This window comes from Podarcis cretensis, assembly GCF_951804945.1.
Source record: "Podarcis cretensis genome assembly, chromosome: 1".
Classification (NCBI taxonomy): Eukaryota; Metazoa; Chordata; class Lepidosauria; order Squamata; family Lacertidae; genus Podarcis; species Podarcis cretensis.
Window position 1 is genome coordinate 81,781,907 of NC_137170.1, and position 259,655 is coordinate 82,041,561.

Sequence of the window (259,655 nt, forward strand, 5' to 3'; positions counted from 1 at the left end):
AGGGATTGAAAGTGACATTCAGTGATTGGATAGTTACAGAAAGTGGTTACTGTTGCGTTGTACTGGAGCTCTATATAAACAGGCTGGCTAAACCCTGCAGTTCAGTTCTGTTCTGGCCTGTGAATAAACAAGAGCTGTTTGAAGAATCGCTGTGTTGTCCGATATGTTCACCCACAACTTAACAGAACTTAGCCACCTTAGATATAAAATACTGTTACACGCCATCCCAATCTCCACAGATTCCAGGGTTCCAGGCACTTACCCAGGGTTGTGTTTGCATTGGGCAGATGAAGGCACAGAGAAGGCTAGTGTCTTTAAGAAACATGCTTTAATAACACATATTTACAACCTGAGCCTAGGATGGAGGAGTACACAGCATTACATCTCAAGGGTGTCTCTCCTTACTTCTCTCATAGCTTCAGCCATCTTGAGTCCAGAGCAGCCAGCCATCTTCCTCAGCCTCTGGGATACAGCCTCTCCAGCCAGCAGCCAATATAGTTCTGCCTTTCAGCTCCTACATGAAGTTCTGACCCCTCCTTTCTCACCCCCCCAAGTCCCTGGAAACACAGCCCCTCCCCTTCTGCCTCAGGCATTCCAAGCCCAGTTTTTAAAACCTGCCAATTCTCCTGTCTCTGTCCACTTCTCAGAGCCACATGGTTCCCCAGGTGATTCCTGGCCAGGAAGCTGGTTTAGCCTGCATTTTTACACTGCATTTATACTATTATTAAAAACCTTAAAATAAATCAGAAAGGTAAAAAGCCCAGTAAAAAAATAACTAACTTCAGCATAGAACACAACAACTAAAACAATTAAACCCAGCATAAAACTTGGCGAATCCAATCGATCAGGAGTAGCCAGCATGGTGCCCTCCAGATGTGCCCTCCGAGACAATTTGCTGCCTGAGGTGAAGCAGAAAATAGCAGCTCCCTGGGAACTGTATTTTGTTAAGGGTGCATAGATAGGGAATATTGGGCTCTGGGGACCAGATACAGCCATCCAAGCCTCTCTGTCGGGGCTCAGATCACCCACCTCCAGTTTTGCTTTGCAGCCTCCTTGAGGTTTTTGTTTTTTTTACTGACTGAATGTGTCTTTGGATGGTGAGAAGGCAGGGTGATGGTGGGAGAGTGTGCATCTTCCCTCCTTCCTCCCCCCCAAAAACATGCTTCATTTTTCCATTCCACAGAGTGGGCTGGACTAAGTTGTTTGCTATGTTCCCGCTTGCTGTGCCAACCATGAGCTGCACTGTAGAGGGTGCTGTTGCTTATGTAAGCAAACCAGAATGAATGCTTGATAAGCAGGTCATTTGCAGGATGCATAAGTCTGAATATGGTTATAAACTGTATTAGAGTTGTGCACCACATTCAGACAGAATCCTTTGATACAGCAATGCTAGCCCTTTGCCATTTATTGTTTTTATTGTATTTTATCCTGTGAGGTCTCAGGAAAAGCCACAGAGGCCTGTTCTTGTCTGTTTTTTGGTTAGACTAACTGATGCCATTTTGCTTCTGTAAAGAAACTGCCTGCTTTATAATTTCGGAGGGTGAGCCACAAATATGTGAAAACCAGATAACATTGCTAGGCAATTTTCCAGAAAACTTCCCTCTGCCAGGAAGCTTTTCCCTTCAAGGTCTCCAGGCAGGGTGTCCTGTTTTGATCAGCGCTAGGAACCTCAAAAGGGGGAAAGGCAGGGGGGATGCCTATAAAAAGTCTGAACAAAGGCTATTTGGGCATGGCTTCTCCATCACACTGGTGAGTGTGGATCACCCACTCTGTTTTACTCAGCTGAATAAACGAGTAATTATGGGACTCTGTCTATGGCATTTATTGGCCTTTCAGTGACCAAGGCAGCTTGCGCCCGATTAGCGGACCCCAACAATTCTTTAGTGTCCTTTTATCATCTGACCCATCTACTGCAATTATTAAGTTTGCAGATGACACCACCATAATGGGTTTAATAACAGGTGGAGACGAATCAGCGTATAGAGGGGAGGTCCAAAAAATATCTACATGGTGCCTAGGAACCACTTGCACTTCAATATCAGCAAGAATATCGGGCAGAAGATATAGAAGCATGATTAGTTGCACCAACAGGGTAAAGAACAGCTTCTATCCGTGGGCTGTTAAGCTGCTGAATGAAACGATAACAACAGGGCAACTGACTTTTGGGTTTGGTGGGTGTGCGTCAGTAAACGAGGGGAATTAAGACTAAGAGAGCTGCGGGGGGTGCTCGTGTAATCTCATTGTATACAAGTTGTACAAGTGACAATAAACTATTGCATTTCATTTTATCTTTTGTTCTACCCTGCTTTGAGTTGGCGGTATATGCCATGAATATTTTTATAAATAAATATCAACAAAAATTAAATTCCCTTTCTAGAATTGTTCTCTAGATCCTTCAAGTAGTCTCTGGATTAACTGTGACATTTATCATACACACTGAAAAATGAATCTTCAGCACGGAAATGCAAAGCACAGGTTTTAATAATGATTCAAGTAGGAATGATTGAAGAACATGGCAGGAGATTTCTCTAGCTTTTCTGCAGCATATGATTATTGCTTCAAAGGGAGGCAGGAGCTCCGACGTCAATGACAGGATCAAAGAAATAGAAGAATAGATCAATATTTTCCAGCAACCAATATCAGTAGTCAGCATGTGGAATTTGATTGACTTCTTCCATAGATCAAAATTACTCGTCGCTGCTGCATTTGTCAACCATCTTTTTCTGAAATGAAATGAAACAAATGTAAGTACAGGCTGCTAAAGGAAATGAGGAAGGCTGGGGCTAGCTGGTTCTTGGCGAGCATTACTCAACAGCCTGCTTCCTGAACAGTAGAAGATCATGCCATGGTGAAAATGACTGAAAGTCAATAAAAGGCAACGTTGCCTTCTATCTGTGCCTCAATTCACTTGGCTCAACCATCAGAATAATTGGGCAGCTTTAGGGTTGGAAAAGATGGGTCTTCCTTACGATGACACAGGCCTGCTGCATGCATATTAAACTAGAGTTATTACTGTATGACCTGAATTAGTCTCTGACATATGGAGAAGGCTCTGGTAATATAGATGGCAGGACAAAGAATTTAGATCCTTTTTAGATCATCAGATATTAACTTGTGGCCTTTGATATGCATGCTAAAATAATGTTTTTAAATAGCAGACTGCAAATAAAGTTTGACGGGATGAAAGACAAGGTATAATAAATACCCAAACACAGGCAAGAAAAAAATGGCAAAATAGATAATTACCACAAGATCATACAACCCCTCTTTTTCCTTTTCTGTAAATTCATCCTGGGTACAACTTTGCACCTTCTGTGCATTGGTTATCCCATACTTTGAACGAGGTACGTGGTTTTTAAGCTCCTCTTTTAAGTCATCCGCTGTTCCAGAAAGGAATGCAGTCACTGAATTCTCGACGGAAGGACATAGCTCAGAATAAACTGGGGCGGGGGGGGGGGAGGAAACAAAACAAAAACAAAAACTGAATTTATAATACTTTATACATGTTTTATTTAAACTCTTTATTGTCATCTTAGAAAAAAGAAACAATCACCTGATAACTGGATGGAAATAATATGATTCAGCTGAGAAGGCCCAGCTCAGCTCCAGTTTGGATGCCCATTTCTCTGCAAGAAATATTCACGGGAAAAGCACTTTCTTGTGCTGACACCACATGAGGATGGTTTAAATGTTCTTTCCTTACCATGTTTGTAGGTCAGGGACACACAGCCCTGACCAGAGGGTGCTATGTTTCCTGGGGTCTGTAGATGGGGGGGGGGATACTATACTTCCTCTGTGGAAAAAGGTAAAGGTAAAGGTACCCCTGCCCGTATGGGCCAGTCGTGATTGACTCTGGGGTTGCGCGCCCATCTCGCTTAAGAGGCCGGGGGCCAGTGCTGTCCAAAGACACTTTCCGGGTCACGTGGCCAGCGTGACGAAGCTGCTCTGGGGAGCCAGCACCAGCGCAGCACACGGAAACGCCGTTTACCTTCCCGCTATAAAGCAGTACCTATTTATCTACTTGCACTTAAGGGTGCTTTCGAACTGCTAGGTGGGCAGAAGCAGGGACCGAGCAACGGGAGCTCACCCTGCCGCGGGGATTCGAACCGCCGACCATACGATCGGCAAGTCCTAGGCGCTGAGGTTTTACCCACAGCGCCACCCACGTCCCAGATTTCCTCTGTGTAGCACTAACCAAAACTGGCCTTTTCACAGCCGAGTAATTTCTAAATTGGAGGCCATAAATATGACATCTTAACTTACCATAAAATTCACATGTCACTAGATCAAACTGAGTCCTGCTGTAGCCCACTTAAACTCACTGACTATCATCTTCAGTGATTTTTAGGGTGCCCAGATTCAAAAAAAGGGACAGGGCTGCTGCACCTTTTAACAGCTGTGTAAAAAGAGGAGATTTCTGCAGATGCACCTCCCATGCTAAACTATACCTGCTGAAATTTTTAAAGGTACAGAAGCCTTGTCCTTTTTTTTTTTTTTGCATCTGGTTGCCATAATGGTTTTTTAGAGCTCAGTACTGTCACTAGGGATGTAAGAAAGCACCGTTTCTGTCATAAACTATGTTACTTGTCTCACAGTCCGATGTGACAAATTTTACATAATTATGTAAATTATGTAATTACATTGCCATTGCATTATTCAGCCTCATTCATTTCTATGTAATGGAAACACGGGGCAAATGTGTGTGTGTGTGTGGGGGGGGGAAACGATGACTCATCAATCATGTATCGTTTCCAGACTGAAAGTGACAACAGCTAATACCAATTGCATTCAATCGACTGATTTTCATTCCAGACGTGGAACGAATAAGTGAACAGTGGCGATTTCTGCTTCTATTTCCGACAGAATTCTCCATTATCCCTAACTGTAGCCTGTGCAATCTTAAAGAAAGCATACTGGGGAGAAAGCCCCATTGGGCACAACAGGACTTAGTTTTGAGTAAGCCTGCTTTGCATTGTGCTGCACTTGAGTGGAAGCCCTGCAGAGCTGGTCCAGGATGTCTCCTTGCCTAAAATGTCCAGCTCTTGGAGTTCATTTCACTGAGATTCTACTGTATTTCATTTACAAATGGCATCTCTGGAAATGTTATGCCATACTACTAAATGTTTGCTTCTTGAATCTATTGAAACCGGGAGCCAGAAGTCTCAGTAGTGATGCTTACCTGTAGAGCAGTAGCATGCTAGGGCGATGAGCAGGATGAGTGTCAGCTTCATGATGGAGAAAAATTCTCAGACGGGTTGCAGCCCACAGCAAAACTATCTGGGATCCTGAGCTGCGCAGCTCAGGCATCTATATATATAGCTCTATGTGCCCATGAGCTGCTCCGCCTACAACACAACACATTGTTCTCCTCCTCATTTCTGATCAAATCCAAAGGAGATGGAGAGCTGCTGCGTGCATTTAAAATTCAGCATGCACTGGGTTGGTTACTGCGGTGTGCCCTATTAGAGTGTTCCTTGAGGGGACAATATCAATTTTTTGACTATTTGTCTGCACTGCAGATGGGGGAGAGAGCCAGTCTGTCAGCAAACTGATACGAAATATCATCTACCTGATTTTTTGTGGCAGCTTTTAAAAGCTTTTAAAAGAAAAGAAAAATGCTGTGGAAATGGGGTGAACTAAATTTAAGGTTAGCAAGATGAAGAGACCAAGATCAATTCCTACAGCACAAGGAGGGTCAGGTGTGGCTTCCTATTGACCTATATGCAGAGTGTACGTAGGATTTAAGAAGACAAGAGAGCCAAGAGAGAGTTATGGCTGTACTCTTGAGTTTTGATGCATCAAATCCCTTCTCACATATGAAGGTCACTGGGTAGCCCTGGGAAAATCACTCTTTCTTGGTATAGCGTACTTCAAAGGGGTATTATGAGGCTCGAATGCCACACTGAGTTTCTGGGGAAGAGAACGTAACAAAACAAAATCTCTGTCTGTCTGTCTGTCTGTCTGTCTCTCATGTGTTATACTTAATAGACCCTGTGTGCAGTTGCTAAATCAATTACAAATACACTCAGGTTTTCATTCTGTGTCTTTGATTTGATTCCCGCCCCCCAACCACTTTATAAATATATAGTAACCTTCCAAATGTGCATTCAATTATATGCAAATGAAATTTCAGGACAAAAGATCAGTGGCTGTAAGATTTTCAAGGTTATAGAGAGCAAATGGTTGATGGAGGCAAAAAGGAAAGGGCAAGTTGTTCCATGGTTAAAGGTAAAGGTAAAGGTACCCCTGCCCGTACGGGCCAGTCTTGACAGACTCTGGGGTTGTGCGCCCATCTCACTTAAGAGGCCAGGGGCCAGCGCTGTCCGGAGACACTTCCGGGTCACGTGGCCAGCGTGACATCGCTGCTCTGGCCAGAGCCAGAGCCAGAGCCGCACACGGAAACGCCGTTTACCTTCCCGCTGGTAAGTGGTCCCTATTTATCTACTTGCACCCGGAGGTGCTTTCGAACTGCTAGGTTGGCAGGCGCTGGGACCGAGCAGCGGGAGCGCACCCCGCCGCAGGGATTCGAACCGCCGACCTTTCGATCGGCAAGCCCTAGGCGCTGAGGCTTTAACCCACAGCGCCACCTGCGTCCCCTGTTCCATGGTTAGGTAAATGCAAATGATCCGTATAGCCTGAGGTTTTATAAACAGTCCAAACTATCTTGACTTTGCCAAGTATTGCTAATATGAATGTTGCTTTTAAATTCTTTAGGTCATTATGGGATTACCTAAATTGAAGGATGTGTATATATTGACATTTCTCCTTTGCGTATTGATTTGTGCCCAGGCCTGTGTGTTTTCTCTTATCCATGTCCTAATGGAACGGATTTAGGAGAGTGGCAATGCTGGGGACACCACAACTATGATTTAGAATGGAGCACAAATGCGGAGGGTGCTGAATTTTGAAGTTGCGCAGGGCTCCACTGAAATTTGAGACCCCAAGCTCTGCCACTGATGGAACTACTTCATTGGATACCACCTATTATCTTTGGGCTAGGCTAACTATGAATTCTGCTTTGAATTCTATTCACTCCCCCCAATTATCCAGATCTTCATTCATTCATTTCATAAGCAGACAGTATAGACAATATTATCTTTACTAACCAGCTAGGTTTCTTCTGATTTCCTTCTTCTTTTCTTTCCTTGTTATCTTTTCCTTGTGTGGAGGAATGTACTATAACTTTCTGTGGGAGAAAGGTCTGACACGGGCAGAAAGATTCCTTAGCTAAAAACAAAGTGAAAAGGGCCAAAGATTAAAAATAAATAAATCATGAGACTTACGATGAGAAGAAATCTGACCCATTTTAAAACTGCTGTATACTATTACAAGAGATCAAGAGCAGCTCACCTAGTTGGGTGGAGCTGCAACAACATTTGACAGAGGTAGCATCACTTCCATGTACTGGCAGGGGAAGGTGGTGGTGAAGTCAGGGCTGTGCAGAGCCAATCTAGTGCTTACGCTAATACGTCTATGTGGCCTAGATGGAAAATGATCTGAGCCTGTGCAAGGCAGCTTTGTGTGTTTGGTATTAAGTGTCTGAGGCAAATTTTGCACCTTCGTGGGCTGTAGAAGAGGAGTGCTCACAAGCATGCTATCAGGTGGATTAATGGGTTGATCAACCCTTAAAACCTTTTCAGGAGATCTTGTCAAGGAACAAGAACTTATGGCCCTCCAGATGTTTCTGGAATACAACATTCCTATCCCCTGTCTGTTGGTCATGCTAACTGAGTAGATCAGTAATATACGAGGTGGCTATAGCCACTTTACCCCAATGCTGCTGCTTGGAGGGTACATATTCCGCTTCTCTGGAGATAGGCACTGCCTTTTTCATGTACTCTTAAGAGAGATAGGCAGGCTGTTTGTACATCATCAAGAAGCAGAGCCAGCATGGCTTCTGCATGGACAAGCCCTTTCCGACGAAGCTATTAGATTTATTTTGGAGTGTCAACAAGCATATAGATAGAACTGATCCAGTGATGTAGTGTACCTGGGCTTTCAAAAACCTTTAACAGGGTATCTCATGAAAGTTTAGTAAGGTTAGCAGTCATGGAATAAGAGGAGAAGTCTTTTTATGGGTCAGATATTGGTTAAGAAAACAGATAACAGGAATCAATGGACAGTCCTCCAAATGGAGACATGTGGAAAGTGGAATCCCACAAGGATTGGTATTAGGACTTGTGATCTTTGGCTTGTTCGAAAGTGATCTAGAGTTAGGGGTAAGCAGTGAGGTAGCCAAGTTTGTGGAAGAAAATAGATTGTTCAGAGTCATTAGCATGAAAAGATTTTGCAAAACTTTTTCCAAAAAGTCCTCTCCAAATTGAGGGAATGGGCAGTAAATGGGAAATGCAATTCAGGGTAAACAAGTGTAAAGTGATGCATATTGTGGTGAAAAATAATCTTAATTTCACATATATACTCATAGGGTCTGAACTGGCAGTGACTGATCAGGAATGAGACCTTGGGGTAGTAGCTGAAGGGATATTTGACCCAGGGTGTAGCAGCTGTGGAAAGGGCAAATCGCATGTTGAAGATGTAAGAAAAACACTAGGGCCTAATTTGAATAGTAGAGTGCTAGGTATCTGGTGGGAGGGGCTTGTGTGTTCTGCTTGGAATCAGCCCCTCCCTTCAGTGTGTTCCATTAAGTTTCAGTTAGGAGGGACCAACTGTCTCTTCTTGTTTCTTGCCTCAAACTTGCCTCATGTCGTCGTATTTAGTTTCTTTCATTATGTTATTTTGTTACAGTTTTATTTATTATTAAAGCTGAGTTTACATATACGTAAGCTTTATTTTTCTCAGTGAACAAGAAACTCTGCTGAGGAAAGGTGTGGAATGTCCTAAACTGTGTGAGTGAGGGGATATTCCCAGATATTACCAGGAGGATTGATTTTGTTAATCACCCCCCACCTCCACAACAGAAGATACCTAGAAAAGGAATTAAAAATAAAACTGCTGATATCATAAAAGCACAATTATACACATCTATCAAGAAGGTGGAGTAATTTCTCTGTGAGGAAATGCTGCAGAATTTTTGACTTTTTAGTTCAGAGAAAAAAGGTGATGTGGCAAAAATTATGCATGACATGGAGAAAGTGTTTTTCTGCTTCTTTCATAACATTAGAACTCATGGGCATCCAATGAAGCAGAATGCTGGAAGATTCAGGGCAGATAGTTAAACTATGGAACCTGATCCCTCAAGGGGCTGTGATGGCCACCAACTTGAATGGCTTTCCAAAAGGATTAGACAAATTCATGGGGGATAAGACCATCAGTGGCTACTAGCAATGATACCTTTGTCCTACCTTGGGAGCCAACATACATCTGAATCCCAGTTGCTGGGAGCTTCAGGTGAGCAGAGTGCTGTTGTCCAGCTCAAGTCCAACTTGCAGGCTTCCCATAGGCACCTGGTTGACCCCTGTGAGAACAGCAAGCTGGACTAGATGGGCCATTGGTCTGATACAGCAGGAACATCTTCTATTCTTACGTTATGTTAAGAGTCCTACCAGGTTCAGAGAAGTGCAAGACTTTTTAAACAAGAGTGCAAGCCTTGTGGGACTAAACTGAATCCATTTTTCTGCAATATCCAGTTACAGTGGTTTGGCAAAAAAGAAGGTCTAGAGATGGGGGGCTGCTTAGAGGAAGGAGTGCCCAGCACCTTAATAAAGTATATTTCCCAGAATTCTTTGGGAGAAGCCACAACGGTTAAAGTGTTTTGATAGTGCTATAATTGTATTGTGCAGATGAGGCCACTGACTAGAGTCACATGATGCATTTGGCAGTCTTTGTTCCTTATTGAAATGTTTTGTTCATCATCCCTGGGCTAATCATATTGCCTGCAGAAAGGTCTTGTCTATTTTGAAAAAGTGAACAAATGAATGGTTTCCTCTAGCTTATCTTTGCTGCCTTCCTTTAACCTTGTAATATAAGCTCCTGACTGTCTAGCACATGTCAGTATCATGAGCGTGCAAGCGCATTTACTCACATTTGTGTGGGGGGTGTGTGTGTGTAGACATTTATTCACAGGTGAGCATATCAATTCTATCAGCTGCATTCCTGTTCCTGGGATCAAAGTTGGGGCCCATAAACTCTACCACATGCTTCCATGACTTTCTGGAATCAATGTATCTGACTGATTATTATGGCACTTTGTCCCTAGTACAAGCCACTCTCCCCACCCCCCACAAAAATGGTTTGGAAGTTAGGGAAGCACAACTGCCTGTCTCTCAAACTAGCAAAACAAGGGCCCTCTCTAAGTTGTAGAGAAGGGCTGGGCCAGCAACTCGCTGTTCAGAATATTCCTTGTTCTGCTCTAACATAGTCTCTGGCTGGCTCTAGCAAATCTCAAGAGATCAGTGCAAATGGCACACATTTAACAGCCTACAGGAATGAAACTTGAGCAAAGGAATGCAAGGCAGTAAGTTTAATAGCAAGTTGAATATGACTGATTGCAGAACAGCACATGAGATTTCTCTAGGTTTTCTGTCACATAATGATTATTGCCCCACAGGGAGCTTCTTTGAACAAGGACAGTACAAGCGAAATCGAAGAATGGATCAATCATATGATATTTCAGGAATTGGTAGTCAGCTTGTGGAATCAGCGTAGCATCATCCAAAGATCAGTTCTTCCAGTCTTTTTTGCATTTGTGCATTAAGTTTTTCTGAAATTAAATGAAATCCGGGTGAGTACAGAGTGCTGAATGACAAAGAAGAAGAAAATCACAGCTATGCAATGCAGCTCCAGTGACTTTATGTACATATTTTCATATACTCTTGTTAACCACTTAGATATTTTTTATTATACAGGAGGGAAAGAAAGAAAGAAAGAAAGAAAGAAAGAAAGAAAGAAAGAAAAGAGGGCTGAAACTGTAGTAGGGTTAATCTGAAGGACCACCAAGGGCTGTACCACTGCCTTTCTCCTTGTCAGCAGGGCCTGCTGATGAAGAATGGCTGGGAGATTAGAAAGGTAATGTAAAGCTGGGAGAGGCACAGCTATTGGCCATGAGGCTTGAGGGATCCTTAAGAATGAGGAGGAAGGGAAGAGGTGAGGTAGACAGGGCTTGAGGGAGTTCTAGTTGAGCCAACTCAAGGGTGTTGGAAGAAAAAGTATTTGTGTCTTGGATTTAATCATCAGCCTGCTTCTCAAACAGTAGGAGATTGCCTCATGGGGTGGTATATTTGCCTCCTCTCTGTACCTCGGTTCGCATGTATGGCATAGGCAACCAGCGTAATGACGGCTTTCCCATCAACCGGAAGGCGCCCTTTGCATGGCCGCACGCAGTACCCTGATCCCTGAGACAATGGCAGAAGTTCCTGGTCCACCTCCCCACGTCACAGCTCTTTGAGGTTCCCACCAAACCTCAGTTCTAATAAACCTATCTGTGGTGGGGGGAGGCAGAGCTCTTTGCGTAGTTAAAAGGGGTGGAGCCTACCTAACAGCACACAGTCAGCTCCAGAGCTTCACCTTCCCTACCCTCCCTTTGTTTAATGCTCTTTTATTACAGGTTAACTTCTTTTACAGGTATTCAGGTGCTGCTATGGTCTTAGGATGGTTGCTGTTAAGGGGCCGGGAAGGAATTTCCCTGCATTGGCAAGTTTCGCCTTCCCCGTAGCAAATGTCACAACTTTGGCGGTTTTAGGCCTTGGGCGGAATCCTTTAATCTATCTTCCCTATATGGGGGGGGGGGTTGTAGCGGTGATGCTCCCCCCCTGTGGCGGTGATCCCAGGGTTCCTCGTTAAAGGGCCATAAGCTGAAAAGTTGTCAGTGCACTCCCCAGTGTTGCGGTGAAATGGCGGTGGACACTGCGTAAACAAATGTCTTCCAGAGCCAGCCCACTTCCCAGACAGATCTGATTTCCCAGATGTGCCCCAGATCCCCAGCTGGGGACTGGGAGGGATACATGCCCAGTGCCTAAGCTAAGGTTTCCTACATCTGAAAGTTTAAATAAAGTTGTGGCCAATTTAATCCCATAACACGTTGTCATGAGTCATTCATGGCTCTTGGGGTCGGGGGTCTCTGCCTAGGCATGCAAACATTTATCTGGGAAGAAAAGAGAATACAGATACGTGTGCTGTGTATGTAAATAAGTATGTGGAGAGTGCTGGGGTCAGGCAACGTATTTAAAACCGTTTTAGAGCATCAGATTTTGTCATATGACTTTCAATCTGCAGGGTAAGACACTCTCTTAAAACCAAGAGACTGTAATTGGTGGGATAGGTGAGAACATATACATCTCCGGGACGGAAGCCATTTGTAGACTACCTAAAAAACCATTGTAAAAATGTTAGAACTTTAGTCGGTTTGGAGTAAGCTCAGCAGTTATAGTTTATACTGGGAAGTATTTGAATGTTTAAATAGTTAGAAAAAATAGAATATGCAGCAGGAAAGGGAAACTTTAGGGAACCATGGAAGGATGGATGGGAAGTCGATGAAATAGAATTATGGGTTGATGTAATGTATCTCCCCCCCCCTTTCTCCCCTTCCTTTTCTTTCACTTTTTTCTTTTATTTTTCAGTTCTGTATTTTGTACTCTTATAAATTCATAAATAAAAATGAAATTAAAAAATTAGATGGGGGGGAACATATACATCCTGGGTTGGATTCAATTAACCCAGTGTGCTAGCAGATGTCAGTGCACAGGCTCCCACTAGTGCAATAGGACTCCCCTTCTACCCCCCAATCCCTTCTGGGGCGTCAGGAGAACCCCCAGAACAGCCTGCGGCAGGAGGAGAGAGGAGAGCATTCTGTTTGACACTCACAATATCATATTCCTCCCCCTGTCTCTTGTTATGAGTTAGAAGCACAAAAAGCCAGCAAGAAAAAGGACAATGCTTAAAATTACCAGAAGTTTCAAGTATTCCGAACGTTTCTCATCTGAAAATGTTTCAATCAGCTCTTTTACTTCCATTGCAGCTTGGATGCCATCTTCATTGTCAGAATAACGTTCAAGTTCTTCCATATACTCAGAATCTGTTCCGGAAAACTTTGCACCTAGAAATTTCTCCATAGGTTTGCATGTTTTGTGGGAATCTAGGGGGAAGGAAAATAAAAACCCAAACAGGCTGTTAAAAACACTTTAAATCTACACACACACATACTCTTCTTTAGTATCATCTTTAAAAAGTAAATAAAAACTAGGTGATAACTGGCTGCAAACATGATAGCCCACTTCAGACTGCCCTGCCCAGGATCCTGCTGGGATGCCAGAGAAGAAGACTGCGAGACAGAGGCACTTACACCAGCAGATGCTATGAGCTTGTCCACACTGGAGCAAAGCATGGATTTGCACTTTCCTGTCTCTTCATTATTGCAAGGTTTTTCAAGCCTGGCCTCTTCCGGCTTTCCAAGGATTGAAAAAAACCCCCACATTAAAAGGAGGAAAGGTGTGGGACTACCCTGAAATGGAGAGAGTGTAATGTGGACCCTCCTACATTAATGGACAGGCAGGTAGGTGCAAATCTATGAAAAGAGAGACAGGAGGAAGTGTTCCAACATCTCCCTCCCGCCCACCTGGGGACAGTGGAGAGGCATGCTGGTTTTCTCAGCCTCTGCACCTACCAGATGAATAGAGAAGGCAGGATGGAAGCGAGCATGTGCCTTCAGGCAGTGGGACCCAATCAGTGGCGTAGCGTGGGGGGTGCAGGGGGGGCCGGCCGCACCGGGCGTAACATCTGGGGGTTAGGGTTAGGGGGCACAAATCCACGGGTTAGGGGTGCAAATCCACGGGTTAGGGGGCGCAAATCCACGGGTTAGGGGGTGCAAATTACTTGCATTGCCCCGGGTGCTAACAACCCACGCTACGCCACTGGACCCAATGCTCATGTCCACCCAGGTCTTTCTTGGGGAGAATACTGAGTGGCCTCCATATGAAATTCAGCTGTGGGCTGGTTCCAACTTATGGACACGGCTTCCTTATCCTTCCCTCGCCCCCTCTGACAAAGGAGCACCCAAGATTTACCAAGGGGCAAGATAAGCTTGACCCCTATCTTACGCTCTCAGAAGAAAATAAGATAGCTAGGCAAATCTCTTTTGAGAAATTTGTTTCACCAAACTAGAAGCAAGGTAAAAGTCATATAACTTGGCTACTTGTTTAAGAATAAGATGTCTTATTTATTCTTGCAAAAAATGATGTTTTGCTTGAATTATAAGAATAGGTTATCATTTCTGCTCTTAATTTTAATGGTTGTAAGAATATACAGCTATTCTGAGGATTCGTAATTTCCTAGATTGGAAGGAACTGCTTCTGAGCTCTATTAAAGTAGGCTAGATAGATACATGGATACCCATGAATGTCACTAGGCTAGTGAGTCAATATTCATGGTTATTTATTTATTTTATTTTATTAATTTAATGACCAGCATTAAATACTACATTTTAAAGTTTACAATGCACATAGGTAAAGGTAAAGGGACCCCTGACCATTAGGTCCTGTCGTGAACGACTCTGGAGTTGCGGCGCTCATCTCGCTTTACTGGCCGAGGGAGAAGACGTTTGTCCACAGACAGCTTCCGGGTCATGTGGCCAGCATGACAAAGCCGTTTCTGGCGAACCAGAACAGCGTACGGAAATGCCGTTTATCTTCCCGCCGGAGTGGTACCTATTTATCTACTTGTACTTTGACGTGCTTTCGAACTGCTAGGTTGGCAGGAGCATGGACCGAGCAACAGGAGCTCACCCTGTTGCAGGGATTTGAAGACCATCTTTTATCGTGGGCCCCTGGTTGCCACTGCACATACCTCAGGAGAGTATGCCTGAAGTGTCAGGTACAGGCATTCATGATTTAGCTGAAGTTCTCCTGCATCTCATTTGTAGATGCCATATCTGAAGACATTAGACTGGATTATTTTTGCTTCTTGAGGCAAAGAGCCATTAAGTGTCATAGTGATAGTTACCAGAAGAGTGATGCTTACCATGGTGATGTGCATCCAAGGAGCAGCATGCCAGGGCGAGGAGCAGAAGGACAAGTGTCAGCTTCATGGTGGAGAAGAAATCCCAGTATGGGTTCCAATATGCAGCAAAACTGTTTGGGGTGTGTGTTTATTTATATACACAGAGGAGGTAGCAAGAACCACTCCGCCCACAACATGACACAGGAGCACACATGACCCTATTTACATTTCTCCTGGTATTTACTTACTTAATATATTTACTGATGGGGCAACCTAACCATGTCCTCTCATTAGTAAATCCTACTGAATTCATTGGTGCTTATTCCCAAGTCCCAGGTAAGTGGAGTTAGCATTGCAGACATCCTTGCACATTTCTATAAATAGCTGTCAACGTTCCCCTTTTTTAAAGGGAAATTCCCTTATTCCGAATAGGATTCCTCACAAGAAAAGGGAAAAGTTGACAGCTATGTTTCTATACTGCCCAATAACCAAAGTTCTCCGAGCATTTTACATTAAAAATTATCTTCCGTGGGAGAGAAAATATAGACGAGAGAGGAATTCTCTTACTGATTAGTGTCTCTTGGAACATTTCAGTCCTAGAATCAGATCTGAAGGAGATGGAGAGTGGCTTCACATATTGCAAAATTAGTGGCCAGAGTATGGGCTGCTGTGATGTGCCCTATAAAGGACTTCCTTGCAAGACAGAAGCAGGTTTTTGACCACTTTTGTGAACTGCAGGGGCCTAGCCCAGGTCAGCTCCTTGTAGGCATATATGCACACTGTATACAGACCCTCCAAGTGTCCCTACTTTCCAGGGATGTCCCTGATTTAGAGAAGCCGACCCAGTTTCTGATTTGATCCCAGAATGTCCCACTTTTCCTTAGGATGTCCTGATTTTCATTGGAGAAATGTTGGGGGGTACGGAGTTATTTGACTCCCGAGTCATCTGAAGGCAATCCTGTACAGTGGTACCTCAGGATAAGTACTTAATTCGTTCTGGAGGTACATACTTAACCTGAAACTGTTCTTAACTTGAAGCACCACTTTAGCTAATGTGGCCTCCTGCTGCCACTGCGCAGCCGGAGCACAATTTCTGTTCTCATCCTGAAGCAAAGTTCTTAACCTGAAGCACTATTTCTGGGTTAGCGGAGTCTGTAACCTGAAGCATATGTAACCCGAGGTACCACTGTATAGGGATTTTTAAAAAATGTTTAATGTTTTATTATGTTTTTATATATGTTGGAAGCTGCCCAGAGTGGCTGGGGCAACCCAGTAAGATGTGTGGGGTATAAAAAGTAAAATTATCATGGAATGGGACATCCCTATTTTCATCGGATAAAAGTTGGAGGGTATGCTGTACATAAGAATTTTGAAAAGGCAGCTGGAATATTGAGATTGGATATGCAAAATTGCTATTGACATATGAAGCTCGCAGGACAGTCCTGGGGAAATCACGCTTTTGGCATAGCTAACCTATTGTGAAGCTAGAAAGTGGCTCTGAGTTACTTGGGTGAAGAACAGGAGGCAAATGTGAAAAAACCCCTCACAACAGATCCCTTTTGGAAGTACAGTAATTCTTACATACAAGGTGTGTAGCTGCTACCTCTTTTTCAGATGCCCTGAGACTTGCACTCAGTGCCTTTTAAAATATGTATTTATTTAAGGGACAAAATATAACACATTTCATTTTACCAGGAACCATAAATTGTATACTTTAGTTATCAGGAATCATATTTATCCATTCCAAAGAGTTCCTTGTTGAAATATTACGTAAAAGAGAAGGATCTACCACATTTATAGTTCTCTGTAGTTATTCTTGCCTCACATTTCTGCTTACATTCTCAACATGCATTACCAGTATTATTGGACTGAGTTCACTGTTCCGGTATGAAATAAATTTATACCAGATTTTCAGTTGAGCATATTTACTGTACCTTCCCACAATTATTCACAGGATATTTTGTTCCCTAGTATCCTGTGCCAGATTTTATATGTGTGTGTGTTCCCACCTCCCATCCCAGTGCTTTGCTATTTATAATTGGTAAACTTTCCACTATTTTATAGCATGTTGGTATTATTATTATTTATTAAATTTCTATACCACCCTTCATCCTAAGATCACAGGGCAGTTTACAATATAAAATCATAAAAATACATACCAGAACAACAACAACAGAATAATTACCCTCGCACACATAGATTGTTTAATTAGCCAAAGGCCTGGTGCCTAAAGATATGTAACAAAGCTGCCAGTTGAGTCTCCCTGAGGAGAGCATTCCACAAACGGGGAGCCAACACAGAAAAGGCCTGTTCTTGTGTTGCTGCTTTCTGGGCCACTCATGGAGGAGGTATGTGAAGGGCCTCAGATAACGACTGCAGGGTCTGGTCAGTTCATTTGTGGAGAGGAGGTCCTTGAGGTGGTACTACTTCTATGAAATTTCCTTTAAAAATAGCTATGGGATTCAGATTGAAATTGTGGTTTGAAATTTCATCAAGGTTTCTTTTAATATCATTCCAGAACACCCGTATTTTATTTTATTTTCACTCTTCTACCCTCTCTTGGATTAGATTTTCTCCAAAACTGTCTCTAAAGATAGCAATGTTCCAAATATATAATGGGTGATTGGGTGATATTGCAAATGAAATTGAAGGCAATGGACATGCTTGAAAATAAACAAGTGGTGCGAAAAATCCTGCCTGATCAGGGAGCATTTTTTGTTAAGAATTGCAGGACACAGTCATGGAATCTGCCAATATTAGTGACCAAAATATTTTCAAGGCATCCAAACAGCAAATGGTTGTTGTGTGGCAAGGAGGGGTGTAGGAAGGAAAAAGCAGGCTATTCCATAGCAGGCTAAATTCCAAATGACCAGTATCCTTGGGCTTTATTAACGGTCAAAAATGTCTTTGGCAGGAATCACTAATATAAATGCTACTTCTAAATAATTTAGGTCATTAAGGGATTACCTACCATATAGGATCTATTTGTATCTATTGACTTTTCTGATTTTGGGATTGATTTGGATTCAGGCATGTTTTCCCTTCTTCATGCTTGGATGGCATGCTTTGAAAACTAGTTGGCGATATCTCTGTGTTATTAAGGTTGTCAGTTGAATGAAGGACCTGTATTAGGAGTGGGCGGGGGGGGGGAGGTAAAGGGTTATATCCAGCGCTGCATGCATGGAGTTCTACTAGGGCTGCCAAATGTCCGGATTTCCCCAGATATTACTGGGATTTCAAAGGCGGAATTGACACCCGAAAGGTGGCACTTTGTCCTGGATCTTAGGCAAGTCAATTGAAAATTCGCATTTTTTCAGTGTTTATGTAAAAAGAAGAAGAAGAAGAAGAAGAGTTTGGATTTGATATCCCGTCTTTCACTCCCCTTCAGGAGTCTCAAAGCGGCTAACATTCTCCTTTCCCTTCCTCCCCCACAACAAACACTCTGTGAGGTGAGTGGGGCTGAGAGACTTCAGAGAAGTGTGACTGGCCCAAGGTCACCCAGCAGCTGCATGTGGAGGAGCGGAGACGCAAACCCGGTTCCTCAGATTACGAGACTACCGCTCTTAACCACTACACCACACTGGCTGAGAGACTTCAAAGAAGAAGAAGTTGTTCCTGGTTTTTCCTTTTCAAATATGGCAACCCAGGTTCTACTCACAGAGCAGGACTTCCCTTTCATTAACCTGTGCACCTTCAATATCTGCTCTAGAGGATCTTCCAACCCTCTGGAGCAGCTTATGATGGCGGTGGGCTGCAGGGGAGAGGAGAGGAAAGCTCTGCTGTGCTAGTGGAACAGCAGCATTGGATAGGGACCAAAGCTCCTTCCTCAGCCATCTAACAATATGGCACCTTCCAGTGACCATCCAGCGCCCTTTCTGCTTCTGAGGAGGCCTGTTGCCCAGAGATGTCATTTTCTACCAAGTGACACACCATTGTCCCCAGGTCCGGCAGCACATTGTGGCTTGCTCTTCTTTCTTTCTTTCTTTCTTTCTTTCTTTCTTTCTTTCTTTCTTTCTTTCTTAAATTTCTATACTACCCTTCAGATGCCACTTTACTCATTTCACTTAAGAATTGCTACCCATGAAACATAGCTAGTGATTTAACAATCAAAACATATAAGCTGTGGAAATCCCTGACCACAGAAGTGAGTCTGGCATCTTTGCTATACACGCAAAGGTTCTGCTATCCAAACACTTGTTATACAAAACATTATTCAAACATGAGTTATTAGTATCCAAATCTCGCTATAACACCACAGATTCAGATATCCCAACAGCCAGACCCTTGCGTAGTATTGTAAACAAAAAGAAGTCTTAAGTTTTTTTGTATGTCGCAACTGTTTTGCCATAAACCATGGGGCGAGGGGCAGAGATTGGACAAATAAGAGAGTATGTATTCTTTCCTTGTTTGTTCAGAGGGTTTTCTTGTTTTTCCTCATCATTTTGGGGTCAAAATTCCATAGTCACAAATTTCCCTGTAGGAATAATTGGAAATCATTGACTTTTTAAGTGAAAGCTCACATAACAAATGACTTCCTAAGAACACTTTGTGTTTGGATAGTGGGACCTGCATGTACAATTTTTGGTGAATACTAACAACACATCTTTTTACCCTTTTGACATTTGATATGTATGTTTTCTGGGCTCACCCTATTCCTGCGACTGTGGTTTGATTTTAACTGTTTTTAATTATGAATTCTTAATTGTTGTGATTTTCTTCCTGCAGATATGTGCCTAACACCTTTGTTGTGTAGTTTCAGTCATATGCTGAAGACACATCAGTTTTCCTGACCTTTGATACCACACACACAGCTGGTTTTTTGTTTTGTTTTTTGGTACTCACTGATATGGAGTACTGTCACCAACTTTTTGCTGTTCATGGCAGCCATTTTGTACTGCCACCCACAGCATCTCATTTGTTACAACACACACACAGAGATTTATTTATTTCACATGATTTAAATACGACTTGATTGTCATAAAACTGGAAAGTGTTTTTGACCCCCCCCCCCATTGAAGCGAGATGAGCATCTCACCCCATAGTCGCCTTTGACCGGACTTAATCATCCAGGGATCTTTTACTTTTACTTTTATTCTTGTGACTATTTTTTTAAAACTGTGTTTAACATTATGTTTTTAAATTGTATCCTGGGACATTGTGATAAAGGGCTGGTAAGAAATCAAATAAATATGAATAACTACTACTACTTCTACTACTACTACTACTACTACTACTACTACTACAAGAATTTCAAATCCAATACAGATACAGATTGGGATAAAAAAATCTACTTCAGAGATTTAGGCTGGATCTACACTGATTTGTAAAATCGCTTAAAAAACCCCTCATAATATAGCTCTCAATGCAATTTTACATTGACAATGGATCAGTGCTCAGTGTGCCCTCTGATGTCTCATTTTTATAATGCATTTTTAATGTTTTAACTGATCAGTGTATATTGGTCCTTATTAGAAAAGGAGGATCTTCAATCGTCGCCAAAAAGACAGTAACTTAAATCTAGATTGTGGTGGTTTTGTATTTGTTTTTTGTAATATTGAATTTATTCTGTTTGTTAAATGGTTGGCTTCTGACATTTTGAATTTATGGATACGCTTGTACTTTAATGTCTGTGTGGCTTGCTGAAATGGCCTCATGGCTCAAATGGGGAGACCTGGTGGGTATGCAGAAGCATATTGCCTCTGGTACAGGAGGTTGTGTTCAGCCAACATTAGTCACAATTGATCGCCTGCTGTCTAAATTAGTAACCGTCTCTGCTTCATTTTCATCAATGAATTCCATTCTGTGAAGCAGTAGTTCTTGTCTTTTCAAAATCTTCTACCATTCTGCTTCATTGGATGACCCTAGTTCCAAAGGTGGGGGCTCCTCTTGCAAAAGACAAAGCCAGAGTTTGGAGTAGAGTTTTCAGGGCTGTGTTGTGAGCAGTGCAGCAAGCAGAGAGAGAGTGCCATGCCAGATCTCTGCTTCGATCCAAGGCTGATGCTATGGGAGAAACAAGTCCCTTTTGGGGTATTGATGCTGCAAATGCCTCCATCATAGGATCAGGCTGTATGTATGTGTAAATAAACCTTATAGCCTAAAGACACCGCAGTCTCCACTGTGCCTCATTCCAAAAGGAAACATGAACCCTGGGTAAGTGCTTGGAACCCCTGGAATCTCGTACCGCTCAGAGATTGGGGTGGTGTGCAACAATATTCTCCTTTAACTCCAGTTCCCTGAACTGGACACAGTATTCCAGGCTGAGGTCTGACCGAAGCAAAATGCAGTGGTACCATGATTTATTGCAATTGGACACTACACTTCTGTTGATGCAGCCTAGAAATTTCATTGGCTTTTTTTAGCTGCCATATCACACAGCTGACTCTTGTGGTCTGTTAAAATCCCAAAGTCCTTTTCATATGTGCCTGAATGTTGCAGCAGACCGACTATTCAGAGTCTGCTCTGAATATTCAGAGAGATATAATACAACTCCCCCACCTCTAACCAACATGGTATTTTTTAATATAGCAATGCTGAATCTTTAGTGACCCTTTATTGACAAAAGTTATGTCACCCTTCTAGAATTCTAGATCCCCAATGAAGTCTCTGGATTAACTGTGACAAAAGTTAATACACACTCAAAAATTAATCTTGAGCACAGAAATGCAAGGCAGAGAGTTTATTGATTATGAATGATTCAAGAACAACAGGTGAGATTTCTCTAGGTTCTCAATAGGATTTGTTGAATACTATCCAGATTGAGAGAGAAATCTCAGGACGGAATAGTAACAGTACAGAAGAAGTAGAAGAATGGATCAATGAGTGTTGCTTTGCAGCAACTGATGCTAGTAGTCAGCCTGTGGAATCAGCTTGGATTCATCCATGGATCAATCAATCCTCCTTCCAGCTTTCTTTGCATTTGGCCATTACTTTTTTCTGAAATGAAATGAAATCCCGGTCAATACAGAGTGTTGCGGGACGAAGAAGCAGGGGGTTATGGGTACACAGTGCAGCTCTGGTTACTTTTGGGTGATTCAGGTGTACTGGGAGCAGATGGCCCAATGGCATGTAAGCAATTGAACGGGAGAAAACTGGCTCATAGTTTAATTTAGGTCAGCTGACCTGACCTGACTGGCTTGCTTGCTTCAATTTTTATTTATATTGTAACCATATTCAGGTACAACACCATAACAATTGAGATACAGTTCTCTATGGGGAAGAAGGCAGGACAAGGTTTATGAGTGCTTTTTGGACCAGGATATTATATCTTATGACCTTTGATCTGTGTGTTAATATAACTTTTTTAAACAGAGAGGAAAACAAAGATTGATTGCAAATCCTGAATCTGCTTGTTGGCTTGTGCTGCAAAAAGCAAGAAAAGAAAATGGCAAAACTGATAATTACCGCCACTTCAAAGTAAGCAGAATTTTGGTCGCTTGACAGTTTATCTGCACACTTTTTTAACTTCATTGAGGCTTCTACCCCATGGTCGTCCTTGGCATACTTTTCAGCTATCTCCTTAAATTCTTCATCTGATTTATTCAGCATTGCTTGCAGATACTCGTCAACAGGATCACACATATCAGCAGAAACTAGAAAAAAGCAAATAAAAATAAAAATGGATTTTTCAGTAAATTAAATGAATGTTTAAAAACTCTTTACATAAAAAACCTTGTGTGATAGCTGGCTAGAAGGAAAAGGATTCACCTGAGAATGCACTAGCTCTGATCTAAACTGGATGCCATTTACTCAGACTATATAATCCTAAATATTTACAAGGCACCAGGCCCCACTTCCCAGTTGTGTGGAACTACCACCACAGACTTGGTCTGTTGTTGTTCATAATTCAAAAATATTAATAGTAACAATTTTGAAAGTTCTTCCCTTGAGATATTGTTGGGTTGTTGTTTTTTAACCTGAGTTGGAGTGGTAAATGATACCTTCACAGACTCAAGGGTGGATATTGTTCAAGGTTTGTTACATTATTTTGACCCATGAAGCAGGAAATCCCACAAGCCCCTCTCCAGTGCTTCCTTGGAGCCTAACTGTTCTTCCAAGCAGCTAGCAAATACTGAGCAACCTTTGCAAGCTGTTGGGCATCAGCACTTTGACTTACTGAGACTTAGTCAACAAAGTGGTGAGTTTGCATCTCTGGGGATCAGTTTTCACCAGACATTTCCTTCAATACAGAAGCAATCCCTCACATTGAGGCTGGCAATGACGGAGCCAGGAATTTCCACAATCACAGTGGCTGGAAAATGTTCCACTGAAGTCACATTAACACCTGCCAGATGTATCCACAATTGCCCCCTTTCCACATATTACATTCAGCAACACGAGTACACACCTAAGTCAGATGCCTAAAGCCCAGATTTTTTAGTTCTTTTCCCCTACTGTACTTCATTTGCAAATGCCATCTCTGAAAACACTGTGCTGAATGAGGTCATTTGTGCTTCTTCAGTGTGTTGAGGAAAAAAGAGCATTATTTTTTTTGTTTGTTTGTTTAAAAGCATTTCATACCGCTTTTCATTTAAAAACAAATCCCAAAGCAGTTTACGACAATAAGTCCAACAATAGCAACGCTAATCATGAGTGGTGCTTACCAGAGGAGCAGCAACATGCCAGGGTGATGAAGAGGACAACAAGTGCCAGCTTCATGATTACGGAGAACGCTCTGTATGGATTGCCTTACCAGGGAAATTGTCTGTGATGGTGAGCTGCACAGCGCAGGTGCATATATATATACGGGAGGTAGCAAGAGCAGCACCACCCACAACAGGACCTAGGAGGACACTTGGCCTTCATCATATTTGTTCTCTTAATTATACCCTGAGGGAGGAATTAGATGGATGAGAGAGGAATTGTCCCGTTGGTTTGTTTCTCTTCAAAAATTGAATCTGAGGGAGACAAAGAGATAATTCAGACATTCTCAAATTAGTTGGCCCAAGTGGGTCACTTTGGTTAGCTCTGTTAGTGATAAGCTTGAGTGAAAAATGCACCTTTTAAACCAATTTTGTTCAGTGGTGACTGGCTGATGCCTACCCATTAGAGCTGGTGAGGCAGAATAATGGAGACTTTGGTGGATGGGTGAGATTTTCCCCACCCCTCCAGCCATTTCTGAGGGTGCAGACATTCTCCCCTCTTCCCCATGCAAGTTAATGCAGTCTGTCACTTTGCCCCACAAAGACAGAGAAGGTGGACAGAGCCCTGTTCTCTTCCCTTCCACTACCACCTTTCCCTGCAACGTGACTTGGGCCCATGGCTGCTGCCATTGGTCACCCACCTCCACAGCATCCTCACCAGAGGTGATGTTCTTCCTCATGGTGCCTAACAGGCAGCAGGATTGGCACCCGCTACATAGCTACTCTAAGGGACATGGGTGGCGCTGTGGGTTAAACCACAGAGCCTAGTGCTTGCCGATCAGAAGGTTGGTGGTTTGAATCCCCATGACGGGGTGAGCTCCCGTTGCTCGGTCCCAGCTCCTGCCCACCTAGCAGTTTGAAAGCACATCAAAGTGCAAGTAGATAAATAGATCCGCTGCGGCGGGAAGGTAAACGACGTTTCCGTGCGCTGTTCTGGTTCGCCAGAAGCGGCTTAGTCATGCTGGCCACCGGACGCTGTACGCCAGCTCCCTTGGCCAATAAAGCGAGATGAGTGCTGCAACCCCAGAGTCGGTCACGACTGGACCTAATGGTCAGGGGTCCCTTTACCTTTACATAGCTACTCTACAGAATGTGAAAGTTTACAATTGCTCCTGTAGAGGGAACCTATATTCTCAAATGCATGTAGCTGCGATCAATATAAATTAGCTGGCACGTTTGAGAGGATGTTTTTAATTTCTGCGTTCTCTGTGGTTTCTGTTCCTCTCACTTGGTTTTGGTTTTTTGGTTTTGCATGGCAAGAAATCTTTATTTCTCCGTCTAAATCTATAACTGAGGGCCTATCTCCTCAGCCTCAAAGCATCTTGTGCATTCACCCACAGAGTCCCATGCCGGCTCCCACAGTCTCCTCTAACTCTTCTCCTATAACCCCTTCTCTCACCAGATCAGGCTAACATCCTCCCCCCCCCAGCTGCCGCTCCCATGTGTGCATATCTCACCCTGTGCATGAAGAACATGCGGCTAGCAAAGTCACTGATTGTGTGCAGCCTTACCCTTTGGGGCACAGGCAGAGGAGGTGCCAGCAGGAAGGTGCTACATCAGGATTACTTGGAGGGTGTCTAGGGATGGAAGGTTAGAATGTGCATTAAAATGCATACAGTGGTGCCTCGCAAGACGAAAAGAATCCGTTCCGTAATTCTCTTCGTCTAGCGGTTTTTTCGTCTTGCGAAGCAAGCCCATTGACGGCTTAGCGGATTAGCGCTATTAGCGGCTTAGCGGCTTTTAGCGGCTTTTAGCGGCTTATCGGCTTATCGGATCAGCTGATAAGCGACTTAGCGGCTTAGAAAAAAGGGGGGGAAGGAAAAAAACCCCGCAGGAACTCGCAAGACATTTTCGTCATGCGAAGCAAGCCCATAGGGAAATTCGTTTTGCGAAGCACCTCCAAAACGGAAAACCCTTTCGTCTAGCGGGTTTTCCGTCTTGCGAGGCATTCGTCTTGCGGGGCACCACTGTATTGCAAAAATAACATTAAAAATGCTCCAAAAACCATTTTACTGGAGTGGATCTACACACAGGAAATGCATATTGCAAAAATAACATTAAAAATGCTCCAAAAACCATTTTACTGGAGTGGATCTACACACAGGAAAAAACCATGCTATAAATAAGTCAGAAATTAAATCATTATAACAAAAGGGGAAGAAGCTATGTAAAAATCACATAGAATTTTTTCTTGCTTTCTGGCGCCACCTGATGTTGCATATTTATAATGCATTCAAAACGTCATTTTTTGACTAATGTAGCTGAGTCCCCTGGACACGTATTTTAACCAATTCCAATGAAAAACAGGGAGAACCTGAGTGTTCACAAGAATACGCTCACTGGAGGCAATTTCTATATGATTCACATGCTGCGTGTGTGGCTCCGAAAGAAGATGAGCTGCAAGAAATTGCAGCAGCCATGTTCTGTGCTGGCCAGAACCCACCCAGGAAAAGCAGATGAAGTAAATGACTATGTATACAGATCGGGGGGTTGTTGAGAAAGCAGGGCATAGCTGTGACAGTGTTTGGTTGTGGAAAACCCTGAGCTAGAAGGAGTGTGGCAGCCCCCTTGCCCAAAGTAATAAGGCTCTACCATTTGTGCACACTGCAAGGGTTTAGGACAAACCTGGTTCCCTGTGGGCTTCTATGGACAATGCTTAAAGGTAAGAGAACAGATGGAATGCCATGGCTTGAGGACTGAGTTTGGACATGTAGAATGAATCCCTGGTTCCACCCATATTAAGCTCCCTAGGTATCTCTGGAGAAACTGCACTCAGCACAGACCATCTCACACGATTATTGTGAGGCTAGAATGTCACTTTCAGTTTCTTGGGGAAGTAAAAGACAGGATACAAAACATACAAAAAATAATAATGAAATATATCCATGTCATATGTTGTACACAGCGCTTTTTCTGGGGGGGATGCAGAGGTACACATACTCCTAAACATTTTTTGAATCTTTGTCTGTTTACTGTATTTATTTTTCCCAATTTGTACTATAAAATGGTGATTTTCTTGAGTCAAAATGAGAGTGCCTCTAAACATTTTTTTAAAGGAAAAAAGCACTGGTTGTACTTAATGCACATGGTTTGTAGGTGATAAATCTACTACAGAATTGTATTTGCAATGACCACTGGCCATAAGTTTTTCAAGGCTACAAAGAAGAAAGGGCAGGTAATTCTAGGACAGGCTAAATTGCCTTTTATCCAAATGATCAGTATGGCTGCAGGTTTTCTAAACAGAAAAAAATATCTGGCAATAATAACTAATATGAATTCTGTTTCTAAGCCATTGTGGTTATTAAGGAATTGCCTAAATTAGGGGACTTGTTTTGTATATATTGACTTTTCTACTTTGGGTACTGATTCAGGCTCTGGCATGATCATTATTTGATGGTGTGCTTTGAAAACTAGTTAGCAATGTTTTATGCACACACTGCATGTTATTAAGGGATCAAACTCCAGTGCTTTAAAACAAATATTTGCTTATGAGCACTTTGATGAAGGGCTTGCATCTGAAGTGGGGGAGTGAAAATAGAGCCACCTTCCTCAGGCATTCTCTAGGGGATTATCCTGCCAAGGCAAACTCTCTGTGCTCTTCTGAGGACCATTGCCCTGAGCTGCTATTTCCTATGAAGTGATGCCGTGATCAGTGAGTCCAGCAGCACTTTGCCATTGGCGTGGAGGTGTGCATGCTGTCCAATATAACATCTTCGCATCTCAATGTATTGGTTTCTTCCAATCAATCTCCCATCAATACACTGAAAATTCCAAATCAAGTGCTTACTCGTTACTCTTTTGTTTCCCGAAGCCTAGCCTAGAACTACCTCTGCTGTAGCTAAGGTGAATATGCAATGGTTGGCTCACCCATTAAGGCATCAGTGCCTGCATTCATCGGGGAAGGACCACAGCTCATCTACATTGCATGAAGAAGGTGCCAGGTTCAATCCCTAGTGTCTCTGGGTACAGCTGGCAAAAGCTCCTGCCTGAAACCATGGAGAGCAGCTTCATATATTCATTGCCCCATCCCTCATGGTGCCACCTGAGGCAGGTCATCTGGCTACGAGGCAAGGCCAGTTCTGGCCAACCTGCTTAGCTTCAGCCAGGCACTGTCTCTGATTTAAACCATAGCTAAAATGAGAAGTTTTCTGCCATTCCTATGGTTATACTTCTGCTTGCTTTTGCAGCTTGTCTCATAAAATATCACATATTTCATATATTTTAACTATATTTTTGAAGGAAAGTAGAAAGAAAGGTGCTACTATTTCACTTGTGCCATCAAGGGTAATCCTTTGGCTCTGTCACAGAAACGAGCAAGTAAGCTGTTGGTCCAGGCAGTGTGGTGTTTTTGTACTATCTGCCCAAGTTTTACTCCATTTTTTCTGTTATCGTTTTGGCAGTTTCACTCTCGTGTCCCTTTTCCTCTCTGATAGCATTTTGGTGTTTTGTAACAATAAACCAATTCAGCAATGCATTGGTGACTGCCCCAGAAACTGTAGCACAATGCAACATCCCTGTGGCATATCACAACCCTGGGCCCATAATCTTGAAAATAACATGCATCCATGGTAATGTGTATTCATAAAGATTTAATGTGCCTGTAAAGTTCAAGTGTGACTAATGCATGATCTGGGCCACGTGTCGCCTTGGTAGCAATGGCTTGCAAGGATTGGCTGCACTTGGAAAGCATGAGAGGGAAGGATGGGTAGACATGGCAGGTTGCTGAATGAAAGGAAGGTGGATGGGGAGTGGGGTTGGCTAAAGACAAGTTGGGAAAAAATTCACAAAATGATTTTCAGGCAAGAAAGGCTTTGTCTATTGGAGGGGGGCAACACAAAGCACAACGTATGAACCTAAACCATAAATTAGAAAATCAAAGTTATTAAACTTAATGAATTGTTAGCGTGCACTATGGATACAGACTGGGGTGGAAACCCTGTAAGAGATGAGCTGTTATCAGTTGTTTCTTTTTTTAAAAAAAAACACTCCAAACTACGCCACTGGTATGCTTTTTGTTTATTAAGGAAAGAAGTGACCAGAAAGAAGCCTGTGAAGATGCCTGATCTTGAAGAGCGGGATCATTTGAGAAAAGAACGGCTTTGAAGCAAATATACGTTTCAGCAGGATGAAGATCGGCGAAAGGGAAACACAATCAACAGCTAGCATGATCATCATGGGTTCCTGTCCTGGCTGGGGCTGGTGGACCGGGAGAATTCCTCAAAGCTTCAGTTTTGCAGCAGTTGCGGCTTTTCACATTCATGCAGGATATTTAACTGGAACAAAGATTGCCAATAGAAAGGTATGCTGTAATTCACATGGAGAATAGGATAAAACCTAATCATATAATCATATCTGTCTCTGATATGGTAGGTCGTGTCTAGGCTGTCCTAATCCAGGGTTAGCCAACGTGGTGCTTGAGGGCACCAGTACCTCCTGTGGTGCCTGCAAAAGGGCTCAGTAAATAGCCCCTCAAAAATCTACAATGCATGAGAGACTGATTGCTTTTCCTGCACAGTTCCTGTTTGCATTTACTCAACATCTCCAAGATGGACGATGAGTGCCCCTTTAAACATGCTACATTTTAGTGAATGCCAGGATTAGACACACACCCTCCCATCTGTACTGAACAGGGGAGAGGTGCAAACAGCTTCTCTCTGTGAGCGAGTGCAGTAGGGGCGAATATAGGTGATTTTTCCTCCTCCACTGATGGAGATGGCTGATGGGGAGGAGGTCTGCACCATTTTGTGTCCCGTCTCTTTTTCTGCTCTTCTACATGTGGCAGCCATTTTATAACTAGAACCCTGTGCTTTCTCAACATTCTGAATGAGTCCTCTAGCCCAGAAAGGTTGACAACTCCTGTCCTAATCTCGGAGATTGAATGTGCTTCTTTAATGTGGGAGCTTTTGCCCTTCACCACCAATCCCCAGGGGCTGGAAACCCTCTTTGGCATAGCTGTCAACTTTTCCCTTTACTTGTGAGGAATCCTATTCTGAATAAGGGAATTTCCCTTTTAAAAGGGGAAATGTTCACAGCTATGCTCATTGGTTGTAAAATATTCTTTGCTAGCAGAGATACACTTTTGGTACCAATTTTCTAATTTTTAGGCAACAGATGAAGACAGTTTGAATCTTCTGAACTTTTAATGGGTTGCTTTAATTCTTGGTGTTTCTCTGCTTTTATTACAACCTTTTTGCTATCTAATTAAACTTTCTCTGTGTGGTTCTTTTTTATGATCTGACTTTAGTATTTATTATTGAACAATACAGTTAACTCACATAGACACCCAGCCAGTTTATGCTGGAGTCATGATGTGATAAACAGCTATATCTGAACAAGGCCTCAGAGCCTACTTCCACTGAAACATATTGTGTCTGTGGTGACTTGAGGCAATCTGTCATAGCAGTTTTAGACCTTCAAGTCCTCAAATAATGAATGTGCATTTGTGAATTTGCCCCAAACTGTGATTTAAGTGTTGGGTATATGTGTGTGAAAATAATTACCAGCACTTGGCTTTTTGCTATTAGAACGGATTCTGGAAGCCCGACTGCACACTGTTTAAGCACAGAAGCAGCTTTCTTCATTTCTTCGGTGGTGGCAAAGCGATCAATTGCTTTCATGTAGTCATCATGCGAGGCGAAAAGGAAGTTTGTAAGGGTATCAACAAGAATGGGGCAAGTTTTCATAGCAGTAGCTGGAAAGGAATGGAAAATGCTTGAAAATTAGATTTTGAGTGAGGAAATCTGAATTGTGATAAAAGTGAGCAGGCTCTGAACCAGTTAAACATCACATGGCAAAACGCAGGCAGTGTAGCTTTGACTAGGGTATTCAAGTTAAGCAGAAACTATGAGTGCATGAGTGCATGATAAAAACCAAATATATAACAGATAAAAATATTTTTAATTAATCTGTTACTTTTGTGAATCTGTCAGCTTTCCACTTTCTCACCTGCTAACTGGCTCCCCAGGGTAGTAAATGAAACAGCATGCCAGATTCCATGACCCTGAATGACAAGGATTTTATTATTTCAGTCATGTCCATAAATTGGAACTTGGGGTGGGAGGCCGGGTGTCCAGGACACATTTGATCTTCTATTCCAGAAATAGATCCAGAAATAGATCCAGGCACCAGTCTTCTTAACCTCCTCACCATACCACCAAAATCCTCTTGAGACTCTCACACAGAATTCGCCTATTCTTTTTTGGGTGTGCACACATGGCACGATTATGTACATTCAGTACTGGATACAGGTGCCATGTCATCCCTGTCCCAAATTATTCGTTGATCTAAAACACATTCTGCTGGAACAGTTATAATCCGTTCTGTACCGATAATGCACTTCTCAAGCGCTTGCTGCCTACATGCGTACACAGAGAGCACTTTCTCAGGTCTCCTCCTCCTATTGGGGAAGCCCTATGGACATTGCAGGGCTGTGCCACTGGCCCTAATCATATTTAATTTGTCTTTGAATGAAATAGGCAAAATAAGAAACAGTGCAGTCATGTAGCCTCCTCTATATACTAGAATATATCCACAGCATATCCATCCCCTCTTTTGAAAGGCTATTATGTGTATACCGTATATACTTGAGTATAAGCCGACTTTTTCAGCACATTTTTTAATGCTGAAAAAGCCTCCCACGGCTTATACTCGAGTGAAGGTCCTTTCGAACTGCTCCTTCCTCCTCCGCCACCTTTGCCGCTGTTGGCGGCAGAGGAGGAGGAACAAGCAGCCCGAAAACAGCCCTTTCAGGCTGCTTGTTCTTCCTCTGTCACTGCTAACACCAGCCTCTGGTGTGGTGAAATGGCTTATACTCGAGTCAATAAGTTTTCCCGGTTTTTTTGTGGTAAAATTAGGTGCCTCGGCTTATATTCGGGTTGGCTTATACTCAAGTATATACGGTATATGATCTGTTCCAACACTGAGTGAAATAGAGAATGTCATTGCACACAAGTTTGAAAACAAGCCCACCTGTGTGTACAGACAACAGGGGTAGTAGCTGCAGCTTGTATGATGTTATTGCATTAAGGTATGTACAATTGCAAACTGCTATGTACAAAAAAAACCAACCCGTGTGGTTTCAAAGACTACATGTGTGCACATACTTATTCTTTCCCAACCCTATCTTTTGGGGTCACCCTTGGGGTAGGAGACTTCTAGCTTTCTCTCACTCAGGTAGATTCACTGTAATGATAACAAAAGACTGGAGCTATTTACAGCTCTGCAAGACACTCTCTCTGTTTTGACCAAGTTGTCTTCTAAATAACTCCAGTACTGAGCAGCTGGTGCAGGCTAGCCTTTGCATATAAACATAACAGTCTTACCCAGAATACCTGCGGGGTGAAATACTTTCCCCCCACATATGTCCAAAGAAAACCATACGAGCAAAAATGATCACATAAGCCCAGATCCATTTACTCACAACACCGGATGCTAATAAGCAATTGTGAATTGTGAGTGGGCAGAGCCATCCTCCTAACACTGGTGTCACTGCATCCTAGCTGGGCGAGGCTAGGATGAGGTAGAGTAGGGAGCGGCAAGGTCAGAGCCGCATGGGTATGCCAATGGAAGCTCTGGATTGGCTCTGCTGGTGCACCCATCCTGCCACAGAGCTATCAGGGTAAGCTGAAGCAAAGCTGACTTTGGAGGGTGGCTCCATCCAACCATACGGACATGAGAGAGAGAGAGAGAGAGAGAGAGAGAGAGAGAGAGAGAGACTGGCCTATGAAATGCATTTGGGGGTAGTGTCAGGGACTGGACTGAGGAGGAATGGTGGGGACCTTCCCGAGAAGAGGAGGACAGTATAGATTTAGAATAGTGGTTTGCAGAAGGTCATAGTTCAGAGGCTGGAGAGGAGAGAAGCTGGGAAATATTGTGAGAGCAGCAGGAAGAAGAAGCACCAGGGGAGAGACAGCTGACAGACTCAGTGTCTTTAGACAGCATTCCTGACCCCTCCTCTCCCAGGACCCGGCGTGCATTGAGAGTAGGAGAACAGAAAGCACAGAGGCAGAAAGCACAGATCAGCCGGCAGAGGGATGATGTATAATAGGAGAGACGGAAGGGGTGAGACTTTACTTGGAGCAACGTCATTATCTGAGAAGCGGCATCCTGCATCTCTCTCTGTGAATATTGAATAAAATACCATGGTAAGAACTTCTTGTTTTACCATTTCTGATTGCCAGCCAGGAGGGTGGGAGATCGGATTCCCTGAAGCCTGACAGCTAGGCAACTTTATACTGCTACTGAAAACTAATTTGAGCAGCAGTATAACAAGGAAAACTGTTTAGTATGAAATTGTCCAGTATGAAACTCTTTCCTATGGAAGCATCCATACTTACCCCAAAAGGCCCATTGAGACTAAAATGTCTTGTTATAAGGGGCTAAGCAACTCACCTGAATAACAGCAAACCAACAGAGTGCCCAGGAGAAACACAGTTGTCCGCTTCATGGTGGAAATGGTTGTCTATTGTGTACCAGATGGCAACAGGCAATGGACTTCCTTTGGAAAGTTAAGGACCAGGCTTAAATATATATAGGAGACTGCTGGTTTTCCACCCAGCTGAATTTGTGCCAAATTACAGAAATAAATTCTTCAGAAATGTAATTCAAGCCATCTTTGTTCATGAAGTAGGTTCCCAGAGCAGGGGCGAGGGGAAAGTACAACTATAGCTCTTTGATCTTGTTCCTGTGAGAATGAAGTGGCCCATAGAAGCCACTTGTTCCTGTTATGCACAAATGCAAAATGATAAAGGATATTTTGCAAACTGGAGAAGTGAAGCATGTTGTTTCAAGAAGAATGAATTATGTAGGATCACATTAAGATGTAAAAGGAACTGAAAAGCTTATTAGTGCCAAAGAAGTTCATGTCCAGTTCAGGTATGACCAATAACACAGAAACAAGCCTTAATCTCTGTTTTAGATAAAATTTGTCAGTAGTGACAGCTGAAGAAGCTATAAAACAACAAAACTGGTTTGGGCAATTTTGGAGAAGCTGGTGTAAAAAGGAAAAGGGACCCCTGACCATTAGGTCCAGTCATGGCCGACTCTGGGGTTGCGGCGCTCATCTCGCTTTATTGGCCGAAGGAGCTGGCATACAGCTTCCAGGTCATGTGGCCAGCATGACTAAGCCGCTTCTGGCGAACCAGAGCAGCGCACAGAAACACCGTTTACCTTCCCGCCAGAGCGATACCTGTTTATCTACTTGCACTTTGACGTGCTTTCAGACTGCTAGGTTGGCAGGAGCAGGGACCGAGCAACGGGAGCTCACCCCGTCATGGGGATTCGAACCGCCGACCTTCCGATCAGCAAGTCCTAGGCTCTGTGGTTTAACCCACAGCACCACCCGCGTCCTAACTAGAAGTAGGTGACTTTCTATTAAATATATAAAAACCTTAAATTGTGCTTTTATCCATTAAAAGAATGACCTGGGGACAGACTCCAGCAGTCACTTTTGAATCAGCCAAAATGGTTAGCATTCCGGGGTACAATAATCACAGCTGTTATTAAAAAATTAGGCTAAGTTGTTAAAAGTACTGACAGTTACTAGCCAGTAAGGTTAGGTTAAGTGAATCTGGCAATAAACCTTTGGGGTTATAAATTGACATTTCTAGCTCTGTCAAACTCAAATTTCTTCATTTGAAAGGTTACATTGTTCTTAATAGGAATTTGACCAGTTCATTTCTAACCAATAATTCATGTTTTCAGTAATTATGAAATTATTAATACTGTTCTAGTGGACCACTGCCCACCATTAAAGGGAAATTAAGATGACTTTAAACAAATAATTTATTGGCACTTGTTCAGTGCTAATTCCTAACGGTATAAGAGCTTAGCACTTAGTGACGGTGTTGGCAGCAAAATGACCTGCCCTTTTAACATTTGGTTTTGACTTCCCGCCAAATCGTAAACTGTCTTGGTTCAATAACTTTCTGCAACATTTATCTTCTTATTTTAACAAATATTGACAGGGAAATCTACTGAAATGAACAATGGAGTAAACCTTTCCCCCTATAATGCAACAGTATCCACCTGAGAGTTAGGAAGTATGCAGAAAAGATTTTATGGTCTGGTTCATGTACTTACCCAACCCACTTTCCCTCAAGCAAAGAGGACTGATGAGCTGAGTAAATATACAAACTGGCCTCAAATGAACTGACAGGAGTCACCCAATGCTGTGAATGCTGTGATCATGGATGCCTGGGCACCCACAAAGGCCTTCACTGGTGCCCCCAAGCAGGGGCCTCAGACTCAGAGCTTTCAGTAAAAGTGTGTGGGGCAGCTTTACTTTTGCTGATAAGGTGCCAGAAGAGAACCAGCTGTTCTGGGCTGAAAATAACTGGCATGCCTTCTTACAAGGCTTGCAATATTCCTCTGATTTCAGGCAAAACTGCAGTCATGACTGAATGGAAGAAGGAAATCCTGTTGAGGGGCTGTACTATTCCGCTGAATGAAATGTATGAAACCTGAGAGGTCCCCTCTGCCCATTTTCTAGAAATCTCTTTCTTTGGAGAGATTTAGGAGAGGAAAAGGGGTCATCAGTGACTAACCTAGGACGCTGCCTTGCCTTGGGTTTGCCATCAACCTCCCATGTGTGTGGAGGAGCTGAAATCCAGACCTCCACATATGGAGAGCCAGGCGGCTGTTTGGAGAAGAACATAAGCAGTAAAGGCAAGAGGCAGGCAGCAATTTGGGGAGAGGGCTTTGGAAACACACTGTTTTCCTGCCAGATTGCCCAACAAGGGACTTCCGGAGGCGGCGCGAACGGCAATGGCTGCCCTCTTCTAACTGCGAAGAGGGAGCTCCGCGGAAACGGGTCGTCCGCTACGGCGAAGCGGAGACCCACATCGGAAAACCACAGGCAGCAAGAGCCTGTGGCCGTGGGACTCGGCGGGCGCCAGAAGCGCCCCCCGAAACGGAGAGGGGACCTCGTAAGGGGTCTCTGAACGTGGAGGGGGTATCGCGGCGCTGTGAGTCGATCGCTATTCCCGTGGAGTGAAGCCGCATAGCTGCTGTCGGTGAGCGCTGACCTTTCTTCCTGGAAACATCCAATTTTGAAAAGCAACAACCCGTGAGTAAGAAAAGACAATTGGAAATAAATAAATTCTTATAAATTCGGCCGAAAGCGGAAAACGTAAACAGGAAGTCCGTCTTCCGCTTCTGTTTAAGATCTAAAGCAAAAGACTTTGATGTTTGGTGCCTTTGAAGAGGCATTAAAAACAACCAATCTGTGCATCCATTGAAGCTGCTTTTAAGCTAAATCAGGACTTAATTTTTCTAAGTGACTTATTTCTTTTATGGACTGTGTTTCACTTCTTCTTCTGGAGTTTACAACCTTATTGAGAAGCCAGGTAGTGGAGCTGCCTGATTAATAGAACTGTCAGAGTGCAGATTTGGATACTTTGCAACTTGGGCTTGTTACAATCTGAGTTTTTGTGAATTTGCTACACTGAAACATCCCTTCTGGCACTTATTAGAGACATTGTAGTGCTTTTTAAACCAACTCTGCCAACTGCAAGAAAAATTGAAGGTTCTTTGGAATTTAGTGGGGCTGTGGAAATTAACTGGATTTTAACAATTTGGCTTTTTCCCTCAAGACATATTTGAACTCCCCCTAGAGGTCTTTGGATTTACAGCTGTATGTGACTTTGCTCTTTCTTTCCTCTCCTCCTATTTGACTGTTTATTCTCTGGGCTGCTGGATTCTCATGGGAACAACTTAGTTTGACCTTGACTTGTAGACAAAACTGGAATGAGTGGCACTGGAAGAACAAGAGCGGCTAAAGCGAAAGCTAGACAAACAACTTTAAATTTAACTTCACAGCCGCGCAGATCATCTGTTCCTACTGTTTTGTTGCCAGAGGAAGAAGATACTGAGCAACTACAGCAAGAAGATATGGCTGCAGGAGGAACTGGCTCAGTACTAGAGAAAATTTTTGAAAAACTGGAGGCTTTGGACAAGAAAGTGGATGAACAGTCGGCTAAGCTTGATCAAAACACAGCCAGTGTAAATAAATTAACTGAACAAGTTGCTTTGAACACTCAATCAATTGGAAGGTTATTTGAGACTACTGCAGAAAACCGCAAATTGGCCGAGGAAACCAGCCAAAAAGTAGAAGAATTAGAACAAGAGGTAAGACCACTGCACAAATTGGTCGGTGAACAGCAGGCGTATTTGTCTATGATTGAATTGCGGAATCGGGAAAATAATCTGAGATTGAGGTCGATACCAGAACTTGAACAAGGGAATCTAATTGAGTTCCTGACAAAAGAATTCTCCAAGTTTTGGCCTTTGGAGGAAGAAAAGGACTTTAAGATTGTGACTGCCTTTAGACTTGGAAGAGTAGCAAGGAAAGATAAGCCCAGAGACTGTTTGATTACCTTGAGATCTAAGGAGGAAAGAGACAAAATATTAGGCCTACACTACGCAAAGTCACTGGATATTTCGGACAAAAGAGTTGAAATTTACAAAGATATCCCGAAACAACTTTTGGACCTTAGATCCACCTACACTGAACTAGCAAAACTGCTGAGGAGTAACTCAATGTTTTCAGGTGGGAATTTCCCCAAGGATTATCCTTTACTTTTAGAGGGAAGAAGGTTAAAATTAAAACAGCCGAGGACAAAGATAAATTTTTGAAGGCCTACGGAGAGAACCTTCAGAAAGGGATTGAAGGACCTTCAGGGTCTGAACCACCACCTGTACCTGCACCTTCGGGATCTGAAGAACCGGAAAAGATACCACCACCAGAGCAATAACAGATTTGTTCAGGATGTCTCTGCAACTTCTGAGTTGGAACATTAATGGCTGTAATTCCCCGGAAAAGAGGAGGAGAATTTTTCACATATTGAGAAAAGAACAATTGGACATAATCTGCTTGCAAGAAACGCACGTGACTAGACTCCATAGAAAAGTGCTAATAAATAAAAGATTAGGCCAAGAATTTATCTCTTCGGATCGAGTTAAGAAAAGAGGAGTGGTGATATATGCAAAGGAGAGCCTGTCACCAAAATTTCTATTTAAAGATGAACAAGGAAGAATTTTGACAATTGAAATACAAAATCAGGGAGAAAAGTTTTTGATATTAGGAATTTATGCACCAAACGAGGGGAAATCGGAATTTTACAAGAAGCTGCATGAGATAATGCTGGACTATTTGGACTATGACAACATCATCATGATGGGAGATATGAATGGGGTGGCATCAACCAACATGGACAAGTCTCAAAGCCAAAATGTGACAAAAGACGGCAGACTACCTAAAACTTTTTTTGAACTGACTGACAATATGGACTTGATTGACATCTGGAGGACAAAGAACCCCCTGGGAAGAGAGGGAACATTCTTCTCTGAAGCCCAACCGACATGGACAAGAATTGACCAAATATGGATAACTAGAGGTCTGGCACCCAAGACAAGAAAGGTGGAAATCTGCCCAAAGACCTGCTCCGACCATAACGCTGTAAAGATGGACATGAGACTAATCCCAACCGGATCCTTCAGATGGAAGATGAATGACAACCTGTTTAGAGATCAGGAGATTACCAAAAAGGCCCAAAAAGCTTTGAAGGACTATTTTGAGATAAACTTGAACACTACGGTGGAAAAAAGAATCATCTGGGATGCAAGTAAGGCGGTCATGAGGGGGTTTCTGATACAACAGAATGCTGTAAAGAAAAGAGCTCAAAATGAAAAAAAAAGATAAGATCTTGGAGAAAATCAAAGATTGTGAGAAGAAGTTAAGAGTGAAACCGAAGTCAAAGGAGATTTTGAAAGAAATTAAATTTCACCAAGCACAATACTCCAAACTGATAAATCAGGAAGTGGAGTGGAAAGTTAAGTTGATGAAACAAAGATCATTTGACTCGGCAAATAAATGTGGGAAACTGCTAGCATGGCAGTTGAAAAAGAGACAAAAATTAAATACGATCACTAATCTAGAGATTGAAGGAAGAAATATTCAGAACGCCGTGGATATTAGGAAGTCTTTCCAGAGATATTTTAAACAATTATATACCCAAGGGCCGCAAAATGAGGCGGAGATAAAACAATTTTTGACAAAGAACGGATTACCAAGGTTGTCTCAAGAAAACAGATCAATCCTGAATTGTAAAATAATACCACAAGAGATTGAAGTTGCTATTCAGAACATGCAACTGGGCAAATCCCCAGGGCCTGATGGGCTTACCTCCAAATACTATAAGACATTGAAAGATCACTTGATACACCCACTAATGGAGGTTTGCAATGAGATTATGGAGGGGAAGAAAGCACCGGAAACGTGGAAAGAAGCTTTCATCACATTGATACCCAAATCAGAATTGGAAAAGACACAACTTAAGAATTTCCCTTCCCCATTTCCCTTCTCAATGTGGATTACAAAATTTTTGCAGACATTTTAGCAAATAGATTTAAAAAGGTTTTAAGTGAGGTGATCCATAAAGATCAGGCAGGCTTTCTCCCAGGAAGACATTTGTTTGCCAACACAAGGAATATTATTGACATTTTGGAACTTCTGCAAACAAATATTAACACAAGAGCAGTGTTAATATTTATAGATGCGGAGAAGGCCTTCGATAACATTTCTTGGAAGTTTATGAAGAAAAATTTGGAAGGGATGGGAGTGGGACGGGGATTTGAAAATGGGATAGATGCAATCTATTCAGAACAAAGGGCCGAATTGATAGTTAACAATGTGGTGACAGAAGAGTTTAAAATTGAAAAAGGAACACGACAAGGTTGCCCTATTTCCCCTCTGTTATTTATCTCGGTCCTGGAGGTGCTCCTTAATATGATCAGAGGGGACCGGTTGGTGGAAGGAATCCAGGTCGGAGCGAAACAGTACAAACTTAAAGCATTTGCAGATGACCTAGTTTTGACTTTACAGGAGCCAGAATCTAGTACAAAAAGGGTATTACAATTGATTCAAGACTTTGGTCGGGTAGCGGGATTTAAACTAAATAAACAAATAACTAAGGTACTGGAAAAAAATTTGACAACTTCAGAGTCAGAGAGGTTTCAGAAAGAGACAGAGCTAAATGTGGTTAAAAAAGTAAAATACCTAGGGGTGAACATAACAGCAAAGAATCTGAGTTTATTTAAAGACAATTATGAAAAGTGCTGGTCAGAAATCAAGAGGGACTTAGAAAGTTGGTCAAGACTGAAACTTTCCTTGTTGGGCCGAATTGCTGCTATAAAAATGAATGTATTGCCAAGGATGCTGTTTCTTTTTCAGACTTTACAGATTGTGGACAAAATGGAGTGTTTCCGGAAGTGGCAAAGAGATATTTCTAAATTTGTCTGGCAGGGCAAAAAGCCCAGAATTAAGTTTAAAATACTAACTGATGCTAAAGAAAGAGGGGGGTTTGCCCTGCCAGACTTAAGGTTGTACTATGAATCAGCAGCTTTTTGCTGGCTGAAAGATTGGCTGCTTCTTGAAAACACAGATGTTTTAGATTTGGAAGGATTTAACAATGCTTTTGGATGGCATGCATATTTGTGGTATGACAAGGTTAAGATTCACAAGAATTTCAAGAACCATATTGTAAGGAAAGCAGTGTTTAATGTCTGGACAAAATATAAAGACTTATTAGAAAATAAGACCCCGAGGTGGTTGTCACCTATGGAAGCTAAAGCAGTGAAAAGACCTAATATGGAGGTCAAATGGCCAAAGTATTGGGAAATATTAGAAAGAGATGGAGACAACTGGAGATTGCAGAGTATGGAGAAACTAAAAGATAAAGTGCGAGATTGGCTACATTATGCTCAGATTAAAGAGGCTTTTAAACTGGATAAAAAGTTAGGATTCCAAGTGGAAAAATCGAAATTGGAAACAGAACTGTTAGAACCTAAGACTAAATTACTTTCAAGAATGTATAACTTGCTGCTGAGGTGGAATACACAAGATGAAACGGTTAAATCAGCTATGATAAAGTGGGCACAGGACATTGGGTATAATATCATGTTTGCTGACTGGGAAAAGTTATGGACCACCGGTATGAAGTTTACGGCATGTAATGCCTTGAAAGAAAATATTATGAAAATGATATATAGGTGGTACATGACCCCAGTCAAGCTAGCAAAAATATACCACCTGTCAGATAATAAGTGTTGGAAATGTAAGGAAACTGAAGGAACGTTCTTTCACCTCTGGTGGACTTGCCCTAAGGTTAAGGCCTTCTGGGAAATGATATATAATGAGCTGAAAAAGGTATTTAAGTATACCTTCCCCAAGAAACCAGAGGCCTTCCTTTTGGGCATTGTCGGCCAGAGGGTGCTAAAGAATGATCGAACATTTTTTATGTATGCAACAACAGCAGCAAGGATACTTGTAGCGAAATATTGGAAAACCCAAGATTTGCCCACGCTGGAAGAATGGCAGATGCAACTGATGGACTACATGGAGCTGGCAGAAATGACTGGCAGAATCCGAGACCTGGGAGAAGAAACAGTGGAGGAGGATTGGAAGAAATTTAAGGACTATTTACAAAGACACTGTAAATTATATGAATGTTAATAAGGATGAGAGATTTGAAAACAACAGGGCACTATAAAGTTAGTCGAAAAGAGTATGAGAATGAGTGGATTCTATGAGAATAATAAATTTTGAACAAATAATATGTTAAAATTAGGTATTTAAGATTTAGATTATATTCAAAGTTTGGGACAAATTATTGAAAAGGTGTATAATAAGAATGGAAATAAGGTGACAAATTGCTGATTAAAGTTTTATTAAACATGGAATGCAGGAGCGGGAGATGTGAGGAAGTCCAAAGATGAAGAAAAGTTGGTTATTAAAGGTAAAAGGTAAAGGTACCCCTGCCCGTACGGGCCAGTCTTGACAGACTCTGGGGTTGTGCGCCCATCTCACTTAAGAGGCCAGGGGCCAGCGCTGTCCGGAGACACTTCCAGGTCACGTGGTCAGCGTGACATCGCTGCTCTGGCCAGAGCCAGAGCCAGAGCCGCACACGGAAACGCCGTTTACCTTCCCGCTGGTAAGCGGTCCCTATTTATCTACTTGCACCCGGAGGTGCTTTCGAACTGCTAGGTTGGCAGGCGTTGGGACCGAGCACCGGGAGCGCACCCCGCCGCAGGGATTCGAACCGCCGACCTTTCAATCGGCAAGCCCTAGGCGCTGAGGCTTTAACCCACAGCACCACCTGCGTCCCAGTTATTAAAGGTAAAAGGTAAAGGTACCCCTGCCCGTACGAGCCAGTCTTGACAGACTCTGGGGTTGTGCGCCCATCTCACTTAAGAGGCCAGGGGCCAGTGCTGTCCGGAGACACTTCCGGGTGCTAATTATTATGTTTGTTCTTGTTATTTGCATATGTTGTTTCTTTTTTTTGTATTTTAAAGGAAAAACCCTTAATAAAAAATTTATTAAAAAAAAAACACAGATTGCCCAACAAGGACCAATTTGAGTTCGAGTTTTAATACAGCTGTTTTGCGCAACATCAGTTTGAGCTGGTAGAAACAAGATGGCTTGGTTGTGCTTAAAGGTAAAGGGACCCCTGACCATTAAGTCCAGTCGCGGACAACTCTGGGGTTGCGGCGCTCATCTCGCTTTATTGGCCGAGGGAGCCGGCATACAGCTTCCGGGTCATGTGGCCAGCATGACTAAGCCGCTCCTGGCGAACCAGAGCAGTGCACGGAAATGCCATTTACCTTCCCGCCGGAGTGGTACCCATTTATCTACTTGCACTTTGACATGCTTTCGAACTGCTAGGTTGGCAGGAGCAGGGACCAAGCAATGGGAGCTCACCCCATTGCGGGGATTCAAACCGCCGACCTTCTGGCAAGCCCTAAGCTCTGTGGTTTAACCCACAGCGCCACCCGCATCCCTGGTTGTGCTTAGGTGACTAGCAAATAGAAGCACAGGTGCCACCCAGCAAAATGTCACTACACACATTAAAACAACCACCGCCCACCTGCAGAATACAGTTCTCTGTGTCCACACTTGAGTGGCATGTGGTTTTATGCTGTTCTTTTCCTCTTAGGGTGTACACATATGGCAGTCTAAAGTGGATTTGATGCGTTTTGTGTGTGCATGTTTGACATGTTCTAAACACAACATCCAGGTGGAAGCCTGAAATTTCTGCCTAATTAATTTGGATTTCCCGAATCCATGGATTATTTGGTGGTGGTGGGGAATCCCTGCGCTGCACACATGGAGAGTGGAAAAAGAATCTCCCTGTTTCTTTAGCCAGCCAGCCCCGCCCCCCTCCTTTTTTGCCTAGGAAAGCTCTCCGGACAAGAGCAGCAGGACTTGCCTGATGATGTAAACGGTGAAGCAGTTAACAGCAACATGGCCAGAAAAGAACAGAGCTGGAAGAATTTAGTGGTTCTTGAAACTTCTTTTTTATGCAAAAGTGGTAAATAAATAAATATTAATTATTTTTTAATGAACATTTGGCTCTTTGTGGGACATTTCTGAAAGCTTTGCTTCGGTAAGATGTATTGCTGTGCAATTTCACAGACAAAACACATGCATCTGTGTGCATGCCCACAAAGGACCTCAGGTTCCTGGAACTTTCAGAAGCCAAGAGAGTAATAATTGAGGAGACAACAGGCACCGTGGGAACACACTCCATTAAGCAATTGCTAAGTCGAAGAAGTAAAATTCACAAAATAGAGAAGTATTTTCTTTTTACTGAAACTGAGCACACACTGGAACAACGCTAAGCAAGACACACATTCCCTTTTATATCAGTCAGACAGCATTTAGAGCAGTTCAGAAAACAGGAAAGATTTGGGTTTGACTGTTTTGCAACAATCAAGTATGATGTAAATGTTTCCTAGTTCCTCTTCAGGGGGTCCAAGGTAGGAATCTCCTCTGAACACTCAGAAAGTGGATCCAAGTGAATCCAAGGCATAGCCAGATTTCTTACTCTCAGCATTATCCTTGCTAACTAATGGTAAGTACATAATTTTCTTTATTATCTTCCAGTATTTGCCGGTTTTATTCATAGTGTTGATGAAAGGTCAACTGTGATCTATGAAGTTTGCTATTGGGAAACTTCTTCACAAGCGCCTTAAGAATGAGCTGTACCTATAGCTTAATTCCCATCTATTTCAATGGGGCTTTTGCATATGAAGTCCTAACTGGTGAAAAGTTTTGCTGTTGTTTTGTTTTTAAATGGAACAGCTACGGTATGTTGGCGAAATATCCTAGATCGGATTGAATACTGATAAATGCCTATAGATTTAGATTTACAGATGTTCAAGGTTAAGTATTAGAGTTAAGTGTCAATAAATATTCTATTGCCTCACATTGTCATTAGTTTTTGTCTAGGTGAGACAGTTTCTGGAAAAGTAAAGAACACAGATATAGTAGGCATAATGAAAACTTGGTGGAAGAAGAGAACCAGTAGGACATGGTTATCTCTCTAAAGACAAACTGCACAGGAGGGACCGGAAAAGGCATACTGGGAGTGGTTTCACACTGTAGGTCAAAGCAACATAGAATCCACCATGTTAGAAATCCCAAAAGGGACAGATTCCCCCATGGAATCATTGTGGGTGTTGATATCAGGCCACAAGAGTAATGTAGGACTGGGGGTGTACTATTGTCTGCCTGTCCAAAATCCCCAGGGGGATTGTGAGATGGAGAATGAAATTAGGGAGGCATCTAAAGGAGGAAGTGCTGTAGGCAGTGCTTTTTTCTGGGGGTACGCATACCCCTAAACATTTTGTGAAGTTTGGCCTCATTGAGGGGCAGTATTTCAACATGAGTAGGAAAATGAGAGTACCCCTAAACATTTTTAGGGGGGGAGCATTGGCTGGAGGAATGGATGACTTCAGTTACTCTCACACAGACTGGGTAGGTGTGGGTTCCAGTAATGACAAAGATATAACATTTCTAGATATCCTAAATGACTGTGCCTTAGAGCAGTGGTTCCCAATTAGCTAAGTACTGTGCCCTCTCCCACCCCCCACTCCCCATTTTTCAAAAGCCAAGCCATGGACCCCTTTTGAAAAGTTTAATATCTCTGTGGTAGTCTTTGCTATGTGGATGGTGCCACAGACCCCTTGGGTGGGTTACGCAATTGGGAACCGCTGCCCTAGACAATTGGTCATGAAACTGGCCAGAGGGGCAATGACTCTGGGCCCCAGTGGGGTAGCACCCAGGGCCTGATGCAAGATGTAAGTGTAACTGAACCAAATACTGGACAATTGCTGAGGACGTTGAAAGGCAAAGTGGGTCAAATCTCTCCAGAATACTTGGGAGCATTGTTTTTCTTCTAGAAGAAAAGTTGCAGGTACTCATCATGTACAGTGGTACCTCGGGTTAAGAACTTAATTTGTTCAGGAGGTCCGTTCTTAACCTGAAACTGTTCTTAACCTGAGGTACCACTTTAGCTAATGGGGCCTCCTGCTGCCGCCGCACAATTTCTATTCTCATCCTGAAGCAAAATTCTTAACCCGACTGGGTTAGCAGAGTCTGTAAACTGAAGCGCCTGTAACCTGAAGCGCCTGTAACCCGAGGTACAGTTATAGTTGTTATAGTAAGTGCCACACTTTTAAACAGGCCCTGGACCTCTGTGCTGCCCTGACAGTACCACTGTCAGATGCCCCATCTTGAGTGAGTGAAGGTGCAGTGCAGATATGGCAAAAGTAGGCACTGAGCACCTCAGTCATCTTAATGTCATTTATAGTACCTAGCTCACATTCTCATTGAGTTATGAGCCGCCCTACAGTGTTCTACAATGTTCTCATTATGTTTCATATACTTTACAGACATGGCTCTTTATTTTTATGTTTCCATTGTTTAATTATACTTTGGTTTCAGCAGGGGGTTGTTGCTTGTCTTGTTTTGTCTCTGCGTTGCGGACTCGTGCGCAGCAGGTTGGAGGCCACTGGGGAGTGAGGAAGGGGGGGTGGGAAGTATAAATGCAGTAAAGAAAGACACTGAATTAGGATTGAAATGGGTGGGCCACAAGCACCTCTTGATTAATGCCAATTGTCCAGATTATAGAGGAACCAACCACAAGCCATGCCGAAGACGGAGGTCCGTCCATGGCAGGGACACACTCCCAGGTCACACCCGCTCTGCCTTTCGGGTTGGCAGAAACGGGCTTGCACGGCACAGTGGGATGCAGTGAACTCCCCAGACTCTGGGGAACATTGCCAGCAGGGCTTAAATCTCATAAATCCTGGTTTTCTCCTGCCTGAACCTCCTCACAGCCCATGGAGGGCTACCAGGAGTGACCACCATTGACTCGTGATGTGAACTGAAACCTCTAAGGCCATTACTGACGTCAGCCAGCTGTGCAGCTGATCCTCAGCACCCTGGCACTCTGGTGGCCACAACTACCGCTACTGCTTGAAGACTGTAAGCAGTTTTTCTTGCATCACTGTCCTGCTGATGTTCTTAGTTTAAACATCTTCCTTTAAATTTCCTGTTTGTATTCTATTTTTAAACATTTTAAAAAGCTACATTGTGTCAGAGCTGGGTAGAGCCTTCATAGTAGTCCCTTTCACTTCCTTGTAGTATTTAACGCATTTTCAAACACCACAGTCCTCATTAGTTGTAGTAGTAGCAGCGTTCAAGGCAGAGGTATGCAACTTTGGAGCAGTTTGTGAGCACTGCATTTTATAAACTGATTCATATTAAAATAAACATTCCAAAAAATAACTCTGATGCCTCAAAACTAACAGAGACAGTGCACACATACACAAGTATACATGCACACATTAGTATAGAGTGAGTTTCCCCAGTCTGAGGGTGTACTATGGCACTTGCCATAGTCAAGCGACCTGGATATGCAGCCATTTATTTTCCTTTCTGTAGGCAACTAATTGCATCCACCATGTTTATTTTAAATTTCCCTTTTAAAGTCGTACTTTGCTTCTTCTTTATATTTCAGTTTAGTTCTTTGATGCTTAACGATGGGAAACAAAAGCAGCCGAATCAGTGACCTTCTCTTACTTGTGCTTGATGACCTTTCTCAGGAAGACTTCAAAAGGTTTAAAGACAAGCTCTCCTATTCAGACCTCGAAGGAAAGCGTTTCATAATTCCCCGAAGTCGGCTAGAGAACGCGGACAGGGTAGATACCAAGAATCTCCTGCTCAAGTGTTATGGTGGAGATGACGCAATAGATGTAACCATACAAGTGCTCTCGGATATTAATCAGAAACAGTCTGCTGCTAAACTCAGAAAAGAGAAAGAGAAAGGTAAGGGACTCTGAGAAAACCTGCGACTCATTTCCCTCCATGCATCTCCAGCTGGAACAAAAAGCAGCCATGAACAAGCTGTGCTTAACACAGGTGATCCAACTAGCTCTACTTACCACTTCTGTCCAGAGTGCAAGTGTCTTCTAGAAAAGAGTTATGAAATGATTATGTACAAAGAGTTTACACTTATCGAGTCTGGCAAACTTGCTCAGAATTAACTACTACAGCACACCACCGCAATGGTTGCAACATTGAATTTGTATGTGAGAAACTCAGTTGGACTCAACTGTTACATTTACCAGATAGCTTTGGGGAACACATTGTCTTTTAGCCTAAGCTGGGGGGGCAGAGAAAGGAAGAAACTCCAGATGCTTGAAGAAAGATTTATTTCAAGCCCAATGCATTTTGGGATAATCCTTCTTTGGGCCACCAGGTGTCCCTCTGTGAATAATACACATGTGTCAGATTACACTAAACTAAACAGGTATTCTAAGTACAATTTCAATTCTCCTTTCAGGTTTGGTGTCCGGTCAGAAAGCACTGGAGATATCACCAAAAGGTACATAAAAGCCACAACAGGTCATTCCTCTTATCAAAGCCTTAGAAGTTTGGGTTTAACACCTTAGCAAATCTGATTCACTTGAAAGTATTTTGAGAGAGCTGCTGAGTGCACATGATTTTGGGTGTTGGATCTGGGTGGTTGCTATTGCATTAAAGTGGTGAACATGGTCTTGCACAATACATATACAGGGCAGCAGCAGTCCTTTCTGTGGAAATGATCTAGAGTCCTGTTTGCATACGGAGGGTAGAGTGCTGAGGCCTTCCTCCCTGTGTACAAGAGGACCATAGAAATATTAGGGCAGGGCAGGCCTTCTCTGAACCAAAGCAAAAGCCCACTTAGTCCAGCAGTCCATTTCAATAATGGGTCACACCCTGGCCACACCTACATGCAGCCTCTCAGGACTTGCCTGCCTGCCACTGCAATCCAGGTAAACAAGGCATCTAACCCCACCTTCTAGCCTTGTACAGAGACTCCAGCCACAGTAAGGTATTAGGGCTAGAGTGGAGAATGTGTGGCCCTCCAGATGATGGATCACAGTTCCCATCATCCCTGACAATTAGCTGTGCTGGCAACACCATCAGGAAGGTAATATGTTGGCAATTCCTTTGTTAGGGCTTGAGCGCCCAAGCGTCTTGGATCTGAGTCCAGTATCTAGCCCAGCATCCATGGGCCTCAGTAGGGTCCCAATTTGTTTTCTACCTGCCCCACACCTGACATCATATGTGATGTCAGGTGTGGGACAGGCACAGATGAATAATCAAGAACTTAATATTCCTGAGTTGCTGACATTCCTGAGTAGCTGATCAGTGATTACAGGGAAGCTCTTCGAAATCTGTTTTAATTCAAACCACTTCATCCAAATGGAGCATTTTACCTCTGTGGATGTCTGTGTCTGCAGGGGGGGCGGGGAGTCCATTTGCGGGAAGCCCAAACCAAGATCAAAAGTCTGCTCCTGGGAACTATATCATTAAACGTTTCGTTTGCATTGTTTCATGTACTCTTCCCCCAGTGCTTTCTTTCTTGTTATTAGATTACAGGATTAAATACAGAGAATATGTATGGGAAGAATATCAAGTAATTCAAGACAAAAATGCCCTCCTTGGTCAATGGGTGAACCTAAACAGAAGATACACCCAACTCTTGATCATTCAGAAACATTGCCTGCTGGAAGAGAAGCAGCATGAAATTATGTCTACAGGAAGGAAACATGCCAACATGATGGGCAAGCAAGCCAGTCCAGGTAGTATTGCAACTTCATTTGATCCTGACGATAACAGAGTGAACCCTAGAACTGTCGTGCTCCAAGGGCCTGCTGGGATTGGAAAAACAATGACAGCGAGGAAGATTATGTTGGACTGGGCAGTTGGCAAACTCTACCAAGGCAAGTTTGATTATGCATTCTACATAAACTGCAGAGAAATTAACTTGATGACTGAGCAGCAGAGTCTTATTGATTTAATCTTTTGGAACTGTCCTGAGAGAAATGCTCCCCTGGAAGATATTTTTGCAAACCCAGAGAGGCTTCTGTTCATAATTGACGGTCTTGATGAACTGAAATTTTCCTTAGAATCCAATGAGGAACATCTGTGTTTTGATCCTAGTCAAAAGAAGCCGGTGAAAGTTGTACTGAGAAGTTTAGTCAGGAAAAGCATTCTTCCCAAATCATATTTAATCATCACTACAAGGCCAATTGCTCTGGAGCAACTGCAGAAGTGTCTGAAGTATCCCCGCTATATAGAGATCCTGGGGTTTTCTGAGAAGGACAGGGAAGAGTATTTCTACAAGTATTTTGGGAATGAGAGGCAAGCGGTACAAGCTTTTGGAGTTGTGAAAGCAAATGAGATGCTCTTCACCATGTGCTTTGTCCCCATTGTGTGTTGGATCATCTGCACTGTGATGAAGCAACAGATGGATAGAGGGGAAGATCTTGTGCAGACTTCAAAAACAACTACCTGTGTATACATGTTTTATTTAACTAGCTTACTCAGAGATCACAGTCCAGTGTTGGAAAGAGGTAAACAGAAACATTTCCAAAACCTTTGTCTCTTAGCCAGAGAAGGAGTCTTGACAAGGAAAATACTCTTTGAGGATGATGACCTCCAAAAACATGGCTTAAAGGAGGCTGACATCCGGTCACTCTTCCTTCACAAGAAACTTTTCCAGCAAGATATTGATTGCCAATCTGCCTACAGCTTCATCCACTTAAGTTTCCAAGAGTTTTTTGCAGCCTTGTCCTACTTGCTAGAGGAAATACCAGAAATGGCCGACAAATCAGATTGTTGTTATGAAGACGTGAGAAAGTTGCTAAAAGATTTTGGAGAGGGTGGAAATGAGTACTTAGTGTTGACAGTCCGCTTTCTGTTTGGTCTTTTAAATGAGAAAAGTAGGAAAACCATAGAGAAAAGTTTAGGTTGCAAAATTTGTTCAGAAACAAAACAAGTGCTTTTGGACTGGATCGAAGCTGAGGTGGCATCAAAGAGCTGTCAAAAGCAATCTGAGATATTCTGTTGCTTATATGAAATTCAAGAAGAAGAGTTTGTGGGAAGAGCAATGGATTGTATCCCTGAGATTAAGCTGTATGATAACTGCCTAGGGAACACATTCAACTCTCTGGTTATTTCATTTTGCCTGAGACACTGTCGTAAAGAACAGTCCTTCCATCTTGGATATCTACTTTTTTTGTCAAGGTATGTGAACCCATCAGAAGACACTGTTCAGATCAGTTCAGGGTTTTTGTTTTTTTGTTTTTAGCTAAAGTACAAACCAAAACTTTGACCCATTTAATTATGCCCTTTCCTGGGATATTCTGACCACTATGGCCCATGCAATGGCAACCTCATAGTTAGATTATGATCAAATATATAGGTGGTTTTTTTAAAAAAAAACAATTAATATAAGGTGTAATTCTCTGAAAGCCAAATAATGTTCCAGGTTTAAGATTCTATGTTGTATGTATTCTATGTTGTATGTTCAAGGGTACTAGCGCATGGGTAGCAGTGAATCTAGGGCACAGATTTTTCCAAACAGCCCTTTTTCTTAAGCCAGGGCACATAAAATTTTAGTTGCTAAAGCTCAAACTGAATGCAACAAACACGTATTTGCAAACATTTATATTGTACATGTTCATTCATGGCCATCACTCCCTTTTGAGCATATACTTGGTGGCAAACCCAGCTTTGCTGGTGCATACTTCATGAAAGAGTCCTAGTTTTGGTTATCAAGGGAAAGTTTCACTCAATGTGAATTTGACTTTTCATATTCTAAAATGTGCCTTTCTGTTGCTTATGGCTATGCCAACCTCTTTCAGAAGTGATTTCACCCAGAATGAGCACATATGTCAGCATTTATCCTCTAGGGCTAAAAATTACTCTTGATCAACAATCTTGTCTTTGTGCCCTGGAGGAGTTGTGTAAAACACACCCTACAACTTCACAGGTCTTGATGCAACGTTGTCTGCTGCAGCTGTATGATCCAATTGCATAGCATATCCAACACAGTTTTCTATTTTGTTTAGCTTATATTTTAATGGAAGAGTGGATGAAAACCTGCCTCTCCTATTTGAAGGACTGAAGGATCCAAGGTGCAACGTAAGAGAGATCTGGTAGGTAGCTGGCAATGATACTTTTGTTCTTTCATGTCCTGTGCAACTCTGCCTTAGTTCATCTCACGCAGCTTTCCGTTGGCATGCCCAGGGCCCAGATGCCCTCAGGCCTGTCGGGGGCTTAGCCAAATGCCCGAGGGCACAAACTGGGTAGGGACTGGCAGGGCTGTGCACACTACTCCCACCCCAGCATCTCTCCACATGACTGTATGGGGATTCTAAGCCTGTTCAGCTGGAAGGCTCCTCAGGATCTGGAAGCTTGTATTACTAGGGTTCCCACCTTTCAGTATGTTCTGCTGAATGCAATTGGAATGTCCCTTCAGCCCTTCATCTTCAACTGACAGAGTCTGAGAGTGGAGGGAGGCATTGAAGGTGGTGTACATGGCTCTCTATTTTACACCATTAAGGCAGGAAATAAATGCAATTTTAAAAATAATATATATGAGACCATATAGAAGTCTAGGGTTGCTGTAGACAACTGTTACCTTGGATAGGAATAGTTTTTCTTAGGTTTGCAGCTTTAGGTTATTTAAAGTAGCATCCATTGTAAAGGCCTTTTTATTGTTTGGAGATAGCAGCAGCCAACTTTTTGGACAAATGTGCAGCAAGTCAAATCTCGAGGACTGGAAGGTGTGACATTCTGGTATATGAAGGCAGTGGGAAGTTGGAGTAGAAGGGTCTTTTGAGGAGGGAGGGGGAAAGCCAGCTCCCTGCAGCTGCCCCCTCTCTGGCTAATGGATAGGGCTATGCAGCCTGGCCTTTTCCCTTGATGTGCAAGGAGATTCTGTTGATGATCACATGAATAGTTAAAGTCACTCCTGAAGTGAGTAGACTGCATTTCCAAAGCTGGTTTTAAAAAGGAGAAGTCTGTTATCAGGGACTGCCAATCCATGTCAGTCTAGTTAAAAGTCAAAAGTATAGGCGTGGGCCTTAGTATGATTCACTTCCTGTTGGCACCCATCTGTCTCGGGTGACAGTGGAGGAGTGTACTTTTGGGGGTGAGGTCAAGCTGTTGGATGGTTGCAGTGCCTGCTGTGGCGGTAGAGACCAATGCAGAAGAGACGTGCTTTGTTGCAGCAGATGAAGGCATCCGGTTGCGCTGCTGCAGATGCACCATGGTGTTTCTTCTCTCTGGCTCCTACAGTCTAAAAGCTTATCCCAAAGAAGTTGCAAAGAGTTGGGAAAGGGAAGACTGACTCCCTATTTCTTCCTCAGTTTTAAGCGATGTAATCTCAGAGCTGCTTCCTTTGAGATTCTTACCTCTGTCCTCACCATGAATCAACACATCAGAGAATTCAACTTACAGCAAAGCGACCTAGGAGAAGTGGGAGTGATCAAACTCTGTCAAGCACTCAAGCATCCCAACTGCAAACTGCAGACACTGAGGTGAGTGCTCATAGGTGCCTTTTATCAAAAGGGCAGAATCTGGGTTACACTTGCCAGGGTTGCTATCCAAAATGGCCACCTTGTGCCAAAGGATACCCAGCCTGGTTGGAAGACATAATTGTAGTCTGTGATGTTCTGCCCCGAGTCCTGACACTGCAAATCTCCATGCCACTGATCTATATTTCTGAGTCACTGGAGGGTAAGTGGATAGTCAATGTGATGTTAAACTCAGTGATTGGAATAAGAAATAAATTAAAACACATTAGTAAATATGTATACTGTTATATACCGTAAGTATTTGGCATAGCAACCACATCTAGAATATTGTTCACTGTGCTAGTCAGCCCATCTCTAATGCACTTTCTGAGGAGCAAGGAAACAAAGCACTACGGATAAGGAAAATGCCAAAGATAATGGGACTTCTACTTTGTTTTTTAAAAAAATGTGACCTACTTTTGAAACACAGTCAACTTACTGAATACATTGTCATCATTAATTCCTCTTGAACACTTAAACCTTTCAGATTACGTTGCTGTAACCTCAGCCCCAAGTCATGAGAAACTAGCCTCTATTGTTCCTAAAAACCAGAACCTGAGAATGCTTTATTTGGACTTTAACAATATAGGGGATGCTGGACTAATAGAGCTCTGCCAAATGTTGGTGCATCCAGACTGCCAGCTGCAGGTACTCAGGTAAGTGACCAATGGCTTATTGCAATCATAGGCAAATTGTGGCTCTCCATGTACTGTTGGGCTTCAACTCCCATCAGCACTGGCTAGCATGGCCAATGCCCAGGGATGTGGGAGTTGTAGTCCAACAGATTCTGGAGGCCACAGCCTCCCACTGGCTTTTTAAAAAAAACTTAGCATCATCTGAATTGCCTGGCTCGGTATAGATTTTATCCTAAGCACAGTACACATTGCCCCAACTCAATTTTGACAAAAATAGCAAATATTACTAAATAAATTGTTTGTTGCCTGAAATTAATGCTACTGAAGATTTTTGATGATTAACTGTATTGTCAAAAGAATTGGTCTTCTATACGATGGCAGCATGAAATAGTAATTGCAACTCAATAGAAAACAGCCCAACTCTTACACTGGACACTTGGTACTGCTCACTCTGGAATATAGCTGTAATGGAGAAAATCACACATCATTTGAGTTTTTGTCAAAGACTAGGACCTCCAGACACTTGATTTGGCATTCCTAGGACATAATACAGCAGAACCATATAGAGACTACCTTGGCTGTCTCTTAGTGCAGACCCAAGTCAGCAAGCCTGAGCTTCTACAGCCACCACCCGCCCTGGCAGGATTGGCAGCAACAGGTATGTTCAATGCTTGAGATTTCATTCTCTTGTTAATTATGGTTTTAAGTGTGCATTTTGTATTTGACTTCCTTTAGTTATGTTTTCTTTTGAAATGTTTAAGTTTTTTTTTGGTTGTTTGTTATGTTAAATATGCATCCTGTTGTTGACCTTTGTAATGCTTTATTTTGACATCTTTAGGTAATATTTTAGTATCCTGTTAATTATGTTGTTTTGAATGTATTCTTTATATTTGACTTTCTCCAGTAATGCTTTATCTGATGTTTTAATGTGTTGCAAACCAGATTGTTTTCTTTAAAATATAAAGTGGTATAGAAATGAAATGAATAATTAACTATCAGAGACAATACACCCCATCAGCAGGCTCAAATTTCTAAGCAGACTCGCTTTGCAGATGGCATAAATGTCATATTCCCTTATAACAAAGAGACAGCACATTGGGGGCAAGATTCTGCTACATCTCTTCTTCCTAACAGGCTAGTTGAGAAGGTGCAGTAGTAGTTCTGCAGTAGTTCTGTCAACATGGGACCATTTAATCAGATAGCCTAGCGTAATCATGACTGTGGCAAAACCAGGGAGAGGTGCACATCTTGCAAGCAGAGACATTTCCATCATAAGCCACCACTGATAGGGAATGTCAGCCAAACTAGTCAGATTGGGAAATGGATGCAAAGTCTCAAATCTTGGGTGGGGGCTGTCCTCAATGAGTACATAAAGAGACCTTTCTTCTACAGGACTCATTTTATTTTCGTTGCAATAAGTTATAGACCCCGCAAAGGCAGATATTGTAAAAATATTCTGCCGCTGGACTTAAAGCCTGTTAAAGCTACTTCCATGTAAATAACTTTGTAATGGATTTTTCATCTCTTTGAACAGCTTGCTTGGTTGCAATCTCACTGCTGCTTGCTGTGTGAATCTTGCTTCTGTTCTCTGTAAAAACCAGTCCCTGCTAGAGCTGTCTCTAGGCCATAATGAAGAAATGGGAGAGGCTGGCGTGCAGCTCTTATGCGAAGGCCTTCAACATCCAAACTGCAAAATAGTTTCGCTAAGGTACTTGTTTCAAAGTATTTGAAATATCATAGGGATGTTAAAAGCAAATTGAACAGTGATGGGAACCTTTGACAAAGTGGCTCATAACTACATTGGGAATAAGATACTAATTATCAGCTGTACACAGAGTTTGGAAAAGAATTGCTTCCAACAGATTTTAGGAGATTTGGGGCATAGTGCCATCAGTATGGTAAAGCACCCAGCTCTATTTGTCCATAGTATCAGGAGAACAATGCAGATCCTGGCCATACCTGGACACTGTGGTGGTCTGAATGGGAGAAAAGAAACCAAGCTTGAATGGAGGGGCTGTGGGTGAATGGTTTGTGTCTGAAAACGTAGACCAATTGCCTTAGACAAAGCTGCACTCTCCATAAACGAGCAGATATAATCTGGTGTACTTCTGGATCAACATTTTTCATCAAACTGCAGTTAGCAATCATGCTATTATGCTTTTATACGTGTTGGCAGCCTCCCAGGATGGCTGGGGCAACCCACCCAGATGTGCAGGGTATAAATAATAAAATTACTACTACTACTGCATTCTGCACTAACAAGATTGACACCCTGTCATCATATTACATTTCTGTTTGGAGAGCTGCACTGGCTGCTACTTTATTACTGGGGCAGATTGTAAGTATATGAAGCCCTCAAGAACTTGGAACCATTTTCTTGAAGGATTTTAACATGTATTTTTATTGTTATTCCTTAACTGATTCTGTTATTGCATTTTATGTTCATTTGTTTTTAACACTTGATTTTTAAGTGATTAGTTTCAAGGAAACCATTACAGTGGGAAGAGTGATCATCTTGGATATCTTTGCAGACATTTTGGGGGGAGGGGGAGGGTCTCACATTTAGATAGCAAAGGTGGACTAAAAACAATAGGCCAATAGCTTATGAGAAGCTTCCTTACAATAGAAGCAAATCAGTCAAAACTTCAGTTAGAAGAATGCAAAGTTATCTAGGACAACTGTCCTTCTGAGAGTTATTTGCAATAGATTTTGACCTTGGAGGTTTTCATTTACAGCAACCATTTCCTTATGAACTTTTATCTAGGTTGGATTCATGTGGACTGACAGAGGCATGTTGGGAAGCCTTTTTGGCAGCTCTCAAAACAAACCAGTCTCTGCGAGAGCTTGATCTACAAAATAACGATGATTTGAAGAGGTACCTGGAAGCTGATAAACGAAGCAGGATTAGAAAATTGAAGCAGCGTAACTTTAGAATACAAATTATCTTATAGGCCTACAACACGGGGAAGGTGGGTTTGCTTTTTTCTAATAAAGTTAATTAGTGGTTGTCTAATCTGTTAAAATGGTAGTTTGATTATCTGTATTTGATTTAAATTTTGTTTAGAGATTTATGATTAGTATATGGGCACAAGTTCACATTTCTTCAACTTTGTTTCCTAAAAGAAAAAAGCAGCTTTTTCATTGCTGCTGGTGACAAACAGAATTCTCCTTTCCAGTCAGTTGTCTTCTCCATCTTTAGCCTCATGTAGCAAGAAAATCTCAATTACAGTGGTGCCTCGCAAGACGAAAAGAATCCGTTCCGCGAGTCTCTTCGTCTTGCGAAGCAACCCTTTTAGCGGCTTAGAAAAAGGGAGAAAAAAGCGGGGGGAAATCGCAAGACGTTTTCGTCTTGCGAAGCAAGCCCATAGGGAAATTCATCTTGCGAAGCGCCTCGAAAAACCGAAAACCCTTTCGTCTAGCGGGTTTTTCGTCTTGCGAGGCATTCCTCTTGCGGGGCACCACTGTATCATTAAATACATAAGTGTGATCATATTTACAAAAAGGTGTAATTAAATTGTGACACAGGAAAGCTAAAAAGGAGTACGTCTAGAATTTACGTCAATTCCACATCAGTTTCTTCTGATAAGATAACCTGTTCTTCATTCCACCTTTTCAATTTTTTACTTTTTCAGGTTCTTTTAAAATAGTGACAAGGCCTTGCACAGAATGCAATAATGACTGTCAAAATTTGTCAAGTGGAACTTATGTAGATAATAATCTCCTTTGGGAAATGCCTCAGAGCATCATCTATCATGGTATCAGCAGCTTGATTCTATCTAGCTTGGGCCATTAGACTTAGGAGTTTCCTTTAAATTATAAACTGGCATTCAGAGATCTGAACCTATAATTCCTCACTCTCAGCATGACATATTAACTACTATACCACGTAGACTCTTCCTAGCAGTTCAGTAAGTTAAATATAGGCCAAATGATTTTCATTTCAGCTGGCAATCTGTACTCTCTTCTCCCCATCACAGAGACAAAAACTGCCTTAGAAGTGCAACATTTATTAATATAAACAAGAAAAAAGGGACTCAACATTTAAAACAGAAATACATTTCTTGAACAAAAATACCACACATCCATGAGATCTAGAAAACATCATATCTTTAAAGCATATGGTACATTTCTGCCACCTGGGAATGGTGGAGAGTTCCACACTGCAGAACTGGTGCGTTTGAAGTAACGTGGCTTGCTCTTCTTGAATATTTCTTCTAGTTTAGGGCTCTTCACAACTCCAAAGAGGGCAGTGGTGTCAACTGGTTTGTAATACTGATGTATAATTGCCTGGCTTAGTAGATTTCCTAAGGGAAAGAAGAACAGCGTACAGTCAGTTGAAGCCAATTAACCAAGTTTTATGTGCCATTAATAATGCTCATGAAGAACTCAACTCAAAGATAGTAGGTTGCATCCAATGAACCTAAGAGCCTCCTGGATCAGGCTAATGGCCCATCTAGTCCAACATTTTGTTCTCACAGTGAACAGATGCCTATGGGAAACCAGCAAATAGGATTCAAGCACTATGGTTTCTCGTAACTGGGGACGTTCCACTGCTCTTGTGAAAGACTTTCCATTAGCACAGTCCATTTTTTTAAAAAAAGGCCAGCATGGACTGAATAGTCTTTTTTAAAAAAAGAAAGGTGCCCTTTCATTATATCCCAGACTCAGCTTTACAGAACAGAAATACTGGGCATCGATCCAGGGATGTAATTTTTATAATGTGTTCTACTTTTCTATACAGTAAGCCCACAACTTATGCAAGGGTTACATCCCTAAAGCCAAAATTGCATCTAGTCAAAACACATTGGGTTAAATGCCAGGTGGGATTGCCAATTTCATTTCCCTAGAACCCTGCCCCCTTTCTAATTTTTTTAAATTGTGATGTGTATAAAGCTGAATGCACTTAAGTTAAATGTGCATAAATAGTGAGCTTATTGTATTAATAAAAAGGTAGGTAGGTAGGTAGGTAGGTAGGTAGGTAGGTAGGTAGGTAAATAAATAAATAAATAAATAAATAAATAAATAAATAAGACGATGATGTACTATATATTCTCAAACGACTTGGAAGTACCAACACCTGATTCCTAGCACTTTCCTAAGTTGCAGGCTGGAAGTTTGAAAAAAGTTATCCCCCCCCCCCGAGAACAAAGAAGATATTAATAAACACTCAAGTACTTGAGCATAAACATTAAGTAGACAGCATTGCAAGCTTGGTTCGTCTATCCCAGCATCCAGTGGCCAGCTAAATGCCTCTTCCTCCTTTAAACCTAGTATTCAGGGGCATGCTGCTTCTGAACACACAAGTTCCATTCAGCTATCATGACTAATAGCAGCAGATAGACAAATTCATGGAGGAAAAGCTAGTGGTCTTCGCACCTTCACCATCACACCTTGAAGCAACCCATTCCATACAGTAATATAAGGAAAGATCAGCTATAAAGGATTCAAACAAACCAGTAGCCCAAGCAGGTATGGGCTTGCGGGGTTGACTCTCATCATCTGTTGAATCATCACTGTTCAAATCCATTCCATAATTATTCACATCAATCTTGGGCTGTTTAGGGCCTTGTGGTGTCATCGGGTAGGAATTACAGCTAGTAGAGTTCTGGAAAGAAGATGAGGAAAGAGCTAAGTCACTGGGTATAGAACCAGATTTTGCTGGCAAAGTTACAATCACGGAATTGTAGAGTTGGAAGGACCCACAAGGGTCATCTAGTCCAAACCCCTGCAATGCAGGAATCTTTTGCCCAACATGAAGCTTGAACCCACAACCTTGAGATTAAGAGTCTCATGCTTTACCAACTTAGTGTTGTTGCACTGCGCTAGAATCTCAATACAGCCTTTTAGGAAAGAACTTATTCTATCAGAAGAGCATGATGAATCACCACCACCTGACAAACTACAAGTCAATATGGCTAGCTTCACCCAGCAGCATGCCCCCCTCAATCAAAACACACTGCAACCAATCATGCCCTAGGCCCTCTGATCTCTCGCTCCACCAGCAACAAATCTCTTTTCAAAGTTAAAGAAGCACAACTTTTCTGACAATGGCCACATCATTATTCTTTAAAGGCCCCTTCTTTTATACAGTACAGCTTTCTCCGTTGAGATAACCAGCTGTCAACCAGCAAGAAGCTGACGGTCCAAAGCAAAAATTCCAAATTCCAGTTAGCGTTAACAGTTTATTTTCACACCAACTATAGCAAACCCCACTTGCCAACAGATCTGTACATATTCTCCAATGTGTAACATGTGTCTAAATATTCTTCCTCATTCACAACTTCCTCCTTTTATTGGAGTGTGTGTTTTAAATTCTGCCACTGCACTTTCATGTTATGTCTTTGCCTATGAAATCCAAGGGGGTGAGGGAGAAGAGATGGTAAGATTCTCAAAATTCTCACATGTATGCAGTAAGTTTACCAAGAAGGGGAAATAGGGTCAGCAACAAAAGAACCCCCCCCCCCACACACATACAAAGTGGGGAGCAGCACCTCAATATTTTGCAATAAAATTTTACAGAAAAGTATATGATTTTGGCCTGCTGCCCTTTTCAGGGTTTAAGATATATTGCTCCATTTAATGTAGCTGTTCACATAAGAGCAGCCTTCCCCAATCTTGTGCCCTCCAGGTGTTTGGACTACAACTCCTATCATGGGAGCTGCAGTCAATCTAGTGCTCCAGGTTGCAGAAGGCAGACTTGGAAATAACTGGGTCAGAAAAACATATGTGGGACTTTACGTTCAAAGCCTTTATTAAGTGGCCTCAAGGCACACTGAAGGTAATGTGCTTCTGTGGGTAGGCCTGTGCATTGCAGCACATGCTCTCTTATAGAGCAAGTCAACAGGGCCATCATTACTCCTTTCAACGCCTGATCTGTGGTTTGTAGCTCACCTCAATAACCACTGTTGTATTCAGTTGTTTGCTGGAAGCCTTGGCCTCAGCCTCAGAAGCAGCTTTCTCTCGCTTCTCTTCTTGTTGCCGCTGTTCCTGCTAAAACACAAAAAGGCCACACACACTGCTGTTGATAGGTCACTGCTCCCACCCTACACTTGATGACACAGTGCACTCCAGGAAGAAGCATACAGGGTCTGCCAATTTAAATTTCCCCTAAAGCAACCGGACCCAGATTTGGGGAGGTGAAAACATACCTTTTAGTGTAAGGAATATATTCATGTGATAGAAACATGAGAGCCACTTACCAATTTCCTCTCCTTTTCCTCTAACTCTTTTCTGAGTCGCTCCTTCTCTTTGGCTGCTGCTAAAACCTCTTTATGCAGCCGAGCAGCCTTCTCCTTCTCTTTCTGTTCATGCTCCCTTGCAGACAAAAGACACTTCATTACCATCCAAAGAAAGAAGGGGGTCATGACCTTAAGCATGACCTGTACACCCAGCATTAGCTTGAGCAGCACTCCCAACAGCCTGTGGCATACACCTTGGGGCTCACATCATTCCCCCCTCACAGCTTCATCCACAGCCATATTTTTTAGATTGGTGAAAAGAACACCTACCCTTTCCTGGGGTGGGCGACTGTTGAGGCCTGGCCCAGCTCCCTGGGGGTGGGAGAGCAGCCCCATCCTCCTTTTGGTGCTAGCTGCTGGCTTCAGCTATGACTGGCCGCGGGGGATGATGGGATCGTCTGCCATTTTTTAAAATTTAAACTGGCCAGTATTAGCCTTTGAAGGGGGCAGGGCATCAGCAGCAGACCAGGAGGAGCAAGTCTTCCCCCTGCCCTATATGGACTGGCTGTGCTGAGTGACTGGAAGCCTTCAAGTGGGTTGCTCAGTCATTCTGTTCTTACCGCTGTGCTTGGAGCCTCTCCTGTTCTCGCCTCTTCTCTAGTTCTCTCTCAGCACACAGCTTTTTCTCCCTTTCTAGTTCCAACTGATGCTGCTCTGCAATCTTTCTAGCCTTTTCTTGTTCCTCTTCTTCCCTTTTTTTCTGCATTTGCTCCTTGTGCCTTCGCTCTTCCTCCTGAAAAGATAAACGCAGCAGGCAAGTGCTATTGCCCTGCTTTGGGACTAATAATAATAATTTTTTAAAAATAAATTTATTATTTATACCCTGCCCACCTGGCTGGCCACTGGGACAAAAGGATACTGGATTAGACAGGCCTTTGATTTGACCCAGCAGGGCCCTCCTTATAAAACAAAAAACTTTTGCCAACTCCTCTTAGTATAATGACCTAAAGAGCTGTAGTGAAGTCATATAGATTATGCATAAACATCTGCATGGCATGAATCAAATCCTCAACTCCACCTGGGACAACCACCCTGAAGTATTCAGTTGCTATTCACCTATGTTTCATAGGTGAATAGCAACAGTGAATACTTCAGGCAAGACAAACTTATAAATTAGACTTAGATTCTTAGTAAAGTTTCCCCTTCAAGTTGTCAACCTCTGAAGCTTGATGAAGAGGCAGACATTTATTTATTTTTTTAAGATCCTTAACTGGAGCTATATACTATGCTAAAGTAGCAGTTACCTTAAAAATCACTACAGATTCGGTGACCATGAAAGACATAGAAATACTTGAAAGAGTAGCCTCTTTAAGTCCTGCAGCTACATGGCTTTGGATTTAGCCTCAACAGGGGTGTGCCTACTGTCCTACATGGCCAGCCATCCCCACACCCCTGCCCTTACCAGCTGCAGAGCTCTTTTTTTACGGGCATCTTCTTCTTGTTTCCGCCGGGCTTCAAGTTCTTCCAACTTCTTGGCAGCTACCTTCTTCTTAACTTTGTCCTCTGCCAGTTTTTCCTCACGCACCTACAATAGGTTGTGTATATCTTGCCATTATACGGGTCATGTTTCTTTTAAAAACAAGATAAGCCTAACACAGTAATGTAAGAGATATGTCCTTTATAACAACCAAACATTCTAAGCCCTTCACTGTTTTAACAAGACAAACACACGGAGGGAGGGACTTGTTGGGTTGATAAGACCATCAGCACAATCCTAACCAGGTCTACTCAGAAACTAAGTCCTACTGAATACAATGGGGCATATTCCCCTGATGAGAGTGGTTAGGATTTCAAAATAGATAATTAAACTCTGAAGAACACGTTTCCAAAATGCTCTCTGGCCATATTCATGTTCACCTTCTCGTTTTTCTCCTCATGCTGAGCAAGCTTTTGCTCAAGCCGCCTTCTCTTCTCTTCTTCCATCTGCTCCACCCGTTCCCGAGCCTGCAACACCTTGCGGAGGCGATCTTCGCGCTTCCTGGTGGCACACAGGAGTTCAGTTAGAAAAAGCTCCAAGGCAGAACTAGGAAAGGAGTAACTGGAAGGATGTCTATGGATGCATACCGCTTTATCTCCTCCAGCCGCTGCTTTTTCCCCTCCTCCAGTTTCTGCCTCCTTAGTTGTTCTGCTTCCTCCCTCTTTCTTTGAGACTCTAACCGTTCTCTTTCCTTTTGCTAGGTAGGGACGGAAGTTCATTAGCACACATGAATAGAATGATGTGTCTGTTAACAGTTACTGTAATATGGAAACCCACCCCTGGTAGAAGACAGGCAACAGAACTGGAAGGAACTATTCTCTCCACTGTGGCAAATGTTCCTAACAGTGAAAACATCCTTTGTAGTGAAGGTGTAGTAGCTACAAAAAGAGCACAAATTTAGCCACCATTTTTTCCCAAGAGCAAGATAGGCAAGAACTGCTCAATCCCTCACAATGCCTGTTCTACACTTCTTCCCTCCCCCCCCCAGCTAAATCACAGCAAACAGTTAGTGATTAGACAACACTCTCCATAGTACTTGAATGCATTGTTAGACCTAGAGCATGCATCTTTTACTTATTTCAGAAAGGCTTTGATGCACCTTATGGTGGATTGGGTAGGAAGAATCACATAGCAACACCACACTGGTATTTCTGTCTACCTTCTTGAAGTATTGCACCCTACACTTCCTAATACACATGCAGTCTAGAAATGCCCAGACCTCAGGCAAGCCATCAAGTGATTTGACAGGTAGATCCAGCACAAGACAGGGCTCCTTTGCCTTCAGTTACATAGAAGCAGATGCTATTTCCACTATCACCATCACACAATATTGACAGAAGCAACACACCTGCAAAAATTCTTTCATTTTGGGTACTTCTGTCAATATCCATGCATTAATAGAACTTGTAAGGAGTATAAAAATGCAGCAGCCAATATGATTGGGCTAGCTCATGGTTAAAAAAAAAAAAGTTTGATCTACTGCCTTAGATGAAAAAACGAAGCTGATAGCTAACCTTAGCCTTTTAATCTGCCCAAATTAAGCTATGTAGTTATGATCATACCATGTAAGTGTGCATAATGGAAGTGAAAAAGCTCTGGACCACCAGAGCCAAGGCCAAGTCCACCAATGCAAACTGAACTAAGATCTTAAGAATGCATCTAAGTTTCTTTTTTGCACTTTATTCTAAACTTAAAATAATTAAACAGAAAAAATGTTAAGACATTCAAGAGAAGAAATGGCAGTTATTGATTATCATGTTTTGAAATGGTTGTGGCTTTCTTACTACAGGGAACAAAATAGCACAATGCTACTACCCATTATCTACTTTTTAGTAAGATTACCCTAATAAGCACTAAATAAAATGCTAGAATTCCACCTTAAAAAGAGGAAGCAATGTTAAGTCACTATGCAGGTTAAGAATGCCATTAGATAACACACCATGTTAATGATATACAAATACAGCTACTGTGAGACCAAATGTTGTTACTTACAACAAACCCCCGCTGTACGAAGAGAAGATTGAGAAATATTTAATGCCTTTGGAAGTTAGCACCCAAATTATCAGTATTTCATTGCCAACAATACAAAAGGACTAGACCACTAGTTGATATAGGATTTGCCCTATTCAACTCTCTTCACCAAATGACAGCAATCTGCCATGCTTCACCAGTCAAGCCCTGTTTAACCCAAGAAGAAGTAATGGATTTAACCAAATGGCATGCAATAAACTTATGCTAAAAGATAATTGAAAAGCTAAGCTACGGAGTGGGGATGGAGTAATTCACAACCTGCAGTCAAAGACATAAGCTGGTTAGCTCAACGCAAAGGAGAAATGTTGCTCTCATTCAATCCAATGCCAGTCCTTTCAGTCTCTTAAGCCCTCTTACTCTTACAGCTCCTCCTTCCCTTAAGCCCATGTGAAGTTTTTGTACAATTTATTTCTTACATTTACATCCATCCTTTCATCCTAGGAACTCAAGGTGATATACATGGATTTAAAAACAAAACAAAACAAAACAGGACTTCACTCTACCTGGGGAGTGGCCTGGATAGGAGTGTTTTGTTTGATGAATGATTTCATGGTTGCACTTCGACTCAAAGAGCCAGGGGTCATCATGAGCACTCGGTTCTTATGCACTGTATGCAAGAATGTCTTGAAAGGACGGACAACCTGAAAAATACAGGAGATACAGTCCTTGGAAGGCAAATGATGGGACCTGGTTCGCTCCCGAAGATGGAATTCTCGACTTACTTTGCTGGCAGGGCACTGAGGAGATACAGCCCTTTTCCTTGCAGGGGAGAAGTCCTCCTCTGAGTGCTGTCCTTCATCTTGCTCATAAACTGCTCTTTTATAGCTTGGCTTCCTCCTGTAAATATTAAATATCAATACAGGGCTCGTTTCATAGGATGCACCAGCAGAGAAATCAACCACCTCCTTGTCTCAGAATTACCATGGGAAGTACAGGACTCTGGCTCCATTCTCTGTTGCTTAGGGTCCTTTGAGGCCAGAAGAAATATAGCTGCTCAGTTGAGTATTTTAATTACCGTATTTTTCGCTCTATAACACGCACCTGACCATAACACGCACGTAGTTTTTAGAGGAGGAAAACAAGAAAAAAATATTCTAAACGAAACAGTGGATGTATGATTTTTGTGGTTCATGCTGTGGTCACAGACATGTGATCTGACGGTGAGTTTGGGGTAGCCCAATGCAAAAATCCTGAGGATCCATGTGGATCCATGCTTTGTAACCACGTTTTTTGCGCCATTGCGGCCCCATGAAACAGTGGGTGCGTGTGTTTTTTGGTGCAGGCTGTAGCCATGGATATGCTATGTGATCTGATGGTGAATTTGGGGTGACCTAGTGCAAAAATCCTGAGGATCCATGTGGATCCGTGCTTTGTAACCACGTTTTAAGTGGGGAGGGAAGGAAAAGAACTCAAGGGACAAGGAGCACGCGTGGGGGGTGTGGAGAAGGATGCTGCTAATAATGCAGGAGAGGCTCCTCTCCGGCTTTGCTCCTTTAGAACAAGCAGGCTCTGCATCTCTCCCTCCTCTCCGGCAAGGAAACCATGATAGTAACCACTCTGAGACAAATCAAGAAAAATTGCGACCAACACTCTCCCCCAACAAGTGCAGTGAGGTCAAAACACACACACACACGCAGAGAGAGAACTGGCCCTAAAGTCGCAGGGCGCTGGAAGTCGCAGGGGCGCTGGGGGAGTGAACGGGAAGCAAGAGAAGGAGAAGGAGCCCTCTCACACACAGAGACACACAGAGTGTCAATTCTAAAGTCGCAGGGGCGCAGGGAGAGTGAACGGAAGCAAGAGAAGGAGAAGGAGCCCTCTCTCACACACACAGACACACAGAGTGTCAATTCTAAAGTCGCAGGGGCGCAGGGAGAGTGAACGGAAGCAAGAGAAGGAGAAGGAGCCCTCTCACACACACACAGAGTGTCAATTCTAAAGTCGGAGGGAGAGCGCAGGGGCGCAGGGAGAGTGAACGGGAAGCAGGAGGAGGAGAACGATAGCTCAAGCACACACACACACACACACACAGCCCCTACAGTGGCTAATCCAAAATCGGACAGCAAAAAACTGCAGGCAGGGACAGAGAGCACAGGGTTGTTTTAAAGCAGCCAACCCCGCTCTGCTTCTCTCCCTCCTCCTGGCTAGGCTGGCTGAAAAGCTTTGCTGCTACTTAGCAGCTCAGTGGGGAGGAGAGAGGAACATAGAGGACGGGGTTGTTTTAAAGCAGCCAACCCCGCTCTGCTTCTCTCCCTCCTCCCCAGCTCGGCTCGCTGACAGGAGCCGCTTACACCCGCTTTGCTGTTTCAAAGCGAGCCACGGACTGCTCACAACTGCAGCAGATTCCCCCGCCATCTGTAGGCATTCGCTCCATAACACGCACAGACATTTCCCCTTACTTTCTAGGAGGAAAAATCTGCGTGTTATGGAGCGAAATTTACGGTAACTATCCTCTCACATAGGAGCTACCCATCAACCAGCCAATGGACCTGCTCTCCTATTCTCATGATGCTTACAGTCTTCTCTGAAAATCCTCTCTCTCCTCACAGGAGAAAAAAAACTATAAGAATACCCATCTTGTATCTTCCCTTCACTTCCTCTCCTTCCATTCTTCCACTGTTTAGATCCTAGCACCTTCAACCTGCATACAGGTGTCAACCAAACAGAACAATTAAGCACTTAATCCTCAGATATCATCATCTTGTTTTGCTCCATGGAGGTTTTGTCCGAAGAAAACATACCTAGCACTCTGGGGCTGCTCTTGCACCTCATCAGTCCTTTCAGAACTTCCCCCTGCATACAGAGAAAGAGAGCTACAATTAGTGATGGTGAAAGTGTTTTATGTAGCAAAGGCCTGAAGCCAAAGTTGTTTAGTCAACAAATGGATGAATACTTATAATTGTCAGGGCAGAGTTATTATTATTATGATTATTAGACCTATACCATAGATCTCAGGGCAGTTCACACCATAAAGTTACAATATAAAAAAGGCAAAATACATAATAAAAATAAGAACAGAAACAAACCAATAACCCCCCTTTCCACAAAACATTTAAAAGGGAATCGGTGGTAATCAGCCAAAGGCCAGGTTAAGGAGAAACATTTTCGCCTGGCACCTAAAGGTGTATAATAAAGGTGCCAACTGTACCTCCTTGGGGAGAACATTTCACAAATGGGGAGTACAGTACTGCAGAAAAGGACCATTCTCATGTTGTAATCCTCTTGTGCCTCTTGTGGAGGCACATAAAGAAGGGCCTCAGAGGATGATCTCAGGGTCTAGGTAGGTTCATATGGAGACAGGCAGTCCTTGAGGTATTGCTGTTCTGAGCTGCTGAAGGCTTTATAGGTCAAAACCAGCACTTTGAATGGGGCCCAGAAACTAAATGGCAGCCAATGCCACTGAATTCTGCATTAGCTGAAGTTTCCAAACCATCTTCAGAGACAGTCCAGCACTGCAATAATCTAACCTAGAGGTTTACCAGAGCACAGACAACAGTAGTTAGGCAGTCCCTGTCCAGATAGGGGCACAGCTGGGCCACCAGCAGAAGCTTATGGAAGGCACTCCGCATCACTAAGGCCAACTGAGTCTCAAGAGATAGGAATGGATCCAGAAGCACCCTCAAGCTCCATACCCACTCCTTCAAAGGAAGTGTAACCCCATCAAGAGCAGGCAACATCCTAGTCATTTGGTCTAGGGAACTGCCCACTAGCAGTGTCTCAGTCTTATTTGGACTAAGCTTCAGTTTGTTGCCTCTCATCTAGTCTATTACTAAGGCAAGACAACAGTCCAGCACATCCACTACCTCTCCTCCAGATGTAAAGGAGAAGTAGAGCTGTGTGTCACCAGGATATTGCTGACAATGTACTCCAACCCTCTGGATAACTCCACTCAGTGGTTTCATGTAGTTGTTGAACAGCACAGGGGATAAAATCAAACCTTGAGAAGGCTCCCACACATTGAAGGCTCCATGGAACTGATGAACACTCCCAAAGCAACGCCTTCTGGGAACAACCATCCAAGTAGGACCAAAACCTCTGCAAAGTGGTGCCACCCACCCATAGCTTGGGCAGCTGCACCAAAATGATACCATGGCTGATAGCATTGAAAGCCACTGAAAAGTCAAAGAAAATTAACAGGGACAACATTTCTCCTGACAGTGGTCCTCACACAGGGCAACCAAAGCAGTTTCTGTGCCAAAATTGGGCCTAAACCCCCAATAGATATAGAAAATCAGTTTCCTGCATTAGCGCCTGGATCTGATCCAGGAAAGAGACACAAACTGGTTGGTAGTTACTTAGATTTTCCAAATCCAGGGAGGATTTGTTAAGGAGTGGTTTCATCACTGTCTCCTTCAAGTAGGCAGGGACTAGCCCCCTCTCGCAAGGAGGCATTAATCGCCTCCCTGGCCCAGCCAGCTTTCCCCTCCCTGCTAGTTTTTAACCAGTCAAGAGGGGCAAGGGTAAGAGCCCTAATGTCACTCTGACCAATCCAAGCACCTTGTCCACATCCTCAAGCTTTACCAACTGAAACTCATACAACACAATAGGACTAGCCAGTGCTCTGGACACCCCATGAGATTCTTCTGCTGTAACAGCAGTCAAGATTTTATCCCCAAAATGCTTTGCAAACAGGTCACTGTCAGCCACTGTTGGTTCCACCACCTCCTTTGGGCCAGAATGTAAAAGGTCCTGCACTACCCAGAAGAGGATGCAATGGAGGCAGCAAATTATGTTGTCTTTGCTGCCTTCACTGTCACTAGGTAGGCTTGACGATGAACCCTCAGCACTGTTTGGTTGCATTCAGCTGGATCTTTCCTCCACTTACGTTTGAGTTGTCCCCCAGCTTGTTTCCTTGCCCTAAGCTCTGGAGTATACTATTTACTTCCCTTATAGACATAATTCTGATTTCTAGAATTTCAATATGTAGCAAATCAAGCTTGTGTAGACTCAGTACATTGGGCTGTGTATTAATGAAATGTTTCTTTAAAAACAGAATACTACTAATTGGATTTTGCAGAAGTGGCTTGGTGGAGCACCTCTTGGGTATGCCTGTCTTATGCATATTAATGGAAGCCCAGATGGGTTTCTTCACTTGCTTTCCAAGTTTATACTGAACAGCAAGAGGTGAAACCTACTTTAGACTAAGCATATTGCCAATACATGATGAGATTTCATCCTTATTCAGCAAATATGCAGGAATACATTCTGTGAGTCTCTTGGGACCTGGCACCTGCCTAGCAGGCAGGCATCTTCCAACATACGCAAGACCCTTTTTCAGTTGGGCAGGAAGAGGTTGATCTGAAAGTTGGGCATATTGACATTAGTCCCTTGTCATGGTCAGATCACTTCCAGTTGAGATTTATGAGGATGATTTGGCCTTGGAAGCTGATGGATCCAGTAGGTTTCCAGGTTGCTCCAAGGGATTTTCTGGCTGATATGACGTGTGCTCCTGTCAAAGCTCTGGCTGACCTCTGGAAATCTGAATGGCTCAGGCTCTTAACATGATCACCCCTGAACGCCACTTCATGGAGCTCGTTTAGCTCCTTAGTATACTCCAGAGCTTAGGGCAAGGAAACAAGCTGGGGGACAACTCAAACGTAAGTGGAGGAAAGATCCAGCTGAATGCCTGTGTATGTGACATAGCCAAGTATTTTTATAGGACCCTTCCTTTCCAAGACCTCATGGCAGCATACAGTGCTTCCTCACAACAATTTTTCAATGTAGATTAGTTCAAGAGAAAACTGGCTGAAGCTCACCTCATTAACTTCATGGCCAAACTAGGATTTGAACCTGGACTTCTCAAACACTAATACACCATCTACTATACCACACTGGCCAGTCAAGTCATTATTTTTGCTTGAACAACTGAGCATCTTGCAAATAATAGGCTTGTAAACTTGCCTTTCCTCAAAATACATTCTATCCAACTCACTGTTGACCTTCTCTGCTACTTAGCCAAGGAGTATACTGACCTTTGTCATCTCCATCTTGTTCCACAGGTTTGATAACTGCTTGCATACTGGCCTTGTGAGAACGAAGGGACATGCGAGGGTTCTCATCAACCTGCAGTAAAGGCAAATTCCTTCTCAGTACAAGCCCCTCCCATAGATGTGTAATCACTAGATAACTAAGTGGGCCCTTTAACGATTTAGCAGAAATAATGTTAGGCAGACTAAGCTGCTTCGAGTATCTCTAAAAATGATGTTGGCACTTCAGTGAGAGCCATAGGAAAGAAGGCATTCTAGGACAGCACTCAGGTTCACTAATGTGGAATCCAACATTCGCAGGCTCAAATGATGCAATCATGAACTTCAAAGGATTGACTGCAGATTAAGTCTGTGTGTGTTTAACTCTGAACGTGCAGTTTCTGTCAAAACATCTCATCCAGCATGTCAGTGTTGAGCAGGTCTGGAGGCAGGACAGATGTACCCTGAAGATGTACCATGGAATGCCATCCAACTCTTCCATGCACATTACACTCCCCCTTGCTTGAGTCTGGATGGTTGCTAACCACACAGTTCTATCCAAAAATGAGTCACATAGAATTGAGTGGGGCTTACTGCTGGGTAAATGGGTATTGGATTGTGGCCTTAAACTTCTTTTAGTCTTCTTTAGAACTTACCTTCTGAGATGGTGGCTCTATCATCAATCTAAGAGAGAAAAGGTATGCATATTTTTAAAAGTAAAAACTTTGCAAATTCCTTTCATGCTTCTATCTTGCAGCATGAATTTTAATTGGTCTTATCATTTCATTCTATCTTTAAATGCATTGAAGTAATGAAATGAAGTTATCAACCTATCAGCTGAACTCTAGCCTCAGCTCATACTAGACTACAGAAAGCCCATACAACACCTCACTGCTGCCATGCTTTCAAAAATAGATTCACCATTTCCTTTCTCTTCTGTCTGGGTACAAGTCTAGTTATTTAATACAATTTCCGCAAAAAATACATTGTGTATGTGGTGTCACTGACAACTTGAAACCTGTGCAGAGGAGGGTGGCCAAGATGATAAATGGTCTGGAAACCAAGCCTTATGAGGAACAGTTAAGGGAGATGGGTATGTTGTATTGAAGGCCTTAAAGGCATCCAGGAAAAGTAACAATACTGGCATTTCTTTAGACTGCAATTCATAAATTATATCAAGAAACCTTCTTACCGATCCTGCAATGCTTCAAAATGGCATGAAGCATGTCCGGTCAGGGGAGATGTAGGAGGTTATAAAAACATTCAAGTACTTCAACATAATGGCAGTGAAAAGCTTAGCGTCCACATTTATAAGTGCTATTGGTCTGTACAAGTCCACTTTTGTGGAATCTTTACCCAGCTGCAGAGTTTCTTAAAGCATAATGTCTGTTCCTTCCTTTTGCAAGATAGTCTACCTCTGCTCTTTTAACAGCAGCACCTGAACCTTTTACATTAAGCGATCGCACTTTCACCAATCTATAAGGTTCTACCATAATGTGGAGGGAAGTTCAGTAGGGCAGAAAAGAAAAGGAAGGAAAAGACAGAACTACCATGAGGGGCTGTTAATAGGGTCAAGAATAGTAAGACTTGTACTGTCAGAATAAGTACCTAGACTTTGACCAGATCTATAAATAAAATAGTGAACTCTGTAAACATAATTTGCCAAGAATACAGGCTTGGAGTCTCTTGGAGTTTCACCTGCTCAGGAGTCTATGAGCCCACTCTAAATCCATTGGAGACAGTGAGATTCATGGTCCTGTTGATTATAAATGCATCCATACCTCCCCCTCCCTCTTTTTCAGGTAAATAATGAAGGTTAAGGTTTTTCCACCTATTCTTCTAGCCTAAGTGATAGATAATCACTTGTCATTTGGAGCAATTGAATTTCAGACTGGTTTTCAAGGGCTGTATTCACAGCTTCATTAGTTGTTTTTGAAATTTCTTTAAGGTTCCTGATAGCGTGTCAAACCATCTTTCAAAGGGGGCTAGAGTAGTTCCCCAGTCTGAAGCTAGCACTTGCTGGATTTAGGTTATATAAGCATATGACACTCTATCATCCCACATTTAGAAAGCTGAGCTCCTGCCATTTGAGAGTCTGAGGCCTTGTCCAAGCCCTCAGAACAGATGCTTCCTCTCTTAAATCAAGTTTTAGCATTTTGCTTTTTGGACTTTGTAGTCCCCGGAGCATTACCTTATTGGAGCTGTAAACTGCTGTATGTTAAATCGCTTTTTAAAAGCCCACTTGATGTGTTTATCTTCTTGTGGTAGTTATGCTACCATTTAGCTCCTCAGTTAGCCACGTCTCCTAAATTCATCACTTTAAAAAATAATAATCTAAGATTCTAATTCCAACTCACCCAGATTCAGTAATTTCTTCAGCCACAGCAACATGACCTGAATGAGAAGAGACATGAGGTTACATCTCCAACAAAGTCAAATATCTGCAGAAGCATCCTGGCTCTTACACTGCACCTCACAATATATAACAGCATCCTGGACCTCCTTAAGCACCACTGGGATCTACCATGGGCTAAGGGACAAGTGCTCAAATTTTAAAATCTTCAGTACTGGAAAAATCGTTTGCTGTGACTGGAAAAGTTTTCGCTAATTCCGCCTGGTAAGGAGTCTGAAGCACATTCTCAGACACACACCTGACAATGGTTAATTTATACTCCAGGACTACTTTCTGTAGCATAAACAGAATGCATTAGCTTCCCTACATCACAAAATTGTCAGCAAGCAATAAGCAGAATGCAGGTGCTCCTTTTGTAGCTGGAGGATGAGAGTAGGATGTTGTGATGTGCTTTGTGAGGCAGTGTATACAGATCTCCTGGTGGCCACTATTTTTCTTTTATTTAAAATGTTTATTGCCCATTATTCACTGCACATGCTAATTCCAAAGCAGGTTACAAATTAACACAAATCTACACACATCACTGGCAGGCATCCCAAACATTTTATGACCATGCCTCTTCTCATTGGAGAGCCAGTGTGGTGTAGTGGTTAGGAGCGGTAGTCTCGTAATCTGGGGAACCGGGTTCACGTCTCCGCTCCCCCACATGCAGCTACTGGGTGACCTTGGGCTAGTCACACTTCTCTGAAGTCTCTCAGCCCCACTCACCTCACAGAGTGTTTGTTGTGGGGGAGGAAGGGAAAGGAGAATGTTAGCCGCTTTGAGACTCCTTAAAGGGAGTGAAAGGCGGGATATCAAATCCAAACTCCTCTTCTTCTTCATTGGAGCCTCTGGCTATGCACACATTTATGTAAGCACTTGGCAGTGATTGTTCCACAGCAGCTTCATGTCTCTGGATCACTTTCCTCTGAGATACAAAGTTGATGCATCGCCCCAAACTGGCAGAAGACCTACCTTCTCAGCTGGCAACTGATGGGCAGCAAGTATGGGACATTTTGGCAGCATCCACCTATCCCAAGAACCAACTATTGCTAAGTGCCCCCAAACCTAAATGATAGCAGGTTTCCCCTAGATGTACTTAAGGCCTGCACCACATGACTTAGGATAGGTTTAAAAAATAGGAAGCAGGTGTTTCAAGACAAAGTCTCACTGAGTATAGAGTAAAATTATTCCAATACATCACCTTCAATTTTAAACCTTACTTTTGCCTTGAGTTATTGGAAACTACAAAGGAAGTTATCAAGAGAGTGGAAAGAAGCCTAACCAAAATAATAAATAAATCTTAAATATTGGAAGCATTTTGCAGTTCATATCAAGCTAGCCTGCTACAAGGTAAAAACAGCAACACTTTTTTTTGTACTCTTATCTCACATTATTGAAACTTACAACTTTCATGCCTAGCAGATAATGACTGCTGGGATGTTTTCCGCTTTGGCAAAGACTTCCGACTAGATCTCCGGATCATTCTTTCCCTTTTAGTACTGAGTGAGTATCTCTCAGCCATAGAGGCTCTGGAGGACTTGGAGGTCCTGCTTATGCGGACTGAGCGACGGTTTGCTTTTGAAGTAGTGGGTGCTTGTGAGCTCTGGTTTAACTTCTGAGCAGCCTCTGATTCAGAAGCCCAGCTGTCCTCTTGGTTCTGGGCACTTGGTTCTTGGTTCTGAGTGCTGGATTCTTTGTTTTCAGTGGCACCGGCTACGTCTGCTATTTTCATCTTGCATATTCCCCGTCCCTCTTTTATTTTGGCTTCAGGAGTTTCTTTCGCCACAAGGCAAGTTTTGGTCAAAGGTGATCTCTTTATAGGAGACCCCTCCTCAGATAATTTAAGAGTCAAATCAGCTGTATCTGTCTGAGGTAGCACTTTTTTTGCCTGCAGTTCTGCACTACGCCTCTCATTAGCACTGATTACTACTAGTGGTAACCGATCTTTGGCTAAATTGAAAGATAGTTTCTTAAGAGAAGCATCTGAGACTCTGGCAGATGAGGCAGCCCGGGATCTAGTAACACGATGACAAGGGGAGGCATTCTCTACATTGATTTCCAAGTTTTTCCGACTTCGGGTAATACGTTTGGAAAATAACCGAGTACTCTCTCTTCTTGACAACCTGATAAAAGAAACACATTGTAAGGAAAGCAATGGGGACTAAGCTCACTGCATGCCAAAGCTGGCAGAAATGGAGTCATAAAACCAATTTGGTGTTGCAAGGGACAATAGTGTAGCTGAACTGAAAAATCCTAGACAAACTGAATGAGAAATGTTACATCAACAATTTACCACTTATATATCATTCAAACCTTGGGCTGATTAAATTACTGTGAATCAATATTTATTTTAAAGATTTATACCTTGTCTTTTGATTCAGGGTAACTATGTTGCTTACATCAGACAACAGACTAAGAGACTGGCTGATGGACAGGGACAGACAGAGGGATTCCTTTCAGATTTGCAGTCCTAGGACACCTGGTAGATGGAGTTAGGAAAGTCCTATCCTTGTTGTGATGTGCTTTGTGAGGTAGTGTGAGGAGATCTCCTGGCGGTAATTATTTTTAATTTTAAAAAACATTTACAATCCATCCCTCATTACAAAAGCACAAAAGCACACATTTTTAAATCTTCAAAACATATTTAGCTAGTCAAATAAACACTGCAACCCAATCTAGTCATTTTCCTGAAGTAACAACTAGGAATTTTAAACATTATCTTCCAGATTATTCCCTGCTACTTAGCCCACAAATACATTCCCTACCTCTTTGTAGCAAAGTGATCATTCTTAACAGAAGAAAAACGCTTCTTTTTCCTATGACTCTTCTGTGATGGTGTTTTTGGCATCAGCTCAGGTTCATCACTGGAGCCACTATTTTGAGATAAGAGCAGCAGTTTAAATTCTGGTCTGCCAAGTGCCTTTACCTAGGAATATTGCCAACTACTCACTGAATGGCAATTTCTTATTTGAGACCAATTCACACAATTCATGCTGTAGGATTGGAACAATCAAGGTATCGATTTCTACAGAGGTCAAGCTATTGGAGACCGAGAATGTCAACATTTTCCTCAGAAGCAATGGCTTGATGACAGGCTAAAATTGAAGGTATCCCACTTTCATTCAAAGTTCATCTTTCAAGTTCTCATTTTGGTAAAGACTAGGAAAAAACATTGTTTGAAGTTCAGGATATTGTTTGCAGCTTGGGATTCTTTTACCAAAGCCAGTCTGGTTTCTGACCCTGGCACAGCATCAAACTTCCTGAAACCCAGACACTGAATAAGATGGTAGCCTGATACAATAAAATTCTGTACTGTACTACATCTGACGGAGTAATCACTTTGTTGTATACTCCCACATGAGAAAACACATTAATACTGTAACATATTCTCTAATAATATAGCATATGAGAATTATATGCCCTACAATTGTAGCTTTAGCTTCCAAGTATGTAATTTCGCTTTGGGGTAAAACCAAAAAGCTCAACAACTTCAATCCTAAAAAAACTTTGGTCAGCCCTCACGGCCCTTCACTTCATCAAATCTTTTTGAAAAAAGTTTGGACACCACTGACTTATGGCAACCAGCTAACATCCAACCAGAAGCATTCATTCTGTCTTGCCAGAGTGGTACATGCTCTGCTTATCTCCCGCTTGGACTACTGCAATGTGCTCTATGTTGGGCTACCTTTGAAGGTGACTTGGAAACTACAATCAATCCAGAATGCGGCAGCTAGAATGGTGACTAGGAGTGGCTGCCGGGACCATATAACACTGGTCCTAAAGGATCTTCACTGGTTCCCAGTACGTTTCCAAGCACAATTCAAAGTGTTGGTGCTGACCTTTAAAGCCCTAAATGGCCTTGTATTAATAATAATAATAATTTGAATTTATATACCGCCCTATACCCAAGGGTCTCAGGGTGGTTCAGTATACCTGGAGCATTTCTACCCCCATTGCTCAACCCTCCTCTGAGGGTCTGCTGCTGGTTCCTTCACTACGAGAAGCGAAGTTACAGGGAAACAGGCAGAGGGCCTGCTCGGTAGTGGCACCGTCCCTGTGAAATGCCCTCGCTTCAGATGTCAAGGAGATAAAAAACTACACAACTTTTAGAAGACATCTGAAGGCAGCCCTGTATTGGGAAGTTTTTAATATGTGATGTTTTATTATGTTTTTAGATATGCTGTAAGACACCCAGACGGGTGGGCTGTAAAATAAATAAAGTAAATATCTTTTCCTTGCAGATTTACCGTTGCCTTGATTTAAAATTAATCTAGCATGGGTAACAAACCTAGTCTTAACCTATGGTATATACACAGCTTATGGGCTGTTGTGATTTCAATGGATTCATAGAACAAAAAACTCATGCTTTGGAGCACCATTTCTAGATCTCTTGCTCATACCTCGTAAACATCTTTTTAGCCTCTTCAATAATCTCATCCATCCACACACAGTCATTGTTGTCAATATTTTGTAGAAATTCAGCAAGTTTCTTCCTTGCACGTTCTTCCGGCATCACTGGGTTCCCCATCTTCCACATGGCTTGGCCTGCAAAAATGAAAGAGACTTCTTGCTCAAGGCACAAAAAAACAAAAATCCATTGATCTCCCCACAAATGGTAGGAAGTATATTGCAACAATGTAAAACAGCATCATGCTGCAAAACTCAAATGGTTTTCTCAACCTTCTGCCTGCCTCCTGTACCTCAAGGCCACTCTACATCTTAAAAACAGAAGTGAGCAAAAGGCAGCAGGATCTGTGGCTTTCACTACACATCTCTTGCAAAAAATATAATCAGACAGCCAGTGTCAACTGCTGCAACCTCTCACATGTTCCCATTAAATATTGTTATAGTGGTGGTGGGGAAACTATACCCTAGAAATTATTAAATGGTTGGATTTTGATTACTGGAATGTGAAGGGAGAAATATAAGCTGCAGAGAAATTCCTGAGCTAGCCTATGCAAAATGACCTGGCCAAGCTAGGGCTAACTAAAAAAAACACACCTGTCCAGACAGGTATTTGGAAGGTTGCCATGGTAACTGTGTTTGAGGCAACAGGAAAAGGGAATCTGGTAGCAATGGGTACTGGGGAAAAGAAGCAGGAAGAGGGCTGGGATCTATCTTTGGGTGGGCTATCTGCAGAGTTGGGTTGGAGAGATGCCTTGGACTCCAGGGCTGCACTGCTGTGGGGTACAAGTTCCTTTTGAAATGACCATGCTGTAAGGTCTGGAATCCCTCCATGCAGACTAAAAGTGTAAATAGGTGAATAAACCATATTTCTTAAAGCTACAGCAGCCTCTGCCGTGTCTCAATTTTCGAAAGGAACACAGACACTGTGTGAGTGCCTGGAGCCCCATGGACTCTTGCCACCATTCGGCAGAGAGAAGGGTAGGCACCCAACTATATGCCATTTTAATTTTTTTTTAAATACATGTTGTCACATACGCATTGGGACAGGAGGAATGCCTACTTCTGTAATGTGTGACACAGCCCTGAGGCTGCAATCCCATGTCCCTAAATGCCACAAAGTAAAATGGGTCTTGCTCCAAGTTAGACACAAATTTACAGTGTTCAAAATTAGCCAGGCGCCAAGAGCATTTTGCACCTATCTGCCACTTGCGACCAAGTGAAGATGCCTGGATGCCAGGATGGCACCCGACACCGCCACCATCTGGAGGTGCATGTCTGGGGATCATTGGATCTTGACTGTTTTCACACACTAATACCACATCCTGTAGAATTCTATCAGTTATCTTTTACCTGCACAATCAGAATGAATTTCAGGAACCAAATGCTTTTGCTGTGCAGCCTGAGCAGGAGTGGTGAACTATGCTATAGTTAACTGCTGTAGCTTGTCTCCACTTACCCCACCGCACTGCCCTGCTCACAGTTGTGAAAAATATTATGTTATGAATGGTCTGTGTCACCATTAAGAAAAATAGGATAATATATATGTGGACTATCCCTGGATAAAGTGACTTTTCTTCTTTAAGTTCTCAAAGTTCTGAACCTAGCTCAAGTTTGTCATCTGAACTAGCCAGATGTTTCACTGATAATCACAGCCAGCCAATCCTTTGAAAGACTTTAGAGCTGTCTTACCCAAAATGGTAGTTGGACATTCCATTTTGGTGCCTGTAACCTTGGTTTAAGGAACCATTTGGTGCCTAGTATATATTTTTGAGTTTCTAACACTGTCTAAATGCACTTGCTTGAGTATTAATAATAATAATTTTTATTTATACCCCGTCCTCCCCAGCCAAGGCCGGGCTCAGGGCAGCTTACAAGCAATAATAAAAACAAGTTGAATGATTACAACTTTAAAACAAAATTAAAATACAACATTAAAATAACGAAACATTAAAATATTAAAATGTAGCCTCATCGCATGAGAAGGAAAAGAAAAAAGAAAGAGAGGGAGGGAATCAAATTGGCTCCAAGCCAAAGGCCAGGCGGAACAACTCTGTCTTACAGGCCCTGCGGAAATAAATCAGATCCCGCAGGACCCTGGTCTCATGAGGCAGAGCATTCCAGCAGGCCAGAGCCAGAGTTGAAAAGGCCCTGGCTCTGGTTGAAGCTAATCTAACTTCCTTAGGGCCCGGGACCACTTGGGTGTTGCTATTTATAGACCTTGAGGCTCTCCGTGAGGCGGTCCGGTAGGTACGAGGGTCCTAGGCCATGAAGGGCTTTAAAGGTCAAAAGCAGCACCTTAAATCTGACTCTGTACTCCACCGGGAGCCAGTGCAGCTATTAAGGCCCTCACTGAACACAGAACTACTTCTGAATAAGGACACACATGATTGTAGTGCAAGGTTGTAAACTTACATACAAGATACATGCAGTAACAATCTCAGTTTTTACCTAGCATTGGTTTGTGCAAATATCTTTTTCATAAATAATGCTCCTCCTGATGTTAATATCCAGTGGATATTAAGCAAGCACTCAACCTATTTTTTGCACTACGCTTTTACACCTCCTTCAACGCTAGCTTTGCTTCCCCTCCCTATGGCCATTTTGCATGCTTCTCCTCCACCCACCTCCTTCCTGCCATTTCCGCTTTCCCAGAGATTCAAAAACATCACACACATGCCCACAAATTTATATTTTAAATAGATAAAATCTATTCCAGTTGAAATGGGAGCAGTTAATAGTAATCAAAGGAGAAATTCAGGTGCTACCATATTGAACTGGGGAACAGGTACCTCCCAATAAAAAAGCAGTCAGTCAGAAAAGACAGGAGTTCCCATTCTTCCTAGTCTGAATCTTATTTAGTATGCAAACTTTTTTAAAGAACAGTTCTTGAAAAGCACAATCACTCTGTATGCAAATCAAAGGAATGCAAGCCTTGGCATGAAGCTGAGTGCTGGAAATGACTTGAGAGATGTTTTCTTAACAGAAAGTATGTTAATCTTCACCAAGCCATAGGAAAATGCTACAGAATTGTTGCAAAACTACCTTACCTCAGACAGGCAACCAACTGAGTATTCAGAATGAAGTACACTACAGGGCTTTTAAAATTCAATTCCCTCTCTCTCAGCAGCAGCCACAGACTCTTCCAAACTGCAGTATGGAATGACAAACTACTTTACCTCGAATTTGCACTGACAAACAATTGGTTTTTAAAAAAATGCAAAAACAAGCTATTTCACATTTCACAGCAGAGTCACAAGCAGCATTGACACCTGTCTTTGCTGCCACCTTTTGCTTGGAGCACACAACTTAAAATTTTAGCTTTCTCTATTTCTATGGATGATTCCAATCTCCCCAGGAAAGGGAGACTTAATAATGGTTTATACGGAAGTGACTTTTTCTAACTTCAAATTCACCCTGCCTTTTTGATATCTCCATTTTTCTCCTCCCATTCCTCCTGTTCGGGCTTGCCCTGCTAAATTCAAACGGTACCTGGCAGCTGAATACAGAAACGAAGAGACTCTCTTGTTACTGAGAACGAGCTGATGGAGAGTAAATACTCCTGAACTTGTGTATGCTTACAATACAGTACCTCCCTGCAGCCTAGCCTGACCCTCAGCCCACCAGTTCCCGAAAGAGTCGCCAAGAAGCCTGGCATCCCCTCCGAATAGTTCCCAGGCTGCAACCCTATAAAAGACCCGCTTGCCTATGAGCAAGTTCTGCTGCACTGGGTGGAGCTTACTTCTGAGTAGACATACTAAAGGCTCGCGGGATATTATTTTTTATTATTTCTATACCGCTATATATATATATATATATGTATATATGTATATATATATATGTATGTATATGTGTGTGTGTGTATATATATATATATATATATATATATATATATATACATACATATATATGTATATGTGTGTGTGTGTGTGTGTATATGTGTATATATATATATATATCTCAAAGCGGATAACCACTTGATGCTTCTGCCTTGCAGCCCCCTCTGGGGAAACACCACGTCCTATAAAGAGGTTGGGGTGGGGGTGAGGAAACCTTCTGAAGCCCAAGGAGAGCATCCTGCAGCGAGCAGAGGAAAAAGGAGGCGGAGCACCAGCAGCAGCTACGACCTCTTCGCGCACCAATTTGCATTCGAGCCATGCAAAAAGAATAGGTTTTTGTAAGCTCCTGTCCATTCCCAAACACAAGCCCTGGTCAGTAGCACACTGGTGTTAGGCATAAAGGCCATGGACGAGAGCCAGTGAGAGGGGCGGAATGGATGACGCCTCGAGGGCCGGGTAGAGATGCCTGGAGGGCCGCATTTGAACACCCCCCCCACCCGCGCAAAGCTCTGTATGGCTCCTCAGGCGCCCCTCCGCTCCAGACACCCACCACGCCCGCCGAGACGCCACGTACACCCTCTCCCCGGCTCTCTGCCGCAGCCGGCCGAGCAACGGCCGGTGTCCCCAGGAGACCGACCTCCGAAAGCCTCCCCTCGCGCCCGCTTTCCCGCCTCCTCGGCTTGTAAACTCACTTGGGTGGGTTGGGCCCCCGTCGCTCCGCCGCAGGTCCCGTTTGTCCGGCCGCCGCACGAGTCGGAGAGCACCTCACGCCAACCGAGTAAAACCGCCCAGGGTTCGGTACGTCAGGCACGCCGCCCGCTCCTATTTTCAAAGAGCGTCACCGCCGCCGCGCTCCAATGGGAAGCGCGGTTTTTCAGAGCGGCGCCTGCTATTGGCTCAGACGCGACTGGGCGAGACAGGAGGGGAAGGGCTCGGAAGTCTTTCCGCCGGCTCGCTGCCTGGCTTTGAGTTTCCGCTTGGTGCTGGAGGGACGGCGGGTGGGCGGGCGGGCGGAGGTGACTGGCGCTTTCAAACTTGGGGGATTTAAACATCAGCGCGGGTAAACCGGAGGTAGCCGTTCGTTCTTGCTGCAACCTGAGGCTGTTGGCCTTCGGGGGGTTTTCAGCAGAAAATAACAAAAAATGGGGCAGGTCTGGGAAGAAAACCTTCACCGCTGCACTTTAAAAGGGCTTTACGTTTACATTTACATATGTAAATATTACATATTTGCGTTTGCATTGGTAGGACAACGTTCTCGTTTCCTTTCCATCGCGCACGGACACAAATGTGAGCTTACAAGAGCACGACCGCCTTTCTTTGTTGGTCCAGCTGCCCAGTCCCAGCTCCCATAAAGTCCCATACTTCTCCTTTGTCTCCAATAAGTAGCTGTGCCCTCATTCCTCCCCCGCCCCCCGCATCGAAATTCAAAAATAAGCAAATGGTCCCGTCATCGAACAAAGGAATGGTCTGGTCTGTACTATTTTTAAAAATCTCGAATTCGGGGCTTGGCAAACTAGGAAAGAATCCGTCTCCTTGTTCATCTCGGTCCGGCTGCTGTTCAAAGGGGTGGGGATGCAACGTCCTCTTTAAGATTTAACTTACAAAGGCTGCAGCCAATAGGCGTCGTCTATTCGTATAATCCGCCCTCTCTGCGCGTGAGCCGCGATGTAGCTGCGCTGCGGAAGGGGTGAGGAGGCGCGCGAGGGGGCGGGCGCTCGCTTCGAATGCTGAGGCGGGCGGAGGGCGTTTTGCTGGGTTGTTTTTAAGAATTCAGGCACTTACCGTGCAAGTTTTAGGTGTGCTCCCTGCAGGGTGCAGGGTTTGCAGTTTGCCTCTTTCTGGGCAACCGACGGAGAACTTAAGTTTGTTTCCTTGGATTTGCTATTAACTAGCAGGTTTTGAGCATTTTCCTCCAGCTTTGCTCGACTCCTTTATCTTGGTAGGGACGGAGCGGCTTGCGCTCATCCTCATTTCCCTTTCTTATATTACCCAGGAAGCTCTCTCCCCATTCAGCCCCTGGCAAGCAGCAAAGGAGTTAAACAATTTGCAAACGTAATGGCGCTTAATCTAACTCTTCTAAAAGCAAAATCTAATCAGGCTAGTTGAAAAGTAACCGTTCCTAACCGTATTGAAAACCCGGGCAGCGTTGGCTTCCTAGTTTCTCCCTATTACTGATTTTGCATGATGTAAGTTGTTTAACATTACATATGTATAAGTTGATGGTTACTCTTCATTTGTCTTTCTGGCGTGTTAGCTTTCTCGCTCAACTTCAGTTTCCATGGTAGACTCAGACAAGCACGTTTGTAAGAAAATTGGTTGGTTGTCAATATTATCCGCTGCTAGGAGGAAATCACTATGCAATCAAATGCAGAATGCAATGATTAATGTATTTTTCTCCTGTTTTAACCAGTGCCATGGCAGAGGCAGGAGGCCCCACTCATCTTCTAGATGTTTGTAGCCGGAAGTTCACAGAATTCTTGTTCAATGCTGAACATAAATGCTTGGTGTGGTTGCGGGAAATCGAGGACGAAGCCCTGAAGATGTTTGAAAGGTAGGCTTAGGCTTTGACCCTTGAATCCCAGGCATCTTATAAAAGGGGAATATGACTTTTTCCACCAGTGCCATAATTTCTGCACTATTCTTAAGAGATTTAAAAAATGCAGAGTTCCAGTCTGATGGAAATCAAGGCTGTCTCTCTGGCATGTGGGTTTTGTTTTTGGTTTTGCTTTATTCTGCTCCTGGCATAAGCTGGGTATTTGCATCAAAAGTTTAGGACTGACTGACTGAGGGGCTTTTCTGCATGTGGATTCAGTGGCTGTCACTGTGATAAATACATATGAATATATTATTCTTTTACTATCAACTGGCTGGTATTGCAACATGTTCTGGCCTGCTAGAATGGCAGTATAATATTTAAGATTTTCTTCTGAAATAGGGACCCGCGTATTGTATTGAATCCAGCTAAACTTTGCTGAGGCTAGACTAGACCTATTGGGAGCAATGGATTGGTAATGTCCATTAATTTCAGTGGGTTTCCTCTGAATATGCCAAACATTGAATGCAACTTGCAATCTTTATTTTTTATTTTGGTTCAGTTCATTTATTCAGTAGATTGTTTTTAATAGCAACTTCAGTGCTGAGCCTGAGCTGATGCCCAGAACGCCGTCTCAAAAGAAGTATCGAAAGAAGAAACGATCTTCATGTTTTAAGGATGAATATAAGGAAATAACTAGAAAAAGGTATTGCAGTCAGAGGTCACAGAGATATAATATTTTTAGATGTTCATCTATGTGTATTTAAAAGAGCTATATCAATTCTGTACTTGCCTAGGACTGAATTATAACTTGCTAAAGTGGCTGTCCCCAGGTTTTGCTAATATCATGTTCCTCTCTGTTTCAAGATTATACTTGTCAGCCAGCACCATGCAGTGCTTAAATCAAGCCTTAGTTTTACCCTGTGCTGGGCACGTAATAAGGACAATGACTATTCAGTGGAGTAACTTATTGTTACAAAAGCCCAGTGCCTGCCCCTCTCTCTGCCAAGCAGTGGCAAGAGCACATGGGGCCACAGGCACACATGCAAGGTCTGTGTCCCTTTGGAGAATGGAAGACACAGCAGACACTGTCGTGCTTTAAGAAATAGGGGTTATTTGCCTATTTACACCTTCAACCTGCATAGAGGGAGTCTAGATCGTACAGCATGGCCCACGGCATTGCAGGCGACTTTTCGTCCCCTTCTCTAAGGTGGATCTCAGCCTTACTTCCTCCTCCTTCTGCCCAGAAGCCCCTGTTTCAAAACTCCCCTTTCCTGGCCCCTCACAGTTACCCTGGCAACCATTGTGACATCTGACTCCCCAGGCCAAAGGATCCTTCTGTGGCCCCTCAACACCTTTTTGTAATGCTAGCAGGTCTCCTCTTCTCACAGCCAGGCTGGTTTGCATAAGCCAGCCCAGGAATTCCTTTGCAGCTTGCATTCTCCCTTCATACCACAAATAACCAAAATCCTAGCATTCATTAATTTCTAGGTTTATCCTGTCTATAACACTACAAAGAAAATGGAGGGATTTGGTGTGGTCACACTCAATTCTAGTGGAGAAAAGCTCTGTGGAATATCTGAAATTTGTATCCCAGTATCTGGTGCCACCCTGTGGCTTAATATAGAATAAACTTTTTTTTTAGATTTTAAATTTTTTTAACAATAAGTTTATTTGCTTGTTTCTCTTTTAAGACTGTCTAGAAGACGAAGCAGTGTAAAGATAGTACCTTCTCAGTGTCTGTCCCCATGTGAAGAGAAACTGAAAAAAATTGATGTGGGGATGGCAAGATCCATGTCTGGTTTTGCGGCCTGCTCTGTTGCTAAACCAACTTCAGAAGTACAGTGTGACAAGTTGACTGTATATCCAGCAGGCGGTGGAGCACTTGGTACTGACTGTAGCCAAAATAGTGAATTATCAGGAAAACTGAATGAGGAGATGAATGGAGACCCTGAAATCATCACTGTGGGTTCTAGTGGCTGTTCAGTTGCTAGGCCTGGGGCTACAGAGGCTGCAGGTGTAGCAAATAGCTCTGCGCTGGTGCTGACAGACACAACTGATCCGGGAAACACAGAAAAAGATGCTGTCAGATCAATGCGTACATCCACTCCAAACACTTCTTTGAATGAAAAAGCAATGTGTGAAATTGAAGACTTTCCTGCCCAAGAACTAGTCACTAATATGGTGCCCGAGGGAGAGTTTTCCCGAGGGTTAAAGAACAACACTGGAACTTCTGCAGACTCTCAGTCAAGCCACCCCCCTCCAAATAGACCTCGCAAGAGCAGGCGGGTGTCACTCGCGGAGAAATACTCACTAGCCAACAAAAGGAAAAGCATGATTCGGAAATCCATCCACAAGAGCGTTGCTCAGAAGAAAGCAGTTTGGGACTCCTCATCTACCTCTAGCCAAGTAAGCTGTAAGTAAAGACAATTCAGTTCACTTCTGGGATGTAAGGCTCTACAAGCTGTCAATATGTAGCCTTAAGTTTGTGACATATGGGAAAGAAATTGTCATCTCCAATATGCTGCTTATATAGAAAGTGCGGGGTCACTTCCTAATTGGAGGGCCTTCAAAACTTGATATCTAACCCTGGTACACACAGTGTATTTGCCTTCTTTTTTCAGGCTAGGAACTACGCTGAAAAGTACACTGGTATTCCTTAATAGTTCACGCCTCACATCTCCCCTTAACTAACACTGATTTAATAAAACCTGTGGCATACTATGCTCTTTGTCATGCACAGTGAAAGTGCTGAATGAAGACAAGTACCAAATGGGCTGGTATGTTAATTCTGTCCATGTGTATGTACATACACCAGAGAGAATACACACATATACACCATTCACTGTAGCAGAACTTGTTGATATGTTTAAAGTTCTGCCTCTTAGACTGACAGAGTTGCTAATGGGAGGAATAGAAGCAAACCACACTTTTACCCTTCAAGCATTTGTTCAACTAATGGTTTTCTTTAACTTTATTCTCCAGGCCACAATTCCATTGATATATTCATGGATGATGAAACCAGCAAACATAGGTGAGCAAGCTTTAGCAAACAGACAGAAATCAAAGCCCTTTGGAAGATTCTGCTATAACTTTAAATTTTAAAAAAGAGTTTTTTTAAAAAAAAATCTGACCAGTGCCATTATAAAGGTTGCTAAAATGGAAATAAGAGAAATATGTTTTCCTTTTAATTCATTTTAAATGTTAACATTACTGTATAGCATAGTGATGTGTTAGCACTATATCTCTTTCATTATAAAAAAAATACCAAACCCAAAAGACTCCTACCTGGAAAATTGTCTTAGTGGCAGTTAAAACAAAACAAACAAACAGGATCATAAAATGGCACCTATCACAAGTGTTTTGCTAATGTGTGTTGAGCATCAAACACCCTACCCACAGCATCTATGTCATGCCTTCTAGTGTGGATGGATCCTAGTGGAATGTACACTGAAGAAAAATACTCATTATGTGGAAAATGAGTTGCGGTTCTGTCTGTAGTTTACAGTGGAAGAGCAAAGACTGGAGTAGCCTCAGTCTCAAGGCTCTGTTGCACTTTGCTTCTTGACTAAGGTCACAAGTGGCAGAGGGAGCTTTTGGTCCTAATTGACAAGAAAGCCCTAGTTGTCTGGCCTATACTCCTCACCTTCCCAGATTTATGTGGCGATCTGCTCCTCAGCTCAGGAATCTACTGGTAAAATGTCCCCAGGGTATAAAGAGGTTCATTGCATACATATGTGTTGTGATATATGCTTGAATGGTGCTTATTTAACACTTTGGATGTGTTTCTGGCACACTTGACTAAAGGATTGGTCATTGCTCTCTTGACAGCTATGAGGCTCCTAATAAACGTATAGCTTAAAGTCATTTTACGCCAGGACTGGGGAACCTGTGGGCCTCCTAATGTCATTGCAACATCAATTGCAACCAGCATTGCCAGCAGTCAGGGATGATGGGAGCCAGAGTCCAACAACATGTGGAGGTCTACAAGCTCTCCATTCCTGTTTTCTACTGTCCACTTTAAGACCAGTGGCTCTGCAAAAAGTCTTTACCTTTCCTTGGAGTCTTATGTTCAGTTTAAACTTCTGAAGTTGCACCCTGAAGGGCATTAAAAAGTAGACTGGTAGACCTGGGGACACAATTCTTTCAGCTTTGTTCTATCAGAAGATTCAACTTCTGTTCAAGTAGCCCATCAATTGTTCTTTGGAAGTGCCTTAAGGTTTTAATCTGCTCATGCAGCCATTGTTTTGATCTCTGTTGGGATGGGTAACGCTTTGTCAAAATGCCTCTCCTTAGGCCTTTTTTGGCACAGAATGCTGAAACCGGTGAGGTAAGGTATTGATAAGCTATCCACTGGGTTACACTTGGTGAATTGCCTGCTCTTTCCTTGCACCTGCTTTAGTTCAGATCACTTTCCCTCATAATCTTGTACGAATCTGTCGGTTGGATCAGAGGACCGGCCAGTTAGTTCTGTCAGGATGGCTAGTGATAGATGCTCCGTGTTAAAAGGCATCCAAACAAAACTTGGAGACTTGTGCAAAATGCAGAGGAAAACTAAGTGTTGTATCTGTCAGGTAGAGAAGTAAATTAGGGCCTTAGACATGAGCCTCTTGGAGGTTCCGAGTCTTAACACTTGTATGTGGTCTTGGGAAGAAGTTTTTATTTGCCACCCCTCTTTTCTGTTTTGGGTGTCAGATTAGACTTGTAAAAGTATCTCATTGCAGGGACTTAGGTTCTTGTGTCAAGATAGAACTATCACCTCTTGTGCAACTGAACAGACATTATCCATCTTAACTAATGCAAGTAATTAAGTCTATATGGCCGGCTGCTACTGTGTTGGGACATTTTTCACCTTAATTTGCCTAAACAAGACACCACCACTGCTATGTTATAGAGGGGCAGCTCAGTCAGTAGAGCATGAGACTCTTAATCTCAGGGTTGTGGGTTAGAACCCCATGTTGGGTGAAAGATTTCTGCATTGCAGGGGGTTAGACTAGATGACCCTTGTGGTCCCTTTCAACTTTACATATCTCTGACTCTGTGTCTTTTCTAAGCCAGGTAGGCCCAACCTACATGACCACACTGAACCCTTTGCCCAGATATTTTAGCTTTTATGTGGAGGAAGGCTTTGTTTAGGAGAGCAATTGAATAAGCATGCCTTCTCTCCTTTCTCCCCCATGACACCACTGCCAGTAGTGCTAGTCTAAGAAAGTTTTATTTGATCTTCTAATAGTATAAACTGATCCCAAGACTCCTGCTTCTGGTGTTTGAATATTTCTTTGACTTCGGTTGGGTTCCTTCACTGAGTGCTATATAGCTGCTTTCTTGGAAATAGTCTTTTAGTATTTCTCTCTCTTTTATCTTTCTTCGTGAAAAATGGCACGTGCTTATTTTACTGTTTGTGTGAGTTGCTCTGGTTTCAGTGTTCCATTGCGCCAGAAGCGGCTTAGTCATGCTGGCCACATGATCTGGAAAAAACTGTCTGCGGACAAACGCCAGCTCCCTTGGCCTGTAAAGCGAGATGAGTGCCGTAACCCGAAAGTCGTTCATGACTGGACTTAACTGTCAGGGGTCCTTTACCTTTTAATAAAAGTTATGCATGTGCTTCATCTAGGATTCAGCTCGCTCAACCTTGTGGAAGGACTCTCACTCTAGTGTTAAAACATTATTTTTTCCTTTAGGCTTTGAACACACTACAAAATATGACTTGTGCTCTGGGTGCACCTAGTCTGAATATTTGTTGCACTTTGCAAAGTCCAGTTCCACTTGAGATGCAGCAAGGGGAATCATGCAGTAAAGGTAAACAGCTTCATGCAATCAAAGCTGCCTGCACAGCATATAACTTTGAGAAACAAATGAAAGTAGAAGTTGCCATCAACCCACTATAGCATCGTTATGAATCATTTTCTTTTTATTTTAAAAAATCTATTTTTGTTTCTTTAGAATTTTAATTATATGGGTTGTGTTTCCAAGTTTAGAATAAAGGGGAACTGTCATATAAGTTAACCTGCATAAATGCTTAGCATCTTGTTCTTCCAATGGAAAGGATTCAGGCACAAGAGACCTGAATCCTGGCATACTGTTACTATGCCTAGATTAGCATCATCTAGAGCAGTGTTTCCCAACCTTGTGCCTCCAGCTGTTTTTGGACTACAATTCCCATCATCCCTTGCCACTGGTCTTGCTAGTCAGGGATGATGGGAGTTGTAATTCAAAAACAGCTGGAGGCACAACACTGGTCTAGAGTACACGTTGCACCCATGGTACGATTTCCACCTAACCTTAGCTGCCATCAGTTGAGGGTGGCTTTTGTGATACTGTTTCAGGAAAATACCCTTCATTGAACTAATTGTGCCTTCTCCACAGAAACAGCTGAAACTAAAATTACTGACACCCAGGTCTGTGGAGCTGACTATTCAGCCCAGAGCTGTCCCCATGAGCAATTGCAGAATATACGGTATGTTTTCTTTTGGGAGCATAATCTGGTGTGGCCTCTCTTTTTTCTTTTCAGCTTTGATTTAATCCACCTCAGTTTCCAATCAGTGCAGCTAACAAAAGTTGTTTCAGGTAGAAAGAGTTCTCCTGGAAGATATCATGATGCCTTGTGTTAGGGATTGGTTACACAAGTATATCTGATGAAAGCTTATATTTGTTCTGGGAGATGAGTTCTTCCAGGATAGGTCCAGCCAGTGAGCCATATTCTTCTCTCTTTTCTTATCCCCCCCATCCCCCCACTCAGTGGGTCACCGTTGGCAGGTGGGTGGACTTAGAAATAGTATGCAGTCCATTATCTTTACTGGTAAAAGCTCCATAATGAAAATCTCCTAGTATAACAAATCAGAGGAAATTTGGATAGCTGGGTAAGCTTAACACGTGTTATGTACATTGACACAAAATTGGAAGTGTCAGGCAAAATTGGCTGTCATGACACCATGTGGCATAACAGTATACAGTCGTACCTTGGATCCCGAATGCCTTGGTACTCAAATGTTTTGGCTTCCGAACGCCACAAACCCAGAAGTGAGTGTTCCGGTTTGCGAACCGACGGGGCTTCCACAGCTTCTAATTTGCTGCAGGAGCTTCCTGCAGCCAATCAGAAGCCATGCTTTGGTTTCCGAACGTTTTGGAAGTTGGAACGGATTCCGTTCTACTTCCAAGGACAACTGTATATTCTTGAACATGTTACTATATCAAGCTGTTATTTTATTCTAATCTGAAGAGCCTGAAATTTTGGATTCAAAAATATATAGAAGGTTTTTTGTTTCTTGTGCTTGCTAGGTTTTTGTTTGTTTTTTGTTCTTTCCTCTGTAATCCCTCTCCCCCTCCCCAGTTTTCTTTGAGCTTCACTGGATTGCTTATAGGGCACCTTGATCTCTAAAAGGACATTGAGTAAGAGGCCCAAAACCTTTTGATCCTGCTGAATCGTTGGGAGTCTTCAGATCTCTGACAGCAAGGATAATTTATGTAATTGGGATTGCTATGTATACACTTCATGCTCTTTTCAGGAGCCAGAGTTATAAACAAGCAATGGATGAACTGCCTGCTGGCCAGCACACACAGGATGGAGGCGCTTCTCTTCCTAGTCACAAACCCACATCTCCTGCAAACAAGCCCTTATCTGGCCCAGGCAAGGTAAGTAAATGCCAAGGGCAACATAATGGCCCTTTTCTGATGCCACATAACTGGCCAGCCACTAAGAACATCCATACTCTTCCGACAGATCGCACGGCCTTTCAAAAACTTCTTCCAGACAATACAGAAGAGCCAGCTACTCAAATCCCCAGGGTCTGCAGGCCACAATAGTGTCATGAAAAATCTCATCAAACGTGGCACCCCCAGTAAGCCTACCTCCAAGGTAAGTGTCAAGGATGCTGCTCAAGTTAAAAGTCTGCTACACACTGAGCTCCTGGCAGCTGCAGTTACCTTGCGTAGCAGGGCTAAGGGACCTCTGCATGAGACCTTGCAGAACTGCTGCCAGCTGGATTGGGTTTGGTGAACTAATAGTGTGGGCTTATGCATCCTTTTATCACACTGAGAGATGTGAGGTTGGGGCTAGGACTGTCATTTTGTAAGTGGCCTCGTGGGAAATTTCCAGTGCATACCAGCAAGAGAAGTTTCTTCCTCCACTTGTGCATGTGGGTTTGATCAGTCTGCCTTACTCTTGGGGAAACCAATTTGGGAGGTCACCAGTCAGACCAAGCCATCATCTTCTGCCCTTTGTCCTATCTGAAGCATGGCTGAAGTCTCTTCAAAATTAAGCTTGCTGGACTTTCCAGCTTTGGTTTGGTTTAATTTAATTCCCATTCCTGCTGTGGAACTTGGGATCTTTGATAGCTTTAAGGCAGCAAATTGGGATTTATTTGCCTCATCTCTCCTCTGTTATAACTGATAAGTAAAGCAGTTACTTGCTGGGCCCTGGTGCCATGTTGCATCTTCTCACAAGCCTTTGCTTTACTAAGGCAGAAGGAACTGTTCTTGAATCACTCTAATGAACTGGTTAGTTAGCATTTAGACTTGGAAACTAAGTAACTTGTCTTTCCTTTCCTTTTCATATTCATCCTACCAAAGGGAGAGTTTGTTGTAAGTAACTATTTTTCTCATTTTGTGGCCTGGGAATTTATTTATTTTTTAAAAGTCTTAACTGCCCTAAATGTGCTACCCATTTTAGCTGCATATGGATCTTTTTGGAAGGTTTTGGTGTTTTACGTACCTAAGTACTGCTACACGTACTGATCTGGCTGTAACTCGAGGTAGTGAGGTTGGAGAAAACATTGCTTTTCTTGGTTAGCGAGTCAATAATAATAATAATAATAATAATAATAATAATAATAATAAATGGTTGCCACAACCAGAAGTAGTCTAAACTTTCTACACATCATAGGAAAAGGAGCGACAGCGTCTTGAGAGTTTGCGGAAAAAGCAAGAAGCTGAGCAGCAGAGGAAGCAGAAAGTTGAGGAAGAAAAAAAGCGGCGACTAGAAGAGATAAGGCTGTAGGTAGCTGTTCACCCTCAGTCCTGTTTGGATAACTGTGGGCCATTCACCTAGATAAGTCCAGCCTGCAGTCTAAACTAGGCATGGCAGGCCATTTATACAAATTATACCACCTTTCCCAAGCCTGGCATATGATGTCCATCTTGAGGAAGTTCATGTTGCAGCTAAAAGGACGAAGGCGACTCAGGAGTGCACTCTCGGTGAGGACCTGATTCTTCCTTTGCATTGCCAGCTTGAATGCAAGCTAGGGAAGAATCAGCAGCCTGGTGGCATCAGGTGATGGGCAGGCGGACCATAGGTGGCCTGTGGGGGGGGGGAGGTCATGCCAAAGGAAGAGAGAACTCTCTTCAAATATGGCAGGACGTACGGGTGTAAACTCTTCATAGCACTGAAAATATATTTCATTTATATTTGTTGGGGTGGGGGAAACAGTCAATCTCCTGAGATCGCTATGATGTCAGATGAACCGTTTTTCCTTGGTGGTACAACATGCTAACAAAGGAAAATTGAAGTCAAGCAAGGCTTGTTGTGTTTTTGTATTATGTTGGAAGCTGCCCAGAGTGGCTGGGGCAATCCAGTCAGATGGGCAGGATATAAGTAAATAATAGTAATAGTAATAATAATAATAATTAATTATTATTAAGTTACCACTGATCAGCTGGTTCAAGCCCTGCTTTCTACAAGGATTGGCAGCACTACCAAGTTCCCCATGGGGAGCTCTGTACTGCAGCCACTTCCAGCGGGCTGATTGGCCATGATAGCAAGCCTTCCTTGCTAATGAACAATTGGGAGTGCATGTTACGGTTTCCTGTGGCACGTTCCCTGCCTGCCCCATACCTGACACCACATATCCTGGTGGACGTGGTGTGGGGAAGTAACATTGCTTGCCAAATTGGGGCTTTGTGCCAGGCCTAAGGTTCCCCATCCTCTACTATAAACACACCTATTTCTCTATATCTCACAGAAAGCGGGAAGAACGTCTAAGAAAGACACTGCAAGCTCGAGAACGGGTGGAGCAGATGGGGGAAGAAAAGAGAAGGAGAATGGAGCAGAAGTTATCTCAACATGAAGAAAGGAGCGAGAAGGTGGGAGATGGTCCCATTTTCTTCCTAGCCTTTTAATGACAGTAGTCAGAGCATGTAAGCGGATTCCTATTGGTATGTTGTGTCATCCATTCTGAGAGATGTGGTTTTATGTTTTATTAAATAGGCTACCAATCCCAACGTTAATTCTTTGTATACAGTGGTACCTCAGGTTACATACGCTTCAGGTTACATACACTTCAGGTTACAGACTCCACTAACCCAGAAATATTACCTCGGGTTAAGAACTTTGCTTCAGGATGTGAACAGAAATCGTGCTCCGGCAGTGCAGCAGCAGCAGGAGGCCCCATTAGCTAAAGTGGTATCTCAGGTTAAGAACAGTTTCAGGTTAAGAACGGACCTCTGGAACGAATTAAGTACGTAACCAGAGGTACCACTGTATATGTAATCCAGGGGTCACTAATGTGGTACCCTCCAGATGTTGCTGGAATACAGCTCCCATTATCCCTGACTATTGGCCATGCTGACTGAGGCTGATGGGAGTTGCAGTCCAACAATATCCAGAAAGCACCACATTGGCTACTCTTGGTTTGGCCTTTTAACAAGAGCTGAAGAACCTTTGCCCAGATGTTGCTGGACTCTGACTCACATCAGCCCCAGCCTGTGTGACCCAAGGTAATGATGATGGGAGTTGCAGTTCAAGAACATATGGAGGGCACTTGGTTCCCTAGCCTTGCTCCTGGCAATCCTGTGAGGCCAGGGAGGCTGAGAGGCTACAACTAGCTCAAGGTCACCTCATGAGCTGCACCCAGTGGCGATTTGAACCTGGGTCTCTTCAGTTCTGGTCTGGCACTGACTACAGGATCGCACTTAGTACTCGGCACTGAGATCATAAACTCAAATCAGTACTTCACAGGCATGTAGGGTTGACAATTCTTAACTGGATTCTGTTCTCTCTCCCCCCCCCCCACTTCCCAGATACTATATGAATTGTTATTCAGTATGGTCTTGAGGTCTGAAATATGAAAACCAAAATATGAAAGGATCTTTCACACAGGTGCGGGAAGAGAAAGTAGCAGAGGAAAAGACCAAGAAAAGAATATCTACTAAGAAAATGGGGGAAGCAGAAGCGCGAAAACAGAAGGTGCTTCAGATGGTGAGCACTGTACTGAATGTTAAGTGAAAGGGTATACAGAAGAGAATGAAACTGAGGCAGGGGATTTAAGCCCTGCATGCTGGAGACTGAAATAGTCAAACTCCTGAGCAACGTCTTATTGTAATCCTGAAAAGTGCATTTGCCGTTGCCTGAAGTATCAAACCCTGGAGGTCTCCTTGGAAAGAGAAAGATGCATTTAAATCTCCACTGACCTGCTGGTTCCTACTAACAAAGCCAGGCCATAAGGAGTTGTCAGAAGGGGTGAGGAGTGAGCAAAATATGGAAGGACTCTTGGTGGTGAGAATATGTAGGTTTTTAAAACCTACCCGAATGTCTTTGCATCTAGCTTCCTAGCATTCATTCTGCTTAAAGGTCTCCTTCTTTGGAGGTCTTTAAGCAGAGGCTTGACAACCCTATGTCAGGAGTGCTCTGATGGTGTTTCCTGCTTGGCAGGGGGTTGGACTCGATGGCCCTTGTGGTCTCTTCCAACTCTATGATTCTAAGAGGTAATACCATTGCCACATGCCCTCAGACATATTAAATGCAAAATCCTCTAGCTCAGGCATTACCTTCTGTATCTCCTGGGGAGCCATGAAAAAAGCACCCAAGTCCCACTGTGGTTTTCACTGCACGTATGGGTGAGAATTGAGAAGTATTGTCTGAACTGCTTGGTTTGTTTCTAAAGCATTCTGCTTGGCTGTTTAGTTTTTTAATAAACCTTGTTGTTACAATAAAACCTCTCTTAATACAATTCCTGTTGTGTACATAAGGAGCAGTTAAATATAACGGGGCAGAGTTCTCTTTGTTGCACTACAGCAGCCTTTCTCAACCTTGGGTCCCCAGATGTTGTTGAACTACAACTCCCATCATCCCTAGCTAGCAAGGCCAGAGTTCAGGGATGATGGAAGGTGTAGCCCAACAACATCTGGGGACCCAAGGTTGAGAAACACTTCACTACAGGGATTTGGCATTTCCCTGCCTGCTCTTCATGTTTGTGGTGGGTGCTGATTCTGTACTCCTTGTTTCAGGAAGAAGGGCACAAAAATCGAGAGTGGAAGACCGTTGGAGAAATTAAGAAAATGCTGGAGCACAATTGCACAAAACAGGGGAAAGGGTGAGGACTTTGCTTCCTTGGTTACAAGGTTGGATGACCCTAGGAACACGTGATGGAATGGGGTAGATGCAATTCTGATGACTTCCCAAAATTGTATGTAAAAGGGCCAGTTCTAAAACCATATGGCTTTCTTTGGGGTAATATATGCATTTTGTAATTAAGGGAAAGTGCTTAAAGCTGCAGTCCTAACACAGACTTGCTAGTAATCCAGTCACAAGTAAACATGTTTATGTATGCTCTCCTTTCACTTTTTAGACACCATGGGCAGCATGATAAAGAGAAATTGGTGAGACCCCAGGAGCTAGCAGTAGTTACAGAAGAGGAAGAAAATCTGAAGGTACGCCAAGGAATTGGAAAGCCAGGATTTGAAGTGGGGGTGGGCATAAAGCCCCACTTGCCAGCAGTTATGTAAACAAATCCCTCTAATTTTAGCAGATGCATTTTGAAAATGCAGGACATCAACTTGTCCCTTGTACTGCTGATGGGAACTGCTTGAATTGAGTATTTTCTTGTCTGACACCATTTAAATTCTGTAAAGTGCTGTGTTAATCTTGTGCAGCTATGTATCCCACCATACTGAACCAGATTGTAGGTTTGTGCACATTTTTTGCACGATATGCTCTACAAGAGAACTGAGTTTACACTTATATTTGTTCTTCGGGGAATGGGATGGGTGTCTGGGGAGTCACCCAGCGGAAAGGTAGCAATCATAATTATGCTTCACTGATGATGGGGGAGCAGGTGGGAAGAGTTAATGGACTTGTTAGTGGAGCATCTTAATGGATTTTTCTGAAAAGAAACTTGTTTTTTGAAGACCCTCTGCATCTTTACAGAAAATAGCTGCTGGTGCCTTCTGGTGAAGAGGCTACCCTACTAAATTTCAATGCAGTCTGGGTGAAGTGGATGGAATCAAAGACCATTGTAGAATGGTCAGCTAATAAATCTGATCTTGCCAATAGGATGAACAGAATTCTACCCGCCTAGATGAGCTGCAGCAAGAAAAGAAAGCTGTGCAGGTGGACACAGTTCCTGCTACTAATAAATGGTTGAATATAACTGCCCAGGTAAGCAATAGATAGTTGAGGCCTGTAGTCAGATACCTGGGCTTTGAATTGGAAAATGACTTGGATGTCCATTGGTATCTCACAAACTTGTGACACCTTTTCAGTAACTGAAATTAAAAGCAGTCCTCCGTTTTATGCTCAGAGATATATTCACTCTGCCTATGCCTTGAGCAGTGGGCAGACGCAGTCTAAAATTGCCTTCTGTTGCCCCTCCCTTCCCTTTGCCTGTTAAGTAAGCACTTGGGGATGGGGCAGTGTCTATGTTTCTGCAGTTCCCCTCACTTGTTGGCTATAGAGCAAGCAGTTGCCCTTGCTATGTAGTGTACCTCAAAGCATCATTAGGGCCTACACTGTGATTAAAGCAGATCAAGAACAGCCAGGCTGTATATTGCTGAATGTGTTAAATGCCTCCAACTTGGGGACCTTTTATTTCTCTTCTCTCCTTACCTTACCAACGCCTTCTAGCACAGCCGCTTGGCTGTCACTGGCATAGGGTTTTGAGTGAGTTTTGTGACCCAGATGCTGCATTATTAAGCATTTCCTGAGGCTGTACACTTCCTTCCTCTTTGAAGGAGGCAAGGCATCGAAAAGAACACTCTTTTGAATACATATTGGAAGAAACCTGCAGCTGTTTATGCTGCAATAAGCAGACATGAATTCTAAAGGTGCTGCAGTTCTGACAAATGAGCACAAGGGGGCATGAGAATATGAAGAACTAAGCTGTTTGATTGCCGTTATCAAAGAAGACTGGGAATATTTGTAAAGGGCAGCCCTTCCATGGCTGTTGTCAGTGCTTTTTTTCTGGGGGGACACATACCCCTAAATATTTTGTGAATCTTTGTACTTTTGTCCATTTACTGTATTTATTTTTCCCAATTTGAACTATAAAATGGTGATTTTCTTGAGTCAAAATGAGAGAACCCCCTAAACCTTTTTAAAGAAAAAAATGTACTGGCTGTAGCACCACCATAGGAAGGACTTAGAAGAAGCAGTGCTTCTTAATACTGAGGGGGTTACTTTGGAGCAATGGTATCTCGCACCCTATGCACACACACTTACCGGTATGCTATTCCATTTAGCCTGGCAGCAACCAGAATGAGGGAGGTGAAGCTTCATAATTCCCCATGTTGCCTTGTGAGTATCTGGTGTGCAGCTCCAATAACTCACAAAAGCGCAGGAGAAGGATTACTAGAAGCCAGCAAAAATGCAGTTCAGCGTTGTTCTGGTTAGACCTGGAGTTATTTTCTTTCAGCCAGTTAAGGAGGAAGCTGTGAGTGCTATATATAGCAATGCCCTTGTGTGTCTATGAAGTCCTAGACTTCATGGTGTTTCAAAGTGTCAGCATGTTGGAACAAGCTCAGTTCCGACGTATAATGTAACTGGCCGCTTTTGCATTATGTGCATTCATGTATTCATTCTTCATGTAGCCACTGCCTGGTGGCATATTGTGATAGACAAACTGGAACTACCAATCTCAAACCTTAATTTTTAGGAACTTGCATAGCTGGTGCCTTTTAGTTCTGTGACGCGGTCACCAGCATCTCCCTAGCTATTTATCTTTTGGACTGTACCACCAATGGCTCAGGCCCGCAATAGCTCAAGGACCGCCTCTCCCTTTATAAACCAACCTGGCCTCTGCAACCATCATCTAAGGCCTTTTTTCGTGTGCCTCCTCTGCAAGAGTCTGGAGGGTGGCAACACAAGAACAGGCCTTTTCTGTAGTGGCTCCCTGCTTGTGGAATGCTTCCCCCAGGGAAACTCACCTGGCACTGTCATTATATATCTTTAGGTTCCAGACAAAAATGTTTCTCTTCAACCAGGTCTTGGGCTGATTAATATTCTATGGCCTTTTAAATGTATTTGGGATGAGTGTTTTTGTTTTGTTTTGCTTTGTTTCTAACTATTTATTTTTGATTGTATTCTGTTTTTTTATCTTGTGAACCACCCTGAGATCTTTGGATGAAGGGCAGTATATAAATTTAATAAACAATAATAATATACACACATTACAGAAAATAAAAAAAAACTTCAAGCACATTAGAGCATCCATATTCCATATTAAATATTCTAGGTATGGTAATCATAAGCTTTCCATAGTGATTAATGATCCCGGAGGACATATCCACAGTGTCATTTGAGGTGCTTGCATAATAAGAAATTTAAAAAGGCACAGGTCGAAACATTGGAACTGGAAGATGTATAGCCAAAGAGCCCTGTTGGCAAATTGCTGCAACTGTAACATTAACCAATCCATTCAGGTCTCGTCTTTATTACAGAAATCTCCTGCTGGCCGCTCTAGTCAAATGAGCCCCCAAGGTCTGAAAGGTACCAAGTCCCTCAAAGTCAACCACAATGACTATGGAATGGATTTGAATAGCGATGACTCCACGGATGACGAAAGCGAGCCCAGGAAACCCATCCCTGCATGGGCCACTGGTAAGAGTGAGTTTTCAGTGGCCACAAAATGGCCACTGAAATTGGCCAATCACTGAAATTACAGGGTTCTTGCTTCAGATTCTGATGGTCCTCTCGATTTTTGCTGGGTCTGTCCTAATACATAATACGTAATACGTAAAAGACATAAACAAATCTCTCAGAGCTCAGTTCTGCTACAAGACCCTGACAGTACCACAAGAGCCTTTACAGCGCCTCTACACAACTGTATGGAGAGAGCAAAGTCAATGTAGGCTTCATTGCTCTCTATGAGATGCTCTTTCTGGATGGTGGATGGTTGGTTGAAGGACCCTGAGTGAGATGCAAGGAAGGGAAGATCTCCCGGGGTGAGAGACTGGGAGAAGAAAGGCAAGCCCCCAGGTGAGAGCCGGGAGGGTCCCCTGCTTTCTGTGTGTGGCAAGGGTTAAGAACTACCTTTGAGAGAAGACTTTCTTTTTTTCTTCCTCTGTTTTTGTTTTTATTTAGTTTCTTATATTGTGAAAAAGCTTTAATAAAATCTTACGGGGGCGGGGGGGAATTCATCGTGTAGCCAACTTGCCCAGCTTGAAATATAATTTCTGTTCTACAGGCCTGCCTCTATTTGGTCATCTGACAAACTTGCTTTTTAATTCCTTTGGGGTTTTTTGAATCAAAATGATAAGTCTGCTTGTGTGGTGGAGACTATTGGATAATTACAGTGAGGTATTCCGTATGTAGGCCGAGCCATACCTAGATCCGTTGAGTGCTGCAGCTGAATTGAGCTGCTGGCTAGAGTCCACTCATAGATTGGGCTTCACATTTCCCCCCCCCCCTACGTAGAAGTGCTTCAAGTAGAGATGTGTTGCTACTTGAAGGATTACTCACAGAATAACTCCTTGTTTCCTCAGGTCTTCAGCTTAATGAAGCTGTTACATACCAATACTACAACCCTCCAGACATCAACAAGTTCTTTGGAGTAATCTTAAGTCCTAAACTAGAAGCTATCTTCTACAAAAGTAAGCCGAGGTATTTCAAGCGCACAAGTTCAGCTGTTTGGCAGTCTCCACCTCTTCCAGGTACCAAAGCAGCATTGCGTGCCTCTAACAGTATGAAGAAGCACTGAAGCTGTATAGAACCACTTATGGCGCTCAGCTGTTTTTTGTCTGTCATGTCTATGTAAAATGCATCTGTAAGGTATTTTAATGTTTTATATCTTGTGCAATAAAGGTTTAAATGCTGAAACTGTCAAGAATGTTTTTTTTTAAAAAAACCAAATAACCAGGGCAATTTTGCTTTGCTTATTTTGGATATAATTATTATTATTATTATTATTATTATTATTATTATTATTATTATTTATTTGTACCCCACCCATCTGGCTGGGTTTCCCCAGCTACTCTGGGCGGCTTCCACAACGACCAAAAATACACAAAGATGTCACACATTAAAAACTTCCCTGAACAGGGCTGCCTTAAGATGTCTTCTGAATGTCAGGTAGTTGTTTATCTCTTTGACATCTGATGGGAGGGCGTTCCACAGGGCGGGCGCCACTACCAAGAAGGCCCTCTGCCTGGTTCCCTGTAGGTGCAGGTGTTTACCGAATCTTCCAACTAAGATGAAGAAAGAGGTTGTAGTAGACTTCAATACTGCTAGGTTTATCTCTTCCCATTGTGCCTTCAGGTCATAATAGACTGTTTATAACTGTTTCTTACTTCACACCAGCACAAATGGTTCTTCCAAGCTAATGGTGAGACAGAAAGAGGGCAGTTGAAAAAACAAGCTGACAGTAGTTGGAATAACTGAACAAGTAAACAAATGGGCAAGAATGATGTGAACTAAATTCTTGCTCAGTATGAACCAAAGGGATCACTGCCAGACTAAACTATATTAATACTTTATGGGACTTCCTCTTCCTTTCTAAAAAAACGTGGGTTTGGTCTTATGTAACTACTACCAGCCTTTAGTTTAGCACACAGTTCCCAAATGTTATCCTCTCAAATTTTCGGTAGTTTGGGGACAAGCCTTTTTTACCTGCCCAGATCAGAACGCAGATTCACTTCTTCAGAAAATTAAATTTCAGTGTGACATACAAAGGTTACATGCATTTGCAGTCAAGTAAATAAAAGACAGATATTTTGATGACTTTCCTAGAAAGGCAGTAAAACCAAGGGATGTTACAGCTCACACGGTTATTTCTGAAATTTTGAGGAGGATGAAATCTGTCATCTTGACAAAGGCACTACATAAGCTCACTTTTCATGGCTCCGTCTAATAGGAGTATTGCAGTGACCTTGGCTTTATTTACATGAAGGTAGCTAGCTTTAGGGTTTTAAAGTGATAATTGCAACAAATGTGTTTTTTCTTATTTGAAACTGCCTCTGGGGACTGCTGTATCAAAGGACAAGAAGTAATGCCCTTGTCTTGGTAGCAAAGATTATCTGACATGAGGATGCCAAGGCCGTTTCCTTGGAAGAGACAAGCCCAGAGCTGTCCTAGCAGGCGTGTTCAGTTTCAATGTCCAAAACAGCAATTAGGCACAGAAGGTAGCTAAACATGATTTGTGTTGCTAGGCAAACCTTGATGAAAAGTTGTGACTCCAGACTAATATTATATTACTGGTCATGCTATAAAAGTGAGCCTTGAGATTAATCAATCAGTTGGTAGCTACTGTATTTTTCGCTCCATAAGATGCACCTGACCATAAGACGCACTTAGTTTTTAGAGGGGGAATGCAAGAAAAAAAAATTCTTTAAAGGGAGCTCTGAGCAGAGCTGTCCTTCTTCCTCCTCGGGGAAAAGCCCCCAAGAGCCGCACACACGCTCCACACGGCTCTTTAAAGGGAGCGCTGAGCAGAGCCTCCCGTCTGCATTCGCTCCATAGGACGCACACACATTTCCCCTTACTTTTTAGGAGGGAAAAAGTGTGTCTTATGGAGCGAAAAATACGGTAATTTTCATTGATTTGTTTTGGAAGTAGGGGACTCTATTGGAATTGTAAGTTCTCCAGCATTCTCTATTATGCATTCATCACCTCTGCCTAAAAAACCAGTAGCCTACTGTGCAGATTGTGGTTGCTGCCTGTCACAGACTCCTCTTGCACTAGCAACTGTGTGATACTAGTAGGCAAAAGGAGCCAGGTGGTTCTTGTGTTGCATTGGCAAACATACTTCTATCCCCCTCCGGGGCAAATGCTTACAAGCCACCCTATGCTACTAGGGATATCTGCTGGCATAGGGAAATGTACACATGTACACCCCTGTCCTGGAACAGATTTTTGGTGTTTTGAAGAGCAGGTGGTCTCAACCCAAAGAAGAGATCTTCCTTTTTAACTCCTCAATTTGCTACATTCTGTATCTGCGTGTGGACTTAGAAAATTGAAGGTATGGCTATCAAATTGGCCTTGGAGCAACAACCCACTCATTCATAACAATTTCTTGTTTGTCAAAGTAATGTTCATGTCTTGTGTCAGAGGAATCTTGTCCCGTCAGCTGAAATCTGAATTGGCATAATGACATAGCCAGAAGAACAGGAAGGAAAAAGATGAATCAGTCGCTATGGATTTTCAAAGAATGACCCTTTGTCAGATGACTGGAAACAAATTTTTGTACAGTGTGGTTTTTTTAATCCCATGAATCTCCTTTAACATCAGCAAAACAAAAACCTTTCATTCCTTTTGTCTGCATAAATTGGACCACAGAGGCTCCCATGTAATTTGTACTTAATCTGCATTAAGACTGCAGATGTTGAGTCAAGGCTGTTGATGGGAATGTGTTTCCTTATTCTCTACTACTTACACAATTTTGGGTGAATAACAATTGCTCAGTTGTAATGCACTTGAAATACTGGCTCTTTTGGAAGTCATTAGTAATGGCACAGGATTGAAGGTGCTTTGCTCCTTTTCCTAGAGCTGAATTGAAAGGATGTGCACAGCAATTAACAGTGTTTCCCAACCTTGGGCCTCCAGCTGTTTTTGAACTACAACTCCCATCATCCCTGACTAGCAAGACCAGTGGCAAGGGATGATGGGAATTGTAGTCCAAAAACAGCTGGAGGCCCAAGGTTGGGAAACACTGATCTACAAGAGCACTGCCTCCTGAGCAATGAGTATCCTTTTGCCAACCTTTGCATTTCCAAAGAACTCTGTAATGATTCTACCGTTTACCCCCTAGACTGGTGTGTGTGTGTGTGTGTGTGTGTGCACGCCTTGCACCAACCCAGTCATGAAGGATCTGCCGCTCACTCAAATGAGTTTCTGAAGAGTGAGATGTAGCTCTTTCCATCAGCAACCGCTTGCTAAACTGTGATGACTGAATCTGCAGCTCTTGTTCTCCCAAGCTGTGCTTCTTTGTGTTTCTCCTAGTGATAATTACAGAGGGTTAGTATTGCTTCTGTGCACATGACTTGAGGAAGTGCTACAGCATGAATGCCTGCCAGCCTAAGAGGGCCTTGGCAAGATGGTAATTACCGTATGTCTGTTGGCTCCATAATACGATGAATGACTAATATCACCTGGAAAAAAATGATTTGATACCTAGCTAAAGTTTGTAATATATGCTGACATGTTCAGAAATGCATATGAAGATGCACACAGATGGAACAGTCAGTCCCTAAGGGGCCTAGTGCAACCACCCAGAAGCTCTCTCATTACAAACTGGCCAAGTGTGCAATAAGTCAGATTTGAATTCCCTACTGTATCCTCCTATGAAAGCTAGTAAAACTACACATTTATTCGGAATATACCTAAGAGTGGAATAATGATTTTTGGTGAAAGATAGAGAGTAGTGGCTTTCTAACTCTATTCCTAGGTCCCTTGACATTTTTCTGAAGCTTATTGCTTTTGCTTGAAATCGTTTTATTTGGCTTTTATAATATTATATAAACTGTTTTACTTGTTTGCATGAATGTACTGCAGTTACCCACCCTGGAACCATACAGTGAAGAGCTAATAAGAAATCTAATAAAAAAAAAACTTGGGGGGGGGGATCTCTGACCATCAGCAGCTTTGTAGGGCTTGTATAGCTCTATGTGCAAAACACTCAAACCCAAGTATCAGTGGATCCTTGGGGCTTGCATTGTGCTGTGAATGGAGGTTCCCCATCCATGGTGTTGGTAGTCCTTCAGCTAACCTGGTCCCACACCATTCAGGGCTTTAGAAGCCAGTACCAGTCCTTTCAGTTGAGCCTGGGAATGAGTAACTAAAGTGTCTGATGCAAAATTGGTGTAATATGATCAAACTGTGTGGCACCGGTTGAAGTTCCATGCTATAGTTCCACTCTGTTGAACCCTCTATAATAATAATAATAATAATAATAATAATAATAATAATAAATTTTATTTATATCCCGCCCTCCCCAGCTGAAGCCGGGCTCAGGGCGGCTAACAACATTAAAACAGTGTGACATTATAAAACATTATAAAAATGAATTAAAATCAAAATTGATGGCAACCATAAACTAAAGCTTTGTAAAGATTGCCAGAGGAGGGGGTCAGGCTGCGCCCTGACCAAATGCCAGGTGGAACAGCTCTGTCTTGCAGGCCCTGCGGAAAGATGTCAAGTCCTGCAGGGCCCTTGTCTCTTGTGACAGAGCGTTCCACCAGGTTGGAGCCGCAGCCGAAAAAGCCCTGGCTCCTCCCAGTTATTTATGAACAGCATTGTGTCTATTTTTGTTTGGGGAAGTTACATGTTTCTTGGGGGGGGGGGTTCTCTTCCTCTTTTGTCTCTTACTTGATTTGGATGTGTAGGTGTTTTGTCTGCTACATAGGAGTTCTGAACATCACCAGTTTTTCTTCTGCAAAGTGGGTATCTTCTTGTGTCCTCAACAGTTTATTAGATTTTCAAATTGCCCCCCGACTCCAAAAGTTGGGGGACTCGACAATATGTAAGGGCTTTAAGGACAAGGCACCCAAGTCTTTCAGCTGATGATAGACTGAGGAAGAAAGGGTGCTGCAAATGCAGTAGATTGCCTGCCATAAGTCTAGTACTTTTTGTTCTTGTTGTTCTATTCATCGCCCACCCCTGCTTTTGTGTATCATCCAACTTAACAAAGTGTTCCAAGCTAGGTTACTCGAAAGCTTGTTCAAGCCTCAGCCCTGTATACCTGAAGGAGCGTCTCCATTCCCATCGTTCAGCCAGAACACTGATGTCCAGTTCCAAGGGCCTTCTGGCAATTGTTTGTGGTATTGGATATATTATGTGGAATGATGTTTCCAAAATGGTGAAACAAGATTCATCAATAGACTCTATTCTGACAGAGTTAGTGTTATGAGGAGATAATCCAGCGCAAGAGCCCTACCACCAGGGGAGTTCTAAAATGTTGTAGCGTAAAGGCTTTTCATGAGAGTAAAACTTTGTTTTGTTAAGTATGTCAAACCTAGAGCAAACTGAATAAATAGGTCTTGCTAGAATGTCCTGTAGTCTGGGCCCCTATCAATCAGCTACTAAAGAAATGTCCTTTAATTCCTTACTAGAAATCTGAGATTAGTTGTCTTTAGTCAGTACACCAAAAATTAACTTGGATTTAGCACACAACTTGACATTTCAGTGAGGAGTGATGATGTCCCTTTTCTTCCCCTCACTTTGCCTCACCCCTTCCCAAAGAGGACTGTTGGCAATCTTCCCATAAACATTAGCCAAAGCAAAACAAAAAATGGCTCCTGCTTTCCAGATGTTGCTGAACTTACAACTCTCCTTATCCCTGAGCATTGTCCCCACGGTTGAGAGCTGTGGCTCAGCAACATCTGAAAGGCACGCCGTTGGCGATTCCTGTGTGACAGCTTATGCCAGAATAAAGGGACAAAGAACTCTGTTACTTTTTTTGCATGTGAGACCGACTTTTTTTTATAGATTTGAGCTCTGTTAACCAAACTGTGCTCTTTGGTGTGACGAAGCTATCTAGACTCTGCCTTATGAAGAGTGTGTAATAATAAAATTTAAGGTCTTATATATATAATAAATGTTCATAAATGTACCAACCAAGCACCTACATAGATCTGCACAGGAAGACTGACCTGAAACCATTTTGACTCCCAAACTGACCAAATGTTTTCTCTGCAAGGAGGGAGGGGGTCAGGGAGCCTTCCCATTGTCTCAGGAATTGGGAAATCACCAACTCATAGGAATGGGAAGACTACCAGGAAAGGCAATCAGGTAAGGCATTATCAGATAACCTGACAGATAGGAAAAACAACAACATTCAAATTTCTGTTGTAGACCACCTTTTCTGTGATGTAGGTATGATGTTTGTGGTGGGTGGTCTTGGGTTACACCCCTTCTGTGATTTATGTATGATGCATGGTGAGGTGGTCTTGAGCTCCAGGGCAGGGAATTTAAAATGTCTATATAAGGGCAGGCACACTTTGGTTCTGGGTCTTCCTCCTTTCCTGCGGGTGAGGGGAGCACCCTGTTGCAACAGATAAAGATCAGGCTTACTAGCTGCTTTGTTTCTCAATATTCTCTGGTTAGCCTCTGTTATTTTCTCCTACCAATAGGGAACCCACCTAAGGACTCTCTACGGGCTCTTGGATACTCCATAAGGGAAAAAGGGCAGATTTTGTTTACAAGAAGTGTGTTTCTCTTTTCTCCTGATAAGTGGGGGCTTTTTCTTCTCAGCTGATGCTGGTCCCCCCCCCTGCATATTCTACAGCTGTTTCAATCCCATTTGTGTAACTTTTTTAAAAAAAATCCCACATGCCCAAGTTGCAACATGCTGGCTTTCCCCTCATCACATGAAGAGCATAAGTGTGGACTCCTGAATGAGCAGAATGTGGAATGGCCACTGTGAGCTCAGCTTTTGGGCATGGTTGTAGGACAAAATAGGGACTGACAGCACACGAGGGATTGGGGGCAGGAGAAGGGACATGGATGGGGATTAGGAAACGACTGAGGAGGAGGAGGACTCCCGACTGTTTTTATTGTCTCTGCTTGTCTTTTGGAACTGCTGATATTTAACTAGACCTAAGGTTAAATGCCCCTGGTTCTGGCGCCAAAAGAGGGTTTTTTTTCCTCCCTATGCAAATAGCTTCAAAGGACTTCAGCAAGGGAGGGGAAAAGCTCCCTACTTCTGCCTTCTGAACAATTCCCCAGCCCTGCTGCAGCTTACATTTAAAAATCATAATAGATTACACAGGAAGGGCAGAGTCATACGGCATTTAATGACACTGCCTAGTTCGGCCCCTGTTTAAAAACAAGCAGCACTCTCTCACTAACTTGCAGCGAAGATTTCCACAGTCATCAGACCTACCAGTCAGCCTCATTGTTTACCAGTTGTGTTTGCACAGTAGCTGGAAGGGGGCTGAAGTGGTTATAGGGAGTGGAAAGTCTCCGTAATGGCATTTCAACAGAGATATCTTTCCCCCTCATTTGCCTTCTTGTGTTTAGCTTCTGGAATTTTTTCCTCTGACACCTCAGCTCAGTGCCTGAGGGACATCTGCTTCTCGTCTTGGGACTGAACCCTCAACAGTGTTCTCTCTGTTGTGTAGGGTGGTCTGGTCCTTGTGAGGTGGTGCCTACATACGTTGAAATACTTTTGAGGCAGCAAATCAGCACCAAGGTGACTGCTTTCCAATCTCCCTGCCTGCAGACAGCCCAGGAGGCTAAGGGAACTGCTAGAACAACAACAAAAGGAGGCAGTGGCTCAAGCTGGCTGGTGTGAGAACAGCATTCTGGACTAGATGGGCCTTTGGCCTGACGCAGCAAGGCTCTTGCATTCTGGCAAATAAGAGTGTCAGCATTTCCAGCGGGATCTGTGGCCTGGAGAACAAAAAAATGGCTCGGCAAATCAATACAGGTTTTGGACATTACAGACACTTCCAACAAGTGGCCCAGTATTTATCAGCAGTACAGTACCTTGACCACTGTATACAGCAGCTTATGTATTAGGGTTTATGGAGTTGCAGCAATAGCTTCTCATTCACAGTACAGGGCAGTGGCAGGCATTACCTTTCCTAATTCTGACCTATGCCAAAGGGAATGGTGCAAGAAAATGTACAAATTATTACCAGCACCCCTGTGAGTCATGTAAGATGAGTAATTGACCAACGCTACTTGGTTCATCTTCCAGTGGGGTTCTGTGGCACTTCCCACTGTGGTTTTAATTCTGCATTGTGTAGGTCTGCTTTCTTAATATTCAATACTCTGGGCTTTAACATGACATAGCATTTTCCTGTGATTTGGCTTTCTTAAAGGCATTTTCAAAACCCAGGTTTTGCTCTCCTAATCTCTTAAGTACTTTGTAGACTCACCACAAGGTGATATTTCTGTAGTTTGTTTTTCCTCATTGTTGCACAAAGTTCCTTACAGGGCATTGCATAGTTTGCCTGACGTAATTGGGTTTCTACAAGTGATAGCCCGGGTAGTTACCCAATGGAACTTTTACACTCATTTCCTGTCTGGGTGACATGTCAGATTCAAAACAAACAGCTAAAGAAACTAAAAAAAAGTTACTCTGCCTAAAAGCTTCTTCTCAAAACACACTGTAAGGTCAGATTCATAAAGTGCTCTGCTGATCAAAGCTATTCTGTGAGAACTGCAGACAAACGTATGGGTGGCTAATTCAAACTTAGCATCCAAAGCTCTTTTGCTTACTTATCGCTTCCTGCCATCCATTGGCCTCTCCTTTTAGAAGAATTCTTACAAACAACCTTCCCACATGTTGAGCAGGAGACCAGGGTGTCACCAGGTAAGCAGGGCCATCTGCTGCTGACAGATGCCTGGACTGCGTCCCTTGCCAGCTGTGCATTTGGTGCATATAAGGAGAGCTCCTACAAGTGTACCAAATGTCTAGAACTCCCACATGTTAGGAGGGCAGACAAAGTGATATACTAGTGAATTGTATGGATGGCAGATACTACAGCAAGGGGGCATGGCTTTAAAGTTGTTGTTGTTGTTATATTTATACCTCACCTTTTCCCCTGATGCAACTCAAAGTGGCTTACAATTAAAAATAATAATGGCTAAAAACACATAAACAAAACTATATACATATATAAAATCCATTAAAAACATACAAAAAATTACAAAAAAAAAAACAGCATAGCACCAGCACTTTCATTAAAAGCAAAGCCTGTTGGAACAAGAACTTCTTCACCTTCCTGCGGAAGGGCAACGAGGAGAGAGAGCCAGTCTAGCTTCTCTAGGGAGGGAGTTCCAAAATCTGGGGGCAGCCACCGAAAAGGCTCTGTCCACAAGTGATCCTGTGAAGGTGGAAAGATCAATAGAAGGGCCTTCCCTGAAGATCTCAAATGTTGGGGAGCTTCGTATGAGGGAATAAGACTTTCAAATAGGTGGCACTGTGGGTTAAACCACAGAGCTTAGCTTAGGGCTTGCTGATCAGAAAGTCGGCGGTTCGAATCCCCACAATGGGGTGAGCTCCTATTGCTCAGTCCCTGCTCCTGCCAACCCAGCAGTTCGAAAGCACGAAGTGCAAGTAGATAAATAGGTACTGCTCCGGCAGGAAGGTAAACAGCGTTTCCGTGCGCTGCTCTGGTTCGTCAGAAGTGGCTTATCATGCCGGCCACATAACCCGGAAGCTTGAAACATGTTAGATACCATGACATTTCTAAACAATCAGTCAATATTTAACTGCCCTGTGATCTTCAGATGGTGTGGTATACAAATTTTAATAATAATAATAATAATCACAATCATTTGTACTCAGCATGTTGCGAGTTGCTTCCTTTTTTGAAATATTAAATCGCATCACCCTGACCAAGTTGCTACTGAAATCCTTTAGTTATCCTGTTACTCTCTTTGACAAGAATAAACCTTTTTAATTAGTACCAGTTTGAAGTCTGCTGCTTCTTTCCGGCTTTCAGTCTACAAGTTCCGGCTTTCAGTCTACAAGTTATGACAACACACCCTGGTAATACAAGAGTTTAAAGGGAATCAAAAGCCACTAAGGGCATCTATTTTATAATTACTGCACAGTGTTTTTCTACTCTCCGAATCATTTCTGAATTCATACCTGATTCTGCAGCTTCCCTTCCAACTAGTACGTTACTGGGGCTGATTCAGGACTTTGTCACTTGGGAACTAAATTTCACAATTCTGCCAGTGTTTTGAAATTCTGAAAAAGTGAAGGATGCTGAAGATGACTTGACGATAAAAAAAGAAGTATATAGTGCATCATTGTGAAAAGGTGTTTCCTGGCGCATTCAAGAAAATGTATACTTGGAGGTTTGTTTGTTAAAAAATCATTTGGCAGAACATATCACCAGACCTCACAGAAGAGCCTTATTGATTTTGGCTTGACGCCTGTTTTATGTACAATGAGCACTGTGTATGTACACAGCTATATTTTCTCCTGTCAAGGAGTGAGGTATGTGTGCAATGTATACAGTGCTATAAAGCAGTTTTTTCCAACTCTCTTTTTGATTGAGGAACCCCTAAAAAGCACTGCTGTAAAAGAAGGTGCTACATTTACAGGAACTGTGAACGCACATTAAAACAGAAGAATAAGTGTTTTCTCTCTCTAGAAGCTGCGACCTGGCCATCAGCTGCTCTGAGAGACCAGTTGTCTCTGGGCTCTCTCTGAACACCATCCTAGCCTTGCCTGTTCCATCGGGTTACAGTAGTGAAAAAGAAAAGGCAACAGGGCTATTTCAGCGGCTCTGCTGGGAGACCAGCTACCTTTGGCTAGTCTTCTCCTCCTTCATGGGTCACCTAGCAATAGCCATTCCTTCAGGCTACCAGGCCTGTTATAATTGACCTGTTAAAAGAACTGTAACTTTAAGAACTGGTGTCTTGAGTTTCCTTTTCCCCCTTCTCCCACTCTTCTTCTTCTGAAGAGTGGGATTAAAAACAGTTTAAATAAATAAATAAAAATTTAATTGCAAGAAGGCAGTTGCCACTCTACCTCCCCTTGCATTGAAAGAACACACTGATTCAACAGCTAGTTGCTTGGGTACTCTGCTTTCAAGCTGGTAAGATGCCCACCACCCAGAGAAGGCTGGAGATGATCTTTGCACTACCAACACTGGCTTGCAACCCACTTTTAGAGCTATTGCACTACATCACAATGATTCTTCTCTCAGAAGAGATGAAGTTTTTGTGTCACTATTTTTCCAGTCTCTTGATGTTACTGGGGATGCCAACTTGGAATAAAATATTGGGGGCGGGGCGGGCACGTAAGCCCCGCCCTGCATAATCGATCACATGATGCAGCGCACGCACACTATCTGAATGGTCCCCTCAAAGTTTTTATTGGGGGGTGGGCCCCCTAGAAATTGGCTCCTATGGATGTTACACTCCCAGAAGTGTATGTGCGCGCGCTCACGTACACACTGTTTTGGGTTATGCGTTAACTGGCTTCCTTCTCTATGGGGTACCACTGCCTTCGGATCTTTCATTCCCATATTTCAGCATGCAACTTTTATTTGAATTTCGAATAACACCACGACTCAGCGATTTCTCCCTGGAGCTGGAGCCTTCTCCTCGCTCCCGCCGCTTGCCCCCTTCGCCGCGGAAAAACTGCTGCGTCACGCTTACTCCTCAGGCGCGAGATCGGAGCGCAGCTCTCCTGCCTTCCCTCCGCCCCCCTCCTCGCGCGGCGGTGGGCGTAGCTTTCCCCGCCTCGGATTGTGACGCAGCCTCGGGGTCCGGGTATATACGGCAGCTACGTAAAGCGCAGGGCTTTAGAACGTTCCGACAGACCCGGCCGAGGAGGTTCCTGCTTCAACAGTGATTGGACGGAACCCACCCCTGCTCGGGCCCACCCGACCTCCGCGCCTCCGCCTGCTGCACCACCTACAGCCGCGCTGCCATGGCTTCGTCTCCCTCCCAGGTGCGCCAGAACTACCACCAGGACTGCGAAGCCGCCATCAACCGGCAGATCAACCTGGAGCTCTACGCCTCCTACGTGTATCTCAGCATGGTGAGCTCCGACCTGGGCAGGCGGGCGGAGGGGGTGGTCCTGAACTGGAGCAGGGAATGGTGCCTTGCTGGAGGCAGGGGCGAAGGAAATGGAAGCGGCGGCGGCGGCGGCGGCGGCTGGAGCTCCCTCCCCTCCCCTCCCCCGGGGCGCCGCCTCGGTCTCTGTTTACTAGCCGTGCATTGGCTTGTCCTTGGAGGGCGAGCGAGGCCTGCGTGCTCCTGCAGGCGGATCCCTTCGGGATTCCTCGCTGTAAACAACCGAGCGGTTTCCTTTCCCGAGGAGATCGCGGCGCCCTTCGAGCCCTCCGCTGCCCTTCTGCAGACGGTGCAGAGAGGCTTGCCCTCTGCCCGTTGGAGCATAAAACGGCAACGTCTTGTGACGCCTTAAAAGGCCCAACAGGTTTTTTTCAGCCGCGGGCTACTTCGCTACTCATGTCGTAATAAATCTGGTGGTTTGTTATTTTCCGAGGAGCCGCAAGGCGCTCCGTTCCTTCTTTTTTTCCCCTCCCCTGGAGCAGCCAACCTCTTGCGCAACGCGTTCCGAGTGTGAATCGGCTCGGGAGTCGAAGCTTGCATTTCTATGCTGTTTGTTTGGCCGCTGCTGGGAGCCCAGTGCTGAGACGGGAGGTTTGATCCGCTCCCGCTGCGCTGTAGCGGTTTTCTTGCTTCTCCGTTCCTGCTGAGCGGCAGTTTTGCTGCGCGCACCTGCGGCGGGAGCGAGAAGCGCATCGCGGCGCGCCCTGCCTCGCGCCCAGCGGGGCCTTCCGTCATGCTCCGTGCTCGGCTTAAAGGTCAATGCAGCTTCTGCGCCACTGGCGGGGGGGGGGGGGCGGCCCTGTTGGCAGGCCGGGCCCGCTGGGGTTTGGCAAACGTTTGGGCACTGCGCTGCCGGACCGGTGAGGGGGGCAGAAAGCAGCTTTGGGGGCACCGTTTGACACAGCCCTGCTAGGAGGCAACATGGGGCGGACTCACAAATAAGCAGTTGGTTGTATGCTTACCTCTGAATAAAAGGGGATTGCATTTTAAAAGTTAATCTTTAACCAGTCCTTCCACATACACGTTTGGTATAAACAGGCTTCCACTTTATTGGTTGTACTAGCCTATGTGAACGTGGAGAACAGTAGGACTTCAAGATGGCTATCTTAAACTTGTCAGGAGGAGGGCCGGCGGGTGGGACTCGTGGGCTTGTTAACGCTAAGACTCTTCAATGAAGCTTCAAACAGTATGTCGTTTGGGGTGTAGGTGTAGTTACAAGCCATTTCTCTGACCCTAGCTTGAAAATGTTTGCCTCTCACTTGGTGCCCACTGTTTTGAGTGCTAGAATGTACTGTAATGTGCTGAGAACTTTGATAAGTGGACCACGTGTGAGCAATCTACTGCTCGTTGCTTGGTATAATAAAACAAGCTTTATTACTTGTCTGGCAGCATCTAATAAGCAAATAACAGATTGGCCTGCCTATTTCAACATGCATTAACAGTTCAATTTGCATTAATTAAAGCAGGCTGCCATATTACAAACTCCGCTAAAGGACTAGGATGACTCCTTCAACCCTAGAGCTTTTATCAGCGTTAGTTGGAAAGTAGAACGGAACATACAACTAGCTTGTAAGCAAATGAATAGTACTGCTTTAAACAACCAAATTACACAATTGAGCAAGCTAGAACCTATAAAGTTGCTGTTGGAGCTTCCAGAGTCCTGTTAAAACTAATTTATTCACCTGGACTATGTTTTACAAGTGTATTAGACGGATTAGATTTAGACTTTCAAAACTGACTACAAAGGGCTGGATTCTTGAGACAACATGGTCTCAAAGAAGCCACAGGTTTCCGATCCTGCTTTGGAGTGTCATGATTTATTTCATAACTAGCCTTATCAATAATTCACATTGATAGTTATTTTCCTACTCCTAGACCACAAGATAATCATTTTAAGTGTTCAGCAAGCACCATTGTGCTGTTTTCACCATTACTGCTAAATAATAAAGTCAACTAGATTTTCCACATTGAGGTCACTTTAGTTATGGCTTGACTGAGGCTGGAGCTCCAGTGCTTCTAGACCCTTGAGCCTATGTGTGGTATACCAGAAACAAGTAATAATGGAAACCTTTAATGTGGCCAAGTTTGATAGATTAGTCGATCAGTAGTTTCAAGAACTGCCATGTCGGAAAATAAATTTGCCAACCAGTAGCAGCAGGTTCCTGCCTGCATATGTCAAGTGATATGAACATTGATGGTTAAATACATGGTTCCCTGATTCTAATTAATGAATCTGAACTTTATTTTCAGTCCTACTATTTTGACCGTGATGATGTGGCCCTGAAGAACTTTGCCAAGTACTTCCTTCACCAGTCCCACGAGGAGCGTGAGCATGCAGAGAAACTTATGAAGTTGCAGAACCAAAGAGGCGGCCGCATCTTCTTGCAGGACATCAAAGTGAGTTGTAAAAGTGTAGTAAATACAGCGCTGTTGCTTCCTGGACTGGGATCCAGATTAAAATTATGAAAAGAACTAAAATATGCTTTCCAAAGACTGAATGTATCATTAAATGCAAAATCCACAGCTAGTCTAGAGGTTACAGAAGCTAAATCTACTTAAGAAGAGTTCATGAATAACGGACCTCATAGGATGTAGCATTGCTAGATTATACCTGTACACCAGGGTGGGGTTGAGGGAGGGGAAATATCCCTTTGTGTAAACAAATTCCTTGCTGCCTGTAATTTGAAACTAGAACACCCTCACCAACATTCACATTTTAATTATGCATGGAGTTATGAGGGCGATTCAAAACTGGATTCCCTCCCCATGACCAATCTGAACTGGTACAGTCCAGCAGTAGATAAACTGCAGCACTATGTGTAGTTGCTGATCACATCTTGCTTTGAAGTAGTGGTTTTCAGACTGTGTGGCAAGGAGCCATAGGGCAGTTATTGTGGTGCCTTCTCTGCTGAAATCTAACTGTAGGGCAAGCTTTTCTGAAATACACCTTTACCACCTCTGCATGAAAAAGGAAAGTTAGGGTCAGTTTGCACAGGCCAAAAGTGGGTCCCATCAGGCCTAGCCTGTACACTATGAAGTGTTAGCTCCCTAGAATTTCCTACAATCCTTTGCAACTTGCAGGTGGTCTTGCTGGCCAAGCTGACCAGGAAAAAGTTCCTTCAAGCTTAAAGTGGCTTGAGGTGTCTTGAGTTACCAGTGCTTGGCTAAAAGATATGTGCAAAATGGAACATGCCCTTCGTTCTGCAGTGAAAATTCAGCTTGAGAATTTAGTTGCCATGGAAACTGCAACATCAACCAATCTTCTGGTGATTATGTAATAAACAGGGAACAGCTCTAATCTGCAGATAAATACGTGGCGTTCCATATAACTTCAGTATTTGGTGATAAAGCAAGTGACTTGTGTCAAAGGAAAAAATATTGATCGCGGGGCAGGGGAAGTAAGGGGAAAGTCTGATCACAAGTAACTTGAAGTGTGATCAAGAGCAGTTTAAATCGGCGTTTGGCTCTTTCAGAGCATTTGGGTGTTTATGGGCATGCTTAGCTAGCTGCTGTAGTTTTTGTTGCTCTTTCCTTGCTATTAGGGATGAGAGGAGAGGTAGATGGAATCTGGCAGTGCCAGGAGCCGGGTTAGAAGCAGCCAGTTAGTTTCAGGAGCTGGAGGACATTGCAATAGACACATTTTGCGCTGGAACATGCCCTGTAATGAAGTATTTAATCTAAAGTGTATTCATAGATAAAGGGCCCTAAATTTGTCCTGTAAATACCTGCCAGTTATTCTGATAGGTGTATGCTGTACTAATAATCCTAGTTATTCTAGTGGTTCAGCTTTGAGAGTGGTTTCCTTTGCTTTTATTAGAAACCAGATCGTGATGACTGGGAGAGTGGATTGACAGCAATGGAGTGTGCTTTGCACTTGGAAAAGAATGTGAACCAGTCACTTTTGGAACTGCACAAGCTGGCAACTGACAAAAATGACCCCCATGTAAGTTGGAAATTAATGGAAATAGCATGTTTGTCTTTGTAAATGATATGCTCAAATACTTGCTGCGATTGAAAAAAAGCAAGAAGTAAATGAAATTTGAAACAGTAAAAGAACTGGGCTGAATTGGAATTCCACGCTGGTAGGTGGAACTGTGTTCAGAGAAGCCGTGGGACTACAGAATGTGTTCATGTGGGTAGAGAACTCGACACCATGAGATTTTTTGCTATTTTTATTTAAAGAGACCATTTTAGCCTTTATGCCTGCCCACATATTTCCAGGTATTTTTGCACTGCATACTAAGATTGCAGAAGTGAGAAGCTTTCAGATATTTTTCTTTTGTTTTAGAGGCTGGGGTGGGGCTTTAGAGTCCTTACTTCTTTAGTAGCTAGCAAAAACTGCAAACACATTGCAAAATCTGCATAGTCTATACATGCAACAGAATTTGGTCTTCATTGATACAGATTTTTCATTTTTAGCATGGAGTACATCCCTGCCTGGATCAAGTAGTAGATCGTGCTCTAATTCTTGAGCAGCTCTCCTTTAATGGGAGTTGGTAAAAACAAAAACCCCACACGCTACTTGCGTGCTACATCTGTTCAAAGAGAATCTGAAGGCAGAGCTGCATTTTAAGGTCAAACCAGGCTTTAATTACTGGCAGTACCTTGACTGTTGACTTTGCTCATGGTTTCATCAGGAAACCTTGACTTCTTGATGATAGTTTTGAAGACTGTTTTGCTTTGATGGCAGGATCGATAGTGTGGTGTGCCTAATACATTGTTTTATTTTCCAGTTATGCGACTTCATTGAGACCCACTACTTGGATGAGCAAGTCAAATCCATCAAAGAACTGGGTGACCATGTGACCAACTTGCGCAAGATGGGGGCACCAAAATCTGGAATGGCAGAGTATCTCTTTGACAAGCACACCCTGGGAGAAAGTGACAGTGAAAACTAAACCTCCCGTGAATGCTTTAGCAGGGACTCTTACCTTCTTATTCAGCTGTGCATGTTTGTTTGTTTTTTGTTTATCCATACTATTGTCCATAACTGTATAAAACCATCTATTGTTCTTTTTGTGTTGCAACTCAAATGCCCAATAAAAGTGATTTGGTTCCACTAAATTTTAGTTGTCCTGTAGTATGTATATAGGTCAAATGTTGGCAAAGTAGTGAGAGCAGGGTTTCTTCCAAACTTAATAAATCTTTTCTACCACCTTTTTTAGGAATACCACCCAGTTCTCGCCCCCAAGCTCCACCACAAGGCCTACACATTTATCCCACTGGCCTTTTAAGTGAGGTGGAGGGGCTTAAACTTCTAAAAATCGCTCCATTGCCCACACTGGGACTTGCACAACCCTGCAATCCTATATGCTCTTATAAAAGTTTGGAAACCCCAAGGGTCATCTAGCCCAACCCCCTGGGATACAGAAATATGTGAAGAGTGTGCTCCATTTAACTCAGTGGTACTTCTGAGTAGACATGCTGTGCATGTTTTCAGACTTCTTGAACGTTCTGTTCTCTGTGCTGGACTCTTATCCTGTGTCTTCCATATAAAAGCACTTAAATGTGACCTCTACATCAGAGAAATTAAATTATACATGTAGCTTAAATCTTTCAAAGTCATGCCATTGTGGAAATGAGCTACGTTTTCATAAGGGGGCAGGGTCAGTTTTAACAAGTGGGATGTTTGTTTGTTTTTAAAGTTCATGGAGGAGTGTTGAACTATGAGCCTGGCGACATGTCTGGGTAAATTATTTTCTAAAAATTAATTCTTCAGTGAGGCTTGGCAAGTTAATCACTACTCTGATAAATGCTACTCTGCCACCTTATAATGAAGATGGTTGGGAATGCTAAGGAAGGGTGGGATAAGACCCCACTGCGGATATTGTTAGTATGGTATTTCTGGGCCTTAGCCCTCAAAATATGCATATGCATACACACATGAATGTCTCTGGTACAAAATTGCTGTCAGCCATTTTCAAGCCCATTCCTTTTCCAGTAAGTTCAGTGAAGGATGTGAACTCATGCTTTAGGATCTATGAACTGTTTAAGGCACTCCAATAAACTATATAGAGATACACAAGATCTGCTCTAGCCACTGTCCTAAGATCCTTTGAAATCTATGTCACAGCTAATGAATTAGTTTGGATCTTAACTTTCTCTTTGGAGCAGTTCTAGGTAAAGGATTGATAGCTGCCATTAAATGTACCTTTCCACAATGAGGTTTTGAAACTGGTTCATTCTAGAGTAATTTTCCCGTTTGTTTCATGCACTCCATACTGTTGAGGGGCAGCTCTGAGTTGTTAACCTTTGACATGAGTCTAGAATTTAAGAATGATGCAAGGGTAATCTGGAGGGAAACCGTTAACAACCATTGGATTTGTGCTAGTTATGGGGGAAGTTTGAGGAACTTGATTCATGTCCACGACAGAACCCTGCTTGGGATTTTCTGTCTTAATCTTGGGTCCTCAGTACAATATTTGGGAGAGGTTCCTATCCAAAAGGTTTAGAAACTTGGTTTTTTCCTCTTTCCTTTAATGATAGCTGATGTCAGGTTATGTTGAAATCTTTTTTGTGTGGAATGTAGGCAGCCTTGCTTATACCTAAAGCATGCCTGAAGCCTCTCCACCCTTAATGGAAAGAAATTACACTCTCTTGAAGTCAGTCTGTTGCTTTACTAATAACTGCTTTTACAGTTGGTATGTTTCTGACCCATCTTAATCCCTCCTGTAAACTGGAAAAAAAGGTTAATCTTCCTCAACAGATTAAATCAGGGATGAGGAACCTGGGGCCCTCCAGATGTTGGGCTACAGTCATGTCTGACCACTGGCATTCTTGGCTGTGACTCATACGAGCAGTCGGTACAGCGTGAGACTCTTAATCTGGAAAACCACAGTTTCCCTATCTGTGGATTAGATTGTGTGTCTACGAGAGGATGAGTGACTGCTGGGAAAAGTGCCGAAAGAAACCCCATGGTGCACCTGTAAGTAACTAAACCGGATGCCTTCATCTGCCCCAGCTGCAACAAAACATGTCCCTTCCATTATCAGTCTCTGCAACCACAGCAGGTGTTACAACTCCAACCATTTGACTTCACCCTCGAAGGCATACTCTCCTACTGTCTACCGAGACAGACGGATGCCAAAACCAATGGATTAGATCCAATGAAGGGATTTCTTCCTTGGAACTTTCAACAATGGCCCCAAATGGGTTTCCTGTGCTTTGTGGTGCGCTAGGTCAAAACGGCAGAGCAGTAGCAGAAAATAAAAAGTGGCGGTGGTTCTCATTTGATACCCTGAGAAGTGTAGGTGTTTTTCAAGGTTTCCAGGTTAGTGAGCATGAGATTCTGCAAATGCTGACACCCAAACTTGTAAGTGATTCTCTTCTTGCCCCCCGTGAATGTTGCTACAGCAATTGCTATATCCTGACAGGAGCCGTTTATTGGACCTGTAAATGGCTCAAGATCCTGTGTTAAAACATAGCCAGATCAAAACATCCAACTCTCTGTAATTTAACAGGGGCATTGTCTAGCTGTGCTTTCTGTTCGTGCTATTTGAAGCTACAAGGAACTGAAACTTTTTATTCAGTTGACTTGTCACCTGCTTTTTAGAAATAGATTGTAGGCAAATAAAAGCTGTGATGCTGTCTATTGCTAATGTGTGTTTAGTAAAGGGATATAGCGCAAATGACGGTGCTCTGTATATAGTGTAATCAAGCTATGGGCACTCAGCAAAACTGCTTCTTCATTATCTGTCCTACAGTTGACTTAGGCAGCCAGCAAAAAACTCTTAATGCTTATCCAGCAAGTGGTTTTTAACCACAGCCTTAATCTTTCTATCCATAAGTGCTGTTGTGTGTGTGCTCCCCAAATTTTTGAGACCTGACACCTTTTCCCCCCTGCAGTGTTAGAAGTGGAAGCAAACTTCACTCTCATTCTCAAAAAGATTATATCACTCTATATTGTCTCAGAACATTGGGCGGGCCTCTTTCTTGGAATGGTGGGACTGACCAATTAGTACTGCTGTCTGATGCTTGTTGATCCTCCGCTCAGGGATGGGATTGTTCTTTGGGAGCAACTGGGATATTTCTGGGACTCCCACACTCTCCTTGGCTTGCTGGAATAAGACCTGGTTTCATAATCGTGTGGTGCTCAAGTGCCCTGAATGACTCTTAACCAGCATGTAAGCAAAAGCCTATGCATTATCTATGGTGTGATCTGTTCAACCCAATGTTTTTGCCTTCTCAGCTGTTCTGTAGCTCATTGTATGTGATTCTGGTGTTTCTTAAGAGGCTGCGCACCCACAAAGCTTCATTTTTTAAAAAACCATGCCATCCTAGATGAAACGCATCTGTGAGCCCATTTCATTTAGTTATCTCTGCCTCCTTCCCTTCATCAGCTGTGCTCTCGCTGGTTTCCATGATCACTTCCATTAGCCCAACAAAGTCTCCTTCTGCTAGGGAGATGCCCGAGTCATTGGGAGAAGAGCTGGCTGCCTTTCTCTGATCCTTGGTATGATAAGTGTTGGTGACTCCACTTCCTGCATCTCTGGCAGCCCCCGGCGCTGTTGGCGAATCCTGCTCCATGCCTCCAGGAGAAGCCTCCGAGGCAGAGCCAACAGCAGCGTTTGCTTTGCCCAGACGGGATCTCTCAAGCACTGGGGATGTCAAGGGTGTGAAGGGAAAGCAGGTGGGAGGGCCATTGCTGCTAGGGGTCTTGATACCATAGGAGTGGAGGTAGGTGGGGTAGTCTGGGTTTGGAGTTGCTGAGCGGTCTGGTGTAAACCAGGGCTGCCGGTGGCCTTTCAGACCCTTGACGTTTGCCTGCATTTCAGGATCCGGGGACTCCGCAAAGAAAGGAAACTTGGGACTTGCTGAGCTCGCTGAGGACAGAGGCCCTCCTGGGCTTCCCAAGGGGGCAATCTCCTTCGAACCACTGGTCAAGTTTTTTGCCACCTCTTCAATGGTCACTGCCAAGGAGTCTGCAGCCTGGCCTTTCTCCATTGGCCAAACAAAAGTTTCTCTAGTTCCCGATCCAAGAGAGTTCTCACTTCTGTCCATGTCACTGGCTCTGCCAGGAGATTGGCTGGTGGAGTTGTCCCTCAAAGAAGAAGAGCAGGCGGCGATGCTGGAGAGAGCAGGCGGCTTCTTGCGGCCTTGACGTCTGGATGGAAAGATCATGGGGATGGAGTTGATGGGCGTCTGTGGGGCGCTGTAGAAGCCAGGCCTCTCGTAGAACGGAGTGGACATGAAGGCGTCAAATTCTCTCAGCTTGCTGGCCGCCTTGTCCCATTGGTCCTGGGAGGTGAAGCTTGCCGGGGAGCAGTCTCCCCTTTGCTGGTTGATACTGGTTGGGCTGCCGGGTTTGCCCACATCTGGGTAGGCGTAATAAGGGGAAGAAGGCACACTGTCATTCCTCCGGCGCATCAGGTTCATTCTGGACGACCTGGGGAAGGTGGGGGACTGGACGTTCAGGAAGCGGCTGATGTGGCCCAGCAATGGGGTGGAGTGGTTTGCTTCCTCGTACTCTTTAATCTGTTCCAGGGGTTGGAATTCCATCTCTTCTTTCTGCATGCTGGAGAAGGGAAACAGGCAGTTGCACACAGTGACTGGAGAGATTAGAACATGTAGGGTGGCTCTAAACTCCTATGTTGGGTGCACTCTGAACAGTGCCATCTCCATGTTCTGGGGAGCCCTTGGAGAGAAAACAGCCTCAGTGCCCCTTTACCACCTCTCTCCAACTTATGTCAGGGGTCCCACTTCCAGCCCCTGTTGCTGCTGTTTCCCCTGACTATTGCTGTCACCTGTTCAGTGTTCACCAGGCAGAGAAGAACCAGTGAGCAAGCAAATGTGGCACAGATTGCTGCTCCTCACTAACATGGCTCTTCACTTGCTCACCCCCTTTGTGGGCCAGAGAGAAAGAGAGAGAGAGAGAGAGAGAGAGAGAGAGAAGAGGTGAGCAAGTGGGCAGCAGCAGCAAGGAAGAGGAAAAGGGGTGGGACCAGGGGGCTCTCAGCTATTGACGTATGGGACTTGGTAGATGCTTGACCATGCCAGTCAATGATTCTTGTGTCCAGTAGGAATACTTCTGTGTTTGTACTAGCATGTCTACTCATGCTTGTTTGTTACTTCCAGGTTTGGCCCAAGACATTTTGCTGCAAAATTCCTCCTCGTCAAGGGGTGCAATATCCAAAGCTGGTCAAGTTAGTTTGGCACCTGAGGCAAAAAAAAAAATTCCACAAGCAGCTCTCCCCACTCCTTGGCAGTAAAAAAAATCAATAATAAATCACTAACAATTTGCTGCCTTCTTATGATATCTAAAATCAGCTGCCTCACTCTGCCCAATGATAGGGCCGGCTCTTTGTGTGCTTACAAAACAAAAATATGAAAATCCTGCACCACGAGAAGCTGACCTATGAGACAAGTTGCTCAGACATGACATATAGCACAGTCCTATTTATTCAAACACCTCAGAGGATGAAGATGTTCATAAACAGCTTATTTGGCAGTCTGCGCCTTGATTACTTTGGCCAGTGGTATTCACTTGATTACCTGCAGGCCACAAGGTGAGGTGTGGCAGAGCTAAAGAGGTGAGTCTTGGCAACATATCACAAAGAATTTGGCTATTTGTGGTTTGGGTGACTGAGGTTCTGCTGGGAGCCATAGCAACAGCAAAAACAAGCTCCACAGCACCTCAAAACAGCCAAATGACACGTTCTGGTAGAAGCTGATGTAAAAAGAGTGGTGTGAGCATTGGAGGAATGTCAAATTATATGCTAACTGCAAACTCATTCTCCTTACGTAGCCCAAATGGCATCATCCATGCACAAGAGCAGGCTTGTGGAAGTACAAAATGTTTTAAGCTTTTTTTTAATACGTTCTGTTGAACACTGTCCTCTTCTGGTTTATTACTTTGTGTGCAGGAAGAGGGCATGGCTGGCTGGCTGGAACCCTGAACAGGAGCACTCCCCACTGCAACATGTTATTTTATCTCCTCCTTGGGTTTTCTGCTAGTAATTCTCAAAACTCTTGTGGAACTATAACGACAAACACGTGTATAATGTCATGAGCTTCCATAGGCAAACGCCTACTTCATCTCCTGGGTCGGGAAAGGGTTGCTTTAGGTAGCTTCACTTGCCTGATGTCAAAGGTCGAGCCCAGGAAAGATGTCCGCTTATAATCCGCAGTTGCTGCTGTGTAGGGTGGCTGTGGGTCTGGTTCGTTCCAATATGGGTCCTTCTGCAGAGTGGGCAGGTCCTGGTGCATTTCATCCACTGCCATAAGGGAGACCTGCGTAGACAAGACATACATGTCAGGCACAATGGGGTCAAAACTCAATGGCGCTGTGAATGCGTTTGCTCTTATTCTTCCATTTCTGAGAAAACATTCATTTCTAATAATTTGGGGTGGTTGCAATTTAAGAATAGCTGAGGCGATGACTGTGTTCAGTTGAGAGTGCTGGAGAGCTTATGATAATAGAGCAGCTCACTAAGATAACTATGTTATTGTGGCTTGCTGGAGTCTTGATAACCCTCTCCTTTTTTGAGTGAGTGAGTCCCAGGCAGACAAAAAAAAAGCTGGAGGTTTATGGCGTCTGTAGTAGGCTCAGCTCATGGCTGAATGGGGCTATGCTCAGCTTGGTGGACCACAAGTTGTGCAGGCCTGCTGTCAGGGAACTGACATCGGAGCGAGAGGCGGAGGCAGGGCTCCAGAGCGATGCCGGAGAGGGAACCAGCAGGGGGGAAGGAATTCAGCGTAACACCAGTAGAGAAGAGGGGGAGTTGGAGGAATTGGAGGCAGATCTCCGAGACCCTTCACCAGAAACTAGTGGAGAGAGCGGTGGCACGCCCCTGCCTTCCCCTTACTTGCGCAGACGAGTTCCACGCAGGGAAAGTAGGAGGTGACTTGGGGTCAAATAGATTTTATGCTGGAAAAGGTTCAAGAGACGCCCACTGACGGATTCTGCAAGTGACTAACAGGTCACGGAGGACGAGCTGCCAGCCTGAGCATGGTTGGTCTAGCGATCTAACTAATCTGAAAGCCATTTACACACAAGTAATCCCCTACAACCTTTACACCTGCCTAGGAGGAAAGGTTGATTATGAGCTGCCTTTGATGTACAGGAAGCAGCATGAGATCATGAGTAGCAAGCAAATGATCAAAGGTACAATAAAGAGTGAAAGCTCAAGGAGGGGTGAGTATGGGAAGCCTCCTTCCAAATTTTGATATAGAAACAGCTTGAAATGTCATACGTTAAGTTAGATGCACACTAGGCCTTCTGATAACAAAGCCACACACCAAGAAAGTCATGCTTGGCTCAGAGACCTGCTAATGCTATATGAAGCTTTTTCTCAGAGCCATGATTTCATCTTATTGAATGCTGGATGTCTAATGAATCGCTGAGAAGGAATGTTGAGCCTCAAAGGGGAAAGAGCTGCCCTGTGGGAAGCGTAAGAAAGACCTTCCCTGAGTTCTGTAATAGCCAGGCCTCAGACTCACCTGCAGATTCCTATCAATGAGCCAGTTGGTTTCAAAGTCGTCGTCATCCTCCCCAAATGGATTAATGAGCTGTTCAGCTACCTGTGAAATGTGTGCAATGAAAGCATTGCTGATCAGCACTGGACATGAAATTTCATCCATCAGTTGTTTCAGATGTCTTGTGAAGACATAGGTTGGTAGGTAACGAAGCTTTACTCAGAGTACACCCACTGAAATTAATGGACATGACTAAGTCAAGTAAAACTTAGCTGAATACCACCCATACCTGTTAACCTAGGCTTTCCTTGACTCAGTAGGTTGGTCTGTTATTGCTGAAATCCTGTTTATGTTTTCATAATGCTGTTTTACTGGTTTATATGTTGTATTTTTAGCTTTACAATAACGTTTAATTGCTTTTGTTTTGTACTCTTATATACTGGTTAGAGATTGTTACATATTATGCGGTTTAGAACTGCTTTTAAATTAAATGAATTGAAATGAAAATAGCTCCTTAGTTGTGGAACTAAGGGTGGTCCAGATTGCTTTTAAAAATGGGCTTCACTATTATATTTAAGACAATTTTATCTTGTCCAGTCAGCAGGATTAAAAGGCAAGGTTAACAGACCAAAAGGATCTGGCACTTTGTAAAAAAAGAAAGAAAAAAAGAAAGTGAGATGTTGATGTATTTGCTTGCTATGCACTGCCTTACCAATACAATTTGCATTTGAAGAAGACCTTGCCAGCTCCAGCAGCTTAATAATATATTTTTTTAAGCCAGCTCACTAGAAAGAAAACCTCTTGATGGGATGGCCTGCAGAGGTAAGAGTGGTGGTTGGAACAGAAGGCACAGCACCTCGCATTTGCATGCCCCTTTGGTCCTTTAAATCACCCACCATCTTCCAGTTACCCATGGATGGGCAGACCTATGTTTGAAGATCTAGGTCTGCCGCCATCACGTGGACTTTTGGCCACTCTATAAATCCTGGATTTGCCTCTGTCTAAAGTGGCTTCAGGGTGTGTCTCGGCTACTTAAAAAAGAACTTCGGAAGTTCTATCCTGATGGGCAGAAGTTCCTGGGGGAATCCACACTCTGTCCTTTGAACTGACCTTTAGCCAGCCAGCATAGAAGAAAAACTGCAGGAAGGTGAAGATGGGCACAAAGAGATCCATCTCGTGGCCAGGATATGCCTTTGCAGGGTCCAGGAACTGTCGACCAATTAAACAAGCGAGGAAAAAGCTGTAAACGGCCACTGTGACCACCTTGGAGAAAGAGACACAGTGTGTTAGGGCCTTTTAAGACGCCATGGCTTATTGGGGTGGGAGTTGCACAGCCATTGCTAAGCTATAGTTCACAAAAGGAAGTGCTTCTGCAGGGGTAGTATCATTATGACCCAGACTAAAGTCATTAACCCAAGAAAATAAGCTTCTCGCCCTCAACAAGCACAACTGTGTTCTGTCTCTTTTGCTGTGGTTTCCCTGATGCCACATGTACCCATGGGGTCTGAAATGCCTATGAGACTGCTGCAAGACACATCACCTGCCCCTCACCCACCTGCCTACCACATGGGTAAGCACCACCGTTCTAAACCCCTTCCATTGGTTCTTTTCATTTCTTTTTTTCTTCTTCCACATCTTCCAGTACTTGAGTGAATCCCTCGTACAGTTTCAGTACAAAAAAACAACAACCCATGTTATCTTCTTGCATCAAGTTAAGGCCCATTTGCTTCCACACTGGGAAGATCTATGGGGATTTTTAAAATGTGGCTAGTATTAGAAAAAGCACTAGGTGAAAGCATGGTTATATTTCCATGAAAAAGGACCTTTGTCTGGAAAGCCCCAAAGATTTTGAAGAACTCAGTTATTGTCTCACTTCCTCATCCCTTTTGCCTCAAAAGAACTACTCTGGCTCTAAATTCTCTACTAATTCTTCAGCTTTTTTGAGTTTTACAATTCTCTATTTGATCTTTCCAATATATGGGACTTCTAAAGGCACCGTGGTTAATGTCCCATATCATTTCTACATCATTTGCAATCCAAAATCTGGCTCAGAATGCCACCTGTCATTATTTAAGTCCCTATGGCTATGCAGAAAACAACTAATTCATGGAAATAGACTGTGCATGTACAGCCTTGACCTTTATCTGCCTTTCATCCTGGCTTGCAGGGTTCGATATATACCTTCCATCAACCTGAAATTCTTTTTCTCGGCACAAGAGAGTCTGGCAGAGTGCACTATTTAAGCAACAGGGTTGCATAAGGCATGTGAGGAAGCTGGCACCATAACGTCTACCCCGAGGCTGCAGTTTGGGCGGTGGTGAGCAGTTAACATGCCTGGTGTCTAATGCAGATAACAGCCTTCCTTTTGCACAGAGGGCAGGAACAGCATGCCAAGAGCTGTGAAGCTGTGTTTGTAGGGCTCAGGCAAAAACATGATTCAGTGGATGGGAGTGAGCTAGTAGGGCAAGTTTTGATATGCTCAAGAAGAAAAAGAGCATGTACTCAGAGAAAATAAGGACCCAAACTCATTAGTCATGAAAATTCCCTGTCATTGTATGGCGAGTTATTATGTGCTATGTGCTATGTGTTTGACTGCAACTGCATAAGACGTGACTTGAGCATACAATGTCTGGCACACTAGAGTTGTGTGTATGAGATTCGTAAACAAAGGTTACATGAGAAGGTGATGCAAGGAATGGGTGTGAAGGCTACAGAAGATCATGCATGCAGTATGAATATCTGTGGTTGTGGTGGGGAAAGCTAACCATTTTATTTATTTATTAAATTTGTATACCGCCCTTCATCTGTAGATTCTTATGTTTCACAACATAAAGAATGCAAGATAAAAATACAAAACACACAATAAAAATGAGAGCAAAGGAAACAACCACAAACCAATAACCTCCCTCCCACTTGGAGATTCAAGTGGAAGGGGTTTAAGTGCAGGTACATATTTGTACATGAGGACTTTGGATGTATTCTGAGGCTAATAATAGAAGAGCCCTGTTGGGTCAGACCAAAGGCTGATCTAGCCCAGCAATGCATTTCCCACAGTGGTGAAAGCAGGGCATGTGGAAACAGCCTTCTACCGCGGCCATTGCCAAGTGACTGCTATTGTGAAGCATGCTGTCTCTGCTCCTGGAAGTAGCAACAGCCACCATGACCAGCAGCAGCCACTGACAGCCTTATCCTACATGAATTTTTCATATCCCTTACATCGGTGGCCTTCACTACATCTGGTGGGAGCAAATTCCATAGTGCACTGTGTGAAGAAATACATCCTTTTGTCTGCTCTGAAACTCCAATCATCTAGCTTTTTTGCATAACCCCAGATATTCTAATATTAGGAGAAAGAAAGTGGGGGGGGGGACCCACTGTATTCATGTCCCCTCTCCCACTGGCGGAGGAATAGGAGTGCGGGGGGGCGCACCATCCCCGGCAGCGTGATCCCGGTGGGATGCCATCGCGGCTGTGCCCCATGCCTGCGCTGCGCTGCCCCCATAGGCGTGCCACACCTCCAGGATACGTGCCACACCCCTGCAGGTGATGCACCACACCCCGGGGACGCACACCAGCCCCCCCGTCTGCTCTCCGCCCCCCTCCCCGTGCCGGAGCATGAAGCTCTGCCACTGCCCTCTCCTCAACTCACCCCTTTTTTTCTAAACTAAAAAGCCCCAAATGTTGTTACGCTTCCTTGTACAGGAGTTGCTCCAGCTTGCTTTGCATTTTGATAGCAAGTCTGATTATTTTAAATCCCATTGAAATAAATGAGTGTTAAGTGAGCTAGCTTGATTTTAAGTGGGACCAAGACTCATTTAATTTTGTCTGGAGAATATATACCAGTTCTCACCTGTGTGTAGACCAATGGAATGCTGATCCAATCATACCCATAGAGTCTCCCACACTGACTGCGCAAAGTGTTCATTTCCTGTTGGAGGGAAGGACAAGTACTGATAAAGGTACAGATGATCCACCCCAGAGGTCCGTCCCCCCAATTTTGCCTTTATTATTTCTTTCTTTGCAAATATTTGTATACTGCCAAACATTTAAAAAATACTGAGGCGGTGAACAACATAAAATCATAAATAAAATCAAATTACAAATAATGCATCAATGAATCAGATTAATAGCTTAACTGGATTGCCTCTCAAGGAAAGCCTGGATGAACAAATGCGTTTTAAGGAGATGCTTAAATGCTAGTATTATATGCACCTGTCTGATGATTACTGGGAGCACATTCCAGAGGGCAGATGCCGCAACACGAAAAGTCCTGTTTTTGTAGACATAAGAGGAAACTTGGGAGAATGCAAAAATATTAAGAGTGTTTCTCTCGCAATGTCCTCATCAAATTGCCATCCCACTGTATTTTCCCATTTAATCAGGATTTATTGTTTCTATGGAAAACCCATTAAGTTAAAAATAAATAAAGCCAGAACTGGTAAATCCAGATTAAATGGGGATGCAGGGGTGGTGTTTTAAGGAGGATGAAGTTGTGTGGACACTGTGAAAAACATGCGTTCATGAGCAGCACTGAGTCAAAATCGGCTGCTGTGTGAAACAGCTGCACCCACTGAAACAGTTCTCCCTCCTTTTCTCATCCTTCCACTCTTTGTGAGGGTTCCTCCTTGTGGTCCTTGAAGCACATCACAGACTCACATGACCCTGCTTTATCCTTTCCACTGACTTGCCTTCTCTGAGCCCAAAGTGAGCACTGCCAATTGCAATATTGTTTTGTTATTTTGTCAGTAGGGACACAGAGGGTTTTGGGTCCGCAGCTCCCCGCATACCACTGTCCTGTCTGGTCTTAAGCTGCCTATCATCATATCCCATCCTTGATGGCCTGCAGCAATTATTCTGCCTCTGCTCCTTCCTGGAGAGAGACCTGATGTTCTCTGTTCAGGAAACTACAGCATGGTTGGCTGACACCCACTTGCATATCATGAACTCACATTCAAGATGCCTTGCAGGAGCACACTGTCACGGATCCTTCCATCATTACGTGCCTTCACTGCCAGGTTCGAGAACCACACGCAGGGGATCCAGAACTTGTTATGGGGTGAGTTTAAACTGTCAAACTTCTTGTGTTCTTCTGGAGTCATCAGGCCTATGCAGACAAGAAGATGGGGGAGAGGAGGAGGACAGTTTACAGGAATCCTGTCACGCAGGTTGTATTTGGAGAGGAAATAAACCTGTTGATCTCAAAAACAATTTTTGGGACCTCAAAATATTGAAGCGCCTTAAAAGTAAACAGCAAAAATTAATAACACAATAGACAGCACGAATTCAAATATATATTTGTAAATAAACACAGATATTACCATATTGCCCCAAATATAAGCTGTACCTGAATATAAGCCGCACCTTTAAAATTCAAGGGGAAAAAGAAAAAAAAGACAATACTGCACTTGAATATGTCACTCCCTTAAAATTCCACAGGCACTCACACCTGTTCCATTTTACCGTATGTCTGTTTCAGCAGCGATATCATAAAACCCAATTTTTGTAAGATCACAAATTTAAGCTGCAGTTTAACTTTTCATGGTCGGAATTTGGAAAAAAAGTGTGGCATATATTCGGGCCAACCTACCTCACATGACTGTTGTAGCAACGGGGATAACCCTGTACACTGCCTATTAGTTTCTTTGGAGGAAAAAAAAAGCAGGATATAAATGTAATTAACAAGCAAGATTGCCTCCCTCCCTCCTCTAACCAACTCTTAGCATCTCAAAAAGGGTCCCCCTGGATGTCTTCATTTGTGGCCCGGAGGATGGGAATCACTTTAAGCACATTTTGTCTTAGTTGGTCATCACTGCAATGGATAGTACCTGCTGTCACAATATGTTCGATGCTGGGAAATCGCTTGAAGACAGCAGTGCTGACCGAGCGCAAGATCAGCACACCCAGCAGATTGATGTAGCGCATGAGCGTGCGCCGAAGGAGGCGGCCATACTCGTCCTTCCCATCCACGCTACTTGAGACCAGGTTCATAATGCGGTCAGGCCATGGGATGCTCTCATACTGTCCCCACCATCGAGACACCACTAAGGTGACATAAAAGCCTAGAGTAAAAACAAAGAGATGGTTAGTGAGGATGATAGGAACCAAAAGGAAAGGTCCAGATCCAATTGGAACAGATCCAATTTGAGCAAAATTGGCGGAGTAAAGGGACACACACAGAAGCTCTGAGCACAAACCTTTTCCATTTTGAGCTTTCACAAGACATCACTTGTGCATGTTCAATTTTTTGTCTCACAAAACTGAAGAAAGCTGAAAATCTTTGAATCCAAATTATATTTGCTTGACTCTGGGTGGCCTCATTATATGCTCAGCACCCTGGCTGTAGTACCTGAGCTTGCGAGATCTTTGTCTGCAGTATATGCAGTTGATCCTGTGAGAAAGATCCCTCAGCCCTGCTCTTCTCTCATTTAGCAATACCCTGTCAGAATGGGCTCTATCACACTGTTCCTCATAGTCTTATGAGCCCAGAGTAGGGAGAATGCTTTGTCAAAGCCTGACATGAAACTGTCAGTAAGAATGGTACTCTTGGCAGAGAGCCATCTTGCCTCTCAGAGAAGACATAGTTATGCGAACTTCTCCAGCAGCCTTCAGATTTCATGCCAGGCAGGAACAGCTGTCATAGCCCAATTATGTCCTCCTTTGTGAAGAAGTACTTTATTTTTTTTGTGTGTTCCAAATTTTCCAACATTCAGCTTCAATAGGATGTTATGAGAGAGGGAGAAAAATATTTCCCTATTGTTATAATTGAGAAACAACAGAGTCTCTGATTCTCAGCTGAAGTGCTTTGCTACTGATCATTCTAAGTACAGATAGAGAGATATTAGGGATAGGTGGGGCACCATTTTGGATTTTCTGCCTCAAGCACCAAAATGTTTTTGCTGGCCATGGCTTTACATGTTACAAATAAGCAAATAAACAATGTAAGGGTTCCACACCATTCTTTCCCCATTTTTACATGCCTTACCTAGTACAAAGGACACCGGGATCAGTTCGGCATAGCTATTGCAGTACATAGCCAATTTCTCAAACATCAGCCTTTGGCTCTCATTCAGAACCAGCCTGTAATTGAAGCACAGGGGAATATTTCCAGTTTCAAAACTACAAAGGGGATTTCTCAGTAATGGGTACTGAGAAAAGCAAAAAGGAAGAAAAAGAGCTTCCTGCAGAATCATGGGCTCTGGTTGCTCTTTGGACAATACTGTACAACAAATTCACTTTTGTTTTCATTTGTTGTGTGCAGTAAGATCTTGTCCCTCAATGTAGCAATGTAATGCTTTGCTTATATAACCTCACGTTTCTCTGAGCATTCAAACACTCAAATCTAGGGGAAATATAATCTTTAGAATAATTTTTTTCTTTATGGTTCTATGTTTCCTCCATTGCACAGCTCTAGTACAAGATTGAACACAATCCCCTCACCGTTGGGTCTGTTTTTATAAGTGTTCAGATTTTATAAATAAAAAAATATTTTATTTTTCGCTGACTTCTGAGGGTGCTGCCTCCTTGGTTGAGTCAGGCAACTGTGCCCGGCCTCAGGCCTCCTCTCTGGAGAGCTGCCTCCTTCCTACAGCTCAACAGACTCCTGTTTGTTGGTTTGGGAGTTTGGGGAGAGGAGGAGGGAAACATTCTTTCCTTAAAAGCACCCACTGCCTTTCCAAAGAATGAGCTCAAAACAAAGGCCAAAATCTACTGTGTTTTTTTTTTTTTTAAAAAATAGTTTGCTGTGGTTCAGATTAAGCTGTGTTGTTTTTCTGGCTCTACTTATGTGGGAACAGAAAGCATAGTGGGAAGCATTTTTGATGGGACACCCACTATCCCCTTTCTTACCCTCTGGAGTTATTCCTGGATGGAATGCAGATTAAAAGGAGGAGGAGGCAGACCCTGAAGTACAGGCTCCTCCTTCCCTGTCTCTCAAAAGGAAGACTGATAGGCTACAACTGAATGAGATATTGAACCGTCCTCTACCAATTGTTCCCCTGCCAAATCTAAAACATGCTTGCATGATGCGTGCAGAAAGACCCTAAAGAAACCAACAGGCTTAAAAGAAATGCCGGTGCTCACCTGTAGATGAGGCTGATGCCGAAGTAGAAAGAGATGAAGATTAAGAACTCGCAATAGAGGAGTTTGTAGATGCTCCCTTTCCATCGGAGCAGGAGCTGTGAGAAGGTGCCCAGGCGTGCATCAGCTACACGGTATGTGTATGTCACTGTCATCACAAGGCCTGCTAAGAAAGAAACAACGACATGATGGGGGTTGAGGCCCATTGCGGGAGAGCGGATCCTGTAGAAAGACAAAACCAGCTTTGGCAGGTTGGGGAATTGGATAACCTGGATAAAATCAGTGCTTTTTTGTGGGTGAAGGTTCTTACCAGGGCAGGGAACCATCACCTGCTTTTTTTTTTGCTGCCCGTGGCAGCCATTTTGTGCTGACACCCACAGCACTTTTATTGAGAGGAATACTGGCACCTCTTTTTTACACACCAACACCCACGGAAGCAAGGAAGCACTGGGCAAAACTATATGCAATTTCATTGTGTTTGTGTGAGAGAGGGGGGAGGTAGCCTTGCAGTAACTCGGAGCAGAGCTTTTTGAGTGACTGCCCCTGTTCCGTGCAATACAGTGGTACCTCTGGTTACGTACTTAATTTGTCCTGGAGGTCCGTTCTTAACCTGAAACTGTTCTTAACCTGAAGACCACTTTAGCTAATGGGACCTCGCGCCGCCCCCACCCGGTTTCTCTTCTCATCCTGAAGCAAAGTTCTTAACCCAAGATAATATTTCTAGGTTAGCGGAGTCTGTAACCTGAAGCGTATGTAACTTGAAGCGTATGTAACCCGAGGTACCATTGTAATAGAATTCCTATCGAGATATGACAGGCATCCACTTTTAGGAAACAAATGAAGACATTTTTGTTCTGACAGGTTTTCCCAGCCGGATAAATGGGCCCTTCTGTTTGGTTTCGGTTTTGTTTGGTATGTATTGGCTTTTTTCTATTTTTAACTGTTTTTAATGTACACGGTCTTGAGACTATTGTGTAGAAACCTATTAGTAAATTGATGATAATTATTAGAATAATAGCCCCAATGAATCAATCTCAATTTGACAACAAATGCTGATGGAAATATACTGTGAAAACCATATATAGATTGTTATGGCTAGTGGCTAATGCAAATAAAGTTTCTATCTATCTAACCATATATCAATGATCGGATATACAGGTCAGCAGAATAAATGTCCATCATTGTACATGATAAGCTGCATTTGTTGCATGCTTTTTTCTTGCATGGACATATTTTCCATGTTGGAAAAAAGTATGTGATAGGATCTCAGTGGGTGGATCCTTGATGTCACAAACACGATTTGTTCCAGAAAGTAAGGATGTCAGATTATATTGGATACACATATACAAGGCATTTTAAGGCAACCACAGCCAAACACTTTAAATAGTGTCCCGAGGCTCCCCCAACCATCATGCGCAGATATTGAGGGTGCACAGGGGCCTACAGGGGAGAGGAGAGAAGCAGGAAGTTCCACTGTGCAATTTGGAAAGAAACAGAATGCATCTTCCCATGATGGAGAAGGCTGGGGCCAGATGTCCTCTGTGCCTGCTCTGTCTGCTGCCCATGTGCTAAGGTGGGCAACTTCAAGACCCCTGCTCTCTCTTCTTAAGATTATTTGTCTTTACATCAGACTTGGATTGGATGGTTCGTTGAATAAAGGGTGCCTTGAAACAGAAGACTTTCCTCTATGATAGTCCTTCAAATAGAAAACTTTTCCTCCTGAGGCAAGAAGTGAGCAGGAATAAAGAAGCAACACTGGAAAATAAGGAGAAGGAAATTGGGGGACATCTAAAGGAACCAAAAGTTGGAGTATGGGAAAAGAAAAGGCGAGATGTAAGAAAAAGTTTATTCAGTAGTACTAACAACTCAGGTTTGGACTGCTGCCCAGGAGATAGTTTACACATTAAAGAGAGACCAAAATATGTTGCTTCTCAGAAGGGCCTTCCCCACAAACCATCAATAACAACATTTGGTTTGGACTGTTGTGTTTGGATAGGGGTGAGCAGGAGGGATGATTGTATAGTATGGTGCAGAAATAAGGTACAGTAAAAGGTGGGAGAGACTTTCTGCATGTACTATGCATGTTTCACAGAAATGCACAAACTTATCCTCTAGACGAGTTTTTCCAAGCAGGCAGAAACACTACAAAATGTTTTCTATGGAATATTTTTTCCCCTGACCATGTAGGTTTAACAGTATCTTGATGATGTGGATTTCCTGGCTCAGTCATGTCATCGCCTGGAGTTGCTCAATGTAATGGATGAACCTTTCACAAGGCCCCAGTGTTTATATTATTGTGTTCCTAGCCACGTGTTTGCCAGAGGCAGCTTGAAGATTATTCCAATATGTAATGCCAAATACATAACACAGAAATGTTGTATGGTAGCCAGTCTATCTGTAAGAATAGCTCAGCCCCCAAATAAGCATATTGTCTGCTGCATTGTCCGTCTTGCTGTGCCTCTTTCTCTCTCTCAAACCCTCCCCTCCCCCAAGATGATTATGCACCTGACTGCATTGGTAGCAAGAAAATGCCAGGGCTTATCCACACTTACCTTTCCTCAACGCTTTCCAGGCATGGTCTGTGCCTTAAAACTCCATGTCCAAATGCCTTTTTTCCCATTGCTCCAGAGTTTCTCTGTGTAGACCCACTCTTTATAGTTCAGTTGGAGCAAACAGCAATCTGTGAGAAACCCAAATTGATGTTTGCTCCAACTGAGTCTTAAAGAGCAGGTTCTCATGGGGAGAGCTCAGCCCTCCCCCCCCAAAAACCCCCACACTCAACAAAAAGTGAGTGTAGATAAACCCCCAGTCTAGTCTGGGGCTGCTATTTGGTAATTTTACAGCTAGATACTTTTATTTTAAAAATTGTCATCAATGCTAGCAACGCTGCTGAAGACCTTTTAAAATTGTGTATATTAGAATAACCACATAAACAATGCCCCCTTCACCTCTTTCCTAGATGGGTGGTAAACATGCCAGTCAGATAATGTTCACCAATGCTAATTTCATTTTCTAATCTACAGTCATCTGCATTCTCCCATAACCACATTAGATTCCAGCAGAAATCAAGCATGGCTGTGTCCAGGCAGCTGTCCAGCCTGCTTCTAGCCTCTAGCTCACACACAACTTTGTCCTTCACACTAACAGCCTGGTGGGGGTGGGGGCCCCATCCCTTTCCTCTCTGACACAGAGCCACTTCCTTCGTTACCCTAAGGACCCATACTTAGGTGCCATTACCAAGAAACTTGCCTGGCTATTCCAGCATTTGAAACTTCATTGGACCCTGGAATTAGAAGGGATTTAGGCATACAGCTTATCCCCACCCCCACCTCACCCTCCAAAACTCACAACACAACAAATCCACAAATGTGGAAAAGATAAAGGAAATGACCACACACACACACATACTTGAACCACTTGAAGATATTCCTTGATTTTGTGTGTGTGTGTGTGTGTGTGTTTTGTTATGGCAACTTCCTTTGCGCCTCCACCGCACCCAGGTAGAATTTTTCTCATGCAATTCAAATGCGGAGTGCATTTTTACCAAAGATGGAAAACTCCAAGCCTTGCCTGTGTAAATAATGCCCGTGAATTCTTCAGCAGTATATAGAAAGTCCTGTGCCTTTCCCTTTCCCTCCTAGTCTAGAATTCCCCCCTGCCCTGCTATATTGCTTACTGTGGGAGGAAACTGGAAGGTTAACCATGCCAAATCAAATTTCTAGAAGCAGAGGAGAGAATGCACTGATTGCCAAAGAAGAAGAGCAAAAAGAAAGTTGTAATGCTTCCTCTTGTGGGATTCGGTGAAGCGAAAGAGCATATTCTATATTATATGATGCCAGGGTGCTTTGAATTAGGTGTTGGGTGGGCTCTTCTTCGCTAGAGATATTAAAAAAAAGCCTGGATGCCTGCTTTTCAGAGATGCTATAGCACCAGGTTTTCTGCCTCAGCAGTGGGGTTGGAAAAATTGGTGTATACTATGATTCGATATATCCTTGTACTGCACCTGGAATACCTATGGAGAAACAAAAACACTAATTCCTCCTTATTCTCAATCTGAGAATAAGCGAATACATCTTCTGATATCCTACGGTTAGAGGTATCTTCATTGTTTTCCCCAGTCAAACTTCTCCCTGGTACTCACCGGTTAAGGCTCCCTTGGCTCAGGAGCTGGTAGAGTTACAGACACTAAACAGTCCTATAAACTCTATAAGTGCAGACAGGCGTACACTGTTAAAATAAGGAAGGATCCATATCCAAAGTCACATAACATGGAGGAACTACCTTGTAACACACTTGAAACAGCTTTCGTCCTTACTGTTAGGCTGGCTGAGGCTAACATCCTATGTAAACCTACTTGGGAGAGTTAAGTCCCATTGAAGACCGTGGGACCTACAGCAGAGCAAACATGCACAGGCTTGGAAAACACAGCTGATGGTGGCATTTCCTACTATTTTACAGTTCACGGATTCCTCTGCATGGAACGAGACTTGTGAGTATGGTAGTTGCTATTTCAGGTGAATTGTTCTGAAATACAAAGCTGTGACACCCACCCACCGGGGGGCCTTTATAATGCAAATACTCTGCGGATCTCATAGAACAGTAGATCACTGGATTTTGTACATTGAGGAAAAAAGAGTTTGCCAATGTGCTTTTTTTAGGGGGGGAAGGGGAACAGCTTTCAAAAATTAAATCATTTTAAACGTCAACATTGGAATGCCCAACGTGAGAATGCCATTTTTTGGCATGTTAAAGTGCATCTTTAGAGCCCATGGCCAACCGCAAAGGAGAACAAGACCTAGTTTATGCAAGAGGAAATTGTGGCAAGAGTTGCTTGACCTTCAGGAACAAGAGAGGCTGCACCTGCAGCACCCCCCTCCTCTCCTGTGAAAGATACAAGAACCCCACAGGTGGTTCCTCCTTTGCATCTGTATAGACAGTATTCTCGTGATGGCCAAATGTACAGAACTGGCAGCCTCCCTCTGCCCCAAATAAACTAAATAAGGTGCCTTGTTTTAAAAAAGTGGAAACACATATATCCCTAAGCAAAAAGAAAATCTGTCCCATTCTAGGACAGCGCCACAGCAGCCCTCGGGGAGCTACTTACCAAAGCAGGCTCCGGCCCTGCAGCTGGGACTGGAGATGTTTGGCCTCGCATGTGTCCTGGCGAGGTTCTTTGTCGGCACACGCCACACTCCACCTCTTCCCACCTCTGTGGCTTGTGGGTGATTGAACCTGACAGTGACACGGTGCTCTAAGAAGCCTGAAACCCACTTGGGAGTTGCAACCGGTCACTTGATTCCTTAATCCCACCCCCATTACAAAAGGAACTCTGTTGTCTTTTGCTGTGTTCTCTCCTAATCTTCCAAGTAAGCTCTGCATGTTTAGAGAGAGGCAGGCCGGGGGGGGGGGAGCGGGGGGTGGCCCCTCCGCTGCCGCCCGCCCGCTCCTGCTTGCACTCACTCCTGGCACAGCCGTGGCAGCCGCAATAAGAAAGGCATTTCTCCTGCTAATTCTTTCCTGTTTGGATCTTTTCTGAATGTCACCGTTTTTCAGAAGCCCTGGGGATTAAGTGGGGCTGGAATTTTCCACACAGTTTATAAGGGTTTTGTCATGCTGCGCTGAGCACAACCCACCCACAGGCCTTCTTCTGGGGCTCCAAATGATGGCTTCCTGTGAGCTGGGATGCTCTCTGGCCTCCAGGCACCTGAACCTGGGCCCAGTTCACACATTCAAGGCTCATCACTCCATAGGTTGTTTCCTCACCTGACGGCTTAGTATTTGGTGGCTCGAAATTGAACATGTGGGCTGAAGCATAGGTGGAGATATGGACACTCTCTCTTGTGGGACTTGATCCGCAATGGCTCTTCTTGTATATGGTTGCCACCATCAACTTAGACCTGCCAACTGACCTGAGGGGCAGGGGGGAATTCACACTGCTTTGTTCTTGCGGCTGCTACTCCATGTTCTTGGAGATGGAGGTGGAGTCTTGCTGTTAGATTTATCCCCAAGTGCTTCCTTAGGAGAGGGCGGATCTGCGCTGATATGGAGGCGCCCGAGTCTTCTCAACTGGCAGGGATGTTGCATGCAGAAGTGAGCCATTCTCATGACTTACCCGCTCAGCCCTTCCCCTAGATCCATGTGTCTCTGAGATCAGACTTCTCCTGGAATCTGGAGGTCGCCAACCCACTAGGACCTTCCCCTTGGTTAGACTCCTCCAGTTCCCCAATCTCCCAGTGGCGTAGCGTGGGGGGTGCAGGGGGGGCCGGGCGCACCGGGCGCAACATCTGGGGGTTAGGGTTAGGGGGCGCAAATCCATGGGTTAGGGGGCGCAAATTACTTGCCTTGCCCCGGGTGCTGACAACCCACGCTACGCCACTGCAATCTCCTCCCATTCCTTGTCATCTGACTGCCCTCTCCATGATGTCTCCACAAGACTCATGACCATTTCTCATATTCTAACCCTCAAATCTCGTCCTTGCTTTGCAGCCATTCTCCTTTCTCCCACCAATTCATCCACATAAAATCAGCCTTGCTCAACCTGGTGCCCTCCATATGTTGTCGGACTACAGCTCCCATCATCATTGGCCACACTGGATGGGGCTCCTGTGAGCTGGAGCCCAACAACATCTGGAGGGTACCAGGTTGGAGAAGACCTGCATAAACTCACTCTCACTCTGATGATGAGGATAACTATTTCCTAATGGTTTGATTCCATTTCATCTAGTAGGACAGGGGGAGGGGGCAGAAGGTGGGGTTTCTAGTTAAAAGTGCAGCATATAAAAGCTATAATGACCTTGTCAGCAACCTTCATCCCTTCCTCCCAAAACTTGTTGAGCCTGCTGAACTAAGCACCCAAATCTTGGTTTTTCACTGGGGTCAGCTCCCCCTGCTCCTCAGTAGGTTTTTAAATATTGCCAGTGGGACTAACCAAAGAGCTCAGTCATCTGCTTGTGTTGCCCACAAAGTGCCTCTCTTGGTCAGTCACACTTAATTCTTTAAACTATAGTTGGCAGGTGCTTTATCTGAGGGAGGATTCTTGTCCCTGCCTTCAAACATACCCTTCTTTCACATCCAGTCAATGTGGCTAGGAAGGGCCCGTTCCCAACTTCTCCTTCTTGGGTATCACTGCCTCAAACTCTCAGAGGCAGTTTAATTTTTTTGTCTTCACCTCAGGAGCTTAACCTCAGGGAGTCAAAATACTTTTGCCCCATTTCCTTCAGGGGGCAACTGAGTAAACTTTGCAACTGCCTTCTGCTGTGCAATCCAAGTTAGGCAGAAGTTCCTGTCCATCATTTCATCCTCAAACCCTGTGTCAACCTCTTGCCACTTGGTGCCACCCAGATATTTTGAGCTGCCTGGGGCTGATGGGAGCTGGAGTCGAAAGCAGGACACCAGTTTGACATTTATGGGGTCAGGGAGGGCCCCTTGAGGAGGTGGTACACCACAACCGCCTCCTTCAAGGCAGGTGGCACCCCCTCCCCTACAACAAGGCACTGGTGATTCCTTGGACCCACCTAGTGATTCCCTCTCAGCTAGACTGAATAAGCCAAGATGGGCAAGAGTTGAGAGGACAAGTCCCTTCAAGCAGTGTGTCCACAACCTACTGCCATTAATAACTGAAACCAGGACAGCTGGGCCTGATGGTGTGCTGAACAGCTCCTCTGGACTTCCTCTGTGTCGTCTAAATTTGTCTGGATAGGTGTGTTAGTCTCTTGCAGCAGAAATAGAAAAGATTCTTCTGGCACCTTAAAGACTAACACATTTATTACAGCATAAGCTCTCCTAGACCACAGTCCAATGAATGTCCATCTGATGAAGTGGACAGTAGTCCATGAAACCTTATGCCATAATAAATCTGTTGAGGCTGGATTCAACTAAGTTGCACTAGCAGAAGCCAGTCCAAAAAGACATGCCTGTGTAATGGGGTTCCCCCCCTTGTCCACCTGTGCGCTCCAATGGCCTCCACAGATCTGCTCAGGAGAGTCAGAAGAAACCCCAGAAGAGCATGCATGTCCAGAAATGTTTGTGCTCATGACAATCTTGTGGAATGATGTTGAATTCCACTCTCCATCTTTAAGGTGCCAAAGTCTCCTTGTCGTTTTCACATTTGAACTAACTAGCAGGTAGGTACAGCTGAATCTGTCAGTTTTTGTTTATCTCAGTTTCTAATCCTTCCACTCTTCAACTCAGTGCTCCACATTTCCACAGCAACCTGCAATTCTTTATTCTTTTTTTTTAACCCTCATGGAAATTCATTAGCGTTTTAGTGTGAATTTCTCCTAATAAACACATTTCTGTATGAAGTTTTAACTGACATACACATTTTTGAAAGTGATTCCCCCCCCTCCTGGTGTAAAGCATTTTTGCACCTTCTTTCCATGCCTTTTTGCATTTTGGTACATGTTATTTGGTTGCATCGCAAAATTCAGAGATGTACGAATTTCAAAAGATAGCTGTGTTTTAGTTCTCATATTAGTTCGAAAAGTGTTTCTTATTAAAATGCAAACAAAATCGAATTTCTTCCCCATCCCTGCCAGCAGGCTATGTTCTAGAAACATGACTTAGCACCATCTAGTGGTATCAAGTGGAATTGGCTTCTTTATCACCCCAATAACAGAGGTGCCTCTGGTCAATCACTATTTTGCTGGAGGGATTCAAGCGCATGTTGGGAATGTAGGTTTGTTCAATAAAAATGCATTAAAAGGCATTGTTGACCTAGTGCAGGGGTCTGCAACCTTTAAGACAAAAAGAGCCACTTGGACCTGTTTCCGAAGAAAAAAAAACTGGGAACCGCAAAACTCGTCATTATAAAAATATCTTTTTTGTCACTTTTTTATTATTTCTTTGTTTGACCCCTCAGAATTACTCCTCCTCATAGAAATAAATGTTAAATCAACAAGTTACCTTTTTTGTGTGTGTGTTCTTCACTCCCCTTCAAAACAGTGACCAGCGTACATGCCCCCTTTCAATGCAGTGACCAACGTACATGCCCCTTACAATGTAGTGGGCGGGCGGGCGGGAAGGTGACGTCGGGACGGTGCGTGACTAACGCACGCACCGCCCCCATGCGACATCACAGCCAGTACAGCGCCCGCCACAGTGGGGAGTGTTGGGGCGCACAATGCGCCCCCTCCCCTCGCTAGTATCTGCCCCGGAGCAGCGGCAAAGGTGTAAAAGAGCCACATGTGGCTCCGGAGCCGCGGGTTGCTGACCCCTGACCTAGTGCAACAAATCCATAATAAAAAAAGGATTTTTATGGTCAGGGAAGTGAAAGGGAAATGCACTGAAAAGTGTGGGATGGACGAATGACTAACAGGAAGACAGACACATAAACACTGCTAATCAGGACAAATGTTCATTGTCATATAACCACCACACAAACAAATGAGAATGAAAACCAAATAAAGACTGGATATAAGCTGACCTCCATGTAAGCTTTGGACAAGCAAATCAGGATGGATCCTCAATGATCTCCATACAGTGGTACCTCGGGTTACAGACGCTTCAGGTTGCAGACACTTCAGGTTACAGACTCTGCTAACCCGGAAGTAGTACCTCAGGTTAAGAACTTTACCTCAGGATGAGAACAGAAATCGTGTGGCAGCAGCAGAAGGCCCCATTAGCTAAAGTGGTACCTCAGGTTAAGAACAGTTTCAGGTTAAGAACGGACCTCCGGAACAAATTAAGTTCTTAACCCGAGGTACCACTGTATAGGGAAAAATTAATATGAAATAACTTTCCTTTAAAGTTTTCATTTTTAAAGAGAGGGGATGGAGAGAGAATATTTCTAATCTACACAACTGGAAAAGAAGCGAATTCAAGTATGGAAAGCTGGTCTCAGAAGCATTTTGCTTTGAAGAGGTTTTGTAGATAAAAACCTGGGAATTTGTAGATAAAAGATAAATAAACTATAATGGGTATTGATGCAGTATTGATCTATGACAGGGCCTTTTTTTGGTCTTCTGGTGTGAGTGCAAATATGAAGAACTGATCCTGTTTACCCATGCTCTAAGTTATAAGCCAAATCTAGCCCCCAGAAGTTTCCACATGTCCAGCGTTGGTGGAGTGTAATGTTGTTGGGTTTTTTTGTGTGTGTGTTTGGCTTTCCTGGGCATATAACCCTGAAGCAGTTTTGGAACATTTTGATTTTAAAATTTATTTCTTATTTTCTGTTGTTATGTGAAATGAGGGGTGTGTGACACCATATCTCCACTGTGGGGCAGGGAGGGGGGAAGTGAAGCTTTCCTTATGAATAAAATTGACTGGATAAAAAAAGAGGCTTGTAAAAAAGAGAATTGTATGCATATTAATTTGTATAAGGCTGGTCTGCAACTAAAGATTAAAAGAAAACAGAATAAGCAGCATTTCCCTATCCCTTCAATGAGTCTTCTTAATCTCTGTTACATGTACCGTACGTGGCATTTGATCTACTTAGCTGTAGCAGTGCCAAAGTGGCAGAAAAGGGGAATTTCTCCCATTGCTTTATTGAAACTGTTGCCTGAGCTCAGCCCAAGTACCACACACTTCCACATAGGTTGCATGCACAAGATCCGCCACTAGGAGGCTCCAGAGCATGGCCCATGATGGCTGTGACATTTCATTGCCACTCCTCATTGCAGCACTAGCCTTTGAAGAAGCTGGAAGTTTCTTGCGCTGCTCTCTTCCTTTCGCTCACTAGGAAAGAGGCTGTAAATTGTAATCTAGAATTATTCTGGCTCCATGTGAACTCAGACTCACACCTCAGCCTGCTCCCCCAAGGTGCCAGAGTAAAACTACAGATACTACATTACAGCTTGCAAACTCTCGGTCGTCCTTTCTCACATGGGACATTTCTGGAGTTAGAGCAAGAAGGAAAGAGGGAAGCAATATCCACACCTCTTTGCCTTGCCTTCCCACTCTACTGAATTTTCAACTGCACAGCTTCTGAATTATCAACTAGTGGCCACCCTCTGGACTGGTTGCACATAGGAAGGCAGGCAGGGGGGAATATGCTGAGAGCAGGCTAAGCTAGGTGGGGCAGTGCCCCATTTGTTCCCATGGGTCAGCCTCCATAGAATATCTTCCTATGCCTAATGCAGTATCTGAAAATCTGGCTGCCATACATGGTATCCATAGCGGAAGTGTGCTTTGTGGATGAAGTTCCTGTGATGTGCAAATAGCATATTGCCATGCAAGGAAAAAGTGTGATATATACCACACACTTATTATGTTTTCTTTTCTCACTGTTCCAAAGCTTTTTGGCATAAGTGGCATGGCGCCATACATACCAGTTTTGCCTTTATGTCCCTGAAAGACTGTCAGCATTTTGCAGGAGGGATTCAATCATATACTGGGAAATTTAGGTTTTGCACAATTAAAGTGGATCAAAGCATTCTGTTGCCCTAGAACAACAAATCTACTTTTAAAACGAAACGCACCTTTTCGTAGTTAGGAAATTGATGGGGAAATGAATTGAACTGGGGAATGAACAACTGATTAATGCAAAGCTGTATAAACATGCAGTCCAGAGGCATGCAGGATGAATACTCATTGTCGGATAATCTTCCTGCAAATAAATCAGAACAAATGTTCAGTCAAGACTGGATATAATCTAACCTCTGTATAAGCTTAGTTCAAACAAATCAGGGTGAATTCTCAATAAATAGGTTCATCCAGAAGAGGCCACAACTGGGCTTTAACCAACGCTTTGGAAGACTCTTTTCTACTTCAGGCTCTCCTCTTGTTCCCACTGGGATGGTTTCCTCTTCCATCTCTGCTTTCTGCACACCGGACGGGGCCATATCCCATCTGTTTTCACCTCTCTCCACTCCTTGGTTCTAGCATGTCTCTTTCCCCTGCCGCAGTTGTTTTGTAGCAAAAAGCGAATTCTTTAATGCTGACTGGGACATAATGTTGTCTTCCTTCCCTTGAACTGGAGATCTTTGAAACCGGAGATCTTAGATTCAACGGATCCCAGGGGGATCTTCTGTGCAAACATTCCATCCAGTTGTGCAAACATTCCACACAGCTGGATGAGGGGGACATGTGGCCGGCCGGAGCCTGTGTTTCCAAAGCCCTTGTTTTTCTTTTCTTAATTTTTAGGCAATCACACCATCTCTTAAAAAAAAAAACAACCAACAACAACTTCCAGGATACATGTCACATCATATTTTCATTCCTTTGCACCTGACTTTCCTGCAAACCTCAGTTTGGAAGCAAGGCAGGAAAAAAATGCTGCAAATTCTGGAGGCCACACTCTCTCACTGGCTTCAGATCAGCAGCTGGTATTCAGCAGTTTGTCTCCTGGCGCAGGCAGCTGCTCTCTGTCCTGCTAGAATGAAAAGCAAGGATCTCAGATGATTGTCTCCTGCAGCAAGTCATAGATCTTGACTCGCCGTCTGTCCCCTCAGAGGGTGGGGTGCTGGAAACCTCACACTGTACTATGGAGGAATTAGAGTAAGCACATTTTTATAAACACAGGCTGCAGACTTTGGCTGGGGGTGTTTAAAAGAGCTGAAATATGGAAAGCGAGAAGCAACAACGAAAGAGGCGCCAAGGCTCTGTTTTACATCAGCCGTTTCTCTGCTTTGCTAGGGTACGTGTGTGCTTGCACAGGCACTCAAGGTCAGAATTCCATATTATGAGGCTGGGCATAGGTTCTGTATTGGGAGGGGGGGCAAAAATGGTGGATAGGAGGGCTATTTAACCCTTTCTCTGTCTGATGATTCCCTCCTGCAAATGGCACCAGACCTTTTTTCTGCCTTTTCTCCTCCCCAAATGAAAGCAGCCTCACATGTCCTGGCCACCAAATACCCATCAGCCTTGCATGTGTGTTGCCTCAAGTTTGGGAACACATGGCAAAGTGCAATTCCACTCTAAGATAAAGCAGACTTTACCATATGTGGGGCTTGTGTCCAATAGCTTCCAACAGCAGGATGGGGGTGGGGGACATTTTTCAGGAATTCTCCCTTCCCCTGGAGCTGCCTGCCCTCCCCCCCCCATCAATTCTCTAAACTAGGACTCTCCAGGCCTCTAGAATAGATTTAGGGGGCGTGGAGGGCTGCAAGGAGGAAGGAATGGCCAGACATTGCTTCCCTCCCCTGATCCTCTGACAATAGTCTTACCATCAACTGATAGACACTGTTGAAGTCAACCCCCTGGTGTATTCCACAGTACAAGAGGGTAGACGGCATATCTCTGATACTGCAGGTAGTACACAGCCGTTATGACTAAGAGCCATTGATAACATCCTCTGCAAATTGATCCAATCCCTAGGTGAACTCATCCAAGTTGATGCCCATCACTACATCTTGTGATCACTACGTCACTATAGGAAGCTGCTTGATATTAAGTCAGACCATTGGGCCATAAAGCTCAGTATTGTCTACACTGGCTAATAGTGACTCTCCAGGTTTCAGACAAGGGAGATACTGGGGATTGAACCTGGGACCTCCTGCATGCAACGCAGATGCTCTCCCAATGAGCTACAGCTATGATTGCGCATGTGCACACCCACCCACCCACACAGTTCATCCGCACTTTGCTTTGCTCCCCTGCTTTCCCCCAGGAAAACCCACAGTTTAGTGCTGAATCAGAACAAACAGCAACTGGGTTTTCTGTGGATTGCTGTTTGTGCCAAAGAGCGGGTTTTCTGGGGGAAGCAGCAGGGCGAAGGCGAAACTGCTTGGACCCATGCTTTCTAAGCATGGGGTCAAGCAAAAATGTAGCCCAGCCCTTAGGCTCATTCTCTTTCACCGGCTGGTGAAGACTTTTTGATTCTAGCAGACTTTTGTTCTGTGAGGCAGATAGTGTTTGTAGATGGTGAATTTGGTTTTAAACGTTATGGTAGCAAATCCCATAATTTATGCACTGTGGGGAGGACTTCATTACCTCTGTCCTGAATCTTCCAACATACAGTGGTACCTTGGTTTAAGAACAGCTTAGTTTATGAACAACTTGAATTAAGAACGCTGCAAACCCGGAAGTAGGTGTTTTGGTTTGTGAACTTTGCCTTGGAAGCAGAACATGTTCCTCTTCCTGTGGAGTGTGTTCCATTTGTAAATTGAGTCCCACGCTGCTATGGGAAAGCACGCCTTGGTTTAAGAATGCTTTGGTTTAAGAACGGACTTCTGGAACGAATTAAGTTCGTAAACCAAGGTACCACTGTATAACTCTATTGAATGCCCCAGGTTCTAGCATGAGGAAGGGGAAAAAAGATGTCACTGCCCACTTTCTCTGCACCAGACCTAATTTGATACACTTCTGATATGGCCCTCCTTATGCATCTTGAATGCTAGTTCTCTCCCACAGATCCCCCATCAGATCTTCAAATAATTCACCTGGATGTTTTCATTTCTACACTTCCATAGTTTCCATCCTCAATGATGACTTTGTGAGACCCCAGGTGTCACCAGCATTTCTGTGAAAGCAGAACAACCTGAGCATTCTGCAGAGCTTTCACTCTTTCGGTTCTCACTTTGCTAATTTTTAATTTTCTGCACTTCTGAACTTGTGGATCTTCTACTCTGATGGCTTAAGATCTGGGAGTTAATTATTACATGGACTAATAAGTTACCAGAGCACCCTCTGTGCTGATGATTCATTTCCTTTCTTCTGGTCCTTGGAGGTAGCAAAGATTGGAGTTATGTGTTCTTCTGAGCCAGCAAGGGAGATATGTGGGGAAGCAAGGTCACACGCGTGCCCCTAATAAGAACTCTGTATTTTGATCTGCATCATGACGTTCCCCTAGCCCTGTTAAACCTGGAGGTTCCTCCTCATTCATTGCTGCTAGCTTTGTTCTCCACTCTCGAAACAGGGCAGTGTTCAGAGCCAGAACCAACTAGAGGCATGGTGTGTGTATGGAGACAAGGATTAAGGAAAGCAAAAGGCAACACAGAGAAAGGAGGGGTGGGCAGGATTATAGCTAGAACTTTAAAGGAGGCAAAATGGTATGAGAGGGAAATAAAGTGCTCTTTCCAAGTGTCTTTGTGTGTGAATCTTGGCAGGGGCACTGGTGGAGAGACCATGCCTTTCTTTATTCATCCGTTCATGTTTATTTAAAATATTTATTACCTGCTCTTTATCGCAATAGCAATCCCAGAGTGGCTTGCATAAAGAATTTAAAATACAAGCCGTACAGGAGAACATCATAAATACATTTACCTCATCACTTTCAGCAACCAGAAGACTAAAATAGGAGGGACAATCGGGCACAGGTATACATCAAACAGCTGTGGTCCTGGCAGTTTGACTCTGGAGGATGATGCACTGGCATGATGCCTTTGCCAAGCTGGTTCCCATCACACATTTTGAACTATGACTCCCATCAGCCCCAGCCAAAATGGCCAAGCTGGCTGAGGCTGATGGGAGGGCACTAGCCGGGCAAAAGATAGACTAGCCTATCTTCATCATCAGCTCATGAACGTCCTAGCAGTCTATCTGCTAGGGAAGTTTTTAATGTTTGAAGTTTTATTCAGTTTTTAATATTCTGTTGAAATAATAATAATAATAATAATAATAATAATAATCTTCACACTTTACAATTTCTCGTTGCCTTACAAACCTTGCCGCCATTTAAGATGGTTGCCGTGGGAGTAATCAAGTGATAAGCTTATCACATGCTAGCTTGCCTTTCATCAGTGGCTATTGTGTTTAACAAATACGGAGCCTCTATCTGCCATAGTTGCTGTTTGACAGACAGTTTCGCATAACTAAGCCGCCAGAGATAATCTGGTTGCTGACAAGTTGTTATTGCTTCCCAGCCATTATTTTAAATATTAGCTTCAACAGTGTCCATCAATGGATGCTTACATGCAAAGGCAGCAATATCTGCAAACCACAAAACAACGGGGTGCCAAACTTATATGATGTGTAAGAAACATGGAAACTGTTTCCACTGGCAGATTTCTGGGCACCAAATAAGTTCCTGAATTGCTCCGGATTCATGCAGATGCTAGCTTAGAATTGAGGTGATGACCTTTAGGGGTTGTCAACCAAAGACAAAGTTTGCAGCATAATAAAACAGGTGAGGAGAGAGAGAATTTCAGTAGGGCAGTGATGGGATGGTGACTTGTGCATAGCTGTTAACTGCTTGTCAAAACACTCTAGCAGAGTTGGACAATCTGTGTCCTGGGGGCTGTATCCACACCCCTGGAGGTTGTTTTTTTGTGGTTCACCAAAACCCCCTAAAATCTGCCATTTTAACTTTAAAAATGTGTTTTAGTTTAGTGGCTGGGAGCAAGAGTGGAGAACAGTGGGCTGGGTTAGACCTCCTTTCTCTCCCCCAGGCTGCAGAGAAGACCAATATAATGCAAACGTCTTTCAAGGAGCTCAAAGAGACCTCCGCAAGTAGCCTCTCATACAGACACCATGCAGGGCTACACAGATAGCTTGAGCACGTGACCCTTATCATGTGCCTACAGGCCACGAGGGCACAGTTCAGGCCCCTCTGCCACATGAGGATAAACTTCCCAGTGGTAAGAGCTCTCTGATGGTGGAAGAAGAGACTCTCTCAGAAGGAGGTGGCTTCTCCTTCAGCTGGAATTACTTAAGTGCAGGCTAGATGGCCATCTGCCCAGGGGTGGAACATAAAAATACATAGGAAGCTGCCTTGTGCCAAGTCAGACCACTGATCCATTTGCCTCAGTATTGTCTGCACTGACTGGCTCTCCAGGATTTCAGATGGGGGCATCTGCTTCCAGCCCTACCTTGAGATGTCAGGGGTAGAACATGAAACCTTCTATATGCCAAAGAGATGCTCTGCTACTGAGCTGCAGCCCTTCCTAGGATGCTGCCTTGCATCCAGGGTTGGCCTGGATCGCCTTCCCGCTCTATGACCTGTTAGCCACCCCGATCTATATAAAAAAATGGAAAAGCCACCCTGAGCATTGGGGCCACATACGCAATTTGGCTTCGCCTACCAATTTCTCGACCTCATGCTTGCAGGCTTTCCAGCTTTCTTTAAAGCTCATGTGTCACAAAGGCTTCAAATCACAACCATCTAACCTTCCATCTAACCTCCATTTGAAACCCCTCTCCCCCCACCCCTCGGCTGCTGTCCATGTTTATTTCCTGTGCGGTATTATTTCTCTAAACTCCAGTCTTTCCTGCTGAGCCAATTAAAGCTGTCTCAGCACTCGGTCTGAGGGGATCCTGCATTCCAGACCGTTATGCATTTCAGAAGGGAATGAGCCACAGTCAGGATCTGGTGCCAATTTAAATCCCCAGCCATATGTTATTGCAATTGATTGGCTCCTCCAGCTGCACAGCTGAAACTGCTCTGGAGTTGGTTTTGGCAAAATGGCCTGCACAGTGAAGGGACTTTTCCTTTTTCTTCCTGATACAGGCAACTGAGAAGTATTTTTTTCCATTAGTGATTGATGAAGTGGACTCTAGTTCATTAATGCTATATACCTGAGTCTTAAGTTGCTGTTTGATTCATGTTTAAATTATATAGGCGATGCCTTAGTTTCTGTGCTGACATTTTAACATTGTTTGGACCTCCTTGCATTTCACATCTTTCATTATGTTGTTGTTCTCTAAACTGCCTTGTTAGGGCCATGACTTAAAAGGTAGTGAAGAAATACGTAAATAAATAAAATGCTTGTAATAGATGTGCTGGAAGATGCTTTGTGGTTTTTGCTAGAGCAGACTCACCCAGCTATCCCTCTGGAAGTTCTATCATTAGCACATTCCTTCTCCCTCAGCTATCATTTCCTTGCTTTCGCTTTGAAGCCAATTTGTGTGGGGGTGGGGGTGTTGCTATTCCTAAGGCTTCAGTTTAAATAATGTTGTTGTTGTTGTTGTTGTTGTTGATGATGATGATGATGATAAAGTGATTTGTAGACTATTAGGTGCTGGCTCAGGATGCATGGCACATACTAAAATGAGGCTGCATTTTAAGCTGCATGTTAAGCCATATTTTAATTAACTGTTTGTTTGTTTGTTTGTTTGTTTGTTTGTTGTTTTTCTATTACGTTTTATTGTAATTCATATTTGGTGTTAGCCGCCCTGAGCCCAATCCTGGCTAGGGAGGGCGGGGTATAAATAAAAATTTACTATTATTATTATTATTATTATTATTATTATTATTATTATTATTATTTTGCTTCCATGAACTGGGTCTGTAACACAACCAGCTATTGGCTAGATTGCTCTGTCTGTCTGTCTGTCTCTGAATTCTTTCCATCCTGCATTAGCAACATTCTTTTCTTTTTAACCTGAGGACATATGCCTTGTCTTTGATAGCCAGACTCACCCTGCTGTCACCATTTTAAAGCATTAATATATGCATGAATACAAATAAAGTTATATGAACTCTTGTCAGGTGTTTCCCACTTTTATCAGTTTGTACTGGGTTAAACCACAGAGCCTAGGGCTTGCCGATCAGAAGGTCGGCGGTTCGAATCCCCGTAATGGGGTGAGCTCCCATTGCTCAGTCCCAGCTCCTGCCAACCTAGCAGTTCGAAAGCACAAAGTGCAAGTAGATAAATAGGTACCACTCCAGTGGGAAGGTAAACGGCATTTCCGTGCGCTGCTCTGGTTCACCAGAAGCGGCTTAGTCATGCTGGCCACATGACCCGGAAGCTGTACGCCGGCTCCCTTGGCCAATAAAGTGAGATGAGTGCCACAACCCCAGAGTCTTCCACGACTGGACCTAATGGTCAGGGGTCCCTTTACCTTTTACTGGGTCACTAGCAAGGCTGTAGTCTGTACTTTCCCATTTTAAAACATGGCTCCTGGTGGCCATTTCACATAAAGCTGACAGTTCATTATATGGAGTAGAGCAAAACTATATACTCGTGATTGCCACTCTGCACAGCAAGTAGGGATGCTACCAAATTTTGTACATACTGGAATTAGTTAGCAGATTCCCCATCTTGGACAGATTCCTCAACAAATTGGCTATGGAATCTGGTGGTGGTTCCAGAAAATCCCCTGGAAGGGGAAGAAGCACACATGCTTTTGGGCTTTCTTTGTATAAGAGACTTTGTGCATATGGAAAGATCTCTTGTTATGATTCAGGTCAAGGATACCAGCCAGTCCTAAGCTAAGCATGAGGCTTCCGTACATTAGAAAAAAGGCCAGCAGCTGTTCTGAGCTGCGCTTTTGTTCTGGAATCTGAAATGATTATTTGTCAGACTCTGGATGGAAAAAATCCCATTGTCCTAGAGAACTAACTTGAGTGAAACAGAACAGTTCCACTCACATTTAGTTGAAGTGATTTGAGGGCATATGGGCACACTTATACAATGTCCAAATTTTCATAACTCTTTCACCTCAACATGGGTAATGGAAAATGGGCTTATATTTGTGTAAATCCCGAATTTGCATGTCAGTTCCTACATACAGCAGTAATTTCATGTGTGAGTCTCACTGAACATATTGGAATTGCTAGATTTGCCAACCTGTGAACTGGCTGCAACACACTCTACATTTGTTCCTTTTCCCCAAGCAAGTTAAACAATGCATTTTTACTTTGCTCAAGTTGCCATTGCACAACGTCGAACAACCTCATACGCTCACAGTGGAAAGACCTTATCTGGAGGGTGATGTTCAGTTCCAGGAATTACAATTTAAGAAGGATGTTGACAAACTGGAAAGGATTCTGGGCAGAGTTACGAGGATAATAAAAGGACTTAGAGACAAACCATAGGAGCAAACATTACACAAACTTGGTATGTTTTGCCTACCGAAAAGGACTTTGGGGAGAAACCAGTTTATAGCTTTCAAAATGTTTATAAGGGTGTCAGAAAGATGGAGAAACAGTTGTTTGTCATGCCCGCTTATCATTAGTGACTAATGGTAGGATAAGAAGCAGGGCCCCTAATCTGGAGAACACCCATACAATCAGCAAGAGATTTTTTTACCCCCATGTAACACTGTGAATGGCTTTGTAAATTCCTCTTGTGGAATTTGTTTGGGAAATAAAGGGAAACATACCACTCACATACTGTACATCCATGTAATAGGCATAAAAGGGCTTGCGGAATTACGGTCATCATCCTGGATTAAAATGCTACCAAGAGGATAAGGACTGCAATCCTATGCATGCTTGTTGGGCCAAGGAGTAAGATTTCTGTAGCTGGAACTTCTGGGCTTTATAATAATGAGTTCACATGCATGAGACAAGAAGCAAGAAACATAGAAATCTGCCACTTTCTTCAGACCTGTTAACAGCTTTGGACATCTTTTTTTTCTTTTGTCCTAAAATGTAGAAAGTTAGTGGAGGTTGGGGCAGGAAAATTGGAGCCCCCATGCTGCTAAAAGCTGCTATCTAAAATTACCGTTCAAGATGGGACTGGATGGCCCAGTAAGTCTGGTCTTACTTTAAAAGTTAAATGAACTTGCATTTGAGTGTAGCAGGTGTTGCTGACCCTCTGAAGTACTATATAGTTTTGATGCATTAGAATGAAATGGGATTTTGATATTAATATATGAACATGAAAGCTTCAGAACCCTCCTGGATCAGACCAAAGGTGTATCTAGTTCAGAATCCTGATGGTTCATGTTATTGTTTATTTTTTACCACTTTTGCCATGGATGGGCTGCTGCTGTTTCACCTGATATTTATGCAACAGCAATTGGAACCTTGTTTTTGAAGAGCATGGGATTAAGGGGGCAGCATGTCTTTTTTTTTATCAATAACTCTGAATTTGTCCAATGGGAGTGACATGCTGCAGGAAGAAGTTATGACAATCAGCTATGAGTTAAATGCAAGAGAGAGAAACCTGACATTTTCATTTGCTTCTGGCTTTCCATGAAACTACATCTAGACAAGACATCAGCATTACCCAACCTCAAGGACATCTTGATATGCCAAAGACAGTCTGTTGCTTACATAGCATATCTGTCTCTTCTTCCCTCCCTACTTGCTTCTCTTTATTACCACAATATTCAAGGGCAACAGAGGGAACACTTAAAAAAATTATTATACATCATCAGTGTCTGTGGTGTTTATAAAGGGGAAACAAATGTCATTTTTGCTATTAAGGAGGCCAGGAAAATAATGTGCCTTTACATTAAAGTCCTGTGGAAATGCATGAAAAATACATGGTTCTGATCCAACGCATTATTACAGCCACTCTTTTCCTGAATTCTAGTATGTTTCAGCAGCGAAAGAAAGGCTATGCCACCTTAAAAGACTTTTCAAATGTACGGTACTTTCGGCAAGAGCTTTTATAGGTAACTTCCTCTTTAAACATTTGTGAAGCATAATTCCAGGGAAACAGACCCTTTCCTCTATTAGGTCTGGTGAAGAAGGGGAAGAAGTTGCTCTATAACATCAATTTCTTGTCACATTTCAGTAGGGCTTTAATATAAAGGTGTATTATTTCTCTAACAGCAACATATCTCGCCTACATAAACCTGAAAATCCATGCATAGTGATGGTGGATGACAATAACAATGTGTTCCTTTGAGTGCTTCCCCTCACCTGAGACCTTTGAATCAGGTATAGCAAGCCTGTCATGCTTTGCTGACACGCTGTTGAACTGCCTCCCCACTGAAGCAGGGGCTGTAAGACTGCCTGTCACATTGCACATTTCCTTGAAAGCTGTTCCCAATGAACTCAAGTTGACTTCCAAGTCAAAATGTGAGGGATGGGCCCCTGACCTTCAGAGTCTTGAAATCCAATTACATAGATGTATTTGTTCAGATTGCTTTAATGCACACTTGAGCAATTGCTCTCGATGTCAGGGGGAGCTTTCTTCGGAGTAAACAGGCACAGCCCAAGATTGGTAAGCCACGCAGCCCTTAAAGGCTCAGGGTTTGGCAACATTTAAAAGCAATTTGTCATCATATAAAAACTGCTCAAATTATGATGTCAGTGGAGAGAGACTGGCCCCTTTCCTTTGGTGACCCCCCTCCCAATGTATTTATAAGGCTATGAGAGGGCAGTTTGCCTAAAATTGGGGAGAGGAGAGGGGTGTGTGTAGGTCCATGAATTATTTCTACTGATAATTCCAGCCATGGGCTTAGCCCAGATTTTTGTTAGTGGGGCAGACTTTTTTGGTGGGGGACCTCAGATTTGTATTGATTTTGATTGATTTAAGGTGAGTAGCTGCAGCCCCTTGGCTATGCCAATGTTTCCAGCCAGGGGTGCCAACTTGAATAAAATATTGGGGCAGGGGCAGGTAAGCCCCACCCTTAATAAGTGATCAGAAGACGTGGCACATGCATGCCCATCAACTCCGGCACCAGGCTAGTAAGTAGGAGCTGCCTTATAGGGAGTCACCACTGGTGCTTCTAGGGTCTTCACTGACTGGCAGATCTGCAGGCAGGGGTCCCTCCCAGCCCCACCAGGGCGTGCCTGAGACTGGACCCGGGAGCTTCGTTGCGCAAAGCAGGCACTCTGCCACTGAGCCACACAGCCTCTCCCAAGGGTCCGGGCAGAGTTTTTATAAGAACTTCGGTTGCGCCCGGTATCTCTGTCTTAACAACAATTTTGTAGAGCCGCGCGGCGAGCGTTATGCGATCCACGTCTCCTCCCTCCGTTGCTTTGGTCCTGCATCCAAGGCGAGACGCTTGAAGAGCGGAGGCGGCGGGGGGCGCATCTTAGTGAGAATGCCTGAATCCGGGAAGAAAGCCCAAGCTGGCAGGGCTGGCGTGGAAAAAAGGAATTGGGGGTTGTGCAGAGAGTCACGCCGGCCCCGTCACTCGAATGCAACGCAGAGGAGGCCCACGCGAAGGGAGGGGCAGCCCGCGCTGGGGCGCCGCGCAGAACCCGAGTGAATGGATGGGGGGGGGGTGTTGTGGGGGGGCGGTCACGTGACTCGCCGGCGAGCTGGATGTGCACGTGCATCTTGGCGCTGTGGAAGTGGGGGGGGGGCCGAGGAGGAGAGCCTCCCGAGAGGTCACGTGACCCCTCCCGCCTGCTGACTCCCCCCCCCCCTGCCCTGCAGAGACGCGCCGGCGAGCAGTTGCCTGGAAGGGCTTCTCCGCCACTGCAGCAGCGGAGCTGGCAGGGAAGGAGCGCAGGGAGAGGCGGATCGATCGCCGTCTCCCCGAGACTTCTTCCATGGCTGCGCCCGCCTCCCCTTCCTCCTCCTCCTCCTCGTGAGCCTCTTTCTCTCTCTCCCTCTCCGGGCCACGTCCTTGGAAGCGCAGCGGAGGCAGCATGTGGAGAGGGTAGGTGGGGAGCCCTCCTGCGGGGGCCCGTTTCCAGCCGGGATGCGGAGGCAGGGAGAGGCGGCCCTGGCACTTGCCCTGGCCTTTTGTCCTCTGTCTCTTTCAGCTGCACCTCGGGGAAGGAATGCGCCGCTTGCTTTTGCAGGGAAGGGAAGGAGCGGCGGGAGGCGGCGGGGGAAAGTGGCGGGATCCGGGAGGGAGGGAGGGAGAGACGGGGTCCCGAGCCCTGGCGGGAAGACGCGGCTGTCGGGGCGGGCGGCGAGGTGACTCCCTGGACCTTCCGGGTGCCGTCGAGGCTCTGCGCGGCCTCCCTCCCGCTCGCCTTCCCCCGTTGCCGGTCGCAAACTTTCTCCCGGACGCTTGGGATGCCGCTGCCCGGAACGAGGCAATGCCGCCGGGTGCGGGTTGCCGTCTAGTTCCCGCAACGCCGGAGAGCGTTAATAACCCTGTCTCTAGAAGATTTAGCGTCCAAACTCCGTTTTAAAAACCCAGCCTCCCCGCCAACCCTGCAAGGTAGGCTACTGTCACCCCCATTTTACAGACAGAGACTCCCGTTTACTTTGCATGCAATGCGGTCCCACAGCTAGTTTGGGAAGTGGTGTAGGCAGGACACAAGCCGCAAATCATTTCGGTTCCTAATACTACGTGCCCCACCCCATAAAAAAAGAAAACAATCCAGCTTCAGACCGAACTGAGAAAAACAAAGGACCTGGCCGCATTTTAAGCAGGTACACAGCCAAGGGAGAAAGGACTGTCCCAGGTGAAACCTTGACTGACCTGTACTTGGAATAACTTCATGTTTTGCCACTAAGGGCAGATATACAGGACAGAGGATGGGTTTAAGATGCAGGGCAGCACAGTTAGCTTGAGCGTTAGGAAGATGTTTCTTATGAGCCTCCAGTTTGATTAAATTCCTAGTTAGATGTGCTGCCTATTTTCCCCTGAGGGCATTTCTACTCATTTAAGCATTAAAACCAATCCACACCAAATTGGCTGGGATATACGTTGGATTCCTCTTTTGTGTTTTCTCATAAATTCACAAAGTTGGAAAGCAGAACAACTGGAGCATCTTAGAGGGTTAAAATCACTTTTTAAGTGCCAGTGTGTAGCAATAGACTCAGTCCCCAGGATTTTATTGGAATTCTTAGGGGCTCTATTCAAGAGCAGTTTGGTACTCTCTTGGTGTTTGGCTTGAGAGAAGGACCATGAGTTTTACAATACACAGTAAGCTGTTTGCTCCTGGGAAGAAACAGCTTTGGCACTCTCATGCCCTCATGCTCAGGATTGCAAAGGGAGGCTTAAAGTAAGTGATTTTGCTTCTAGGAAGGGAATGGAAAATTCTGAAAATCCAGTTCTTCATCTTTGGATGCCAGTGGCTTGTCTGATCGCTGCTGATGAATAGGGGACCATGACCTCCGGTTTGTTGCAGAAATATTAGCCACAGAGAAGGGAATTGCACCCCCCACCCCCATGCTGAAAAGTTTTCTGGTTGGCAAAACGAGATAAATGAGGCACATCAAAACCCTGCAGTGACCTTGGTTTAATTGTTGACATGCTGTCAAAGTCTCTAGGACATCAGAGATGCTGCCTGCATCATGTGACAACCAGATACTGTGGGCTCTCGTGGCAAGGCTTATTTGAGGAATTCTGTGCAAGGGGATCCAGTCTGAAGCAGTGGCTATTAAGAAGCATGGTAATTTCAAACCTTTGGGTACATTTGTTGCAAAGTGTGCACATTTTACCTGTGCCTGGAAAAAAATCATGCGGGTTTACATCAAAATTTGTCTAGGCATCCATCCATTCATTCTTGCACCACAGTGCTAGCTTTAGTTAAGGATGTCAAATGAGGCTAGAGAAACTCTGGCCTGTGCCTTTCCTTCTTGCAGCCTCCCCTGCACAACAGTTATGCTTAAAAAGCAGGTTCCATAGTTGTCAAGGGGAGCTGACTTTTAAGCCTATTTGCTGCAGGGGGTATTTTCGCTGTATGTCTCATAGGTGAGGTGGGAAGAGTTAACCTTCTGTTCCTGCATGTTGTGGGGTCCCCCCATTTTTGTTCACCCCTGCTGCACAGCAATTAGGCTAGGAAAAAAACAGCTTTGCCCTGGTGCAGAAGATTCCTATTTTTGTTCTAAGCTTTAGAATCAAATTTGGGGGTTGTATATGACATCTGCGCAAGACAGGCTCTTGATCTGTAAAAGCAGAAGTTTGAGGAATAACATGATTTGCTAATTAAAGTACAGCAGTGAGCCCCTGAAAACAAACCTGTCAGCATTGTTCCCGTACTAATAGTTGGTGCTACTGTAATACAATCCTGTATTCAGAAGGCCGCAGTGAAACTTTATCAATTTGTGTAGCAAACCTTATGATGCTGTATAGTTTTCCAGCTACTAACAGCCTCTCCACATTAGTAAAAGAAGGCAAGACTTTGTACAGTGAAACATAGATGGCATCTATTCTGGAGTGCAAGGATTAGTAGAATGGCAAAGAGCAGGCTTATCCTTGCATCGGCAAGGGAGTATTTTTGTTCTCTTGGTGACAGAGCATATTCCTAGCAGATTTGGGAGTGGATGATGAGAATCATTGGGACACGCTCTGATGTGTGTGCTCCCTGCAGAATTGTGCTGAAAGTGTCCCACAGGCTTTTTGTACAGGAAACAGCCCTGTCTGATCAGTTCTGCAGGAAACCGCCAGGGCCTCCTGTTAAAAATGCAGATCTTGCACGTTTACACCCACCCTGCTTCATTTTGGCAGAATCTGACTTAATACTTCCCATTGTGAAGACACTTGATGATATGCATTGGGCTCCTGAACTAGATTTGCAGGATGAAGTCCACATCCAGCTTAGGGTTGCTACCCGAAGGGCTCCCAAACAGAGACTGCATTTGTGAAACAATTAAGAGAACAAAGTTATTACTTGTGTCAGAACATTGACAGCACTTCTGTCCTGTTAAACAATGTAGCAGATGTAATACACTTAGGGAGATGTACTATATCTTAAAACTTAATCAGGGACAGTTCATTGAGATAAGAAGCAGGGGGCAATTCTAATCCAGTCTAACAGTAGCCACAGCACAGTGTGTGTGAATCTGTGTCCCCGTCTTGATGTCCATAGCTTCCAACTGGTCAGCCAATTCAAACAATGTGTGATAAATGAGCGGGGCAGAAATAGGAGTAAAATGACAAGCTGCCATCCATGGGCATTTATCTGGAGATATGACACATGTTGCATGGTGCATTTGCAGCTGAGAGGCAGCACAGCAGGATGGAAGAGAATAATAATAATAATAATAATAATAATAATAATAATATATTTGTATCCCACCCTCCCCGGCCGAGGCCAGGCTCAGAGCGGCTAACATCATGAAAATAACAGAAAAGATGGGGATGGGCTTGAAGGAAGATGGGGGGAATCATCAGAAAGGGAAGAGAAGAAGTGAAAACTTGTTCCCGAAAGAATAAGAACACTGCTTGAAAGTATTGCTGGGGCTGCTCCTTTTTTATATAAAGAGCCATTTACTCCCATGTGCAGTGTTGAGCTGGGAAAGCTGCTCATAAAGTTTGCACTGGGTTCTCTTACATATGTTACAGGATAAAATCATCTTCAGCTTTCCACCTTAACCTGAATGAGAGTCCACAACTTTGGGTTTTATGAGCACCTGAGGAAAGTCTGTCTTTAGAAGACGCTTGCAATGAGGGAAATGCTTTCTTGCTCCCCACCCGCCTTTCTTGACTTTGTTAGAAAGTGTTCCTTCCAAAATAAAAACTCATCATTTGCACGTTTTGTGAAGCAGCGCCTGAATTCTATTTGAGAGAACAGACATGTTGCTGCCAACAACTCTTGGAGGGGGACAGGAGGAGAAGGAGAGAGCAGCCGCTTTCTGCCATTTAAAAGCAACTCTTAAGTATTCCCAGAGAGCTGGCAGTGGACTTCATGTGGGGTGAGAAGAAAGGCTTTTGATATGCAGTACCCCTTTCCTAGCTTTGCTGTAGGAAACAATTTGGACCTTAGCTATTTTGTTCAGCTGGCAGTTTCCTTCGCTGGAAAACTGTTGCTGACTTAAGCCCTTTCAAACTAGGCTACTCCAATTATGTTGTGCTTCGCCTTCCTTCTTTTTGTGACTAATGTTTTTGTACTTTTGTATCTTTAAAGGGTATATGTCAAACGTGAATCAAGTTTAAAAGTGCTTTGTTGCCCATTTGGCAAAAAGGCCCTTTAAAATAGCCCCTGGGTTCACAATAAAATGACGTATGGAAGGAAAGCAGTAGTCATTCTTGGCAGTTTGAGCCAGGAATTAGGAATCTACTCCGTAGAGCAGGGGTGAGGAACTTCTGGGCTGTGGATAGACTCTGACTGCCCATCAGCCCCCAGCCAGTGTGGCTAATGGTCAGGGGATGGTGGGAACTGTAGTCCAGTAAGAAGATCAAACCTATCCATTCTTAAGGAAATCAGCCCTGAGTGCTCACTGGAAGGACAGATCCTGAAGCTTAGGCTCCAATACTTTGGCCACCTCATGAGAAGAGAAGAATCCCTGGAAAAGACCCTGATGTTGAGAAAGATTGAGGGCACAAGGAGAAGGGGACGACAGAGGACGAGATGGTTGAACAGTGTTCTCGAAGCTACGAACGTGAGTTTGACCAAGCTGCGGGAGGCAGTGGAAGACAGGAGTGCCTGGTGTGCTCTGGTCCATGGGGTCACGAAGAGTCGGACACGACTAAACAACAACAACAAAACATTAGGAGAGCCATGGGCTCCCCACCCCTAGAGTAGGGAATTGCTGCCGCATGAGACACAAGGCTGAAACATAGGTGTACCCAACCTACAACTCTGGTAGGAGAAACAGAAATAAGGCAGAATGGCCTATAGGGCATTTGAACTTGAACCTGGGATTCCTAGACATATCATCCAACCTTACTGTGGACTAGCTGCATGATTTTGGCCATGCTTCATTGCAAACTCTGTTGTTCCATCCTAAAACTGGAATAATGATTACCTCGAGGGTGTTTACAAAAGGGATAATGCTTTTCTTTATTTTAGCATTGGGTTTGCTGACTGAGCATGTCTGGTATCTGGGAGCCACGCTTTTCTGCTGGTTCTTCTCTAGTTGTCCAGAGGGCAAGACAAGGGTGTACCAGAATCATGTGGCCTCATCCAAAGTGGGGACTATTGTAGGAAGAAACCATTGCAACGCTTCTTTGGTGCCTTTCCCCTCACTTCTGTTTCTGTTTGCCTTTAACACAGCAGCATTACACTTTGCATGGGGAAACCTGCCTGGATGAAGGCAATATTGCAGGGTTTTTAGAATGAAGGATAATTAGGTGCCTGACCCAATTTATCAGCATTGCCTCCTTCCTCCTCAGCCCCCACAACTCAGCATGCTCCATTCAGGAGGATCCTTCAGAAGGGCTGGCAGAGGAGGAAGGAGCATAAAAATAACATTTTGCTGAGCACTCTGCTTCTTCCGGCACTTCTTTGGAATCCAAGTCATCAAGTTTACTGAAAGATGTTTTAAAGTTTTTATTGTTCTATCTCTTGCTGTTTGCTGCCCTGGGCTCCTTTGGGTGGGAAGTGTGGGATGAAAATGAATTAATTAATAACCCCATAAGGGAAGTTTGGGGGGCAACAGTTGGCAAGCTACCTTTGCTCCTTGCTCTTTGGCACCATCATGCCTTGTTTCCAGAGAGTTATACTCTTGCCAGTTTTGCCGTACATGTTCTAAATTTCCCATTGGAATAATCTCGGTTCTTTTAGTTTTCAGTTAACATAGCATCCTGTGAAACCATACATTCCAATAAAGAGTTGTGTGTTACATCTATATTTTGAATATCCCAATTGTTGATCAGGGTTAAACCTAGCGTGGGGGTAAGACTGGCCTAGTTTTCACTAAACTGGTCAACCAGAGTTTAGTCTATACCACTTCCGATTACAGTTTGGTAACTGAAGTGCTCCTTCGTACAAAAAAGTCCCCAGAATATAGAAAACTAGATGTAAGGGAGAAGGTTGGACTAGAATCTCTCTTTTCAACATACGGTTTTCTACATGCAAGCAATTTAACCCCCCATCTGCAGGTTGGTTCAGAGCAGGTTTATTTGTTCACCAAGAGTTAGATATTTGCACCCTAATTCTGCTGCTGTGTAAACAGTTAGTGCCTCATTAGTAGTTTCCAGATGACTTGTTTGTTGAGCATCTGCCCTGATTTATTTGCAAAGTTTTCAGGGAGGTTAGATGAACTTAGCTATTTATTAAACATTGATTCTGATTTGTTTGCAGGGAGGTTAGATGACATTGTGTCAAACAGGTGTTATCCCACACTTTCCAGTGCATTTCACGGTCAATAAGCTTATTGCAAAAGGCCCAGATTTTTAAGGAAATGGTTTTGTTGTGCAAGAGCACCAAATGCACTTTTAAAGGTGCAACCTATATTTGCTGGTATGTGATTGAATCCCACCCAAAGATAGTGACCGTCTCAATGTGCCCCATGAATATTCCTCTTGTGCCTGATCCAAAGTATACTTTCCAAATATGTGGCTTCTCTCTGTGTCAGCATTCATCCTTCACTGTTTCTAACAGACTTGCACTTTTTTTAACCATTCTCCCCACATACTTCCCCTTTTTTAACCTGATGTTTTCAGCAGTTCCTGGTTTATTTGATTTGCAGAATGAGAGAGAGAAATAAAGAGAACAAATGGACTTGTTGTCACTGCTCAGTTATTATCCCCACTCCCTCATTTTTAGCTCTGCTTTGCAGATGCATGCCAAAGCAGAATTCTCCAAATGTGAACTTGAGATGGAAGACTTAGAACAGGGGTCAGCAAACTTTGCTACCAGCAGGCTGGCTCACTGTCCCTCAAATCTTCTGGTGGGCCGGACCCCCCCCCCCCCCATGCATGCTCGTGTGCATACACATACCGGCTGAGGGGGGCTTTTCTCTCTCCCCTAGCCTCTCCCCCTCCCCCTGCTTTCTTAACTCCTCTGGTGATGGCTGGGAGCCGGTGGTGGCACCTCTCATTTCTGGTCCATGGCCGCAACTCTGGCCAATCCAAAGCCTCGCCGCCCGTATGCTGAAGAACCCTGGCGCGGCTTCAGATTGGCCAACGTCACCACCCGCCCAATCCCTGGCTTCGGATTGGCTGTGGGAGCTTCTTGGAGCCAATCCGAAGCCGCCTGCTCACCCATCATGGAAGTCAGTCCCCACGCGGCAAGGCACCGCCACACCAGTTTAGCATGGGAACTGGGCGGCGGGCAGCAGGGTCTTCCGGCCGGATTAAAGAGCCCCTTAGGCCTTATCCGGCCTGCGGACCTTAGTTTGCTGACCACTGACTTAGAAAGTGCATGAGATGAGGTACAGGTTGAAGCAGGGAACAAAGTCTTTTAGGATTGTGGGAGGGTGCAGAGAGACCTTACCTGCCTTTTGAAAGCTGCAGTTCGAAAGTGCTATTTTTTGTAATATGAAGATCTGCAATTCTGCTTCATAATTTATCAACTTGGCTGTAAGTAAGAGAGATGGGCTAGGCTAGCTGCTCAAGACTTCTGCCTTCTTCATGCAGACCAAGGTTTCCCATTTCTGCAAAGGAAATGGGGCCAGCCTGAATGAATCGTGACTTTCCTCATATGCTTAAGGAATTGAATGAGTTATCTTTATCCTAAACTTTCATTCTTAAAACTTTTATTACAGTACTTTGTTTTCTTGTAGATTCCTATTCATGACTTGTTCCCAGTGCAGATCTTGTTCCTGATGTAGATCTTCACTCACCCTTTTTCCTGATATACGGTAAATCTTTATTCCCCACCCCTCCCATTCTGATGTAGATCTTCAACCCCCCCCCCCCTTGGGTCCTGCTGTAGATCTTCACTCACCCCTTCTTCCCTGGCAGGGCCCCTTTACAGATATTCTGTTCCAAACTCTAGTTACAAATCCTTGTTATCTTGGGTTAAAATTTGTGCCAATGTACCCTTTAAGAGCCTTTAAGGTGGAGAGGGATGCAGGTGGCGCTGTGGGTTAAAGCCTCAGCGCCTAGGGCTTGCCGATCGAAAGGTTGGCGGTTCGAATCCCTGCGGCGGGGTGCGCTCCCGCTGCTCGGTCCCAGCGCCTGCCAACCTAGCAGTTCGAAAGCACCTCCGGGTGCAAGTAGATAAATAGGGACCGCTTATCAGCGGGAAGGTAAACGGCGTTTCCGTGTGCGGCTCTGGCTCTGGCTCTGGCCAGAGCAGCGATGTCACGCTGGCCACGTGACCCGGAAGTGTCTCCGGACAGCGCTGGCCCCTGCCCTCTTAAGTGAGATGGGCGCACAACCCCAGAGTCTGTCAAGACTGGCCCGTACGGGCAGGGGTACCTTTACCTTTACCTTTAAGGTGGAGAGACGGATTTGCTTCAGGAAACAGAGGCAGCACTGGATCTTTTACAGAGGGAGCTCCTGGTATTTTAACCACAATTGATTGGCACTGTTAAGAGTGTGCCAAGATATTGATACGTGGGGCTAATATCCATCTGTGTTCCTTGTATCTTTTTGTTTTTGTAATGGCTCATAAGTATTGAGCCTAAATTTCTGGACGCCTTCCATCGCTTCTCCTACTCATGCTGCTTGGCTGCCCAGTGTGCTATTTTACTTGGAGTCAAAATTGGAATTGTAAGAGGAAGAGCTGCCAGATTAAATATCATATTCCTTTTTGCAGAACTGGTTCCCTGTTGATTGTTCTTTCTGCTAATCTTAAAATACAATTGCCATTGCTCAGCCGCTCTCTTTGGTGCATCTCAGCTCACCCAGATCCATCTCTTGTCTTCTAAGGTGCCTGTTTCTTTACTTCTTTCTAAAAAAGCAACACCTGCTTTGATATGTCAGAGTTGATGCACCACACCTGTTAAAAATGTATGAGATACTTTGAGATCACGTAGTTGGTTATATCAATTGCACGTCCTTTCCCCCTCCAGACCTCTTTTTCAGGGTCTGATCTAATAAGATATTGACTATAATTCAACAAAAGCACAGCCTGCATTTTCTTATCATTGGTTTTTGAATGATTTCTATCCCATTGTTAACCCACATGGCTCTCTGAATAGCAGCCATGACCATGATATTCTCTTCTACTCTCCAAACTCTTCCCTGGAGAGGTTTCTTCCTAGTCAAAAGGCTTTGCAATAAGTGTATTGCTCTTAATTATTTATGCTTGGGGAATTCCTTTTTTAAAAGAAAACCTTCAAATGGCTTTGCAAAATCTCTGGTGTTTGCCTCTGTAGTCATCCTGTGAAATATACTGTTATTATTTCCATTTTGTTGGTGGAAATTTGAAGCAGAGAGAGAGGTTTGGTATCCAGGGCCAAGGTAGAATTTTATTTCAGGCCTCTCTGGCCAAATCCAACATTCCACCCCTGTGGAATCTTGCTGTCTCTCTGCTGATCTGGGATCAAATTTTGGCTTCTTCCACATATGCACAAAAGATCTTTCTCGCTAAGTGAGATTAACACACACACACACACACACACACAGAGAGACACACACTGAGATTAGCACCTCTGTTTGCAAGCTGATAGCAGCAAGAGTTCTTCTAAGACTGAACTCCCATGCAGGATGCCAGTACCATTGCAGGAAGGGACACTTTATTCTGAGTGAATATGCACATTTACTTGGCTGTCTTTATCTATTCCTTGCAAACCTGGCAAAGGCCATGTCTTCTTTATCTGCTTCTGCACCCCCTCTCCTAAACAGTACATATATTCTGTTTTGTTTTTTTAAAACCTAGGATCCAACTCCTAGACTTTACCAAGCTATTTGTGTCTCTTCCCCATATGCTATTTCTACCTACTTACGGTGATTTTTGTTTGTGTGTGTCTTATTTTTTTCTCCTTCAACTCATTTCCCCCCCCAAAGCCCAAGGACATACCTTCTAAATTTAGTATAGCATCGTTCTCACAATCAGCAGATGGGATGACAAATGTTTGCATGAACTGCACTACTTCAAATTACACTTGGGAGTTCATAGGACTGAATACTCCTCCACATATATTCCCTGTAGTAATAAGAGCTCCCGCTTTCATTGCGAAGTGGTTAAAGCTCAGGCACAGACTTCTTAGCCCATCTGGTGTCGTCGTCCCCACCTGAGGATTAGCTCCAAAGGACTGAGAATTACTTTTAGAGAACTGACTATACCAACAATTCAGAAGTATCTACCTCCCACAGACTGCCTCTGGATTTTGTGTGCCATCCCATTGAGATAACCAGGACTGTCCTACCCACTGGAGAAAATAGGGGCATTTCTCCCAGGCAGGGATGGGGAATCTGTGGCCCTTCAGATAACATTGGACAGCAGCTCCCATCATTTCTGACCATTGGCCATGCTGGCTGGGGCTGATGAGAGCTGGAGTCTAGCCATATTTTGGGGGAGCCACAGGCATTGGACTAAGCAAACCTGAATGTTGTTCCTTAGTTCACTTGCAGCTTGATTGCTTGCCCGTTGTTTCTTCTTTTCTCCCCAACAAAAACAATGTTAGGAAGCTATCTTTTATTCCCTAGAAAGGAGGAGTAGATGTAACATGTTAGATGGACCTTCCAAGATTTATTCGTAAACTTTTGGCACTTGTTTAGAACTGCAAACTCTTCAGAATTTGGATCATTTCCAGCTTTAAAGAGAGTACTGGAAACTCTTAGGGAAACACCCATCCTGTCTTGTATGTGTGTTTGTGTGCTCTGCTTCTCTCCCTTTCTCTCCCCCACTCCCCACCATGCACACATCCACTTTTATGGAACATAGGAATCTTCTTTGCATCAAGCCAGAACATTGGTCCCTCTTGCTCAGTCTACCCAGGCTGGCAGCAGCATTCCAGGGTTTCAGGCAGAGATCTTTCCTAGCCCTGTCTGCATATGCCAGGGGTTGATCCTGGGATCTTCTGCAATGTGTTTGTGTACTCTGCCATTGCACCCTGACCTTTCCTTGGAAGTTCTCTGCACTATTCTGAAGTGGGCAACAGAGCGGGAAGGAAGCAGTGTTCTGTGATGTCGTAAGGCTCAAAAGCTTGTTAACAGACACTGGCTCGCCAGTAGTTCACAGGGTGAGGAAATAATGCAGCATTCTGACCTAGAGGCCCCTCTGTGGCCAGGTGTGCAGGCATTCGGAGCATGCAGGCTCCTGCAGAACAACATCTGGAATCCCTAATGGAATTTGGCTCCTGAATAGCTTTTGCAGATGTTCACCTTTTTGATGCAATGAGCATGACTTCCTCCCGTAGAGCTGTAGTGGTGCTAGTTTTTATTCTTGTCAGTGTAGTGTGGTAACTACAAAATCTAATGTGTGAATTGCTGCTGTGGCGATAACCTTAGTCAAGGGATAGATGGTGGTGGAACCTATTTGTTTCTATCAGAAGTAGAAAGAAGATTTATACACTTAATATAGGAAACTAGGTTATACCAGATGGTACTTATTTGCCCATTGGGCCTCTTTTTAAACTACACACTTTGTACCTCTCAAAAACAAGTGCAAAAATACAATTCAATTGGAGTTCAAAGCAATAATGCATTCATTGGGGATTCCCCTAGAACTGATGAGAAAAACATAACCCTCCCTCTCCACTTACCTGCAGTCTATGAGAAATTGACTTCAATGAAAGTAATAAGCATATTACAAACCTACACCAGAAAGGTACAAAATCAAGAGCTGATAAAAACAGGGAAAATGGCAATTAGGGAAAATTGTCAGAAATTTTAAAAAATCCAAAAGCAAATTCTCAATCGAATACAAGTCAGTATAGAGTAGATAGGCAAAGCCAAAGGTTCACACATTCCAAATTCTAGCATAATGGGATTCTGGATTTTGATTGTCTTCTTTTGTATCAACGTAAGCCAATACCAAGTCGGAATCAATTTGTTGGATTTTGAGGTACCCCAAAGTGTTGTCAACTTAGGTGTCAACTTATTCTTAAATGTTAAGTGCCACACATTGTGAAACTGGTAGCCCCGCATTGCACCCAGTAAGTCCTTCCTGCGTTTTGCCGGGGTTCTTTGTTGTTGACACTTGACAGCAGCATCTCTCCAGAGTATAAGGCAGGTGTCTTCCCTCTCGTCGGCTAACCTGATCCATATAATCTCTGAGCACATCTCTCCAGCGGCGTAGCGTGGGTTGTCAGCACCCGGGGCAAGGCAAGTAATTTGCGCCCCTAACCCCTAACCTGCTGCCGCTGCCAGCTTCTCCTTGCTGCTGCCTGGGCTGGTCGGGTGTGGTTCTCTCCCACACTCAGCACTGCGCTGGGCGGCCGCTGCACTGTCCCTCCCCCAGATAGTCCCTCCCTCGCTCTCTCTCCGCTCCACACCGCAACGCACGCCTGGCACCCTCCCCCTCCACAGTGGGCGGCAACCCGGCAGCTCGGATCGGATTCGGACAGCCAGCACTGCAGTAAGAGAGAGTGAGCCAGGTAGGGGCAGAGAGCTGCGAGTGCGAGCGCGCGCCCCCCCAAATGTTGCGCCCGGTGCGGCTGTCCCCCCCTGCACCCCCCACGCTACGCCACTGCATCTCTCTCTCTCTTTCAGCAGAGGGCCACTCCTGTGTTTCCCATTTCCCAGTCTTTTGTCTTGTGGTGGGGGAATGGGAGCATATCTTCCATGTGTTGAGAGCCCTTTTTAGCCACCCAAAGCTCCTTGGTCTCTTTCCAACAGCCAGGCCCAGTTTGAGGATACCCGGCAGCATCTCCAAAAGCAGCCAGTGGTGGGACAATGGAAGCCCCTTGCACCAAGCAACAGGGGCCAGGAGCTGCAGCAGCCAGAGCCTTCTGCCAAGGACTCAGCAGGTGGGGATGAGAACCAGTCCGTGGCGCAACTCAACGTCTCCCGCTTGCGCAGCTCCTCTGTGGAGATCCGTGAGAAGGGATCTGAATTCCTGAAAGAAGAGCTCCACAGAGCTCAGAAGGTAAGAGGTTTGGTCAAGATGGGAGAACAGGATGGCCACATCCAAATGCCATGGTAAGCTCTGAACATATATTGGTGAGCACAAGCCACAGGCACAGGGCAGTGCCTTCTGAGTCAGAGCTTGGGTCCATGTAGCTCAGTGTAGTTCATACTGACTGGCAGCAGCTCCTGGGACTTCTTCCTTTCCCAGAGATGCAAGGGACTTTTTTGGTGCAGAGCAGATGCTCTGCAATTGAGCTGCAGCCCATCCCCACATATCTGTGACTATGTGAAGCTTCTTCTGCATTGCTCACTAAGGGGCATTCTGGGTCTCTTATTAGCATGCAGTGGGAAGCTGCTCCAAGGAACAATTGACATTTTGGATTGTATCCAGTGGTGTCTGTGCATGAGTGGAATGAATGCTGATGCAACGGGACTTCACCTTCACCCCCTCCCCACTGCACCATGCAGGGAGTGTAGGGGGCTGGGGGTGGGGAGGAAATGAAGGAGAAATCTTGTTGAGTGAGTAGAATGCGGCTTGCACAGTGTTGGGTTCACTCCACAGTAAGGCTAACCTGCTTGCCTTCTGTATTGATTCTGTTCTGTCAAAAGCAGGCTCATGCTGCTTTGTGAGTAAGACAGGTGCTGAGTGGGCAAAACACCAGAATCCAATTGCAGAAAAAGAGCGTCTGCCTTTATCTCTCAGTCTCAATTAAAGATGCCACTGCATAATGTGTGGTTTGCATTATAAATGCATGTGTGCACCTTCAAGCATTATAGGAATACATTTTATATTTCTGGTCATTCGTGGTGGCCTTGGACTTGTGCACATTGCTTATCCTTTTTCATACTGTTTTTTCATACTGTTCTTCCAGTTACAATTGCACTCTTTAATTAAAGAAGTGTGATTTGCTTTAAAGGAAATTGGAGAAATCAATTGATATTATTCTTTCAATGTCTGTTGGGCAATGGACAGCTTGTATGTCCTTAGGTTGCAGAGCAGGCAGACCACAGCACTGGTAGTTTTTTCATAACCAAACATCCAAACTGGTGTTGAGGGTGTGACAGTTTGGTGTAGTGGTTAAGAGTGGTAGACTCGTAATCTGGTGAACCAGGTTCGCGTCTCCGCTCTTCCACATGCAGCTGCTGGGTGACCTTGGGCTAATCACACTTCTCTGAAGTCTCTCAGCCCCACTCACCTCACAGATTGTTTGTTGTGGGGGAGGAAGGGAAAGGAGATTGTTAGCCGCTTTGAGACTCCTTAGGGCAGTGATAAAGCGGGATATCAAATCCAAACTCTTCTTCTTCTTCTCTAAGAAGATACAATACGTGCTGGCCTAAGGGAGACATAGATTCTAACCTAACTCCCCTTTCCCACCCACCAAATATTTGCCTGTAGGCCAGAGATAAGAGTTAATGCTGACAGTTAAGTACCGGTATCTTTGTTCAATCTTTTGTGACATATATGGAAGCCCAAGGTAGGAAAACACGCTGTTTTTCATTATGGTGTCTTAGAAACCCTTGATCAGTAGCTGTGGGGATGAGGGGTGATGCCTTAGTTTCACCAGCATGAGAAGGTCTTTTCTTAGCATGCCCATGGAAAGGCTTTTGGCTAAGGCCTTGGAAAGCCACTGTTTATGAGGTGTGACTTGGTGCCTGCTGACTCCTTATATCTGTGACTGTGGCCAAGGAGCCTTTGCCCCAGGTGTGCTGTTTCGCTTACTTGCATGTTCTACTCTGCAGGAGTTGAAGTTGAAGGATGAAGAATGCGAGAGACTTTCAAAAGTCAGAGAGCAGCTGGAGCAGGAGCTGGAGGAGTTAACCGCAAGCTTGTTTGAGGTACCGTCTCGTGCCTGGCCTGAAATGAATCCCAGAGCCTCCAAGATGGTGTTGTTCACCTTTAGGAACCACTTTCAGGCCTTCCTTATGTAATCGGAACAGGCATGTGGTGTGTGTCTGTATGAGTGCACATATTTAAACCCTTATCACCTTCACATCCTCTTCTGAGGCACTTTTGAGCAGTCACAGTGTGTGGGATGGGGTGCTGCCCTCTCAGTTGTGGCTGTGCTTCTGTTTGCCAAGATCTGGAGCAGACATGGTAGTGGCAAGGGTGGGAGAAACACTTGGTTGTGGGGATGGGACGGTTGCCTGTGCTTGGGCCTGCTGCCAACCCAGTGCTTCCCCTGCCCTCACTGCTGCCCTGCTCCCTCCAGATCTTCACAAACAGAAGCACTGCCAGAAAGGTGGCACAGTAGCACTACCCCATCAAACATGCCACAGCTGCTTTTGAGAAACAAGTTTACACAAAGCAGTAGAATTATCAGGCGTGGCTACATGTGTGCCCACTCACAGAAAACTAGCATGTCAATGAGACGCTTGTAACCTAGATGTCTTCCTGCATCACAGTTGTCTCTATCCAGGGCACTTAATATGCAGGAACATTAAAAGGTTATTCTCTCCTGTCCTCCACCCCCTTCAACCATCACCAGAAGTGAAGAACTGCATCGTGTTGTTTTCATGATCATGTACCTCAGCTCTGACAGGAATTTCCTTTTTTAAAAGAGAAAGGTTCTATGTAATTTTCTGTAGTACCTCCCCAGCCCTAGGAGGAAACTTGTATATTACAGTGCCATTTAGCAAATGCTGCTGCTTTGTATACAGGTGTGTTTTCCCTTGTTTCTTGTTCTCTCTGCTATAGGAAGCCCATAAGATGGTGCGGGAGGCAAACACCAAGCAAGCAGCATCCGAGAAGCAGCTGAGGGAAGCCCGAGGGAAGGTGAGCCCTGTTCTGCTACAGAGAGCCATGGTCCCCCTTACATATACTCATGTCATGGGAGGAAGGGCAACCATGCCTGCTGGCTCTGCCCCAGAAGTCCGCATAATGTCCAGTAAAGAAAACCTTCATGCATTGGCTCTTCATGAGATTGGGTTTCCTGATTACATGGGGAACCTTTAGCATGCCTCTAAGTGTGTGTGTGTGTGGGGGGGTGCCAGCTCTCCTTTTCAGATTTTGCACTGAATGTGCAGAGGTTGGCAGCCAGCAGAATGTGGGGGGCAGTTTGAAAGAAGGGCTAATATGCGGCAAGGAGCAGGTAAAGGTGACTTTCTCATTGGTCCAACTCACGTTCCATGAAAAGAGAAACAAAGCAAGTTTGGGACCTACTGCTCTAGACCTTTTTGAGTTTGGAAAAGACATACAGCAGGATGGGAAACCTCAGGCCCAGGCAGCAAACCCAGCTCCCTAAGTCTTTCTTCCCTGACTAGGCCTCAAACCTTCTGCAGCTCACACCCGTTCAGCCCAAGCCTCGCCTCTCCCTGGCCCTGCTCCTCATGGTCCGCATGTGCTTTTGCCTGGCTGGATCATCTTCTTGGGCTGTGGTAACCCCTCTTAACTTGCCTGTAAAGGAGAGATTTTGGGGGTGTTTGTGTGTGTGGAAACCTCTGCATTCTTGGCTGGAATATGGCCTACTGTTGCTCCACCCTCTCTTGCCTCTGACCCTCTGCTCACCTCTGAAGTTTGGCTCCCTTGAAAGCTTCCCAGAAGGGAATGCCTGAAAAAAGGGTTTCCCACCCTGATACACAATGTCTTAACTTGGGTCCTCCACCATGAGAAAATTTCTTCAGATGACTCTGCACTCCTCCGTTTTTGGCCCAGGATTCTGTGCCTGCTCTTTATCCGAAGGCTTCTGGCATTACTTGGCAGTGGCTGCTCATGTTGTGACTGTTTTGGATGAATGCTCAATTCAGTCACAGTTCCAAGTGGCTTTTTGGGAACAAGGATGCGAGGCATTTAATAAATATGCAAGCAAGATCAAGGACAGAGGTGCATCTTTGTGCCTCAGTTCCAGCCGGGACACAGGGAACGCTTGTGAGGCTAAGAGCAGATATGGCCAAACGTTCTGTTGTTAGCTTTTTTTTTTTTAATGATATTTATTAAGTTTCACAAAATATAACAAACTTCGAAACAACAAACAACAAACATCAAAAATACAAACAATATCAAAAAACATAAAAAACAAAAACATACAAAAGATTCAACATAATAATAGCAGAAACATTAAAAGAAAACTCTGGTTCATTCTAATAGTCTTCAAAACCTTATTTTCCTTACTTCCTCCCGCCTCCCTTCTTGTATTCCACTTTAAAAGTTTTTTCAGCAAGCTCATTCAAATTCATTTTATCCTTTATCTTTCCCTTTATACTCTTCCTTATCCTAATCACTGGAACCCCATCATTTCATTTACACTGCCCTTAGCACTCATAGATTTTACAATGATTTTGTAGATAAACTTTGAACTTCTTCCAGTCTTCTTCCACCAACTCTTCTCCTTGATCTCGGATTCTGCCGGTCATTTCTGCCAATTCCATATAGTCTATTACTTGTGTCTGCCATTCTTCCAAGGTGGGTAGATCTTGTGTCTTCCAGTGTTTTGCGATGAGTATTCTTGCTGCTGCAGTAGCATACATAAAAAAGGTTCTATCCTTCTTTAACACCAATTGGCCGACCATGCCCAGGAGAAAGGCCTCTGGTTTCTTTAGGAAAGTGTATTTAAATACCTTTTTCATTTCATTATAAATCATCTCCCAGAAAGCCTTGATCCTTGGGCACGTCCACCAAAGGTGAAAGAATGTACCTTCAACCTCTTTACATTTCCAACATTTATTATCGGGCAAATGATAGATTTTTGCAAGCTTGACTGGGGTCATGTACCACCTATACATCATTTTCATAATATTCTCTCTTAAGGCATTACATGCTGTAAATTTCAAACCGGTGGTCCACAACCATTCCCAGTCAGCGAACATAATATTATGACCAATATCTTGTGCCCATTTTATCATAGCAGATTTGACCGTTTCATCCTCGGTATTCCATTTCAGCAGCAAGTTATACATTCTCGACAATACCTTAACCCTGGGTTCTAGTAATTCTGTTTCCAGCTTCGATTTTTCCACCTGGAAGCCATTTTTCCTGTCCAAATTATAGGCCTCTCTTATTTGAAAGTAATGTAACCAGTCACGCACCTTATCTTTAAGTTTCTCATAACTCTGCAATTTCCATTTATCTCCCTCCTGCTCCAAAATTTCACAATATTTTGGCCATTTAGATTCCATATTAAGTTTTTTTAAGGCCTTAGCCTCCATTGGAGAGAGCCACCTTGGGGTTTTATTCTCCAAAAGATCTTTATATCTGACCCAGACATTAAACAGCGCTTTCCTGACAATATGGTTTTTGAACGACCTTTGTACTTTATCCTTGCCATACCACAAATATGCATGCCATCCAAAAGCATTATCGTACCCTTCCAGATCAAGAATGTCTGTGTTCTCAAGAAGTAGCCATTCCTTCAGCCAGCAAAAAGCCGCCGCCTCATAATATAGTTTAAAGTCCGGCAGGGCAAACCCCCCTCTCTCCTTCACATCAGTAAGAATTTTGTATTTAATTCTGGGCTTTTTGCCCTGCCAGACAAATCTAGAAATTTCTTTTTGCCACTTCTTGAAACAATCCATCTTGTCAATTATCTGTAGCGATTGGAACAGAAACAATAGTCTTGGCAATACATTCATTTTAATAACTGCTATTCTACCCAGTAAGGATAATTTTAAATTTGTCCATATTTCAAGATCTTTTTTCACTTCAGACCTACATTTTTCATAGTTATCCTTAAATAAATTAACATTCTTTGAAGTCATGTTCACCCCTAGGTATTTTGTTTTTTTCACCACCGTTAAACCTGTTTCTCTCTGAAACCTATCCTTCTCCATTTGTGTTAAGTTCTTCTCTAAAACCATAGTTTTTGATTTGTTGAGTTTAAACCCTGCCACTTGACCAAACTCTTGTATTAATTCCAAAGCTCTTCTAGTACTAGGGATTGGCTCCTGTAATGTCAAAACTAGGTCATCTGCATAGGCTTTTAATTTATAATGTTTCACTCCTACCTGTATACCCTGAATCTGTTGGTCCCTTCTAATCATGTTCAGCAATATCTCCAGGACTGAAATAAAAAGTAGAGGGGAAATTGGGCAGCCTTGTCGTGTCCCTTTCTCTATCTTGACTTCTTCTGTAACCGCATTATTCACAATTAACTTTGCCTTTTGTTCAGAATAAATCGCCCCTATACCGTTTCCAAACCTTTCTCCCACCCCCATCCCTTGCAAATTTTTCTTCATAAAACTCCAAGAGATATTATCAAAGGCTTTCTCAGCATCAATAAATATCAATACTATTTTCGTATTGATATTAACTTGTAATTTTTCCAAAATATCAATTAAATTCCTTGTATTATTTGACATATGTCTACCTGGAAGAAAGCCTGCTTGGTCTTTATGTATAATTCCTGCAAACGTTCTGTTGTTAGCTGAAAGGGAAGAGGTTTGCAGAGCGCACTGGGTGGAGAGGACACATAATTAATGCCTAGAGCAGTGCAGTTCCACTCCAGCAGGCTTGCAAGGTCCCTGTCTCAAATTTCGCCTGCCCATATAACAGCTCCCAGCAAAAAGCAAGGGAATGCAGTGGTAGGTGGCCCCACCTAACCAGTCCGTCTGCCAGGGAGGCCATTGAAGGTTAGTTGTTCCTCGCTAATGCAGTGGTCCCTGTAATCCCTTTCTTGATAAACTTGGTAGAACCAGCTTCTCTAGAACTACTTGAATGTCCAAAACTCTGAGACAATGCCTGAGGGTTTCTGAAAAGGATCTGTAGCCAGCAGTCCAGAATGTAGTAATAAAAAAATCTCATTACCATATGGCTGCAGTGCCACCTGTTGACAGGTCCTAGGCAAAGCTTTCTGTCTCTTCACACAAGCTGGATTCTTGGGTGTATTTTTTTATTAGATCCCTGAGAAGTGCTGAGTTTCAAGTCCAAATATTTTGACATTTTGACCTTCCCATTTTAGAAGTGGGGGTGGAGGTGGGGTAGGAAACTGTGGCTAAGACTGTACTAGCTCACATATGTTCAACACAGAAGTGACTAGATTTTTTGAAAGTGCACTCCTGACAGACAGCCACGGCTGGTGAGGGGCAGGTAACAATACTCACAGCACAGAATCCCAGATATAAGTGTGGGAGGACCACGTTAGCATACTGTGCAAATGAAAATTCTGAATCAGTGAATTTGGCAACCTGTATCCATAATAAAATATGCTTAGTTTTGCATATTTCATGATTCCTCTGTTAAGTTTTGGTGTTCCTCCTCATAAATGTGCATCAGGCATCTTCATTGTGCAGCTTTCAGCAAATGCAGAAAATGCACCTCTTTATCCTTGTCCTGATGGAACAATCACATTAGCATGACATGAGGGTGAATAACTTTGTGGAGTACTGCGGCCCATGCCTCCTGACCTCTGGGCATCTGACCCCCCTCTGGCTTCTGAGATTTCACCAGGCATTACTCATGCACTTTCAGTCTTACCTTTGTGCTCTTAAGCACTAGATATTTTTTAATATTTTAGATAGGTTTCTGCACCTGCATGGAACAAGTAGCACATGTAGCTTCAGCTGCACAGCTTGATGCTCTAGACTTCATCAGACTCCCTTTTCCTTTTTAGAGAACAGAACTGAGTGGGTTTGGGTGAGCCATTACATGTTCTGCAGGAAACAGGCAGGCAGGTCCCTGGATCGCATTCAGAGCACCTGCTTCCTGCGTGGAACTAGGTCCTGTGATGCATGGAGAACATGGCACTGGTGATCCCTTTATGTCTCCTGCCACCCAGATTGACATGCTGCAGGCGGAGGTGACCGCCTTGAAGACTCTGGTAATCACTTCTACGCCTTCTTCCCCCAACCGGGAGTTGCACCCCCAGCTCCAAAGCCCCTCCAAGGCAGTCTTCAGAAAAGGGCACGGGCGGAATAAGAGCACCAGCAGTGCGGGCGCTGCCACTGCCGCCAGCCAAGGCCTGCCTGTGGAGCCAGTCAGCAGTGAGTTCAAAGAGGTGGGTCAAGTTTATGGGTCAGCATTCTCGCTTGAGGTTTTGGGAGGAGGGGCTACTTAGCATCTGTCACATTGGGGGGTGGACACATGAGTGGGGTGTGTGGTGAGGTTAGGGTTCAGAGGGGAAAGGTCCTTTTTATCTTGAAACTTGCAGACCCTTCTCTGCTCCACTACAGAAAGCAATTGAATAGCCTTAAACTGACCTCTTCTCATTGCATAAGCCTGGCCAGTTTCTTTAGTTGCCCCGGGCCAGAGCCAACAATTACACTAGGAATGTAGTTGAGGGGGACCTTAAAAGCAGGCGTAGGCAAGGACCTGAAAAATTCCTTGAGTTGCTTTGACTACCACCTTTATGCAGCTTCCTGGGGCTTTGTGCTTTCTTATGAACGGAGTCTTCCTCTTCCAAATCTTCTCTCCCTCTCACACCATTTTGCTTTCTCTCCTTGTCTTTCTGTCTCTTCTTCCTTCCTGACCCTGCTACCTTGTCTGCCTATCTGTCTGACCCTCCCATTCCTCAAAGTCTGGGGTGCCCACCCTCCTCTCCCTCCTTCTCTGTATCGTCCCTGCGAAGGCTATCCACATCACCTATGAGCCAGGCTGGCAGTCCCTGGCATCAGACTCTTCCTTCTCCTCTTCTCTCTCATGGCAGGTAATCTCTCTCTCCATTTGGGGTGGCAGCAGGGTGACCCGATGGGGAGGAGGAGGACGGGGCTCGCCCGCCTTTCTAGTCTCTCTGGCAAAGAGATGGTTTTGACAGGCAAAGCCTTTTAAGCAAGCTTGAGGTGAAATCTCTTCTACAAAACCACTCAAGGGCACAAGAGCCTCGTTCTCCTTGACATCGGTTTGTCCTGCTCGGGGAAAGCAGGAAGGCTTGGATGCAGTAGCCTCTTACAGCTCCCCACCGCTTTCCGTTCTTTCTTTAATACTAACACCCATTTTTGTTCTGTTTTCTCTTTAATTGTTTCCTCCCTTCCCTCACCCCATATTGTGGCTCTGAAGTTGCCTCCCGGTGTCAGGTGAGCAGTCTCTGTAACATAGCGCTTGTATGCTGTTGGTTGAGACCTTTCCCGGGGGGGCCAGGAGGAACTTTTTTCATGGTTATATCATGCCTGTGTTGTAGCTGTTTCTTCTCTTCAGCATGGTGGGGGCAGGCGAGGGAACAAATTCTTCTTAAATATTCAGCTTGGGAAGCAGCTAACTCGTTTAAAGATGTGACTGGACACAGCATAGTACAGTTGTTTCTGCTCAGGGCATTTTTTCAGGTGGGCACCATTGCCATTATAAGAGAACAAGGGAGGCTTTCATTGTGAGTTCTGGCACCACCTCCTCTAGAAAAATAGCGCCGCTTTTGCTGATAGGCCTTGAATCCCAGGGTGCCCTAAACTCTGGTGTATATCTTTTAGAGCAAGGCATGCTGGGAGTGGTTGGGGAATCCCGTCAGTGACTTTCTGGCTGAAGAGGGAGAATCTGGAGTCACTTCTGGATTTTAAAACTGAGTGTTAGAAAAAGCAGAAGTATTCTTGCCTTTGGATATGATTGATTGATTGATTGATTGAATTTATATACCGCCCAAACCCAGGGGTCTCAGAGCAGTTCACAGAATAAAATCAAGATATAAAACCACAAAATACCTAATAAAAATAAAAACAACAACCCAATATGCCCCCCTCCCACAAAAAACACAATTTGGAAGGGTGTAGGGTGTAATATGTGACAGTGCCACAGTGTGGAAACACAAGAGCTCAAAAACCAGAAAGTAATTGCGGAGAAAGGTGACCAGAATCTTCAAGGAATCAGGGCTTACCTGACCCCTTGCAAGTTTAAGCTATGGGTGTCTTTTGTCTTGTGAGCCTGCTCCCTGGAGTATTTTTGCCTTTCTGCAGTGTCCCATAAAAGGCCTTCAATGGAGGGCTCCTTATGCTGATTTCCCCTCCCAACAAGCTTGTTTCTGGGTTCTAGAATTGGGCCCAAGATCAGCACGATAAAATTTGCCTGTTTTTCCCCGTGGACTTTGGGTGACCCTTGTTTGCTTGGATGGGAAGTGAGTTCTCTCCAGCAAAGCAAGGTGGCAGCTAAGCTCACAGCAGACAGGCACCACATGGGATGGCAGTGGAATAAACGTGCTTAGTGGCTGCTGTTCTTCTATCTCCCATTGGCACAGGGCTGGTGAACCTGTGGCCTTCCAGATGTCAATGGTCTCCAACTCCCTGGCCATTGGCCATGCTGACTGATGGGAGTCGGGAATCCAAAACATCTGGGTGGCGACAGTAAGCATTCATCCTGAAGAAGAAATTAACCTTCCACAGCTCCTGCAGTGGGTGTGTGGACACATACTGGCTTGGGCATTTTGCAGCTAAAGGTAAACGCTCCCATTGCTTAAATTTATCTGGTATTAGGATGGATAGAAAGTATGCTGTCTCCTAATGCTATTTCCCTTGGCATGGCCCTCTTTTTCTTCTTGTAGACATTGCTTCGTGTCTGGAGTCTTACAGATTCCAAGGCAATGAAGTCTGCTGTTTTGACCCACAGGCCACACTTATTCTGCTTGTTTGCCTCACAGGTTGCACACCAAATACTGCTTAGTCTAAGGTAACCTCTTGGTTCTTGTACGCTAAACCCTGCTGACTTCTTTGTCTCTCCCCTCACCCCATTGTCTGCTCTTCTGTGTTTCTTTGTCGCCGTAGGTGGATTCCATCTTGTTTGCCGAATTCCAGGCTTGGAAAGAGTCTCCAACTTTAGATAAATCATCTTCTTTCCTCGAAAGGATTTACCAGGAAGATGTAGGCCCATGTCTGGACTTTACTAAGCATGAGGTGAGATTAAAAAAGGTTTGGACCGAGGTTTTGAGAGAGCTGACATGCTGGGATTTGTTCCAGCAACTGCTCCCTCCTTGGAACCTTGCCTTGATTTCCCTGCCTTTGTTTTATTTGTTGCAGCTCTCAGAGCTGATTCAGGCAGCTGTGGAGCAGAACACGCTCACCATTGAACCCGTGGCTACCCAGGCGCTGCCTGTGGTGAAGGTGTCGGCCATTGAATGCGGTGGACCAAAGTAAGGAAACATCGGCCGCCTCTGCTGCCTCCCTTCCCTCCTCACACAGATACACATCTGGCCTCCTCCAGGAGCTGTTGCCTTAGCAGAGGGAAATGCTGGCTAGCTGTTCATGGAGTGCAACTGGTTTATTCCTTCCTTTTATATCCCACTTTTCAGCATGCCCCATGTGACTCACAAGATAGGAAGGAGAAATCAAAGCAGGGAAGGAATCAATGACAGCAAAAGTGGGGAGGGGAATGAAATCTTGAACGGGCACAAAAATAAAGCTGCATTGCAATGAATTTTGCAATCAAATAGGCAAACAAGAAGGGAGTTGTAAAGCAGAGGAGGGAAACCTCCCATTATTGCTATTGGCCATTCTGACTGGGACTGATGGGAGTTGGAATTCAACAGCCTCTGGAGGGCCACAGATTCCCCATAAGGGTTTGCAGATATTTTTGTTTTTAGAATTTTTGTTTTTTGTATTATTACTTAATATTTATCTTGGACACTGCTTTCATAGCCTCAGGTAATGAAGCCGTTTATAAATATGTAAAAGAATAATACCCAATACTAATAAATATGGTGCCACCATCAGGAAATCCCTGTGCTTAATAACTGCTGCCCCAGAAGGTTGTTGTGGGGGTGGGGGGTGGGCATTTTGGTACATTTGGAACAGTGTAGTTATAAATTCACCCAAGTATGCAGGGATGGTTTTTGAGTGCAAAGAGCCTTCTGTGAAAGGAGGAACAACAAAAGGAATACACCTCATAGAATAAAGCTAGAATTGCATATCAAGCTAAAAAGGCAGCAAGCCATGAAAACAAGAGAATATTGACCATTAGAAACTTGTTCAAATGAAAAGCTCTTTATTGCATACTTAAAAGCAGAAAGCAAGGGAGCGTGGAGGCATTCCAGTCTTTGTGCCATCACTAAAATGGTCCTGACTTATGTCCCCACTTGTCTGGTCTCAACAGGATGGAGAGCAGGGCCTTTGATGGGCAGGTTAAACTCAAGGTTCTCCTTTTCTGAGCAACAGCTCATGTAGGTGAAGACTTACCTTCCATAGTATCAGAAGCCAAGGGCATGACTGAAATCACATGGATTTTCTCTCTCCCCTCTTTAAAAAAAGTTTTTCTCCAGCATCAACCATGTTTTTTGGGGCATGCCAAACAGAACACCTTCTGTATTTTCATCCTGATTTTGGTTTCCTCCTCTTGTTTCTTCTCACAGTGGCTTCCGGTCCCAAATTGTAACGTAAGTTACTTATTTTAAGGCAACGATGAAAGGATGCCTTGCTCCACTAATAAGTTACTAACTTGCCTACTTACTAATGGCCTTGAAGTTGGAACTAGAAAGTAACTCTTAAAAATTCCTGGTGGTTCCTTGCTTGGAATTCTCTTTGAAGCTGATGCCCTGACTTTCTGTGGTGCTGGGTATGAAAGCCTAAAGAGACCTCTGGCCAATAATTTTCAGTGTTATTCTGGAATATTAAACCCACTTGGCTTTCAGAACTGCCAAAAAAGTACCTAATGCTTCACTAACATTTTTCACTTTCAAACACAGATGCAAGAAAGTTTGCCTGCCTGCAAGTAGCCTGGGAAGCCTCCATTTCACACATGACCCAATCCTAAGCATGCTTACTCATAAGCAGTGCTTTTTTTTTCTTTAAAAAAATGTTTAGAAGTACTCTCATTTTCCTACTCATATTGAAATACTTTGCCTCAATGAGGCCAAATTTAGATTCACAAAATGTTTAGGGGTATGCATCCCCCTGCATCCCCCCCCCGAAAAAAGCGCTGCTTATAAGTAAGCCCTACTGAGTTCAGTGGGGCTTCTTCCCTAAGAAATATGCTTAGGATTGCAGCCTTCATCACTGTATCCCCTGTTTGCTAAGGGTAGCAAATAACTGAAAGTGATGAAACAAGAATATGGTGTACAGTATCTTGAAGAATATGTCTCTAAAATTCCATATCCCAACGTTCTCAATAACATCATGCATTAAACTGGTGCTCTTGGTTTGGCTTTCACTAATCACCAGCATAGTTTGGCTTCTCTCTTTCTTCTTCATTCCTTTGATGAGCTGTCTTTTGAGGACAACCTGCTTTTTCTTTCTCCCCTTTTGCAGGAAATGTGCTCTAAGTGGCCTGTCTCGGGCCTGTAGGCATCGCATCAAGCTGGGAGACTCTGGGAATTACTACTACATCTCCCCTTCCTGCAGGGCCAGGGTAAGTCTCCCAAGAAGCCCTGAGATTATTTGCATAGGGGCAGGGGCAACAACCATCACATGGAACTGTCTGGTCCTCAGCATGATCCTGTGGAAGTTAACACTTGCACTACAAATGTGTGCAGTCTTTTGTTTTGCTGAGAACATGATGTCCTTCTGCCATTTCTGAAGCACCCAGTGCTCTTGTACATACTGCTCGTGTACAAAACAAACTGTGTTTTTAAGTCTAACATGTATTTTTCAGGCTCAACCAGAGCTGAATTCATCAGATGCATTAAGTAAGCTGTGAAGTGGTGGATATTACACAAGTGGGACCTGTTCCCAGCTGAGGTTCTCCTCTTCATGGAACCAGCCAGTCATCTGATCCTCCAAGATGCTAAAGGGTTCTAGCAAGGCATTCGCTTCTTGCTACCCCCCTCACCCAAAATGAAAACCTGGTTCCATTTTGCTTTCCCAACTGACACACAGCATTCTTTTGCTCTTGGTCAGGCTCAGTCTGCATTGGGCTGTTCTTTGTGGGTTTTTCCTCAGTAGGTTTTTTAAATATATTGCACTTCTATAAACTTTGGGGTTTGGCTCCAATCTATCAGCACTCACCAACAGAGTTTGCTGTTAAACTGAAGATATCCACATAACACTGTTCCATTTTTCATTTAAGGAATTCATTATGGGTTCCAAGTAATCAAATAAAATGCTTCCTTACTTTTTCAGTGGAAGTCTGCAAATGGTTCTGAGGAGTTACCTCTCTTCATTCTATTCCCCCATATAGTAATCATAGTAATACCACCAAATACATATTCAAATCTCTCACTGGAATATTTGATATTCTCTAAGCCATGTGTTTGCATAAAACACAATCATTAGAACACATTATTGCTCACAGTGTGCAGAAAAGCCCTGAAACACACACACACAAATGTTCTTTGCCATATCTGCTATGTTTATCCTTATAAACATACCTGAGCCTCTTTTTTCCATTTTTTAAAAACTTCATGAAACTCTCTTAGTCATATTGGATTTGCCTCTCCTTCTCTAATGTGGCTTCTGTTCCTTTGTAGGATACCAAAATAATCCTGTAGTGAATCCAAAGACCCATTGTTTCCTCCTGTTGAGACATGTTTTCCCTCTTCTGTTGAGCCCATTCTTTGCAAAGGCTGCATAAATATGTAACTTATAAATGTATATCAATATATTGTAAATATTTTAGTTATCAGTATGTCAATTGTTGTTGTTACTAATAATATTTTATTATATTTATATCCCACTTTTCCTCCATGAAGCCCACGGTGGTATACATGGTCTGTCCCCCCTTTTCATTTTATCCTCACAACAACCTTGTGGGGTAGGTTAGGCTTAAGAGGCCCAAAATCATCCAGTGAGCCTCATGGCTGAGTGTGGATTTGAATCCTGGTCTCCCTGGTCCTAGTCCAACATTCTAACCAGTACTCCCTCCCTCTTTATTTTTCCAGATTACAGCAGTATGCAACTTCTTCACCTATATCCGTTACATCCAGCAGGGACTGGTGAGGCAGGATGGTACGTGATGTGTAGGCCTTTCCCATTTTGGATGTGAAGTCTTGGCTTGTTGCTTACTGGCTAGCTCCTAAGACTGTGCAACCACTTCCTAGCATGGAGGAACTGCTGACTCAGAGCTCAGCTTTTCCTTCAGAGACTTGGCAAGGAGCTCCCAAGAGGGAGGGATCGATTCTTCTGCAAAGCATGTCATTTTTACCCAAGGCAGGCTGAAGATGAATGACATTTCCACACTAGCCAAATGAAGTGTGAGGCAGAATGCAAAGCGAGGGGCAGGGAAACCAGATAAAACGAGATGAGCAAGGTGAAGGAGAAGTTTGGTTGGCTGCAAGTCCAGGTTTGATCCTGGTAGAATTTGGCCCCTTTGAAACCAAGCTCTGGTCCACAGATACTTGCCAGATCAGTGCATGGGGAAAGATGCGGTGTCAGAAATGTCAAAGCATATGCTTAAAAAGAGTATCCTAACACCATGCCTCTAACCCACAAGGGAAGTAGCTTTGCCAATCCTTAGCCTTCATTAGTGACATTCAGAAGGTGCTGCTTCTAATGTTAATGGATGATGGGTGGTATGTACATTTAATCAATGTATTTTTAAAAAAAGACAAGCTGAACATCAGCCTGCTGTGTTGCTCTTCTAGACACTAGATGGGTTGGCTTTTCCAAAAGGAGGATGTAGAATCTATTGGATACCAGCTCCCATTAGCCCTAACCAGCACAATCAATGGTTCGGGGTGATGGAAGTTGTCATCCAACAACATCTGGAGGGCCACAGGTTCTCCACCCCAGTGTAGAGCAAAGAGGCGTACTTGTCTTCTACTTTATGGCTCTCTCTGGTGCTTCACTCTCCTCTCTCTCTCTCTTCCTCTCTCCCCTTGCAGTGGAATTGATGTACTGGGAAATCATGCGTCTCAGAAAGGAAATGTCCATAGCTAAGCTGGGGTTCTTCCCCAGTGAGATGTAGCTGCGGACTGGCACTCTGGAAGGGCATCACCTTACCACTACTCCGCCAGGCAGCTAGAGGGCTTGACCCAGCACATCTCCTGGTGCTGGCAGGATATAAACTGAAGCTGCCTGATGTAAACTGAAGAGATAAGAAGCACAGATTTCCCCATTGCATTATCTGCAGAGCTTCCTGACAGTGCTTAGCCTGATGCGGAGTGGCCAAGGGACCAGCCCTTCTGTGGCTCAACTGAATGAAGTTGTCTCTGGACCCCTCCCTTCCCCTGTCTCTATGCATTCCACAGCCATTATATATCAAGTCTTCTTCAAAGATCTGCTTCTGCAGGTTCTGAGGCCATGGCTGGCCCTTGGGCTCATTATCTGCTTTCTGCTCTGCAATGCAAATGTAGCTGGGCATTCCCGCACAACAGAAAGAGAGAGATTTGGACTCTTCCACGCAGCTGCCAGCTCCAACCGTGACTGGGCATGAGGGTGTCAGTGCTGTACGGTGGCCTTGTTTGACGGCCTCTACGTGTGTGTTCTTCCAGTTGTTTCCCAGGCAGCTCTCCTCCTGAGGAGCCCGCAAGAGTCAGCCGGGGGCTGGATTTTATTTATAGCTCAGGGTTTGCCGTTTGGTTGTGTGACAGATCCGATACCTTGCTCTGTGTAGGCAGGCATCTGTTCTAGGCCAAAATTCTGGCTGGAGCCTCGCTTGTGATGTAAAAGTGGGGAAATTGCATAACAGGCAGTGGCCCACAACCACATTGAGGTCAGCTGCGCGAGACCGCAGATGCTTTTGCTCCCACTCTACAGGCCAGAGAGTTGGCTGCTGCCACATTAGTTTTCTAGGGAGCAGCTGTCCTCAGCTGACACCCTCCTCCCCACAGGCTCCTTCACTGTGCTTTGTTGCACTCCAAATGACACTCTTGTGGTATTTTGTGCAACACATTTCAGCTCTGCTCTAGCTTCCCATTTGGTGCTTGCATCTGCCTTGACAGTATTATAGACTCTTGTGTGAAACATTCTCTCTTTTGCTTCATTCACGTTGGAGCTTAAGAAGGACTTCACATCTTGAATATCCTGGCACAATTTTGGGGTTTGTGCAGCTCAGCCTTCCCCAACCTAGCACCCTCCAGAGGTTTGGGGCTGCACCTCTCATCATCCCTAGGAAACACAGCCTATGGTGAGGGGTGATGGGAGTTGGAGTCCAACAACAGACTGGGGGACACCATGTTCACCATCCCTTGTGTACATCCTGCATTTCTATTTTTTTAAAGGGGGGATGGGGACAATATTCGGATTCAAGTGATACAAATAAATCTTGGCCCCTGAATTGTTTTGGTACTGTAAAAAAAAAGGACCACACTTGATTCTGAATTTGTAAATCAGAGTTGGAAGACCTGTTGAATGTTGACGGAAGTGAAAAGTCTTCCTCACTTAGCTTTTGATACGAATTTTTTTTAATGGGAAGGGGAGAATGAGGCTTATCTTTTGGATGCTGTGCCTGATTTCTAAAATGGGAGCAGCTAGGGTTGTGCTCTAGCTGGAAGCAGCATCCTCTGCCCTGAGAGCCATTTCCTCCTATTCCCAGGCAAATGGGAGGCTGGCTGGTGGCTGCTCAGTAGTGAAGGGAAGGTGCTCTGCCCATGCTGGAAAGCACTCACTATGCTATATTCCACAGATGAGCTCTGGCACTGAGAACGGGGCTTCGACAGTGAACCCTGGTATCCGCGAAGCCCTGACAGCATCCATGGCCAGAGCCTATAAATACAATGAAGTACATTTAAATCATCTTGGCCATAGCGAGTGGTTGCATCATCACCTCTGGTTCCATTAGGCAGCAACTACTGGCTGGTGCTAAAACGTCTTGAACACCCCAGTGCTGCTGGTTGCCCCTTGATGCCTGCACTGTATGCCTGGCTTTGTGTGATCTTGTGACTGGCAATCCCAATTCCACTCCCTGGAGGAGGAGCACCATATCTGCTTTCATAGGAAAGAATTGCCTGCCTTTTGGGATTGTGTGCAATGGAGAGCACTTTTTGGTATCATTGAAGGAAATGCCTTTTCTTTCTTTCCCTTCCTTTTGAGTGCAGTATCTCCTTAGCATTACAGGTAAGTGGCTGTCCTATTAGACCTTGATGGCTGGAGGAGAATTGTGGGTTCCCTGCCACTTGGCTGCTCAGTGGCCCAGGGCTTGGTTTCATCTTGATCACATGTAGTAGCACTTGCATGCTAAGGATTATAGTAAATATATATATAAATATAAATATAAATATATATATGTAACTTAAAAAGCTATTCTCCCCAAAGGTGTATCTGGGAGAAAATATTATTGGAATTTATGCTTACAGGAGAAAACGTTGCAACAACACTTGCCTCTTCCTGCTTTAGACAAGGCTTGCCATAAGTGAAAGGACAGCTTCTCAAGGGATCCTCTTGACCTTGCTCTCAGCTGTGGGGCATTCTGCTCCTCACCTCTGCAGGGATGGTGAACTGCCCAGCAGGTTTACATCCAGCAAATCTTGAAATGGCAGAATTCCTAGTACCATGACCTGCTTCCCATTTCCTTGTCTGTGTTTGTGTTTGTGGAGGGGTTTATCCCTTATTTCCTACAGCTAATTTTACTGAGAACATTAAATCCTTTATTCAGTAAGAGAGGATTCCCATACTATGCTCCACATGGCAAGCTGTGACCCTCCAGATATTGCTGGACAACAGCACCCATCATCCTTGACTATTGGCCATGCTGGCTGGAGCTAATGGGAGTTGGAGTCTTCTACAAATGATCAAACCAGGCCAGCTCCTGGTTAATGACAGTCTACATGCTGCTTTGCACATTATGGCAAGCCACAGACTGACTTACCATGACCACTTGAACGTGATGGCTCCCTGAGAAGAGCTCGCACCTGCTTTGCTCCTCCCTAGACTGCTTAGGTCAACATGTGACAGCAATTAAGCCAAGGTTTGGCCTTTGTGGGATCCTGAGTAAGGTCTTATGCCCTTAACTGCAATCTGTAATCGTAGGACAAAACTTGGCTTCTGAGCTAGGCGAAGAGCCCAGGATCTGATGGCATGCTAAGCCAGACTCTGGCTTAGCTCCATGCAACAGTGACCTAAAAAAAAAACAAAACCAGGAAGGAGCAAAGCCTAAGCACCCGCATGTTCATGTTAAGTCATGGTTTTGCTTAGTGTGATGGGCAAGCTCTCAGTGCCTCTCCAAGAAAGAGTTCTGCTGCAGGAGAAGCATTCAGTCACGCATCATCTCCACACCTTGATAAGCATAATTATTAGTTGCCATATTTCTTCTATCGTAGAAAGATTTCCCATACTATCTCCCTGGTTTTTGCTGCAGCAAATTAGGAATGCTGTCTGGAAATTCCTTACAATAAACAGACACTACTCTACTGGAAGCAGGTAATGACATTGGAAGCTGCCTTCTATTGAGTTTGGCCTGTGCTCCACCTGGCTCAGAGTTGTCTGCACGTGGCCCTCCTTGGTCTCTGTTTAATGGGTCAGATGCTGTAAGTGGGAGTCCCGTCAATTCTAACAATGATGATAAATTTATTGAAGAGCCTGGCTTTCTAAATTCATCACCGCTCACAGCCACTCTCTCCAAACTGCTGGAGGAAGCACCTGTTTTGCTTCCTGTCTCTTACGGGAAGGGGCAACTGCTGAGCTGTTCTCTTGGCTGCATTATTATCTCCTCACATGTTCATATTTTAATAAAATATACTGATCTCTATTTAATAAATAGACTGCAGTACTGACAGTGAGGCTGGTTCTTATTGCCTTTGGGCTGTTTTATTCCTTTTGAAGCCTGCATATATTTCAGCTGCAAAATAAACAGCACATTTTCAAAGCAGAGTCCATTGCATTTCTCTCCCCAACCCCTACAAAGATTAATTCTTAAAACTTGTATGAGATGATTTTAGCTTCCTGTAGGGAAGAGGTGTGCCCAGAATTAACTCTAGTACACACTAAGCTTGGATCACCATCAGTTTGTGTCAGGATTACCTGCCACCTAGGCCTTGAATAGATTAAGCGGTAATTAACCAAGGATAGGAACTGCCAAGCTCAGGCTGAGACTTCAAAGGCCTGTTGGGTCCAGCTGGCAAACGAACACAGATACTTCTGTCTTGCCTTGTTCGTGGCTGGACAAGCAGCCAAGGGGCAAAGTAGACGAGTGGACATTTGTAATGCAACATTGACAGTATAAAAATAAGTAGTCTCGGGTGTTTGCTTTTGGAACAGAGGAATGGCACCAATAGATGTGGCACTGCTTAACTCTTGAGATGGAACATGTGGTTCTCCAGATGGCATCGGACTTCACCCCCCATCAGCCCCAACCAGTATGGCCAACTGTTAGGGATGATGGGAGTTGTAGTCCAACAGCATCGGGAATGTCACAAGTTCCCCACCAACCATTTCCTCTGCTTCAAGTTTCCTCCTGGACATACTCTACTGCACGTGCATTGGAACCCTGATGGGGATAAGCAAACTCGTGTCTGGGTGAGATAAAATTGCTTCCTTTCATAACCACCCCCCTCCTGATATGATCCCAATCTATTTGCAGGTATTTTCTAACTTGCCACCTCTGGCTGTCCTTTTATTGGCTGGGGATCTATTAGGCTTTCTTTGCCTTACTGTTTTGAAAGGCTATGTTAGAATCCTAAGAGTTGGAGTGGTGCTTCAGAGGCAGACTAGAGCAGGGATCATCAAGTGTTGCCAGTATAGGCTTCTCCCTAGGCCCAGTCCGAGAGGGCTACCTGCCTTCCCCTCCTCCAATCACGCCACGGGCTGTGCCCAGACCACCCAGCAAAGTCCCTTTGACCAATCTTCAGTGGTCAAATCTTCTTTGCAACTCTCTAGAAAGATGGGGAGGAGGGGCATTCTCTAGAAATTATTGGGCAAGAATGATTTGAGAAATCTTTAAACTTGGAAATAATACTAATTCAGAGCCACAGTGGTTTGGGTTCCTGAGATGCAAGGCCTGGAAGAGAACTTGGGGAGAGCTAACTTGAGTCAGGATTCTGGCCTTCTTTGGAACAATCCTGGGGACAGCGACTATCTCTAGAAAGGGAGGCCTCCTCCTTGCTCCTGAAACACCTAGGAAGCAAAGAGCAAAACAAATGGTCATGAGTGCTTAAGGGGCAGGGCAGGCTCTTCAAGCAACATGGGGCTGGAGGCTAGAGAACAGGGGCCATCTTCAGTTCTTGAATCAGCTGCACATTTGGAACAGCTCAGTCTGCAGGAAGTTGTTGTGAAAGAAGAGATCTTTACCAAAGGAGGAAAGACACACTTGTGAGTCAGAGGTGCAGACTCTGTTGCCCTTGGGATGCTGCTGGAGTCCAGCTCCCATCATTCCAGGCTGCTGGCTAGGGCTCTTGGGAGTTGGATCACAGCTTTCCTGCCCCTGCTGTAAGTGCTGGCATGGAGAGATAATAGATGTGGGCGTCACTAATGCACACAGAGGCGAAGGCATGGGACAACACACTCTGGGCTGAAGGTGGTATAGGCTGTTGGGCTTGGCCCTTAATGTTTCAAAGGGGAAACTAAGAATCATAACAGTACGTTTCATAGTTGTGCTATTAAGGCAAGGCACTAGGTGTTGGATTTCCAACCCATAGCAGCCCCAACCAGCATAACTAATGGTCAGGGGTGATGGGAGTTGCAGCTTGGCAATGTTTGGAGAGCCACAGGGGCCCCACCACTGACTTGGTGGGGCAAACAAGTCTATAGCTGCAGTGCAACCCTGCATTTCAGAAGAGAACACTTGCAGTTAATCCAAAATCTACAGAGCTAAAACATTTTGCAGTGGTAAAGCTCTTTGTAAATAGTAACCCCCCCCCCAAATAAACAGCAAATGTCAATAGGAGTCCCCACCTCCGGATAGCTGTAGTTGTATAGTGAGCCACTCTGCATTTCACAACTTAAATGTGTGAAGAATGAGCTGTGATGTGTCTTAATACTTGTTTTTCTGAGGTTCCATTCAAAGGATTTCCACACACAGCTGCTTTACTCCACTCTTGCTCTTAGGAGTGAACATCTCCATATTAGGAGAAACATACAGGTGTTGTTCCACACAGAAGTCAGCCTATATCTCCATGTGTCTCTCCAGAAACATCTGAGGACACATGATGTGGATTATATTGTGCTCTGGTTCCCTACCTCTTTGCAGGAGACAGCCAATGAGATGCAGCAGGGATTTTTAAAACCCTCCTCTTTAAGTAAAAGTGACCAAAGTGTGTGTGGGGAGGATAGATGTGGCAATCAGATGGCAACCAGACATATAGCTTTGTACCTCAGGTTGCACTATATAAACACACTTCTGTAACTAGGAATTTAGTTCCACTGACATGCATGGAGAAAAACAAGAATAATATTGGATGTAAGTACATGCAAGCTGCAGCAATATTCAATGACTTTCCCATCCTCTTCCCTGGCCTTCAAGAAGGATTCATCTAAACTAGGGAGAATATACATCCCCAGCACATGGAGAGAGGAAGCACAAACCCCTCATGCTTTCCTGAAACAGCAGAAGAGGCCAGACGTCCATTTGTGTCACTTGGAAAAGTTACGTGAGCAGAGAATTGAAAAGACAAGAAACCCAAAGGCCACAAGAAACCTTCACAGGGCCAACCAAAAATTACCAAGTTGGTCCTACTGAATCTATTACTTCACTTTGGCTTTTTTCCTCTAAGTGGGCCAATGCGACTACATACATTTTTTTAAAGGAAGAAAACATTTCCAGAGGTGTAATTCAGCCATACCTTCTATGCAGTGCCACAGCTACAGCGATGAGAGAAATAGCTCCGGCCACAATAGCTGCAGCTGCAGCCAATGAAGTAACAGTGACTCCTTGGCCCCCTAGGACAGAAAACAGCAGCGCTTTTAGGGCAGATCTCACGTGCCTTGCAAAACCTGTGGTGCCTTTGGAAAACTGTATGGTTCTGGTCACCTCGCCTCAAAAAGGATATTATAGAGTTGAAAGAGGTTCAGAAAAGGGCAACCAAAAGGACCAAGGGGATGGGGCGACTCCCCTTGTGAGGAAAGGTTGCAGCGTTTGGGACTTTTTAGTTTAGAGGAAAGGTGAGCAAGAGGCGACACGACGGAAGTTTATAGAATTATGCATGCCATGAAGAGAGTGGATAACACTAGAACTCATGGGCATCCAATGAGGCTGAAGGTTGGAAGATTTGAGAAAGATAAAAGTACTTAATTCATGCAGCACATAGTTAAACTACTCCCCACAGGAGGCAACGGTAGTCACCAACCTAGATGGATTTAAAAGAAGATTAGACAAATTCATGGAAGAGAGAGGGCTATTGGCGCCATGATGGCTCTGCTGGGCCTCCGCAGTTGGAGGCAGGAATGCTTCTAAATGCCAGTTCTGGAAATCGCAGGAGAGGAGATGCTCTTGGGCTCAGGTCCTGCTTGTGGGTTTCCCAAAGGAAACTGTGAGAACAGGATGCTGCACTAGGTGGGACATTGGTCTGATCCAGCAGCCCCATCTAAGCTTCTTAAAAGTGGGCAGAGCAACAAAAGTAAAAAATCCCCTGTTTCTGAACACACTAATGCATACCTTTCTATCCTTCAGACAAGCAAAAGGCATTATCAGCGTTCAAGGGGAGACGTGTGGTGTGGGGAGAGTCTTGAGGGCTAGAAAGAGAAGCTGGGGCCCCCCCCCAGGCCTACAGTTTACCACCCCTATGATGGAGGAAGACTCCAGGAATGACTCTTTTAGTTCCAAGTATAAGATTGCTCTGAGCGATCAAAGCAATGAGATAAGGGAGAAACGCAGCTTGAATAAGGATGCAGACATCTCCCAAACCCTTCCAATTGGCTTCTCCCAGTGAGGAAATGAGGTCAAGGGCTTTGCTAGACCTTCCGGTTTCCTCACAGCCTGGTCCCTCGACCCAACCTACCAATGCAGGTGGTGCCATCCTGAGACGGAATCAAGGAGCCCTGACAGGCACATTTGAAGCTCCCAGGTATGTTCACGCAAATCTGCAGAGAGGGGCAGGGATTCTCTTGGCTGTGCTCACATTCATCAATGTCTAAAGTGACAAGGGGGGGGGGGCAAAGAGAAAGAAAGGAAATGCTTAGAGCAGTCCCTGCAGCATCAATGAAGATAATGAAACTCATGGGAAGAAAATGTCCAAAGTTCCTGATTTCCTGACATAGGACTAGCATCTCTGGAACCTCCTTATTTGGGACTCTCATCAAAGATAGACTTCTGTGCATAATAATAATAATAATAATAATAATAATAATAATAATAATAATTTATTGTGTGGCTCCCAACAGATTATTAAAAATATGATAAAACATCAAACACTAAAAACTTCCCTAAACAGGGTTGCCTTCAGATGTCTAAAGTCAGATAGTTCTTTATTTCCTTGACATCTGATGGGAGGGCGTTCCACAGGGTGGGCACCACTACTGAGAAAGCCCTCTTCCTGGTTCCCTGTAACCTCACTTCTCACAGTGAGGGAACCGCCTGAAGGCCCTTGGAGCTGGACCTTAGTGTCCGGGCTGAACAATGGGGGTGGAGATGCTCCTTTTCACAGTTGCAGTGCTGGATTGACACACAAACTAAGTAAGCCACTGTTTAGGGCCTCAGATTACTAGGGGGCCTCTAAGCACACACAAAATACTAAAGTTCAAGTTTCACATAATTGGCTAATAATAATAGAACATTACACTTTTTAAAAGCATTGCTAGAGGGCCTCTTAAATGCAACAAGGCATTGGGTCTCTTGACCTGGGCGTGAATAGCAGTGTGATCTGGAGGAATTGGACAGCAGTTTCCGTGACCACCACTGCAACACACAAGCGTCAGAGGCGCAAGCCAAGCATGTGTATGGATATACTTGTAAGGCCAAGTCTTACAAGTGTATCCATACAGACTTGACAAGAAATCTGCCTGCAATGTATGTCACACATCTAGGTGGGAAGGGGATAGCAAAGCTGTAAATAAAAGTGGGAAAGGGGCATGAGGTAAAAAGTGGCAAGGAGTGAGGCTGAAGAGGGGTGGCGTCATTGTTTTAAAAAAAGAAAGCAGGACATACATACATACATACATACTTATTGTGGTCGGTCTTACCTCGGCAAACAGGCAACACAGTGCTCCACTCTCTGTCCTCAACATTGCAGGTTATAGAGGAAGGACCCTCCCGAATGTAGCCAGGCCAACACTCAAAGAACACCGAGGCTTTACACTGGACGTAGTGGGCTCCTTCAACCAGAGGCACCGGCCCACAAGGTGTGTCTGTGGAGAGAGAAGAAGAACACAGCAGAAGGACTTCCTAGGAAATGCACCAGTTTGAAAGCTGCACTGCACTGGAACCAATTCCCAGATGCAGGCCTCTTAACGTTCCATGTTCCCAAATGGGAATGAGTGAATATTGCAGGAGGGGAGGAGAAGGGAAACAAAGAGAGAACTTTTTCTGGATAGGGCAGGGCAGTGTGTGCATAGTTGGTTGTGAACACACAGAACGCAACAGATAATGACTGCCTTTGTGTGAAATTAACAATTTTTCAAAACCCAGCTTTTCCAAGTTACTGTTTACACAGGGACAGTGACAAATGTCTGGGCTGTGGCAGATGTATTACAAATTTATTACTAGCTTTATTATAAAGGTACTAACTGTAATAAATTTATATTTATTATCAGCACTTTTTTCTGGGGGTACTCAAGTGTATGCAATACTGGCACATTTTTTTTTGAAATGTTAAAAGTGTGGCACTTATTGTAACAACATGGTGAGTACCACCCTTCCGAAAAAAAAATCCTACAGCAATTTACATAAAGGAAAGCATGCAATATACTGGTATATATAAAAGTTATACACCCTCCTCCCATCCCTGAGACTCCTGAAGGTGGCTGAGAACAGGCTTTCAAACCCTCTGTGAACTGTGTTCTGTGTTGTGGGCACTCCAGGTTCTACCTGCTGAATCTTCCCTCCATACGGCCAGGTCCACTCTTGGAATCTGGGAGCTCTTGCAAGACACAAAGTCACTTGGGAAGTGACTGGTTGAGAAGACGTCTGCAGGGAGGTGGTGGAGGTGGGTGTTGTCGCAGAGGATCCGGAACAAAGTCACCTTTGCTAGCTCTTCTCTCTGGTGAGGGGTGAACACTCCTTCATTCTCCCACCAGAACCTGCAAAAGAAAAGAGGGAGAGAGGCAAAAAGCCTGTTCATGAATACCTTATCTGGCTGAATTCATTTATTTCCTGCAGTGCTTCGTGCTATTGAATGTAGCCAGAAGATAAGGAAATGTATAGGAAGGAAGGAATCTTTCCCTCACCCTGCACCCTGCCCCAAGTTTGAAATCAAGAAGTCAGTCATGTGGATTGTGTAGATGGTGTTAATGCCACAGTGAACCCTATTTGTGGAATGGTCTGCCAGGACCAGGCAGCAAACCAGTCCAGCAACAAACCCATTAACTCCAAGCATATATCCCACACCTCTCACAATTTCCAGTCTAGTTTTGTACTTCTCACAGAGGGGGCTAAAGAGCTGTGCTTCGGGCTTGGCTGTACCATTGAAGACTGTGAGGGTGTTCATACAGCTGAATAATCATCCCACTACACTTAGAAAACTAGGTGCCAGGAATAAGGAAAAGGTAGAAAAACACTGCTAATAACAAGGCCCATGGAAGTGATGATATTCCAGCTGAACTATTTAAAATTTTAAAAGATGATGCTGTTAAGGTGCTACACTCAATATGCCAGCAAGTTTGGAAAACTCAGCAGTGGCCAGAGGATTGGAGAAGATTAGTCTACATCCCAATCCCAAAGAAGGGCAGTGCCAAAGAATGCTCCAACTACCGCACAATTGCGCTCATTTCACACGCTAGCAAGGTTATGCTTAAAATCCTACAAGGCAGGCTTAAGCAGTATGTGGACTGAGAACTCCCAGAAGTGCAAGCTGGATTTCGAAGGGGCAGAGGAACCAGGGACCAAATTGCAAACATGCACTGGATTATGGAGAAAGCTAGAGAGTTCCAGAAAAATGTCTACTTCTGCTTCATTGACTACACAAAAGCATTTGACTGTGTCGACCACAACACACTATGGCAAGTTCTTAAAGAAATGGGAGTGCCTGATCACCTCATCTGTCTCCTGAGAAATCTCTATGTGGGACAAGAAGCTACAGTTAGAACTGGATATGGAACAACTGATTGGTTCAAAATTGGGAAAGGAGTACGACAAGGCTGTATATTGTCTCCCTGCTTATTTAACTTATATGCAGAATTCATCATGCGAAAGGCTGGACTGGATGAATCCCAAACTGGAATTAAGATTGCCGGAAGAAATATCAACAACCTCAGATATGCAGATGACACAACCTTGATGGCAGAAAGTGAGGCGGAATTGGAATTAAAGAACCTTTTAATAAGGGTGAAAGAGGAGAGCGCAAAATATGGTCTGAAGCTCAACATCAAAAAAAACGAAGATCATGGCCACTGGTCCCATCACCTCCTGGCAAATAGAAGGGGAAGAAATGGAGGCAGTGAGAGATTTTACTTTCTTGGGCTCCATGATCACTGCAGATGGTGACAGCAGTCACGAAATTAATGAGATCTTCAGGCTCGGTCAGAGGTATGTGCCTATCTCTCCAGGCACCGGCTGAATTCTTTCGACCTCCCTCCGGCGACTCCCGGCAGGAAAAACACACGAGGTCCGTTCCGGCGATTTTCCTCAGGCTGTGAGAAAAACACACCAACTGCTTCTCCTCCTCCCTGCTCCCTGCATTTCCCCAGGGAGGGGAATCAGACTCAGACAGAAATGTACCTACATTGCTTTTATTCCTGTCTTTCACTTCAGTACAGAGAAAACATGTCTGCTCTCTTCCACAAACAGAGAGAAACTCCAAACTCCACCCATGTACATCCTGTACAGGTCATATGACACACACACTGAGCTAACATCCGGTGCTCAGTACAGAATGGACTGCCCCTTTGTTTCCATGGCAACAGTCACATACATCCTGTCTGGCTTTGCAGCCACAAGCAGCTGACTGAGCTGCTGGAGCCTTTGCTTGCTGCAGCATTGCTGCTTTAGAATAACATACTCCCCCTAAAGCATCAATGCGTGCTGCGAGCAAAGCGTCATCCAGAGAAGAAAACAAACAGTTGTTATATGTATAACACTCCCCTGTTGTTTCAGTTCCACTCTTGGAACTACCCGCCACTGGTTTTACCAATGTACCTCTCTGGTTGTGTGACTTCCAAGGAATGAGTGCTTCTGCATTACCTTGGTTAGCAACTCTCTGTTGTGCCTTTGTCTCTGACTCAGACACAGCTTCAATTTGACCTTGGTCGTTTACAACAGCAACACATGCAATAGCTTGGTTGGCAAACTCTTTTGAATACCTCTTGGGTGGTACACCCTTCGTTGCTCTCTCAGACCTACGTAAGAGGTGCTGCTCTCCCTTGCTTTCTGGTTCAGCCTCTGAACTCTCTGAAGAACCAGTACTAAGCTTAATCAGTGGTTCATCTTCCTCTTCTGAGGGTCTAGTCATTATGTGAGCTTTCCTCTCAATGACTGTGACAACTGAGCTGTCTGAGCTATCGCTGTCATCATCAGTACTACTGAACTCAATAAGATCAAACTCATCATCATCATCATCAGAATCATCATCATCTCCTGTGGGAAATGTGTGAACAATCACTCTCTCCTGTTCAGGAGCACTCTCTAGCAATTTTGTGAGAATCACCTTACCAGATTCAGACAAAATTACTCTGTAGAGACCCTTTTCATAACCCACAAAAATGCCTCTGGCATTCTTTACTCCACCCGGAGCTTCTGTCCTCACATGAGACCCAAAAACCTTGAAATGGGCAACAGAAGGTTTTCTATGGAACAGTTTCTCAAAAGGAGAACATCCCAAGTCTTTTGAAACCTTTCTCAACCACGTGTAACAATATGACGTTAGCGACTCAGCCCAGTACTCATGTGGCAGATGTGAACTAAGCAATTGCGCATGCATTCCCTTTTGCAATTCTTTGTTCACTCTAACACAGACACATCTGTTCCAAGCTTCTTCGGAAGCTGCAATTTTGTGTCTTATCCCTTTCTTCTTCAGGAACCTCTGGAAATCCTGTAAGAGAAAAATTGGCTTCTCATCTGTGCAAAGACAATCTATGTCAGCATCATGCATATTTTTAACCTTGTCACAAAACTCTTTAAACCTTTCTAAGGCTTCTTTCGGTCTCTCCAAAAGATAAATCCAGACAAAACCTGTGAAAGAATCAACACATATTAGGTAATACTTTGCATTGCCTCTAGATGGTGCTAAAGGACCAATCACATCAGCATACACCTGCTGAAATGCCCTGTCGACCCTTGAGGTGACCTTCTTGGCGTTCTTCTTGGCTACACCTGCAAAAGAAATCATGTTAGAATCACAAGAATTACATTCCATGTAATCACTTTGATCAAAAGTCAACAAATACAGTCCATCTTTCTCTTTGGCAGAAAGATACAACTCTCCATCTTTGTAGATCTCATCATAGGACAGTTTTAGTCCCTTCTTGGCAATCTGCGAAACGCTGAGCAGATTGTACTTCAACTCTGGAACCAAATAAACATTGTTTATAGTCAAGTTCAGACTTTTAAGATACACAGTCCCAATTCCGGTGGCTTCCAGCTCTTGACCGTTGGCTTGTTGTACAACGAAGCTTTGCTTCTTAAACGACGAAAACAAATCCCTACGATGGGTCATGTGAACTGTCGCTCCCATGTCTAAAACGAAGGAATTCCCCACTTGTGGTATGGCTTTTAGGGACATCAAAGCCTTTGCAGGCTTCGCCTGTGACTTGGCATGACTTCTGCCTGACGCCTCAGACTTCGTGGAGCTTCCCTTGGCTCCTTTGTTCTGACGTGGCTTCTTGCAGTACCGCTGAAGATGCCCAGTCTGTCCACAATTGAAACATCGGACAACGTTCAAAGCTACAGCGTCTCCTCCAGTAGCTACAGCAGTGGGGGTGTTAGAACTCCGTTCTTCCCTCCCCCTGTCCTTGACTTCCAGGGCGGCAAGTCTGTCATGTTCACAAAGAACCACGGCAAAGACCCTGTCCGAAGTTAACTGAGCTGCTGGGAGAGACCCCAGCTGACTGGCAACCGTTTTGTAAGTCCGATTCAGGCTGTTGATCACCATGAAGCAAAACACTTCCTCCTGCAGACGGAAATTGCGTTCCACCATCTGCTGACGCAGAAATTTCATTTCCGTCAGGTGCGCTTGAACATCTCCATCAGGCGCAAGCCTCAGGTTGGTCAGCTTTTCAAAATACAGCAACGCTGAAGAACCTGCATCTCTCTGATGTGTCCTTCTCAGCGTGTCCCTGTATTTTGAAAAGCTGACCAACCTGAGGCTTGCGCCTGATGGAGATCTCATTGGGAGAAAGGCGATGGCAAACCTAGACAGCATCTTAAAAAGCAGAGACATCACCTTGCCAACAAAGGCCCATATAGTTAAAGCTATGGTTTTCCCAGTAAAGAAGGCTGATCACTGAAGAATTGATGCTTTTGAGTTATGGTGCTGGAGGAGACTCTTGAGAGTCCCATCGACTGCAAGAAGATCAAACCTATCCATTCTTAAGGAAATCAGCCCTGAGTGCTCACTGGAAGGACAGATTGTGAAGCTGAGGCTCCAATACTCTGGCCACCTCATGAGAAGAGAAGACTCCCTGGAAAAGACCCTGATGTTGGGAAAGATGGAGGGCACAAGGAGAAGGGGACGACAGAGGACAAGATGGCTGGACAGTGTTCTCGAAGCTACCAGCATGAGTTTGACCAAACTGCGGGAGGTAGTGAAAGACAGGAGTGCCTGGCGTGCTCTGGGCCATGGGGTCACGAAGAGTCGGACACGACTAAACGACTAAACAACAAAGAACCCTTCATCCTTCTGCAGATTTTAAATTGTAAGTTCATTGAGGGTAAGGATCTATTTATTTTCTGTTTATGTAGGCTGAACTTTAACCCGGTACTACCTGCTGTGGTCCTGATATGGTTGGCTACCGCCCTCCCCGTGCTTGTTAATTTGCACTGAACATGTGGGGTGGGGGTGCATTATTCAATGATTGCATCTTTCGTTTTCATTTGCTAGGAATAACTGAATCAGACTGTTTGTGATCCATGTCACTTCCACATGTGTTCACCCAAAAATCCTTTCTATTCCATTTCCTCATTATTCTGTGGCTTTTTGTAAACGAAAGCCCACTCCAAATCTGCAGTTAAATACACACTTGAGCATGCATTTCTAACTTATTTTGACTCTTATAGCTGACAATGGTGTCAAAACAACTGAGAAGTGTCACAGTAAGCAGATAACAAAGTTCTGACCTGCACATTAGTCTGGGAGGTACAGATCAGGCAAGTTTCTATCTTGGAATTTGCAAAGACTACATTCCTTCAAGATTCCCTACCTGTCACCATCTCGCAGGGCCTGGAACTGCCTTCCCAGCAAGCAGGCAAGCAGTTCCCCCACTCGGGCACTAGGCAGGAGAGGTTCTGCGATGGCCCCAATCCAGACATCAATGTTCTCAGGTGTCCCATACAGCTTGAGTAGCTTGTGAGCCAGGTAGCTGCTGTTGAGGATATGCTGCAAATCAGAGAAAGTGTGGGCCTCTGGGAGACCGCAGAACCTCCTCCAGGAGTTGTAACCTGCAGGGAACACCAGAAAATGGCATTTGAAGAGAACATCAAGTGTTAGTTCTAGAGGGAGGTGCCCTCTGCTTCTGATGACCTCTCTCTCTCTCTCTCTTTTTCTCTCTCTCTCCTGCCTCTACCCCTGCAGCAGTGTTACACACCTAGCAGTCCATGGTCCCGGCCTCTTTGCAGGTTCAGAGCTGCCAGGTCAAGGGACAGGGCCTTCTTGGGATGAAACAACTTCTCTGTCAGCTCCTCTGGCATCATCTGAGTGGCTGTCTGGAGCTTTGCAAGGGTGAAGATCTCTCCACGTAGGATAGGATCGATCCCTCCTAAAGTTTGTGACAGAACTTCAAAGCCAGCGAAAACAAACCAGCATTCAGTCTTTATGGCAAAGCTCTAGGGCAACCTCTCACACAATCTTTGGCATTCTGAAGCAGATGATTCAGTAAAAATCACTGTTATTAATAATCCATGTGCACAGCCTTCTCAGCACCAGACACAACATGCAGGTGTTTTGTGGGCAAGACATTCATGATGATCAGCTTAGCAGGGTCCCTTTTCATGTGTTACACCCTGAAGCTGTGTTACATTTCCCCCAGTTTCTAGGACAAGCAATGGCGATATGGGGTGGTGCCACAGGATGGCTGAAAGATGGCCTCCTCCCACAAGGCCCAGGGAGACACAGAAACAAGCTGCACTCTACTGACACGGCAAAGCACCATAGGTTGAACCCTGCAGCTGACTATATTCACATAACTCGGAAGTGGAATGGCTATAAGCAGAAACCCTGGGGATTTTTAAGCCTAACAGAAATGGCGCACATTTCCTTCCAGCATCTCTGAATGTTGTAACCCTGCAAACAATTCTCTCTCGCTGCTCTCCACAGGACCATTCCTGGCCATATGTAAAGGATGCCACTCAGTCTCACATTCCCTCAAATTCCTCAACAACAGCAGAGACTTAAAAAGAAAAAGAAAAAGTAAAGACACTTTATTTAAATAACATATTGTTTCAGGCTGTTTTTAGAATGAATAAAGGTGGTAACCCTATGACAGCCCTGTCACTCCCTTACAAGATTCCTGTCACCAGGAGGCCATCAAGGCCCCCAAACGCATTGTGACAGGCTTCCCTAGGCCTGTTTTATCGCATACATTCAATGAAGTCTGCTATAGGCTCAAGCCACAATAAAAATATTAAGGTCCTACTGCAGGAACTTCTAGTTGATTTTGCTGCAACTGATTAATAAGGCAGCCACACTTCTGGAATTCAGACACTCAAAAACATGATTTACTCAGCACAATCTGAGTACAATAGTTCTTAGATGAGGAATGGGGAACCATTGGTCCTCCAGATGTTGGTGGACTTCATCTCCCACCATCCCTGACCACTGGCCATGCTGGCTGTGGCTGATGAGAGTTGAGAAAACATCTGGAGGGCCACAGGTTTCCCACCCTTGCTGGTCTCTGGGGCAGATCTGGGTTCAGTGGGACTAACACTGTGTAACTTGATAAATGACGTCACCAAAAACAACATGCCCTTTCCACCCGCTCCCATCTCATGTGTTGCCAGTTCTGTACCTTCCTCGATGATCCTCCATGGGGAGAAGAATGACTGATGAAGAGATATGCTGGGGTGACTGGGATTCTCCTCAAAGTTTTCATCCAGACGGGAGAGGAAAGGATTGATGGTGACGTGGGCAAAGCGAAATGCAGCTGTGGCAAAGACATTGGAGATACGGGGGTCAACAGACTCGTCGTAACCAGAGTATGGAGGAAGGTAGGCCTCAGTGGCTTCTGGGCCAAGGATCTTTGGGACATAATCCCTCCAGTTTATAATCTACATCAAGTGAACAAACATAAAAAGGAGAAATATACTTGAGTTCAATGGGCTTGATTGGGCATCTAGTGAAACCAATGGATGCTATTTCTATCTGCTTTGTACCAGGCTAAGTCCAGTAGATATGAACACTGAAAAACAAGGTGAGAGCACACCACATGGAGAAGGTAAGAGGAAAAGAGCCTTGCTCTTCCATTAGAGATGGCCATTTATGAACGGCTAATTTACTATAGCATATATGTAACCACATGGTAACTGGCTGGCTGCATTATCCTGCCAAGTGGTAAAGAGAATTTTACCATACTACAAGAGCATTCAGAGGTAAAATGGTTGTGTGTCTCCATTTTGAGTCCCTTCCTGAGCAGTGCCACTGCTACTCACTGGATGGATGGTTGCCAGAGGAGGAATCTCAGTCAAGCAGGGAACCATGGAGATGTGCAACAGGAGCAACCAACAAAAAGCATTATTTCATTTGTGCTCAGGCTAAAGTGGAGAGAAGCAGTCAAAATGGCAGCTCATTCACAGAATGGAAGATACAGATTTGTTGGGAAGAAATTGCTCATTGGGCCTCAACCACTGAAGTGCAATAGATAAAAGTGTTGGGATGCATGCAAGAGGCTCAGCCATGAAGCTCATCAGTGGCTAATCCCCAGGCAATAGCTTTCATGTTCATCCATCTCACATGTCAGGGAACTGACATCAAAGGGAGAAACGGAGGCAGGGCACCAGAGCGATGCCGGGGAGGGAACCAGCAGAGGGGAAGGATTTCAGCGTGACACCAATAGAGAGGATAGGGAGATGGAGGAGGCAGTGTCAGGGCTCCAAGACCCTTCAAGCGAAACTAGCGGAGAGAGTGCTGGCACGCCCCTGCCTTCCCCTTACTTGCGCAGATGCGTTCCGCGCAGAGAACATAGGAGGAGACTTGGGGTCAAACAGCTTCTATGCTGGAAGAGATTCAAGAAACGCCCATTGACGGATTCTGCAAGTGACTAACAGGTCACGGAGGGCGAGCTCCAGCCCTAAACATGGTAGAGCAAACTATCTAACTCAAGTGGAGGCAGTTTACACACGAGTAACCCACCCGCAACCATTACATCACAGGTTGGCTGTGAGGATAAACATGCTAAAATAACATTCCCTTTCCTCTGAGACTGCAAAAACATTCTGTGAGCTCTGTTCCCTAAACAATTGGAATGTCTGTGAATATTCTGTGCCACCACACTGGGTCAGCCAAACTGGTGTCAGGTGCTTCATTGCCTATTAGGATAGCATAATATTGATGACCTTTTAAAAATGAATTTGTAAAAAACCATCTGGATTTATGAGAACAAAATTTCCAATAATGTCAGCATTTCTTCTCAGGGACTTTCATATCTGGTGAAACTGAACCATGCCTCAGAGAAAACACTTGAATGGGATTCCCCCCCCCCCTTTCCATCCCTTGCATCAAGCAACTGCAGACGCTCTAGAAGGGAGCTTGACTCCCAGGAGGGAGATCAGTGTTCTGCAAGTTAAAGAGTTTTTCTATTTCACTGCCAGCTGCACTTTGACCCTGGTGTTAGTTTTGCGGTTCTTGCATTTCTTCACAAGAGGCCTGGTAAGATTAGAGCGCCTCTTGTGCAAACATATCCGCCTGCATTAACATGGCTTGTTGAGTGTTTTCAGAATTACCAGCTCTTATCTGACATAAGAGCAGGTTCCGCAAAGCAAGCAAGGTGGAGCAGCGTGTGAGTGATTGGCAATAGCAGCGTATTCGGAGCCAAACTGACACAGAATGCAAAGCTGCTGTAGAAAACACCAGCTGCATGTTTAGATCCCCTCCATCTTCCCCATAATATCTAGTAAAATTTAGTCATGTCCTGACATCACATCAACCGTGGTGCATTACATTGTAGAACCATAGAGTTGGAGGGAGGGGGGCCTCATTATAGCCCAACCCTCCTAGTCCCCAAACACGACTGCCATTTCCCACGGCAGATCTACACATACTTTTCAAGTAGTTCAAAGGATTTTGTTTCAAGTAAACAAATAGGAGCATAGGCTAAAATCCACTGAACTCAGTGGGAATTGATCACTGATTCAGCATACGCATTGAAAATCAATCATCTTGCATTTACTTACCGATCATTTATCTGCATGCATAAAAATTGTAATTTTGGATAGAAACTGGGACATAATTATTTTTAAAAATCAAGTGCACATGCTAGCCTGTGTTGCAAAACACAGATACAAAATTGTTATGCTGTGTGATTTTATGACTGTTTACCCAGAAACATTCTACTTGGCAAATGTGCTTAGGATGACTGTGGACCACTTGTGATGCCATAGAAGTTCTATGGCAGCTGAATGGATATAAATGAGGACCAAGGGAAAGGCCCTATTAACCAGCAAATCTGTTCTGTGAACCGCCCTGAGACCTTCGGGTATAGGGCGGTATATAAATTCAATTAATAATAATAATAATAATAATAATAATAATAATAATACATGCAATCTGGATGTTATGTATAATCTGCCCCTCAATGGGAACTGTATCCAGCCCTCTGTTGAAGGAACTAAGCAACGACATGCCTGAGGCCCTCACCTGGAGGTAGGCCCCAATGACTTTGCGAGTCTCCTGATAGAGAATTTCCCCACTCCACTGGGGGTTGAGCTGGTGGAGGGTGGTAGCGATCCTGTTGCTCTCCCTCAGGAACACTGTGTGCAGGACTTGGATGCCTAAATGTTCATTGGACCGCGAGTCTCCTGGCAAGGAAGAGACCAATGCACACAGTAAATGAGATAGAAGTTACACAGCCTTTGGCAGGCTTTAAGCAGCCTGCAAAAAGGAGAAAAAAGAGATGTTACATACATGTTTTGAGTGGCGGTAGCCATTCACCATTCACTTCCATCAGTGGAGGTCCCACTGATGGAATTTTGGCTCCAGATGTTTTCCCCTGATACCTCAAGGTAGAAGCCACCCATCTCCCCAGTCCCTTTTCACCTTGTTCCCAGCATCCAACAGGACTGGCATCCCTCTGAAAACTCACCCACGAAGCTCCCATATATGGACCAAGTACACAAGTCAGTTATGGAGGGGGAGAACCCTACAGCCTATAGGTGGTGCTATTGGACTTGTCAAACCACAAGTCAGACAAAGCAGATCCCATTAATCCTGAAAGGCTGTGCAAACATTCAGGGGACTCCTGTACAAAGCTAGGAGACCCACTGCAAAGGAGAACAGGGCTCTAATTACTTTAACAGCTGCCCAGAAGAGGGCATTTTGGCATCTTGTCTTGCAGGGCTGAGAAGGCTGCCCGTGATAAAAAATCACCTCCGTTAAAGAAATGAAAGTCCTCTCTTCCTTTTCATCTGGCCACACTGTTCAGCAGAAATGGGAGCCTGTGCCATGAGTCCCCCGTCAGCATGGCCAACCGACAAATATGCTAGGAGCTGGAGTCCGTCCATGCCTGCAGGGCCGCAGGTCCCCCATCCCAGCAGTATTCTCAAATACTGAGAAGCCTTCCTCTTACCTGCCACAAAGCAGGGCACGTCAGACGCATTGGCAAGGCAGGAGTCCCGCGTCAAGGCACAAGGGTTTGGGGATTTCTTCTCAGCAAAGGGCAGGAGCGGAAGGCCACCGTCGGAGAACTCCTGGTTGACGGCCAGAAGCCCCAGTGCCTGGGTGAAGTTGCGGAGCTTCCTGGCCAGCGAAGCCGTGCTGCCATAGATCATGCTGCCGTCCACAAAGGAGGTGAGGCTGTTCAGCTGCTCCCGGGGCTGCAGCTGCCCCTGAAGGAAGCTGGATTGTCCACTGCCACAAGCTGGCGAAGAGCGTATGAAAGGCATGCACTTCATTGTCCCCCCACCCAGACGGAGGTCGCCAGCAGGGATCTGGCACAGGAGAAGCAGAGTGGTCAAGAAGCCCTGGGTCTGATTGACAGGCAGTCAGGAAGAATGGAGAGCTCACATTCTCCACAGCTTCCCACACAGAACCAGAGTCTAAAGACAGAGGTGGTTCTCCCCATGCCACACTGCACCCCGAGACAGGGACATAGCTACAGAGCAACCCAGGGGAATCTGAGCCCCCAAAATCTACTTCCCCTTCCCAGCCTTTAAAAACTATTCCTTCATTATTTATTTCCTAAACTTTGCCTTCTTGCTGAAAGACAGCAAACTGTAATTGGCATCTCTGCATATGTATTAGCATATATAAATGATCTTAACTAGTGTGCACTCTGAGCTTTTTTAAAAAAGGACCTAGCAATGGATGGATTAATTTCAAAATGGTAGGCCTCATTTTTTTTTGCTTTCATGCTCAACGTGGCTGTAAAGTCACCTCGTGGAATGAATTACATTGTACAGATTTCACGTCTGGTTTTGTATTTTAAAAAGCTCTATAAGCAAGCCCTGTGGACCTGTCTGGATATGACAGTGGGGGAAAGTATTTGTGAATCCATGTACTTCTGAAACACTCTCATGGGGGTTGTGACATATATAAACCAGCTCTACTTCACATTTTGGTAAAAGGTAAAGGTGATGGTCCTTACTATTAAGAGGACTACGGTGAGTTTTCTTCTTCCTAAGTTTTTTGTTGTTCATCGGTGTCTTTACCTGGATGGGGAAGCACGGATTCCGGTTGATGCAACCATGGGAGCAGTCTGCTCCATCCGTGAAAGAAACGGTGCTGGCACTCTGGGGGGTGAGATCCATGTCGTGATCAATCCACTGGCCCCACTCCACCAGCATGTGGGTGTAGGAGCTGTCTAGTGAGATGTTCTCATTCCGTGTATGCAGGATTTCATAGGACACCTGGCGCACCTGGGAGAACAATTCATTTCAAATATGAACACTGTTGGTGTTTGTGAATAATGCAGTATATTTTTCTACTTTCTGTGGAAACGCAGTCCAAACTAGTCATGCTTTTTGTGGAAATTCTAAAAAGTTACATTTCGAGTGCATACTTTTTGACAATATTATGAGACATGGAATTTGCAATTGCCATGGAGTGTCTAACTTGTCTATGGGAAACTATGAAAATGTGACGTGCTCCTCACTCTTTCATGTCTTCAAAGATACTTTCCAACATTTCTGTGTAAAGACCCAGTAATGTTGGCATGTCATGCAAATCAAAGGGTGCTTTTTGAACATCTTAACATTTATTTTAAAGCAAGCTAAGAAGAAAAGCTTTGGAGTTGTCTTATTAACCCTGTGTGAACTCTGCCATCTCCATTCATAAGAGATTCCAAGTCTTGCCTGCTGCCGCATACCAAAGGCAATGAGAAGCCATTATAAGTCTTGGATTGATTCCATCCTTTGGGTGCAGAGAAGCCATCCTCATAGTCTGCGGGCAACCAGCGGGCGTAGGCCGTGTTTGCTGCTCCCCAAAGTGGGTTCTTCCTGCAAGGGAGAATAAAATCTCATAAACTGCAGGAAATGGGCAGGTGGCATTGGGCTCACATAAGTAGAAGGTGGAGAGGGAAAATGGCTCCTGAATTATACTACTTGAGAGTGCAGATGAGGAAATCAGGGGACTGTATGGTCTTCCATATCCAAGACACTGGCTCATTGAAAGTAATAGATGTTAGGGAGAAAAAGATGTCAGCCTTTCCCTGGGTATGCCCATTCTGTATCTGCAAGTTTTTGTTTCAGTGGGAAAACTTCAGCCAAGATATCCCCTACTCACCAGAGGATTTACCAAGTGGAAACATTTTACTACCTCATCTGTACAAACTAAAGAAGCATGGGGGACGCTTTATTTGATACAGATGATTTCCTAAATAACAGCAAACGGGCAGCTTTCTGTGGTGTATTGATTCGTAGCCTAGGACACCCATGGGGGTTGTTTGTACTGTGTGTTGGGCAGAGGTTTGTGAGCAGATAATTTTTGTGTGGTTTTAAAACTTGGTTTATTATTAAAAAAACAACATTCAGTATTGGTTTAGCACTGCATATAACCTTTATTTCAATATACTGCTATTTAGTTTTATGGAGGTATGATTGATGTTTATGTTATGGTATGATGTTTATGGGGGTATGATTCCTCACGAGTACGTGACTAAATATATATAAAAGATTACTAGCCATGTTCAAAATAAAGATGAAATTTTATGGAGGGTTGAAATTGTTAAAGGACAACTTTAAAAGGAAGGGCTGGGCTGAGGTTGGGTAGTTTAATAAGATGGTAAAATATACAGATATTGTTTGCTTCCATTTGGCAAAGGGACAATTCCCCACAGCTGGTGTTTTAAATTGTTATGAAACAAAAATAGATATGTTAAGGGTTCTGCTGGCGATATAATTGTTTTCTCTGCCTTTCCCCATTCTTCTTCCTCTACTTTTCTTGATTGTTTTATACCATATGGCAGTATTTAGCTGATTCCAGCCTGGCTACCAGTTGCTCAGTTTGCCCTGTGTATGCTAGATGTGGGGCCTATAGATCAAAAACAAAATGATTCCTTTGGAGGTCTTCTGTGGATTTTGTGTTCAACTGCTGTATCCCATGTCTTACAGCAGTATTCACACAGGGTTGTTTAACTTCCCAGCAAATGTCATGCAAGCACGTCAGAATGAAAAAAAGTTTTCTGGAATCGCTCTCTCTGTATTTGCATACAAACAAGAATTACAAAAAATAAAAATCAGGAATCCCCAGTATTCTGTTTTCAAAAGAAAAGGTGACTCTGTAAAAATGCCCTGGGGGAACATCCTACTATCAGCAGAAAGTGGGGAGTGTGAAATCATCTCTATGATTTTCCCTACTACCTGCAAGACATGTTGCAAAAAGGCGCAGCTAAATATAGCTGACTTTCTTCACAGTTTATGTTATTTATTAAAAAAAAATTATAGACTGCCCTGTCATATAAATCATCAGCAACAATATACAGCAACATTTACAAGTACAATAAAACATAAAATGTCATAAAAACAACACAAAAGGGTCATAAAAAAGACAGGCTTGTCCTGAAAAAAATGAAGCAACTGAAGAGGCCTCCTGGCTTAAAAAGGTCTTCAGGAGTTACTTGAAATTAGTAGCGGGTCAAAGGGTATTTTGAAAAGTGCAATTTTGCATTTAATAATATGGCCAGTGCTTTTGCAGATTGCAGGCCTAAGGACTGGGTCAGCAGAATTACCTGTTGTTGCATGTCCCATCTATGGATCTGTACTTTTCAGTCAAACAGGTGTCTGAGCACTTGATGGGCCGCAGTTGAGCAGCACAGCCAGTTACTTCTGCCAAGGTGGAGAGATCATGGCCGCTTAAGACTCCTTGCAGAAGAAAAGGGAGAGAGAAGATTCTCAAGAAGGTCAGGAGGTGAAGACTGGTACTTCGCGGCCTGGGTGGTGGTTGCAAGACATACCTGACATGTTGGCATAACGCTTCTCCCGCGTGTACACAAGCTGCCGAATGAGCTCCACTGTTGTGTCCATCAGCTCAGCCGCATGAACCGCCGCGTTGGTCTCTGCCTCGGGGTGCTTGAACAGGCTCAGCAGGTCGCTGGCACTGAGGGATCCCTTGGTCAGCACTGCTTTCCCTCTAGGATTTCACAGAATGAGGCATGGCTGAACAAAGAAGACCAGAAACCCCCACAAGGCCTGGGGTGTAGGCACAGCTGGGGGGGGCAGGAGCAGAGATCATGACAAGTAGGGAAAGATGCTCTCTGCCACCTGCGTCACCTGGAAATTCATACCTGCTTCTAGAGCGATGATACGCCAAGGAGACCAGCTGCTTTGCCCGTGCCAGGGCCTCTTTCACCAATGGCCTTTCAAGTTTGCTGTCGTTTTCTGAGTGAGGCAAAATAGTAGTCCCAGAATGAAAAGAAATACAAGGGTCCACATTGGTTTCCATGGCTGAGTACAAACCTATTTGTTTCTAGGCCCAAATCAAGGTGCTTATGATTACGTTTTAAGTCCTTAATGGCCAGGGGTCAGGATACCTGAAGAGCTGCTTTCTTCCTTATGTCTCTGCCCTGCTTAGGAGATCATCTCATGAGCCTCTGCTTTGTATCCCATCCCAAACTGAAGTGCGACTGGTGAAAATCAGGAATCAGGAATGGGCACCAGTCAAACGCTCCCAGAGCTCAGATGTAAACAAAAGGTCAAATGCAAATGGTTAAAATCCATTGGGATTGAGAGGCTCAAGTAATTGTTAAAAGCTCAGTGGAACAATAAAGTTATTTTCAGTAGTCATCTGAAAATGGTGAGAGAAGAAGCAGTCTGCATTTTCAGATGACTACTGAAAATAACTTTATTATTCCACTGAGCTTTTAACAATTACTTGAGCCTCTCAATCCCAATGGATTTTAACCATTTGCATTTGACCTTTTGTTTACATCTGAGCTCTGGGAGCGTTTGACTGGTGCCCATTCCTGATTTCTGCTTTTTAGGACTGGTCTTAAAAAATGGAAAGGATTTTATTTGCCAGTTTTGTAATTTTGCTTCTGACGGCTTTACAGTAAACTGAAAACTATAACCGATTAGAGCTGAAAGTGCACAGTATAGGTTACCTGCATGGGCCAGATTGGCATGAGTGCTGAATAGGGATATGACCACAATTGGCACAAGTCCAGGGAGCATCACTTGGGTTGGAAAAGCTGAGGATTGAACACATACACGGATTAATAATTGCTACAGTGCTGTGAATAAATTATCAGCAACCCCCTTTCAGATAAAATTGGTGTTTATGTAGATGATTTAAAACTTAAACATTATGCATAGATGGAAATAAGTAAGTAAAAATCAATATATGTCATTGAAAGATCCACATGCAGGTATATGCCCTCCAGTGTGCTCTCATTGCTGTGTACAAAAAACATGAGCCACAATCCATACATGTTTACCCTACTTTCTTATGAAATATTTCATTTCGATGCATTTCTGTCCCAAACTAGCTTCAACTGCAAAAAATAGTTTTAAGCCAGTAATGCGCTCACACAGTCTAAGGACAGAAACTGATCTCTGCAATCAGTAGGCTTTCTGCCTAAGAGCACTCTGGGAAAAAGTTTGTTAGCAGCTGGCAAGTGATATGCCTTATCCTCAGCAGGGGATCAGAGAAAAGATGAGCAGCCTGACTCTCCTTCTGCCTCCCAGCTCACCCTTCAGAGAGGAAGAAGGGATCCGATTAGAGAAAGGAAATATGGCGAGATCCCTGCCTGCTGCTTTAAATGTATGGTTGTGTACACAGCCTGCCTGAACTGCTTGTGCCCCTGCTTTTCTCTCCCTGTAACCTTTCCATATCCATTTGTGGTCCTGGTTTCACTCCCTGTAACAGTTTTCTTATCTGTTCTCTCCTGTGTAATTTGCTAGGTCAGATTGCGTTAAGGAGAGTGGATTCAGAGATCCGCACACATCACTCTTTGAAGTGCAAGGCCATCTGATTTTGATGGAATAGATTTCATTGCATCACCCTTACGAAGTTGCCCAAATATCCAGCCCTTTATCAGTGACGTTCCCTGTCATCACCTGTTTTCAGTTGAAAAAGAAGAGATTAGCAGGTGAGCTGAGGAAGCAAAATCAGCTGTTGGGGCAAAGGCAACAGGAGGGCTATGTGTCCATTAGCCACTATCAGAAAGTATTTGCTTGAGAGATATGATAATCTTTATATAATGTTCATCGCAGACAGGTTTTCCAAAGAACAGTCAGTCAACCTATTTATTCTCCTTGAAGCCTGATTTATTAGTGGGAATTAAGGTTGCCAAGTCACCCAACAACAACAAAAAAACCCCAGTTAGGCCTCCTGCTCCTGTGCCTTTATAGAGGAATGTCAGCTCCAGAAATCAGCAGCTGAACACAGCACAGAGAAGCATTATTCACCCGCCAGTGTGTGCAGATCAAACCACTGTTGAAAGCACAGGAGCAGTTTGAAAAGTTAGCAGCACTAGTAGGAATAATTAATTAGGCACATATGGAAATTAGGGTACTGCATTTTATTTTATTTTATATTTTTAATGACCTTGTCTTGAAACTTGCAATTTAATAAGCAGCACCCAAGGAATGTTATACCTTCCATGCAGGCGGGATACAGATTGCACACACAGAAACTATGCATGAGCTAAGAAAAGAAAGGGAAGAATATTTTTTTAAAGCGCACCCACAATTCCAGCAGGAGAGGAGGAAGAAACAGAAATACCAGGATACAGAGAAAGCAGGAACAGAAGGCAGAATGAGAAACTTTAGCTAAATAAAGACTGAGATAGTGCACAGATAATGAGGTGTCCAAGTGATGTCACATCCACCCCACACTTTTAAAGCACATAGCTTAGCTGCAATTCCCAGCATCCTTTAACAAACTACAGTTCCCAGGATTCCTTTGGGGAGAAGCCATGTGTATTAAATGTAACAAAGAGGACAGGGCTCCTGCACCCTCCCCACTTGTGCAGCAGAAGGCATTTCAGCATGGCAAGCTACACCTGCTACTATTCCCGCTTCTGCACAACTATTAAAGTCGTCCTCGCTCTGGCCACTTTACTTTTGGTGACCTTACCCAAAGGAAACAAACAGCAGACATGCAGGAATGCTGTGAGAGGCTGAAGGTGAAGGATCAGGGGCAGAAAAATACAAATGAATGTCCTCAACCAAGAAGCAATATAATCTATACCAAAAGAACAAATAAAAGGACCATGAACTGAGTAATCTGGGCTGGATTGGTATTATATGCAATGCTGACAAAATACAGATCAGGCTGGTGGGGAAGGGAGGATACAACAAAATGCAGCCTTTAAAGAACCGCACAGGCAGAAATTCAAAAGGTACAGCATTCCCCAACACACCGAGCAGATCCACCCAATTATTTCCACCTCTGCCCCTGTCCAGCTGGCCCATGTGTGGAGAGGTGTACACCAGTGTGTATACAATTTTGTGGCACACAGTGATCATAACTTCTGCACAGAAGCAGACCCAGGGGCACCTCAACATGCACTGACATCTGTATCTTCCGTTTTTGCAGCGCACGGACTGCCCACACTTAGGAGCTGAAATGTACACATGTGCAGCTTTCTTTGCAGAAGTCCCAACCAAACTGTACCCTGCAAAAATTGAGAGTACAAATAGTTGGTTGAGAGTGTTTAGTCCCTTGGAGTAAGGATCAATGCACAGAGGTCAGAGATGAAGCCAGCAGATCCCACCCCAATTTCCCCTCCAAGCATAAATATTTGGATTATTAGCACACACGATTGCGTCCATGGAAAGGAGGCATAATTTCTGCACATAACAAATGTGGGTGCTCTCACCCTATAATTAGTCAGGCTTCTGGGGGGGGGGCACCTCAATGAAGCCCCTGGACTTACCACTGCTTGGTGTCCTATCGTCCATATGTCCCCCAAAGCCCCGCAAAGGCCTTGCAAGGTTTGAGTCTTTTCTCCAGCCGCCTTCCTTTTATTTGCTGGCTTCTAAGGAGGCATTTCCAGAATGTTATTATCGCCTTGCCAGAACAAAGCCCTTTCAAGGTAACTTCAAAGAAACCTAATTAGTTTTACAGAGCATGAGGATATTTTATCTTCTTGATATGGTCTTCTCTCTCTCTCTCTCTCTCTCTCTCTCTCTCTAAAACAAAAATAATCTCTTTGGATATAGGATAAAACAATTCAAGTTAAAACAGGAGGTCCAGAAAACAGCTTCATATTTGGAAAATGTCGAACACTTTTTAACACAGTTGCAGTGATCAAATGGAAGAGGACCTCTGTGCATCCAATGCTATTTTTGCAGTGCCCTTAGTTCAGCCAGCAGGGGGAGCTTTAGCCAACACAAAGGCAAACAATTACAGTGGTACCTCGGGTTAAGAACTTAATTCGTTCTGGAGGTCTGTTCTTAACCTGAAACTGTTCTTAACCCGAGGTACCACTTTAACTAATGGGGCCTTGCGCTACTGCCGTGCGATTTCTGTTCTCATCCTGAAGCCAAGTTCTTAACCCGAGGTACTATTTCTGGGTTAGCGGAGCCTGTAACCTGAAGCGTATGTAACCCGAGGTACCACTGTATTGTTTCCTAAATACATTAGGTCTCATCCTTAAGTAATGGATGACAACAGAGGATTGCACACACTCAGGTTCTGCTTCCAAATTTCTCATAGGCATCCAGATGGCCACTGTGAGAACAGGATGCTGGCTTTTGGTCTTATCCAGGAGGGCTTTTTAATGTTCTTATATAGCTTAGTGCCTCCAGTGTAACTCCCCCCAGCTGCCCAGGCCATACAGTGACACCCCAGAGGGCTCCAAAGTTGGCACTAGGCAGTTCTTGCACTTAATAATGCTAAGCAGAAATTGGTTTTTATGCTACAAGAATCTGAGGTGCAGCCTGGCTAGGAGTGGAGATCAGAAATATGCCAACTGGGGTTCTGGAAAATTCAGAAACGGGAATAACGTTTGCAACACAGTGCTCAGTTCGAGAAGATACCTCAGAGGATAGCCTCGAAGCCAAAAGATTGGGTGATTATTTACAAGTGTGGACAGCTCCGTGAGCATGTTTGAAAGATAATGCAAGCCCAAAATATGTGGACTGGATCCAGATTAAAGGGTAAAGGCCCATTGGCACATCTTTCTCAAGCAGGAAGCCAAACACGGGTATTATGCTCAGATGAATTGCTCCACTCTTTCCCCAAACCAATTTTTTTTCCTTGCAAAAGTATTCAGCAGGCATCCTCATCTGCTCCAGTTCCTGATGCTGCAGTGATATTAGTGGGCAGGGCGGTTTTGCAGACAGCCTTAGCTCAAGGCAAGGCACTGGGGGCTAGTGTGGGAGCTAAAATGGTCTCATGCAAAAGAAGGCATGGTTTCTGTCCCCTACAGCCTCTAATATCAGAGCAGAGGGCTCTCAGTAGCTCCACTATCCTTAGACTTTTTTGTGGGGTAAAGGTAAAGGTACCCCTGCCCATATGGGCCAGTCGTGTCCGACTCTGGGGTTGCGTGCTCATCTCGCTTAAGAGGCCGGGAGCCAGCGCTGTCCGAAGACACTTCTGGGTCACGTGGCCAGCGTGACGAAGCTGCTCTGGCGAGCCAGCACCAGTGCAGTGCACGGAAACGCTGTTACCTTCCCGCTATACAGTGGTACCTATTTATCTACTTGCACTTGGGGGTGCTTTCGAACTGCTAGGTGGGCAGGAGCTGGGACCGAACGACGGGAGCTCACCCCGCCGCGGGGATTCGAACCGCCGACCATGCAATCGGCAAGTCCTAGGCACTGAGGTTTTACCCACAGCGCCACACACGTCCCTTTTTTGTGGGGTAGGGTGGCCCAAACTCTGGAACTGTGGAATTTTCTTCCCACAGAAGGGCACTTTCATTAGAATCATAGAATCATAGAATCATAGAGTTGGAAGAGACCACAAGGGCCATCGAGTCCAACCCCCTGCCAAGCAGGAAACACCATCAGAGCACTCCTGACATATGGTTGTCAAGCCTCTGCTTAAAGACCTCCAAAGAAGGAGACTCCACCACACTCCTTGGCAGCAAATTCCACTGTCAAACAGCTCTTACTGTCAGGAAGTTCTTCCTAATGTTTAGGTGGAATCTTCTTTCTTGTAATTTGGAACCATTGCTCTGTGTCCGCTTCTCTGGAGCAGCAGAAAACAACCTTTCTCCCTCCTCTATGTGCCATCCTTTTATATATTTGAACATGGCTATCATATCACCCCTTAACCTCCTCTTCTCCAGGCTAAAAATGCCCAGCTCCCTTAGCCGTTCCTCATAAGGCATCGTTTCCAGGCCTTTGACCATTTTGGTTGCCCTCCTCTGGACACGTTCCAGTTTGTCAGTGTCCTTCTTGAAATTATATACCAGGCATGTCCAAAGTCAGGCCTAGGGGCCTAATCAACAACTTTGGGGTAAAATCCTGGGGCGGGGGGAGCTAAACAACTTCAATCCTAAAAAAAGGTCAATAACTTTGGTTGGCCCTCACGCATGTTCACGTCTTCAAATCTGGCCCTCTTCGGAAAAAGTTTGGACACCCCTGTATACTTTCCGCCGTATGCTGAAGAGGATGAACCTGAGCATTCATTCCAAACAGATGATCAATGCTTGTAACAATTGAAACCATTTTCATTTACCAAATTTGAGAAGTTTAAGCCATCTAGAGTTTTAAGCATGAAAATTCAACTTTGGCAGTTGAAGTTTCTGCATGTAAGGATGCTGTTAAAGACAGGGACCATTAACGTTCAGTGACCCTCACTTGGTAATGATAACAGGCTCCCCTAGATGACGTAGTTCAGGGGTCGGCAACATGGGCCAGATGCGGCCCACAAAGACTGTTTTATTGGTCCACGAGCCACCCTTGAACCAAGCTGCCCGCTCCCCGACTCGATGCGCTAAACTGGGCATGTGCAGAAGGAATTTCCGGCATCGCGCTGCCCCAGTCCGGCCCATGGACGATCGCCATGGGAGTGATCCGGCCCATGGCCGGTAAACCTTGCTGACCCCTGACGTAGTTTGATTGCATAAAGCTTACATGCAGGTTAGACTACGCCCAGTCTTTACTAAGCATTTGTTCTAAGTGATTTGTGAGGTGGTTATACAACAATGAACATCCATTCTGATTTGCTTGTGGGGTATTCACCATTGGTTCAACACATTGAAACTGCTGCTGTCCTCAGAACTAGTTTGGTGCTTTAAAAAAGCCAAACCTCCTGCAATGTAAGAGTGAAACATGCCTCCAACTGTACAGTGGTACCTCGGGTTACATACGCTTCTGGTTAAATATGCTTCAGGTTACACACTCCACTAACCCAGAAATAGTGCTTCAGGTTAAGTACTTTGCTTCAGGATGAGAACAGAAATCGTGCTCCGACGGCGCGACAGCAGCAGGAGGCCCCATTAGCTAAAATGGTGCTTCAGGTTAAGAACAGTTTCAGGTTAAGTACAGACCTCCGGAGCGAATTAAATAATTAATCCAAGGTACCACTGTATTTGAGAACCAAAGTGTGCCAGGAGTTTGAGAAGCAGGGTTCTATCTCCATAAAAGAGTTTATTTACTTTACTCAATGTCTAGCAAGCAAAACAGGCAAAAACAACTGCTTTGTTTTCCCCGCTCTCACAGATTAATCTTCTTTGCCTGTCATAAAGAACATTCTTATCAAGATTTACCATTAAGATTTGAATTGTTATTGCATGTTATAAACACATTTTATGCCACCTAGCCTGCTCAGCACTGAGCCTCTTGATAAGAAGAAAGGTAATGGCAGGTGGTTTTTCTTCTTTTTCAATATCACATCTTCATCTTTGTCATCAATGTACTGTGCTTAAAACGTGGACTCTATAAGCCAAGGTTTGTGTGTTTGTCACTAAGTTTCTATTTCTGCTGACAAAGTTCGATTAAAATGATTTATTTGTTGTTGTTTTTTAATGCAGCAAAACAAGTGCATGCAACCTGAGGTAACTAACCTTTCCCTCCTGGTAGAAATTTTCATACTTATTTTTAAAAACATTTTTAGCCTGCCCTTGCCCCAGGAAGCAGTTTAGAGAGAAACGGGGACAGTTTAGAAAGCAATGACAACAGGCAGAAATTCAGTAAGTGAAGTCCTTCCATTGCTGCTTCTCCCCCACCTGTTAAATGTCTTTCTTTCACACAGATGCTAAAAATGGGTGTATGAGTAGCAACCTTAGTTCAACATCCCCAGCCTATTAAGGTTATTTTCCCTAGAAAGGAAGAGACAGCCTTACACATGCTGAAGTGGAGACTTAGAAAAGTGATTCCAGCAGCTGATATGTACATTTAGTTTTGGGTGGCTGTAGTGGAACTGCACCTGATTTGCATGTTGGAAGCCCCAGGTTTAAGGCCTGGTAAGGTAAAGGTAAAGGTACCCCTGACCATTAGGTCCAGTCGTGGCCGACTCTGGGGTTGCGGCGCTTTATTGGCCGAGGGATCCGGCCGAGGGATCCAGCTTCTGGGTTATGTGGCCAGCATGACTAAGCCGCTTCTGGCGAACCAGAGCAGTGCACGGAAACGCTGTTTACCTTCCCACCGGAGCAGTATCTACTTGCACTTTCACGTGCTTTCAAACTGCTATGTGCGCAGGAGCTGGGCCCAAGCAACGGGAGCTCATCCTGTTGCGGGGATTCAAACTGCCGACCTTCTGATCAGCAAGTCCTAGGCTCTGTGGTTTAACCCACAGCGCCACATGTGTCCCCTTAAGGCCTGGTATCTCCAGCTACAAAAGGAGTTCAGAAGAAGGAGGAGTGACTTGCCCTCAGAATGAGACTCCTGGGTCAGATGGTCTCTGACTGTGTATATGGCTGGCTATATTATGAGAATAGTCACTCCTTTATTTTGAAATTAGCAAGATGCAGACTTCATCTTAGAACATTTACCTTTGAATGACCCTTGTAGGCTGCCAGCTTCATAAAACCATCTACTGCTTGTTTTTATTGCCTGATTTACTTGATAATTGTGGTGAAACCCGGGAGAGTCACTGCTAGTCAATGCAGATAATACTCAATTGGGTCAATCAATAGTCTGACTCTATAGACTGCAGGCAGCTTCCTATGTTCCTTCTAATTAGTACCTGAGCCTGGAAGCACTGATCTCACCTGCCTCGGCTTTTTGCCTCCTCTGGTGATCTGGCTTGCAACCAGGGTGTAGTTGATCTCCTTTCTTGTGAAATCAAGCAGCTGAACAAAATGGGTGAAACACAAAGGCAGCATTTTCAGTCTCAAGGCAGTAATTTATTTCCCAAAGGAAACAAAAATAGCAATTCTGGATGTGAAGGAGGTTTTACTAGTTTAAAATAAGGCTTTCTCTCCATCCTGTTTTTGGGTGATATTTAAATATGCTACAGTGATTGATTTATGAAACTGAAATAAATAAAAGCAAATTTCTGCTGATTAAGTTGCAGCTAAATATTATATTGTGAGGGATGCTGAGGCCTGGACTCAGAGGGTGTTTGAGGTTACAATCTCCTTCTTTTTACAGTCCCAGGATCCTCTTGATGAACATATATTAGCAGGTGCAAATGCTTATCTCCCAGATTGTGAAAACTTCACCTGCTGTTTTATGTCAAACTATCTGGAGTTCAAGGTAAAAGGTTGCTGGGTTTGTTTGTTTTTATTATTGTTGTTGTTGGCAATCCTAGGTGAGTCATTCCTAAATCCCATGGATTTGTCTCTCAGGATTGGGCATCCTACTATTTTCTGTTTATTTGGGAAATCTACTATTCTAACAGAATTATCTGAAACAGATAGCATTTACATTTAGGCAATGGAACTCATGGGATGTGATTTGTGTTGCATTTGAAAAAATTAGACGCATTCATGGACAACAAAATGGCCTCTCAGTCAGCAGTCCTATAGCTACTTTTCTGGGGACTAAGCCCTGATGTAATCCAACATTATTTATTTATTTTACTAAATATATATCTCACCCTTTCACCCAAAGAAACTTAATATGCAAGTAAAAAGGTAAAGGGACCCCTGACTGTTAAGTCCAGTCACGGATGACTCTGGGGTTGTGGCACTCATCTTGGTTTTACAGGCTAAGGGAGCTGGCGTTTGTCCGCAGACAGTTTTTCTGGGTCATGTGGCCAGCATGACTAAGCCGCTTCTGGCAAACCAGAGCAGATAAAAGAATAGGAGTATCCACCCAAATTTATTTGCACAAAGTTTGTGGGGAGGTTAGACAATGCTGGCTATTTAATAAGCATTCATTCTGATTTGTCTGAGGGGAGGTTAGATGATGTTGCTGACTTTTAAGCTCAATAATATGGATTAAAAAAAAACAAAATCCCACAATCCACACAAACACACATTCTTTTTTTGCCACGAAATAAATTACTGTAGTTCTCAAATTGCAAAGAAAGTTTAAGTAACTGGACACAGAAGATGAAGTAGTATCAGGGTTAAATTTATAAATGCTTTTCTTGCCATTCCTATTTCATACCTGTAGATTCAGTTTGGGAGGGTCTTTCCCCGCCCCACCCCCCCAGTGTCATCTCTGTTATGCCAATGTTGGGCTTCTTCACCTTTGGCTGTGGTTGCAGGGAAGCCACAGTAGGTCACAGCCACAGGATGAAATTCACCTGTGCTTATTTGTGCAGGCTGAGAAGAGATGCTGTTGATTTGTTTTTGACCTATGTGTGATAATATTGTATCTGAAGAGATTTGCTTTGTATTGTGAGAACATAATATATATTTGTGTCTGTGTGTGTATTCACACATGCGTACTTAATGTCAGTTCTAAGTGGGATTTCGGATCTGGATGTAATCACTGACACTAATCTTTCAGAACTGCCTGGTGCAACCCGGGCCTCCCTGTCTCAGTGACGTGGAAGACTTGAATAGATTTGAAAGAAGGCAAGCTTTGTAAAAATAGGTCAGGTTGCCCCTGGAGACGCAGACCAGAGATTTGCATTACAAGGAAGTAACAGGGAAGTACCCCTTCATGGATCACTGCCTTGCCGTGGCGAAGGGGCTTGAAGAACTCAGAGAAGCTATGAACTATGCCGAGCAGGGCACCCAAGATGAACAGGTCATAGTGGAGAGTTTTGACCAAACGTGATCCACCTGGAGGAGGAACCGGCAAGCCACTCCAGTATCCCTGCCAAGAAAACTCCATGGACAAAGACAACAGGCATATAAAAGTTATGACGCTGGAAGATGAACCCCTCAGGTCGGAAGGCGTCCAACATGCTACTGGGGAAGAGCGGAGGGCAAGTACAAGTAGATCCAGAGCTGATGAAGAGGCTGGGCCAAAGCCGAAAGGACGCTCAGTTGTGGATATGCCTGGAAGCGAAAGGAAAGTCCAATGCTGTAAAGAAAAATATTGCATAGGAACCTGGAATGTAAGAACCATGAACATGGGTAAGTTGGAGGTGGTCAAAAATGAGATGGCAAGAATAAATATTGACATCCTGGGCATCAGTGAACTAAAATGGACGGGAATGGGTGAATTCAGTTCGGATGAATTCGGGGAAGAAACCCGTAAAAGAAATGGAGTGGCCCTCATAGTCAACAAAAGAGTGGCAAAAGCTGTACTGGGATGCAATCTCAAAAATGATAGAATGATCTTGATACGAATCCAAGGCAGACCTTTTAACATCACAGTAATCCAAGTTATGCACCAACTACTGGTGCTGAAGAAACTGAAATTGACCAATTCTATGAAGACTTACAACACCTTATAGAAGTGACACCAAAGAAGGATGTTCTTCTCATTATAGGGGATTGGAATGCTAAAGTAGGGAGTCAAGGGATAAAAGGAACAACTGGCAAGTTTGGCCTTGGACATCAAAACGAAGCAGGGCAAAGGCTAATAGAGTTCTGTCAAGAGAACAAGCTGGTCATCACAAACACGCTTTTCCAACAACACAAGAGACGACTCTACACATGGACATCACCAGATGGGCAGCATCGAAATCAGATTGATTATATTCTCTGCAGCCAAAGATGGAGAAGCTCTATACAGTCAGCAAAAACAAGACCTGGAGCTGACTGTGGCTCAGATCATCAGCTTCTTATAGCAAAATTCAAGCTTAAACTGAAGAAAGTAGGAAAAACCACTGGGCCGGTAAGATACAATCTAAGTCAAATCCCTTATGAATACACAGTGGAAGTGAGGAACAGGTTTAAGGATTTAGATTTGGTGGACAGAGTGCCTGAAGAACTATGGATGGAGGCTCGTAACATTATACAGGAGGCAGCAACGAAAACCATCCCAATGAAAAGGAAATGCAAGAAAGCAAAGTGGCTGTCCAATGAGGGCTTACAAATAGCGGGGGAGAGAAGGCAAGCAAAATGCAAGGGAGATCGTGAAACATACAGGAAATTGAATGTAGATTTCCAAAGAATAGCAAGGAGAGACAAGAAGACCTTCTTAAACAAGCAATGCAAAGAAATAGAGGAAAGCAATAGAATGGGAAGAACCAGAGATCTGTTCAAGAAAATTGGAGATATGAAAGGAACATTTCGTACAAAGATTTCCATAATAAAGGACAAAAGTGGAAAGGACCTAACAGAAGCAGAAGACATCAAGAAGAGGTGGCAAGAATACACAGAGGAATTATACCAGAAAGAAACGGATGTCTCATATACCCCAGGTAGTGTGGTTGCTGACCTTGAGCCAGACATCCTGGAGAGTGAACTCAAATGGGCCTTAGAAAGCACTGCAAATAACAAGGCCAGTGGAAGTGATGGTATTCCAGCTGAACTATTTAAAATTTTAAAAGATGATGCTGTTAAGGTGCTACACTCAATATGCCAGCAAGTTTGGAAAACTCAGCAGTGGCCAGAAGATTGGAGAAGATCAGTCTACATCCCAATCCCAAAGAAGGGCAGTGCCAAAGAATGCTCCAACTATCGCACAATTGCACTAATTTCTCACGCTAGCAAGGTTATGCTTAAAATTCTACAAGGAAGGCTCAAGCAGTATGTGGACCGAGAACTCCCAGAAGTGCAAGCTGGATTTAGAAGAGGCAGAGGAACCAGAGACCAAATTGCAAACATGCGCTGGATTATGGAGAAAGCTAGAGAGTTCCAGAAAGACATTTACTTCTGCTTCATTGACTATGCAAAAGCCTTTGACTGTGTCGACCATGGCAAACTATGGCAAGTTCTTAAAGAAATGGGAGTGCCTGATCACCTCATCTGTCTCCTGAGAAATCTCTATGTGGGACAAGAAGCTACAGTTAGAACTGGATATGGAACAACTGACTGGTTCAAAATTGGGAAAGGAGTACGACAAGGCTGCATTTTGTCTCCCTGCTTATTTAACTTATATGCAGAATTCATCATGCGAAAGGCTGGGCTGGATGAATCCCTAGCCGGAATTAAGATTGCCGGAAGAAATATCAACAACCTCAGATATGCAGATGACACAACCTTGATGGCAGAAAGTGAGGAGGAATTAAAGAACCTTTTATTGAGGGTGAAAGAGGAGAGTGCAAAATATGGTCTGAAGCTCAACATCAAAAAAACGAAGATCATGGCTACTGGTCCCATCACCTCCTGGCAAATAGAAGGGGAAGAAATGGAGGCAGTGAGAGATTTTACTTTCTTGGGCTCCATGATCACTGCAGATGGTGACAGCAGCCACAAAATTAAAAGACGCCTGCTTCTTGGGAGAAGGGCAATGACAGGCCTAGACAGCATCTGGAGAAGTAGAGACATCACCTTGCCAACAAAGGTCCGTATAGTTAAAGCTATGGTTTTCCCAGTAGTGATGTATGGAAGTGAGAGCTGGACCATAAAGAAGGCTGATCGCCGAAGAATTGATGCTTTTGAATTATGGTGCTGGAGGAGACTCTTGAGAGTCCCATGGACTGCAAGAAGATCAAACCTCTCCATTCTGAAGGAAATCAGCCCTGAGTGCTCACTGGAAGGACAGATTGTGAAGCTGAGGCTCCAGTACTTTGGCCACCTCATGAGAAGAGAAGACTCCCTGGAGAAGACCCTGATGTTGGGAAAGATGGAGGGCACAAGGAGAAGGGGGCGACAGAGGACGAGATGGTTGGATAGTGTTTTCGAGGTTACCAGCATGAGTCTGACCAAGCTGCGGGGGGCAGTGGAGGACAGGAGTGCCTGGCGTTCTCTGGTCCATGGGGTCACGAAGAGTCGGACACGACTAAACGACTAAACAACAAAACAGGGAAGTAAAGCTTGAAGTTTAACATATGGTGACAGGTGGGAGGGGTCTGAGGAAGGAAAGAGAACTCTGATGAGTTTGGTTCAGCTACTGCTAAAAAATTAAGTCCAGCTCCAGGATTGTTTCTGCATTTGGAAAAATCTGTAAGTGTAGCATTTCCTAGCTCAGTCTAGAGCAGACTTCTCCAGCCTTTGCTACTAACTAGGACGGATGGGTTGGAGTCCACAACACCTGGGAGGCTCCAAGCTGGCAAAAACTGGTTGAGGAGAAATTCAGTTTGGGTTGCATTTTAATGAAAATGTATGTAATTTTTACTTCCTGAAACAATATGGGAACTGAAACAGAGTTATCCTTCGAAATTCACACTTCTCCAAAATTTGCAAAGCTGTTTTCCAACATTGTGTACAAAAATGTGTAGTTTAGGAGAAATTGTGCATGAAATACATACATTAGTGAGAAAAGCATACACAAATGGATTTTATTAGGGGGAAGGGCTGGCAAAAAAAAAGTGTAGAGTAGGCAGTCACTGATGAAGTTTCACAATTTATTTGTTGATGTTTTTTGTTGAAAATTTCAGCAAACTGATGCAGCAATGTGAAGAACTGAACTTAAACTTGGGGGAAATGAGGAACTGAGAGAAACCAAAATTGTTTCCCTGTAGACTCCCCGATGGCCATCTTTGATACAGGGGCATGGGTGCTGCTATTTAGGGTGAACTGAAGGCCACGACAGGTGTACATGTTAAAAAAGACCGAACCTTGAATGTGTGTTTTAGTTCTCTTTTGGATATACGTGTGCCTGTAGCATATCAGAGCAAACTGACACAGGTACATTCATGAAGGAACAATGAGTGTTCAAAACCTGTGAGTCTTTTTTTATGTATGCCTTGTCTTGGCCCTCAACTAAGATTCTGTTTGGAGAAAAGAACATTCATTTATGAATGGAGATGGCACAAAGTGTGGCATTTTATTCCAAAGCTGAACAAAACCCAGTTTTCAGTCCAGAACAAAAGGTGATTGGCCCTTTTGAATGATTTATCTTTTCCTTGAACATAACACCCGAGCACTTTGACCCACTCCCCACAAGAGGCCCAAAAGCAATGCAATCCACACCTTTGGCAGCTGTGGCTGCTCTTGAGGGAAATGCAACCTCTTGAGGGAAATGGCATAATAAATAACAAACTGCTTGAAAACAAAGACAAAGAACAATTAAATGAGATCCATTGTTCAGTCTCTCATAGGAAAAGAATGGAAGTAAATGAGCTTCCTTTTCCAGAGCCCGCCCTTCCACTGGGCAGAATGAAGTAGCTACCTCAGGCAGCTGATATTGAGTGCTATGAAAGGGGAATAATAGATTCAGAATTGTAGAGTTGCAAGGGGAAATCGTTAGTCAGTTTATTACTATTGTTCAAGGGGAAAGTAATATGGATGCAGCTGTGCAGCACAGGAAGTAATTGAAATGTGCCTTGTAAGCCAATCTACCTCTTGTGTCTCTTCACAGTGTACAGGGAGGATGACCAGCTAATGACTCAGAGATGGCACCTTTGGCTTTAACACTAGACCTAGGGCATGGCCCTGCAGCAGCGTCTCTCATCCTAGTGCCTTAGTACTTCACTGTAACCCTCCTCCTTTCTCCTACCTGCAAACAGCATTCTAGTTTTGTTCCTCGTGAGGTCAGCCTGGCAAATACTGCATTATCTCTAGTGGTGCCATAGAACGTGAGTGCTGCTCCCGGGGTCAACAGCAGGGTACCTTATGTCCTCCAAGCTGGAGAACTCTGGTAGATGGGACAGCTCAATGTTAATTACAACGGTAAGGGAAAGAGGAAGCAAGTTTCTGTGTGGATGGAAGATTCTGTATTAGGAGAAGAAATAAGCTCCATGTTCTGCCATGTTCAGTGGTGCAGTTGCGGGGACATACGATGGGGCTTTTTCGGTTCTGGCACCCAGGTTGTGGAACTCCAACTCTAGGGAGATTCCTTTTCTTACAGCTTTTAGATGTTCTGTGAAAACCATTCTATGTTGCCATGTGTTTTGTGCCTATTTTCTCCCTGCTGTGCTTCTGATGGTTTTCAATGTGCTGTTTTCATGCTCTTGGATTTTTAAATATTCTCTAAATTGCTTGCTTTGTTTGTAAGTGGAAGCCACCTCAGACCCTTTTAAGAGCTGAAAAGTGCTATCTAAAAACAGCTTTAGAAGGAAGTAAATAATTCAAAACATGTGTGAGCTTAGAGGCTGGGAAGATACAAACCAGGCCAACACTTGAGATGCTCAAGGATCTGCTGCTGGTAGTTCCAATGGCACTGTCCCTTGTACCATCATTATCTGTTGGAGCAGGAGATCAATTTTCCTTGACCGAGACTGGGCATGATTTCAGTTGTTAGGTGTTTAAACAAGGCCTATTGGGTTAGTTATCTGACTGATAAAGAGCAGATAATAACCACTGAAATGGAGCGGTCACCCCAGCTGTCAAGGCAGCTGGACTTTGTGCTGTCACATAACTGTTTCTCCAAACGACAGGAGGGTTAAAGTCAACCCCTGTGAACTGGGACTTATGCAAATGTCCAGTCACCCCACCAAAGCCAGCCAATAGCTGCACCCACCGGGTTGCAGCTGGTTCCCAAGAAGCCGTGGGGTTCAGGTTTGGAAAATTTATTTGCCTTTTCCGATTTTCTTCTGCCTTTTTCTCTCACATGAAAGCTCAAGGTGGGTTACATTAGTAAAATAAATGCAAGAATACCAATAAAGCCACAATGACAATTCCAATCATCATTTTGAACTAAAAAAAGGTTTTGCCCATTTCCTGGAGGTTGACAGCCTGATCATTTTTACTTAGAACTTCCTAGCAAGTGTGCGTGGGATTGTAGTCTTCTTAGAGCCCATTTTGGGCAGCTTTGCTCAGAAGAGAGTTCTATTTAAAAGGGAGGGGAACCTGTAGCCCTGGACCTGAACCTGTATGGCTGGACTCTAATGCCCATCACTCCCTGCCATATATACTACCCTGGCTGAACTGTTTTGACTCCTCAAGAACTCATGTAGAATCTTACAAACTACGAGGGATTTTTAAAGAGAAACCCTATCTTTGTGCTAACTATAGGACGGCAGATGCAATCTTTTCAAAGTGTATATGCCTAAGTGTATATGCCTAAGGCTGGGTACACATCATGCCTCTAAAGCACTTTTAAAGAAGATTACTTCCCCCAATGAATCTGAACTGTAGTTTGTTAAGGGTGCTGGGAATGTAGCTCTGTGGTGGGTAAACTACATCTCCCAGGGTTCTTTGGGGGAAGCCATGTGTTTTAAATGTATGGTGTTTATGCAGACTTGGGATAATATATCCTACACATAGCCTGTAACATTGTCCATGAAAGAGCAGTAATAATGTAGTCCAGGAACAACCTTCCTGTCCCCTTGTTACAATGAGATAAGCTTTCTAACTTAATCGTATTAGAGAGTTAACCTTAGGATTTTTCTTCAAGTGAAATGTCAGTTGGGATTTAACCGAACATCTTATCCTTCTTCATTCCATCGGCAATAGAAATATGTCTCATTGGATAGATCCAGGCATACAATGCAATCCTAACCATGTCTAGTCTATTGAATTCAATGGGACTTACTCCCAGGCAAGGATGGACAAAATCTGTCCACTTAAGTTACTCATTTTTCCAGTTACACCCCTTTCCTTAGCAATCTGCATTTTAAAAAAATTTCCTCGTGAAAATTTGTCAGCATTTTAGTGCAAATTTCTCCTAATAAGCACATTTTGCACATACAGCCTAACAAACAGATTCCTCTCATACAATGCATTTTTGTATGCTATTTCCAAGAATATAAGCACTTGTATCCACACCCTTCCCCAGCGGCTGATGACAGGGATGGTGGCAGGGAGAACGGGACAGGCAGGCGGCATTGCGCACCAGGTTTCCCAATGCTGAGCTTCACTCTCACTTACTGAGAGGCACAAGGCACGGGAAGCTTAGTGCTTGGTGGCCCAGCCAATTCAATGGTCCTGCCACTGTGATTACACCACAATGAGGTCACTGGGTCCTTTTTTAAAAGTGTGATTCCAATGTCACAGATTTCCTGTTTAGGAGAGTTGCAATACAGTTCCCCATCAGAGACACAGCATGTCTTCTGGTTCAACAGCAAAATCCTTCCTTAGTTTTCTGGCTTTGCTGCAGGTCTGGAAGGCTTCACTACATTTGCAAATGTTGCCGCTTCTGAAGTTTGCAGTATGTTGTTGCCTTTAGTATTTGAGCACTTCACAAAGGGCCCCAATTCAAGCACCTTGCCCCTACATCGTCTTACAAGAAGCAGCCCATCAGAGAACCATTGTTGGCTGAAAGTTCTCTCGTCTGCCAAACAGGAGGCAGAAGCTACCAGCACCAGCGGAAACTCCTGAAATGGGACATTTAGGGGCAGACACAGGATCTGCAGGATCCTGTGCAGACTGTGCTATCATCACGTGATGACAATGGGCCCAATCAGACCTAGGAGCTGCTGCAGTATGGGGAGTTGCATTTTCTCCTTGCTCTCTCCACCTCCTCCTGCCCTGCTGGGGCTGTGGATGCAGCAATCTATCAAATCCCACTTCTGCTGACCAAAGATTACATATTGTCCAACTTTTCCAGAGCCAAAACCAGGACACGCATCATCCAGGTGAGTCACGTGACCTGCACTATGCTCTGAACCCCCAAAAATGCTTTTTTAGGGCTGTGATTGCATGTGATGCCCAAAAACACGTTTTTCAGATATTTGGGGGGGTTTTTTAGGCTGCCATGATCTTGCATGGAAAAACAGGATGTCCCATTTTTCCCAGGGCACTTGGGAGATATAAGATCAGGGTTATGGCCTAAGCTAGTAATGCTTTAGTCCTATTGAGATCAATGGGGCTTAAGTTAGTGATACTTGGTCCAACAAAATATTATCAAATCCACAGCTAGTTCAAAATCAATCTGTTCAAGTTTTTTTTAAGCAGCTCCAAAGGTTTTTCTTCTTCTGAATATGGCAGGATCACACCATGTAATGAAGGAATCACACTCAGCCTTGGTGCAATTTGAATAACATGGGAAGCCCTTCTTAGGTTAGTTAGATAGAGCCAATTATGGTAAGTGCTTCCTAACATTCCTGGTTGTGTTTGGAGAAATCACAATGTGTTTGGATGTCTACACTAGATATTTTAAGACACAATAATTAAGACACAAACCATTTATGTATTCAACAGCTATGATTTTATTGAGCTTAACAGCAGACATTTAAAAAATGGGTAAATTGATTTCCTAACAACAAAATTTGAATTAGTGACCGATACACATTGGAGCTTTTGTGTGTAAAGAAAGCCTTCTTTGACTACCACTAGACCACACTGTAGGTTTATGGGTTTTGTTAGAATAACTCATTTTCTTTTTTTAAAAAAGCCTGCAAACTACAAGATTGAATGGGATGGGGGGAAAGCTGCTGAAAATAGAGCTTTTGCTTTTGAGGTTAAACATTTGGCGACTTAACCATTAAAACCCATGATTGTGTGGATATTTCATTACTAATATCTAGTGCCCAAATTCTGCTCTATTAATTCAATCTTTAATGTGATATGTTTGCAGCCTAGCCGTTTTCAACTGCTTTTGTATCACTGATAGCTGCATGAGATCCAAGTAGCTACACAATCAATGTAAATGCTAAGGCGATTGTTTCATCAAGCCTTTTGCCTTTCCAGATGGCACAATGCAGGTTCTCCTCCCCTGCTTCACTGTTCCGAGAGTTCTTCCAACTCCCCTAGAGCCAATTTCGCAGTGTGCCCTGGGAAGCAAGCCCCATTTTGGAAGCCCTTAGGGCTTCCATTGACAGGACTCACTTGCTGAATCTAGATTTTACGTTTTATTATATGCTCAGATGTTATGACTGAAAGAAATAACCACCTCACTGCATGGAACAAAGTTTATCCTCGACGTGCTTAGCTTTCCATGTGCATTAATGTGTTTGACATGGGTGAGCATGAAAACATGGAATAGTACAGTTTCATTTGGTCAGTGTTGATGGTGATTGTATTCCAGCAATATCAGGAGGTCTTGGGTCCCTACCCGTCACAATTCATTACGTATAGTGCTGTACAGCTGACTCTGCTTATCACCAATTTGTGAAGTAGGGGAGTGAATCTGCAGACCACTCCTGCATAAGATGATCTCCAAATCTAGACCAGAGAGGCTGCAAATGACTTTCTTTTTTTGAGAATGTATTTGCTCTTTGGCCCTGGTGCATCCTTCCACCACTGATTACACCCTAAAGAGTGAAGAAGACTGGTTTTGTCTTACTTAATTTTACTATCTCCCCCTCTCACACATTGCATCTAATACTTCCCTGCTCTCACGTGCCTTTACTTTTCCTACTTAGCCCAACTTTCCTCCCTCCTTCTTTGATCCCCTTTCCCAAGGGTTCTAGAATGGAATGCTTGCTTCCATTTCACCTTTGAACCCTCCAACTGCTACAGAAGCAACAATTCCCAGAACGTGCGCTGCTTTCCGCTAAGTAGACATCACTCGAGACATGCCATAGCCTAGCAAAATGGCTGAAATGCAGCAAGAACATATCCCATTCTTCACTCATTTAATCATTATTCCTCATGAACAAAAACCATCAAAATATTCAATATACCATTACATTATTACTTGACTGGAGAAGGAGAAAGAGAAAAGATGGATTTTTTTTTTCCTAGCATGTGTTGTTTCCATGAAAGCACACTTAATTTTGCCTTGCTAATGGCCAAACCATGTGAAAGCTTTGATTTTCTACATTGCTTAAAAAAAGCCGAGGGCTATATTTGTCCAATAGCATTGGTGAATCTCAGTGAATATTCTGGGTTAGAAATACAATCTCAATGTGGAAATTGTATATGCTTTTGTCTAGCTCAGATATCACCCAGGAATGGATTTTAGTCCATGCTAACATCATGCATTATACAGACGGCTAAGCAGCTCTGAGTCTGGTCAGCGCCTGGGTGGGTGACTGCCTGGGAACGACATAGCACCACCTTGGCCTGTGATCAGAATAAATAAATATTGTCCCATTTTTTTAAATTTTTTTTTACAAACAACTTTCCTTGAGTGGGGGATTTTGATGTTAGATTAGGCAGGGACTGAAATGTCATTTGAAAAAGAGAACATTTAAGCACTTGTTCCAAGTTAATGAGCAGGATGGAATACAAGATTAGAAAGTGCTGGGGTGGAGCAAAACAAGGTAGAAAGCTGCAACAGGTATGATAGAATTTGTTCTGGAACCAAAGGTTGGGCAAACAGAACCACAAGAAAATCAGAAAACTTCAGACCAAATGAGCTTTCATCTTGGAAGACTGCATAGGAGATGCTACAGTACATTTTTGGGTGGTTATTCCTGCTGGAGCAGAGAAATTGAAATACATTCATGCAGGGCTTTTTTGTGACAGTACTGACTGGTTTGGAGCACCAGCACCTCTTTTCTTTGCTGCCCATGGCAGCCATTTTGTGCTGGCACCCACGGCACTTTTATCAATTTATGAATACTGGCACATCGTTTTTTTAATAATAATAAAAAAGCACTGCATTCATGGAACCAGAAAGAGGCAGAGGGCATGAATCAGCCAAACCTAAGCACTTATGTAATGATTCAATACTTAATTACATGCTTAAACTGCTCAGTTGTGTTTTTTGTTTAATACTCAAGTTTGGCTTGATTATGTCCAGGTCGATTAAGGCAATATGTAGTTGTGCTATTAACACTCTGGTTTTTACTTCCTATATTAAGTATCAAGGTTATAAAATATGGAATGTTCCTTTTAGTTCTGGAACCAGGGGTTTCCAGATCCTCAGTAGAAATGCTACTGAATAAAGTATGGTAGCTACACATACTTGGTGGCAAGTAAGATTTATATTACCTGCCAAATAGTCAAGAGGCACTGAATAGGCATTAGAAGCGGAAATAATTGCAATCTCATTAACTTTTAGTTAGTAAGGACTAACCCAAAATTTCACTGGGTATGGGCAGCAAGGTGTCTTTCTACTAATGGCCCACTGGCATTTAAATGTGGTCATTAGTAGAAAAAGTGGATGAACAGTGTACTTTATTTACAGCGCTAGAATTGTCGGCAGAAAGTATAAGATCCATGAACTGTGGGGAAAGTCCCAGAAACCATCTTTGAAGATACATGCCTCATTCACATATCTCATGGTTCTGGCCCATTGAGCTGGCTCACTGAATAAACTGGTTGCCCATGAGAGCACTCCCAGAAACCCCTGGAAGCACGTTCTCATGGGTGTATTTATTTTATTTATATCCTGCCATTCCTCCAAGGAGCTCAGGGTAGTATATGTGGGCTTATTCCATTTTCTTCCTCACATTCCTGTGATGCAAATTAGGGTGAGAGAAAATGACTGGCCTCAAGTCACCCTGCAAACTTCATTGCTGAGTGAACCTAGGCCTCCTCCACTGTCCCAACACACTTAATTGCTGCCCCAAGAGTGACCTGGGTATTTCCACATATGACCAACAGACTTTTGCATGGATGGCAAGAGGCATGCTTCCTAAATATCTGAGCTAGTTTAACTGAGATAATGAGCTAGACAAGGCTGCAAAGAAGAAGGAAAATCACCTAAGGTGGTTGAACTATATAGCAACACTGTACATGAGTTACCTGGGATCTTGTCACTGTTAACGGATCCAGAAACAAATCTTGATCTTTAAAGCAAGTCGCTACCAGCTGTAGAGAGTACCTTGTTTCATGACAGACCCTCAGATATTACATCTGAGACTAGAGGCAGAATGCTCCCGTGGGCCCAGAACGCAGTGGCCCAATTAAAGCCCACGCACACGTGCAGCTCTGAATAAAGCTAGTCAGCTGCCCAGGCTGGTAAAAGTGGGGGAAGACTAAACAGATGGCGCCTGCTTCTCATCCCGAAGCCCGGTCTGCTTTTGCCCTGGAACTGCATATGCGCAGACCTGACTGGTGAATCATGCATGCAGCAGCCATTTAAGTGCACCATCCCCTATCTGGTGAGGAGCACAAATTGGAAAGCCTGCTTCCTTGCACACGTGGTCCCTAGTTGGATCAGGCTAGCTGACCCAGGGCGAATGGGAACTACACCCCATTGCAGAGAATGGGAAGTGGCCTGCAGAAACGTCAAGGCAAAACAAGTACGGTATATGGAATTTTGTTCAAACAGTGTGGCAACTGGAGAGAAAGGTCTGCATACATGTACATGCATACATGGAAAGGACCAGCTCTGAGCAAAGGAGACAGACCTGGCTTAGCTGCTTGGACCTGGGCTTCAGAGTTCTCCTTTTGAAAAAGCCGAGAGCAGAGAATCCCCCAATGTAATTCTCCATTAGATTGGTGACAATATTTTGTTACTGGGTGGTTGTTGTTGTTTTTCAGAAACATGCTTCTGGCATTTATTGTCTCAGCTGGAGGCTAACAAGAGTCAGATGAGATGATCTCAAATGTCCCTTCCAACGCTAAGATTCTATGTAAGCCTATGATGCAAGGCCTGTATTTTATCTGAGTTTTGCATTCAGAGGCACTTCACAAATAATGAATATTATCACGATGATTAACTTATCTTGCCTTCCCTCCTCTTGTTTCAGCATCATTAAGGGGAAATGGGACCCAAGTCTGTTAAAAAGAGCCAGTCATGATTGTTTTGCAATTCAAACATCTGCAGAAGCTTGACTGCTTTGAAAAATAAAATCTGTGTAGATGAATCAAGTACCTGAGAGTCTGGGACAGTAATAATAGTAAGTAGTAAGTCTCAGGAAGAGGAACAGGAGAGTATCTCTGCCTATTTGCTTCTTCACTCACCCTCCCTTCTCAAAGTACCCCCCCCCAACCAATTGGGCCAATTCTCAGCCATCACGTGTTCAGATCAGCGTTTTCCATTCAGATTCTATGGACATTAACTGACCTGTCTGAAACCCTCTCTGATTTTAAATAGGTCCCCTGAACCCACCCCAGCATCAATTTTAAAATACAGGAAATTCCCTTCAAGCTGTGTACACACAGATACACACTGAAATTGGACGATAAGAATACATATGTGAACACCCCCAGCCCCCAGTCCCCCCCCTTTGCCTAACACCTTCCCCTTTGTTGAAACCCAGCTTCATTTATGGAGGTAGGCATCCAACCAGAGAGCTCCAGATTTCTTTAGCGACCTGTGGAGGAAGAAGAGGAGAGGCATGGCATTCCAGTGTTGGCATGGTCTCTAGAGCCATGTTCCTGCATTTACTTGTGCGTAGGATACTCGCATGTAGCAACGGGGTGGGGTCATGCTTCTCAGTCCTGTCTCAGGTGTTGCATTCCTGTCGCTGCACCCCCCCCCCCAACCTATTCAGAGGGCTGGAAAGCAGGGCACACAATTGTGTGAGCGTCCTCTTCACATGCAGCCCCTCTGCAGGAGCAGCTGATTGCATGAAAAGTCTCGCTTTCAGACCTCCACAATCAACATGGAAAGGTCAAGGGTGGATGCAATGTCAACGGCAGTCCTGCTCCTCTTGCTATATATGTGTGCCCTAGGTAGAGGTAAAGGGACCCCTGACCATTAGGTCCAGTCGTGGCCAACTCTGGGGTTGCGGCGCTCATCTCGCTTTATTGGCCGAGGGAGCCGGCGTACAGCTTGCAGGTCATGTGGCCAGCATGACTAAGCCGCTTCTGGCGAACCAGAGCAGCGCACGGAAACGCCGTTTACCTTCCCACCGGAGCGGTACATATTTATCTACTTGCACTTTGACGTGCTTTCTAACTGCTAGGTGGGCAGGAGCTGGGACCGAGCAACAGGAGCTCACCCTATCGCGGGGATTCAAACCGCCAACCTTCTGATTGGCAAGTCCTAGGCTCTGTGGTTTAACCCACAGCGCCATCCACGTCCCTCCTTGCATGTTACTTGCATGGGTGCCCTACATGCAAGTAAAAACATGAATAGGGCTATACTCATCTTCCCAAATCTGGATTTATAGAGCATGTTGATAACAACCTATACTTAAATTGTGAATTCCAATAGTTATTTAATGACCAAGGCACATTGTCTTCCTGGACTGTTCTTCCAATGGATTGCACAGGAGCATTTAAATGCCTGTTAAGGTGCCTGGCATTCCAGTGCTGCCTCCTTTTCTCCTTCCATTACCAGGTTCCAGCATATCATTTGTTTCATAAACGCTATATTTGTCAATTTCATCTTGCTCTGCCTTTTCTCTTTCACAACAACCTAGCAAAGCTGGCTGGCTTGAGCAATGGCAACTACTGTGGTTTAAAAGGAATAGGCAAGGTAATGTCCACAGGCCAAGCTCACTTGCAGAGAATTCCCAGCTCTAAACATGTCTGCGGCAAATGTCTGCACAGCAGTTGAGTTGGTTGAAGGTTCTGCCAAGGATATGGGCTACAGGCCTTGCGATGTCTTGCCAGATTTTCTAGATGCGCTAGGTGAACACACTGAAAACCCCCGCCTGTTCTCTTACCCAACAATGTCTGAGAATGCTTTCATGATAGGCTTTTCTTCATAAGGGACATTGTACTTGGCACAGAGGGACCTCACCAACGGTGCTATCTTATGGTAGTTGTGGCGCGGCATCGTGGGAAACAGGCTATGGTAAAACAGAAAGGAGAAAGCTTGAGGAAGGCCTCCATAGACTCTGTCCTTGGGGAAATGCAATGCACTGCCTTGCACGTTTGCTTACAGGAATAAGCAGCAAAATGTAGTAGTGGAAGAAGGGACTGTACCCACTTCAGACTACAAGTGTATGGTCTCTGCTGGTAGAAAACTAGCATTGTATGGAGGAGGCTGGGTTAGAACCCTAGACCCTGATGCTGGGTTTTACTTGCAGTAATTTTTTAAACATGGGAAGGCATTCAAAAGTAGCCGCTTCATCTAGTAGCTTGAAGGTGAACATCCCTGTACATCCCTCAAGGCTCTGCCAACCCACTCTGCTGCCTGAGTGCATGGCTGGTGCTGGTGTGTGTGTGTGTGTGTGTGTGTGTGTGTGTGTGTGTGTGTGTGTGTTGTCAGTGCAGACAGTCCAGCACTGAAACATTAGCAGAAGTCACCCAAACATCATGAGCAATTGTTTTCTGCTTTTTGTATCTAACACCAGGGTTTTATTTCAATCATATTGTAATGTTATGTTCTTTTGCTGTTAGGCACTGTAGCCACTTAGTGTGCAAGTGTGGGATAGAAATAATGATTTCAAAAATAACAACAAGGTAATAATTACCCTGCTTTTCGCCCTTCCTTTTTTATGGGTTTCCAGTTCCCCCAGGGGGATTCTATTGTATCTTATGGGGTCTATTCTTTCTAGCAAAGTTCCTTCAGGCCCAAACATTGCATACTTACTGGTGCTCTATTTGAAAGTTCAGGTGTCCACTGAACCAGTCGTTGAAAAAGGATTGTTCAATGTTGCAGGTAGCTGCCAACTGCAGAATTCAAGGAGACAAAACAGTGAATCTTAATGAAGCCCAGACTTGGAAGCAGATCAAGTGGATTTCATAACAAGCACTGCTCTTGTCACTGTCTGTGGTTCTAATGCCATTCTGCCATCTTCTACTCTAAAGTCACAATCCAAGGAAGTCTCAGATTGCACCTGTTTACACAGGAATTCTCTTGATCTCCCTACCAGTCTCCGGTTTTAATTGCTGTGTTGTTTTAAGGGGATTGATTTATTCCCTCTTTTAATTATGAATGTTTATATTTTAAAGTTCGTGTCACTGGTTTTTATATTTTCAAAATTGCCAAGAAGCCCAATTTGGCACAAAGAGGTTTAATAAATTAAGAAATAATAGTCATTGTGCAAGGGCTTCCATGTGGCCCTCTTGTTTAAATGAGGGCCATCTAATTTAAGCAAATGTTCTTCCCATGGCCACTGCAATGCTTAAACAGGCCCATCAGTTTTGGAAGCCTGAACCAATAAATCTAACGTTGGAAATAGTTATAACATGTGGTCTGGAGCCACTTCAAATATACCTTGTATAGATGGTAGCAAAGAACTTCATGGAAGTCTGTAGTGCAGTTGTCAGAAATATGACATTCATCCATATATCAATGGGGAACGAGCTATCTACCACCAAAAATGTAATTTTAAGGGTTAGTTATGGCAGAGGTCAGGAGCAATTGGAGGGTTGCTGCTGCTCTGAACATGGCCTACCAGTAGCAGTCACTTATTGGGAGGGGGAGAAGGGAAACTGCTGTGTGCTGTGTGGGAGCATCGACAGAGACCATCTGCCACTCCCACTGATCTGCCTGCACAGCACCAAACTTCCTCTGTTAGCTTTATTTTTAGAAGAATCCCATGACACGGACACAAAGGCTTAAGTTTTTTCCAGCATGATTTTAGAACCCCCACGGTGCAATCCCAGAAATCCCACCAAGTTCAGTGGCACTTGCTGTCTCATTAAGGCTGTGCAAGATTTCAACAGTTCAGACTTTAGCAACCCAGTTTACCTGAGCACTGAGCCAATCTCTGTGCTTGTCATTGTCGATTTCCATTGGGATGTGATTCATCTGTGTGACCCATACAAACCAGTGACTTTCCATGAACCTTAAAAAAGGACAAGGGGGGAAAAAGACAAAAACCACACAATTCAGCCTTGTATATCTGGATAGATTAATCCTTGGACAAAACTGTGCTCCGTTAGTGCAGGGGAAACGGAAATCTTGCCTGAATAATCAAAGGAGAGCCTCCCCCATTCTGTACAGACAAACATCTTAGCGGTTGCTAGGTTTTCCAGTGGAAAGGGTAATTGGCATTTTGCTCTGCCTTTCTATATTGTGAGACACTTTCCATTTACTTATTTAATAATTTGCATATTCATTTTCTATCCTAAGCAGAGACAAGACAGCTGTTCATTTGGGATAAAAGAATGTTGTTGGGCTTCAGCTCCCATCATCCCTAGCCACTGCCCATGCTGGCTGTGACTAGTGGGAGTCCAACTACATCTATTGGCCATCAATTCCCTGCCCCTGCTGTATCCAGGTAGCCTGTATTTTAAGCAGCTCAAAGAAGAAGTGACCTGGCTATAAAACCCCCCAAATAATAGGCACCCCAGCTTCATAGCAGACTGTGTTTCTCATATTTACTCCTGGCAACAGTACTGGGGAAGGAGGTGAAACTGGAATTTTCTACTGGACTGCTTGACATTTTTTTGTGTCTTCTCCAAGGGATTTCATCAGTGACAATTATAGTAGCAGAAAGGACTGGTTCGTACATGATTATTTTTTCACTTGATAATGGGAGCTTATCTGAACAGCCTAAGACAGATACACTGCCAGATTCCCCTCAAGCACAGGGCTGCTAAATGGAGGGAGTTCACCAGATTCATAGGACTGTCATTTATCCAACGAGTCTGAAGATATATTTTTTAATATACCCTGCATACTGTTACCTTAATAATATTACTGTTTGTCCTAGGATCAATTCAGAAATGCATAAATGAAGACAAATGAATGGGTTTTTTTTGGAATGAATGTGAGCTATTTGCAAAGATTATCAGAGGAACAGTTGCTGATGGCTATCAGAAATAAACAGGATTTAAAATACCGGAGTATGGGATGGCAACACATTCCTTGGAAGAGGAATGTCACATTTCAGGAAAGTTGTACTCATTTGCCTAGAGGTACCCCAGTGGGGGCATGAAAATCCATGCAAAAGAACTTGCATTCTTAAGAACAAGAAGCACCATGGTGAGGGTGGCCATGAAAAGACCTTGGAATCCTGAGGCCTCCCATGCAATCCCAAAGCCTTCTAGTTCAAAGAACAGATCCAAACATGCTTTGCGACCATCTCTGGTAACTAAATCCCTGCAGAACATGTGTGAATGTGTTGAATGTTTGAGAGCTCTTGAATAAATAAAACCAACGAAGCACTTTTGAAAACTGTGCACTCCTGCCCCTCTGATCTTGGGCTGCATTCACGGCACAACATTTGGTGTACAGTAAACAAGCACAGGGAAACTTGCCCTCAGAAAAAGAGAGCTAAAAAAAGGGGGAGGAATAAGTTGGGAAGAGATGGGATGCAGCAAAGCCTGAGGTAGAACAAGTCAGCAAAGATAATACAGCGTAGTAGACCAAAGATGGATGACTGAAAGAGGTAGAAACAGTGTGATTAGGCTACTCCTTAGTTCCACTGTTGGAAAGGGGAGGTTCAGCAAGAGGGAAACTTTACCTGACGAAGGTGAGGAGACACAAGGATCCCAGAACTCCATAGAAGGGGATATATAAGGTGAAATAGCGTAGGTAGTAACTGAAGGCCCAGGCCAGGTCCTAAGGAGAAAAGGAAGAGGTTACGTGTTGCAAGGGAGGTTGCTGCCCCCCTCCTTTCACCAGTGCTCACTTCCACAGAATATGCAGAGAGATGCCTCTTCATTTCCCCCAGGAAGATCTCCTTGGAGTGGCCCAGGCCATTCAACTCCAATGGAATGAATGGGTTTTAATGAAGGCAATGCAGGGTATGGAGGATCTTTCACTTACCGCCCAGAATTTGTGTCTGAACATGGTCATGAAGATTTGCATTTGGAAGTAAACTGGAATGAGGAGAGGTGGAAAAACTGAAAGGAAAACCAGAAGGCATTAGAGGAGGCAGGCAGGCATGAAACATAAAATGGCACCCTGCAGCTGGACAATGACCTTAACATGAAAGTTAGGGTCTGGAGGAAATTGCTATCATTCTGGGAAAACATAGCAAGAGATTCTGTTTTGGTCTGTGTTCTATCCAACATCTCAAGATGTTAAAGAGACTAGGATACCTCTGTACCGTTCCAGAAAGACCCAGTGCTTCTACTTACAACCAGTTCAGCTATTTAGAAAACAGCAACCACCCATTTTAACTAGCATTCTGAACCACTTCAAAGTGCAGGTGGGTAATGCCAAGTTTCAATTCTCCACTAGGACAAATGATTCCCCGTATGTAGGAACCAGCACCTCAGTTTTAGAATAGCTAGCTCTCTGGATACAAAGAATTTACAACATGTGGAATACTTAAAAATTACACTCTAAAATGCTGTAGTCCCAGGAGGGATCTCTTGATGCTTGTTCCTAGTTTAACTAGAGTTTATAGACCAATAACATTTATTCTTCACATTGCAAGATCCTGGAAAAAATATATGATGGAGCTCCATGTTTTCTTTAATAGAGTTGTGTGGAGTTGCATCATTTATGCCACAACAGCTAGTGTGGTGTAGTAGTTAGCAAGTTGGACTAGCTCTCCCAAGACCTGAGTCCAAATCCCTACTCAGCAGTGAAGATCACTGGATGTAGTCAGTCACAACTTCTCAGCCTAACCTACATTGCAGGATTGTTGTGAGGATAAAATGGAGTACGTGGGGAGAAGAACCATGTATACTGCTTTGAGTTTCTTGTTGGAGGGGTGGGATAAAAATGAAACAATGGCAGAAAGGATAGAATCAAGAGAGAAAATATGTGGCATGGTTCTGACTGGATTCTATGAGTTTCCAAATATGGAATACAATGAACGCTCAGAAGTGAATGAAAGGAGATCTACCCTATTGCTGCACATCAGAAATGTAGCAGGAGGGATCTTAATACCTACACAGGGTGGGGTTTGTTAGGAAATAAAGAATAACTGTTTGATCACAAAGGAATTACAAGCAGGCTCCTGCCTGCACCTACATGTAGGAAAGCGAAAGAAGGAAATAGAGATACTCACCAAAAAAGAAGTATTCATGCTGATGGTTATATGGGAAGTATTTCAGCTTCTTCTTTCCATACTGAGGAAAAAGAGGAAAAAGGGGCCTTCTCAGTGTGGAACTAACTTTCCAGGGAGATTTGCCAAGCTCCCTTTCATTTTAGGGCTTTTAGGTGTACTTTGAAGCCTTCCTCTTTCAGAAAGCCTGTTAAGGTTACAATCCTAGGTACGTTGCCTAGGAGCAAGTCTGATTATAATTGCCTTTGTTTTAGTGGACTCCTATTTAAATTGTCATTGTGCTTCTTGTATTGTTGTTATATTGATTTTTTATTGTTTGAAATTGTATTTGTATCAGATTAATATTGTAAGCTTTTTTCTGATGATAGAGGATTATATTCACTCATTTAAGCCCACTTGTTATTACATTTCATTTCTGCTATAATTCCCCCACCCCACCCCCCGCAAGAACCCCTAATACCGTATTTTCAAAACCTTGAAACAACAAAAAAAAGAGAGTATATGCTGGCAAATGTAAATGCGCACCTTAATTTTTGCATTGTAATTTGGCCAAAAAAGGTGCACATTAGATTCAAGTAAATACGGTATTTACAGTCAGGTTTTTAAATATCCACTTTTCTTGTCAGCTGTGGTAAGTAAGAACTGCCATCAGGCAACAAGTCATCATCATCATCATCACCACCACCATAATCTTATTATTTATACCCCGCCCAGTGTATGGGAGGGGAAAATGGAAGGGGGGGGCCAAGGGAGGAGAATGTGTCCCCAACAATCATTCTGGGCTGCCAAAACCATGGTTTTAGCAAGATGGGATCTTTATGCCTAGGCTCTATGCATAGTGGGGATGGCAGAACTCATTCACCATTCTCCACAGTTCACTGTATGGTGGCTCTTTCCTCAATTTTTTGAAAAACTGAAATGACACCACTTTCTTTTAAAGGTTCATAGTTGGAAAACAGCACACATATTTCTTGAGCCTGCTGGCTCAAACCGATTGCTTCGCCTTCGCAAAGGTCAGATAAATGCCAATTTTCTGCTTAGATGGACTTTAGACAAGTTCCAACTGGATGATATGCTGACAGTTATGTCCATGAAAGAAAGGAAAACCAGCCTCTTCCTTTTCACAAGTTTCTGTGTGCTGCTAAATCATTTTTCAGTTTTTATTGCTGTTGTTATTATGATCATAATCACCATTTATAAATAATGATATTATTTTTAAATGTTGCATGTTGTACGGTCCGTGCCAGCAGGCTCACAATCTGATAGGTACAATGCTAAGAAGAGCGCAAGCAAATTCAGGCACCTGTTGATAAGGCTACAATTATCAGCTTTGAAATGGCCCAGTGTTGAAGGTTGGCATAGCTCCATTGTTAATTTTGTTTGAACATAATGAACCAGGCCAAATCAAGCGGTGTTCCTCAAGGGCACGCAGCGCTCTAGACACCATGATCAAACAGCATTCCTCTACGACACAAGGTACAACCTGTACACAACCATGCCCAGTTTGCCCCATCCTCTGTTTACTTTGAAAATATCCAGTGCACTCCTCCTGGCTGAGGCTTTGGATTTAACGGCAAGCATCTTCTTAGTATGTGATGCAACAGCACACAGAGGGTTGCTGTGGCAACCATTTTGCAGAGCTCCGCTGAAAACTATGTTTATTTCTGGTTATTATTGGCTGAAGATCATTCTTTGCACTTCTGAACCAGAGCAAACTTGTGTTCCAAGAAAACAACCCGTCAAAAGGATAACATACAGCTGCAGCGCCCCAACATTATCAAAAAAAAAAAAAAAAAAAAAAAAGTATCAAAGAATAACATCTTATTGCCCCCTTTTCTTTCCCACCTATAGGAGGTCTATTTCCTGTTTTCTTAGAGGTGGTTCTCATATTAAAGGTGCAGGCGTGCTCTTGCAAGTCACATCTTTAGCTGAGGATAAGTGCACATCTAAGAGTGGGGGAGCATCTGACCTTGAATGCAGGAGGTCTCTGTTTCAACCCCCAGCATCTCTAGGCAGGGCTGGGAATATCCCCCATCTGAAATCTTGAACAGCAACTGCCAGTCAGTGTAGACAATATTGGCAAGATCCAGTCCTCAAAGCAGGCAGTGAGCTTTCCCTGTTTAGGGAAGTTTTTAATGTTTGATGTTTTATCACATTATTATTATTATTATTATTAATCTGTTGGAAGCTGCCTAGAGTGGCTGGGGAAACCCAGCCAGATGGGTGGGGTATGTATAAATAAATAAATAAATTTATTATTATTATTTTATTAGTGCAGCTTCATTCTAGGTGAGTCTTCTGCAAACCAGCCACGTAGAGAAGCCAGCTTTGCTATCACATGGAAGTATGATAGTAGCAAGGATGGCCTCACAGTAGCACCAAATGGCCAGTTCCATACATGAATGAAACTGCCTTCAACATGAGATGTGACTGGTTTTTAGGAGAACTCTAAAGACTCCCCCCCCCCCCCCCGGTCAGCTTTTGGATGAAGATAGGTCAGTTTTCTTCTGGTGATGCTGTGCCAAACATCATGTTTTCAGATGTGCTGTACTGTAGATTATGATTTTATGGTTTTAATAATTTGTGTCTTAATGTGTTGTGATCTGCCTTGGGCGGGCTAGCCCTGAAAAGCAGCCTATAACTAATATAATAATAAAACCATTCTGTTGTTATTGTTGTTCGTGGATAGTCTCCGAGTCATTGGAGTCATTGGCTCTGTCATCCAAATCCAAGGTTGTGCCTAATGAAGTCATCCGATTATTAGCACAAGGGGTTCCGCTATGCAACAGGACTTCCTCCCCCTCCCCTCTCCTTGCATGCCCCCAATCCTCCAGAACCGATGGGGGCAGGCAAGAGACTTACAAGGAGAGGAAAGGGAGAGGAAGTCCCATTGCATAGGTGGAAGTCTTCGCACTAATGAGACAGCTTTGTTTGATACAACCCATAGCATTTAATTCATATCCAACTGGTATGAAATTCAGAGTCCTAAAACTGGTGGGGTCAGTATTAAGCCACGGATTAGACAGTTTTTCCCTACAAAACTTGACCAGTCACAAAGTCCATATAAACTGGCCTGTGAAAGAGTTTTGCCCCTCTTGTTTGCTAGTCACTGAGGTGCCACATAACTGCGCTGGGTTCCCGTCCCCCCACAAACATGCGAAGTGGGTTCCCAACTTTTGGAAACAAAGAGCTTCAGTGTAAATGCAACTTGATTTCACACCCCCTCTTCTTACCTCGACAGGCTGCGTGTCTCCCAGGACAAAGAGGTGCACCATGTTCACGTCCGGATCCTTCTTGAAGATGTTTGGTTTCGCATGGTGCTGGAAGTGACGGTGATTCCACCAGTTTGCTGAGGCGCCCTGCAGGAAGAAAAGATTTGCACGGTACATGGGGAACTCTGCTTTTTCAATGCATTCGTGTACACAAAAAGATGCCATGCAATATTATAATAATGAAAGGGGCTAGGAACTAGGTACAATAGTCAGTTTGGCTCCCTCGAACTCTTAGCTCCTTTTTCCTCTTGAGGTTTGAGTACCAATTTAAAGCGGCGGACCAGAAGGCCAGCTTGCTGCTCATCACTGGCCTGGTAGGCAAGCTGGCTGCTGGGGCTGCTCCAGATCATTTCCAAAAACTCAGGACAGACAGAAAGCCTTTGCTCACAAAGAAGCTTTCAATTCCAGCCCCAGGCCATGTTTATGGAAAGCAAGTACAACACCCTATTCATAGACCCTGGAGGTCCCCAGAGGAAAGCAAGGAAGCCTACAGCTTGGGGCAAACAATGTGGGCATTATCGAGAAATTAGCTAGCCAGTCCCTAAAGCCTTATCTGGGTTTTATGTGGCAAGGATAAACTGCTCCAGCCAGCATTCCTTACTGCTCCATGGTTTGTGATCTTGAATGATAATCTGAAAGGAGGCACTCAAAAGAATGGCCATGAATGTCCATTCCAGGTGATGCTAGTCTTGCTGCTCTGTATCTTTAACAGTTGCCTGGTAACTGCAGCAACAAAGCTTTTCCTGACACTTTATCTCCACACCAGGAAAAGCTTAATCTGCTTTCCATCTGTGTGTCAGGTTGCTGCTAAAGGCACAGGAGCCGGGGGGGGGGGGGGGAGTTGACAGCCCTAGGTGACATACTACTGATTTTCCTGGAGTATTTCAAGTTGGTGGTTCTTAGCTGTGATTGGCTGGCTAGATCTGTTGAATTTCTGCCTTTCAGGCGCAGGCCCTCTGTTGGTTAAAAAGGTGGTAACTATTATTGGCTCGATCCTTATCTTCTGCCATAGCTCTTCAGCCTATTAATGGATTCTTGCAAGAACTGATTTCCTCATCCTGAGCTCTTGAGCCTCTAAACTCATTGTATTTATTGTTAAATCTCTTGGACTCAGATCTTCCAGCTTCTGAGTTCTGAATTTATAAAATCCCGCACTTTGTGGTAAAACAGGTGAGACATGCTTTGATCCTGAATGTCCACACACTGATTCCATTATTTTTTTCAATTTTATACCTTTAAATGATTTTACAATCATTTTAATATTTCAAAACATGACTTCCTTCCCCCTTTTTCTGCAGTTCCTTAGATTTATTTTTAATATTTTCTGCATATCCAAATTAACTTAATTTGCTCATTTATTCATCTACTTTACATGTATACTCTTATAAAACTGCAAATTATTACAATAATACTGCCAGTGTTCTTATCTGCTTACAGTTTATTTGTAAAAAGTTTGGTTTTATCTTTATTAACCTTAAAATCTGCTACCTCGCCAATTTTTTAAAAATCTCTTGTAATACTTTCGGGATTGACTCTATTGGATCTTCTACAGATATCAGCACATCGTCTGCAAATGCTTTTAATTTATATTGTCTCTGTCCCACTCTTATACCTTTAATATCTTGATTACATATTATTCTTTGCACCAATACTTCCAAAACTATTATAAACAACGAAGGTGACAACGGGTAGCCTTGTCTTGTTCCTTTAGTTATTCTACCATTCTCCATCAGGATTCCTTAACAAACTTAAAGGGAATAATATAGTCATACAAGTTTGACTGTGGCTAATGGTTCAGATTTTGAAGGGTTTTTTTATATATATACCGGTATATTGCTTGAGACACATTTATGTCAGTTCACAAGCTGTATCCCTCTGTGGGCACAACAACCTGTTCATCTAGAATAGATTCATTTCAGATTATTCCTTGCTAAAGCAATCAGACACAAGAGCTAGAATTTACTGTTTTTTATCACTTGGAAGAGTGAAGTAAACTGGTTTCCAGCTAAGACTGTGCTATTTTTGTCCTGCTCCCTGAAAAGCTGCATGACAGGCAGAAATCCAACAGCACTTCCCAGTGATGGGGAATGCATGATACTTGGGATCTTTGTCAGTTCAGAGGTTTTTAAAGACACAGTCCTGCCAGGAGAAAGATGGCAACCTTAACCCCATCATTTCTGACTGCAGTTATTTCCTCAATGGGAAATGACCTTACCTTCAAGTGACCAATCACAAACTTATGAACTAAGTGGTTCCATGTAGACTTCTTAAACACAGAGAGGTGTCCAAAGTCATGCTGTAGCCATCCAGCCTGGGCCTTGGGAGGAAAGAGAATGATCATGAGAGAGAGAAAAGGCACCCCTAAGAGAAACTTTATATCAAAACCTAACTATAAGTGCTTTCTCTTCAGTTTCCTTTACATCAATGGTTCCCAAACTTCTCCCCACCCTGAACCACTTGAAAATTGTTGCAGGGCTTTGTGGACCACTTAACGATTTCCCTGCCTGTTCTAGCAATTATAATGTGTTGTGTTAGATGCTGTATGGTTTTTTAAATTGTTCTTTTATTGCTTATTTTATTTCTTACATACTGTGTTTCATTACAATACAAATTGTAAGTTTATTTTTTTGAGGGTATTTGATTCCGTTGTATTATAATATTGTAATAGGGAATGAAACACAACACAGTATTAAAGATGGCCCACCCTTCTGGTAACGATTGGCAATTATTAAGTTACAAGTTGTTTCATGCTATCTTCAGTGCCTTTTTGAAGCAGTAACAGTATGCAACTTTCAAGGCATGGATGAACTAGGAGGCAGGTGACTGCCCACTCAATATCCATAGAACAAAGTTTCACCTGGGAAACTGCAAGGATGATAGCAAGGAGGAAGGTTGTAATCCAGTTAGTACCACAGTATGAAACCATAAGCCAAGCCAGAGCCTCCATCACAAGAATGTGACCCAAGTAAAGAGAAAAAAACACAGGATCCGCTTGAAATAAGTTCATATCTTCTGCTGTCTTCCTCAGGGCACGGAAATCTTCCACCAATTGAGACTGCAAAGTAGAAAAAAATGATATTAAAAGAGGTCCTCTTGATACCAAAGGGGCTAAGGCACACTAATTTTTTCTGGATTGCAAATTATGTAAAAGAAAATTATATGCCAGCATTTTTGGCAACAGCAAGATGGCTCTCCCTCTCTGTACAAATGCATCTCTCTCGATGAGAAAGAACACAAAACAGATCCTCCCACACACAAACATCCAGAAAAGCCCATCCATGAGTGAAGGAAGTGCCTGCCATTTCCACACACCCACCCCAATTTATTTTGTCTATTTTCCCCCTCCTTTAAAAAACAATAATAACCCAAAAACTACACAAGAAAGGGCCATTATAACCTTGGCAAGGGTACAATGCTGAAGTTTCCTAAGGAAACTGGGGCGAAGCGGAGGGGAGAGGAGGAGTCTGTAGACAGTTATGCAAACTCAGTTCCGCAAAACTGTGGCAATACTGCAGCATAAAACTCAACCGTTTTCCAACTGCCCCTGCCTGCAGCCCCAATTTGTTTTCCAAAATACCCCTTTCTGCGGGAATATATTTTGGAACAGCACAGCCTCTGTTTGCAGCGAAAATCATCCAAGACTCTCAGGGTTTGTCACTGCACCGCACCGACTGTGAATGCACCCTAGAGTAAGGTTACCAGACGTCCCCGTTTCCCAGGGACAGTCCCCGGATTTACAAATCAGTCCCCTGACAAATTCCATTGAAGTTGAAAAGTGTCCCTGGATTCATTGAAAAAAATCTGGTCTTCTGCTTTGCACCTTGCTAGGGGAGGTCAAGATTTCTTTTACAAAATCTGGTCTGCCATTACAGTACTGAACTCCTCATGGAAGAGTCTCTGATAAGCTTTCTAGGAAACCCTGCTGCCTGCTGAAATGTAGTCTGAACCGCTATTCCCTTTGGCATAGGAAGCCCTGAGCTCTGCAGAGTGGTGTTCCTGAGGGAAAGCAGCTCACGAGGCACCTGCAGGTTAATGTTTAGACACTGGCTGGCTGTCATCAATGCAGCCATCCAAGAACGAGAGGCGGCAGAAAGGGCTTCCTTTTGCAATCAGCCAAGTGGGACGAAGTGCCTGAATAATTGATAGCCGGAGCGTTTGGGATTTGAGGGATCCTGAGTGACATGGCGACGTGAGGCCCGATGGGAAAGGCATCTGTGGATCCTGTTTGCAAAGCTGCCCTCCAGGCCAGAGCTCAAAATTTCAGATTATGAGAGATCCACGCATGGCTGGTTTCCTATCCGTTTGGAATATATATGGACGACTGGTTTGGTTATGTGGCCAGTTGTACTGGGAACAGGCTCCTTACAGGCCCATGAAAATTCTCTGGACATTTTATGTTACTTGGTAAATTTACATTCAGGACTCTTCGTTTCTTTGCAACACTCCCCCTGCCTCCTCCTTGCCTCCTCTTCTATACCTAGGCCTTGTGTGAGGTTTTTCTTCAGAATATTGATTCTGTGACATAACAGCAACTCAGCTAATCTTTCTCTCAAGCTCTCATGCTCTCTCTCTCTCTGTGTGTGTAAAAGTCACAGGTTTATTTCCAGCAGGCTCCTTTTCCTGTCTCTCGTCTTCGTATGTCGTCTCCCTCCAGCCTTCCCATATTCTGGTGTTTCCCTTTTTATTTTCTAATAGTGTCCCCCGGCCCCCGCTTCTCTCTCCCTGCTTGTTTCTTGCAGCCTGCTTTCTTCAGGACTACATTTATCTTTATCACAACCCCCCCCCCATTGTATGGCATTTGCATATATTTTTGTTTAATGTTAAGTCGCTTGGAGACCTTAGGGTGACTAGCGACTAATAAGCTTAATAAATAAATAATAAATATCTGCACATTAAAGGCAGTCAGAAGCACCCCTGAAGCCACATGTCTCTGGAGATGTGTCCCTCCCCCGTTCCTCATTAAGGCATCTAACAAAACAGCTCATCTAATAGCTAGGGATGGCTTTCAAATGGAAAGTTAATTGCAAACTTGTGTCCGCCTCATGCTTTATTCTTTACCATTCCTTTTCTTTCTTTTCTTTTTTTTACAGCCTGTGTGACCTTGGGTGGTGGTGGAATTATCGTCATAATTTTCCATCAAATCATTCTTCTAGTTATTTTTGGAGGATTCTAAGATACAGCATTTATTAAGCAAAGTCAATGTTGGTAGGTTGGACTTACATTGTCCTAAGCGCATTTGAGAAAAGGGAAACCTCTAAACCTGAAGTTTACTAAATATTCCACCTTCCCTAAAACCTTTTTTTTTTTTTGCACATACAGCAAAAGGAGGTAGCAGTAGACTCCAGGGGCATAGTACCTCAGTTCAAATAAAGCAAAGGCAAGCTGAAACCCAAGAAGTCTTGCAGTATCAGTTCTTCCTATTGGCCTACAGTGTCAAATATCCACCGTATTACAACCCTTGATACAGTTCTGGATGGTAGTATTTAATCCTCAGATGAATCAATGTTCTATGCTTTCTTTGACACCTCAATCCTATAATGTATTTTATGACCCTATAGAAATGTCTACACAGAAACCCTGAATCTGGCGTTATGGCATAATCACTGTGCTGATATTTTCTGTGTTTTCTACTGTTATCCTCTTTTCTTTCTTGGGTATCCACAGACTAGTTTAAACTCTGATCAGTATATCTGTGCAGTCTCAAGGTAGATTACTTTGCAGGAAAAATTCGGATTTGTGCCTGCAGCCTCCAAGCGCATGCCACTGTCACTGGTTCATGCCTATCCACATACAAAGAACTCCCAGAGCTTGTGAGGTAGGACTGCACTTTGCAGAAGCCAGGCTAGGGTTATAATATTTCAAAAAGCAAATGGCAGCCCTACTAATTCATCTTCGCCAAGTTTCTCCCATGGGATAAATAATTTCAGCTTTTAAACAGATTTGCCTGGGATAGGCTGGATTGTCTGTAAGATACTCCCCTTCCGACACTCAGTGCAATTCTTCATTCTCCAGTGATTGTTTGTCCTCCAAAGCACCACTTCAAATATTGTGACACACTTTACAGAACTAGCTCATGAGAGATACTAATGTAGAGTAAAACACAAAAAGGAAAACTGACTCTAGATCAGGGGTGCAGACCCTCCAGCCTGTGGGCCAAACTTGGCCTACTAGGCATCCCTATTTGGGTCGCAAGGTTGTTTTGGCACTTGACATAATATATGACATTAGGTGTGAGGCAAGTAAGGACAGAGCCTTAAAGGAACAATGGGCACTTTAAGGGGAACTCCTGTTTGCTCCTTTGCTGGAGCTAGACACGCTTTCATCGTCCATCAGTTGATGGGTGGCGGGAACATTGCTCCAAGAGGGGAAAGTGGTTTCCATTGAAACCATGGTTATGAAAAGCACTTCTCCCTCCCAGCACTGCTCCTTGAACCTCTGAAAACCAGAGGGCTGTTTGAAAGCCCTTCTGCAAACAGCTCAGTGCCGTCCTTCAAATATTCACTGAACATATAGGAAAAATTGCTCTTACTCACGTTCTGGCCTCTGTCTTGGCTGGGTTCTCCTGGGGCAAGTTCTCCAATCAATAATGGCTTAAGAAACTTTCTCACAAATACAGGATCAGGGTGAAAGGCCTTAAATGCATCCTAGAATGAAGAAATACACAACTGCTGTTCAAAGAGCTGTTACCCACTCTTCCTTATCTCTCATAATCATTTTCCCCTTAGAATCCAGAAACTTCTTTCTACATGCAATAATCCTTATAGATGAGCCAGTGCAGAGCAAATTCCCATAGTGGTTTGATAACCAATCCCTCTTCTCAGGGAACTCTGGGAATTGTAGCTCTGTGAGGGGAATTGGGGTCTCCCAACAAGTCTCAGCACCCTTAACAAACTACACTTTAGGGCAGGCATCCCCAAACTCGGCCCTCCAGATGTTTTGGGACTACAACTCCCATCACCCCTAGCTAACAGGAGCAGTGGTCAGGGATGATAGGAATTATAGTCCCAAAACATCTGGAAGGCCAAGTTTGGGGATGCCTGTTTTAGGGGAAGCCATGACTTTAAGGTGGCGATACTGGTTCATATGTATTGTGCAGACGGGGCCTTATTGTAGGAATCAAACAATATTCCTTCTGATTATACATTCCCAAAACAAACACACACACACAAAATAGTATATAACATTGAAAATCTCCATCTCTCAGCATAATTATTAGTAGATAAGCAAACAGAAAGCAACATGATATTTTCACAGCCAAAGAGTGAGTGGGTGGCAGAACTAGGAATCCTAATCTTGCGGTGCTTTATTCCTAGGGACTGGTCTGACTCAAGTCATTGTCTCTAATGAGTCCTTTGTTGTCCTTGCTTATGGAAAAAAAGGAAACCTTAATTAGTAACATTAGCTTCAGCAGCTTAATTCACTTGGGGAAAGCACTGGAACAGGGGACAAGGAGAAAATAAATTAGAAAATGCTGGAAAGGAGAAAACAAGATAGGAAATAATATACAGATAAGGATAGCTATTAAAGCATAAATGTGAGGCACACAGAAATGTGATCTCTGTGTGCAAGCTGCTACCTGAATCTGCAGTCATCAAGAAACGAACAAGCATGTGCATAAGCCTAAAGGATTTGTAACTGAGGGAAATTTCCAACTCCTTATCTTCCCCTAGAGCCATATAAAATCCCTAACTCCTTCCTAATTCCCAGCAGACAACACTCTTGCTTAAAGTTGTGCATTGCTAATTCACCTTGCGGCAACATAATCTAAGGCTGGGCGCACCCAGACGATGAACATTTTGGTGTGCTCATTAACTTCCAGAGTCTACATGAAATGAAGGCTTCACCTTTAATTGGTACCAAATTTTTCCATGTGGTGAACAGGCGTTGTTGGGGGTACTGGAGCACAATTTTCAGCCTGCAGCACAAAACTCCTACTGTCACTGCAAGAGGATCAGATGTGAGAGAGCTATCTGCACTGTATAATATAAAGCCAAACAAGGGGAGTGTAGACAACCATTATGTGGGCAGGCCCTTTGTGCCACTCCCTGTCAAAACACTGGATGCAGCATCACTGGACTTCTTCCTCCTCCTTTTGAAACGAGTATAAACCTGAAAAAAGCGAAGGAAAGAAACCCTTTCCACATACTTCAGCCCCCTCTGATACCCCAAACAAATGGTACAGTGGCTTGGAAGGAAAATGAAAGGTTGTGGGATTGGGGGGGGGGGCAGGGAAGCTTGCTGCTGAGTCACACAATGCCCACCAAAGAAACAGCTAAGTGTTTAGGGAGATGACAATTGGCCTTACAAAAGATACTGGATAAGCACTGTTTAATGCTAGGGAAAATTTGAGCCTCCTGGGAACCGACTAATGGTCTTCATTACAACCCAGTAACCGTACCTTGCTAGCACTGGATTAAAGGACCTGGCAAGTCCTCTACTGGGATCATATTCTGGGGTCATAGGCCCTTCTGACTTATATGTCAGACTCATATACTGCATGCACACCACATTTTCTTTGCAAAGCAGCCATGCTATTTTGTTGAACAGATATCCATCTCTTTCTAGGTTCTTGAACACATTGCTAGCAGATGGCAAGCAACAGTGGCATCTCCTTGGGAAGCACTAAATGGCTTCAAAAATGCACTGTGAATGAAGTCACACTTGCAGTAAGGGTTTATGCAGTCTGAACCTGGCCAAACAGGAGACAGTCCTATGGTCTTGGAATTGGCTGGCGGAAGCTTCAAGGGCTCGATGTGACTTTGGGGCTTGCACTATCAGCTTCCTTGCTACCTGCTCAAACTGTGTGTGTGTTTGTGTGTGTATATATACAAGGTACCGTAAGTCTCTATCATTGCCTCACCCAAAATGAAAAACTAGCTTGCAACATCCTAAAGAAGGTGATCAGGCCTGTCACCACACTCCTGAAGTTCAAACTGAATTATGGTGGCAAGCAAGCAAGCAATGGTCACCTTCAACAATACACTTGAAAGAACATGATGCTGCAGATTTGGCTCTGTGTGTCCCCCCACCCCCCATAAGTACAAACACTTCCACATGTGCTGGTTCATGAGACTGATAGCTTTGTAGTGGATGTACAACATTTGGGAGAAAGAGCATTCATGAAATCCTAGAATGCAGCTAAACCAGTGACAAAAGCTGGGAGCCATCAAACTTGCTTCTGCAAGTTGGGAAACTGTCATATCTGGTAACCTCTAGGTTAGTTTACTGCAATGCATTTTACACTGGGCAGCCTTTGAAGACACTTTGGAAACTACAGCTAGTGTAGTATGCAGTCACAAGATTACTGACTTGGTCCAGAAGGTCTGAGCACATTACACTGATTCTGGCCTGACTGCACTGGCTACTGATGAGTTTCCCAATTCAATTAAGTGCTAGTTTTAACCTATCAAGCCATATGCAGCTCAGGACCACAATACCGCAAAGGCTGCCTCTCCCAATATGAATCCGCTCAGAGCAAACAATCTTCATCAAAGACCCTTCTTTATGTGCCTTATCCAACGGAGCTGCGGAAGGTGGTCACATGAGAACAGGCCTTTTGGGTAGTGGTTCTTCCTTGTGTGGAATGTTCTCCCCAGGGAAACATGCCTGGTGCCTTGGTTTTTATGGGCCAGGCCAAGACATTTTTATCTGCCTAAGCCTTTGGTAGTTATACCAGCTTCTACTGTGGTGCTTACCTTTTACTGATATGAGATAGGTTTTAACCTTATTGTGTTGGATGAGCATTTTAATTATTTTGTATTGTACACTGTGTTTAAATTTCCTGGTTTTTATTTGACTTCATATATATATTGTTAAGTTGCTTTGAGACTAAGAAGCACAACAATACATAAAATAAAGGAGGTAATTTGTTTTTAAAACGTTGCTCCACAGAATCACACAATCCAGACATTTCAGCTCATTGTGTCTCTTCAGTCTTCTTTTTAAATGTTGCTTTGAAAAACCCCACTGTGATTTAAGACAACAAAGACAATAGAATCACTATGTGTTTCGGTTTGGGAAGTTCAGAGATGAGTGGGAAATGAAAATTACAATGTAAATGATTTAACAATAAAACTTGCAGATTGGCAGGACATCTGGACCAATTGATTTTAATACATGATGGCTGTGTTACGAAGAATGACAAGTTGAAAGCATGTAGTTCTTCCCAAGAACACAAAATGCAGCGAGTGCTTTATAGACAGTGGACAGAAGTAACCACAGCCAGAAACATGCAGCCAAGGTACCTGGCCAAAAACATCCGTTCTGGCTACAATTCTTGTTCATCCCGTATGACAGACACACACAACCAATGGAGAAGCACAAGAGAGACTTAATAGAGCCATGACTCGATACAGATTCACATTTTCTCTATATGTGAAGGCCTGTGGCTGCTTTTGATTAACACAACTGTTTGCAAATACACTCCTAGAAGTTACTGGTACACATGCTGTCTGACATGCATGTAGAAGGGTGGAGAACAAAAGGCATACTCACCTGCCACCTCTGAAGGTGGACTTTGCTGCATTACATGAATGTGTGATTTCATCCTCACTTTTGAAGATCTGTTTTAGATACCGGGGCTTAGCCTGAGAATAAAGCTGGGAACCTGTAGCCCTCCAGGTATGCTGGACTCCCATCAACCCCAAGCAGTATGATCAATAGGGATGATGGAAAACAATAATGATGCTCTGAGTATTGCCAGGGTGCTTCACTTTCCCATGAGTGATCACAACCAGCTGTAACACATTTAGGATTTGTCCTCAGTGCCTCTCAGGTCCAGAATACTTCCCCTGCCCTCAGTTTCAAAAATAGGATGGAAGAAGAAAGTACAAAACAGTGCCTCTGAGCACATGCAAAGAGGCTTTCCTTCATCATCAGGTAACTACAAACCACATTCACCTGAGGAAAGGTTTCCAGAGCAGAAAATGCAGCTGGAACACATAGAAAGGTGGGCATAAAGGAAGTCTGGTCAAATAGACACAGCAGTATACAATTATCTTAATGGGATGCAGTTAGGGCAAACTTTTTGAAGCTGAGGTCCACATTCACTTGAGGGAAAGTGATCAGGGGCGCATGCAAGCGGTGAACAGGGCTAAAGTCAGAAGTGAGGAGCAGCACAGCTTGACCTCCTCTCTGCTATGTCTTCCCTCTACCGCTTCATTCATCTCTCTCTCTCACACACACACACTTATACAACTTGTTTCCCACAGGCATCTAGTTGGCCACTTTCCCCAAACCTTTCTTCTCCTGGCGTAATCCAGTTAACCAGAACCTGGGTAGACAAAAGTGCTTCTTCGAAGCTTGTATGGTTAAACTATGGAATACTATCACAACATGTGAGAAGGACCCCCAACTACGGTGGCTTAAAAAAAAGGGGGGGTAGAGACAAATGCATGGAGAATAAGGCCCCCAGCAGACAGACTCCCTCCAGGACCAGCGGGCCTCAGGAGTCCAGTCGCTAGGGAATAGCAGCTGGGGAGAGCTGCAACTCTTGTGCCCATGTCCAGCCTGTGGGCTCCTCAGAGACATGATCTGACTGGCCACTTTGGGAAGCAGGATGCCTCCGCTGGCCGGCTGCTCCCCTGCAGCTTGCGCTTTCAGGAGCCGCAGCTACTAATCTTGCAAAGGCATCCTGGTTTTGCTCCTTCCCGCCGCCGCTATGCCTCCTCTGCTGCCGTTACTGAAACAGGAGCCCGGTCGGGGGGGGGGGTGGAATGAGGCTAGCCAACCACTAGCTGCAGAAGCAGCTGCCGGGCGAGGGGAGGACGCCACCAGCTCCTTTCCTTACGTGGGGGGTGGGGAGTCTCAGGGAAAAACCCCTTGCAGAAAGAGCCACCCGAGCGCAGCTCTTTGGCCGGCCTGCAGGCAAACCTCTCTCCTCCCCGCTCTTGCATTGCTACAATGCTCCTTCTGCAGCCTCCCAGCCGCCGGCAACCTTCCAGCTTGCAAGCACCCCATTCCCTCTTTGCATCCAGTCCCCGTTTCATGTCAAACGGCGGTTCCTGCCAGCCCTGCGGCTGCAGCGAGCTCCGCGCTGCGGATTTGCCAGCCCTGCAGCGGCTGCCGCCGCCGGTTCCCTCCCTTCTTCAAAGCAGCAGCAGCAGCAGGTGAGCGGCGGCGCAGGAGCCGGGCGGCAGCAGCCATTTGCGCCCTGCCAGCGGCACCGGCAGCCGGAGCCCCTTACCGTGGCATCTTCGCCGGCGTAGTGGCTGATCACGCGCAGCCCCCCCGGGTGTCGCTTGGCCCATTGGGTGATGTTGTACACTTTCCGCTCGATCACCAGCCACTTGTCCGTGTGCACGTTGTGCTTCTGGATCTCCTCCCAGGTGTACGAGGGGCTCGGCGCCTCCCGCTCCGCGCACATCCCGCCCTGCTCCTCGCCTTTCCCCATGACCGGCTTCGGCGCGCTGCTTCGACGGCTCGGCTTCGCGCTTGCTGGCGATCCTGCGAAGCGAAAGGCTCCCCGCCTCTCCGCTCCGGTTTAACTCACCCACTGCGCCGCCCCCCCTCCACGCCGCCCCCTCCGCGTGCTCTTTGTCTTCGCCTTGCCGCCTGCCAGCCCTTGTGTAATTTCTGCCGGCTCCGCCGCCTGCTCTGAAGTGCCCCCTAGGCTGCAGCGGCGGACTTTTCCCTCGCAAATAATCCCTGCGCCAGCCAGCCAGGGGGGAACCTCAGCCTCTCCATCCCATTCCATGAATCACCGACGAGGATTCCGGAGGGTAATCAGCAGAGCTCCTCCTCCAATCGCCGCTCTCCGCCGGCCAAGCGGGGCTCTGCCATTGGCTGGCGCTAATCTTTCGAAGGTGAAGGCCGGCTGACCTCAGCTTAAAACTTGAAGAAGCCTTGATATTGTGAAGCGGGCCGCCGCCGCAGTGCTTGCGCGGGGCTCGCGGCGCTGGCCCAGGTCTCTTCTCAGAGGCGACCCCGAGGGCGCCACCGAGGCAGCATCAGGCACGAGGAGCGAGCGCGCGCGCGCCTCAAGGAAAGCTTCGCGCCTTCCGCCAACGCGCCTATCTTTGTCTCCAAAATTGGCACAAGAAACGAAGCTGTCATAACTCAGGACAGCCGGCTTCCTGAAAAGATTCCACACACACACAAAACGAAGAAGAGTTTTTACAATTATGCAGATTTGCCTACCCGCTATCTTCAGCCTAAGAGAGTCCCAATCTGCTCCTCATGTCAGTGTCTTATCTCCCCAACTAGGAGATCTTGGCAGTTCTCCCAGGATTGTCTATCAATAATACCAACTTGTAAAATATATGCTGCAGGGTGGCCCTTCTTTATTCAGACCTTTAGGTAGGTAACTTAACTCAAGATTTAGGCAATTTCAGTTCAGGATCCATAAATATTTTCCTGTATGTTTGCATAACAAAATGAGCAAGGTTGGTTTTTTAGACATTTTTTTCTGATTGCACTTACATGAGTGAAACAAAGGGGTTTTTTCCCCTAATTTTTTTTAATGTCAAGTTGCTTATATCAAGTACAAAAAGTGATAGGGTGCTGGTTTTTTCTGTTAAAAACGCATGGCCACCAGAAGGCTGTCACAACCACACCCATTTCCATGTGACTGCAATGTTATGTATTTTGCCATAAATACATGTCACATTGCAGCACCTCATGCATGTCTTCCCTGGAGGCAGGGGAAACATCATAAATTCGGACCTTTGCCACTTTCCCAGGAAGGTAAAACAAATGTTTTCACCATGGATCACCCTTCATTTGTTGTCACTGAAAAACCTTTCCCTCACTTATAAACAAGCTATGAGAGGTAAAAGTGTAGTTTTAAATTGTTGATTAGGCATTTTGATCCCCACAGGGTCTTTTTCACTTTGCAGCTCACAAGGACAGATTTGTTGGGTTTAAGGCTATGTAACTTTGCAGAGGAATCTCTGGTGTTACAGATTTAAAGCTGAGGGAGGAAGAGAACCTTGCAGGCATGGAACATGCCACTCTTGTTCCACAGATCACACACAGTTCCACAGAGTCACAAAAACAAAACAAAAAAGCCACAAAAACAAAAACGCAAAATAAATAGCTGAAACAGACAGACCTCAACATAACACTGAAAACAGAAGTGTGGCACTCAAATCAGAAGCGTAACAGTCAAAACGGAGTGCCTCTTTCCAGGTATCACTCTTTCGACAGTAATGGCTATATAGAGATCAAAGCAGCCTTACCATAGTGCCGCATGCTCTGATGACCTCTTGCATAGATCACTGGAATGTACTCTAGGTTTGGCAACCATTGAAGATGATCCAAAAATTAAAACAAGGGCAGGATGTAGCAGATAGAGCCTTAACTGGCACCACTGTGCAATGTCACATCACACTTATTCTGCAGGATCTGCACTATATGCACTGTATGTTTCTAGGTGCCAGCACCGATGTAAAAATGACATGGGTTTTCTTCTCATATCATCCAGCACAAGCCCTAAAATCAGGGGAATCCTGCTTGTGGTCCTACCAGCAGGGATGACCCATTGCAAGGGAACCTGGAGTGGGGCCTTCTCTGTGGTGGTGCCCCTGTTATGGCACACTCTCTCCTTGGAGGCTACAACATGAATGAGCTTCCAATGAATGGTGAAGTCTGACAATTTTTCCTAAGCTTTTGGAGGCCACATTTAGTTTTTATTTGTCTGTCTCTAATCTTCTTTGTATTTTATATATATTGCAGTTGGTTTATTGGTTTCAGTTGTGTTTCAAATTTTGTTTTGTGATTAGAGCTTTCAAATGTTCAGATAACACTGCAGCGGTTGTGCCGTGTTAACACCATTTGGCATGAAGGGTTACTTCAGTTCTTAGGGTTGATTTCATACGGAAAAATTGGGAAAGGTCATGTTTTCTGGCAGTGTCCTATACAGCACTAGCAGTGTCATTATATAATCCAGCCCTCTGGCATGTTTGGGAAGTATTTGTACCTCTCTCTCCAGTGTCAAAGCCTTGGGTTTGGCACTCATCCTCAGCCACAGAAAGGAAGACTAAGAAGGGGAATGAATTCACTGTATTTACTTTTGAGGATAGTGTTGGTAGCCAAATAGGCAAAAGGCTGGACATTGTAACTGCAGCTTGGGAAAAGAGTAAGGAGTAGCTTTGATTAAACAAAAGACCTTGTGTATTAGAAAGCAAGAGAGGGGCACCGAGTTGGAGGATTATGTGTGGGATAATTAGGCTGAGAATTACAAACAGAGAGAGAAAATGAGAGGAAGAATGAACATACAAAGAGGAAAGAAAAACAAGATAGAGGAAATCAAATGCAGAGGTGGGGGCTGGGAGGAGTATGCTTAACAGATTCATTTGAGACAGGTACATTTAATCTCTAGAATTGAGGAATATGCCTCATACAGCCATGCCGCCTCATATTCAGATAGGCATCTCATTTTATTTTATTTTTAATTAATTTCAGATAGGCATCTCAGTCCAGCAACAAGTGTACTGATGTCAGAGGTTCTTATATGCAATCACCATGGGTATTTGCTGTGGCCCTCATGGCATAGTTGGCTACAATGAAACATTATTGTCCTAAAACCAACAGCTGTAAAGCTAAAGGTTTTTTTTAAAAAATGTTTGTTTGTATGATACAAACTTTGCACATATAGAACAATTTCCCAGTCCACGATTATGGGAAATGTTTGCTAGATCCTGTTTACTAGATATTGTAGTGATGTATGTGCCATGCCTAATGATATATCTATGAAACCTCTCTGGGAGATAAGGAATATCTGTCTGTCTTTGCCTACTATCTCTGTCTCTTAAGAAGGGAAGCAGATAGATACCTAGGATATTATTTAGGTTAAAAACACAACCCCAGAATACTTTATAATAAATCTATCCTTGAGTGACAAAGGAGGTGGTTATTTAGCATAGAAAAGCTAGTTAGAGTAGAAGTTGTTTTTGTTTTCGACCAGGAAACCATTTCAAAGTGTAACATGGTTGCAGTGTAGCAGAAGTCAGTTAATGGTAATAAATTTTACAGTGTAGTCAAATAGCCAATGTTAGCGACTCATTGCATGTTGGAGAGAATACCAGTTCAGATGTACAGAAGTCGAGCTTTTTCACATCAGCTTCCAGAATTCCAAACAAGCAGAGCTCTGGCTATCTGTATTCCTGTCTGCTTCTCCTCTTAATAGAAAATGGGGACAGTTTTCAGAGTTTCAAATGTTAGTAGTCTGAAAGTAGTCATTCTGCAGAGAAAACAAAAAAAGAGAAAAAAAGGGAAAGAATATAGAGTAGCTGGCTTGATAAACCACATCTCTCTTTTGAGTCGCAGTAGTTTATTCCTATCACCTACTTTTCTACTGTCCTAAAAATTAAATCAACAGTGAATTTACTCAGAAGTAAGCCTCAGAGAGTGCAGTTTACAACAGTAGTTTTAAGGGCTTTCTCCTCTCCAAAATAAGCCAGAAGCACATAAGCAATAATGAATGCACAAACAGCACATAAGCAAAGATAAACAATAATAAATCCAAGCCACTTAATTAATTGGTGGCAGGGTAGTCTGTTACTTTGGATAAAAGATAGATGAATATATAAATCAATCAAAAATTTATATAATGTGCCACATGGGCACTTGATTGCATAAATTGCACAGCTAAGCTATGAGTAGAAAACTGCTTGAGATAGTATGTTTCTACAGAATGAGTAAAATGTTTCGCTTTACAAGTTAATTGCCAATATGCAGAAGCACCACATGGGAAATAGCTCAGGTGAGGAGTTGTTTTGTGCAAAACATGACTAAATAGAAGACTACTATGTATTTAAGACTACACAGAAGTATCAGAATTAATTGCCCTGCCCTTCAGATTTTTATTTTGCTCGTTTCTCTTATTTATCACGTGTCTCTTACCACAGAAGGAGATGCTTCCACTGAGCCTAGGCTTGCCGATCGGAAGGTCGGCGGTTCCAATCCCCGCAACGGGGTGAGCTCCCATTGTTCAGTCCCAGCTCCTGCCAACATGGCAGTTCGAAAGCACGTCAAAGTGCAAGTAGATAAATAGGTGGGAAGGTAAGCGGCGTTTCTGTGCGCTGCTCTGGTTTCATCAGAAGCAGCTTAGTCATGCTGGCCACATGACCCGGAAAACTGTCTGTGGACAAACA

At 44.0% G+C, this 259,655-nt stretch overlaps 11 protein-coding genes and 2 long non-coding RNA genes across 33 annotated transcripts; 4 read left to right on the forward strand and 9 right to left on the reverse strand.

Moving 5' to 3' along the window:
- Positions 1-2,463: 2,463 nt before the first annotated feature.
- On the reverse strand, positions 2,464-9,789 carry LOC307200924 (uncharacterized protein). The gene is made up of 5 exons (XM_079949995.1): positions 9,303-9,789; positions 7,107-7,227; positions 5,180-5,345; positions 3,247-3,440; positions 2,464-2,723 (listed from the first exon to the last, which is right to left on the reverse strand). The coding sequence occupies exons 3-5, from the start codon at positions 5,229-5,231 to the stop codon at positions 2,688-2,690; spliced, it is 282 nt and encodes a 93-aa protein (XP_079806121.1). The 5' UTR covers positions 5,232-5,345; positions 7,107-7,227; positions 9,303-9,789; the 3' UTR covers positions 2,464-2,687.
- A 635-nt stretch (positions 9,790-10,424) lies between these two features.
- Positions 10,425-15,026, reverse strand: LOC307200933. Its single transcript, XR_013832477.1, has 3 exons — positions 14,911-15,026; positions 12,843-13,030; positions 10,425-10,660 (listed from the first exon to the last, which is right to left on the reverse strand). It is a non-coding gene; the product is annotated as an uncharacterized lncRNA (long non-coding RNA).
- Positions 15,027-21,550: 6,524 nt separating this feature from the next.
- LOC307214238 (uteroglobin-like) lies at positions 21,551-23,623 on the reverse strand. The gene is made up of 3 exons (XM_079972985.1): positions 23,490-23,623; positions 22,291-22,478; positions 21,551-21,822 (listed from the first exon to the last, which is right to left on the reverse strand). Exons 1-3 carry the CDS (start codon positions 23,542-23,544, stop codon positions 21,778-21,780), a joined length of 288 nt encoding a protein of 95 aa, XP_079829111.1. The 5' UTR covers positions 23,545-23,623; the 3' UTR covers positions 21,551-21,777.
- Positions 23,624-28,529: 4,906 nt separating this feature from the next.
- LOC307212858 (secretoglobin family 1D member 2-like) lies at positions 28,530-33,078 on the reverse strand. Its single transcript, XM_079970450.1, has 3 exons — positions 32,919-33,078; positions 30,029-30,219; positions 28,530-28,801 (listed from the first exon to the last, which is right to left on the reverse strand). The coding sequence occupies exons 1-3, from the start codon at positions 32,971-32,973 to the stop codon at positions 28,754-28,756; spliced, it is 294 nt and encodes a 97-aa protein (XP_079826576.1). The 5' UTR covers positions 32,974-33,078; the 3' UTR covers positions 28,530-28,753.
- Positions 30,226-56,135, forward strand: NLRP6 (NLR family pyrin domain containing 6). Of its 8 annotated transcripts, XR_013837035.1 has the most exons (10): positions 30,226-32,671; positions 43,331-43,435; positions 46,388-46,695; positions 47,213-47,254; positions 48,288-49,944; positions 50,772-50,858; positions 52,074-52,244; positions 52,870-52,936; positions 54,450-54,623; positions 55,680-55,819. XR_013837035.1 is itself a non-coding variant. In XM_079970139.1 (9 exons), the coding sequence occupies exons 3-9, from the start codon at positions 46,410-46,412 to the stop codon at positions 55,864-55,866; spliced, it is 2,604 nt and encodes an 867-aa protein (XP_079826265.1). In that variant the 5' UTR covers positions 30,226-32,671; positions 43,331-43,435; positions 46,388-46,409; the 3' UTR covers positions 55,867-56,135. The 8 variants fall into 8 exon arrangements, 7 of the variants coding, with proteins under 7 accessions (XP_079826265.1, XP_079826266.1, XP_079826267.1 ...); XM_079970139.1 differs by lacking the exon at positions 52,870-52,936 and having other exon boundaries at positions 55,680-56,135; XM_079970140.1 differs by lacking the exon at positions 52,870-52,936 and having other exon boundaries at positions 30,226-32,145; positions 43,320-43,435; positions 55,680-56,135.
- Positions 56,136-56,906: 771 nt separating this feature from the next.
- On the reverse strand, positions 56,907-81,802 carry INCENP (inner centromere protein). 2 transcript variants are annotated; one of them, XM_079970206.1, is made up of 18 exons: positions 81,571-81,802; positions 76,420-76,564; positions 74,785-74,892; positions 73,424-74,142; positions 71,982-72,018; positions 70,281-70,308; positions 69,631-69,721; positions 66,400-66,451; positions 64,384-64,498; positions 64,165-64,302; positions 62,218-62,327; positions 62,011-62,131; positions 61,556-61,678; positions 60,714-60,886; positions 60,115-60,229; positions 59,807-59,905; positions 58,370-58,520; positions 56,907-57,219 (listed from the first exon to the last, which is right to left on the reverse strand). In XM_079970206.1, exons 1-18 carry the CDS (start codon positions 81,620-81,622, stop codon positions 57,017-57,019), a joined length of 2,580 nt encoding a protein of 859 aa, XP_079826332.1. In that variant the 5' UTR covers positions 81,623-81,802; the 3' UTR covers positions 56,907-57,016. The 2 variants fall into 2 exon arrangements, with proteins under 2 accessions (XP_079826332.1, XP_079826333.1); XM_079970207.1 differs by lacking the exon at positions 81,571-81,802 and adding an exon at positions 78,875-78,896.
- A 317-nt stretch (positions 81,803-82,119) lies between these two features.
- Positions 82,120-99,812, forward strand: LOC307212656 (inner centromere protein B-like). Of its 4 annotated transcripts, none has more exons than XM_079970224.1 (19): positions 82,120-82,452; positions 82,673-82,813; positions 83,388-83,501; positions 84,490-85,211; positions 85,781-85,829; positions 87,092-87,125; positions 88,477-88,594; positions 89,162-89,252; positions 90,301-90,427; positions 90,516-90,650; positions 91,364-91,375; positions 91,677-91,786; positions 92,752-92,872; positions 93,888-93,986; positions 95,015-95,100; positions 95,356-95,437; positions 96,060-96,164; positions 98,441-98,600; positions 99,485-99,812. In XM_079970224.1, exons 2-19 carry the CDS (start codon positions 82,677-82,679, stop codon positions 99,697-99,699), a joined length of 2,517 nt encoding a protein of 838 aa, XP_079826350.1. In that variant the 5' UTR covers positions 82,120-82,452; positions 82,673-82,676; the 3' UTR covers positions 99,700-99,812. The 4 variants fall into 4 exon arrangements, with proteins under 4 accessions (XP_079826350.1, XP_079826349.1, XP_079826347.1 ...); XM_079970223.1 differs by having other exon boundaries at positions 82,120-82,448; XM_079970221.1 differs by lacking the exon at positions 82,120-82,452 and having other exon boundaries at positions 82,529-82,813.
- A 7,012-nt stretch (positions 99,813-106,824) lies between these two features.
- On the reverse strand, positions 106,825-111,074 carry LOC307203179. Its single transcript, XR_013833145.1, has 2 exons — positions 109,537-111,074; positions 106,825-107,324 (listed from the first exon to the last, which is right to left on the reverse strand). It is a non-coding gene; the product is annotated as an uncharacterized lncRNA (long non-coding RNA).
- A 122-nt stretch (positions 111,075-111,196) lies between these two features.
- On the forward strand, positions 111,197-116,543 carry FTH1 (ferritin heavy chain 1). Its single transcript, XM_079953787.1, has 4 exons — positions 111,197-111,444; positions 113,730-113,876; positions 115,297-115,422; positions 116,213-116,543. Exons 1-4 carry the CDS (start codon positions 111,334-111,336, stop codon positions 116,375-116,377), a joined length of 549 nt encoding a protein of 182 aa, XP_079809913.1. The 5' UTR covers positions 111,197-111,333; the 3' UTR covers positions 116,378-116,543.
- A 2,774-nt stretch (positions 116,544-119,317) lies between these two features.
- BEST1 (bestrophin 1) lies at positions 119,318-137,292 on the reverse strand. 4 transcript variants are annotated; one of them, XM_079989466.1, is made up of 10 exons: positions 137,074-137,292; positions 131,973-132,132; positions 130,876-130,970; positions 129,719-129,952; positions 128,843-128,997; positions 127,744-127,821; positions 125,004-125,156; positions 123,918-123,998; positions 122,557-122,708; positions 119,318-120,993 (listed from the first exon to the last, which is right to left on the reverse strand). In XM_079989466.1, the coding sequence occupies exons 2-10, from the start codon at positions 132,122-132,124 to the stop codon at positions 119,784-119,786; spliced, it is 2,310 nt and encodes a 769-aa protein (XP_079845592.1). In that variant the 5' UTR covers positions 132,125-132,132; positions 137,074-137,292; the 3' UTR covers positions 119,318-119,783. The 4 variants fall into 4 exon arrangements, with proteins under 4 accessions (XP_079845592.1, XP_079845593.1, XP_079845591.1 ...); XM_079989467.1 differs by having other exon boundaries at positions 131,973-132,135; XM_079989465.1 differs by lacking the exon at positions 137,074-137,292 and adding an exon at positions 132,280-132,849 and having other exon boundaries at positions 131,973-132,135.
- A 17,172-nt stretch (positions 137,293-154,464) lies between these two features.
- On the forward strand, positions 154,465-187,458 carry RAB3IL1 (RAB3A interacting protein like 1). Of its 5 annotated transcripts, none has more exons than XM_079988245.1 (12): positions 154,472-155,075; positions 167,715-167,964; positions 169,686-169,781; positions 170,641-170,718; positions 175,652-175,870; positions 176,390-176,518; positions 178,554-178,682; positions 178,806-178,918; positions 180,134-180,157; positions 181,029-181,128; positions 182,597-182,663; positions 183,539-187,458. In XM_079988245.1, the coding sequence occupies exons 1-12, from the start codon at positions 155,065-155,067 to the stop codon at positions 183,619-183,621; spliced, it is 1,299 nt and encodes a 432-aa protein (XP_079844371.1). In that variant the 5' UTR covers positions 154,472-155,064; the 3' UTR covers positions 183,622-187,458. The 5 variants fall into 5 exon arrangements, with proteins under 5 accessions (XP_079844372.1, XP_079844371.1, XP_079844373.1 ...); XM_079988247.1 differs by having other exon boundaries at positions 154,474-155,075; positions 176,441-176,518; XM_079988246.1 differs by lacking the exon at positions 180,134-180,157 and having other exon boundaries at positions 154,465-155,075.
- Positions 187,459-188,321: 863 nt separating this feature from the next.
- Positions 188,322-209,655, reverse strand: LOC307222759 (eosinophil peroxidase-like). Of its 3 annotated transcripts, XM_079988222.1 has the most exons (17): positions 209,574-209,655; positions 208,758-208,851; positions 208,428-208,603; positions 208,203-208,335; positions 206,343-206,472; positions 205,687-205,893; positions 204,606-204,966; positions 203,678-203,838; positions 200,835-201,093; positions 199,416-199,586; positions 199,032-199,269; positions 193,549-193,760; positions 192,705-192,869; positions 191,525-191,656; positions 190,370-190,466; positions 188,597-188,705; positions 188,322-188,553 (listed from the first exon to the last, which is right to left on the reverse strand). In XM_079988222.1, the coding sequence occupies exons 1-16, from the start codon at positions 209,641-209,643 to the stop codon at positions 188,612-188,614; spliced, it is 2,700 nt and encodes an 899-aa protein (XP_079844348.1). In that variant the 5' UTR covers positions 209,644-209,655; the 3' UTR covers positions 188,322-188,553; positions 188,597-188,611. The 3 variants fall into 3 exon arrangements, with proteins under 3 accessions (XP_079844348.1, XP_079844347.1, XP_079844349.1); XM_079988221.1 differs by having other exon boundaries at positions 188,322-188,705; XM_079988223.1 differs by lacking the exon at positions 199,416-199,586 and having other exon boundaries at positions 188,322-188,705.
- Positions 209,656-230,181: 20,526 nt separating this feature from the next.
- Positions 230,182-255,493, reverse strand: LOC307204745 (acyl-CoA 6-desaturase-like). Its single transcript, XM_079956636.1, has 12 exons — positions 254,747-255,493; positions 249,096-249,206; positions 245,420-245,617; positions 244,778-244,879; positions 242,524-242,649; positions 239,294-239,354; positions 238,099-238,175; positions 237,794-237,891; positions 236,074-236,170; positions 234,970-235,049; positions 234,098-234,223; positions 230,182-232,798 (listed from the first exon to the last, which is right to left on the reverse strand). The coding sequence occupies exons 1-12, from the start codon at positions 254,951-254,953 to the stop codon at positions 232,747-232,749; spliced, it is 1,335 nt and encodes a 444-aa protein (XP_079812762.1). The 5' UTR covers positions 254,954-255,493; the 3' UTR covers positions 230,182-232,746.
- Between the last annotated feature and the right edge of the window lie 4,162 nt (positions 255,494-259,655).

Bases quoted from the DNA above. Each gene is read 5' to 3' on its own strand.
- RAB3IL1 (XM_079988245.1), top strand. The intron at 175,871-176,389 runs GTGGGTCAAGTT...CATTCCTCAAAG, and splicing joins TCAGCAGTGAGTTCAAAGAG to TCTGGGGTGCCCACCCTCCT. The intron at 178,683-178,805 runs GTGAGATTAAAA...TATTTGTTGCAG, and splicing joins TGGACTTTACTAAGCATGAG to CTCTCAGAGCTGATTCAGGC.
- LOC307212858 (XM_079970450.1), bottom strand. From the start codon at position 32,973: ATGAAGCGGACAACTGTGTTTCTCCTGGGCACTCTGTTGGTTTGCTGT. The intron at 30,220-32,918 runs GTGAGTTGCTTA...ATTCCTTTCCAG, and splicing joins GTTGGTTTGCTGTTATTCAG to CTACTGCTATGAAAACTTGC. The intron at 28,802-30,028 runs GTAATTATTTTC...TCTTTGTTCCAG, and splicing joins TAGCAAAAAGCCAAGTGCTG to TTAAATATCCTGCATGAATG.
- LOC307200924 (XM_079949995.1), bottom strand. From the start codon at position 5,231: ATGAAGCTGACACTCATCCTGCTCATCGCCCTAGCATGCTACTGCTCT. The intron at 3,441-5,179 runs GTAAGCATCACT...CCCCCGCCCCAG, and splicing joins AGCATGCTACTGCTCTACAG to TTTATTCTGAGCTATGTCCT. The intron at 2,724-3,246 runs GTAATTATCTAT...ATTTCATTTCAG, and splicing joins AGGGGTTGTATGATCTTGTG to AAAAAGATGGTTGACAAATG.
- FTH1 (XM_079953787.1), top strand. From the start codon at position 111,334: ATGGCTTCGTCTCCCTCCCAGGTGCGCCAGAACTACCACCAGGACTGC. The intron at 111,445-113,729 runs GTGAGCTCCGAC...CTTTATTTTCAG, and splicing joins CCTACGTGTATCTCAGCATG to TCCTACTATTTTGACCGTGA. The intron at 115,423-116,212 runs GTAAGTTGGAAA...TTTATTTTCCAG, and splicing joins CTGACAAAAATGACCCCCAT to TTATGCGACTTCATTGAGAC.
- BEST1 (XM_079989465.1), bottom strand. From the start codon at position 132,442: ATGAAATTGCATATAGTTTTGCCCAGTGCTTCCTTGCTTCCGTGGGTG. The intron at 130,971-131,972 runs GTGAGCACCGGC...CTTCAATTACAG, and splicing joins GGCATCAGCCTCATCTACAG to GCTGGTTCTGAATGAGAGCC. The intron at 127,822-128,842 runs GTGAGTTCATGA...TCCCTCCAACAG, and splicing joins TCCTGCAAGGCATCTTGAAT to GAAATGAACACTTTGCGCAG.
- LOC307222759 (XM_079988222.1), bottom strand. From the start codon at position 209,643: ATGCTCCCTGGACTTGTGCCAATTGTGGTCATATCCCTATTCAGCACT. The intron at 204,967-205,686 runs GTAAAGACACCG...CTCCTGTGCCAG, and splicing joins ATCCGTGCTTCCCCATCCAG to ATCCCTGCTGGCGACCTCCG. The intron at 201,094-203,677 runs GTGAGGGCCTCA...CACTTGATGTAG, and splicing joins TCATTGGGGCCTACCTCCAG to ATTATAAACTGGAGGGATTA.
- LOC307214238 (XM_079972985.1), bottom strand. From the start codon at position 23,544: ATGAAGCTGGCACTTGTTGTCCTCTTCATCACCCTGGCATGTTGCTGC. The intron at 22,479-23,489 runs GTAAGCACCACT...GCTTTTTTCTAG, and splicing joins GGCATGTTGCTGCTCCTCTG to TTTCTGCTGATATGTGTGAT. The intron at 21,823-22,290 runs GTAATTATCAGT...ATTTCATTTCAG, and splicing joins CTGCTTACTTTGAAGTGGCG to AAAAAAGTAATGGCCAAATG.
- LOC307204745 (XM_079956636.1), bottom strand. From the start codon at position 254,953: ATGGGGAAAGGCGAGGAGCAGGGCGGGATGTGCGCGGAGCGGGAGGCG. The intron at 244,880-245,419 runs GTGAAACTTTGT...TTTCCTCCCAAG, and splicing joins TCATCCTTGCAGTTTCCCAG to GCCCAGGCTGGATGGCTACA. The intron at 235,050-236,073 runs GTAAACTGGGTT...TGAATTCTGCAG, and splicing joins GAGATTGGCTCAGTGCTCAG to TTGGCAGCTACCTGCAACAT.
- NLRP6 (XM_079970139.1), top strand. From the start codon at position 46,410: ATGGGAAACAAAAGCAGCCGAATCAGTGACCTTCTCTTACTTGTGCTT. The intron at 49,945-50,771 runs GTATGTGAACCC...TATTTTGTTTAG, and splicing joins TATCTACTTTTTTTGTCAAG to CTTATATTTTAATGGAAGAG. The intron at 50,859-52,073 runs GTAGGTAGCTGG...TTTCTTCCTCAG, and splicing joins TGCAACGTAAGAGAGATCTG to TTTTAAGCGATGTAATCTCA.
- LOC307212656 (XM_079970221.1), top strand. From the start codon at position 82,647: ATGTATTTTTCTCCTGTTTTAACCAGTGCCATGGCAGAGGCAGGAGGC. The intron at 85,212-85,780 runs GTAAGTAAAGAC...TTTATTCTCCAG, and splicing joins TACCTCTAGCCAAGTAAGCT to GCCACAATTCCATTGATATA. The intron at 87,126-88,476 runs GTAAGGTATTGA...TTTTTCCTTTAG, and splicing joins AGAATGCTGAAACCGGTGAG to GCTTTGAACACACTACAAAA.
- INCENP (XM_079970206.1), bottom strand. From the start codon at position 81,622: ATGGGACTTTATGGGAGCTGGGACTGGGCAGCTGGACCAACAAAGAAA. The intron at 62,132-62,217 runs GTATGCATCCAT...GTGTGCCACCAG, and splicing joins CGGCTGGAGGAGATAAAGCG to GAAGCGCGAAGATCGCCTCC. The intron at 60,230-60,713 runs GTAAGAACAGAA...TTTGTCTGCAAG, and splicing joins GAGAGGCTCCAAGCACAGCG to GGAGCATGAACAGAAAGAGA.